The sequence below is a fragment of the Salvia miltiorrhiza genome, chromosome 3, assembly GCF_028751815.1.
Source record: "Salvia miltiorrhiza cultivar Shanhuang (shh) chromosome 3, IMPLAD_Smil_shh, whole genome shotgun sequence".
Lineage (NCBI taxonomy): Eukaryota > Viridiplantae > Streptophyta > Magnoliopsida > Lamiales > Lamiaceae > Salvia > Salvia miltiorrhiza.
In genome coordinates this window covers 55,375,623-55,620,558 of record NC_080389.1, presented here as the reverse complement: position 1 = coordinate 55,620,558, position 244,936 = coordinate 55,375,623, and the positions used below count along the sequence as shown (strand labels likewise).

The window sequence follows — 244,936 nt, the reverse complement described above, 5'->3', positions numbered from 1 at the left end:
CTATACATTGGGATGACGCCCTACTCAAGGTCAAAATCCTAATTGACAATCACCGAGATCTTAGTTATATGGGCTGACCAGACCCAGCACAATGAATCACTCAGTCAAATGGGAGCTTCGCCCCCAATCATGTCAACTTCTTATCTCTTATAAAGCTCTAAGTCAACTTCTAACTTAAAGCACTTACTAATAAGTATTTCATCATAAGTTATTGATACCATGAAAGTCCATTCTATGTTGTTCTAGCCAAGCTATCACGACTAACATCATAATCACAAGCAACATAAGTTCTTATGTAAAAAAAAAAATTTAATCTCACCGCTATTGAAATAGTTCAAATGAATCCTTAGTCTTAAGGCACATCCTCTATGTTGTAACATCTTTATGTTAAACATTTCTATCTTACCAGTCTTTACTTAAATCGATCAAGTGGTGCTATCACGATTAACATTCTCAAAGCATTCTTGGGTGGTACTCAAACGGTTTGTAAGAGGACCCATCATTCTAATCGTATAGGCAGCTAGCCTAAAACGACAACATAAAGCTTTCTCATTCTTTCATACATACATACTTCTGTTTCTTTTGAAACCTTAACATATATGGACATTTAATGTCCCTTTCATGAAAACTTTGCTTATGCCGGAAAGATTCAAGGAATCTAACTCGACCATACATACATACATACATTGATTCGTTAAGGGCTCGGGTTGTCCCAAACACGAAATACATTCATTGAGTCGTTATGGGTTCGGGTAGTCCCAACCACGACAAAAAGCATTCACATAGCATCGTAAACATAAGGCGCACATTTTCTTGAAAAACTTTCATAACATCTGAAATACATATATGTATATTTTTGAAACTATTATCGTACCTTTGTTGCGGCAGTGTGACGGCGAGCTGAGGGTTACTGACATTCTTAGAAGTCTAGAGATACTATTCTAGACTCGACATCAAAAACTTATGATTATCAGAGACATGAAAGGAAACTTATGCTCTATCTCATATTCTATTTCCTTACTCAACTCTATATAAACTCTCCACTCATCTCAAATCCTTAAGTTCAAGGATAGGTTTCAAGAAAATCATGGTTCCAAGTCTCGATTTGTCTCTCATATAAGGCTCGTCTAATCTCATTCAAACACATAGACAACACAATCACCTAAGGCCCATAAGAAAACACAATCAAACATTATCAAAACATGCTCTGTTTTTTATACTGACTCAACTTCAAAATCTAACCTGTTCTGACTCCGACACCTCCTGGACTCGAGACTCATACCAAAAGAAAGGTCTTCGAGTCTAGTTTCATATAAAAAAAAATAGAGTCAAAAACTCCAAGTATTGTAGGAAATATGACTGTTTTACTACAGTCTACCATATTCGGCAGTTTTGAGCAATCTAAAACTTGGATTTTTGAAAACTAGTAAACGTTGTCAAACTGGGCTCAACTTTGGTAGATATATAGATAACCCAATAAGGTTAATATCATAAAAATGTTGAAATCTAGATCACACAGGAAGCTACTAAAATGAATGACTCCTTCTCTTGTTCTCTGAAATTCTCGGTAGTAATGTGCAGTTTAGGTTTTGTATTTTATAAAAATCGTAAACGAAGTCCAAATGACTTGAAATTTTACCGGTGTGCTTAAGACTCATGTAGGGATTTGTTACCCTAATTTTATTAAACTAACTCATATCAAAATCATCAATTGACATCATATACTCAATTTACTCCATCCTTAGAATAATGTCTACGTTCCACATAGGCATTAAGTGCAAGGTTCTTGTTTTCATCTTTAGTGGTCCTAACTCAAATTCTAATTTAGAAATCATGTGAGAAACTGTAGTAGCTCTTCCTACAGGAGTGATTATTCTCAACTTGGGACTAGCTCGTTTTGGTTCGAGTTTGAAGGTAACATGCTTCAAACACTTAAAGAATGCAAGGCTCCTGTATTAAACAGGATTCTAACTGGTGCATCCAATATCTTGCCCATACTACCTTAAAGTCCTGCCTTAAACCAGCACTTAAAACTCAAACATCTCTTCATCAGTATCCATCTTCTGATGAGCGAACGTGATAGCTCACAGAGTTCTCAATTATACTCTACAATCGATTTCTTTCCTTGAATCAAACTTCGATAATAAGTCTCTCGCTGCTTACTGTACTCCTCGGTACATATTTCTCAAGAGTAGCCTTGAATTGTTCTCAGGTGTAGTTTACCAGTTGCTCGGGTGTTAAAGTCCTCTGACGTGCCTCTCACTAGTCTTATACATCAAGAGAATCTACTAGGATAACTCAAAAGTTGTAAGAGTTCATCCCTAGAATGACATCAAAACAAATTGTTTCAAGAGACTCAAATGAATGACCAGAGGGTAGAATGAAGTAACTACCAGGTCGAACAAAAATGACCTAGAGTAAGAACCCATCTGGCTTTTCAACCGAAAGTTGAAACACATGGGTTTATAAACCCAAAACACGTCTACTGAGATTTGGATCATGCGGACTGGCCAGGTCCAACATAATCACTCCCCAGTCACACGGGATATACTATCCCGAACTTGGAAATTCTGTGTCTTCTAAACCCTCATAATACTATACATAACAAAACTTAAGTTGATACCAGCAAGCTAAAAGCTTAAACTCAGGGTCCTATGTTCTAGACTCTTGTTTCGAAAGTTCAATATTTTTCGACTCTCCTCTCATGTTGCGGTGGTGGTGGTGGAGTATTATCCCGCCTATCCTTCACATCACACTCTTGATGATATCTTTGAGGCATTTTTGAAATCATAAAAGGAAAACTCAACTCGACCAACGCTCTAAGCATCCTCGAAACTCAAGTTCAATTTACTAACTCAACTTTAAGGAAACCTTCACGGTCACCTTAACATTCATCTGTAAGGCAATAAGCACTCACGAAATGCTAACAAAAAGACCACTCTAGTCAACCTAATATATCCATCAGTAGAATGCCTCCTTTTAGAGGACTTACATAAAGGGGTTATATAAACCCTACAAAAAACCATAGTATCTATCGTAATGTCCCTTCTAAACCGACACCATTAATGGTGCTATGTCTCGGTTTGGACTTCCTACGGTAATTGTTACCAGTTAACTCATCTAGTTGCTACTTTAGCACACTAGGAACATCCATCTATTTAACATCAGTAGGGTATTATATTCGCATGCTTATCTATCAGCATGTCAAAAGCTCAAGTATCAATATCTCCTAAGTAAGTTATATACATCGCAATATAATTGAAACTAATCAAAAACAAGGGTGTACTGCTCATACTCTCAAGATCATCCTTAGCTCTAGCCTACATCGGCTTCTCTTCTCATTCTCATCAACTCTAGCCCTCCTCGGCTACTTCTCATCCTTTCAACCCTAGCCTTCCTTGGCTCTTTCTCATCCTTTCATAGTCTATGAACATGTGTTTGAAAATCTGCTAGGGTATCTCTGTACCACATACTGTACGCCTCGTCCTCGTATCCGATCTTCCCTGAGTTCGATCTCACAACAGTCCACTTTCGTGCAGTGCCAACAGTCCTGGCCAACCTATAAGGAGAACTTTAAAGGTGACTCTAGGAACTAACTCTACTTGGCTCCAGCAACAGAAATAAACAAAACATAACTTAGCAAAACTCCTACTAAGTAGTACTGTTATCTTAAAACTCAAGCTCAAAACATCTAAATTCTCATCTCGTCCCATCTTTACTCAGTAGGGGATCTCTCTAAACAATGATATTAGATCCCTTAATCTAAATCATCGTGACTCAGTAAGACAATTCAACAATTTTCTCTCAAAGCCATCTCCAAAGACTATGGCTCATGATACCTCCTCAAGTACCATTAAGGTTGCGTGAGCAAAACTCGCGTCACAAAACAACTCAACATATCGTACAATATCTTATTGCAACATGCTAATAACTCATCATTAATCATGCTATTATACTCAAGCTCATAACTCAAACTCATAACTCAAACCAACAAGTACTTAAAGCAATTGCTAATTCTCTCAAGCTTTAGCTCTAAGTTCTCATTTCATCCTTCTACTTAGTAAAAAAAAATCTCTCTTAACAATGACATTAGATTCCTTCATCTAAATCATCGTGACTTATCACAACTGCTCAAACAATTCTCATCACAAAACATCTCAAATACATCATAACTCATAATTATGCATCCTCAATCATATAACATCATATGATATAAACGCTCTCATGATTCATCATGTAACGTCAACATATGCTCTTACAACATAATAACTCATTATTAATCATGTTGTCATCCTCAAACTCAAACTATGCACCTTCAAAGTGTAACATCATAACTCATCATATAACCTCAACATCATGCTCTTCAAAATTTAATGTCAAATAAACTTTGAAATTTTACATACCTCGTTGAGTCTGGTGTGATGGTGCGCTGAGCTCACGGTTGTTAATAACTATTAGTCTAGTGACTCATTCTAGACTAAACTCAAGACTTATAATTCAGAGCTTTCCTTCGCTCTGATACCACTTTGTCACAGCCCGCCCTAACTAAGGATAGTTAAGCCGAGTGATTTACGACTAGGGATGGGGTTAAAGAAGAAGGGGAAGAAAAGGGGCGTCATTTATAGCCGTAAAACTTACTCATCTTAATAAAACTCGTCATTTTTATTCATGAATACTCAATTGAAAATAGTCTATGAAAGACAGCATAAAACTTAATTAATATCATTAATCAAGTTATACATCATATGAAACCATTCTCTTAAGACTCAAAGTATGACATAACATACTATAACATCAACAACATCTTGCAGCGGAAAGTAGCTAGACATATGTATGAAGACATATTCTAGACAGGTTAACTATTTATTAACAACCCTGGAGACTCCGCTCATTGCAGCACCATCATCACATCAGCTCAACCTGCACATTTAGAAAACATATGCAGGGCTGAGTACAAAAGCACTCAGTGGGCACGTATGCCTAGGTATAAAAATACATGCTCTAAAACTGTAAATTGTCATGCCATCACAAACAGTACAGCAAGGGAGTTTTTCGCTAAAAAGGCCCAAGCTTACTAAGTTCATTTGTGATTCTTAAAGTTCGTCTGATCAGACTAAGTTCTTTTGTAATCTATCATATCTGAAACTGTGTGCCGGAGAGGTGGCCACCTCTCACGGTCACTTGACCGGCCAACCCGCTAGATGACTCACGGTCACTGGTGTACACTAGTCCTGGCAGGATAGCTATCAACTGCTCAGGACCCGAATTCGATTGCATCATTGGCAAAGCCAAAGCAGATAGATATCATACTAAAATTTAAACATTTATGGCAAGACAACAATTGAAATAATTTTCAGTTCAATGATTTTGTAATGAAATATCTTGTTTAAATGTAACATTAAATTCGTTTGATAGATATATAAAACTGAAATTAACAGTTAAATCATCTCATGCATTCATTCGTATAAGAGGCCTACGACACGCAGGGGATCTCTATATACGTATAGTAAAAGTAATGCCCACCTGATTGCAGTGTTTTGCTACTTAAGACAATGATTCTCTTTCCTTAGCGCGATAGGTTACTCAGACGCTTTTGTTTATTTGAACCTTTGATAACACGAAAACATGTGTTCGAGTGAATAATAGAAAAGATAACAACAAATGCAGTGAATCACTATTCACTCATTTCTCTAACTACCCATATTTCCTTAAACGACTATATCTAACTCATATACAATCGTTCTTCCTTTATCAAAATATTTCATGTACCTTTGAGGATGTAGGAAATTCCATTTTATATTATTCATTTATTTATCTATTATAAATAAAGAATAATTCTATAAACATAAAACGTTTTCCTTTTCCCCATTTAATAATGCCAATCACCAATATATATATATACACATCAATAGCTCATTTATAATCTAAAAGTGATATTTTATCAACAATAAAACTTTAAAATCCTTAATAGGAATTATTTTGAATCATTTCCATCTCAACAAAACTGTATAGATTCAACTTCAACTAATAAACTGCTTTTACTCCGAACTCGTATGGAGTCGAATTTTATATCAATAAAAACCTCTTTGAGTCTAGTTTAATTGAAAAAAAAGTATGTTGAAAAACTCCAAGTAGTTTAAGAGATATAGCGATTTTCCCATCGCCTACCAGATTCGGCAGTTTCTGCCAACTGAAAGTCCAGATTTTTGAAAAAATAGCAAACGTTACCGGAATAACCTCAAATTTTATATGAAGATAGCTAACACATATATCTTCATACAATAAAAATTTGAGAGCTAAATATCAACATATGGTTACTGAAATAATTAACCTAATCATCTGCCTCACGACAGTTTCAACAGATACGGGCAGTAGACTTCTCAAATTTTAAAAGGGTGGTAAACGAAGTTCAAATAACATGAAACTTTGTACAAATATTTACCACACTCCCATATATACCCCAGAAATTTCCCATAATATAATAGAAACGGGAATGCATCGAAATAAGGGCGTTAACTTACCCTTGTCCAAGTGAGCACTAATGGAAGTTGTTCGTCGGGGTTTTCTGGTCGTCGTTCCGCGATGGTGTTTAGCCGCGAAGGTCTACGACTTAGTCTTCCTCGTGCGAGGTAGATCAGGCTACACAACGGTGTTTTCTCAATCCTTTTTCGTCGTAAGGATAGTGAGAAACGAAAGCCGTAAGTTGGCCGGTGGCTAAGTCGGGAATTCGACGTTGGCCTCCGAAGGATATTGCGGCCTTTGGTCAGGAAAATATAGAGAAGGCTTTGGCCTTTCGATTGTTGGGTTTGGTAGCCTGAAGATGGAGGAACGAGTACACGTTCTCGGTTCAGAGCCTAGTGGCCGGTCGGCGAAGAAATAGCCTGGCGAAGGGAGCTCACTTGAGCTTAAGAAGTATGCAAAGTTTGTTTTGAAGCTTGTTGGCTTCACTTCCTCTGCACGGGTGTGGTTATTGCTAGTGGAGTGAGCTGTGTGTTAACTGATATGCTATGTATTTATAAGTGGATTCCGTAGACAATGGAAATTATGAAGGTTGAAATTTGTGTAGGGAGTTGGAAGGAAAGTCAGCTGCAAATCTACACTTTTGAAAAAAAATAAGATTTGCTAGAAATCTGCAAATCTTTGAAGTCAGAAATCTTGAATTGGAGGGGAAGGTTGAGCATGCAATCTTTGAAAATTTTGTTTCTTTCGTGATCTTCTTTTCCTCATATCTTGGCTTTTTGGATTGCATGGATGTTGGGAAATTATATGCGATTTCCCTCTAACCAGATATGCGAGAGCGAAATAAATGCGGAAAAATAAGGACACAAATTTGATAACGGAGTTCGGCCAATTATGCCTACGTCTCCGGAGCTGCTGCAGATATATTTAAAGGGAGAAAAATGCACAGTGTTTACAACACTCACAACACTCAACTCACAACCCGTTATACCCCGTGAAAATTACTATCTAATTTTCACTATTCACGAATTTCACTATTCGCGACTGTCACTATTCACTTGAACAGTAACTTTACTATTCACCTTCTCTCTCAACCCTTCACCTGCTCCTCTCTCTCTCTAGATTGCAGATGAATATTTTCTGCTTTGGTTTGGTGTAGTATGATTTACATACTGCTGCTATTTATAGGCAAAGATATGAAAAGATAGTTGTAGCAAAGTTGGAATTGTCATCCGCAATGCTTGAACATTTGATGGAGGAAAGTTGTTTGAAGCCACCCCTTTTTGACTTGGTGGTTGCCACCCTTTTTTTTTTGACCAACAATCTCCTACTTTCTCTCTCTAGATTGCAGATGAATTTTTTTCTTTGGTTTGGTGTATTAGTTGTGTTGCTGCAAGGCTCCATTTATAGGGAAACTGAGCCGTAAGAGTTGAAAACTTAGCAGCAACTTTTGACAATGTAGTTGAAAATAATGGCAGTATCTTTTGACACTTTAGCCACAATAGTTGAAGCCTCTGCCTGCAACTTTTTGACTAACAATGGAAGATATTGAGACCTTGAAAAACTTGTTGCAGTATGATGTTGCGTTGAAGGAGAAGGTGGAATAGTGTAGGAATTGATGTGTTGGATGAAAAATCGAGACATACGTATAGTAGGATTTTGATTTTCCGTGATCTAGTTTCTCCTAGTTCTTATTCGTTTCTGTAATAATTTTCCAATTCCTGCTAATTAAATACTTGTCGTATTTATATAAATTAAATCCTCAATCTTGGGATTTAATACGTGAAAGTCGGAATTAATTCACGACTTAATACTAAACACACATATCATGTAATAATAAAATTATTATTCACATACGCTCAAGTTATAATTCTAACAATTCGATTTAAATAACACGATTTATGAAATCGATTATAAATCTAAAATTTCTAATACTATTGAATCAATCAACTGGTAATGCAGAGTTTCAATGTGTAGCTAAACCAATAATTTAATTATTGGTTTGATTCATGATTGAATATTAAATCGCAGCTCTGTATCTCTTATACAGACTTTTGCTGAAATAATATTATCTGAACAAAATAATCACAATAAATAATTAAAAGAATTTTATAACTAATGCACATATTTAATATAATATGTATTTAAAAGAGCGGGGCATTACATAAATACTATACTATATTATACTATACTATATTATATATTTCAATTACACTATCACTACACTTACTTGCTCATTTACTTTATTGTTCTTGCTTATTATTCTCTAACCTCTATTATCTATATTCTCTTCTCTACTTGTTTATTTGTTATCATGTCTCATGGTCGTGGTAACCGTGACAAGTCTATCAATGTCGACCACGAAGAAGATATTGATAGCACTCCCACTTCTCCCGAGTTTACTCAAAATGTTCAAGTTCCATCATCATCCTCTAGGAGAAGGATGAAAATTCCAGTTGAACGAGGACCATTCGGCGCACGCCGGGAGGCTGCCGATGAAGCATATGCTAGACAACTTCAAGAAGCGGAGGATGAAGAATATGCACGTAGAGTTCGACAACTAGAGGCGGAGGAGGAAGCCGACCAAGCACGTCACAACGTTGAGGAGGAAATCCCTCCCACTAGAGGCAAGGGTAAGGGTAAGAGTAAAACACTTTCTTCTAACATTTTCATAAAACATTTTAGGAGGGAACCCGCTCCTAAACATCCAAATGATGCTCCAAATGCTCCCGAGAGGTTCATTGCCTATTGCAACTATTGCAACGCTACTTATCAATGGAAAGCGGGAGGGGGTTATGGCACCCTCATAAGGCACATGGCGAACCAACACACTGTCGAGTTTGGAATCCATACAACTCAAACTCAACTACATCCCGAAGCTACCGAACGACAAGGTAATGAACAAGGTAATGTTTTATGGAAATATGACCAACAAAATGCTCGAGATTACATGGCTCGTTATGTTTCAATGGAGCATTTGCCTTTTATGCATGCCGATAAATTTACTTTTGAACATACTATGAAAAATGCTTATAATCCGGCCGCCAAAAAAATTGGTCGAACTTCTATGTGCAAAAATATTAGGCGACAAGCCGAAGAAAGAAAACGTGATTTACGAAAACATTTTAAGAATTTAAAGCAAAATTTTTCTATATGTTCCGACATATGGAGTGATTCTTTCCAAAGATATTCTTATATGGGTATTACTTGTCATTGGGTTGACGAATGTTGGTTAATTCAAAAACGTTTAATTGCATTTAGAGATTACAATGAAACACATAATGCTACTAATATTGCTCAATTGATTGTTTCTGTGTTAAATGAGTATCACATTTTAAACAAGATATTTTCGGTTGGATTTGATAATGCATCCGCCAACACCGCCTCCATTCCCGAGTTACAAGCCGCGTGCGCACCCTCTTTTGAAGGTAGGTATTTTCATGCTCGTTGTATTTGTCATATTTTAAATAGATGTGTACAAGATGCTTATACTCTTATTAATAATGCTGTTGATCCCATTAGACAAGCCGTTAATATGTTGCATAGAAAAGCCGCTATTGGCAAAAAATGGCAAAAATATTGTCGTCACAAAAAAATTCGATATACAAATTTTGTTAAAGATATTTCTACACGTTGGAATTCAACATTTGGCATGCTTGCATCTACCATGGAACATATTGAGCATCTATGTGATTTTTTTAGAGTAACTCCCGAGGCTAACTTGCTTTTATTGCTCGCTTATTGGAAACAATGTGGTAGTTTATTTCAACTTTTAAAGGTTTTTCAAAATGCTATCACGGATTTATCCGGTGTTTATTATTGTACTAGTATTAAAGTTTTAGAACATTGCATGTTTATTGGTATTGCTTTAAATGATTGTTATAAAAGAAACGATTTGAAGGATGTATCATATCAAATGATCATTAAGTGGCTTAAATATTTTCTTGAAATTCCCGATGTTTTTTTAATTGCTAAGATTTTAGATCATTCTATGAAAATTGGTGGTGTTTATCGTCTATTAGAAATTTATTATGGTGCCTTTAGAGAAATCTATGAGTCAAGATTAGGAAACAATGAAATGCTAGAATGGTACCTTCCCAACTTAGATGATATTAAACATAGAATAAATAACACACTTAGAATTTTGTTTAATGATTACGAACAAAAATATATGCTTGCAAACCCCTCATACTCTTCAAGTGGCACTTCTAGTTCACAAGGTCAATATGGCTCCTCCACCTTAGGAAGTAGTGTTGATCAAAACGAATGGGCTCAAGCCGCTTATTCATTTATGAATACACAAAGGAGCTATACTACTAACGAGCTAGATATATATTTGTCTAGTACATTTGCTTTCAAGCCTGTAGGTGGTATACAATTTGACGTCTTGAGATGGTGGTCCTCCCACGAGAGGGAATATCCCATACTCGCCACCATGGCCAAGGAGTTATTCGCGGTCCCGGCCTCCACGGTCTCTGTCGAGCAAGCATTTAGCGTTGGTGGGCTTGTCTTGGACGAAAGAAGAAGCACCATGGATCCTCGAAACATGGAGGCCACCATGTTGCTTGATGATTGGTCCAAAGCCGAGTTGCGCCAACAAGAGAATGAATGGGATCAAGCCGACGAGAGCCCAAACGATGAATTCACCGAGTCCGAACGATCCGAGCCCGGCGAGGACTACGATTAGGTAAGTTAAGTAAAAGAACTACGTGGGCTTTGATTCTTCATTATTCAATGAAGATACGTAGGCCACTCAATTTTAATATTTATATTAAAATTGAGCTCAAGCCCTTAATTTTTTTAATTTTTCCCCCCTTTTAGACAACTTTCTTTCGGAATTTATTGTAAACTTGTAATGAATTAGTTATTTAGTTAGTGTTAGTTTGTTTACTTATTCAATTTTTAAGATTGTAATTTGTATCCTTATAATATTTTTTGTATACATAGAATAAATTCAAGTTTTATGCATTATTTTGATTGTCAATGACTCAATGTGTTAGAATTATTGTACTTTTATTGTATTTCAATTTTCAACACAAGTCATTTAATAATAATAATAAAAAAAGCACAAGCATTACTAAAGAATTAAGATGACATTACTAAAGAATTAAGATGACATAACAAAATATTATGTAAAAAATATATTAATTGTCATGTTTATAAAATATAAATTTTCAACAAGTCATTTAATTTAAAAATATGACATAAAAGATATTACATGTTTATATTCCGATTTCAACACATGTTTATATTTTATATTGTAAGTTGAATTAAAATTTGGAAATTTCATCACAAATCATTTAATTTCATAAAATATACATTTTCAACACAAGTCATTTAATTTAAAAATATGACATAAAAACTATTACATGTTTATATTTTCGATTTCAACACATGTTTATAATTTTTATTTAAAGTTGAATTAAAATTTAGAAATTTCATCACAAATTCACAATCATTTAATTTCATAAAATATAAATTTTCAACACAAGTCATTTAATTTTAAAATATGACATAAATCATTTAATTGCATAAAAAGAAAAAAAAAAATGACATAAATCATTTAATTTCATCACAATCATTAAATTTTCTACACAAGTCATTTATATTATATATTTTAAGATTTAAGTTGAATTAGAATTTTGAAATTTCATCACAAATCATTTAATTTCATAAAAAAGAATACAAAAAAAAAAAAATGAAAAAGCCCGGAACCGCCGGTTCTCGGCCCGGACCGGAACCGCCGGTTCAGGGTCAGAAAACCGGCCCTTTTAATATCATCCGGGCCGGTTCAGGTTCGCCGGATTCCGGACCCTGAACCGCCGGTTCGGGCCCGGAACCGGCGGTTCCTGAACCGGCGGCACCACTAGCAGGGGTGTGTCAACCAAGCCCCTGAAGTACCTATTTTCCTCCAATTAATCCCTCCAACTTAACGGATAGTTAACATCGTTAATTATTTTTATTTTTTTATTTTGTTGGTGGTGGGACTCACACCTTCTTCTTCACCAAACTCGTCGGAAACTCACCGAAAACACGTCGGTCCGACCCCTACGCCATGAACTACCGCTTCATCGCCGCCGACATGCTTCAGAAGCTGATCGTCCTCGCCGTGCTCGCTGGAAACATAATCCACCCCTTCATCCTTAGCGGGAGGGGACACTCCGGTGGTCATAATGTTGGCGGGCGTATTCAACGGTTTGGTATGGTATAAACTTGAGATTCAAAAAATCAAACACATTGCTTTGGAATGACGCCATTTCTGAGACAAACTCTGACCTTGAGAATTCTTCGTCGTCGGTGAGGTATGGTATAAACCCATCCATTATTCGTTGTTAGCTTTCTCTTTCTACTGGGTATATAGTACTTTCCGATGGATTCCGGCGTCTGTGAATCGATTTGTTAGATGGATATGTAATGGCTATGGTTTATCAGATTTTTCGGCTGGAATGGTGCTGCGTTCTCTGTAAATGAAAGAAATTCCAATTTTTTTCTTACTTTTCAAAAGTTTGCAATAGCCGCTGATGTTGAGGGATTGATGTTGCTTTGGAGATATAAGTAAATGGCTGATATTTAGCGCTTTAGGAAGTGAAGGAGATGTGAAATTGACCTTGAATCAAACAAACAACAGGAGACGACGATCGATGGCTGTAGACGATGAGCGACGCGCATATCATACTCAGACGGCGGCGATTCAGCAGCGATGGTGACTACTGAAACGATGCGGCGCCGATCGGTGGCTGTTGACAATGAGTCGCTCAGCTTTGTTGTCAGCCACGAGTACAGATGAAGGGGTGGATTAGGTTTTTGGTGTGTTTTCGGCTAGTTTGGTGAAGAAGAAGGTGTGGGTCCCACCACCAACAAAATAAAAAAATAAAAAAAAAATAAAAATAGTTAACAGTGTTAACTCTTCATTAAGTCGGAGGGCTTAATTGGAGGAAAATAGGTACTTCGGGGGCTTAGTTGACACACCCATGCCCATAGGGTGCTAAACGTAATAAGGGCCTCCACGTTAGGAGTGAAATTGATATTTAACCCTAATTAGAATATAAGTATAGAATTAGAAATTTGGAAATAATTAAATAAAGATAGACAGGGTTTATAACTAGTATAAGATAGTACTATTTGAATTGACCCAATCCGATATTCGGTCGCGTATGAAGTATCTGATACTAAAAGAAATACTCCATTCGTCCCACTTCAATAGGCTCATTTTCCATTTTAGGTTGTCCTACTACAATAGGCCCAGTCTTAATATGAAAATGTTTAGGACTTTATCGAGTAACAATATGGGAGTACTATTTAGTCTTTTCATAAGGGAGTACTCTTAAAAGGTTACTTTTTGGTGGACCACACCACATTTAACTATCAAAAAGTGAATTTCTTAATCTTTTTGCCGAAAAGAAATGAGTCTATTGACCTGGGACGGAGGGAGTAAGTATTTTGATTGAAATTTTAAATAGGAATTTTGGGTATATTCAATTAGTATATAATCAAACTACTAATTTAATTTTAAAACTGAAATTACAATTAATTTAAATATTAATTTAACCCAATAAATCTTTCATATAAAAATATGTGTATATTTTTGGTATCAAAATTTAATGCCAAACATAAAGTGTATACAATTTAATTTTGAAATAGAAGACATGAAGAAAATTAGAAATAGGTTTCTGATTTCTGTCTTTTCGTATCGCTATCGTCTCTCTGCCGCTCTTTCTTTCTCGGTGCTCTCTCTCTCATTACTCTCTGCCGCTATCACTCTCTCTCTCGGCCTCTCTCTGCCGTTCCCAGGTCGCCACCGCTACCGGCTCCTCCGGTAGCCCGTGCCTCGCCGCCTCGGACCTCTCCAGCGCTGCAAGCAGCAGACAGCAGTAGTGCGCGACCTCGCCGCGCCGCCACCCTCGCCTAGCCTTCCCCGTCGCCTCGCCCCGCCTCCTTCGACCTCGGCGCCTCCGTCAGCAGTTTCCAACGCCAAAGTTCCCAACAGCAGGTAAGCGGCAGGCTATTTGCGTGTATTATATGTTTGATTTTTTTTTTCCGCCTTACTACTGAAGTTATAGCCGTCCCACCGATTAAATCGACAAAAACTCGATAATTTTTAGATCTACAAAAAATACTAGAAATATTTTGTAGATGTATCAAAATGTTCGGACATAAGACAAAGAAATTATGGTTTTGGAAGTTCTTCAATGTATATCTAATTACTTTAGATCCACCACAACTTAAATTATTTACAGTAAAAACTAACTTCATTGCTTGATTATGCTTCAAAACCTTCAGCTTGAAAAGCATACAAGAAATAGTTAATTTTTTTTCTCTCCAGAATCTGTATAAATATTGTAAAGTTGGTTAGATAGTGGGAGAGATTATATCAAAAAATGTCCTATGAACTGGTATTGGACCAACAAATTCGAGTCTTGCTTTATTTTTCTTGGAGCCAAAGGCCCAAAGTCTTGATCTTTATTGCTTTACTTCATGGATAAAGTTGAACAATGGTTATTAACCAAGAAACAAAACTCAGCCAACAACGTTGCAGATTACACAACAGATATAAACTGACATTCTATTGGCTCTAAAATGGCCAAAACATAGAGATAGAGATTATTATTATTATTATTATTAAGAGATGACTAAAAGATTATAGGATGAGATCACATACACGTATGTTTATAATTCAAGTAATTTAATTTAAGCACGAACATCATTCTGAAAGTCATGCCACTTATTGGGTTGATTTGAAATTAGAGATAGAATTGCACCAGTGTTTAGTCAGGCCACATGCCTGACGAGAATATTGCTTGGCCTCATGTCGCTTCGGAAAATGTTGCGATCGTGCACACATGCCAGACCTTTAACGGGCTCCCCTTGCAATTTCATTCTCTGCTTCCAATTGAGAAGATACAAGCAGTCATCTGTGTTAAAAAATGCCACTTTAAAGAGCTTTCAGTTTATTATCAACCAAGATATTTTAGTGAATATGCTACAATTATAGTGATCTCGCTTCACTCCATTCTTTGTGGATGTCTTTTTGCTCCAATACCAATACACGTATTTCTTATATAATCAAAACTAGAAAGAAAAAGAAAAGAAAAATTGTGATCAAATAGCTTGAGGCGATACACTGTTTACCTGTTATCTTCAAACGAGCCATTGCAGATGTATTCATCAACAAGTTATCCATGAGTTCCTTCCGTACAAGATCCCAACAGATTTTGGTGCTTTGCTTATAGACGTCAGACTTGAATTCCTTCTCTCCCTGAAGGCTGGCAGCTTTGAGTTGCTTAATGGCTACTTTTTAGCCATATTTGAGCTTTCCCTTGAAAGCTAAGCCACATCCATCTACTGATAAGAAGTTCTTTCTTGAAAACCTGTTTGTAGCCTTATCAAGCTCTTCGTAAGTAAATTCTATGTGGCTACCATTTTTAGGCTGCCTGTTCTTACGTCGAGAACAACTAGGATTTCCAAAATCCTTCAATTTATGCCTGTATATCCCATTGCTCCCCTCAAGTTTCAGTAGTTGGGTCAAGTTTCGACTCCCTGTAGTCCTGCATGCTTCGTTTTGGTCATTTTTGGGATATTAACCTGCCAGTAGACTTATTCTCTGATATTGCTTTTTTGGCTTCTTAATCTCTCCAATGTTCAAGCCTTCAAGGCAGGATGCTTTGTCTGCATTGAACAAGAAGTTGAACCCAAAAAGTGGGAATCACCCTGCAAAAACGTACTAGAATAACAAGATGCTGCTTCTTTGCATGAGTTTTTTATAATTGTTCGACAGAAATACAGAATGAATGTTGACCTTTCAGCTTTTGATGTATATTATTGCAGTTATGGTGGGGCTTTCTCTAGGGGAGCAAACATTTATAAAAGGTGGAATTGCTCAGGATCTACGTACTGATGGTAGGAAAAGATTAACCTACCGACCCATTTTTGTTGAAACTGGTATCATTCCTCAGGTACAGTTAGTTTGAATTTTTGTGGTGCTCTTCAATTCATTTAGTAGATTACATTACTGATCTATTCTTTCACGGTAAAAAGGCAAGTGGCTCAGCCAGAGTGAAGCTGGGGGCAACAGATGTTATTGCAAGTGTGAAGGTATTTTTTTATCAAACATTCACTTTGCATCTTGATTTGAAATTTGGTTTATTTTGTTTTTCTTGGTAACTTGGAACTCTTTTTTAATGCCATTTTATCTTTGGATTGTCTGACAGACTTGAATATCGTCCATTCTATCATTATATTTACAGGCTGAACTTGGAAAGCCAAACCCATCTTATCCCGACAAAGGAAAAGTTTCCATATATGTTGACTGTAGTCCGACCGCTGAACCATCTTTTGAGGTTTATGAAATTTCTTGTTTTTTCTAATGTGTGAATGTATCGGTGTACTGGTTTGTTAATGGAATCTCAAGTACTTACGTAACCAAGAATATTATGGGCAAGATGACAATGTGTATACCTCCTCATTGGGTGATTGATATCATATGAAGATTCGGAGAACTATGGAATAAACAATTGGTTCCAATTCCACTTCTTGGATACTATACTGCTTCAGTATTATGGGCTGTGACAATTTCTGTTAATCCTTAATAACAGGGCAGAGGGGGTGAGGAATTATCCACGGAGCTCTCTTCAGCACTTCAAAGGTGTTTGTTGGGTGGTAAAAGTGGTGCAGGTACGACATACAAGCACATGATGATTAGGTGTGCAATGCGTGCTCGTTACATTTACAGTTGTTAAAATTTCTGGTCTCGATGGTTTGCTCCAGGCGCTGGAATTGATCTCTCTTCTCTGTGCATTGTTCGAGGGAAGGTCTGTTGGGATCTCTACATTGATGGTCTAGTTGTTAGTTCAGATGGTAATGTGCTGGATGCTTTGGGAGCTGCCATTAAGGTGAATTATTTATCTCCTTTAGCATTACATTACATTACATTAAAGTGGTTTATCGACAGAAATTAACAATTTCATTACCTTCCAATTTTCTCTATTTCCTGATATCTTGTTTGTGGCTTCTTTCGTAGGCTGCTCTAAGCGATACAGCTATTCCAAAAGTTCAAGTTTCTGCCAACGCTCCTTCTGATGAGCAGCCGGAGGTTGATGTGAGCGATGAGGAGTTTGTACAATTTGATACGTCAGGGGTCCCTGTTATAGTAACTTTAACCAAGGCAAAACATTCATATTTTCTCCATCTTCGTCTTTCTCAATGTTGGGGTTTGTATTCTGAGACACAGCGATACATGTTGACTTTTGCAGGTCGGGGGGCATTATATTGTAGATGCAACTACAGAAGAGGAGTCCCAGATGAGTTCAGCTGTGTCTGTCTCGATCAGCAGGCTAGGCCGGATATGTGGGCTGACGAAGAGAGGGGGCGCCGGCCTCGATCCAACCGTTATACTCGACATGATATCGGCGGCTAAACATGTAAGTGAGCAGTTGATGAACAAATTGGATTCAGAAATAGCAGCAGCTGAGGCTTGCGATGAGATGGAATCCTAATCTTACAATGCCAGTGGTTGTTTCTTGCATTCGATGCTGACATGTCTAATTAATGTCAACTATAGATTAAATCTAATGTAACATCTATAAAATCTGGTTTTGTTCATGTGCAACCTGGTCCATAATAGTTTAGAATTGTTAATGTTGTCGGTCCCTTCACCCTTGTTTTTCCATTCCGTTTTTCCCAATTTGCATAGTTACGGCTACAGCAAATAACTTTTTCTTTTGAAGTGTGATCAAAGATGATGCGATTTAGCAGTTGGATATCTTGTTTCCAGCCTTGTTTTCTGCACTTTATTACCGATTTTTTTTCAACACGTAATATATCTCAATTTAGTCTGTTTTGATTTCTGAGGTTATTTTCTATTTGAGTGTCCAATTCATGTTACCTGATTATTTTTCTGAACTTTGAAAACTTTTAGATGAATTAATTTATATGCACCGTAATTAAAGGTTCTCTTTTATATTATATCTTATAGTTATTTATATCTTGTCATATATATTATATTAAATTTCACCAGATTGTGGTATGTAAATATCTTTATTTATTTGTTAATTTATTAAAAAGAAAATCAATATATCACTAATCAATGACTATTTACTTATTAGAGCATCCGCATTGGGGTTCCTTGATAGCCTACTTGATAGCCTACTTGATAGTGGTTGTGTTATTGAGTAGGTAGTGCTGCATTGGGGTTCCTTGATAGCCTACTTGATAATATTAGTTTTGATTTTATGTTTTTCATTTAAATTTAATTGCTCAAATTTAAATAACACAATTTATTTCAAATTTAAATTGCATTAATTATAAAATCCTAAATATTACATAAAACTTTAATAAAATAAAAATAATTCCTAAAAATTAACTACTCTGGCTCTAGAGGTCCGAAACGTGCCCAAAGGTGCTCAATCAAATCATATCGGAGCTGAGCATGTAGTTGTCTATCTCGGAGAAGGCTATCCCTTCGCACATATTCCTCGAAGGACACCGATGTTTGTCCAGCACTCTCCGTCGAACCGTCATCATCTCTCCAGTTGGCAGCCGCTTCACCTTCGTGCTCCACAATCATGTTGTGGAGAATGATGCAACACAACATGATGTCCTTCAAGTGTTCTACGTACCAATTGCGCGCCGGACTTCGAATGATTCCCCACCGAGCTTGAAGGACTCCGAAGGCGCGTTCCACATCTTTCCGTGCCGATTCTTGCATCTTCTTGAACCTTGCCTCCTTCGGATTTGTTGCCATTGATGGACTCTTCACGAAGCAACGCCACTCCGGATATATGCCGTCACACAAATAGTAGCCCATCCGGTATTCGCGCTGGTTGGCATGAAAGGCCACCGGCGCCGCAGTTCCTCCTAAGACGTCGGAGAAGAGAGGAGACTGATTCAGCACATTGATGTCGTTGTTTGAACCAGCGACGCCGAAGAAGGCGTGCCAAATCCACAAATCGAAAGAGGCAACGACCTCCAATATCAAGGTGGGCTCTCCCTGATCCCCGCGTGTGTATGCGCCGTGCCACGCCTTTGGGCAGTTCTTCCACGCCCAATGCATGCAGTCTAAGCTCCCGAGCATCCCGGGAAAACCATGTCTCGCCTCGTGCATTCGGAGTAGGCGTTGCACGTCTGTTGGCGTTGGACGGCGCAGGTAATGGGCTCCAAAAGCCCGTATGACCGCCTTGCAGAACTTTTTTAGGCATAGACGACCGGTTGAGTCCGCCACTTTGAGATACTCATCGAACACATCCGCACTAACCCCGGTGGCTAATTGGCGGATAGCCGACGTGCATTTCTACAAAGGAGAAAGAGAATCTCGACCGAGTGCATCAATGCTCATATGAAAGTAAATATCTTCACCTTGAACAGCCTCGACGATGCGCAAGAAGAGCTCCTTCTGCATGCGAAATCGACGCCGGAAAAAAGTAGGGCCGTACGTTGGATTGTCGACGAAGTAGTCTTGCATAAGACGTACATGGGCCTCTTCACGATCACGGTGGACGTATGATCGGGGACGTTTCGCACGCGCCGGCTCCGGCGCCGGTTGGGGGCAGTATGATTGAAGCACTTGTTTCTGCAACTCAACCAACTCCATGAACTTTTCAGCGACTTCGTCGGAATCGGGCGAAGAATCATGTTCAGGTGACGACATTTTTGGAAGAACGAATATGATATTTTGGAAGAAAAATTGTGGGAGGAAGAAGGAATGAGTTGTGATGAATGAAAGTGAATTGTGATGAATGAATTGTAGGTGAATGAGTTGTAGGGAGAAGTAATATTTATAGAGAGACAAGAAGAAAAAAAAAAAAAGGAAAATTGAAAAACGGACGAAAGAGCCGTTGGGGAAGAAAAAAAAAATGAAAAACGGGTACTCCTCGAGGACCTCCCCCCCGCATCGCACTCCTCGAAGCCGCTCCTCTCCTCGAGTACTCACTCGAGTACCCACGATGCGGGTGCTCTTAGTAATTAATTGTGTTCTCTCTATCCCGCTAAACTTGATCATTTTTTTTCCAGTACGGGTTTTAAGGAGCTACTCCTTTTGTCTATGAAATTTATCCACAATTTTCTTTTATGTTTATCCATAAAAAATATGCCACATTCATTTTTAGTTGTAGGGTTCACAACACTCTACTCACATTTAAAGTAAGACTCTTATTCCACTACCAACTTCACTCACATTTTATTAAAATCCTTGCCAAATGTAATGTAGCATAAATTTCATGGACATAGTATTTAGTGTGTTAAGAGTAATGTGGCACAATTTCGCGGACGTAGTATTTAGTGTGTTAGGTGAAAAAGTGAAAATGTAAATAAAGGGAAAAAAAAATTACCATATAAAGAAAGTGATCAAGTTTCGCGGGACAATTCGAAAATTAATACTGATCAAGATTCGTGGGACGGATGGAGTAATAAATCCGTCCGCCAAAAGTATTCCACAATTACTATATTTGGCGTCCGCAAAAAGTATTCCACTTTCCTTTTTAAGCCATGGTCCCACCATCCACCTTCATATTTTATCCTTACAAACACTCTTTATTTACAAAAAACCCACCCCAAATTCAATCTCAACCACACATCTCATTAAGTGGTGGGACCCTTTCTCCACTACATCAATATCATCACACATTTTATTAAACTCCGTGCCCGGCCAAAGTGGAATACTTTTGGCGGACGGAGGGAGTATTATTTTTCGAATAAATTACTAATAACCAATATATCACTAATCAATTTGACAATTTCTAGTCACTTATTAATCTATACTATATTAAAAAATAAATATTTCAATTTGAAATCAATTTTAAAATTAAGCGGCAATTTTATAGTTCTTTTCTTTGGGAAATTTTATAGTTCTAATAAAATTGAAGGTTTATTTGAAAATTATATATATTTTTTTCTTTTTTATGAGGGACGAATGGACTATAATTTATGTAAATATTTGATTTAAAATGTAAAAGTCATATTTATTTAAAGATTAAAATTCAAATATATTACCTTTATCCCTCGTATTTTTTTGAATAAATCTATTTTTTAATTTTTTTTGCTTTTTTTATAATATTAATTTTTATTATTATGAATTATTCTTTATTTTTTTAATATTCAGCTCAAATATATTTAATTAAATTTAATTTTTTATTATATTATAAGTATGATAATTGGGAGAGGACTTGGCTGAATCCGTGCGCACCAGCTACCGCGGATGCTCTAAAGTCTAAACCATTTAGTCCAAGTGATTTGCAGGCTATTAGGCTAGGACGTGTACTTCAAGTAGACACTAGATTCTAAATCAAAATAGAAAAAGACAAAGAACGTGGCCTAATAAATTTATTTATCTATTTATAGATTCACCAAATCTAACACGGCACGACAAAATAAATTTATATGAGGTGTGTTGGCCTAGTGTTAGTTAGAATTTTGATAGTGATTTAATAATATTTAATTACTCATTTGGTCGAAGATATCGTTTTCAATTTGTGAACTATATGAATTTTAAGAAAATGGTGAATAGTAGTGAGTATTATTGTGAGTGGAGTTTGGATTTTACTATTATTGTGATGGAGTCTGTGGATCCTATTACTATTTATGGAAGTGAAAATGATAAAAATATTGTGAATAAAGGGAATATGATCAATAAAGTTCCAATTAGGATTGTGATAGAATTTAATCAAAATATCAATCAAACTTTATTAACTGAAATTAAAACTTAGGGTGGATGCACCAAAGTGTGCCTTCTAAATTACACAAATTTCTTTGTACATACATTTGCACGGTGCATATCACTTATATATTTCAATATGACATTTGTAAGTATTCTATTAATCATTTTACAAGTGTTTCATTAGAGTCGCAACGTATAGACATCCGCACCGAAAGCATCCTCTTAACATTAATGTGTAATGAAAATATCAACTATTTTATAATATAATTTGACTCAACTACACAAAGTTATGTGCTTAATTAGCTATAAAACTTAAATCTTAAACACCTTTTTATATTGGATTACGGTGCAGATAGGCCTCTGAAGTGTGAGCTCTTATAGCGATTTGCTTCCATGTGTGCAACTTACCCCCTAAACTTCAAAAAATCGCACATTTAAGCCCCTCTGACCTAACTCCGTCAGTCAACGTTAGTTAGTAATTTTTTTTATTTTTTTAATTCTAATTATGGGGCCCACTTGTAATGTTTATTTCTCCGGCAATATTTTCATGTTTTCCAGCTATTTTTTTCCATCGGTCGATTATTTTTCTGTCCAAAACTCTCCGGCGGAACTCCGGCAACACCAGTCCCCCGCCACCGCCTCTCAAAGCCCTCTCCAGCTCGGGCATCATTCAAGCTCATCAGTTAAGGGTTTTCTGAACATAATCCCAAAATAAGTGTTCCTCTACAATTCCCTATCAATGCCGGAAAACAACCTCAAAAATTCCAGATCCACAACTCACGGCCGCCTCATCCGCCGCTAAATCGGCTTGCCCATCTACAATATTTCTGATTACCATCACCGCGAGTCACCACAACAGGCAACACCCGCTACCACTACCTCGTCTGAACGGAGAAGAACAGCCACCCTATCTAGTCCTTCACTCATTCTCTTTTTCTCTCATGTAGATTAAAGGATCCCTGAATTTTGCCATTGAATGGACTACAAAATCCCTAATTCACAAATTAGGGATCAATTCTACAGAAAAAAGGAAGGAGAAGTGCTTGAGCTTGGAGTGGGCCCCACAATTAGGACGATGAGGTGCTTGAACTTGGAGAGGGACCGCGAGAGCGCGGCGGTTGAACCCAGGCTAGGGTTTTGGGCGGGGGGAGATGCGGAGGAGAAGAAGAGGAAGGAGAATGCAGTGATGGCGGAGAAAGCGACGGCAGTGGAGATGACAAGGGAGATGAATACGAGGGTGGTGGCGGCGGCGGTTTTCCTGGGGGAGTGGGGGTGGGAGGCGGTGGATAGGAGGGCGGAGGAGGAGGAGGCACAAAGATCGTCTTCGAGTTCGTTAGTTGAGATTGGAAGTGAGGTTGTTAGAGTGGATTCTGGATTGGAAGTCATTAGTGTAAAGGTAGAAGAAGAAGAAAGGAAGGTGGCGGGCCCCACAATTAGAATTTTAAAAAAGGGTTAAGGTGCAGATAGGCCCCTATAGTATAAGCCCTTATAGCGTATTGCTCCTCATACTCACTGTGTATACAAATAGGCCCTGAAAGTCCGAAAAATCGATCAATTAAACCCGTTTGACTAACCGCTGTTAGTCAAACGTTAGTAATTTTTTTAACCCCCAATTTCTTTATTCTTTCAATTTTTACCCTAAATTTTTACCTCCAATTCCAATTTAGACACTGTCAATATCTCCCTCGGCCTCTCATCTCTTTCAGTGGCGACAAGGCCGCCGGTCACCTCTCCCATGAAATTCGGCGCTACCGTCACATTCGAGTTTACATCGCGATGGAAGAGGTCGCCGAAGGCGCGCTAGCAGACGGTGTTCGTGATCTTTGCGACACCTCAAAGCACAACGATGCAATTGTCGTGGAGGAAGCGGAGGCTGACGCCGATAGGGAAGCTGAGGAGCTCGGACAAGAGCTTGACCCCGCCTCCAGCGAGAAAGTTGTCGCTCTCGACGCACCCTGATGAGTGTGTTTTAGTTGTTTATTTTCGTGTGAATTACCGGTGATTTTTAGTTGATATTACACCAAGTGTTGATATTTTGGTGCAGGAATTGATGGATTGGAGTAGATGCTTGTGAAAGCCGTTAGATGAAGAAAGTCGTGAATTCAAGGAAGATTTGCATGAAGTTCGAAGGAGATTAGAGATTGAGCTTGGAGCTAATTATTTTATAATTAATTGAGCCCAAAAACTCTTGCTTTAATTATTTTGGAGCCTATTATTTTGTAGGGGTCGAAGCCCATTTATTTTGGATTAGTCTCGGCCACTTAGGGGTTTTTATTTCCCTAAGTCTTATTTTTGTTGAGGAGCCGCAACTTAGGAGATATATATTAGAGTATTTTAGGTTTGACTTTGGGGATTGACATTATCATCATATTATTACTACTATTCTCGTTAGCAGCAAGAATTAGATTTTAGTTTAGCTTGAATTTTGTTTTGTGGAATTAGAGATCAAGGTTGGCGGCTATCTTTGGTGATTCTTGGCAGACGAAGTTTTCTTCTTTCAAAAGTGGTGATTTGTGTTTATTTCAATTTGCAATTTATGTTTTTGTGCCTTATGTTTTATTTTATTTATTTGATTGTTCTTAGTTTAATTATGAGTAGTTAATTCTTTAATTCGGCGAGAATAATGAAGCACTGATTTAATATCCGTGAGACCTAATTGAGCACATAATTAATTTCTATTGATTCCGATTTATTCATAGGTTCAATGATAATTCTGATTTTATTTAAGTCTGGCCAGCTTAGGTTTAATTGGATTACAGTCAATCGGTTCCTGCCAATCCGTAATTATTGGAAATGGCTGATTAGTGATACAACTACGGTGTTCGTAGGAGGAATAAATTGGTGGGTGAATTATGTACTAGCGTCTCTAGGATAATTTATCTAAACTGGGTTCCTTCATCTTAATGCTATTAGAATATTAAATCTAGGTCTGACGTCTCCAGCTAGGTTGTATTTTAATAAGGGAAATAGACAGGTCTGGCGTCTCCAGCTGTTTATCGACACAGTAAGTAGGAATTGGGGTACGTCCGTTGCGTTCACGGTATCCTATAACTGGTTGGTTAATGGAAATTAATTAATTCTTGCGTCAATGATCGGGATAGTAAATTAGTGTGGATTTATTTGAGCAGAATTACCTTTTTATTGATTTATTCCTTAGAGTGATTTATGTTATTTATTTATTTTCTTAGTTGATTAATATTTTCTCCAATTTAAGGCGTGGTGGCATCACCAAAATCTAGGTCTTTAGGGATTTGAATTTGTTACCCGTTCTCTGTGGGATCGACCCTGCTTATTGCTATACTAGTTCTTGCATGAATTATTTTGGTGGAAAACGACGTCCACCACACCTAATCCAGGCGGCGGCCTCATCGGCTACGGCATTGATGAGGAGTGGCAGGAGGGAGGAGACGCGCTTGATGGGTGGAGTCGGCGCACTCCTTCTCGAGCCACATGAGGAATGAGAGGACTTGGACCGACTCGGTCGGGTCGTGGCGGAGAGAGCGGGTGAGGGAGGCGTAGAGCTCCCTATCGATGGTGTGGAACTGCCGGAAGGGGCACGTTTCCAGCGGAAAGAGGGAGTGACTTCTGCAATTTCTGCCGGAAGGTGGCTCGCAGCGGAGAGGCAGCGGTTGGGGTGCGATGTGGTGTGCCGGATTCTGCAATTTCGGCCAGAAGAGAAGAGAGGCTAAGGAAGATGTAGGAGTGACTAAATTGGAATTGGGGGTAGAAATTGAAAGAAGAAAGAAATTGGGGTTAAAAAAAAACATTGACTAACGTTTGACTAACAACGGTTAGTCAAACGGGTTTAATTGATCGCTTCATCCACGACAACTGCATCGCTGTGCTTTGAGGTGTCGCAAAGATCACGAACACCGTCTGCTAGCGCGCCTTCGGCGACCTCTTCCATCGCGATGTAAACTCGAATGTGATGGTAGCGCCGAATTTCATGGGAGAGGTGACCGGCGGCCTTGTCGCCACTGAAAGAGAAGAGAGGCCGAGGGAGATATTGACAGTGGCTAAATTGGAATTGGAGGTAAAAATTTGGGGTAAAAATTGAAAGAATAAAGAAATTGGGGGTTAAAAAAATTACTAACGTTTGACTAACAGCGGTTAGTCAAACGAGTTTAATTGATCGATTTTTCGGACTTTCAGGGCCTATTTGCACACACAGTGAGTATGATGAGCAATACGCTATAAGGGCATATACTACAAGGGCCTATCTGCACCTTAACCCTAAAAAAAAATTAAAAAAATTACTAACTAACGTTAACTGACGGAGTTAGGTCAGAGGGGCTTAAATGTGCGAATTTTGGAAGTTTAGGGGGTAAGTTGCACACACAGTGAGTAAGGAGAGCAAATCGCTATAAGGGCTCACACTTCAGGGGTCTATCTGCACCTTAACCCTTTTATATTTACTAGCAGAAAGATAGTACATTGTAAGTGTAATTAATATTATTTTATTTGATAATTTATTATTGTAAAAAATCTATTAATTCATTATTTTTATTAGATAATATATTTATTTGTAAACCTTATTAATAGCTATAGAAATATATCACATAGATTTAGTGTAATATCTAATTAATTAATATATTCTTATAAATATATAATATGTAAAATAATTTTAAAATAAAATATGTAATAGGGGTAAAATTGGCAATTCACAAGTTGTGCCTTAAGATGCCTTAGGCACTTTCTTATAAATATATAATATGTAAAATAATTTTAAAATAAAATATATAATAGAGGTAAAATACGTAATCCACACGTTGTGTCTTAAGATGTATTAGGCTTTTTTTCTATTAGTATATAGGTATTTTTCTCAGTTAAGAATTTGACCGAGAGATATCGAATTATCAATTAGACATTATCGATATTAAATTATGTTACGGTTTAATATTATGTTTAAGATTTTTTTTTTGGTTGTATTGTATTCAAGTTCTATTTATGTTTGTTGTATTCTGTTTTTCCTGTTATAAGTAGATATATTTAAAAAATTTACTGTAAGGTTGAATATTTTATGAATACGTGGTTTTTCCCATTTTCTTCATGTTTTTCTCGAAGGGTGAATAGCCATGAAACTTCGAACATTAAATGATAGTTGTTGGATCTTACAATTTGACGAAAAATTATACTCCATTTAGATATATATGCTTTCAATTGGATATATATATATGGGCACCATCTAACAGGACCATCAAATATGAGAGCTTTTTCTGTTATAATCTTTATTCGAATTGAATGTAAGTATGTAGGTGTGGCGTGAAGTGTTTAGAAATGTATTTCACAAATTTGACTATGTGATATTTGGTCCAAACGAAAGAAATACAAACATAAATACTCCCATCAAATATGAAAGCGACATGATATAATCCTAATCTACCAAACCTAGTGTTGAATCAATATGTAAAATCAAAGTAAAACAATGACACAGATTCTTTACGTGGTTCAGCCACGAAGGCCTACATCCACGGACAAGGAGATGAACACTTTCACTATCAAGAAACGAAAGAGTACAGAGAAGAAGCTTCAAGCTTCAATTTACAGCAGCTATACTTAGCACCTCTCCAAATCTTTCCTCTCAACTCAATATCGTAAAAGTAAACCAGAAGAAGAAATTATACACTGCAAACTTAGGAATACAATAAGAGAATGCCTTTATACATCAATCTGATACTCTGCAAATCCCCACGCAAAACGGCTGCTGCATTAGTTAGCTGAATAACTAACTGTTTTGCCCATTTGCTAGAGAGTCCTTCAATTTTAATGAATATTGCAGATTAACCCCTGAAGCTTATAAAAGCATAAACCTACACCTAGTTTAGGAACTGGCCACTATAGTATTGTTCTAAGATATATCAACTACTAGCTAGCTCTTTATAATGAAGGTGGAATGGAAGGCTCCAATATTTTACTTAAAAGGGAGAATATAATAGTAATGTGGTTCAACCTATCCAGTAAGCAATAAACCTCTGTGCTTTGCTGCTTTTGGCACCATATTCTATTAACTTGATTTATTAATTCATACAAAATATATAGTTATTTGTTCAAATTTAATCTGAAATATACGATGGTCCTGGCTTTTAGAAAAGGCGTTGCTATTTTTGCAGCTTCTATTGCCATTTTCTTCTTCATCGTTTCTTCTTCCGCGGAGAAAGGTGATCTCTCTCTCTCTCTCTCTCTTTTAAAAGCACTCTTTTATTTGCGGAAATAATTTGCTTGTCGTAAAAAGTAATGTAAATTTAATATATTTAGCGCATATTTACTATTCATGTTTAGCTTAGATAAATAAAAATTGTATAAACTAATCTATCGTTTAATGAGATGGATTGGAAATTTAAAATATCTTAAAACGTGCCCATGATAATTTCTACCGAGATAACTTATTTGGTTACTACATGGCTCCATCCCATCAAAATGTGAGTCGTTTTTTTTTTTTTTTTTTTCGGTTGTCCCAACGAAATTGAGTCGTTTCTATTTTGAGAAACATCTTTATATAAAAAGCAAAGTAAATGTAATTTAATTCAATTACAATGGTGTAATTGGAATTGGAGTGAAAAAATCAAGTTAAAAAAAAACTGCCAATAACTTCCTACGATGTCAAAACCGTGCATTATCTTTTAAATTGTGTTTCTTTGTGTTTTTAATACAATTAATTGTTTGTTTGTTTTTTTGTTTCAAACGGTTATACTTACTTCTCCATTTACTTTTTATTTTCCTTCATTATATTAAACATATTTTATTTTCTATTTATTTTATAATTTTATTATGAATATAATATACGCAATATATGCATATTAAATAAAAGATCATAAAAAGATTTTTAATTTGATATATATTATATAAAAAAATAATTTAAAATAAATAAGTTGTTACCATTTAAAGTTTAACCATTGAATATGTATTTTCTAACTTTTCTTTAAGTCTTTAACGTGTGTAAATATTTTTCAAATTGTTTTCAACGTATATTTCTTCTATCTTTTTATGAATTTGATTTAATTTCTTATCTTTATTTTCTTCTTTTTTCTCTACTTTTTTTCTTTATGAAAAACGGTGGTGAAATTTTATATCTTTTTTAATAAGATTTTAATCTTAAGTATGTAATTTTATTTTAATTATAAGTGATAAGTTAGTAAGGGTTAATAGTGTTTTATGTCCCAAACTTTTGGCGTTTTCCACAAAATGTCCCGAACTTTCATTTTCTCCTAAAAAATCATGAACTTTTAATTTTTCCCATAAAATGTCCCGCTATACAAAATTCGATGACGGAATGATGATAAAAAAAACCCTGAATTTTCACCGTTTTCAAACAATGGTGGTTCTCAGTATGGTTTTCCAACAATAGTGGTCCCTAAAATATTTCTTTCGGCGAGATAATTCATCTTTTTGTCACCGAATTTTGTATAGTGGGACATTTTATGAAAAAAATTGAAAGTTAAGAGTTTTTTAAGAGAAAATAAAAGTTCGGGACATTTTATGGAAAATGCTGAAAGTTCGGGACATAAAACACTATTAACCCTAATATATAGTAATAATAACGAACAATTTTTTTTTAGCATTCTGTACATTTTAGGCATTTTTCATTAAAAAACAAGCATAATAGTTATAATAACGAACAATATTATTCTTTCTCTAAAAAAAAAAAAAACGAACAATATTATCATAGATTATATAGTTTCAATACATCACAATTTTTTTGGGCATTACATACATTTTAGGCATTTTTTATTAAAAGACAAGCATAATAGTATTACTAATAAACAACATTTTCATAGATTATACTTCCTCCGTCCCAATTCAATAGGTCATATTTCCTTATTTGGACGTCTCAATTCAATAGGTTACTTCTTAAAATGGAAAGTCAACATATAATAAATATCCCCATATAACTCATTATTTACACCAAATGTCATTATACCTCACATATAATTATCTATTCTTTATTTATCTCTTCTACTTTTTGGACGAATATATCCTCAAAAAAAGTTATTTTCTCTCACTTATTTTATTATAAATTATTCATTTCTTAACATATGTGCCCGACCCTTGTTACCTATTGAATTGTGACGGATGGAGTATAGTTTTAGATTACACAATTAATCTTAAATTAAGTATATATGAGGGCATATAACAAACAAATCAACTTTTGTAAAATAAGGTTCTTATATATATATATATATATATATATATATATATATATATATATATATATATATAGGGTGCGGTTATAGTGAGAACCACAATTATCGTGAGAACATAAGAACCAATAAAATTACTGCATCTGCTATACAAATTAATGCATCCGCTATTAAATTTAATGCATCCGAAAAAAATAATTTTTTTGCTCCCTTCAGGATTCGAACCTAGCACCTGCATCCATCCACCAAGATGATGCATCCACCGTAGATCTTGATGATCGAATGGCTTAAAATGGTTCTCCGTTCTTATTTTATTAGTGGTTCTTATTTGAACCTCTCCCTATATATATATATATATAGGGGATGTCTAAAATAAAAACACTTCTTAAAATATAAAATATAAACAATTTTCAGCCCTTAGATCATCAAGATCTACGGTTGATTCGTAACCCTGTTGGATGAATTCGTGGTCCTGAGTTTGAATCCCAAAGGTAGCAAAAATTTATTTTTCACAATTCGTAACCATGTTGGATGAATTCATACGTGTTCTACATAAAATTCGTATATTGAAAAACGTTTTTATTTTTATTTTAAGAAGTATTTTTACGGTAGCCCTTCCCTATATATATAAAGAGATAAAAGTTAACTACAATTCTCTCTGTCGTTCTTGGCCAGAAGAATTCTTATTAAATGGTGGTCTAAAGAAGATTTTTTTGGAGAAGGAAGAACTTTTGATAGAAGAGGTATTCTCTCTATTAAACCATCTCAAGTAATTGAAAGAATTCTGAATTATTAGACCCCTTCAAAGAATTCATTATATATATATATATATATATATATATATATATATATATATATAGGGGAGGGCTAAAATAAGTACACTTCTTAAGATATAAAATAAGAATAATTTTTTACGGTTGATTCATCATCCTGTTGGATGAATTCATGGTCTTGAGTTCGAATCCCAAAGATAACAAAAATTTATTTTTCGCAATTCATACCTTTATATAGCGAATTCATACGTTCTGCATAAAATTTATACTCCCTCCGTCCCACTAAAAGTGGCCACATTTCCATTTTGGTTTGTCCCACTAAAAGTGGCCACTTTCCTAAAATGGAAATATTTAGTATTGGGTTATTAGCCTGTAAATACACGAACTTTATTAAATTTCTGAAATTTAACATGATCTTTTTTTTTAGTCCATAAATACACGAACTTAACACCTTTTTTTATTTTTGACATGGCACGATTTTTTTTTAATTTATTGGTGACGTGGAGGCCGGAATAGATGACATGGCTAATCGGAATAGATGACATGGTCGCATGGCTAACCGGACGCTAGAATAATTAAAATTAAATTTTGAGGTAGCCACCAAGATTAGGGCTTGCAGACACCATTTTCCTTTCCATCCGTCTCATTTCTAACTCTCTTCTCCATCAAATCCTGAGAAGAACAGACCTGGATCGTGTAACCTTGAGCCTTGTCGGCCTTTATCCGCCATGTGATTCCCGCGCCCCTGCTCTTGGCCTTGTCGTAGCGCTCCTCCGCGGCCTGATCGCCTCCGTCGAATTCTGCTGCGCCACCTCCCAGGCTGCTGCTCATCTCTAGCCTTATCAACCAGCGACTCGAAATGAACTGTCATCTTCGAAACCAGATGGGCAATCTCTGATCCATCTGTCAACTCCAATTTCAGGATCAGGAACATCAATTGGGAAGCTATTTCTGGAAGATCGTCATATACTTACAGGGGCCGAGATAAGGCTGAAGCATGAAGTAGTTGAGATTTGAGAATGTCTCAATAGATGTCTAGTAACAGACGAAGGATAAATTCAAGAAGGATGAATTTGAATGCTGATGCTTTACTAATAAATATGTGTTCAATTAATTGTATTTGTATTAGGAGAATTCTATTGAAGTGCCACCAAGCCCTGCATCTGTATGTATGCAGATGATGATTTCTGGAGCATAATTTGATTCCTTTGTCAAATCTGCGCTACAATTTTTTGTATCAATTTTACTTGACTAGCTAAATGAAGTTTTTAAACAAGATTTTAGTGCTTTCATGTATCCATTGATCTTGTTTCTCCTTCCATAACTAGGCTGTGACATTAGTGCTTTCTGCAGCAGCAATATTTACAGCTATGAAACTCTGCAACATAGTGGGTTCAAAATATGACAACACTCAGCTATGAAACTCTGCAATGAACATGTAAAATCTACTCATAAGTCATCAAAATCAACCAATATTATACCACCAGCAGCATAAACAGAAAGCTTCCAGTTAATAATTCATCATATACTTCACATTACAAGCAATAACCACCATTGTCACAAAATCAACTAATATTATACCAATGCCAATAGTATATGAAAAACCATTTTGTATCTTACAAAAAACCAACAATTTCTTAGCTATTACATTCACAAAACTGAACTCAACCTATGTTGTCTAATTAATGCTTTCTTGAGTTGCTGGGGACTTCGTTCTTGGTGGCTTCCAAGTTTTAGGATTTATCGCTTTCACACTCTTCCTAGAGCTTGACTTCACATAGATATTACCGCTTTCAGTTTGCAACACACCTATTCCCTTGTTTGCCAATGCCCTTTCCTTTGCAAGAGCTCTTCTGTCAAATGTCGGGTTTGAACATGCTTCTGTGGTCATAGTTGTTGCTGAGCTTGCTTGTGAATTCCTATTCATTTCGTTGATAGTTTTTGGTGGTCTACCCCTTCTCCCCTGCATCAAAACAACATAAATGAGTATCAACAATAAATGCATGAAATAGGATTATACACTACAAATTATACCTTCTCTTTCTTAGGTTTCTCAACTGGCGCATTTTGGCAACGAGCCTTGTTATGTCCCTGTTGAAAACATTTCTGACATGTCATTTTTAACCCGAATCTGCGCAGCTTATTTGGATTGGTAGAGTCCCTCTCATCAGCATCTCTCTTTCTTTTAACCCTCTGCCTTCCCGGCATTCGCCTACACTTTGGTGCTTTAACAACCCACCCTTCTGCATTAGGCCACAGCTTCTCACCATTTAATGGTGCTATACCAAATTCATATGCCTTTTTGTACCTTTCAATTGTGAAGTAGTCATGGACTACTTCAGCCGGATCCTGCTTCAAAAAATAGAATGCAGAAATGGCATGGACACATGGGATTCCTGATAAGTCCCATGCTCTACAAGTACAAGTCTTACCTTCAACACTCACAACAAATTTATCATCAAACATATCCACTTCAAAAAACCCACCTAAGGCAGGATGTGGAATACAAAATCTGCTTTGAGCCTTTAACTTCTCCAGCTTCTTCCTAACCTTAGGACATAATCTATCATGAAGGGCCTCAATTTCTACTATTTTCTTGTATTGTCTCTCCATCAATGAGCACCTAATATCCTCTAGCATGTCTATAACATGTTTACCTCTAGCATTTATTATGTACCCATTGAATGTTTCACTAATATTATTGTCTACCATGTCACAACGAGGAAATGTGTTCAGAAAAGCCTTACAAAATTTTTGTGGCCCTCGCTCAATGAAATCCTCATACGCTGCAGGCTTCTCACTTTTAATCTCCTCAATTGCCAACTTGTATTGTTCAACATATGTGGCTCTAACTGCATTCCAGAACATATTCTTTAGTGTTATACCTTTGTGTTGTTTCTTCCAATTAGCATATGCATGTCGGGCACAATTTCTATGCTCTACTAGTGGTGCCAATGTGCTAACTGCATGAATAAGACCCTGCATGAATAACATGAGTGTTGAATGAGATAAGTGTTATGGCAATCATGATGAATCAACAATATATATGAAACAAAAATCTACCTTTTGTTGGTCCGAAATGAAGGTAATTCCTAGTCCATTATCTATCTCAAGCTCTTCCATGAGAATTTTTATGAACCAAGTCCAGTTTTCAGTGTTCTCAATCTCCACAACAGCCCATGAAATAGGGAACATTTGATCATTCCCGTCCTTCCCAATAGCACACAACAACACACCTCCTATATGAGTCTTCAAGTGACAGCCATCCAACCCAATGATTGGCCTGCAGCCATTGATGAAACCTTTCTTGAATGAACTGAACCCAACATATATACCTTTAAACACTGACTCCTGACCCAAAAGTAATTCAAATCTGCCTTCTCCATCAGCCCTTTTCAGCTCAGCTATGTAGCTCCTAAGCTTAGCATAATGCTCAGCTACTGTCCCTCGCAAGGTATCAAGTGCTATAGTTCTTGCTTTATACAACCTATTCTTACCAACATCCACTTTAAACCTCTCCATCAAGTCAGCTTTTAAATCAGCTACCGTGAAGTTGTGCTTCACTCTAAAAACATTAAGATATTGCTTTGCAATCCATTTAGAACTCACAAGCAAATTTTTCATTGCCCTATGACAGTTATGTGGTTCTACGAGGACTTTGATTATGAAAGTCCCATCACCCGTAACCATACTGCCATAGCACCTCCACGGGCATGGTGGAGTGCATTTGGCTTCACATCTATCCCTGCTGACCCTACTAAAATGAATCTCCCACCCCTCAGCTATTGCTTTGTTCGTAAGTGCCTCCCTACATTGGATACCACTTTCAAACCTCATCCCAAGCTTAAGCTCTAATGTATTATGGTCACATTTTGGATCATAGGTCACTTTCTTTCTTTTTCTATCATAATCATCATCATCATCATCATCATTTATATCAGAATTCACCTCAGCATCTGAATCATCATAGTCAGATTCACACACTATATGCTCATCTGGTACAATCTCAACCCCAACAAACTTCCCAATGTCATTAAAGTAGGCCTTATCTATCCTAAGATTCCTCCTGCTCGTCACATACTCTTCATCATCAGATCCTAATTCATTGTCACTAAGACAATCATCAGTGTCTTCATCATCACATGGTACATAGTTCTCATCATCTTCAGATGACTCAGCTCGATTTACATCAGTGGTTTGCTCACCCTCTCTACCCTTCTCTTTTTCAATTATTTTATTCTGTTTGCCTTTCTCCTTTGCACTGACATGCTCTAATTCATCATAAACTTCAGCTATATCATCTTGTAATTTACAAAAAGGATATTCTCTGTATAACTCATCTAGCTCAGCTGCACTCAATTCCTCTACCTCTACTGCTCCAGAATCCCCTACTTTAATCCCACCATCAACATAAATATTTGCATGTCTACATGTCAATGTTAGATGGCTCAACATATCAAGTATATCTTGATCATTTTTTAGAGACCTATAATTCTCAGAAGAAGGGATTCTATAGCATAATTTCAACCAAGATTCATACCCTAAACCCTTAATCACATCCTCCAAATCAAAATACCCAAATCTGTCTACATCAAGATGATGCTTTGTAAATATATCACCCTTAATATATAACTCTCTACCTCGATATTCAACAAATTTGCCACCATGCGTAATATACAGTGCAAATGTGTCTCTGCAGCAAAAAGTTTTAACAAAGCCATTCAATTAATTGCCAAATGCAGAAAGGTGGAATGTCCTAAAAATATTCAAATATTCTAAAGTAATAAAGCTATAAAACAAAATTCTATACATTCGATTATTGGAGAATAAAGAATAAAAAAAGGGACCTACCTGTTTTCCATTGTAATTGTAGAAGTTTGAACCACCACGAGCTTCAGAAGATGTGCCTGACAACAAACCCCCACTTCCAATTAAAAAAATACTCACTTGTATTCACCAAACGAGAGGAAATTTCAAAGACCTCAATGCTTTATTGTGGCGGCGGAAATAAAGGAAAATCTTGGAATTAAACAAATGGGTTTGATTCTAAATGAATGGATTATTCGCCATTTGCTTGGGAAGAAAACTAAAAAGGTTTAAACAAATGGCGGCAGCTTGGGAAGAAAACAAAAAAGGTTTAAACAAATGGTTATTCTCCAAACGTGGTCGTTTTCATAAGGCAACAAATTAATATAAAAAAAATATGTCAGCAAATTTGCCATATCAGCAAAATAATTAGCCATGTAAGCAATAAATTACACGTCATTATATATAAGTCGCCGGATTTCTTGCCGGTGTCAAAAATCAGAAAAGGTGCTAAGTTCGTGTATTTATGGGCTGAAAAAAAAGGTCATGTTAAATTTCAGAAATTTAATAAAGTTCGTGTATTTACAGGCTAATAACCCTTTAGTATTTAATTAAGTTTAATTAATCAATTTAATTAAATTTCTAATTAAACTTAAACCCTCATTAACTTAACAAACACACACACACACAAAACACACACATTCATCTTCTCTCTCTACTCCCCCCCCCACAGCCCCTCCCCTCGCCCATCTCTCTTCTTCTCCGGCGAGAAGCGGACGACACCAACGCCGGCGTCGGTCGCCGCCCCCGACCTCCCTCTCCCTGGCCTCTGCTCTCTCTCCCTCGCCCGTCGGTCGCCGCCCCCGACCTTTCCTCTATTCCTCACTGAAGCTCGCTCGGTCTTCTCCCTCGCTCGGTCTTCTCACCAAGGAGTTCGCCTTCTTCTTCTCCGGCCGTCTCAGCCGCCGGTGAGGCTGCCTCCGGCCGAGGACGCCGTTGCTTTCTCAGTTTTCTCTCTCAGTTTCTCAATTTGTGAAACATCAAGAGAGCCCTAATTTTCTCATCTGAAATCGAAATCGCCACCGCCCTGCAACCTCCGGCGTCGTTGTCGCCTCAAGGCCGGCGTTGCTCCGCCTTAGCCTGGCATCTCTCCCTCGCGTTCCTTCTTCCTCTCTCTGTAATTCTGGAGTCGCGCTGCCGTTTGGTCTCTGTAATTCCGGCAAGAGAGCGAGCCCTTGCCTCTCTGTAAGATCCCGTCTGAATCCGGCGCCCTTTGTGGGATCTGGTTTGCAATTTGGTTTGCAATTTCAGATCTTGTTTGCAATTTCAGATTTGGTTTGAACATTTTTGTGGTTTGCGATCTGGTTTGCAATTTCAGATCTGGTTTGCGGTTTGTAAGATCCCCGTCTGAATCCCTCGTCTGAATCCAACACCGGCGTCGCAGTCACCATCATCGACGCCGTCTGCCAGGAAAGAAAGTGGGATTTGATTTCTTAATTAATTCTTTAATTTTGGTGGACCACACTTAATTAACACATAACAATCTTCTTCTTAATCTCCGTGCCGAAAAGAGCGTGGCCGCTTTTAACGGGACGGAGGGAGTACATTTTTTCCTAATTCTTATTTCTTATTTTAAGAGCTGCTCTCAAGGTAGCCCTTCCATATATATATATATATATATATATATATATATATATATATATATAGAGAGAGAGAGAGAGAGAGAGAAAGGTTCAATAGAGAATGCTAAATATTTAGAGAATAAAGAATTCGTGAAAGAAAAACGAACAGATCTATAATTTTGATGAACAAATCAATGTACCGCATGAACAGAAATTTGCCCCGAGTTCAAATCATGTTGGTGGCGAGTTTTTCTCTATTATTTCTCAATACGTTTGTTCATTACTTATGTTGATCTGTTCGTAAAATGTATAGAGTTGTTCATGATGAACGAAAAGATAATTCTCTATAGAACTCAATCCTATATATATATATATATATATATATATATATATATATATATATATAAATTTAAAAAAACCTTGAAATTTGAGTGGGGGCTCTAGTCCCCTAGCTCCGCCCTTGTTTGGGAGTGTCAATGAGAGAGACGAGATAGAGGGAGACCAGAAGGAGCAGAGAGGCGAGGGGTGAGAGAGATAAGAAAGGGCGACACGACCGGCCTCGACGAAAGAGGACCACAACAGCGGCGCTTGCTGAGAAAGAAATGGGCAACAGATACTATGTTGAATTTCAACGAGAGAGAGAGAATTGAGGGATGAGAAACCAATGTTTGAATAAAGAGTAATTAGATCTAGCTCGAAAATGATGTGTTTTGCAAATAATCCAAGAAACTTAAAATCAAGAATTGTTTAAGATAAGCAAAATTAATAATGTAAAAAAAATAATTAATTTAATTAATAAATCAAAATGAAAAAAAATGTGATTAACTAATTAAAATTTTGAACTTAAATTTAATTTAAAATAATCAATTATTTAGATATCCACTTAACCATAAATCTACAAACATACTTAAACAACTAAACATTAACTCGTTAAATCTCGTGTCCAAAAATGCCTCACTTTCAGCAGGACAGAGAGAGTATTTAATTAAAAAGGAGATTAGAGAAATATTGAAAATGAAAATAAAAATATTCAATTATGGACATGTTTAGTTTAAATCGTGATAATACATTATTAATAATAATTCAACTTAATCAAATATTTAATTTGTATGAGTATAGTCGAATTGTACTATAATCAATTATAAATACTTCGATGATTATTACTTTTGCTAATAAAGTTTTTTATTTTATCAGCTCCGTACGAGTCTTTCGCAAAGAACGCAACGTTAGCTCTGACAAGAGGGTATTATGACTACATAATCATAGGTGGTGGGACCGCCGGTTGCCCGCTATCGGCGACGCTCTCCGCTACCGCAAAGGTACTACTCCTCGAGAGAGGCAGTCTCCCATACGACAACCCCAACGTCACCAACGCAGAATATTTTTTGAAATCACTGCAAGACACATCCTCGACCTCCGCCTCCCAGATGTTCATTTCCACGGACGGCGTTTTCAATCACCGCGGCCGCGTATTGGGCGGAAGCTCCGCCATCAATGGTGGATTTTACACGCATGCCAGCCACGAGTATGTGCAGAAGGCGGGGTGGGACCCACAGCTTGTGAAGGAGTCGTATGAGTGGGTGGAGAGAAAGGTGGCGTTCCGGCCGCGGCTACTGCCGTGGCAGGCGGCGGTGAAGGATGGCCTGCTGGAAGCCGGCGTGTCGCCGGACAATGGATTCACGTACGATCATTTGCAAGGGAGCAAAATTGGGGGTTCAATCTTTGATGAAAATGGGGTTAGGCACTCTGCTGCTGATCTATTGGAGTATGCCCAGCCCACCAATATTACTGTATACCTGCTTGCACGGGTGCATCAAATTTTGTTTAGGACCCAACCAGGTCACAATCTCTCTCACATCTTCAAATATACATTTTTTTGTTTGTTAAAATCAAATAGCACCTATAATTATTTTTACGGGTTAATCATGTTTTGTGTTCTCAATTTTTATTTTTTTATTTAAAAGTACCCGACTTTCAACATTTTTTCAAAAAATATATACTTCCTCCGTACCAATTCAATAGGTCATATTTCCTTATTTGGACGTCTTAATTCAATAGGTCACTTTCAAAAATGGAAAGTCAACATATAACAAATATACTCACATAATCTATTATTTTCACCAAATGTCATTGTAATTCATAAATAATTATCTTTTCTTTATTTCTCTCTCCTATTTTTTGGACACATATAGCCTCAACAAAAGTTACTTTCTATCTCCTATTTTATTACTCCCTCCGTCCCACTCCAATAGGCTCATTTTCCTTTTTGGGTAAAAAAGTTGTACTTAATTGGTGTGGACCATATCACTTTCCTACTAAAAAGTAAGTTTTCTTAATCTCCGTGTCCAAAAGAAGTGAGCCTATTGGAGTGGGACGGATGAAGTATAAATTATTTGTTTCTTAATATTCGTGTCCAAGGCTTGTGGCCAATTGAATCGAGACGGAAAGAGTACAATTTATTATTTTATTAAAATTAATAAATTTTTAAATTGTCCCAAATTGTGACCAAAAAAAATTAATAATTCATAAAACTTATTATTTTAAAAAAGTTTTACTAGTTCCAGGGCAAAGACCCAAGGCATATGGAGTTGTGTTCAAAGACGCGGAAGGTGCAACACACGAGGCATATCTAAATAGTGGGCCTACAAATGAGATAATTGTATCAGCTGGCGCAATGGGCAGCCCACAGCTTTTGATGCTGAGCGGTATCGGGCCGGCCCAAAAACTAAGGGCCTTGGGAATAAGTGTAATATTGGACCAGCCAATGGTGGGACAAGGCATGTCTGATAATCCACGAAATAATTTAGTAGTACCTTTACCTAAGCTCAAGTAGTGGGCATAAGCGATAACGTCGGTAGCTACATAGAAGCATACAGTGGATTCACAGAGGTCTATTCCCTTCAACAATATGCAAATGTGGCAAATCAGGTCAGTAGCATCATACTAGAAAAAAATATAAATTATTTTTCCATATTTTGATTTTTGACATATTATATAAATTATTAGAATAACCACAGTACTTTTCAATTTATAGCAAAATAGATAGTATTAAATTTGAATTTTTTACAACGATTTGTAAGACGTGACTTAAATTTTTTTCACGCTCAGTCAAAATATTTGGCATATGTGCTTGGTACATATCACTTACAGAACGACAACTGCGTATCTTTACGATATTTTTGTGAATGATGTGTAGCAAGTATGGATGTACAATATTTTCTATCAATGTGAATGAATATCACTTCAAGTTATTAAATATTTAGAATGGTTTTTGCCACGAATCAAGAAGTGTTATTATTGCTATTGTTTCTTAAATGTGAAGGAAATAGAAATCGGGTGAAATTAGTGAATTACTTAGAACTTAACTATGAATACACACACAAAAACACACACACACACATGTATATATATATATATAATATTAAAATGAGAAGGTGATACAACACGTAGAGCATGGAGTCGTTGATAATTCCTAGCAACCAAAGCATCAATGGATCCGAAGTGGGAGTCCTCCTTCAGAAGGTAATGGGGCCTCTCTCAACTGGGTATATGGAGCTCCAAAGCAGAGACCCGGACGAGAATCCCAAAGTGACATTCAATTACTTCAAGGATCCTAGAGATTTGCAGAGGTGCGTGGAAGGCATGGGAATGATCAAAAAGGTGGTGGAGTCAGCATCTGTGACTGAGTTTGGAAGGCACAATACTTCATTTGAAACACTATTGAGGTTAATGTTGTCACTTCCCATCAACATGAGGAAGAAGCATCTCAACGCAACTCATTCATTACAACAGTTTTGTATGGACACAGTCGTCACTATATGGCATTATCATGGAGGCTGCCACGTGGACCGGGTCATCGATCGTGATCATAAGGTTATGATGCTTGGAAGGTAATCCTCTTTCCATCTCGTGTTACATAATTTTCTGTATCCTACTCGTGCACCCTTATTAAATCCATTTAAATCTTATAGTATATAAAATATATATAGAGATAGAAATGATCCAGTGAAAATGGCCAAATATGATGAAAAATTAGAATGAATCTGGAACGTAAGATTTTCAAATGTGTTATGACTGATATTAATTTACTTGGAGGGACGAAAATTTCACTTGCGTTCGAATTCGAGAGGGGACAAAAAATTCACCACATTAACTGAATATGGCTATTCGTATATTACACGCAGTTTATTTGATGATTATGAGCACAAAAAATAGTTATTTTCACTGGAACTCAACCACATATATATAAATGAAAGGTAAAATTTGATGTGATCAAACATAAATAATTAAAATTTGATGTGAAATAATTGATGCTTAAAATTATAATATTACCCTATATATTTATGAAAAAAAATACTAATAAAGAATTAATTAGGAATTTGAAAATTAAATACTAAAGAATAGTTACAAATCCTTGGATATGCTGAATCCCTATTTAATTAATAGATGGAAAAAATAAATGAAATTAGAGTAAATGAAACTGGTGAAATATAAATGAATAAAACTAACAAATTATTAAAACATGGAATAAATTAAGGATAAAATTGGTAAGGGGGTTGGGTTGAACATATTAATGAGAAAATGATGAGCTACTCTATAATGAACAAAATTAATGACAAATTATTAAAACATCAAAAAGTGGACTAAAGGATAAAATTGGTAGGGTAGGGTAGCGTGGGGGGGGGGGGGGGCATATTAATGAGAAAATGAGCTACTCTAGCCAATTTCACACAGTAAAAAAAATTATTCATAAAAAAAAAACTAAACATATTTTTGGTATAAATTTACCAACATACCATTAATGATTTTTTTTAAATAGCAAAATCATTCAAAAAAATAAATAAATTCACGACTATACACACTTTTATGAAAATTGTGTTTAACAATGTAATAGTCATGAAAATCGTGTAATATTGTATTTACAATGTTACACACTTTTTTTCGCAAAAGTGTGTAATTGTGAAAAATGTGCGTACGTAACGTAACAATATAAAATATGTTGTCATATATTTTTCGTGACTATTACACAATTTTGCAAAATGATGTAAATCGAAAAATATGTAAGAACGTATTTTTCACTATTACACAATACAAGAGTATTTTAGTTACAATAATTATTATTTTCATAATTTTATCTATATAAATAAAATTTCTTTTATTATATATATAGTTTTGGCTAACTGCTAACATAAGGTGTTGCCTCTATCGTAATACTCTATACTACTATTCTAGCTATTGTATTATATTCCAGCTTGAGATGCAGGTATATGGGCTACAAAATCCTACAGCAGAGACATTCTGGAAAAGAGAATAATTGATCAAATACATGTATTTCGGAATATGTAAAAAGAATAAGAACTACAAATAAACAATAAGTGGAATGCTTACGATTATTTTGTTGATTGTAACTCGAGAATATGAATTAACATAGTATTTTAGAAAATAGTCCGAACTTTAATCTTACTGTGACTTTTTAGCTCAATGTACTTATCTTTATTGTTCACTTAATTTATAGTTTGAGTTAAATTTTTCGATCAAATTAGATTGGTTATCCGATTGAGTTCTATACACCTAGGACCTGACAAGCTCATATTTGATCATCCGACTTAATTTTGACTATTTGAGTTCGATACTTGTATTTCTAATCTAGAGAGTGAGTGAATCAAACACGAAGTCAACCTAAGACCTACTGATGTTTTAGGCAGAGACAATTTATAAGGCGAATCCCACAATATCTTGTGATGCGGCAGTACAAGTACAACCTTTTCAGAACGCCAGTGTTATGTACAATGTTGCAGAACGTTGACAACAATGTATTCTGAATCAAATAAGAATATTTCAAATGCTTTGAGTCCATATTTCTTAAGATCTCTCTCTAATGAAACTATTCAAAAATCGCGGCTATAAATACTCGAAGACTTAACTTGGATTACTACTGAAATCGCTGCGATTATTATTTCTCAAGCATTCAAGCTCAAAATCCTAGCTATCTTTCGAAGCAGCGCAAGTGGCAAAGAAGGGAATTCCAACGCTTAAAACATTCAAGATCTAAGGAATGAATGGTTAATATTTTATACTCCTATATACACCTCGATTCATTTGAATCCCCTTATATTTTCAACTTCTCATTCACAGACAAAATATTTACCAAAAACCCAACACTTAACTTCCTAATACTCTTTGTGAGATTCTTTCTCCAATAAAACACATCTCCCAACAATTTACTAAAACACATTCTTTTTCAAAACCAAACCACTTTTTGTGATTGGAGAGAATATATCAAAATTTTAAATTATCATAACTTGTTCATTTTAAATCCATTTTTACATATCATATAACAAACTAAACTAAAGGTATTTTTATGGTTGTTCATCCATGACGTATATTAAATATTTTAATTAAAACATAAACAAATTAAAATGGAAGAATGTTCGATATGAGAAAAAAATGAAGAAATTTAAAATATAAGATCAGTCGTGGTTAATTGAGAGGCTAATGTAAGGTTAATTTGATTTTTATACATAGATTTTAAATTTTGAATGGATTATGAAAGAGAATCTTTAATGTAAATCATAGCGCAAGTGGTATGCAGGCTATATACTGTATCAGAATAGTATTGTCTAGTGCGTGTAGGGGTGTAATCGAACCGAATAGTGGTGTGTTTAAATTTGGTTTGTTTAGTATCGAATCGAATCCCGAACTTTACTCACCGAATACTTTGAGGCTCACGACACTACAACAAAATGTTTGATTAGTGACATAATTTTTAAAGAATTGTGACACTTATAATTGTTACTAAATAAAATTGTGACATCTCATAGATGAGTAGCTATTATGCGTGTCACAAAAATAAAAATGTCACTAAATTTTGTGACATTTGAAGGTGTAACTAGTTTTTGTGACATATATAAGTGTAGTTATTTTTGTGACATGTAAAAGTGTAGTTATTTTTTTGTGACATGTAAGCAAGTAGCTATTTTTGTGACATTTATAAGTGTAACTAGTTTTTGTGACATTTAAGAGTGTAGTTATTTTTTTGTGACATGTAAGCAAGTAGCTATTTTTGTGACATTTATAAGTGTAACTAGTTTTTGTGACATGTAAAATGTGTAATTATTTTTTTAGATATCTCACCTAATTTGCTAATATAAAAATGACCTTACAAAATGAAATAGAAGGTATTCAACTAATATATATTCGAGGCAATTGCAAATAGAAGAAATAGATGTTGCTATTATCCATGCCAAATAAGCTCTTGAATATTTATGCAATTAACTCAAATAACAAGGTCAACCACCAATATATATGGGGCATGGTGAAATATATGCAATTACATGTGTCAAACATGATTAAGAAAATGCTTTCATTTGGGAAAGATCATCCTCAGCAGCCACTCTTTTTAGCATACTATTCTTGACCTTTATTTGGTGACCCCTTATGAAGGTTCAATATATCAAGCAATTTATGCCCTTTCACTAAAATTGTTATAGGTGCAAGAAGCCGTCATGTTGGAAGCCACGAACTTCAGCCTAAATCAAAGCATCACTTGTTAGAAGAGTGTTTAAAGGAGAAAATGAGAGAGCATAGAGAAGCAGGGGAAGTTCTTGACTCACACAAGTCTAATCTTGGTGTACATCTAAAGAAGTTAAGATCAAACCAACGACATCTTAAACTAAATTCAAATGTTCAGACTGAAATAGAACTTTACTTCAGGTGAAATCCTATACTAGCCAATGATGTGAAGAACAGTACTTCTAAGTTTTCAACTTTTCTTCAGAGAGTAAACATTTCCAGCCCTACAAGTTCCTAGTGAAGTTAAGATGAACTTTAAGAATTTTTATAGTTCAATAAGCAGCAGGAACTGGAGCTACTCCCGATGAAATGAAAGCTAAAAAAGGTTATTGTTGATGGATACCTGGATGCCATTAGGTAAGCTTATTGATGAAAGCATCAGCACTGCATCCTGGCTGAAATTGATCTCCAGCCTCCAATGCTTGGGTGCAACCTTAACAGGAAAGAATGGTTGCAAAATTACATTGTCATAATTGCAGAAATATGATGATGATTTGTGAATCTTTTTGGAAATTAATAGATGACAAAGGCCTCTAAAAAATGTTATTGCTGATGGATACCTGTAATACCCCGTTTCCCTGAGTTAAATTTAGAATTTATTTTGAACTTAGATTTAAGATGATTCACGCCGGAATGAGAAAAAGAATTTATTTTTAATTCCAACACAAATGATTTACAAAAACATTTGTAAATTTAGTTATTAAATTTATATGCATTACATATTTATTTAATTGAGCATCGATCATTTACACGAACTATTTTATTTAACGAACACTGAACGATTATTACAGTTTTCATAGTACAACCCGGAAGATTTTTATTTTATTTTATTTTATTACTCCCATCTACTCCTACACCCACCTACTCCATCAGCCACCATATGCCACAACTTTATAACTTTTTGTTGAGACACCTCATTCACCACCATTCTCTGCAATCATACCATTCTCTGCAATCATACCATACACCTCATTCATCACCATACCTTTCTCTACAAAGTCATTTCACTTCAATAAAGGATCTATCTTTTCCCTCACTTAGCATTTTCGATCAATCTCATTTCTCCCTCAAGTTACTCTCTAGTTCCAACAAACCCAAAGAAATCCAAGTACAGAGCTCAGCCATATTGCGAATGGATCAAATTGCCACAAAACTCAGATTTCAGCAACTCAAACCAGAGGTTTCATCTTTGAATCTCTCTATCTATTTTATACTTGCTCATTCAGTTATGACACTGCAATTGTAACACATCAAACCTTCACATACTTTCATCTCATCATTTCGGTGCATATGTATACACATTCATAAAGAACAACAATTTCTTAAAATCACCAAGTGTTCAGACATACAATTTATGTGCATATAGATACATATATGAAGCATGCCAATTTTGATGTATTTTTGAAAAATGGAGTCGAGAGGGAGGCTAGGCGCTGCGGCTCTGCCGTTGCTGCCTAGCCACGGTGAAGAGTGGAGAAGGAGTCGGCGGACGGCGGTGGTGGCCGTCTGTTTTGCTCGCTGGAGACCGAAGAGGGGTGACGGCCGGCGGCCTTGCTGCCGTCGATCTGAGGAGGGAGAACCGAGTGTCGTCAGCGGCTGTCGCTGCTCCCCGGCGAGCTTCCACGGCGGTGCGGCTGGTTGTTGCTGTCGGCAGCAACCTCGTCGTTTGTCGCTGGGAGTTTGATGGGGGCGGCTGGTCATTGTAGGTGTCGGGTAGGAACAGGAGGCGGCCGTGGCATCGCTGCGGTTGCCGGAGGTGAAGGCAGCGCGGCATATAGCTGTCGTTCGCCGGAGTTCCAGGAGGAGGGAGCGGCGATCTCACCGTTTCCAAGGAGGGAGAATCGGCGGTAGCCTATCTGCTGCTGTCGGCCGGAGATCTGAGGGAGGGACGGCGATGGCTGTCGCTGCAGTCGCCGCCGGGAGTGGTGGGCGTGCGGCCGTGAGTCCGAGAGGGAGAGAGAGAGCAGTCGAGAGAGAGATGACAGATTTGTAGTTGTGTGCGTGTGTGTGTGTTGAACGGCTGGGGGAAGAAGAAGGGGGGGAGGGAGTGTAGTTTAGGGCTTAATTTGAGATTGGGCCTTTGTTTTAAATTTTGCTTGGGCCGATTTAATTAGTGTTGGGCTGGGTTTCAATTAGTTTTGGGCATGGTTTTAATTAGTTTTGGGCCGAGATTTTTATTTATTCTGATTGGGCCATTTTCATTTAATCAACTGGGCCGATTTTTATTGGGTTGGGGTTATTTATTTCTTTTGTTGGGCTGCATAAAAAAAATGGTTGGCCCTTGTATTTTTTTTTTTTTTTTTTTTTTTTTTTTAAATGAGCTATGCAGATTTTATTTAAATGAACTGCACTATTTTAATTAATTAGACTTATTAAGTTTGATTAATTATTTTTAATTTGCATAATAATATTATATTATTATTAAGTGCATATTTTAAGTAATTACTTATCATATGCTAAGCATGACATGACATTTCATTTGCATCATGAAATAAAAAGTATTTATGATTTAATTGGTTTTATTTATAATTCCAATTATTAAAGAAAGATGAGTAAGAATATTGTTGGTGTTCTTAACTCAAGAGAAATGTTTTTAATTATTTATTCATTAAAAACCCGGCTAAGTGAATCATAGAATGTTAAGCACTACACCATGACTTAAGATTAGATTCAAGGAGACCTATTAAGAATAGAATTTCTTGTAGGCTTTGTGGACCAAGGGGATTAGCACTGTTTTCCCAAGACAGGTTATGTGATTATGATCTTCAGGCTTTGCCTATCCAGGTGGGCATTACTTTTACTATACGTATATAGAGATCCCCTGCGTGTCGTAGGCCTCTTATACGAATATATGCATGAGATGATTTTAACTGTTAATTTCAGTTTATTATTATGCCCAAATGATAAATGACTCTTATGAAATAAAAATGAAATGTTTATGAAATGAAATGAAATGTTTATGAAATGATTGACTGCCAAAAATGTTTATGTTTTTATATGTATCCTATCTGTGTTGGTTCGCCAACTTTAAAGGAAATCCAATTGGGATCCTATGCTAGACAAAGGTCGCTAGCTAGGGTTAACGTGTACACTTATGGAGACCGCGAGTCGCTTGCGACCGGTCTTGGCGTCCGTGGTAAGGAGGCCTCCTTCCCGGCGCGTGACAGAAAGGAACAGATATGGATCATATGAAGGAAAATGATCGGCCGATCGACTTTATGAAAATGAAAGAAATATTTTAGTAAGCGCAGGTCATTTAAGAAAACCCCTGTGTGTTACTGTTATGGCAGTTCAATTTATATATGTATGCATGTTGTATTTTCGGCTATGCCCACTGAGTATTTTTATACTCAGCCCTGCATGTATTTCTAAATGTGCAGGTTGAGCAGTTGATGGAATGGAATGATGTTGAGCGGGTGTTCCTTTGACATTTCAAGAAATGTAACCTTGAGTATACATCTTCATATGTATATCTCACACGTTTTCCGCTGCAAAACACTTTGATTAGGATAACTTTATGTTATGAAATTGTGACACGTGTTATTGGGTAAACCACCTTAATCAGTTCTCATTTATATGTATGTTTTATAAGTATCCAAATAATCATATATGATCCTAGCATTTTATCTATGAGTGACATTTCCATATACTTTAAATGTTAAGTAATTGTCCATTTCCATTTCTTATTGTTCACCCAAGTCATAACCCCTGTTAACCCGTCATTGGGATAGTGGGCTGTGACAGAGTGGTATCAGAGCGGTTCGTTCGCTCTGGCCCTAGAAACCTTATTCTAAAGAGTCGAGTCTAGTTTGATTCTTTAGACTTACACGGGTTCATATGGCACCGCTCAACACTCCATTGCATCGTGCTCAATCAAGGAAAGAAGGTAACTGCAGTTTCAACGTTTTAAAGATGTTAATGTTCTAAAATGCTTCATGAATATGTTTATGTGAAGAGCAGGTTATGATGAAATGTTGAATGTTTTGCCTTTCATGGCATATTTTCGCAATCTATGATGTTATGATCAGACGAATGATAGAAAAATTGACATATGTTTTCCCGGAGAACATAGATTGCTATAAGTTGCATTATCACAATTTTAAAAGAACATAGACTACTAGATTAGTAGGATATCTCTACAATCTAGATTCTTAAGGTGATGATGTAGAAGAATGAAAGAGAACTTAGAGCATTTCAGCTCCCTCAAGAAAACAATGATTCTTTTGAACTACAAAGAGGAATGGAAAGATATGTACGAGGTAAAGGAAAAACACAGAATGACGATACGCGACGAATTCAAGGTAAACGTTGCATCAAAGGTTGAACCATAATCTCTACGTTCAAATGTTCAAGTACGACGGAATATCAAATCGACTTTTGCTACAGGATAGATTTTATGAATAGAGTGTTTTGCCTGTGTACGTATGTCTGTGTGTATATGTCTTAAGAGAGGTTTGGGGTTTGAGATCAATAGGATAGGGAACCTTAAGATAAGTTTAATTGTCATAATGAACTTATGTTTTGTTATGTATAGTATGTTCATGGCCCTTCAAGTTCGGGACGATGTTTCTCGTGTGACTGGGAGGTGATGATGTTGGACCTGGCCAGTCCACATGATCCAAATCTCAGTAGACGTCTTTTGGGTTGAAAACCCATGTGTTTCAACTTTCGGTTGAAAAGCCAGATGGGTTCATACTCGAGGTCATTTTGTTCGACCTAGTAGTTAATCATTTCATACCCTCTGGTCATTCTTTTGATTCTCTTGAACAATTTCTACAACACCTTATTTTGATGTTGTGTTGAGTTTGAGCCTTGCAACTCGTGAGTTGTCATAATAGATCCCCTTGTTTGATAAGACCAAGAAATGTTAGTCTACCGATGTAGTATACTACCCAAACTATGACTTCATATAATTGTGTCTCATTGTGATTGGTTGAGATTAGTTTTTGTCCTATAAATGATATCGACCGCTCATTATGATAGAAATTCAGAGTCCAAGCTAAGACCGTAATATAGTGTTCGAGTACGAGGACTTAAGTTAATTGGTCTATGATAGTTTTAAGATAAATTCATAGGAAAGTGTTATTCATGTGATAGGTAACAAGAAATGGGTTGATGACTATTTTAGTCTTTGGAAAAAAAATACCCCGTAGATGAGCCCTAGGAATGAGGTAGGAGCAAAATGAACCGCCGAAAAAGGACGAGGGAACTTATTCTCAAGTAAATCTCGTGTATATAAATTGGAATTAGGAATCCAATTGATATGAGGAGAGACCCGAATCTATTCTAGATCGGAAAGTTAAAGTACTAAGGAATAAGTCGATACCTTTAGTAATAGTTCTTTGGAAGCACCATGATCAAGAAGAGGCGACGTGAGAACTCGAGTTTAGCATGAAAGAGAAATACCCAGAATTATTTCCTGTGGTACAAATTTCGGAACGAAATTTCTTTTAAGGGGGATAGTATATCATACCCCGACTTTTAATCCCTGATTAAAGGCTTTATTATTAATAATTAGGGTTCGGCATCCATTAATAATAAAAACTGGTTTGATTATCTGATGTGATTTAATCATTATATATGTGTTTTAATGTGCTTAGTTAAAGGAAAATTTTTATAAATGTGGTGCATAAGTTTTAATTGGTGAGTTAAGTGTATTTATATGAGCCACATGAATTTTAAATTATGCATGAAGTCATGAATTTTATCTAAATTTGATAGTACATGTAACACCCCGTACTTTTCCCTATGTTGTGAGATAGTGTCTTAACACTATTGAGAATACTGAGATGTCAGAGAGATTGACTGTCCTATTAAGAAAATAGGAATAATGAGTTGGAAATAGAGTCGAGAAAGAAAGAGTGAAAAACCATGATAAAAAAAAAAATCGGTCGGAGAGACGTCTAGTTTGTCTGTGTTTGCCGACTGCTTTGACGTGATATTATGTGAAATTACGTGACTGATTGATTATGTGAGTTTTGTTACGTATGTCATTATGAGCAAGTTATTATGATTTTTATTTGAGGATATTAGCACTTGGAATTTTAATTAAGTTTCTAAAGCAAGTGCAGTTTATTTTACCGAGAAATCAAAGAATGCCGGTTAATGAAAATATTTCCAAGCATATATTTTGTTTTAAAATTATTTTCCTATGAGAGGAATATTATAATTGAGTGAGTGCACTAATATTAGTGCTATAATTATTTTATGTGGTCACATGAATAATTATGTATTGGTATTTTATTAATTAGTACATTTCCATAGTTTTTGTGATTTATTTTTGATCACCCTTCTCACCCTATTACTTTAATTTCCCTACCATGTGTCTAAATACCACAATTTGCCAAGTGTAGAGATTATTGAAGAGAGTGTAGAGATTAGAGAGATAGTGTAGAGATTAGAGAGAGAGAGATCAAGGCATTAATTGCCAATATTTCCTTAAGATTACAAAATCCTCTTTAAAGATCACAAGATCATTTACAATCTTGCAAAATCCTCTCTCACTACTCACTCATCATTTTCGACCAACACCTCTCTCCCTCTTTCTCTCACTTTCCTCCATTTTCCTCCATTGAAGAGACCTTCGGAACTTCCAAAAATTTTACAAAACACCTCAATCCACTCTAAAATCTTCCATAAACACATCCTAGCTACTTATATTCAAGAGAATCATTGAAGAAAGGCTTCCAAGCCAGAGTGAGAAAATGTGAGTTTTGGTGAGAAATTTGGGTAAGTGGTCATATATTCCATAAATCTTGCTTGAATGATGTTGTATGAAGAAAGAAAATCACCTCTCCCTTGTTCTTAAAATTTTCAAAAAAATGGGTCTTTACCCTTCAAAAATTTTCTTTTTCTTTCCTTGATTTGAAAAAAAAAAAAAAATGAGATCTATGTGGTGTTTGTTGATGATTGATGTGTGTTGTGAAAGTATATGCTTTGAGATGTGAAAGTCGATTGAGTTTAGTTTACAAAAAAATTGGGAAATTGTGAGTCGATGATTTATATGATGATTGATGATTATTGAGTTAATATATATATGAATATCTTGATGATTAGCCATGAGATATAGATTTTTCTATTAGGTTAGTTTACCTAAAATTGGGATGTTGAGATCCTATGAATCAATTAATGTATTGATAATGGATTTGAGTTTATGAGATGATCTAGATGATTAAAGATGGATGAGATTGAAGCTTGAGGTTGAGAAATGAAAAATGAAAAGTGTTAGTTTGAGGAAGAAGATGACATACATATGTATCTATATGTGATCTTGTTTTATGATGTTGATTTGTGCTAATTGGTAACCTAGGATGTTAGATCTATGATTTGATCAATAGGTTATACATGATTAGTGATATTTTCAAAAGAGTTTAGTTTAATAAAAATTAGGACTTTTTGCCTATGTGTTATTAAAGTAATTTTGGCTTAAGATATATGTATTTGAGCATGATATTAGTGTATAATTATATTTGAGTAAGTCTTTTGTTGGCTAAGAAATTTTTGACTTAGTTTAGTTTGTATGAGTTTTTGAGTTTTCATATTTTGAGAAGTCGATGATTGATAAAATGAGGTCTAATTGCTTTATGACCATTATGTGAAAGTTTGTCATGTTTTATTAAGAGTTTTATGATGATACATGAAGTTTCATTAGAGTTTAGTACATGATAAAAGGGAATCTATATGTGTATAATGAGTTATATGATGAATGAGATCATGTTTGAATAATTGAGTAATTTTGTGCATGAAAATGAAAAGAGAATTTTAATGATGCGCTCATTAAAACGTTTTACTAGAGATTTGAGGTTATGATGTAAGAAGAGAGTCAAGATTTGAGTATGATGAGCATTATAATGTGCCCGAATGTTTGTGAGTGTTATATGTGTTTAAAATGAGCTTTGATGAGTTTCCTTGAAGGAATGTTGAGTTGAGTATTTTAAGAGTTTGAGATGAGATTTTGGTGAATTTCGTAGGCCTACTGACCTACTGTGATCGACAGTTTTTAAATGTCAAAAAGCTTTGAAAATTTTATACCAAGTCTCTACATGAGTCTTGAGAACATCGGTAAAATTTCAAGTCATTTGGACTTCATTTACTATTTTTATAAAATACAAAACCGAAACTGCATATTACTACCGAGAGTTTCAGAGAGCAGGGGAAAGAGTCATTCATTTCAGTAGTTTCCTGTGTGATCTAGCTTTCCAAAATTTTATGGTATTAACCTTATTGTGTTAGCTAGATATCCACAAAATGTGAGCCCAGTTTGACAACATTTACTATTTTTCAAAAAAATCCAAGTTTTCGATTGCTCAAAACTGCCGAATATGGTAGACTGTAGTAAAACAGTCATATCTCCTACAATACTTCGAGTTTTTGACTCTACTTTTTTTTATATGAAAATAGACTCGATGACCTTTCTTTTGGTATGAGTCTCGAGTCCAGGAGGTGTCGGAGTAAGAACAGGTTAGATTTTGAAGTTGAGTCAGTGTAAAAACAGAGCATGTTTTGATAATGTTTGATTGTGTTTTCTTATGTGCCTTATGTGATTGTGTTGTCTATGTGTTGAATGAGATTAGACGAGCCTTATATGAGAGATAAATCGAGACTTAGTACCATGATTTTCTTGAAACCTATCCTTGAACTTAAGGATTTGAGATGAGTGGAGAGTTTATATAAAGTTGAGTAAAGAGATAGAATATGAGATAGAGCATGAGTTAAGGCTTTATGAGTATGGATTTTTAAAAGGATTAAAATGTTTTAAATCAATTCCATTTTAATGGAGTTTAAAATGCTTATTTAAGTCATTTATAAATGAATAATGAGAAATGAGTAAAGGAGTTCGTAAATAAATCGCGGCATGAGATTTTCAATTTCCCTAGTAAACTAGGGAGATATTATGAAGGAACAAGCAATGAACGAGACTCTCACCACCGAGTCACTACAACAATTGGAGAAGGAAAAAGTTCACGCACAAACAAGATATGTACACCACCTCAAGGTGGAGGTAAAGAAAAAGGAAATGGAAGGAAAGCACTAGAACTAAACTTAAGGTATAACCCAACCCCAAGGCTAGTAGGCTCAAGTTAAGAGAGTGAATGCTTTGGCTAAAGTGCCAGAAGCTACAGCAAGAATAAAGTTGGAACGCCACCACAATAGAAACTTAGAAACCCCCATTAAATAATCATTTGAAAATGAGTTTACATGGCAGAAGGAGTGCCATTAATCTTTAAGTGAAAGTTACCAAGATGATGAGAAAAGTTTGATATTAGAATTCCCTAGTCAAATCTGAGAAGGTGACTTAGGACGAAGGAAACAATTAAGGTAGTTCACCACTTTACTAAGATGAAGTGGGTGAAAGAATGTTGTTAGGTCCTGAACTGGTCCAACAGATGATTGAGAAAGTCGACCACATCAAGCAAAGAATCAAAGAAACTCAAGATAGACAAAAGTCTTACGCCGATAAACGCCGATCAGAATCAGAATTTAATGTTGGGGATCGAGTTTTCCTCAAAGTCTCCCTCAAAGGGAGTTATACGTTTCGGAAAGAGGGGCAAGTTACGACCCCGTTATATAGGACCTTTTGAGATCCTAGATAAGTTAGGCCTTTGTAGCCTATAAGTTGGCTCTGCCACCAAGCATTGTGGATGTATACAATACGTATAACACCTCGCAATTAAGAAAGCATGTGATTAAGCAAGATAAAGTAGTCCTAGCCAGGACCTAAGTTGTGATGAGAAATCAGTCCAGATACTTGATCGCAAGATTCAAGTTTTACGAGGCAATAATATTGTTCTCGTCATGTAGTGGAACCATCACAGGAGGGAAAAGGCCAAAAAAAAAAAAAAAAAAAAAAAAAAAAAAAAAGATGAATGAAACGAATGACTAGTATCACAAGATAGAATACCGGATATGCAATTCCGAGGACGGAATTTTTATAAGGAGGGAGGGATGTAATACCCCGTTTCCCTGAGTTAAATTTAGAATTTATTTTGAACTTAGATTTAAGATGATTCACGCCGGAATGAGAAAAAGAATTTATTTTTAATTCCAACACAAATGATTTACAAAAACATTTGTAAATTTAGTTATTAAATTTATATGCATTACATATTTATTTAATTGAGCATCGATCATTTACACGAACTATTTTATTTAACGAACACTGAACGATTATTACAGTTTTCATAGTACAACCCGGAAGATTTTTATTTTATTTTATTTTATTACTCCCATCTACTCCTACACCCACCTACTCCATCAGCCACCATATGCCACAACTTTATAACTTTTTGTTGAGACACCTCATTCACCACCATTCTCTGCAATCATACCATTCTCTGCAATCATACCATACACCTCATTCATCACCATACCTTTCTCTACAAAGTCATTTCACTTCAATAAAGGATCTATCTTTTCCCTCACTTAGCATTTTCGATCAATCTCATTTCTCCCTCAAGTTACTCTCTAGTTCCAACAAACCCAAAGAAATCCAAGTACAGAGCTCAGCCATATTGCGAATGGATCAAATTGCCACAAAACTCAGATTTCAGCAACTCAAACCAGAGGTTTCATCTTTGAATCTCTCTATCTATTTTATACTTGCTCATTCAGTTATGACACTGCAATTGTAACACATCAAACCTTCACATACTTTCATCTCATCATTTCGGTGCATATGTATACACATTCATAAAGAACAACAATTTCTTAAAATCACCAAGTGTTCAGACATACAATTTATGTGCATATAGATACATATATGAAGCATGCCAATTTTGATGTATTTTTGAAAAATGGAGTCGAGAGGGAGGCTAGGCGCTGCGGCTCTGCCGTTGCTGCCTAGCCACGGTGAAGAGTGGAGAAGGAGTCGGCGGACGGCGGTGGTGGCCGTCTGTTTTGCTCGCTGGAGACCGAAGAGGGGTGACGGCCGGCGGCCTTGCTGCCGTCGATCTGAGGAGGGAGAACCGAGTGTCGTCAGCGGCTGTCGCTGCTCCCCGGCGAGCTTCCACGGCGGTGCGGCTGGTTGTTGCTGTCGGCAGCAACCTCGTCGTTTGTCGCTGGGAGTTTGATGGGGGCGGCTGGTCATTGTAGGTGTCGGGTAGGAACAGGAGGCGGCCGTGGCATCGCTGCGGTTGCCGGAGGTGAAGGCAGCGCGGCATATAGCTGTCGTTCGCCGGAGTTCCAGGAGGAGGGAGCGGCGATCTCACCGTTTCCAAGGAGGGAGAATCGGCGGTAGCCTATCTGCTGCTGTCGGCCGGAGATCTGAGGGAGGGACGGCGATGGCTGTCGCTGCAGTCGCCGCCGGGAGTGGTGGGCGTGCGGCCGTGAGTCCGAGAGGGAGAGAGAGAGCAGTCGAGAGAGAGATGACAGATTTGTAGTTGTGTGCGTGTGTGTGTGTTGAACGGCTGGGGGAAGAAGAAGGGGGGGAGGGAGTGTAGTTTAGGGCTTAATTTGAGATTGGGCCTTTGTTTTAAATTTTGCTTGGGCCGATTTAATTAGTGTTGGGCTGGGTTTCAATTAGTTTTGGGCATGGTTTTAATTAGTTTTGGGCCGAGATTTTTATTTATTCTGATTGGGCCATTTTCATTTAATCAACTGGGCCGATTTTTATTGGGTTGGGGTTATTTATTTCTTTTGTTGGGCTGCATAAAAAAAATGGTTGGCCCTTGTATTTTTTTTTTTTTTTTTTTTTTTTTTTTTTTTTAAATGAGCTATGCAGATTTTATTTAAATGAACTGCACTATTTTAATTAATTAGACTTATTAAGTTTGATTAATTATTTTTAATTTGCATAATAATATTATATTATTATTAAGTGCATATTTTAAGTAATTACTTATCATATGCTAAGCATGACATGACATTTCATTTGCATCATGAAATAAAAAGTATTTATGATTTAATTGGTTTTATTTATAATTCCAATTATTAAAGAAAGATGAGTAAGAATATTGTTGGTGTTCTTAACTCAAGAGAAATGTTTTTAATTATTTATTCATTAAAAACCCGGCTAAGTGAATCATAGAATGTTAAGCACTACACCATGACTTAAGATTAGATTCAAGGAGACCTATTAAGAATAGAATTTCTTGTAGGCTTTGTGGACCAAGGGGATTAGCACTGTTTTCCCAAGACAGGTTATGTGATTATGATCTTCAGGCTTTGCCTATCCAGGTGGGCATTACTTTTACTATACGTATATAGAGATCCCCTGCGTGTCGTAGGCCTCTTATACGAATATATGCATGAGATGATTTTAACTGTTAATTTCAGTTTATTATTATGCCCAAATGATAAATGACTCTTATGAAATAAAAATGAAATGTTTATGAAATGAAATGAAATGTTTATGAAATGATTGACTGCCAAAAATGTTTATGTTTTTATATGTATCCTATCTGTGTTGGTTCGCCAACTTTAAAGGAAATCCAATTGGGATCCTATGCTAGACAAAGGTCGCTAGCTAGGGTTAACGTGTACACTTATGGAGACCGCGAGTCGCTTGCGACCGGTCTTGGCGTCCGTGGTAAGGAGGCCTCCTTCCCGGCGCGTGACAGAAAGGAACAGATATGGATCATATGAAGGAAAATGATCGGCCGATCGACTTTATGAAAATGAAAGAAATATTTTAGTAAGCGCAGGTCATTTAAGAAAACCCCTGTGTGTTACTGTTATGGCAGTTCAATTTATATATGTATGCATGTTGTATTTTCGGCTATGCCCACTGAGTATTTTTATACTCAGCCCTGCATGTATTTCTAAATGTGCAGGTTGAGCAGTTGATGGAATGGAATGATGTTGAGCGGGTGTTCCTTTGACATTTCAAGAAATGTAACCTTGAGTATACATCTTCATATGTATATCTCACACGTTTTCCGCTGCAAAACACTTTGATTAGGATAACTTTATGTTATGAAATTGTGACACGTGTTATTGGGTAAACCACCTTAATCAGTTCTCATTTATATGTATGTTTTATAAGTATCCAAATAATCATATATGATCCTAGCATTTTATCTATGAGTGACATTTCCATATACTTTAAATGTTAAGTAATTGTCCATTTCCATTTCTTATTGTTCACCCAAGTCATAACCCCTGTTAACCCGTCATTGGGATAGTGGGCTGTGACAATACCTGAGCTCGTTTTCAGATGGTTGGGTACGTCCCCTGTACCAGCTCCAAATGCTGTACGATAAAGTAGAACTTCATCTCTCAAATTGCCTATAATTTCATTTGTCTTTGCCATGTATGCATTCATTGCATTTTCTTGTGCAACAAGTTGTTGTTGCTTGCTAAGTAATAGCTTGAGCTGGGCCATTTCAATGTCATGAGCATTGGATTTTTCTGATTCACTTTGCATTTGTCTAAGTTTGGCTCGGAAGGCGGTCACACTTGATTTCGTGACACCAATACCATAACCACGAGCTCGACCAGGTTTATCATCACCCATCAAATCATACCAAACTGAACTTTCTAATTCAACAGTATTTTCACAAGTTCCTTCAGTTTTACGTTTAACAATCTCTGATTTGGCAGCCATCTATAACACAAAAAAAAAAACATAACCTAACCGAAAATGCTATGAATAGTTATATGAAGATGAATTCAAAGAACTTACCATGAATTCTTTTGAATCACTCTGCACATAAGAACCATCTCTCCTTTTATGTGTCAAGTCAAAAAATGTAAGTGGCCCTGGATGTTCTTTATATTTAATGACCTATTAAAAACAAAACATTCTTAATTTCACACGTGATTCTTAACTAATATAAGAATATATGTAAAATAGGCATTACATGCTCATCTTCAACTTGAGCATAACTCTTGGTTCCAGTTATATGAGTATGACTTTGGGTTGCACGAGCTTTTTTCCCTTTCTCAGACAGTTTCTGTACATAGATAGAAGAAATATTTAAGAATTTAATGAAGATTATAATATAAAGAAAATGAATTACTATACCACCTTTGCCTTTTCAGATTTCATATTACTCTTGAATTTAAGCCATTGATGATAAGCAAATCCAGGTGGAGGCTCAATCCTATCAAGCTCTGCCAAAATTTGGTCTTCACGAAATTCATGAAATGTCACTCGATGTTCCAATTCTTCACCATGAACACCACTAGCTTCCAAAACTGCTTTCAGCTTTTCCCTCAATCTAGCATGTGTCTTTTTATATATCTCCTTTCTTATCCGATACTTGTTGTTCCTGAACTTTATGCCCATTAGAGCAATTAATACATTGTCCACATTTTCATGTCTAGGGATATAGAATTTCTCCTGTTAGAAAATAAGGAAAATACACATTAGTAAAAAAAAAAATCAATGCATCCGAAATGATATTTGAAAATAACATTTAATGAAATTATTGATACCCGCACAGCTCTCAGCAGCTCAACTCCAAAGGCATGTTTAACATCATTAAAATCATTTAAATCTGGCGGACAAAGATTTGGTTGTTTCACAAGTTTCATCATGTATCTTGTTAGAACTCTTCTAGCTGCCCGGATTGGTTGGCCATGTTCATTAACATTTACCAAAATTCTCAAACCTTTAGCCAACTTGAAAACATCACTAGCTTTCATTCCCATTCTTGTCAGTTTCACATGGCCTTTGTCATCTGTCATAGAAAACCAAAGTAGCTTACTAAATATATCTCTAGCTTATATCAAAAGAGTTGTAAATAACACAATAACTTACTGAATTAAAATACAAAGGGAGGGGAAAAAGATTCTACTACATTGAGTGTACAGAAACATTACCTACAATCTCAATATTTTCAAGTACATTACTCTCAGAAACTTGAACATGTGAATTATCATCATTGTTGTTAGATTCACTATCATCTGTCTCGGAGGAAGAATGAAGGTGGGATGGTGAATGCCGAAGGGGGCTTAGCTGTGTGTAATTACTATTTAATGAAGGTGGACGCAAGTGGTTGAAAATAGAATCTGGAGAATGATGTGAATCAATAGTAAGAGGTTGTGAGAATGTGGAAGATGGTGGCGGTAGAGAACTACAATTTGTTGTTGGAGGGCCTTTTTTGTACTGGGATATTGTCACTTTGGATCGAAACATGATCAAAACATTTAGATCTGCAATGGTGATGTCAAAATTAGTAGAACTTAACTAATTCGTAGTAAAATAACTTTATGATACATATTTCTAACTAAGTTCAATAGAGCCATATACTCATCATGAGAAATAACATTTCTACTTACAGACAAGTCCCCTACAGTTTATGTCGTTTTGATTCCAAACTTCAAACTCTTCGGGTCCAAACTTACAACACAAATGCTAGCTGCAAAATGATAGACAGGGCAAACAGGAAACATCAAATCAATCATCTAACTTCCATCGTGTATGAATCTGGACTTTATTTCAATAAAGCATAAAGGAAAGAAAAGGTTTAACCATAGGCTAAATGATGACACCTGGACTTTTTAAGGTTCCCACGTATATACAAATTGGAAAATCTGATAGCTCCATTGAACAACCCCTAAACAAACTAGCCTCCCAAGAAAGTTTAAGATTTCAAACAAGATTGAGACCTGCCAACAGACTCGGATACCAAAATCTGGAATTTGACTTGGATGAAACAAAGATTCATCATGTTTCTCATACTTCTTTTTCAGTGAATCTTCCAACTAAATAACATTACTGCAGGTAAAGTCAAATAAGTGAGTGGCTGAGTCTACTAAGCAGATATATTCCCAACCTCTTCTTCTATTCATGTTCATGGCATCTCTTTTCTAAAAAGATCAAAGACTTGAATTGGTAGTTGATTCTTCCTGAATTTAAGGCAGGTATATTCCCAACTTCTTCTTCTATTCATGTTCATGGTATCTCTTTTCTAAAAAGATCAAAGACATAAATAATTATGATCTCTTTCTTATCTAGTAAAACACAGACACCACCAGGGGGAAAGAAAACATTTGTATTGCTCATCATGAAAAATGGCCATTTGCAAACTTGAAACAAGAAAACAAGAACAGTTTGTGTTAAAACATGCCTACCTAATTTCACAAGTATCTCGTGTGCAGCTCAAACGCCTCAATCGTGTGCAGCTCAAACATGCCGACGATACATGTTCTCCGTGAAAATTCCAAGTAGTATATCCCGGACAAAAACCATTGAATAATATGTGATGAAGAACATTTTCAGTTGAAAACCTTTTGCCATTACAACACTTCAAGCAGGGGCAAAGTATAGTTTCTTGAGCTTCCATGGCAAATTGTATGAATGACTCACATCCACTCTTATAAACATCACTAACCCTTGGCGCATTAATCCAACTCTTGTCCATTTCAAAACTAACAAGCTAAAAACAAAGAAATTGTATAATTTCGAGCTTAATTTTGTAGAACTATAAATCAACAAAAAATTCATATACAATTGCAGCAAAACAAAAGAAAAGGACAACCTAAAATCCCCATTCAAAATTTAAATTGAAAGTTTCATTTGCAGTCGAGTTTGCTTAATTAACCAGAAATTCCAATTCAAAAACTAGAATCAAACAATTTCACAAAAATCATAGAAAATAGTCAAGGAAGGAGATTGAGAAACTTACTACTTAGAATGGCTACTGTGAGACTGGACTTCAATTCGAAAGTAGAGCTTCAATTACAATGCACCAAAGCAGAGCTTCAATAAAATGATAGAATAATGGTTATAAATAGAGAAATTATATATGAAATTAGAGGAGAAATGAAAAGGTCGCACCAAAATTTTGATCTCAAGCGGAGGAGATCGCGAGGGATGCTGCTACGACGATGTCGGAGAGTTTTGAGCTCGGATCAATCTCTCTCTGGGGATTAAATTGAAGTTCGGAGCTCAGAGTTTGAGATGAGAGATTCAAATCGGAGGAACTCAGGTGAAGGAAACCACAAATTCACAAATTCAAATCGGAGGAGTTTGCTTGTTTTTCGAGTGTGATGGTGAATTGCTGGAACTAAGCTGAAGCTTTTTGTGCTCTCCAATGTCACGCTGGAACTAACTTCAATTAAGCAAATTGGCAATTAATATTTTATTTGTTTAAATTTAGTACTTTGCATGTCTCGATTTTTGCACCCCTTTACCAAACAAATTGTGTATTAATTATTTCAAGTCCATCTCGAAATTGATATTAAATATAGTTAAATATAGATCTGCGCCGCCTTCCGCCTTCCACCGCTTCGCGCCTCCCACTGCGCCGCCTTCCACCGCGAGCTCAATTTTATGATTTTGATTTTGAAGTTAGGATTATTGAATTATGATTTCGTCTATTGGAGTTGATTTTTTATTTTGATTTATGAAAGTGGGAGAAAGAGATTTTGCTAGATCTGGGAAATGATGTAGGTATTGCTATGGGTGTGTGTTCGTGTGTTCTGTGAGACCGCCGGAGGTGTTCTGTGAGACCGCCGGAGAGAGACCGCCGGAGGTGTTCTGTGATTTCGTCTCTTCCACCGCTTCCCCTTTCCTTCCTTTTTAATTTTGCTATATTCCTTGTTGTATTAGTCAATTGAATTAGTAAATAAAATAACATTAAATAAAGCACTAATCATATGGTCCCTACTACTTTTACATTCACTTTAACTCTCCTAAATACCCGTGCCCAAAAGAAAGGGGACTTCATTAACGGGACGGAGGGAGTATAATTTTAAAGTTTGACACTAAATATATTTAATTGTTTTAATATCATTTCGTGTATATATATATAATTTACCAAGCAATATTGGGCATGTTGCTATACATAATTAAGTTAAAAAAAAATTGCTTTTAGCTTTATTCAGTGGTTACTCAATTAACATTTTTTGCATTATTTTTATATGTTATTAATAAAAAGATATTGTGACATCCATATGTCATTAAAATATATTGTGACACCTTGAGATGTAGAGAATTTTAGTTACATAAATAGGTGTCACACAATTTGCTACATTTTAAGGTGTAACAAAATTTACTTACACTTTTTTATGTAACAAAAATATATAGATACATGTGTTGATGTAACTAAATATTGTTACACCTAAAAATATCATAAATTTTATGACACATATTTTAGTGTGACTAAAATAATGTCACTATTGGAACTTTTTTTTGTAGTGCGAGCTTAATCGAGCCTATACGAACTTTCTAAATTTATATAATATTCAAAATATTGATTATTTTATTTTAAAAATAAATTATTTTATTTAAAATAATAAATATATTAATTATTTTCTTATGACAAATAAAATTAATTAGAGATTTAATACAATTATTCTTAATTTTAGTGGATAAATATAAGTTGTATCTACTAATAATTTATATTTTTGAAGCTGACGAACATGTTCACGAGCTAACGAGTCGAATACTACTAAGCTCAAGTTTAATTTGTTTATTTATCGAGCTTCCCTAAACGAACTTGAATGAACTTTTTTCGAGTCGAGCTCCGAATAGTTCGCGAGCGGCTTGGTTTGTTTACACCCCTAAGTGTGCGTGTACTTGGGGTAGATTCTGTCATCAAAAAAGAAAGAAAATGGCCTACAAATTTATTACACCATCAAATCACTCAAATACTCTAATAGAACACTTATAATTAGTGTCTTATCAGATATTTATATTGAAAGTAATCAAATATTGTAATGGAACTCGATTCAAATATATATTATATTAATTATTTAAATCTTAAACACTTCTTCTTCATCTTCTCGGTTATGAAGTTGAGAGAGATATCAAATTATCGATATTAAATTATGTTAAGGTCTGATATTTTATTATTATTATTATTATTATTATTATTATTATTATTATTATTATTATTATTATTATTATTATTATTATTATTATTATTATTTAAAATTCATGATCTATCTATGTTTCTTGTTTTCCATGTTTTTCCTACTAGGGTGTATTCTATTTTCTTGTAAATTTATCATGAGAAAATGAGGAATAATCAAAATTTCACTCTTTAAATCATTCTTTTCTTTTCTCTCATTTCTTACTTGACCCTTACATTTTCACTACAAATAAGGGATAATATTATATATCCCTTTAAAAATGGTGTGATAATATTATCCATCATTTATAGTGAAAATAAAGAATGAGTAAGGGTCACGTAGGAAATAAGGGAAAAGAAATTATGAAGGATTTAAAGGGTGAAATTTTATATATTCTTCATTTTCCCATGATAAATTTACAGCCAATTAAAGATAACGCATCCTTAAAATTAGATATATTAAATTAAATAAAATTAATGTATGGTTGAATCTTTTATGGATACGTGGTTTTTCCCATCTTCTCTTCACGTTTTTCGTAAAATGTGAATAGCCATGAAGCTTTGAACATTACATGATAATTGTTGATCCTACAATTCGGCGCAAAATTATATTTAGACAGTTTTATGCTTTCAATAAGCGCCATCTAACAGCAGGACCATCAAATATGAGAGCCTTTTTTATTATAATCTAGGGGTAATTGCACGTAAATTCATGTCGTTTACACGGAATTGGTTTTTGCTCATATTTTGAAAAATGTGGCTCCTAATTTTGTCTCGTTTTTCTCCTATCACTGATTTTTTCTTAATTTGATGCTAAAAATTACACGGTGGCAGTCGAAATTATGCATTGGCAGCCGAAAATTGACACCTAGACACATTTAGGACATGTGAAAAAAAATTAATTAAAAATAATAAAAAAAACATCCACATCATCATCTTCCCCAATTTCCCAACTTCCAAACCCTAACTTCCCCTTCCCCCACCCGCCGGCGATGCCTGCCGCCACCACACGCCGGCGCCGGCCGCCCCCTTTCCCTCCCCAGACCCATCTGCCCTCCCTCTCCTCGGACCTCGACTGCCCCTCCCCCCATCCCCAGACCCGTCTTCCCCTCTCCCATCCCCAGATCCCGACGCCCTCCCCTCCCATCCCCAGAGCCCGGCGCTGGTCGCCCCCTTTAAACGGCGAAATCGCTAGCTCGTATTTCCGTCAATCCCTCCTGAAAAATCTGCACAAATTCGCCCATGAATTATTGCGGCGATTGGGATTGGAGTAGCCGTCGGATTCTTCGCCCATGGATTCTTCTCCACAATTTCACCCATTTGGTGGTGGTAGTGGGAAATGGCGGAGATTTGAGGTTGGGGGAGGGGGGCGCCGGGATCTGGGGATGGGGGAGGGGGCGGCCGACACCGGCGTGTGGTGGCGGCAGGCGGCTCCGGCGGGTGAGGGAAGGGGAAGTTAGGGTTTAGATGTTGGGGAATTGGAGATGATGATGTGGATGTTTTTTTTTTTTTTCACATGTCCTAAATGTGTCTAGGTGTCAATTTCTGGCCGCCAACGCATCAATTACGGCTGCCACCGTGTAATTTCCGGCGCCGGATTAAGAAAAAATCGGTGACAGGAGAAAAACGAAATAAAATAAAAGGTTATGTATTTAAGGACCACATTTTTTCAAAATAAAAACAAAAACCAATTCCATGTAAACGTTATGGATTTACAGGCAATTACCCTATATATAATCTATATGCAAATTGAATGTAAGTATCTAATGTGGCGTGAAGTGTTCAGAAATATATTTCACAAATTTGAGTATGTACTGATATGTGGTCCAAACCAAGCAAATACAACCATAATGCTCCAGTCGATCAAATTTGAAAGCGACATGATATAATCCTAACGTACCAAATTAACCTAATTTAGGCACTTCAACTATAGTATTGTGCTAAGATATATCAACAACTAGCTCTATATAATGGAGGTGATGTGGTTCTATCCATCCACTACGAAATAAATAGGTGTTGCCTAAACCACTGTGCTTTGCTGTACCATATTCTATTTCCTTATTTACTCATACAAAATATATTGTTCTTTTGTTCGAATTTAATCTGAAATATATGATGGCCCTGGGTTTTGGGAAAGGCGTTGCTATTTTTGGAGCTTCTATTGGCATTTTCTTCTTCATCCTCTCTTCTTCCGCAGAGAAAGGTCTCTCTCTCTCTCTCTCCTTTAAAAGTACTCTTTGAACTGTGGAAATAATTTGCTTAATGTGAAAAATGTTAATTTGATATATTTAGGGCACATTTACTATTCACGATTAGTTTAAATAGATACAAATAATACTATAAACTAATCTATCGTCTAATGGAACCGATTGGAAGTTTAGCATATCTTAAGACCTTGACAACTTCTAAAATTTGAGATAATTTAATGGTTACTATATAAGGATTGAAAATAATAGAATATTGGAGAAATATTGGGAATAAAAATAAACATACTCAATTATGGAAGCTTTTAGTTCAAGTGATAAAACATTATTGATAAAATAATTCAATTTTATTAAATATTTGGTTTATATACATGATCGACCCATAATAAATAACTTAACCTGCATTCTAATTTTAATTTTACCATGTTCTAACAATTTTAGCTACTAAATCAAACGCTCCTACATGTATACTTTGAATCTTAATTAAATAGTCAAAGCTTCCTTCATAGATAATTGATTGGCTTTTATGCGCACGATACGCATGCAGAAATATGAAGGCTAGAACCCAACTTCAAGACTTTTTTACTTTGCTAATAAATATTTATGAGGCAAAATGATATATATAAAATTAATGATCCGAATCATGATTTATGAAGTATTAGAATAAAAATAAATGTCTAAAACAAAAAAGATAATGCTAACGATTGCTAAACGTGAGTGGTGCTCACATAATGTGCTCACATAAAGTATGTAGCATAACATTCCTATATATATATTCTTTTCGATAGAAAAAATATCTACATTTTACAAAGCATACGAATTGTACTCATTTATGACATCTTTACTCGACAATTTAAGAAAATAAAAGAAGAGAAGTCCCGTCGCAACAATTGACAATCAACAATTTTTTAATTTCTAATTATTTTTAATCATATTTTCAATAAGGGTATAAATGTACTAAATGAGTATTAATTACTCCCTCCGTTCCAATTCAGTAGGCCATATTTCCTTATTTGGACGTCTCAATTCAATAAATCACTTCTTAAAATAAAAAATCATACTCCCTCCGTCCCCCAAATTATGCATGGACTCCGACACGAATTTTAATAAAAAAAACTATTTGTAGTAATGATAGTGGAGAAATGGTCCCACATTTAGGGTATTATTAAGTAGATTATGAGTAAATAATTTAAGTTAAAATGGTAAAATTGTAAGAATTATATGTGAGATGTGTCCAAAAATAAGGTATGCATAATTTTGGGGGATGTACAAAAAAAAGAAAGGTATGCATAATTTTGGGGGAGAGAGAGAGTACATAACAAACACCCTCACACAACTTATTATTATCTCAAATGCCATTGTGGTCCGTATAAAATGATATTTTCTTTCATTTAAAAAATAATACATTCATTTCTCTCCTACTGTTTCACAAATTTACCCTCATAAAAGCTATTTTATCTCTCCTATTTTATTATAAACTATTTATTTCTTAATATCTATACCCGAGTCTTGTGGCCTATTGAATTGAGACAGAGAAAGTATATGTTTTATTTTATGTGTATATATTTTTTGCTTTTACCTTTAAAAATGGGTAAAAGCTAGAATTAACCCAATTTATTGTTTTTATAAGCCCCGTACGAGTCTTTCGCAAAGAACGCAATGTTAGCTCCGGCTATAAATTATTATGACTACATAATCATTGGTGGTGGGACTGCCGGTTGCCCGCTATCGGCGACGCTCTCCGTTGCTGCAAAGGTACTACTTCTCGAGAGGGGCGGCCTCCCGTACGACAACCCCAACGTTACCAACGCAAAAAATTATCCGAAAGTAGTGAAAGACACCTCCGCCTCGCAGATGTTCGTTTCCACGGACGGTGTTTTCAACCATCGTGGTCGCGTGTTGGGCGGATGCTCCGCCATCAACAGTGGGTTCTACACCCATGCCAGTTGCGAGTACGTGCGAGAGGCGGGGTGGGACCCACAACTCGTGAATGAGTCGTATGAGTGGGTGGACAGAAAGGTCGCATTCCGGCCGTGGTTGCTACCGTGGCAAGCGGCGGTGAGGGACGGCCTACTGGAATCTGGAGTGTCACCGGACAATGGATTCACATACGATCATCTGCAGGGGACCAAAATTGGGGGTACAACCTTTGATGAAAATGGGGTTAGGCACTCTGCTGCTGATCTATTGGAGTATGCCCATCCCGCCAATATTACTATATACTTGCATGGACTGGTGCATCAAATCTTATTTAGGACCCAATCAGGTCGGTATCTCTTACATATCTCCAAATATACAAAGGTGGCATTTGATTTGGTCGATGAGATATATAAAATTGATAGGACTGGAGAGATGATTAAATAATTCATCCAACTTTAGGGTGATAAATAATCACTCAATTAGATGATTAAATGAGGGCCGAATTATTAATCACATGCATAATCATACAAACCAAACACGTGATTAAGGTAGATTATTTTATCAATCATGCCTTATCATTTAAACCATATGCCTCCAAAAGGAATTATCAAATGGCGTCCATAATATTTATGGGTTAATTATGTTTTGTGTTCTTAATTTTTATTTTTTATTTGAAAACATTCAACTTTCAGCATTTTTTAGAAAATATCGTTAACTTTTGTCTTTTATTAAAAAATCTTAACTTTTATAAGGTGTTTGGTTTGAGTGATAACTGATAAGGCATGATTGATAAAATAATCTATTTTAATTAATTGTTTGGTTTGCATGATAGAGCCCATAATTGATAATCCGGCTTGCATCTAATCATCCAATTGAGTGATTATTTGTCACCTTAAAGTTGGATGAACTATTTAATCACTTTTCCATCCCCTATCAATCTTATCAATCATATCTATCTCATGCCACCAAACGAAATGTCCACTTAGTGTTTCTACGAAATGCCCCCTACACAAATTTCAGCTATCGAATAATAAGGTACATCGTTTAATTTTTATGTCGAATGTTTTATTTCACTTCACCTAATAAAATGAATTGTTCCCTTCAAAAATATGGCGAGGTGACTCATTGTTTCATCGTTGAATTTAATATATAACGTGACATTTTTTGGAATATGCTAAAAAATTAATAATTTTGAATAGAAAATGAAAATTGATGACATTTTCTAGAAAAATGTTAAGTTTGGGGGTTTTGAACAGAAAACGAATGTTGAGGATATTTTTTAAAAGGAGTTTTGACAAATAAAATCAATAACTATTTGAATTTATAATTTTGAATATTGGAGTACACAAAACATGATTAAGCTTATTTTTATAGAAGATGTTTGATTGGATCGATAATTTTTTTATTTAATTATATGTTTAGGGGAGTGTATTGGATTGGGATTCTGTAGGATTTTAATTAAAGGACTTTAAAAGGTCCATGGATTTTAAAGGACTTTAGAAATTCATAGACTCCGCGTGGAGTCGCGTGGAGTTTAGAGGAATCCATCGAAATCTCAAGTCTGAAGCTCAGATTTCGTCCTTTGTATTTTTTTTTTGACAAATCCATTAGAATCCATGGATTGTTAAAATCTATGAAATGTTGAATATCACCCGATTTTAAAAGACTTTAAAAAGTCTGGTTTGAATACCCTCTGGATTTTAAAAGGCTTTAAAAAATCTAGATTGAATACCTCTACATTTTAAAGGACTTTTAAGAGTCTGAATTGAATACACCCAAATTTTTGAAATCCTTTAAAATCCTACAGAATCTCAATCCAATCGTCTTGAAATGGATCACTACTCGTGTTCCAATTGATTTATTAATTTATGAGTCAAAATTTGGGTTAATTATTAATCATCCTTCAGTCCATAATACAAAATTTCAAAAATACCTTCATCACATTTATTATGTTCTCATGTTGCTACAAATTGAAGGAAAATTGCTCTACACGAATATTAAGAAACAAATAATTTATAATAAAATATGAGAGATAATAATGTATGAGCCACAATAATATTTGATGTAAATAATGAGTTATATGAGGGTGTTTATTATATATTAATTTTTTCATTTTATAAAGTGACATATTAAAATGAAACGTCCAAATTAAGAAACATGGGCTATTGAATTGGGATGGAAAGAATACATTTTAATCATAATCTCTTAATTTATTCTACTCACAATCAATCAATCCAAACACAAAATTAAATAATTCAAATTGTTTTTTTAAAACTTAAATAATTCAAATTGTTAATCCCACTATATTCTATCAATATCATCTACCTCATCCACTATATCAAACATCATCTTGCATACAACTTCATGTCTATTTACATTTTGACGGTGACTCAAACGCATATCTAATTTATGATTTTGATGGTTTTGGTTGTATTTCGATCCACGTACTTGTTGATATGCTATCTAAAAAAAATGTACTCCCTCCGTTCGATCATATATAAGTGAGGTAGTTCTTTTGGACACGAGATTTAAGAAATTGTTGTTTAGTGTATTAAATGCATTCAATTATATGTGTAATTAAATATTTAAAAAAAATTAATTAAAAAAATTTAGAAAATAAGGGATGACTATTAATTAGGGTGATTAAGAAAAATAAGGGTATAATTAATTTTATTAATAGAATCTTAAATTTTCTAATTTGTATAAAAAAAAGAAATAACTCACTTTCGTTGGGGCGATCCAAAAACAAATACGATTCACTTTTTAATTTGAATTCATTCAATGCAGATTGATTTAAATTAATTGAAGCACAGATGAACAAGTACTATAAATTAACTACTCCTCTAACCTAAACAAATTCTCTCGAGATTCTTTATCCTACTTTTCGGGTTTCTCACCTGTATGTTATTATTAGCTTTTTAGTTTTCATTATTTCCACTTTTTTCCGTCAATTTCAGTTTCAATTATTTATAGTTTAGTCACACCGTAACTAATTAGAAGTGAGTCGTTGTTTCCCAAATTTATGTTGAATTTTCAAGTTTCTTAGATCAACTTGTTTCAGGGCAAAGACCCAAGGCATATGGAGTCGTGTTCAAAGACTCGGAAGGTAAAACGCACGAGGCATATCTAAATAGTGGGCCCACAAATGAGATAATTGTATCAGCTGGCGCAGTGGGCAGCCCACAGCTTTTGATGCTGAGCGGTATCGGGCCGGCCCAAACACTACGGGCCTTGGGAATAAGCATAGTATTGGACCAACCAATGGTGGGGCAAGGCATGGCTGATAATCCACGAAATAATTTGATAATTCCTTTACGTAAGCCCATAGATAGATCCCTCGTTCAAGTAGCCGGCATAAGCGATAACGTCGGTAACTACATAGAAACATACAGTGGATACATAGAGGCCTATTCCCTTCAACAATATGCAAATGCGACAAACCAGGTCAGTAGCATCATAAATATATGGGGTAATTGCTTAAAAAAAATTACCATTTCTTTTTCCCATAATTTGATTTCGATATATTTTTTAGATTATTAAAATAATTAACAACACTACTTTTCTTTCGTAGAAAAAAGAGCCAAATATGTATTTTACAAAGATCGAAAAGACATGACTTAATTTTCTTTCACACACGGGAAAATCATCTGACATATGTGCTTGCTACATATCACTTACGATGTTATCGACATTGATAAATGATAATCCGCGTGAATGATATTCAGCGAGTAGGTAAGCACAAGATTAATTTCCTGTCAATGTGAGAAAAATCATTAAATATTTTAAACCATTTTTGCCACGAATCAAAAAGTGTTACTATTGCTACAATATATTAAATGCGAAGAAAATCGAAATAAGATCAAAATTAATGAATTACTTAGCACTTGATAAATACACAGATACATATATAAAATATTAAAATGAGAAGGTAATGCAACATGCAGAGCATGGAGTGGTTAACAATTCCCAGCAAGCAAAGCATCAATGAATCCGAAGCCGGAGTCCTTCTTGAGAAGATAATGGGGCCGCTCTCAACTGGTCATATGGAGCTCCAAAGTATGGACCCGAATGAAAATCCAAAAGTGACATTCAACTATTTCAAGGATCCTAAAGATTTGGAGAGGTGCGTGGAAGGCATGGAAATGATAAAAAAGGTGGTGGAGTCAGCAGCCATCTCTGAGTTAGGAAGGCACAATACCTCGTTTGAAGCTCTAATGGAGTTAATGTTGTCACTTCCAATCAATATGAGGAAGAAGCATCCCAATGCAACTCATTCGTTGGAGCAATTCTGCATGGACACGGTCGTCACTATATGGCATTATCATGGAGGTTGCCACGTGGACCGCGTCATCGATCGTGATCATAAGGTGATTGGTGTGGATGCCTTGCGCGTCGTTGATGGCTCCACTTTTTATGACTCGCCTGGAGCTAATCCTCAGGCCACCGTTATGATGCTTGGAAGGTATATATCCCCTTTGCATGTGTTCCAAAATTTTATGTACATCGTTATCAAATTCACCTTCTAATTTATTTAATTGTTATATTCCATCTTGTGATGCAGGTATATGGGCTACAAAATCCTACAGCAGAGAAATTCTGAAAAAGAGAGTAATTGATAAAATATACATATATTTCTGAATATGGAAAAATATAAGAACTACAAATAAACAAGCATATATTACAATTATTTTTTTTGCGTGTAACTTGAGCATATGAATTAGCTTATGTTTGAATTGTATCAGTTCTATGATACTTAAGAAAATATAAATTTAGTGATATATGATAAATGTTTTACATAAGATTACCTATTAGCGAGCGTCAGTTGAAAGCTTCACGAATTGTGTTTGTTCAATGTGCAAAAGGCGACCATCAGCCGTTTGGTTACATTCTCTATAAATATGCGACAAACGAATAGTATTCAAACTATCCAGAAATGAATCAAGATTAATACAAAATCACTAAAACGTAAGCTCAACTATATTCAGAATCTTTATTTTTTTTCTCTCCCCACTCCAATTCATGATGATATTATCATGATATTTATTTTTCAATTTTCCACTCTAGAGAATTTATATTTTGAACATAAGGTCATTTAGAAAATGACACATAAATCGAACAAAATGAAAGAGCGTGAAACGACTATTCTTTAAGGGAGTATTATGGTTTATGTTTTATATTTTATAATGATTTAAGTAGTAGTACACATTAGAACTTTTCATCTACATAAGTTAGTTCTTTTTTTTTTTTTTTTTTTTTTTTTGTGAGGAAACGTAAGTTAGTATTTTGAGATGCTCTTTTCTATTCTTAAAAAGGCAAAAAAATATTAATTTCATAAATTTGAAACTGATTTTGGTTGATGTGTTACATTTCAAAGACATTGTTGTATTGTAGCTATCATTTAGAATATTCCAATCGTAATTTAGGATTTGTTAATCAAAGATAACATTCTAGGGTAATTGTCTAACAAAATTTGTGTGGTGCATAAGTATGTCTAAAGGTTTTCCTAGTGCAAGTTTGAAGATCATATTTCGATGTCGAAACAAAAATTTGATCGAGAGAATTTCAAGTCCATTGTTAGGATTACCCCGTCAAAATTTTCAATTTCACCATCCGACTTATTGGAACAAAATAATTGATTTGGAAAATTAATGTTGCGAAGTTAGGGCTTCGTGATTGTTCAATGTAAGATTTTAGCGTCAAATCGATATCGAGTATGGAAAATAGTTTGGGGGGTTTTTGAGCTCAGATTAATGGAATGCCGATTGTGTTCTCAATTCCAGCAATTAGGATTGATCGGAATTGACGATGCAAAAAGAGAAAGTTAACTAAAATGATTAAAAGTAATGATAATATGTGCTAAATTGTAACTTTATATATCCATGTGTTCCATTATTGTTGGCCTATTTCTTTTGGGCACAAATATTTAGGAGAATAAAATTGTAATGTAAAAATATGTAAAAGTGTAGAATCATATTGTTTGTAGTGTAAAATTATTATCAAAAATAGAAATATGTCAATATTAATGGGAACCCTAATAAGAAAAATATGCCAACAATAATAGGACGAGCGACTAATATATATTAGAGTACAATTGTATATTAGACGCGAAAACCCAAAAGATGGATTAGTTCGATTGAGACAATTAGGGCTGAGCAAAACCAAACCGGAACCGCCAAACCGAACCGAACCGAACCAAATCGGACGGTTTAGTTCGGTTTATGTAGAGAAAACGGTTCGGTTTGGTTTGAAAATTTTCAAACCGCCAGAAAACGGTTCGGGTTCGGTTTGAGAAAAATGGTTTGGTTTATAAACCGAACCCGCCCGATTTAAATATAATTAATAAATATTTATTTTTAAATAATTAATTAATAAATATTTAAAAATTAAATTTAGAATTTTACACTTTACATTAAATTCAAAAGTATATAAGATTTTTATTCAGTGCTTGTTCTTTAATTTTTACAAACTCTTGATTGTAGAAGTAAATGGATTTATCTAGATGTGGTAATTTTTGCTTATTCATAGTACTTTAATTTTTGCTTATAGCTTTTAAAAAAAAAAAAAAACGGTTTTGGCCAAATCAAACCGAAAATTTACGGTTCGGTTTGGTTCGATTTTGACCAGTCAAACAATTTGGTTTGGTTCGAAATTTTTTAGGCGGTTTGGGTTTCGGGTTGGGTATTTAGGTTCGATTTCAACCCAACCCGCCCGAATGCTCACCCCTAGAGACAATAACCGGCCGACACTGCATTCTAGTCCAGTGGTTCAATAATGTTTTCCTTTCTTGAGAGGATCTTAAATTATATTTTCCAACTTTTTTTTTCAACTTAAAGAAAACTTTTTAAAATAATTTTATATATAGTAAATTAAAAGTTACTCTCTCCGTCTTAAAATATAAAAGGTCAAAGTATACATCTTAAAATATAAAATAGAAATCATTTTAGCTTTTAAATCATAAAGATCTATGATTGATTCATCACTTTGGTGGATGAATTCATGGTCCTGAGTTCGAATCTTATAAGTAGCGAATTTTTTTTTTCGCAATTCAAACATTTGCACAACAAATTCATACATTTACATACGATTTCTCTAAAATTAAATCTCAACCATTAGATTATGGTAGATCAATGGTGTAAAACCTATTCCTATTTTATAGTTAAAGAATTGTTTTTAGTCCAGTCCTCCTCTATGTGTGTGCATATATATATATATATATATATATATATATATATATATATATATATATAATATAGGGTTGCGCTAAAATAAGACTCAATCTTAGCGTATAAAATAAGACCCAATCTCAACGCCTGATCTCACTTATATTGACGGTCAGATTTTGTTTTGAAATAGTAGAATGGAATCATCCGAGATTCATTAGGAGGTTAATTATGTAATTACATTTTCCTTAATTAATATCCTCCCACAATTTAAGGGATCACGTTTGCATATCTTCATTCGTCCATATTTTCTTCATATCTTCATTAACACATATTTTCTCACGTCTGGTATGCTATCAGAGACAAAAAATCCATACTATTATACTTCTCTGAAAATTCATCCCCTAATATCAATGGTGGTTTGATTCATTCACAAATTGTAATACCAAATACGATTCTTTAGAGTTTTTTGTTTAATTTGTTCTTAATATTGTATGTTCTTTAATTCACGAATGTACATGTATTTATTCAGGCAGAGAATGTATTTTGATTCATTAATAATATGAAAATGCATACCTTGGAATCAATTATTGTTTGATTCTTTCAATAATATTTTGTTGCAAAGATGATTCTTATAAGTAATTTTTCGATTAATATGGCATTATATTGTAAAAGAATTTAGATTCACGTGCATACACCTATTTATTCATGCAGGGAATACATATTGATTCACTAATATTGTATGAATTTTTAATGGTTTTTGACGAATATGATTTTATTAAATATCTAAATATTCACACCATATATTAGTGAATCAATACATATTCCCTGCATGAATAATATTCATACAACTATTCAATTAATTCATTAACCATTTTTTATGAAATTTATATAGTTTCTGTACGAATGTTTTAAATATAGGTATATGAATATTTTACATCCACCTATATGAATATTTTGATATTCTACGATGATAAAAATAGGTGGAAATCATTTAAAAATATGATTCAGTGAAAATTTAGGTAATCATTGCAAATCTTAATTTTCCTATTTAATTGCTGCTTGAGAATCGGAAATGAGTAGATACAAGATTTGGAAGGTCAAACTCATATGGGAAATAATACCCTTACGTCACCAATGCGTCTGAATACTTAATTTTATTAAATGCATTATACAACCCATTAAAGATGGGAATCCAACCGTCGATCCTTGATAATCTACGGTGATAATATAGTCTTATATTATAGACTAAGGAAAGTCCATTGAATAACACTACCATATATATATATATATATTATATATATATATATATATATATATATATATATATATATATATATAGGGGAGGGCTAGAATAAAAACACTCTTAAGTGTATAAAATATAAATGATTTTCAGCCCTTAGATCATCAAGATCTACGGTTGATTCGTAACCCTGTTGGATGAATTCGTGGTCCTGAGTTCGAACTCAAAGGTAACAAAAATTTATTTTTCGCAATTCGTAACTCTGTTGGATAAATTCATACGTGTTCTACATAAAATTCGTACATTAAGAAACGTTTATATTTTATACACTTAAGAGTATTTTTATTCTAGCCCACCCCTATATATATATATATATATATATATATATATATATATATATAGTTAGTTAGTTAGTTAGTATTTAGTGAAAATTTTTAAGAGTGTGAGAACAAAGAACTATTATAGACCCTAGATCATGTGAAATTTTATGGCTCAAATTTTATCTTCCTTCCCAATTATTTATTAACTGTAAATAATAGTTAAAAATGCCAAAAAATAAAAAGTTCAAAACAGACATTTGATTATTAACCTATGTTGCATAGGTACATGCGGGTGCGGGGGCGATACGATACGAGTACAAGGATACGGGTTTTTAAAAATTATAGGGTGCGATTCGGCAAAGATACATCTAATTATTAAATTTTTATGATATATAATACATATAAAATATATACAATTTAAATTTTCTTAAATTAATTATATGTAATTTACATTTTATTTCACCCAAAAGTTAAGCATTTTCAATTATATAAGTTAATTGAGCAACAATATAACGATTCAAATATTATTAGTCCAATATATAAGTCATAACTGAAAATAAAATTATCAAAATAACCTTGTGTAGGCCTTTCGTGCACGCGATACGTGAATTTCGCTTATGGAATTTGCGAATTCGGTTTATTTTTATAAATTATTTTAAAAGATACGCCACGTGGCGAATCGGGTGCGAATCCGACGAGAATCCGAGAGAATCGCACCCTAAAAGAATCCGATTCGCCGTACATACTAATTTTTGAAGAATCCGTGCATCATAGTTATTAACTAATATAAGGAAATCCCTTGTTTTACATCACTGATCTAATAAAAGCTCTATTCACCTTATCTAAGAACGTTTCTTTTCGTCGTAATAATAATAATAATAATAATAATAATAATAATAATAATAATAATAATAATAATAATAATAATAATAATAATAATTATTATTATTATTATTATTATTATTATTATTATTATTATTAAAAATTGATCTTGAAGCTCTCGGCGGCGCAATGAAGCGTAGGGTTCCAAAACACTTCGGACGAAGAAAACTCCGACGATTCTCCGATATATATATATTGTAGTAGCCCGCTCTTTTATTTATGATAAAAACTAGTAAATGCAATTTTTTTATAAATGAATCCAGTTTATGGTTCTGATTTTTTTTATCAGAGGCAGAGTTATTATTTTAACGTTATATTTTTATAACGTATGAAAAAAAAAAAAAAACGCGACGAGGATTATTGAGCAATCAATAATTATTATTTCCAAGTTATAACTGACTTAGCAAAGTCATGTTATTTATTAATCGAGAAACAGAAGCAGTTATATTTTATTAGTGCTACTAGAAGTCGAGAAATTATTCCGACTGCAACGCAAATTCAATCTACGGATTTAATCTAGATTCATATTACTGTATTAGCATCACCAAGGCATGAGGATATAATTCATTTATTCATCAATCTCATTCTCATACTTTACAAACTCTTATAACCAATTACAGTTTCACCTATCAATGCTATGAAGTAGATACATGAATATGCTAGACATATATGTAAGCATACAATCATCATTATTTTTTTCCACTCCCTAATGTCTCCTACACTATACACGCATAATCTCCACTTCTCCACTCCACCAACTATCTCCACCACCTTTTGCTTTCTTCCACTACATTTTTTCTCACCACCCTTTCCACTCCACTAATTCCACTACACCAAACTTTCCACCTACTCCCTTCCCCACCACACGCAAGAATGCATCTAACATTCCATTATACAGGCAACAATCTTTTCATCATCTTCATTCTTCACTAAGGAACCGAAGAGCAGCCACGAGTTCTGCCATAAGCACACTGCTCCGGAAGTGTTTTGCAAGGCGATTCCAGCCATCCAAAAGGTTCCCAAAAATTCCCAAATTAATTGTGTATCATCTTTCATATGTTTTCTATACTTTGGCAAAATTTCAGAAGGTTTGAAGCTCTTATGATTTATTTATGAATTTGTAAACATCACTGCCCATCTGGAATACATTTTTGGTAAATAATCTTTGGGAGGCCATAAGTAAAGTTTCAATCGGTGAAAACCTTTGAAACTTGAATATGTCACTCTAGACTCCCGTATCTTTCTTTTGACATCGGCCTCACCATTTTTGAATAAGGGAAACAACCGGTATAAATTCTTGAAATCTAGTTCTTATTCCATGTACCATCCAGTAGATTTTACAAACCTACGACTTTGAGGTGGCAAAGCCCGACTTAAATCTTTGATTCTCAAGCCTAGCTTTCTACTGAATATTCAATGACATGTTGGGAACTTACTTGCTTAGTTTTAGAATTTTTGGTGAAGCCTAAAGTTGGTTTTCTGATTTATGTTATGAATCTGCCAAACTTGAACGCTTTTTGTGCACTGAACTTTAGACAGTCATATCTTCTAAACCATGAATGTTCTTAGAGTAAATCCAACTGGAGAGTGTTATGATCTCTCCCTAGTTTCCAGATTGACCCTTGGGGTTCCCAGTGGAGTTTTGTAAAGGGAGATATGAATTTTTAAAGAAAGCCCACTGACTTGGTTGTAATCTGGAAATCTGAAATTTTCAGATTTTTGCTTGTTAAATACCCATCTTTGAGAGGGCATATCTTGCTCGTTTGAATTGTTTTTCATTCGATTCAAATTGGAGAATGATCCTTGAAATGTCTAGTTTCCAGAATGTCTTTTGGAGCATCATTTGGAGATCCGAGGCAGATTTGGTGTCTGTTGCAAAACAACCCCTTAAGAGCTCAAGTTGTTGAATTATTTTCTATGTATCAAAGTTTATTTTAAAGGATGTTTCATGAAAGATTTCGTATATGTGCGTAACAAGTTTGGGACTATTTATTTTAAATAAGGTCCGTTCTTTATTTAAATTATGATGGACTTTTAATGAATATTTTTGGGATTAAACTCTTATTTCTTGATTTATATAAATTATTTTTTAAGGACTTATAAATATGAATTTCGTAGGCCTACTGACCTACTGTGATCGACGGTTTGTCGATGTCTAATAGCTTTGAAAATTTTATAGCAAGTCCTGACATGAGTCTTGAGTACCCTGGTAAAATTTCAAGCCATTCCAACTTCGTTTGATACTTCTTTAAAATGCAAAACCTAAACTGCACATAACTACCGAGAATTTCAGAGAACAGATGAAAGAGTCATTTATTTCAGTAGCTTCCTGTGTGATCTAGCTTTCCAAATTTTTATGGTATTAACCTTATTGTGTTAGCTAGATATCCACCAAAGTTGAGCCCAGTTTGACAACGTTTACTATTTGTCAAAAATCCAAGTTTTCGATTGTTCAAAACTGCCGAACATGGTAGATCGTGGTAAAAACGTCATATCTCTCAAACCACTTGGAGTTTTCGACTCTACTTTTTTTTATATGAAACTAGATTCGAAGATCTTTCTTTCGGTATGAGTCTCGAGTCCAGGAGATGTCGGAGTCAGAACAGATTAAATTTTGAAGTTGAGTCAGTGTAAAAACAGAGCATGTTTTGATGATGTTTGATTGTGATTCTTATGTGCCTTATGTGTTTGTGTTGCCTATGTGTTTGAATGAGATTAGACGAGGTATGATTGATTTTTGACTGTCTTTAATGTAACGAATTATGGATGCTAGAACCCTAAAACACTAAAAGATACCCTAGGCACGTAGAATTAGACTTTGTCTTATGACAATTACTTCACGAACTTATCGACTCTTCATCAATGAAGGTCCGGGCGACAGAAAGTGAAGCCGAAGAAGAAACGACTCCACGCCAGCTTTAAGAACAATTGAGGTGGGCAATTTCTTACGCGTAAATAAAATGCTATGCATGTGTTATGCTTTAAAATGCAAATTGGATCTTCAAGTGTGGTATGCTTTATTATGCTTTACGCTAAATGATTTACGCTTGATTACGCTTGAATGCTTTACGCTGATAAGTTTATGCTTATGTTTGATGCTTGCGTCTGTTGGGGGAGGCCTCCCTCAACAGTACGATGCCGTGTCCGCTGAGGAGGGCCTTCCTCACGGCGCGACGCCCGTGTCCGCTGAGAGAGGCCTCTCTCGCGGCGCGATGCCAGTATGCCAGTATGCCAGTATGCCAGTATGCCAGTGTTACAGCGTCTATTGGGGGAGGCCTCCCTCAATAGTACGATGCCGTGACCGCTGAGGGAGGCTCCCCCTCACGGCGCGATGCCCGTGTTCGTTGGGGAAGGCCTTCTCCACGACACGATGTTTGTTAATGAAGATTGATGATGAAGAATGCCCTTATGCTATTTATGAATTTGGAAATGTTTAATGAGCAAAGGATATGAAAGAAACTCATGCCTCTTATGCGATATTGTGAAATTGTTAATGATGTTATGTTATATGCTTGGCAACTGCCCACTAAGTACTCTTGTACTTAGCCCTTCGATGTTTATGTTTGTGCAGGTTGAGCTGTGATGGGCGATGAAGTGTTGCTGAGTGGAGTTTTTGTCGAACTTAAAGTAGGCTCAGAAAGGATACATGTCTTCATACATGTATCTCAGTTATGCATTCCGCTGTAAACACTGATTATTTCAGTTACGCCTTCCGTTGCAAACTCTGATAATGTTTTAGCCAAGCCCCTAACGATGCCTTTTTCCTTTTAAGGAATATAACGCGAATACCAGTTCTTTGAGTACCCTTTTTATGCGAACTATGCCTTTTTCCTTTTTAAGGAATATTTCACGCGTATTCAAGCTCTTTGAGTATTCTTTTATGCACCCTTTCTAAACCCGCTTCTTAATTTCCTTTCCCCAGTCATGGTTTTCCCGGATTAATTATCCTTAATTAAGGCCGGTCGTGACAGAGTGGTATCAGAGCAGTTCGTTTGCTCTGAGCCTAAGAGTTTATTTAAGCCAAACTTAGAATGAATCACTAAAGAGTCTAGAGTTCAATCGACAAAGCTCAGCACTTCATCGCATCACACTCAACAAAGCAGAATGGTAAGCTATTCCAAGTTTTGAGTTAATGTTTACAAAAAGTGAGAATTATCGTAATAACAAAGTGAGTAACTGTCAATAGCTATGTTATGTTGTTATTGAATGAAATGATTTACGCAAGCACGATTAAGTATGCCTATGGAATGAATCCATATGAACATAGAGCTATTAAGATATGAGATCACCACTACGACAGAACATAGAAGCAAACATAGAAGAAATTAGATTGTATCTTTTGGTGGCTATAGTGAAGGCAGCAAGATAAGTGATACGTATAGAATAATTCTTAAGCTCATGATTTTATAGCCGCTATGAATCTCCATGACTTATGCTTAAGTATCCAATTTAGATGATGAGATATTATATGCTTAAGGATTGTTATGACTCATGGATATGAGATGCTAAGGACCCTTAGAGCTTACTACATCAATGTTGTCATTGGAGCTATGACTTATTTACAAGTTAGAATAAGTTAACCTGTACAAGAATTCTTTTGAGGCTTGTATTAGATTATGCTAGAGTCTACTAATTGGCACATCTTTGCTACCAGAATGCCGCCTAAGAGAGGACGCCCTGTGAGAAACAATAACAATCGCAGAAACCGTAACGCTGTACCCGAAGAACCACAAGATGCTCGAGGACATAACCCATCCCCTCCGCCTCCGACTAGGAGAGTCGAAGAACTCTTTTTAAGGCAAAATCCACCTACGTTTGACGGAACGAGTGAACCGGCTGAAGCTGAGATTTGGGTGCGTGCAATGGAACGCATTTTCAACTTTCTACGTTGTACTGATGAGGAGCGCCTATCTTGCGTCTCTTTCCAACTAACAGGATCAGCTGACTTCTGGTGGGAAGCACGTCGAAAAATTCTGACACCTGAACAATGGGCAAGTTATACTTGGGAAGATTTTAAGACGGGATTATATGATAAATATATTCCGAAAAGCTATAGGAAGAAGAAAGAAGCTGAGTTCTACGAGTTGAAGCAAAGAAATAAATCTGTGGTTGAATACGACAAGGAATTCTGCAACCTGTCTAGGTTTGCTCCGCAACAAGTGGACACAGATGAGAAGATGGCAGAGAAATTTTGTGCCGGTCTACGGTACGAAATTAAGATGGCTCTAGCAAGCCACGGAGAACTCTCATACACGGAGTCTCTGAACAGGGCACTTGACGTTGAAGCTGCAATGCCGTCGGACAAGTCAGCCCCATTGTTGATCTCAACGCCAAATGATCCACCAGTAGCCTCACATACTCTCAAAGGGAAGCGCAAGTGGGACAACAACGAAGACAATATCAATCAGACTAGTAAGAAAGTGTGGCAAGAATATGAACGGGCCGAACAGTTTATTCAACCAAGGCACGAGGCACAGACTAACCTCGAGCAAACTGGGGGTAACCAAGGTCAGAAAGGAGTTTTACCTTGCCCAAATTGTGGTAAGATGCATAGGGGTATTTGTCGGGCTGGAACTAACGGTTGTTACAATTGTGGCCAAAAAGGTCACTACTCCACGCAATGCCCCAATAGACAACGAGGTTCAGCAGTTGGGAACACCCGCACCCCCTTGCCAGCAATACGTGGACACTTGCGAAATCAGCCTCAATCACATCAGTGAAAATCTTATGGAGACACCGCAGACAAGAAAAGCTACGTGGGAGCTTGAAAACAAGATGAAGGAAAAATACCCCGAATTGTTTTAGCAGAGATATGCAAATTTCGGGACGAAATTTTTGTTAAGAGGGGTAGTATGTAGTAGCCCGCTCTTTTATTTATGATAAAAACTAGTAAATGCAATTTTTTTATAAATGAATCCAGTTTATGGTTCTGATTTTTTTTATCAGAGGCAGAGTTATTATTTTAGCGTTATATTTTTATAACGTATGAAAAAAAAAAAAAAACGCGACGAGGATTATTGAGCAATCAATAATTATTATTTCCAAGTTATAACTGACTTAGCAAAGTCATGTTATTTATTAATCGAGAAACAGAAGCAGTTATATTTTATTAGTGCTACTAGAAGTCGAGAAATTATTCCGACTGCAACGCAAATTCAATCTACGGATTTAATCTAGATTCATATTACTGTATTAGCATCACCAAGGCATGAGGATATAATTCATTTATTCATCAATCTCATTCTCATACTTTACAAACTCTTATAACCAATTACAGTTTCACCTATCAATGCTATGAAGTAGATACATGAATATGCTAGACATATATGTAAGCATACAATCATCATTATTTTTTTCCACTCCCTAATGTCTCCTACACTATACACGCATAATCTCCACTTCTCCACTCCACCAACTATCTCCACCACCTTTTGCTTTCTTCCACTACATTTTTTCTCACCACCCTTTCCACTCCACTAATTCCACTACACCAAACTTTCCACCTACTCCCTTCCCCACCACACGCAAGAATGCATCTAACATTCCATTATACAGGCAACAATCTTTTCATCATCTTCATTCTTCACTAAGGAACCGAAGAGCAGCCACGAGTTCTGCCATAAGCACACTGCTCCGGAAGTGTTTTGCAAGGCGATTCCAGCCATCCAAAAGGTTCCCAAAAATTCCCAAATTAATTGTGTATCATCTTTCATATGTTTTCTATACTTTGGCAAAATTTCAGAAGGTTTGAAGCTCTTATGATTTATTTATGAATTTGTAAACATCACTGCCCATCTGGAATACATTTTTGGTAAATAATCTTTGGGAGGCCATAAGTAAAGTTTCAATCGGTGAAAACCTTTGAAACTTGAATATGTCACTCTAGACTCCCGTATCTTTCTTTTGACATCGGCCTCACCATTTTTGAATAAGGGAAACAACCGGTATAAATTCTTGAAATCTAGTTCTTATTCCATGTACCATCCAGTAGATTTTACAAACCTACGACTTTGAGGTGGCAAAGCCCGACTTAAATCTTTGATTCTCAAGCCTAGCTTTCTACTGAATATTCAATGACATGTTGGGAACTTACTTGCTTAGTTTTAGAATTTTTGGTGAAGCCTAAAGTTGGTTTTCTGATTTATGTTATGAATCTGCCAAACTTGAACGCTTTTTGTGCACTGAACTTTAGACAGTCATATCTTCTAAACCATGAATGTTCTTAGAGTAAATCCAACTGGAGAGTGTTATGATCTCTCCCTAGTTTCCAGATTGACCCTTGGGGTTCCCAGTGGAGTTTTGTAAAGGGAGATATGAATTTTTAAAGAAAGCCCACTGACTTGGTTGTAATCTGGAAATCTGAAATTTTCAGATTTTTGCTTGTTAAATACCCATCTTTGAGAGGGCATATCTTGCTCGTTTGAATTGTTTTTCATTCGATTCAAATTGGAGAATGATCCTTGAAATGTCTAGTTTCCAGAATGTCTTTTGGAGCATCATTTGGAGATCCGAGGCAGATTTGGTGTCTGTTGCAAAACAACCCCTTAAGAGCTCAAGTTGTTGAATTATTTTCTATGTATCAAAGTTTATTTTAAAGGATGTTTCATGAAAGATTTCGTATATGTGCGTAACAAGTTTGGGACTATTTATTTTAAATAAGGTCCGTTCTTTATTTAAATTATGATGGACTTTTAATGAATATTTTTGGGATTAAACTCTTATTTCTTGATTTATATAAATTATTTTTTAAGGACTTATAAATATGAATTTCGTAGGCCTACTGACCTACTGTGATCGACGGTTTGTCGATGTCTAATAGCTTTGAAAATTTTATAGCAAGTCCTGACATGAGTCTTGAGTACCCTGGTAAAATTTCAAGCCATTCCAACTTCGTTTGATACTTCTTTAAAATGCAAAACCTAAACTGCACATAACTACCGAGAATTTCAGAGAACAGATGAAAGAGTCATTTATTTCAGTAGCTTCCTGTGTGATCTAGCTTTCCAAATTTTTATGGTATTAACCTTATTGTGTTAGCTAGATATCCACCAAAGTTGAGCCCAGTTTGACAACGTTTACTATTTGTCAAAAATCCAAGTTTTCGATTGTTCAAAACTGCCGAACATGGTAGATCGTGGTAAAAACGTCATATCTCTCAAACCACTTGGAGTTTTCGACTCTACTTTTTTTTATATGAAACTAGATTCGAAGATCTTTCTTTCGGTATGAGTCTCGAGTCCAGGAGATGTCGGAGTCAGAACAGATTAAATTTTGAAGTTGAGTCAGTGTAAAAACAGAGCATGTTTTGATGATGTTTGATTGTGATTCTTATGTGCCTTATGTGTTTGTGTTGCCTATGTGTTTGAATGAGATTAGACGAGGTATGATTGATTTTTGACTGTCTTTAATGTAACGAATTATGGATGCTAGAACCCTAAAACACTAAAAGATACCCTAGGCACGTAGAATTAGACTTTGTCTTATGACAATTACTTCACGAACTTATCGACTCTTCATCAATGAAGGTCCGGGCGACAGAAAGTGAAGCCGAAGAAGAAACGACTCCACGCCAGCTTTAAGAACAATTGAGGTGGGCAATTTCTTACGCGTAAATAAAATGCTATGCATGTGTTATGCTTTAAAATGCAAATTGGATCTTCAAGTGTGGTATGCTTTATTATGCTTTACGCTAAATGATTTACGCTTGATTACGCTTGAATGCTTTACGCTGATAAGTTTATGCTTATGTTTGATGCTTGCGTCTGTTGGGGGAGGCCTCCCTCAACAGTACGATGCCGTGTCCGCTGAGGAGGGCCTTCCTCACGGCGCGACGCCCGTGTCCGCTGAGAGAGGCCTCTCTCGCGGCGCGATGCCAGTATGCCAGTATGCCAGTATGCCAGTATGCCAGTGTTACAGCGTCTATTGGGGGAGGCCTCCCTCAATAGTACGATGCCGTGACCGCTGAGGGAGGCTCCCCCTCACGGCGCGATGCCCGTGTTCGTTGGGGAAGGCCTTCTCCACGACACGATGTTTGTTAATGAAGATTGATGATGAAGAATGCCCTTATGCTATTTATGAATTTGGAAATGTTTAATGAGCAAAGGATATGAAAGAAACTCATGCCTCTTATGCGATATTGTGAAATTGTTAATGATGTTATGTTATATGCTTGGCAACTGCCCACTAAGTACTCTTGTACTTAGCCCTTCGATGTTTATGTTTGTGCAGGTTGAGCTGTGATGGGCGATGAAGTGTTGCTGAGTGGAGTTTTTGTCGAACTTAAAGTAGGCTCAGAAAGGATACATGTCTTCATACATGTATCTCAGTTATGCATTCCGCTGTAAACACTGATTATTTCAGTTACGCCTTCCGTTGCAAACTCTGATAATGTTTTAGCCAAGCCCCTAACGATGCCTTTTTCCTTTTAAGGAATATAACGCGAATACCAGTTCTTTGAGTACCCTTTTTATGCGAACTATGCCTTTTTCCTTTTTAAGGAATATTTCACGCGTATTCAAGCTCTTTGAGTATTCTTTTATGCACCCTTTCTAAACCCGCTTCTTAATTTCCTTTCCCCAGTCATGGTTTTCCCGGATTAATTATCCTTAATTAAGGCCGGTCGTGACATATATATATATATATATATATATATATATATATATATAGAGAGAGAGAGAGAGAGAGAGAGAGAGAGAGAGAGAGAGAGAGAGAGAGAGAGAGAAGGGCTAAAATAAGAGCATTTCTTAAAATATAAAATAAGAATCATTTCCAGCCCTTAGATCATCAAGATCTACGGTTGATTCGTAATCCTGTTGGATGGATTTATAGTCTTGAGTTCGAATCCCAAAAGTAGCACAAATTTATTTTTCACAATTCATACCTGTATACAACGAATTCATACGTGTTCTACATAAAATTCATACATATATTAAAAAATACTCTTATTTCTTAATTAAAAATTGCTCTTATTTCTTATTTTAAGATGTGCTCTCACGGTAGCCCACCCCTATATAAATATATATATATATATAGGGAGAGGTTCAAATAAGAACCACTAATAAAATAAGAACGGAGAACCATTTTAAGCCATTCGATCATCAAGATCTACGGTGGATGCATCATCTTGGTGGATGGATGCAGGTGCTGGGTTCGAATCCTGAAGGGAGCAAAAAAATTATTTTTTTCGGATGCATTAAATTTAATAGCAGATGCATTAATTTGTATAGCAAATGCAGTAATTTTATTGGTTCTTATGTTCTCACGATAATTGTGGTTCTCACTATAACCGCACCCTTTATATATATATATATATATATATATATATATATATATATATATATATATATATATATATATGTTTTCTGTGAATAAGAGTTACGGAAGGTAAGACTTTCTATTTTTAAGGCTTTATACTTCAAGTTTATTAGGTGAATATATGTTTTTTAGCCATGATTCTCTGATTTTGTATTTTTACAGCCACAAGAAGAAACCATTTTCATGTATGAATATATTGTGTTATTCATGTTATGTACTTACCTTGTTTGAATTAGGTGAATATAAGTTGTTGTTCATATGAATATACGGTATTATTCGTGGTATTTCCTTGCCTTGTTTAAAATACAAAAGTAAATTATTATTCATGTAAAATTTCTAGGTTATTCATGTTGTATACATGTGTTGTGCATGGACACACGATTTAACATAGGCATTTTATTCATGTAAACTCAGCCCTTATTCATGTTCATTCTCACGTTATTCATAAATGTGGTTGATTGGTACTTAGAATTGTGGCCGTGGATCATAATTGTAAAAAAAAAAAAAAAAAAAAAAAACTAAAAACACGAGCTTAGTTGAACAACATAGTTTGTATACTACATATAATTTCGTGGATATGAATATGTGTGCATACAAACATGAATATAATTATATTCCCACATCATATGTAATAAAACTCGGGCATGCATAAATATGATGTAGCCACGAGTATATGTTAACAATCGTATGCACAATCATTATGTATACGTGAATATAATGTAGTGAAATGAATAACTCAATATGTCATGTATGATCGATTCACACCCTTGTTGCTAATTTTGTCAAATAGCTACAGCGTGTGCATGATTTGTAAGAAAATCATGATCATCTTATTTAATAAATTTGTGAACTATATGTAAACTTGTTTTTGATTGCATGCATGTGTCATAGCTAACGTAGAACTACATATTTGGTGGCACCTATGAAAATATGGATTCGGTCTAAGAGAATGGAATAGTATAAGTATTTGTGAATTTGAAAAATATTAAATGATTGGGATCAATTGTAGACAATTCTAACTACTTACAACAAACATGAATTATATAAAATATAAGTGAGCACACAATTATACAACGATTAATGTGTGGTTATGGGTGTAAAATTGTAAGCTTATTCATATCGTTCTACAAATCGGTCATTTTTGAAACTTAAGAAATACTCCCTTCGTCCTATTAGGCTTATCCGGTTGTTCCATTTCTTTTGGGCACGATTATTAAGAAGAGTTAAATTAATGTAGTAAAAATGTGGGACCATATTATTTGTAGTGTAAAATTATTACTAATTAAAAATAGAAACATGACAAGATTAATTAGACAACCAAAAAGGAAAACATGACAAGATCAATGGGACGAGGAAGTAACAATCTATCTTATGGAAAAACCAGTTGAAAAAATATTTGCAACAATGGTTCGTACGGAAAAAAATGAAAAAAATATATACATTTTAATCATAAAATACATTACATGATATCTTACCATAATTAAAAGATAACATGCACGCATGATTTTATGCCATGGATGGTTGCACCTATTGAGTATATTACTAAATAATCCTTCTTCATGAAAAATCAACTTATGACTTTTAGCGAATCTGAGTCGTTAGATGGGAAAAATCGAAGGCTACAAATATTGATTCTTAATTCTCATAAAAAAAAATGGACTTCTCACGTGATCCTTCGTCCCCCTCTCTCTCAATATATATATATATATATATATATATATATATATATAGGGGAAGGCTAAAATAAGAACGCTTCTTAAAATATAAATTAGGAACCATTTTCAGCCCTTAGAACATCAAAATCTACAGTTGATTCATTACCTTGTTGGATAAATTCATGGTCCTGAGTTCGAATCCCAAAGGTAGCAAAAAATTATTTTTCGCAATTCGTACCTTTATACAGTTTATTCATGCATGTTATGCATAAAATTCATGCATTTTTGCTGGTTCGCAATTCTTAAATGGTGAGATCTTAGATTGATTTGTAGGTGTTGATTATTTTATGGCTGATATTAATCTGGAGGGTAAATTTTTTTTACCATGGATTCGAATCGTAGAGGGAGCGAAAATTTTACTCATTTTTTTAATATCGTTATTCAACACTATATGCTGTTATTCAACACTATATGCTGACTTATTCTTGTCCGAGCCATTGACTATATATCCGCATCCCTTGGACATCTGGATGCATCGTACATTCGAATGTCTAATCAAGTGGTCTCCACTTAATTTACACCCTTAATATCTCATTATTTTTTCATGTTTTGATAAAATGAGTCATTATTAATGTAATTGAGATAGTATTATTTGAGTATTTTGAAATAAAAAAAATAATAGAAGAAACTAAAAATCTCGAAAAGAAAGATAATATTATTGAATTTGCTCAAATTTAAAATCTTACAATTACAATTAATTTACGTCCATCAAGCGGTACTGTAAAATCTAGGGTTTAAATGTATTGCTCCCACCTCCCGAATAAAGATAAATAAATTACCATTTATAAATTAATCAACAATTTTACAGTTTACAAAAATGAAAACAAAAAAATAAAATAATAAAAATGGTTCGGAAAGGGAAAGGTGCCTGAGTTGAAACCCGATTTGGCATTTGGTGAAAATGTGTGGACAGCTACGAGAAATCCGGTACTTGTCAACTAACTCTTTTAATGAGTGACTGAAATCTTTATATGAAGCGTGTCCTTATATAATTTAGTTCAACAATAATTTACTCTCATTATATTCCTCAGAAAAAAGAGTTGCAAAAATCTTTGTGCCAGAAAGAATGTCATGCCTCTTTATACGCTGCTGAGAGTTTTCTTTTCTTTTGCTGCTCTACTTATAAAGAAGAGTAGTTCACTGATGTGTTTCTGTGTAAAATATTAGTATTCTCTAAGTTCAAGAAGCTGTTAGTTGATCTTCATTTCTTTCGCATCTTATAGTTCTCGCACATATCATGGATTCTGCAAACTGGGTTTCTCTTGGGATTTTCTTCCTCGTCGTTTCTTCATTGGCAGAGAAAGGTATCTCGCTGTCCCTCTCAAATACATATATACATGCACTGTGATTCACAAATTTATTCTAACTTGCTGCTTACTTGAGCCGTCCTTTATTATTAATGTCATTCTGCAATTAATGGAAATGAAACTGCTATTAATCCATATCTTTTATTATTATTTCGGTGGTAGGGGAATTGAACATTCAGTAGAGGACAATTGCCTCAAAATCAAGGAAACATAGCACGTTAATTTTAAAGTTTGTCCCAAAATACATTTTCTTTTTGAATTTTCTCATGAATTCAGCCATATGTGAAATATCAAAATTGTCTTTCGGATTTTTGGTTTGTGAGGAGAAAAAAAAAAAAAAAAAGAGGACGTAAATTTTGTAACAAATTATAAAATTTAGGTGCAAAACTAATTAAAATGCAGTAAAATTTGTAAATTTATAATTTACGTACAAAAACAAAAACAATCCAAATTAACTAAATTTTAGGCAATTAACCTTTTAATTTCATTTTTATTAATAGGTTGATAAATTAAAAATTAAATATAATTCATAATATTAATAAATTTTATTTTTATAAAAATTACTATTAAAATATACTTCATTCGTCCCACGTATCTTGACACTTTTACTTTGGGCACGAAAATAATTAAGAATAAAGGGTTAAGAGTGTAAAGTGGGCGGGAACCACTTGTTTAATGTGTGTGAAGAAAGTAAAGATCATATAGTATTATTTTTGGAATGTGTCATTATAAATGAGATAAAAAAAAAAGTATATAAAAATAAGTGGGACGGAGTAATAATTAGGAGGGAGTACGACTCAATGACACATATATATTCAGCAAAGAGCGTGAAAGGAATCCTTTCTTTTCCTAACCAAAGAGAAAAAATGGAAAAGAACCTTAAATGCATTGAACTCTAAAACACAAAAAAGTTAGGCACCAAGCTGACTCATTGTTTGCTAATTAACTAGTTGTTGTTTGTATTGCATTAACTAGCTCCATACCCGTCCTTCGTTAAAGATGCGACCTCAGCTCCACCACTAGACTACTACGACTACATTATCATCGGCGGCGGAACAGCCGGTTGCTCGCTGTCGGCGACGCTCTCCACCGGCGCAAAGGTGCTCCTCCTCGAGAGGGGAGGCCTCCCCTACGACAACCCCAACGTCACCCAGATCACGGGCTTCATCAAATCACTAGCCGACACGTCGCCCACCTCGGCCGCCCAGCTGTTCGTCTCCACGGACGGCGTGTTCAACCACCGCGCCCGCGTGCTGGGCGGCGGCTCCGCCATCAACGCCGGGTTCTACACGCGCGCCAGCGGCGACTACGTAAATGAGGTCGGGTGGGACCCGCGGCTGGTGAACGAGTCGTACGAGTGGGTGGAGCGGAAGGTGGCGCACCGGCCGCAGATACTGCAGTGGCAGGCGGCGGTGAGGGACGGCCTGCTCGACGCCGGCGTCACCCCCGACAACGGCGTCACGTACGAGCATCTGCGTGGGACCAAAGTTGGGGGCTCCATCTTTGATGAGAATGGGATTAGGCACACCGCTGCCGATTTATTAGAGTATGCTCATCCTCCCTTGATCACTGTTTATTTGCACGCCACGGTCCACCGAATCTTGTTCAGGACCGCACCAGGTCAGACTCTAATAAGTCCCTATCCTATGCCTATTGAAAAACGGATTTATTTCATAAAAATACAAATAATATTTGGGTTGTTGCAGGGCGAAGGCCCAAGGCAAATGGAGTTTTGTTCAAAGACTCAAACGGGCGTAACCACAGAGCATACTTGAGCAGTGGAGGCGCGAGTGAGGTAATTCTATCAGCTGGCGCAATGGGCAGCCCGCAGCTTCTGATGTTGAGTGGCATTGGGCCGGGCCCGGAGCTACGGGCCCGAGGGATAAACGTAGTAATGGAGCAAGCATTTGTGGGGCAGGGGATGTCCGATAATCCAATGAATGCCTTGCTCATACCTTCCCTTCGGCCCGTCGAGATCTCCCTCGTTCAAGTCGTCGGCATTTCTGATGTAGGCAGCTACATCGAAGCTGCCAGTGGATTTGTCGAGCTCTCTTCGATTTATGACTTCGTTCAAGACTACACCAATGTCGCAAACCAGGTCAGTCCATTCATTCATGCTACTTTTCTTTAGTCATATCAGTATCACATTGTGCTATGGAAATACGGACATCTCACACGAATTGAACGAACAAGTGTTAATTAGTGGAATGCGCCGCCATTTTAATTTCCTAAAGAAATCTATATAATATATAAAAGCACAGTTTTAACGGCTATATTTTGCCGCCATTTTTTAAAATTTCAGTTTTTTTTTTCTTTTCAGTTGGATTATCCTACTTCTTCGCACATACCGTGAATTCAGTTTTCACATTTTTCTTTCCATTACTTTTTTAATTTTTAATATTCTCTCTCTCTAATATTTGTTCCTAATTACTCCCTCCGTCCCGGCCAAGACGCTACATTACCTTTTCGGCACGGGAATTAAGGAGTTGTAGATTAGTGTTTTAAGTGTATAGGTAATAAAGTATAAAAATGATAAAGTAGGAAAGAGAAGGTGATAAAGTAGGAGAGAGAAAGTAATAAAGTGATAAAGTATGAAAAGGAAGGTAATAAAGTAGGAGAGAGAAGATAACAAAGTGATAAAGTAGGAGAGAGAAGGTATTAAGAGAATACTTAATTAGTGTTTAAAATCCCTTATTTTTTCCAAATATATGTAGCATCTTCGTTGGGACGGCCCAAAAAGGAATATGTAGCATCTTGAGCGGGACGGAGGGAGTACTATTCTCACTCTCTCTGATATCTATGGCTAACCCCTAACAAGCCCACGATCCTCCACCTTCCAACATTTTCTTTTCATTAATTTTGAAACGAGATTTCTTTTTCACCTAGCTTAATTTCAAAAACATTGTAAAATGCAAATAAAAAAAATAAAAAAATGTCATGATCTCTGAAATTCATAGAATGATAACAAAAAATCAATTCACATTCACATCCAAAAATTCGGAAATATCGTGAACATAAAAGAAATCTCCATTGATAACAATAACAAAAATTAAAATATTTGTTATGATTATATCTTAATTTAATTTAATATTAGATTGACAATTACTTATCTATTAAGCAAAAAAAAATGATTAATTGGATAATCATTATTGATTCTCTTTAAATTATAAAATAAAAGTAAATTGAAGAGTTTAATTTTGTAGTAGCATGTCTATTCAAATTTAGTTAAATCAACTCCACATTTTATTTTTGAAAATGAATGACATGTTTAGCCCTTTATTTTTTTTTTGCTAACTCATTGATAAAAAATATTTGTCAGTAAAATATACAAATAAAAGTTTTGATGCATAGAAAAATAATTGATGTCATGTTTATTCAAATTACATGGCATGCATGCATTTATGACTCACCGATCAAACCATTTTTCAGATAAATTTTTTCTTATTAAAATCGAAACCCCAACTAAAATAATGCAACATCATTATCAATATTATAAAATTAAACTTAATAAATTGACCATTTTTATTATGAAAATGAATCACGTCTTTTCGCAAAATCAATTATTTGGATGTTGTATAGAAACTTTATTTTATAATTTATATTTAAACAAAATGACCACATAAATATGATTAAATATACAGTCCAAAAAGATACTATTAAACTATATCCAATAAATAGTTTTGAATATGTTAGAATATCATATGATATATAATGATACTCATTATCATTTATGCTTACTTTTGATGGTGCATTTATATATTTATACACATTATCAATGAAAATAATAATTGGTAATTGAAAATTTATATATTTTTGAATTCATGTTTTTTATTGAAATTATGTCGTAGATAATTTAATTTTTTTTATTTAGATTTATAATTACATTTATTTATATTTAAATTATATATATTTAATATGTATATTTATTTATTTAAAATATCTTTCATTTTTTATATTGATCGTGTGGGCGTGTGCTAGTTAAGACAAAAAGAACCACTAGATTCTCTATCCCACAAATCTGATGTTTCACTTGTGGGAATCAATTAATATTAAATATGATTTTGGTGTGCACAGACCGTAGAGCCCTTCATATTCCCCACGAATCAAACCATGCAAGAGATCTTGCAAGGATCGAAAGCAAATCAAGGGCAGAACGGTAAAGTTGCGATAGTGTTGCAGAAAATAATGGGGCCATTCTCAAGCGGGTACATGGAGCTGGAGAGCAGGGACCCAAATTCGAACCCGAGAGTGACGTTCAACTACTTCGAGGACGCAAGGGACGTGGCGAGGTGCGTGGAAGGCATGGAGATCTTGAGGAAGGTGGTCCAATCGCGGGCGGTGTCGGAGTTCCTCTACCCCTTCACCTCATTCGAGTCCCTGCAGAGGTTCATGCTGTCTGTGCCCATCAACTTACGAGGGAAACACGCAGCCTCTACCTACTCCATGGAGCAGTACTGCAGGGACACCGTCATGACCCTGTGGCACTACCACGGGGGCTGCCAGGTTGGCCGCGTCGTTGACGGCGATTACCGCGTCATCGGGGTCGATTCCTTGCGCGTCATCGACGGCTCTACATTTTATTTCTCGCCGGGGACCAACCCTCAGGCCACAGTTATGATGCTTGGAAGGTTAATTATTCTTTCTCATATGTTGGGGTTGGGGAAATTAATATTGTTTACTAACTTCTTCTCATGCATGCAGGTATATGGGACAGATAATTCTGGAAGACAGAAATCCTCAAAAAGAGAATTAGGTATTAGATGTTAGTTTGATTTAATTCTGCTCAAAATGCAATGCGAGTTGTGGTGTTTTCATTTTCCGATAGTATTTTGTTTTAAATAATTACTAGCGATGTTTTGGAGTTAGTTTGCAAGGTTCCGCCCAATTGAGTGATTGAGTTGTGAGTTCCTTGGGTTGGGTTTTTGTTAGAGTTCTTCCCCTTTCTTTCCTTTGTCTAGTAGAAAAAACATGCATTAATTGTACGCAATTTAATTAATCTATATAAACTAATTACTTAATTGAGTAATTACCATCTCACGTAATTTGAATAGTCAATAAAATTTTTGTATCTCAATATATATATAAGGTTGAGATACAATAACAATGTTATTTTTATGTGAGAAATGAGTATAACAAATAAGCCAATATAAATATACCAATAAACTGCTTGTAATGCACAAATAAGCCAATATAAATATAACTCAAAACCCTTAGAATTTATTTTCTAGCTAGACTAGACTATTTTCGAACTCAAGTGTTAGAGTTCATTTTCTAGTTAGACTGAAGCGGCAAAGCTTGAAGACTAAAGACTGATGAAGACCTGACTGAAGAATCTCGATTGAAGTACTGACCAACTGAAAGCTCACCTGAAGTTATTGCAACAATAAATGAAGGACTTGTACTGGTGAAGAAGCAATCTTTAGTCAAAACATTCTCTGAAGACTTGTTTAAGGATCAGAAGAATACAGCGGACTGAAGCTACAAAAAGACGGACTGAAGATGCATTAAAGTACATATCACTTAGACGAATAAAGACAAAGGATATCGTCTGGTACACGCCGCATTAAATGCAAAGGACAGTGCATTAAATGCTGAGATATAACAAATCGTCCTTCACCGAGCAGAGTTACTTCATTCGTGTTACATTTCACTGTAACACCATCTCCCCATGCCTGAAGACCTTACACTACTACAAAAATGCACATACATAACACCTCATACATAACGGTTTTTTCAAAAAACCGTTATGTATGAGCGCATTTTTAGAATAGATAACGGTTTTGATAAAAAACTGTTATGTATGTAGTGTTGTCCATACGCTTAGATAACGGTTTGAGTTATTCCGTTATATTTGTGTGTTATCTATTAGATACATACATAACGGTATTACAAAACCGTTAAGCCGACCGTTATCTATGAGCATCTTTTTATAACGATTATTCCGATGTTACGAAAAACGTTATATATGACTGTCATTTATAACGGTTTATTAAACCGTTATGTATCATCGTTTTGAAAATTGTTATGTATAAACATATATATATATATAGATATATATTTTAAATTTATATTATATTATATTATATTTAAAAATAAAAAAGAAATTGATTATTTTAAAAACTGAATCTATTTGTAAATATAGACTTTGAAAAATTAAAAATATAATTCAAAATTCACATATTTACACTTTTGTTTTTAAATTCCACAAAATTCACATAAATTAGATAAAAAATTTAAAAAAATAGAATTTAAAAAATTAAAAGAAAATAAAAAAAAATCAAAAAATTGGCTTCTTCTTCCCCAAATTGGCTTCGACACCTTCACTTTCCCCAAAAACTTAAAAGAAAAACAGTGCCTCTGCAATTCTTCTTCTCCATCCGCCTTCTTCTTCGCCCCCGCCCCGCCCCGCCCCCCCCCGCCCCCCCTCATCCGCCTTCTTCTTCCCCAAATCGACCCCTCTTCCATATACCAACTCTCTTCGCCCCGATTCTTCACCAAGTCCCGACTTCGAACCATGCCGATGCTCCAGCGCAGCGCACACTTCGGCGACCGGGATCGACGCCTCCTTCACCAACTCCAGCGCGGCGCACGCTTCGGCGACCTGGATTGAACCAAGTCCCAGCTTCGAACCCTAGGTTGTCGCAGGTGGCCTGTCATCGAAGCCTCTCAGGAAAGCCAACTTTCCCCTCACGACCTATCTCGCGCTCCTCTCTTTTTTCCCCAAATCCAGAACCCTAGGTCGTTTGTCGCCACCGCCACCGCTTCCACCGGTAGTCACCTCCGTCGCAGTGAAATACTCCGATTTTAATGGCGGCGACCCTCTCTCTCTCAGATAATATGCACAAATTGGGCACAACTTTATCTTTCTAGGGTTCTAAATTGCACCGGTAACGACAGTTCTCTCCCTATCTCTCTCTACTCTCCAACTCCAGTAAGTCCTGAACTCTGCACTTCTCTACTCTGGGTTCGAATTTTGAAATTCTCGAGCAATTTTGTAAGTTATGCATACTTAGTAAGTTCTAGTTCGTTTCTTCGAAGAACGGGGTGTTGCAGTTGATTGATTCTTGTAGTCCGATTTAATTCAATTGCTTCTTGCACTGTAGTTATTGAATTCGCGGGGGGATTCTGAATTCTTGATTGCTCCGGGTCCAAATTGTTATGACAGTTTTCTTAGGTGGTAAGCTTTACTTAATTGAATATTAGGCATGGTGGATGCTCACAATGAAATCATGTCTTGTATTCCTGTGCTCTAAGACCTAAATTTGAAACTGATCGTGTATTGTTAGGCTGATGCTGGAGGTTCACCCTCACTTGTTGCTCGAGGATTCAGCACTGTTCAGGCTGCTAGTGGTGGTGAGCAACTTGAAATTCAAGTTCCAGTTGAAAGGTTCATTCTTCATTTCTCATCTGCTATCTCTTTATCTATATGCATATATTTATATGTGTATTTGTGTTTTTTTACTATTTACTATGTTTGTGGAACTGAGGTGCTAAGTGATTTGTCACTATTTTAGAAACGACTATCTCTGTCCTTGGAATAGTCATTAAGTCCAGATTCCTTTGACTCTTCATTTCTAAACATATTCATCTTAATAATATACTGCTCAACCTCAGATATATTATTTGGCTAAAACTGGCATATTTTTTCATATATTTCAGATTTGAACTTGTAAATTCTGTGAGGATGAGGTAGTGCAGTCCCTTTGAGTAATCAGCTTGGTGACAGCTTCTTACTTCTATATAAATCAAGAAAGAAATTAAATTAGTGAAGCTAGTTTAAACACAAAAGTGAGAAAAGGGAAAAGTTTAGCTGTTGGAATTCATTTAATTTGTGAAGCTACTTCGATGCATGACGCTCTCTCCTTACTGGTAATTCATTTAATTTGTTTTTCTCTCTCTCTACATATTCTTTGTTTCATTTTATATATCTTTCCATCTGTTCTTGATTTTGATTAGTATGAGTTTCCTTTGATCGTCATAATATTTAGTATCTTCTGTTTCTTGTTGCTCTGTATGTAAGTCTGTTGTTTTTCTACGGCTTTCTCTTTATTTAATTGTTAATAGCTTGCAAATGCCATTACAAACTTCATATGATGGGAAATTGCAAGCTGAGACAGCTTCTGGTGAATTCTGGGTACTCTTTGGTGGGTTTGCTCCAATTGGTAAGAAGGTTGCTACTGAAGATGATATCATACCAGAGAAGACCCCTGCTAAGCTTTTTAGGTAATTAGTTTCAGTTCTTATTTTCTGTGATTTTCAAGTAAGAACTATTGGCTGCATTTAAGTAACACAGGTGCGAAGCTGGTTGATTATTTCACTTTTGAAAATTGGTAACAGGTTATGGAAGAGGAAAGTTATGTAATGCATTGCTAACACCTGATGCGAAGGAGAAAATATAATTACTTGTAATTAATGGCAGTATGAATTCTAAATACTTGGGCATTCAACACATATAGTTCTCGTTCATATGCAAATGACATTTCAGGATTTTGTGGCTAGCCAAAATAGGCCAAAGTCAACCCATATAACTCTGCTAATTTCTGTTATTTATTTATGGTTGCTCTGGTTGGGTTAGTTGTTTGTTTCTGACATAAAAAGTTTGTTTCTGACTATATACATAGCAAGTAGAAAAGGATATATTCATCCAAGCAATAGAGAAGGGGCAGGGAGCTACCTATGGGAGCATCTTGAATGCGATGAGGTCTACCATCCGGCAGACTAGCGAGGATCTAGTTGCCGGAGGGGGTGCTGTCACTACACTACTCACAATGCTCTTGACAGGGGGGAGCGGTGTTGGACTGAGACAGGTACGTACGAATGCACCAATGCCAATGCCTTATTGAAAATTACTACAAGAGCCTAAATCACCATATGATCATGTTGGATGCAGGAACCACATCTTAGTTGTAATGAGCGATTTGATGTCTTCAACCTTTCTTAATTTCCTTTATTTATTGGACACTGGCTCTCTTCAATCAACTCGAGCCTTTATTCTAAGAAATTGGTATCTATTATTATTATTATTTTGAAACCAAGAAATTGGTATCTATTATACCAATTTTAGTAATATTTCTTTAAAAATGTGAAATGGAGAAGTTTTTAGTGCTTAGTAACTTGATAGGTTTTGTCCATTTTACCAATCACTTTGATATGCTTTTTAAGTGTTTATCATGATGCTCTACATTGTGATTCTTGGTTGGCTCTTTGTATGATTTTGTGGCAGGTTTGTGGTGGATTAAATGAGCCGTACGTTGAGATGAAGAGGCTTGTGAATTCACAAGAAAAGTTGTACCAGATGGCTAGCTAGTTGCATATTTAATATGTTTAGTATTTTTGTAAGGCATAATAGTATAGATAGAGCAGTTGTTGAATTTTGACTATATTCAAATCTTGTATGAATTCTTTTTTATGATAATAATATAAAATTAAATATTTTGGATGATATATAAGATTATTATTGTTGGTTTTATCATTTATACTGTTATGTATAAATTAATAGATAACGGAGAAATAGAAATCTAATTACGGTAAAAAACGTTATATATAACGGATTACCAAACGTTATTAATATCAAAAAACCGTTATGTATAGGTGTGTACATAACAGTGAATATTAAACTTTCATGACGGTTTGAAACGTTATGTATAATACTATAGATAACGGATATAATCCGTTACTTATATATAAACAATCGTTATGTATAATAGAATAGATAACGGATATAATACTATAGATAACGGATATAATCCGTTATGTATAATAGAATAGATAACGCTTAAATCTCCGTTATGTATGAAATCCACATACATTACACCATTATATATTACGGATGTTTTCGCACATAGATAACGGATAAAATCCGTTATCTATGAGCGAATCTGGCGTAGTGTTACCCATTTCGGCGAAAAGGGAGATAGAGGACGAAGACCCTGAGCACAGATTAAATCAAGTGTCAACGGCAGTATTTGAAGAAGGACCTCCTCCAACGGATCTATTCCTCATCCTCTGCCTATAAATAGAGCTCAAGGAACACCCTTCAACCTCACCAATTCAAAGACTTAAAAAGATGCTCTGCCAAAATATGGAGTCCAGCCACTACTTAGCTATCAAACTTGAATCGAAGAAGAGAGTAAACCTTGTTGTAAAAATCAATTTACCTGATTTATGAACATTCTCTTAGAAGTGTCTAGGCAATCATATTCTTACATCCTTAGCCTAATCCTTGATTACTCGAGAGCCTATTCTAGTAATCTTAGTTGGAAGATTTTCAAACCCTTTTTCAATCGAGAGAAAAGAGCGTTTGAGTGTTGGAGGTTTAGACGGTTGTCTAAACTCAAAAGTTCTCAGCCCCCGCAAGCAAGACGAGTGAAGTCTTAGCATATCTGCGAGATTGAGAAAAGTGAAGAGAAATCCAACCCAATGCGTTGGTACTGAAATGGTTGTTTCAGTTGATAGGTTTACTGTGCACCCATAAGCATAAGCGTAATCGATTGTCAGTGTGATCAACTGACCGTAGATGCAGGCTTTTCCACATTGGATTAGGAATATTGTACGTCTAGATGCGATTGAGTAATAAATGGTTGGCATAACTGATGTTGATTTCTTCATTGAAGCACTCAATGGCCAATTCGACCCCTCTACAAACCAAGTGTAGTAGCCGCTCTTTTATTTATGATTAAGATTAGTAAATGCGATATTTAATTATTGCATCCTCCAGTAATGTTAATCCAGCTGAGATTCTGAATTAGATATTTCCACGTGAAATGATCGTGATTTATTCATTGAGCAGACAATTATTTATTTTTCAGAATGATAACTGACTTAGCAAAATCAGGTTATTAATTTTATATGCTATAGAATATTATTTCCATCTATTATTGTTATTCAAGTCGTGGATTATTTCGGCTTGTGAAGCGAATTAAATCTACGGATCCAATTTATATTCATTCTACGAGTATCACGATATTAGTAAGGCAGGAAATCAAATATCGAATAACAAGATTTATTAGAGTATTCAGTATAGTAGCAAACTAGAGATTGTATTACATTTTCAGATACCCAAATACACCATTAAATAGCAAGACTAGAATTAGTATTGCAGATACTAATAGTAAGATATAAAATGACCATGACCAACACTGAAGAATTTCATTAGTCACACCCACAACTCTACACTATCTATTACAAACATCACTCAATTCCTAGCCTACTCCCTACATTCCTATTATTACGGCAGCAACAAGAAAGAAAAGGAAAGGCATGCGTGTGGGAACAAACAAGCTGTCAATCAGCCACAACTTTACCTATTCTCTCTCAAGGCTTTCACATGGCATAGAGGACTAGATATTCAAGATTAGCTACCAAATTCACTCCTTTAATAATTCAGCAGCAAACTTCCTTCATACCACTCCCATTCTACACTAAAAACTTCACCAAAAGAAAGAAAGACTTCATTTACTGCTGCCGACTTCAAAGGATGTAAGCTTTGGCTTTAATTCCTCCACTTCCTCCCTGAATTTCAGCCTGCATTTAATAGGGAAACAATACACAATTCATTTCAGCTATCTTCTCATTGAGACCAATTCAATGGCAATAGACAGCCACCGACACCAAGCATTTGCAGGTGAATACTAAACTCAGCTCTTCATGCATCATACCATCACATACATGTTTGAATAGAAATATAGAGGTGTAAACATTTATATATGCTTATGGACCCAGCAGTCACACGTAAAGAAATCAGTTTGTATATAAATCTTCTTAAAATCAAATATACACACTCTTATATTCAATTCAAAGATCTAATCTTTGAATTGATTTTAATACTTTTGACTATTGATTCTTATTTTCAACACCTACAGCCACCCTACCTCTGTACCATTCCTTAGATTACTCAAGTATAGCTACTAAGGCACTCTTTCAAGCAAACAATTCAACAGCAACCTTCCTCCATTCACCTCCATTCTCCACTAAGAAATTCGCCAAAGAGTAAAGAGAAACTCCATTCATTGCTCTGCCAAACTTCAAGGAGTTCCAGTTCATTTAACACCACAACAGCCAACCAACATCAATTACAAGGTATATACTAAGCTCAACTTATTCGATCCATTTCGCATCATCCAGCAAGCATGATCAGTTAAACAAATAGAGAGTATTCAAACGAGTATATATGCTTAAGGGGACTTAGCATAATACAGAAATCAGTATATATTTTCTTCACTTAAGATAAAGGCAATGAGAAAACTCTCATAAATCAGTAGCAAAAAAAAACCAAGACTCCACATAGACTTAAGTATTGAACTTAGCATTTAGAAAGGGAGGGAGATTTATTCGAGCTACATGTTTCTTTTAAATGGGGACGGTTGAAGCTGGCTGACCGCGAGGAGAAGAAGAGGCGCAACCGCTGTGTTCGGCCGGATCGAATAGGGCCGACGGTGACAGAATTCTGCTGCTCACCGGACGAGGTCAGGGGAGGACCCCGGCGATAACAACAACTCGCTGAGCCAGGGTCGGCAACACGACGATGCAGTGACCCTCGCCGATTCCAGAGTAACGATCGATGCGACAACTTCACAAAGGAGAAAATAGGTGGCGATTCCAGGCGGAGCAACGCCGGCTTGAGGCGACAACGTCGCCGAAGATTTCAGGAGCGGCGGCGGCGATTTCCGATTTGGGAGAATTAGGGCTCCTCATTTGGGGATCCCCCATTAAATTGAGGAAAGAGGGAGGACGAACGAAGGCGGCGGCCCCAGAGACGCAGACGACGGCCGTTCGCCGGACACCAATTACAGCGACGACGGCGACCTTCAAATCGTGAGTCAAAACTGACAATCGAATGGAGGAAGAAATGAGACGAAGGGAGAAGGCTCGGCTGGCCGCCGTCCTCGCCGGAGCAGTTCGCGGCGGAGCTCGCGAGGAGCAAGATACGGCGGCGGCGGCGTTAAGCCTCGACTGATCTCGAGAGAAGAGGTTCTCGACTGATGTTGAGGGAGGAGCTCGACTGGTGTTTGAGAAGAGAGAGAGAGTAGGCCGACTGATCCTTGAGAAAGAATGGGCCTTTGATATTTTTAATTTCAGTTGGGCTTTATTATTTTTAGTCAATTGGGCCTTGTTTTATTTTATTCAGGCCTGCTTCACTTTAATTCCTTTGGGCAGAGTTTCTTCATAATTAAAGTCCAACTACATTTTATTTTAATTGGGCTGTTGTATTATCTGAGTTGGGCCTTGATTGATTTAATTATTTGAGCCCAACTAATCAATTATTTATTCATTGGGCCAAGATTTATTTAATTACTTAAGCCAACGAATTATTTCAATTGAGCCTTTCATATTAATTATTAGGCGGCCTTATGTTGAGCCTTTTTATTTATTTAAACCTACAACAGTACTTTCTCCTATTTATTAAGCCCGATTGAGTTTTACGAGGATAAAAGCGAGTAAGTCGAAGTATTTATTTATTCTTTTCTATCGACTACGAGGAGCGTGGTTTATTTAATCGGCGGATTAGAACACCCTGCAAAGAACGGATTAATTTTAGTTAATTATCCGGCTTCATGAGACGAGACTTAGCTTTTGTTTAAATCCAATAAGCCTGGATTAACAATAGAAATTCCCTGGTTATTATTTCAGAATAATAATTCATGCATAAGAGGACCATGCATCGTTAATTTCATATTCTCATTATTTGAGGATTTTGCTCGAGCAGTATCTTATTTATATTCTCGTAATAAAGGTCAAGCACGAGATTAATAATCAGACAAGGAGCTATTGTACCACAGAAAGTTTCTATCAGGTGGGCATTACTTTCATATATATCAAATGAGTTTAAATGTTACGTTCAAGCAAGTTATTTCATGATAAAATCTTTGAGTTAAAGTTATTTCAAGTATTGTCTTGCCATAAAATGTTTAAATTTTAGTATGATATCTATCTGCTTTGGCTTTGCCAATGATGCAATCGAATTCGGGTCCTGAGCAGTTGATAGCTATCCTGCCAGGGCTAGTGTACACCAATGACCGTGAGTCATCTAGCGGGTTGGCCGGTCAAGTGTTTGTGAGAGGTGGCCACCTCTCCGGCACAAGTTCCAGATATGATAGATTACAAGAGAACTTAGTCTGCAGACGAACTTTAAGAATCACAAATGAACTTAGTAAGCTTGGGCCTATTTAGCTAAAACTCCCTTGCTGTACTGTTTATGATGGCATGACAATTTACAGTTTTACGAAGCATGTTTGTGTTTATACTTAGGCATACGTGCCCACTGAGTACTCTCGTACTCAGCCCTGCATATATTTCTAAATGTGTAGGTTGAGCAGTGGCTGATGAAGATGAAGTGAAGAGCGGAGCTTTTGTCAAAAGTTAAATGAATGAACTCTTGGATACATGTCTTCATACATGTAATCAGATTATGTTATTCCGCTGCGTATTCTTAAGTAATAAGTCTTTTGAATTAAGTCGGATTCATCCGAACTTACTAGTTAATTGAATCTTTGTGGCTAAACATAAGATATATTATAAATGTCCCCTTCGCTGTCAAAGATTAAGTTCAATCCTTCATTATATATATTTACCCTTTCTATCCCCGCTTCTAATCTTCCTCCCTTAGTCATGGTTTTTTCGGCTTAATTATCCTTAATTAAGTCCGGTCGTGACACCAAGTTAGTCATCTCTTTATTCCACCAGTAAATATCTAAGAATGTTTGTCGTATGATTTTCTGATTTTAGTAAAGCATGTTTGTAATTTTCCTAAACATGTTTGAAACAGACAGAGTCCGGCAACAACCAAGGACTCATCATGGGAAAGGTAGCAGGACCTTTCTCAAGAGGGTATATGGAGCTAGATAGCAGGAACCCTAAAGACAATCCAAGCGTCACATTCAACTACTTCAGTGACTCGAGGGACTTGCACAAGTGCGTCTAGGGCATGGAAATACTCAAAAGAGTTGTGAAATCACAGCCCATCTCCCAATTTCGATACCCCAACATCACGATACAATCATTATTGGAGTATACATTGTCGCTTCCCCTCAACCTCAGGATAAAACACAAATCAACAGCATATAACATGGAGCGACTATCATGGAGGTTGCCAAGTGAATCGGGTCGTTGATAGTGACTATAGGGTGCTCGGTGTGGATGCATTGCACGTTGTTGATGGCTCCACCTTTTACTACTCTCCTGGAACTAATCCTCAGGCCACACTTATGATGCTCGGGAGGTCGTCATCTAATTAAGGCTTGGGATTATCTTAACCAATCTCTACAATTTACTAATTATAATTGTCGAATCTTGAAATAACTTCTACACATATATATTGTTTCTATCTTGTGATACAGGTATATGGGACATAAAATTCTGCAGCAGAGACTAAGGGTGTAAACGAACCAAGCCGCTCGCGAACTATTCGGGGCTCGGCTCGAAAAAAGCTCGTTCGAAATTCGTTCGTTTTCTAAACGAGCCGAACTCGAGCCTGTGCACGTTTGGCTCGTGAGCTCGCGAACATGTTCGGCTCGAACCTATTCGCGAATAGGCTCGCGAATATGTTTGCGAATAGGCTCACGAATAGGTTCACGAATATGTTCGCGAATAGGCTCGCGAATAGGTTCATTAAATAATAATTTCATATATTTTATTTGTTAAATATTTTTTTAATAATAAAAATAATACTCATAATTAAAAAAAATTACTACTAACTTGATAAATTATCTATTTGTTAAAAATAAATTATAAATTATGATTCATAAATAGTCTAGTAATATATGAACAAATATGAATTTTTATTTTAATGAAACCTTAATATATAAATAATTTGAACCGAGCTCGAATTCGAGCTTGAAATTCTAGCCGAGCTCGAGATAAACGAATAATTAACGAGCCAAGCTCGAGCTCGAGATAAACGAATAATTAACGAGCCGAATTCGAACCAAACTCGAGCTTGGTATTATATAAGCGAGCCGAACTCGAGCTCATTTTTAGGCTCGAATTCGAGCTCGAGCCGAACCAAATCTTCACGAACCGAGCCCGAGCCTGGAGGTATTCGGCTCGGCTCGGTTCGTATACAGCCCTAGCAGAGACAGAGGAAAATAGGCACGTAGTTGTTTAGTTAAAGGTGTTGAGGAATATCCATTGAAAAGAAAGTGCGTCCACATGCATGTAACTGCACATGACATGAAAATATTCTATTTTTTCCATTCCTATGTAGTAAATAAGTCATAAGCAACAGGAAAGAATATTCGAACTAGATGAACGTGTTTATCTCTAGTTTCATACTACTATCTATTTAAAATATCAAAATCTCTAATAATTTTAAGCAACAACTCGGTGTTTATTACACTACAAAAAAACGTGTGATTACCGACGGCAGAATACCGTCGGTACTAAGGCACGACCGCCGGTGAAAAATGCTACCGACGGCGCCGCCGCCGCCGGCAACTTGCTGTCGCTAATCGGCTCGTCGGTAACGCCATTACCGACGGCGATCGGCCGCCGCCGATAATTAACGGCGGTGTCGCCGCCGGCATTTCCGCCGTTGAACAGCGAAGAGTTGCCGGAAAAGTTGTAATATCCCGTTTCCTCGAGCTAAGTCTAGAATAATTTTTAATTTAGAATTTATTTTAAACTTAGAATTAAGATGATTCACGCCGGATTGAGAAAAAAATGAATTTATTTTAATTCCAACAAAGACGATTTACAAAAATATATTTTGTAAATTTAGTTATTAAATTTATGTGCGTCGCATATTTATTTAATTTAGCATTCAAGCATTTTCATGAGCTATTTATTTAAGCAAACACTGAACGATTATTACAGTTTTCATAGTACAACCCGGAAGATTTTTATTTTATTTTATTTTACTCCACTACACCCACTACCCACTACACCTACTCCTACACAGCAATACATTCGTCCACTCCTCTCTGTCTGCCATATCTCAATTATTCTCGCAAGGAAGAAATTCAATGCACATCTCTATCTCCAGAAGTTCAACAACATCATATTCACTAACCATTCGTCTCTACACAGAACACTATAAGGTTTATCTCAACTTTATTTTACTTTTCATTCAAGCACATCTCTTCTTGTTTCACAGAGCACTAACCAAACACACTCAATCAAATGAAACCAACTCATTCATTCATGTGTGTATATATATTCGTGTGCACAGAATGAATAAGAGAATTCATCTAATATGCTATATTTTCAAACAAAGCCATGAATCTAGATAATCAAAAGCAAAGAAAAATACATATGCATACACTCTGTTTATATATATACTTATATACATGAAGCATGTCAGTTTTATACAAAAGAAAAAGGATAAAAGATGGAGTTTTGAGTTTTGATTTTTGCTTGTCGAATCTGAGTATTTGGAGCGTTTGAGTCGGGAAGGGTGAGGGTGTGTCGTCGGCAGAGGCTGTCGTGGCTGCTCCCCGGCGAGCTTCCGCGGCGGCGGGACTTTGAGCGGTCGAGAGTTGAGAGAACAGGGGCTGAAGGACGACGGTCGGCGGCCTTGCTGCCGTCGACCTGAGAAGAGAGCCGAGGGAGAAACTTGTGTTGAGTGTCTTGCTGAGAGGGTGTCGGCAACGGTGGCTTGGCTGCTGTTGCCGGAAGGTCGAGAGAGTCGACGGCCGAGGCGGTTTACAGCCGTTTCTCCGGTGAGCTTCCGCGGTGGTGGTTCTTTCGGCGGCTCCACCGCTAGTTGTCCAAAGCAGGGGAATGAGAGGGAGGCGACAAGGCAGGACCTTGTTGTTGCTGTCGACGGAGAGAGATAGGTTGAGGGAGATGAGGCCGGAGTCGGAGGACGGCGATGGCGGCGGTCCGGCTGACTGCTGCTGTCGGCTGGAGCAGAGGTGGGCGACGGCGGTCGGGCGGTGGCGCTGCTACCGCTACCGGAAAAGAAGAGAGGGGGGAGAAGGAGGTGTTGGAGCGCCGCTGCTATGTGCGTGTGTGCGTGTGTTGTTTTGTGTGTGTGCGTCTGATGGGGGAGGGATTGAAGAGGGTAATAGGTTTAAGTGTTGGGGGCTTGGGCTTGGGAGTGTTGGGAGCTTGGGCCGATTTAATTGGGCCGATTTATTGGGCCGAAATTATTTTATTTAGTGGGCTGAGTTTTGTTTATTAAATTAGTTGGGCCCTTGGTTTTAATAATTGTGCTGGGCCTTAATTCAATTATTTAATAGATGGCCCTATTATTGTTTTATTAAATTGGGCTTTCTTATTTTTAATTAATTGAACTATTATTAGTTTGATTAATTTATTTAAAGGATAATTTTCATAATAATATTAAATTATTATTAGGTGCATATTTTAAGTAAATTACTTATTATATGCTAAGCATGGCATGAAATTGCATTATATTTTGCAATAAAAGTATTTATGATTTAATTGGTTTTATTTATAATTCCAATTATTTAAGAAAATCGAGTAAGGATATTGTTGGTGTCCTTAACTCAAGAATTTAGTTTTCAATTATTTATTTATTAAATTTTGAAAACCCGGCTAAGTGAATCATAGAATAATAAGCACTACACCATGACTTAAGATTAGATTCAAGGAGACCTATTAAGAATAGAATTTCTTGTAGGCTTTGTGACCAGGGGGATTAGCGCTGCTTTCCCAAGACAGGTTTATATGTGATTATGATCTTCAGGCTTTGCCTATCCAGGTGGGCATTACTTTCCAAATGTACAAAGTATGATTGAGTTATTAAGCTCTAAATGTTTCAATGAAATGCAAATTGTTTATTTAATGTAATGAAAACTGTTTATCCAATAAAATGTTTATGTGCACTCTGCTCTGTTTAAGGCTCGCGCAGTTAATCAATTGAGGTTCTCTTATGACCTAATACGTTGTTTGAGAATTGTGTACACTTGTTAGTTGACTCGGTGGGTTGATCTCCATCGGGCTCTAACCAGAGGCGTTATAAGGGTGCTCGGCTGGATGTGTTCCGGAGCATGAGAAATATCAGGCCTGCCTGGGTAGCGTCCCGAGGTCAAAGTAAACTTGTCTGGGTTACGCCCTCAGTTCAAGTAAGCGGGAGACAGAGATCCGTCGGTGGCTAAAAGGTCCGGGATCACAGCGAGTAACAGAAAGGGAGTGTGACATGTGCGCACAAATGAAAGAAAATATTTTAACATGCTTAGAAGCTATTTCAATTTAAAACCTTCTAAGACATGTCAAGTATGATTGGATAAACTGTCTTTACGAAAATATAAAATGTTTCAGAAAATGCATGCCCACTAAGTACATTAGTACTTAGCCCAAAAATACTTTCAAATGTTTTCAGGTTGGCTGGACGGTGCTGACGGGACGGAGCTGAGGCTAAAGATAAATTCCTATGTTAGACTTCCGCTGTAGCAATTACTCATATCCATCTTTTGTTTTCCCAACTTAAGATCTTCATGTTAAATTTCAAATGATATATTTGACCGAGCTTAGACTCTTCACTACTAAATTTATGCTAATGAATGTTGGTTGTCAGAAGCATGAAACAAAACTTGTGATCCAAATGGGCATAGCCCGACTTTCTATCATATTTCGGGTTTTAACAAGGTTTTTCCCTTGTTTATTTCTATGAATTATTCACACCTCGATTATATTTATTCATTCAAGAATTGGGGTGTGACAGAATGGTATCAGAGCATGAGTTTTCTTTCATGTTTCTGATAACCATAAGCTTTTGATGTCGAGTCTAGAATAGTATCTCTAGACTTCTAAGAATGTCAGTAGCCCTCAGCTCGCCGTCACACTGCCGCAACAAAGGTACGATAATAGTTTCAAAAATATACGTATATGTATTTCAGATGTTATGAAAGTTTTCAAGAGAATGTGCGCCTTATGTTTATGATACTATGTGAATTGCTTATCGCTTTCCATATGTTATAAGTTATGAATTGCTAATCGCTTTCATATTGTTATCTTGGGTCTCCGACTCATATAACCAAGCTCAGTATCGTGTTTGGGACAACCCGAGCCCTTAACGATAAGATAAGTAAGTATCGTGTTTGGGACTACCCGAACCCTTAACGATAAGATCAGTTAAAGTCGTGTTCAGGACTATTGAGCCTTTCACGAATATCAGATGTATGGTCGAGTTAGATTCTTTGAATCTTTCCGGCAATAGAAAAGTTTCATGTGGCATTTAATGTCAACATGTTTCAAGTTTCAAAGAGAATGAACGAATAAGAAAGCTTTATGTTGTCGTTTTAGGCTAGCTGCCTATACGATTAGAATGGTGGATCCTCTTGCAAACTGTTTGAGTACCACCCAAGAATGCTTGAGAATGTTAATCGTGATAGCACCGCTTGATCGATTTAAGTAAAGACTGGTAAGATAGAAATGTTTAACATAGAGATGTTACAACATAGAGGCAATGCCTTAAGACTAAGGATTCACTTGAGCTATTTCAATAGCGGTGAAATTAAGTTTTTCACATAAGAACTTATGTTGCTTATGATTATGATGTCAGTCGTGATAGCTTTGCTAGAACGGCATAGAATGGACTTTCATGGTATCAATGACTTATGATGAAGTACTTACTAGTAAGTTTTAAGTTAGAAGTTTGACCAGAGACTTATATGAATTAGAAGTTGACATGATTGGGGGCGAAACTCCCATTTGACTGAGTGATTCGTTTTGTTGGGTCTGGCCAGCCCACATGACTAAGATCTCGGTGATTGTCAATTAAGATTTTTGATCTCGAGGTAGAGCGTCATCACAATATATAGACTCGCACTATATAGTTGTCACAATAGAATATCCTTTATTACGATAAGTATAGTAGCGATTAGAATTACTCAGTTTATCATTAGTTTTCAACCAGCTGTCAATATGTGGTCCACATGGTGGACAATAATAAGAAATGCGTAAAGGAGTTCGTAAATAAATCGCGTCATGAGATATTCAATTCCCCTAGTGAACCAGGGAGATATTACGAAAGAACAAGCAATGAACGAGACTCTCACCACCGAGTCACTACAACAAATGGAGAAGTAAAAAGTTCACGCACAAACAAGATATGTACACCACCTCAAGATGGAGGTAAAGAAAAAGGAAATGGAATGAAAGAAATAGAGGAAACCCTTAAATGGAATGAAAGCACTAGAACTAAACTTAAGGTATAACCCAACCCCAAGGCTAGTAGGCTCAAGCTAAGAGAGTGAATGCTTTGGCTAAAGTGCCAGAAGCTACAACAAGAATAAAGTTGGAACGCCACCACAATGGAAACTTAGAAACCCCCATTAAATAACCAGTTGGAAATGGGAAAATGAGTTTATATGGCAGAAGGAGTGCCATTAATCCTCGAAGTGAAAGTTACGAAGACGATGAGAAAAGTTTGATGTTAGAATTCCCTAGTCAATCTGAGAAGGTGACTTAGGACGAAGGAAACAATTAATAAAGTTCAACAGATTTAAGAGTACAAAGATATTTTTCCCAATGAATTACCAATTTCATGCAACATAGTATGTCATTATGGGGAGCACTAATTCAAGATGTCAAAGAAAAGATGATACACTAAGAATGTGTATTGATTATAAGAAGTTGAAGCAAGCTCATAAGAATAGATATCCTCTTCCGAGGATAGACGATCTGTTAAATCAGTTGAGAGGAGCCGGTGTGTTTTCCAAGATTGACCTAAGATCTGATTACCACCAACTCAGGATGAAAAGCGAAGACATTCCAAAGACAGCGTTTTGAACGCGTTATGACTTTACGAGTTCACAGTGATGCCCTTAGATTTAACGAATGCCCCAGCAGTTTTCATGGACCTAATGAACAGAGTTTTCCATCAGTATCTCGATAGTTTTGTCTTAGTGTTTATCGACGACATCCTCGTATACTCTAAGACCGAAGAACAACATGAAGAGCACTTATGCATCGTACTCAAAACCCTGCGCAATGAGAAATGGTTTACCAAATTCAACAAGTGTGAATTTTGGTTAAAGGAAGTTATGTTTCTCGGTCACATAGTGTCGACTGAAGGAATCAAAGTAGACCCCGCCAAGGTCGAAGCAGTCAATGAATGGAAGGCACCATCAAATGTCAATAAGATCAGTAGTTTTCTCGGTCCAGCAGGTTACAATATAAGGTTCATCGAAAGATTCTCGAAATTGGCTAGGCCAATGACTCGACTTTTAAGAAAAGGGACTAAGTATGTTTGGTCCGAAGCTTGTAAACAAAGTTTTAAGTAGCACAAGACTAGGCTGACTACTGCACCAGTGTTAGCAATACCAGAAGAGAATGAAGAATTTGAGGTGTACACTGAAGCCTCGAAACTAGGATTGGGTTGCATGTTGATGCAAAATCAAAAAAAATGATAGCATACACGTCTCGTCAATTGAAGCCCCATGAGCTGAACTACCCGATTCATGATTTAGAACTAGCAGCCGTCGTGCACGCGCTGAAGATTTGGAGACACTACCTCTATGGAGTTAAGTGTGAGATCTTTACAGATCATAAGAGTTTGAAATACTTCTTCGAGCAAAAGGATTTGAACATGAGACAACGAAGATGGCTCGAATTAGTAAAGGATTACGATTGCACCATCAGTTACTATCCAGGAAAAGCGAATGTAGTAGCTGACGCCCTGAGTCGAAAGACGAAGGCTAAGCTAGGGTATTTCATTACTCAACATAAGGAGCTGATTCGTGAGTTCGCCTCACTCAGTTTAGAGATTGTTTATTCCCCAGATTCAGTATCGGGTTATGTAGCTGCACTGACAGCTAAACCTGATTTGAGAGAAAGAATTGTGCAAAGCACAAAGAGAAGATTGGTTCTTGGAGAAGATGCGTCTCGCTGCAAGAACGAATGAAACGAAAGGATTCACTGAAGCAAATGATAACGCACTTATGGTTGGTGAAAGATTGTGTGTGCCACATAAAGAAGAATTAAAGAACGAGATTATGAGCAAGGCTCATGATACTCCTTACACTGCACATCCAGGCAGTACAAAGATGCACTAGAATTTAAAGAAAATTTTCTGGTAAACAAGAATGAAAAGAGATATAGCGTCATAGTAGACCGATTATCAAAGTCAGCGCACTTTCTACCAATTCAAATGACATTTGGATTGGAGAAACTTGCAAAGTTATATGTCAAAGAGATAGTACGCCTTCACGGTGTACCTGTATCTATCACGACAAATTGTGACACCAGATTCACATGGCGTTTCTGGAAAAGTTTACAAGAAGCCATGGGCACACAGCTGAACTTCAGCATAGCGTACCACCCCCAGACTGACGGGCAGTCAGAAAGAACGATTCAGATCCTAGAAGATATGCTGCGAACGATTGTCGCAGACAAAGGTGGAAGTTGGGAGGATTTGTTACCTCTTGTAGAATTTGCTTATAACAACAGTTATCAAGCAACTATTGGAATGGCTCCATATGAGGCTTTATACAGCCGAAAATGTAGTTCACCACTTTACTAAGATGAAGTGGGTGAAAGAAAGCTGTTAGGTCCTGAACTGGTCCAACAGATGGTTGAGAAGGTCGACCACATCAAGCAAAGAATCAAAGAAGCTCTAGATAGACAAAAGTCTTACGCCGATAAACGCCGATCGGAGTTAGAATTCAATGTTGGGGATCAAGTTTTCCTCAAAGTTTCTCCCTTAAAGGGAGTTATACGTTTCAGAAAGAGGGGCAAGTTACGACCCCGTTATATAGGACCTTTTGAGATCCTAGATAAGATAGGCCATGTAGCCTATAGGTTGGCATTGCCACCCAGTATTGGAGACGTGCACAATGTGTTTCATGTCTCTCAGTTAAGAAAGTATGTGTTTAATCCAAAGCATTTGCTTAAGCCAGATAAAGTAGTCATAGCCAGGACTAAAGTTATGAAGAGAAACCAGTCCAGATACTTGATCGCAAGGTTCAAGTTTTATGAGACAATAATATTGTTCTCGTCATGTAGTGGAACCATCACAGGATGGAAAATGCCACAAAAGAAATGAATGAAATGAAAGACTAGTATCCCAAGCTAGAATACCAGATATGTAATTTCGAGGACGAAATTTTTTTTAAGGAGGGAGGGATGTAATATCCCGTTTCCTCGAGCTAAGTCTAGAATAATTTTTAATTTAGAATTTATTTTAAACTTAGAATTAAGATGATTCACGCCGGATTGAGAAAAAAATGAATTTATTTTAATTCCAACAAAGACGATTTACAAAAATATATTTTGTAAATTTAGTTATTAAATTTATGTGCGTCGCATATTTATTTAATTTAGCATTCAAGCATTTTCATGAGCTATTTATTTAAGCAAACACTGAACGATTATTACAGTTTTCATAGTACAACCCGGAAGATTTTTATTTTATTTTATTTTACTCCACTACACCCACTACCCACTACACCTACTCCTACACAGCAATACATTCGTCCACTCCTCTCTGTCTGCCATATCTCAATTATTCTCGCAAGGAAGAAATTCAATGCACATCTCTATCTCCAGAAGTTCAACAACATCATATTCACTAACCATTCGTCTCTACACAGAACACTATAAGGTTTATCTCAACTTTATTTTACTTTTCATTCAAGCACATCTCTTCTTGTTTCACAGAGCACTAACCAAACACACTCAATCAAATGAAACCAACTCATTCATTCATGTGTGTATATATATTCGTGTGCACAGAATGAATAAGAGAATTCATCTAATATGCTATATTTTCAAACAAAGCCATGAATCTAGATAATCAAAAGCAAAGAAAAATACATATGCATACACTCTGTTTATATATATACTTATATACATGAAGCATGTCAGTTTTATACAAAAGAAAAAGGATAAAAGATGGAGTTTTGAGTTTTGATTTTTGCTTGTCGAATCTGAGTATTTGGAGCGTTTGAGTCGGGAAGGGTGAGGGTGTGTCGTCGGCAGAGGCTGTCGTGGTTGCTCCCCGGCGAGCTTCCGCGGCGGCGGGACTTTGAGCGGTCGAGAGTTGAGAGAACAGGGGCTGAAGGACGACGGTCGGCGGCCTTGCTGCCGTCGACCTGAGAAGAGAGCCGAGGGAGAAACTTGTGTTGAGTGTCTTGCTGAGAGGGTGTCGGCAACGGTGGCTTGGCTGCTGTTGCCGGAAGGTCGAGAGAGTCGACGGCCGAGGCGGTTTACAGCCGTTTCTCCGGTGAGCTTCCGCGGTGGTGGTTCTTTCGGCGGCTCCACCGCTAGTTGTCCAAAGCAGGGGAATGAGAGGGAGGCGACAAGGCAGGACCTTGTTGTTGCTGTCGACGGAGAGAGATAGGTTGAGGGAGATGAGGCCGGAGTCGGAGGACGGCGATGGCGGCGGTCCGGCTGACTGCTGCTGTCGGCTGGAGCAGAGGTGGGCGACGGCGGTCGGGCGGTGGCGCTGCTACCGCTACCGGAAAAGAAGAGAGGGGGGAGAAGGAGGTGTTGGAGCGCCGCTGCTATGTGCGTGTGTGCGTGTGTTGTTTTGTGTGTGTGCGTCTGATGGGGGAGGGATTGAAGAGGGTAATAGGTTTAAGTGTTGGGGGCTTGGGCTTGGGAGTGTTGGGAGCTTGGGCCGATTTAATTGGGCCGATTTATTGGGCCGAAATTATTTTATTTAGTGGGCTGAGTTTTGTTTATTAAATTAGTTGGGCCCTTGGTTTTAATAATTGTGCTGGGCCTTAATTCAATTATTTAATAGATGGCCCTATTATTGTTTTATTAAATTGGGCTTTCTTATTTTTAATTAATTGAACTATTATTAGTTTGATTAATTTATTTAAAGGATAATTTTCATAATAATATTAAATTATTATTAGGTGCATATTTTAAGTAAATTACTTATTATATGCTAAGCATGGCATGAAATTGCATTATATTTTGCAATAAAAGTATTTATGATTTAATTGGTTTTATTTATAATTCCAATTATTTAAGAAAATCGAGTAAGGATATTGTTGGTGTCCTTAACTCAAGAATTTAGTTTTCAATTATTTATTTATTAAATTTTGAAAACCCGGCTAAGTGAATCATAGAATAATAAGCACTACACCATGACTTAAGATTAGATTCAAGGAGACCTATTAAGAATAGAATTTCTTGTAGGCTTTGTGACCAGGGGGATTAGCGCTGCTTTCCCAAGACAGGTTTATATGTGATTATGATCTTCAGGCTTTGCCTATCCAGGTGGGCATTACTTTCCAAATGTACAAAGTATGATTGAGTTATTAAGCTCTAAATGTTTCAATGAAATGCAAATTGTTTATTTAATGTAATGAAAACTGTTTATCCAATAAAATGTTTATGTGCACTCTGCTCTGTTTAAGGCTCGCGCAGTTAATCAATTGAGGTTCTCTTATGACCTAATACGTTGTTTGAGAATTGTGTACACTTGTTAGTTGACTCGGTGGGTTGATCTCCATCGGGCTCTAACCAGAGGCGTTATAAGGGTGCTCGGCTGGATGTGTTCCGGAGCATGAGAAATATCAGGCCTGCCTGGGTAGCGTCCCGAGGTCAAAGTAAACTTGTCTGGGTTACGCCCTCAGTTCAAGTAAGCGGGAGACAGAGATCCGTCGGTGGCTAAAAGGTCCGGGATCACAGCGAGTAACAGAAAGGGAGTGTGACATGTGCGCACAAATGAAAGAAAATATTTTAACATGCTTAGAAGCTATTTCAATTTAAAACCTTCTAAGACATGTCAAGTATGATTGGATAAACTGTCTTTACGAAAATATAAAATGTTTCAGAAAATGCATGCCCACTAAGTACATTAGTACTTAGCCCAAAAATACTTTCAAATGTTTTCAGGTTGGCTGGACGGTGCTGACGGGACGGAGCTGAGGCTAAAGATAAATTCCTATGTTAGACTTCCGCTGTAGCAATTACTCATATCCATCTTTTGTTTTCCCAACTTAAGATCTTCATGTTAAATTTCAAATGATATATTTGACCGAGCTTAGACTCTTCACTACTAAATTTATGCTAATGAATGTTGGTTGTCAGAAGCATGAAACAAAACTTGTGATCCAAATGGGCATAGCCCGACTTTCTATCATATTTCGGGTTTTAACAAGGTTTTTCCCTTGTTTATTTCTATGAATTATTCACACCTCGATTATATTTATTCATTCAAGAATTGGGGTGTGACAAAAGTACCGACGGCAAATGCCGTCAGTAATTAGCGGCGGCGGAACCGCCGTCGGTAATTTTGGCCAGATGGCGGTGGTGCTATCGCCGGAGTTGGCCAAGGTATTACCGAGGGCAATATGTCGTCGCTAATTATCGACGGCATTTTGCCGTCGGTAATATTTTTTTAATTTATTTTATTTTATTTATTTATCTTATTTATTTATTTATTTATTTTATTGTATATCCACAATTTATTTCCGTATTTATACAATATTGCATAATTTAGACGAACTTTCCAGTCGGTCACCCATCTTAGTTGTGCTCTAAGTCAAGCACGCTTAACCTTGAAGTTCTTTTCGAATGGTCACCAGTACAGAACACTCGTATTATTGATATATAATTCATTTAAAGTCTACTTCAATATACAACATCATATATATTCATAACCTTAGAATATGTTGAGATAATATCCAAAAAATGTTGTTAATTACGGATTGGGCTCGTTTCCGTTCTTATTTTTATGTCGGAAAATATTTATTTATTAATTTATTATTAATTTTCATTTTTTTTATCAATCTAGTTATTACACCATAAATATTTTATCAATCTAGTAAGAATCTTGAATTCTTACTAAGTAAATAATATTAGATTAGTGATGATTGATGAGTGAATAACTAATCAAATTAAAATTCTGAAGTTATAATTATAAGATTATTAATAAGAATCTTCAATTCTTAGTAATAATATTAGATTAGTGATGATTGATGAGTGAATCACTAACCAAATTAACATTCTTAAGTTATGATGAAATTGAGGTTTAATACAAAAAAGAAAAAGAAAAAATAGCATCCCTTGAAAGCACAAAGAGCAGACTAAGGGTCCGAAACTCAAAAGAGGATCGAAAAACGAAAAAAGAGAAACATTCTTAAGTTGTAATTATAAGATTCTTACTAAGAATCTTGAATTCTTAGTAATAATCTTAGATTAGTGATGATTGATGAGTGAATCACAAATCAAATTAACGTTCTTACGTTATAATTATAATATTCTTACTAAGAATCTTGAATTCTTAGTAATAATCTTAGATTAGTGATGATTGATGAGTGAATCACAAATCAAATTAACGTTCTTACGTTATAATTATAAGATTCTTACTAAGAATCTTGAATTCTTAATAATAATATAAGATTAGTGATGATTGATGAGTGAATCACTAATCAAATTAAAATTCTTAAGTTTTAATTATAAGATTCTTACTATGAATCTCGAATTCTTAGTAATAATCTTAGATTAGTGATGATTGATGAGTGAATCACAAATCAAATTAACGTTCTTACGTTATAATTATAAGATTCTTACTAAGAATCTTGAATTCTTAGTAATAATATTAGATTAATGATGATTGGTGAGTGAATCACTAATCCAATTAATATTCTTAAGTTATAATTATAAGATTATTAATAAGAATCTTCAATTCTTAGTAATAATATTAGATTAGTGATGATTGATGAGTGAATCACTAATCAAATTAACATTCTTAAGTTATAATTATAAGATTCTTACTAAGAATCTTGAATTTTTAAGTAATATCTTAAATTAGTGATGATTGATGAGTGAATCACTAATCAAATTAACATTCTTAAGGTATAATTATAAGATTCTTACTAAGAATCTTGAATTCTTAGTAATAATCTTAGATTAGTGATGATTGATGAGTGAATCACAAATCAAATTAACGTTCTTACGTTATAATTATAATATTCTTACTAAGAATCTTGAATTCTTAGTAATAATCTTAGATTAGTGATGATTGATGAGTGAATCACAAATCAAATTAACGTTCTTACGTTATAATTATAAGATTCTTACTAAGAATCTTGAATTCTTAATAATAATATAAGATTAGTGATGATTGATGAGTGAATCACTAATCAAATTAAAATTCTTAAGTTTTAATTATAAGATTCTTACTATGAATCTCGAATTTTTAGTAATAATCTTAGATTAGTGATGATTGATGAGTGAATCACAAATCAAATTAACGTTCTTACGTTATAATTATAAGATTCTTACTAAGAATCTTGAATTCTTAGTAATAATATTAGATTAATGATGATTGGTGAGTGAATCACTAATCCAATTAACATTCTTAAGTTATAATTATAAGATTATTAATAAGAATCTTCAATTCTTAGTAATAATATTAGATTAGTGATGATTGATGAGTGAATCACTAATCAAATTAACATTCTTAAGTTATAATTATAAGATTCTTACTAAGAATCTTGAATTTTTAAGTAATATCTTAAATTAGTGATGATTGATGAGTGAATCACTAATCAAATTAACATTCTTAAGGTATAATTATAAGATTCTTACTAAGAATCTTGAATTCTTAGTAATAATCTTAGATTAGTGATGATTGATGAGTGAATCACAAATCAAATTAACGTTCTTACGTTATAATTATAATATTCTTACTAAGAATCTTGAATTCTTAGTAATAATCTTAGATTAGTGATGATTGATGAGTGAATCACAAATCAAATTAACGTTCTTACGTTATAATTATAAGATTCTTACTAAGAATCTTGAATTCTTAATAATAATATAAGATTAGTGATGATTGATGAGTGAATCACTAATCAAATTAAAATTCTTAAGTTTTAATTATAAGATTCTTACTATGAATCTCGAATTTTTAGTAATAATCTTAGATTAGTGATGATTGATGAGTGAATCACAAATCAAATTAACGTTCTTACGTTATAATTATAAGATTCTTACTAAGAATCTTGAATTCTTAGTAATAATATTAGATTAATGATGATTGGTGAGTGAATCACTAATCCAATTAACATTCTTAAGTTATAATTATAAGATTATTAATAAGAATCTTCAATTCTTAGTAATAATATTAGATTAGTGATGATTGATGAGTGAATCACTAATCAAATTAACATTCTTAAGTTATAATTATAAGATTCTTACTAAGAATCTTGAATTTTTAAGTAATATCTTACATTAGTGATGAGTGATGAGTGAATCACTAATCAAATTAACATTCTTAAGTAATAGTTTCTTACTAAGAATCTTGAATGCTAAGTAATAATATTATATTAGTGATGATTGATAAGTGAATCACTAATCAAATTAACATTATTAAGTTATAATTATAAATTTCTTACTAACAATCTTGAATTTTTAGTAATAATATTATATTTAATTTTAATATTTTTGTATTATTATCTTTGACCAACTTATTAGATGATCAATGAAAAAAAAATTAAAAAATAAAAAAAGGTTAAAAAATAAATAAATAATTACCGACGGCATTTGCCGTCGGTAATTAGCGGCGGCGGCACCGCCGTCGGTAATTTTGGCCGGACGGCAGTGGTGCTATGGCCGGATGTCATCGGCGGTGGTGATTAGCGGCGGCCGGATGTCACTGGTAAATAGCGACGGCAATTGCCGTCGGTAATAAATAATTAACTTAATATAAATTTAAATTAGTGACGGCACAACCGCCGCTAATTAGCGGCGGCTGTTTTGCCGTCGGTAATGCGCCGGTAATAGGCAAAAGGCGGGTCGCTGTTTTTGCCGCCGCCGTGCCGTCGGTAATTGCCGGCGGCGGCGACGCCGTCGCTATTTACGCGTTTTTTTGTAGTGTTACTTACATATGCGTAATTAATTTTATACCGTAGTTTATCTTAAAATATACTCCTGTACTATCCTAGCTAAGAGAACTGGTCTCTTGCAAGAGATGAACATATCTGATCCGATCCGACATCAATAAATAAATAATTTATACTTGGATCAATACACAAATAACCTGCTTGTCTAGTGGTTTTGCCTACTCTATTGAGAACCCAAGGGTCATTCATTTGTTTAAATTTTTCTGTGTAAATAAAGACTATCCTGGTCCTGGAATTCTAACAAAAGCACCCGCTAGCCTAGTGGGTTATTCCATCGCCTACCGTTCCCATGGATGGGGTTTGAATCACTAGTTATTTTTAGCCCTTTTTCTTTTTTTTAGCATTTTTAATCTATCGAGACACATTCCTAATAAACGTGTGATATGACATTTATTAGTGTCTTATTATAATTATCTGTTTCGTAAATGTCTTAATAAATCTTGTGCTTTTTTAGAAAAACTATTGATATGAAAAAGGTAATGTTTCAAAAATATTTTTTCCTCCGTCTCTTAAAAATTATTTGCCCCCAAAGAATTGACACGAGTTTAATTTAATAAAAGCAGGTATTTCATGGCGAGGTCAATGTGCAAAAATAGTGTTTAATAGCATCTGCAACGCTCCTACTCGAGCGCTTACTCGAGTAGGGCGTTGGGGGGGGGGGGGGGGCTTACTCGAGCCTTCAGGTATATACACGAGCGATCTAATTTTTTTTTTAATTCTCTTCTCCTCTTTAAAAATCTCTCTCTCCTCTTTAAAAACTAAAAAAATCAAGTAGGCTATCAAGTAACTCCAATGCAGCACTACTTACTCATGTGGTCCTCCACTTTCAAGTAGGCTATCAAGTAAGTCTATTGCGGATGCTCTAAGAAGTTATAATTGTAAAGTTGATGGTGTGATCATGTACAAAAGCAAAAAGTAAGTAGATTGAAGCAAACTTTTTAAGGATAGATGTAGCTAGTATCTTTTTTTACGATAATTGTTATTTTTATTTACGAGAACTTGTACTTTTAATTATTTGGCCAAGTAATAATGGTTGTGAAATGAAATTAACAAATTAAAAAAAAAATAAATAATAAACTCTAGTTGGTAATTATAAACAATAGTTAAAGTGCATTAAAAGTCAAAACAAATAAAGATTTTCAAACCTTTTAAAATGCTTGAAAATTTTATTTTTAATATATTATATTTTGTGGATAGACTTTATTTTATTGGTGACTTTATGGCCTGAACTTTGGAAAGATTTTCAAACTTTTTTATAATATTGTGAAGGGTTCATAGCCCTCATTTTACTCTTTATAGCCCCCATATAAAATAATACTCCCTTCGTCCGTCAAAAGTGGACCATTTTGACTGGACACGAGATTTAATCAAATTGATGATAATTTTGATGTCACTACAACAAAATAGCACTATGAGGATGCTTATGTTGGGACTATTATGTGATAAGAGTCCTATTACTATTTTAATGGGACTCTCAGTTAAAAAAAAAAAAAAATCGCACTTGACATTCAATTAGTCTCAACAACTACAGTCAGTGATATGTAGTCTAAATTACAAATATTAAAAAAGCAATTATGCATTCACTTATATCATTAAATAATTAACGAAAAATAGAAAAAATAAAGGGCACAAAAATTAACTTCGAGAATGAATGAAATCAAATCACCAATTTCTCATTTGCTTTGGTGATTGAAATTCATGATCTTCTCGAAATTGCAAAAATAATGTGATTCACTGTCTTTGCGAGATCAAGTTCAAGTGGAATGAAATCAAATCACCAATTTCTCATTTAACAAATTGCGGGATTCACTTCATCGGCCTTCCCCCACTGCGTCTTCGACCTCGCAGCACCGGTGGCGCCGCTGGAGCTAGCGGAAGGCAAGTCCACGCTGAAGCCACAGCAGCGCGCAGCGAGCGGCGCTGAAGACGACGAAGAGGAAGCCGGCTTTAGCAGCGGCCAGAGGTAGCTCGAGTAGAAGCCGCGGAATCCGCCGAGGGCCGAGACGACCAGCACGACGCCCTCGCTCTCTCTCTCTTTCGTTCCCAATGATCACCGATCTCTCTCTCTCACTAATCCTCTCCGGCGATCTCAATATCGGCGCTGCTGCCCTTGGTAGTCATCTCTTTTTCTATTTCAGAATTGATGTTCCAAAATTTGAATGCTTAGACCGAAAATTTGGTTATACTTTGTTAATTATGGTTACCTTCATCAGCGAGCTCTGCTGCTAACAAGTGTGGATGAACACAATAGTGAGATAAACCCTAAATCGAGATTTCGATTGTAGAATTGGGGAAAGAGTGAGGGGATTGGGAGTATATTGTTATACTTTTAAACAAGAGTGAGGAGATTGGGAGTACATTTGTGATTACAATCAAAACAGATTTCTGGCGCTATTTATAGATTTTCTATATGTCTTATCCCACTGCACTTGAAAGCTAGAGAACTATAACGCACTTGTATGCTGCTGAATTAATTTCTAGAGCAGGCCAACTGTGTATTGAAGTACAACTGCAAAGTCTTATCCTCACTGCCTTTGTGCCTCATGTGATATGCCTCTCATTTCATTTCATATTATGTATGCTGAAAATTGATTTAGATGATTGAGTAATTGAGTTTTTGTATTCATTGTGCAATCATTTATGGGAGGAAGAATGTGAAGAAAATCTGTTGTTGTTTTGGAGTTTTATGTTTTTTGGTGATGATATGTAATGTGAGTGAAGGTGGTGGGTAGTTAAAAGAATGGTTTTAAAGAGTAAAGGAAAACAAAAAGAAAAGTCAATTTGTTTGCGATCAACAGACTTTGTGGCTGTCTGTGATTTGTAAAAGGGGAGAGGGAAATTAGATTTGGGAAAATTGAAATGAATTATAGAGGGAAGTAATTAAAAGTCAACAAAATGGAGCATATGAAATGATTAGCGTGTAAGGAGAGTGTTTTTCAAATATTAATTACGCTGTAATTTTGGATGTCTATGAAACTATACATTATATTAGTAACTCATTATAATATTTAATTTTAAATCTCTATGCAATGTTTTATAAACTTGTTTTGTAGAGATGGCTCCAAGGACTCGAAGATCAACTAGACGTACAAAGTCAAATCATGGACTACACGATGAGGAGATGGACAACTATGAACATCAAATTAATCAAGAAGCTACTGGTACACAACCAAGAATTGTAAAAGAATTGCAACCACAAATTAGTCAAGTAGCTTCTAAGGAAAAAGGTTCATGTTTAACTTATTTTCTTCATTTCGCTGTTCTTGAAGTGTTTGTTTGACTGCCTGAAGTTAATATCTTATTCATATTTTTACAATTTTGTTTGTAGAAATGACTTCCAGGACTCGAAGATCAATTCTATAAGAAACATTAAATCGTAATGAGGAGATAGATGAAGAACAAAGTACCAATCAAGTTGAGGAGCACATGCATGAAAGTGTGCAAGAAATGCAGCCAGAAACTAGTCAACAAGGTATTTAATACGTTTATAATTTAACATTTAGGATGTGTTAAAAACTTACTAAGCCATTTTCATTACGTGTTACTGGTAGGTTTCTCAAAGAAAAGTTGGGGTCCAACTTACTTACTTGACCTTTGGGCTAGAAATCCAAATGAAGGGCGCATACTTGAATAGGTTGTCTAAACTGCTTCCTTGTTTCCAGAAATAATCTAATTAGTCATTCCGATATAGAGAAGTTTATGAAGCTGCTTGTGATCATGTACTTTCTTTATATACTTTGGAGAAAGTATTCTCTACATGCCAATGTAGTCACGCTCACGACTTACATTTCTATATGGTTGACTAGACAGCTATTATATTTGGTGTCTCATCATTACCTTGGCTTGTTAAGCCCCTGTATGGATTCATCAGGTAGAATCACTTACCCTGATTATCTATCTCTTCTCTTTCCCTTTTACAGTAGAAAGAATATATTTTAAACCTAGTTATGATTGTGTTGTACAGTGATTCATTCCCTCTCTTTGGCTACCGAAGAAGGTCATATTTGGTTATCTCAGGACTCTTGGGTGCCCTCTCATGGAGTTTGATGGCAACCTTGGTTGATAGCAAATACGATGTTGCATTCTGCATACTTCTGGGATCTCTTTCTGTAGCATTTTCAGATGTAGTAAGTGCAATTTCATCTTTTCTTGTTCTTTCTTTAGTTTCAAAAGTTTATATCACAATTGGATTACTTTGCTTTGCAATTTGCATACTGACATTAGTTTGGAAAATAGAGTGCTCTCTCTGGCTTCCTGAATATGTATGTGGCTTAATGAAGATAAGTTGATATTTTAAACATTTACTTGACACTACTGTGTTCATAAAATTACAGATTACCTTGGCTTAATATCATCTAGACAGCCATATGATTATAATCTGTCATTTCTAACAGACATAAAGCATGATGCAGGTTGTGGACTCGATGGTTGTAGAGAGAGCTCGAGGTGAATCACAAAGCATGTCCGGATCCCTTCAATCGCTCTGCTGGGGATCATCAGCATTTGGTAGTATTATAAGTTCCTACTTCAGTGGATCTTTGGTGGGTGCTTACGGTGTGAGGTATACCATATGATCTATCTTATAATTTTGTTTACTTGATGTATTCTTACTCATACATTTTAAACATCTGGTTTGTATTTGGATTAACGGCTTTGCTTCCACTAATAACATCTGCCGTTGCTGTCCTTGTGAGAGAGGAGCCAGTGCTTGGCCTGGTAACAGTGCAGAATCTCTCACCATATAGTTCTAACTTTCTCGAAAGCTCAAAGAACACCATCACACAGTTGTGGACTGCTGTGAAGCAGCCTAACGTATTGCTTCCCACTCTGTTCATTTTCCTATGGCAAGCAACACCTCAATCTGATTCTGCCATGTTTTATTTTCCTATGGCAAGCAGCCTAACGTATTGCTTACCTGACCTTTGGGCTAGAAACAAAGTACCAATCAATTATTGTTTAATTGAATAGGTTGGGGATGCGGTGCTCTTGAAGAGTTTGTTCAATTCTAGAAAAGCTGTGGCTAAAGGTTGGGTTCGAAGTGTAGATCCCAATCATGATGTTGGAGGAAAACGACTAGGATTAAATTGGTGTGAAGTTCAAGTTTCAGTTCCTATAGAATGGGAAGAAGATTTGATTAGGCCATATTCAAACTTGTCCACAATTGGAGATGCAATTGGAGCATGCATTGCATGGCCTCGACACTTGGTAATCATCTATTATTAAATTCTTTTTCTATTCTTAAAAACCATGATTCTTATTTCTCATTAGATCAATAGATTCAAATTAGATTTGATTTGAACTCATAATCCTGATGTTCTTTTCATTTTAGGTGACCGACGACGATGATGATTGAAGAAGATTGATCGTGCTGGCTGCTGTTCTCTTTTTTTGCTGTCTCTTTTTTGGTCTTTGCCACGACAAAATGAATGAAAGAAACTTAGTTATGGTTATTTCCTCAAAAATCTTGTGAGTTTTATTAAGTTTTTAACATGGTTATAGCTTTGGTGACATACAAGAGTGGTGGAGCAGATGTATTTCATAAGATCTTAAAGTTTGTTGTTTTGCAACGAGTTCGGTTGGAAAATATAAATGAATTTAGCAATATTTCTATGGTTACAATTAATCTTTCTTATATACGTATTATTAGTAGCAATTTGTAATTTTAGAATGTTACATGAATCTAGGTCAAACTACAAATTTTAGAACAATACAATATATATTGTAACATGACACTAATTATTAGGACACTCCTAAGTGTCACAAAAATATATTGTAACAGGACACTAATTATTAGGACACTCCTAAGTGTCACAAAAATGGGTTTTCAAGCATACTCTAATAGGACTTTCTTGAGCATCCTATTACAATGAGTGTCCTTTTACACATATAGTGACTAGCGCAAATAGGACTCTCCTAAGGAAAGTCCTATTATACCATATAATAGGACTCTCATGAAAGTCCTAATAGGTGAATTTTGTTGTAGTGTGTAGTGGAGAAATGGTCCCACCACTTTATGAGATATGTGGTTGATATTGAATTTTGGGTGGTTTTTTTTGTAAGTAAAGAGCGTTTGTAAAGATAAAATATTGAAGAGGATCACTACAAGAAACTGCGCCTTTAACAACCGAAATTAACGACCGAAATTTTCGGTCGTTAATTTTGCGGCCTTAACGACCGATTTACGACCGTTTAACGACCGATTTTATTTTTTATTTTTTTTTATTTTTTAACGATCGAAAATTCGGTCGTTAATTATTATTTTAATATTTTAATATTTAATTTTTCTTAACGACCGAATTTTCGGTCGTAAAAATTATTTTTTTTTATTTTAATTATTTTTTTAATTTTAATGACCGAAAATTCGGTCGTTAATATATTTTTTTTTTATTAAAAAATATTTTTTTTTAAAAATAATTTTTTTTTTCGAAAAAAAAAATTTAATTTTTTAACGACCGAATTATTCGGTCGTTAATATTATTTTTTTATTATTTTATTATTTTTTTATTATTTTTTTTATTTTTTAAATATTTTTAAAATAAAAAAATATTTTTTTTAATTATTTTTTTTAAAGACCGAATTTTTCGGTCGTTAAAATTATTTTTATTTATTTTTTATTTTTTATTTATTTTTTATTTATTTAAATTTATTTATTTATTTATTTTATTTATTAACGACCGAATAATCGGTCGTTAATATTATTTTTCAAATTTTAAAATTTTTTAAAGTTCATTTATATTTTTATTAATTTTTATTTTTCGATTATATATAAATATTTAATTATTTTTTATTAATTTTCTATTTAATTATTATTTTCAAATTATAGAGATTATTTTTAATTATTTAATTATTATTTTTCGATTATTATTTAATTATTATTTTCTATAGAAATAATTAATTATTTAATTATTATTTTTCGATTATTATTTTATTTTTATTTTTCTATTTCTATTTATTTATTTTTTATTAATTTTCTATTTAATATTATTTTTAATTATTTTACAAATTTAATTATTTTTTATTAATTTTCTATTTAATTATTTTTCGATTATATATAAATATTTAATTATTTTTTTATTATTTTCAAATTATTTTTATTTTTATTATTTAATTATTATTTTCAAATAATAATAAATTATTAGATTTATTATAATAAATTATTAGACTTATTAGATTTTCTGAATTATTGTTGTATACGATTATTATTTTTCATACTCATATTTTCTTTTCTTTATTTAATTACGATAATATTAATTTTTTATTATTTTTAATTCGATCGTATATTTATCGTAAATGTTTAATGATATTTTATATTATCTCGACATATTATAAGGTTATGAATGATTAATGATATTTTATATTGAATTAGAGTTTAAATGAATTAATAGGTACTATATATATCAATAATACGAGTGTTCTGTACTGGTGACTACTCGAAAGGAACTCTAAGGTTAAGCGTGCTTGACTTAGAGCACAAGTAAGATGGGTGACCTACTGGGAAGTTCGTCAAATGGTATGCAATTAAGGTCAAAATACATTAGAAATACACTAAAAATACTTATGGGATACAAAGAGATTAAAAAAAATATATATATTTTTTTCGAAAAAAAAAATATTTTTTTTATTTATTTTTAACGACCGAAAATTCGGTCGTTAAAAATAAAATTTCGGTCGTTAATTAAAAAAAATTAAAAAAAAAAATAATTTTTTTTATTTATATTATTTATTTTTTTTCTCTTTTTAACGACCGAAATTTCGGTCGTTAAAAATAAAAAATCGGTCGTTAAATTTAACGACCGAAAAAACGGTCGTTAAAACTCGGGCGACGATGCAAACAACGACCGAAAAAAACGGTCGTTAAATCGGTCGTTAATAATATTAACGACCGATTTTTGGGTTTTAACGACCGAAATTTCGGTCGTTAGAGCCGCATTTTCTTGTAGTGGATGGTGGGACCATTTTTATAAAAGGAAAGTGGTATACTCTTTACGGACGCCCGATATAGTAAAAATGGTCCACTTTTAACGGACGGATGGAATAATAATAATAATAATAATAATAATAATAAACATTTATAAATTTACTATTTTACCCTATAATTTATAGCCTCAAATCAAATGTTATTTTTTGTCCTAATCATACGCATTTTACAGCAGAAACTCTTATTAAACACGAGAAGTTGCTGATACATTTGCCTTGTGCAGAAGGATATGTAGAAGCTAGGTGGCTTCTAATAATCCACCTGCAATGCTCTCTACCACCTCTTCTTCATTCGCCATTAGACACATAAGCAGCTTCACACCACCCATCTTCTCCTGACGACACACCAACTCCTCCATCCATTTTTTTACAAACAAATCAACTTCAGTTACCTTTTGGGATCTTTGTTTGAGTGAAGTGAGAGAGATGTTTAGAAGGTCATTCGAGTATGGAAATATTAAAGACTTCAATTTGTATGCCATTGTGAATAGAATTAACCTGGATGCATGCGGGCTCATCACCTGAAAAAAGTAGATAACAGTAAAATCACGAAAAAGGGCTCTTGCCAGAAACTGATCTCGACAATAGGAAGAATAGCATGCCTTGATTGAATGGATTATTTGTGGAGTGATTCTCTTATAAGGACATCAGTAATGTAGAGTCGAAATGCGAGGAGGCGGACAACTGCGTCTGCCCTCCCAACAACACCACTGGATTCAACGGGAATAGCCTCCATATCATTCTGATTAATCTCGTATGCAAGTACCGAATTGCTGGAATTGACTGTGCCTGCAATATGCCACCAAATGTTCTTTGCTTTCTAGAAACTATATATGAAAACTCGAGATACTTAAAGGGAGATTCTCGAATATGAAATTGAGTGCTCTGAGTTTATGCCTTTTGAGGATTCTGGAGCTCGTATCTTTGTGCACACCATCAGAACTACAACAGTTGATATGCATGTTTCAAGATTTATTATGGGAGTTGCTAATTAGTGTGATTTAGATTGAAACAATGTATGGCGCTCCATTTTGCGTATAACATGCCGAGGAGTAGGACGACGACAAGATTTAAGAGTTTGGATGAATTGATTGAGGTGGCATCGACGGCTTGGCTATGAAAAGAATCCATAAGAGTTTCTACCGTAAGTTGTATTTACGTGTGGTTGGGGGCTATACATTTTGGAGCTATAAAAGTAACTAGTGTATAACCCGTCGAAACTCGACGGGTCATTATTTTATAGTATAATTTATAATAAATTTTATTATTAATTATTATTTAAATTTGATATTATCTGTAGAAGTTTTAGTGTGACACATTTTTTTTATATATTTTTTTTATTGTAGAATGAATACTTAAACAATTATTAGTGTTATGTACGACATATAAGGAAACTAAATCGTAGAACATTAGGCCATAATTTAGTTATCAAAAGTAAAGTTAACGGTACTCAACACAACAACCCACTAAACAGGCAATTGGCCACATCTTCAAAAGCATGCAATACAACAGTAATTTTCAATTCCTCACTTCAAACCTGAATCTACAATAACCTTCATAAACTTTAGCTTGAAGATGAAGTTTCTAAATCCAGAATTGTAGATCCGCACATAGCCTCTGCAAGTAAAAGATACGATATATATAAGCAATTTTCATACATAGAAATCCAACATTCATTCTCATCCATCTAGAATAACAATGTTAAGTAAATAGCATTATAAATGTTTAATGAATGCTACTGGTCTATAAAGATATGAATAAGATGATCAAAGTTATATCTTTCTTACCTTTCAATCTATAAAAAATGTCATTGTATACCACGTTAGTTGTTGTGTTGCTTGTCTGACCATTTTCATCACATATTAAAACTTTAAGACCTTTTTTGCTAGTGTGTAACCCGTCGAAATTTCGACGGGAACTAATTTACGTTGTTATTTATAATTATTTATCAATTTTCATTTGTATAATATTTGAAGTTATATTAATTTCAATCACTTTTATCAATTAAATATTACCTTTATTGGATAATAGAAATATCGCTTTGAACATTGTCTCGTTTGAAACTTGAAAGGTCACATTTGACCTTTGAATATGGATGTCAATCCAACTCGAAACCTGTGGACTGATCCGAATAGACTGATAACTTGAGAGGTTTAAGGTTAAAAGATTTCAGCCCGATAGAATTGCCTCGAGAATAACCCACAACTTGATAGAGTTAGCTTGAAAATAACCCGAGCCCTATAGGGTTGACCCAAAAATAATATGTTTGCCTAATTTTATAATAATTTTCTCGTTATCTTATTTTTCAATTTCACTACTTTGCTTCCGAAAGTTAGTATAATAAGATTTTTTTTTTCCAAATATATGTGAAATATATTTTGATTCATTATTTGAAAGTTCTACTCATTATTTCTCTTGTTTGTATTTTGAATCTAATATTTAATATAAATACTTAAATGTAAAATTAGAAAATTATAATCATTTACGAAAAATATATGCATATTTATCCCTCTATGATTTTCATATTGGTTATTATGTAATTCGATGTTGAAAGATCACTTATTTATGTGTATATTTATTTGTTACAAATGTAAAATTTATCAAAATAAATATTTTAATTAATTTTTTATAAAGATTTTGAGCCCGAACTAACCTATCGGGCTAGCCCAAAATCTGAATGTTTAGGGTTAAGGTTGATAATTTATAACCCGAAAAAATTTCAACCTGAATAGCCCGTGGCCCATATAGCCCACAACCCAATAGGGTTAGCTCGAAATCCGATGGGTTGGCCCGATTGACATCCTTAGTTTTGAGCATCATCTTATCAGGAGTTTAAAGATCGTAACTAACTTGTGATCATTATCTCGTATGGAGTTTGCAACATTGTAATTAAGTTATAAGAATTATTTTGTTTGGAGCTTTAATAGATCATCTCTGACGTCTGAGTTTCATCTCATTTGGAATTTAAGCTATAATCGAGCTCTGAACATCATCTCATCTGAAACTTAAACATTATCTTGTCTGGAGCTTCAAAGACCATAAAAATTGCAAAGTTAAAATTGATTTAGATAAAGAAAGCAAAACAATGACTAATAATCTTAAATCAAGACAAAGATTACGTAAAAGTAAAGTTTTCGTGTAAAATCAATTGTCGGATAACTTTCATTTGTTGAAATTTTGTAATTCGTTTGTTGAAGTTTTGTAAAAGAATCGGTATCAAATTTGAAATTTTAGAAAAATAAGCACTACTATAAGTTTTCATTTGATGAAATTCCATAAAAAAAAATAATTGGCTAGATTGAAGTTATTACATATTTTTCCGTGCACTTTACTTACCCTACTTTTATGAAATGTTAATCTCAAAATTACATTCTTTAATTTGTTCCCTATTGAAAAGAAGTCATGTACATCTTTTTATCTCAAAGTTACATTCTTTTATCTTTTATTGGTAAATATTAAATTAATAATTGATCAAATTAAATTTTTTAATAAAAATAAAATAATATCTCATACAAGTGATTAGAGATTGGAAATATTTCTTATTTTTCGTGCACATTGTTTGTCTCGATTTTATGTAATTTTTCATCTTAAAATTACAATTTTTTTATCTCTTATTGAAAAGAAGTCACGTAATCTTTTAACTCAAAATTACATTTTTTTTTATCTTTTATTGAAAAAAAATATTAAATTAGTAATTGATCAATTAAAATTCTCAATTTTAACTCACTTGATGGATACACAAAATTTAAAATTTTTAGTAATTCAATTTTTTTTATGATAAAGTTTAATGTGTTTTTAATGTGGGATAAAGTACTTAATATAATTAATAATAATGAATGGAGAAGATGTCACCTTAATCTTAGGTGCCTTCAATATGTTTTATTTTATATATTAATATATATTAAATGAATACATAACAAAACTAAAGCGATTAATTGTTGCACTCAATAAGCATATTTTGTTTCTGCAATAAAATTGTTGCCCGCCATATTTAAAAATTCCACAAAAAGAAAATTGAACTAATATAGTCAAATGAATCAAGTATTATTACACAAATAACCAGAAAACAATGTGTAATAATAATCGGATCATGCAACACAAGTATTCATTACTTTTTCATTTCTCAGTTATTTTGAGGAACTTTAAACTTGTTTGATCAAATTCTTGAAAATAAAAAGAAAGCTAATCTCAGTTTCACGTGGTCGTCGGTCGCTTGGCCGGCTGCTGCTGCTTTGGTGGTGGGACACTGTACAAGGACTTAAGCTGCCTATTGACCGCCTTACTGTTGATAACAGAAATTTGATGCTCCAAATCATCTGATCACTGCTGCTCCAAACAATGCGCTTCCAGAAACTTTTGTTTCCCATTTGAGAACACGAAGAGCTTAGCCGCACAAAGTGAGTTTGTCTCCGGTGGTTTCATTCTTGACATACAAGCATTTCCCTGACATATTTAACTTCCAGTGCAATGCAAAGTGGGTTCAAATGGGAACATGGAAAATAATGAAATGGCAGATATGAGAAACTTCATCGGGTCTCTATCTAGAAAATGATGATGTTGCCTTGAGGAGAAACAAATAAACGAACCCAGTAGTATCTACTTCCATTTTACATAGCCACATGGTCATGTACCTCCTTGTTTTATATAGACTAAATAGTATCTAAATACTCTAAATATAACACAATAGCTGGCATCATCGTAAATGACTCGCAAGCAAAGATAGCAAGAGCCCCCACCCTTTAAGGAATGGTAGCTTCACCACCTGAGCAGAGCAACACTATAAAGTCCTATTTCTTATAAAACTAATGTGTCAAGTTACATTCTATAATTTTTTTTAGAATGAAGGTATTATTTCCTCATCATGGTTTTCATCATATTTTACTTGCACACGCTATTATAGGTCATAACACAATCTTCTATATAGTATATTCAGCAATTCAAAAATACAATATATGGAGGTAATCACAACACAATAGCTCTTTCGACATCTAACTCAGCTAAGAATTCACAGTTATGTACATACAAATGCATTCAGTTAACAATTTAAAAAGTAACTCAACAACTTTCCAGTGACTCCAAACAAAATACAACCAGAATTATTCGACTAACCTGGCTTGAAGAAACTACTATGCAATTGGTGCTAAGTTGCTAACCACATCATCTGCTATCAAATCATAAAGTTCAAAAGTGAAGCGCAATTAATCAGAGTATATCAGCGACCACCATTGGTGGGTGTATGATGGCACATAAGATCAGAATATCACTTCATTTCCGTGTAGAGTTATTCAAGCCTTTTTAAATCAGAAAGCTGGCAATTCATGGAAAGTATTTTACTTAATGAAATCAAATACCAGAAAAAAAATGATTTGCCCATACAAAGGCTTCACAGAAGATATTAAATCTCTCATCCAATCTAACTAACCCTTATTAAGATCCGAGCAAAAAACAATTATTTATCTAGCCGATACAGCAAATTAGCCATAAGGCTCACAAAGTAAACCCTCTATGGACAATATATAATGTTTTTGAGGATTAAACATCATAAAAAGCGAAACTTCATAATATAAGAATATTATCCCTCCGCCCAATTAAAAAATGCAATATTCCATCTCCAAATTTAACCGCGGTGCGGCGAAATCCAAAAGCTGTGACATTTACACACCCGAGCCACTCACAGGTGATGCACCAGCCAACTTCCTGGATAAGTAAAGGTCCGCCATATCATCGTCGTCATCCAAAAGCTGTTCCAGCTCGTCTCGCACCTTCAGGATGATAAAGAATAAGTCTATGAATAATAAATAAAATATCAGTATGCAAAGAAGAGTCCAAAACAAATAAAAACAGTAAAAATAAATACATGTGTCCTCAATACAAAGTGATATTTGCAATGATCTTCTCTTGCTTTAGCTTTGCAAATATCACTTTCTGAGACGAAAAATACGTTAAAGCACAAGAGCATATTGTCATTGTAAAAATCACTGCAAGCGACCGAAGATAATAAGGAAAAAATGAAGTTCTACCTTTTGCACACGAGCAGTCAACCTTGTCATTTGACTCTTTAACTTCCGTACACGGTCTAAATTACGGCTACTAATCTGTTAAGAAGTTGCATACAGAAAATGCGGTAAGAAACTAAATAACTAAATTATCAAAGTAATCTGTAAAGAAAAGGAGAAGTCATCGCCTACAAGATTTAAGAGTTTGGATGAATTGATTGAGGTGGCATCGACGGCTTGGCTATGAAAAGAATCCATAAGAGTTTCTACCGTAAGTTGTATTTACGTGTGGTTGGGGGCTATACATTTTGGAGCTATAAAAGTAATAGCCTTTAATTTGGAGCTATGAATTATAGGATAAAATAGTAAATTTATAACTATTTATTATTATTTTATAAGGGGGATTACAATGAGTAAAATAGGGGCTGTGAATAGAATTACCATATTGTGAAATTCAGATCATAAGGTCAATAACAAGACAAAGTTCGGCCCATATAGTCACCAATAGGCCAAAGTATTTAATTAATTCAATACTCCCTCCGTCTTACAAATAGCTTCCTCTTTGTGGACAGCTCATGTTTTAAGGAAAAGTTATAAAGTGTATTGATAGTGGAGAAAAAATGTTATAATTATTATTGGAAGTTGTGAAAAAGTGTTATAATTAATATTGAGAATGGTAAAAAGTGAAAAGTAAGAATAAATAAAGTATTATTAGTGGTGAGGTAATTGTCCAAAAATAAAAAGAAACAAAGAAGAAGTTATTTGGAGGACGTTCCAAAAAAGAAAAAGAGGAAATTATTTGTGGGACGGAGAGAGTATATATTTTCACATTATTTTATAATTTGGATTATAAAGTAATTACGAGATTAACTCTGAGATCTTAAGTTTAAATCCACACCTACACCATCTTTAAATTATTATTTTATTAGAAGAAAAAGATAGCTTACCCTCTAATTATTTATATTAATGCCATCATATAGAAACAATTTTAAATAAAAATGGATTGGCACCACTAACTTTAGGCATGCCCCAAACTATATCCTATGTACCTATATTAGTTTAGCTATTCGTGAAGGGCAAGTTTAATCTAAATTTATTACTCCATTGAAAAAATAGTCACAATTTTTATTTTAATCCGTGCACAAAAAATGTTATCATTTTTATTTATAATACTAGTATGATATATATACACAAATCACTCACATTAAAACTCTTAATCTACTCACATTTCCATTTACATTTTATTAAAATTCGTGTTGTCCATAATATGGCGAAAGTTTTATGGACAGAAGGGAATATAAAAGTATTTTGCTTTATAAATTTAATTTGCTCATTATATTTTATTTAAGGGTAAAAGTAAAATACGAATGTGTTATGCTTAAAATTATTTAAAATTATGACATTTATCAAATTTTACATATATTTGTCTTAGTTTATTCTGAAACTAGTTGTACCTACGAAACCGATTTTTTAAGCTACGAAACCGATTTTAAGCAAAAATCGGTTACTTTTAAGCGGTTTCTATTAGAGTTTTTGTTGTAATGCCTAGTTGTAACATACTCCCTTCGTCCTCTAAAATTATGTATTTATATTCATTTTGATACGTCCTTCAAATATATACGCACCTTTTATTTTTGGATATAATCCCACATATTAATTGAACAATTTTATCTTCATAATTTACACTTATTTAAAAAAATTTACCCTTAACGTGAGATCATTTCTCCAGTATCTTAGATACACTCAATAATTTTTTTCTTAAAACTCATATCAAAAGATTTCCCATATAATTTTAAGAGATATAAGGAGCTAGTATCAATTTGTTAATGGTAATAAATGTACCAAACTACCTAATTTTTAGTTGTTGAGGGCTGACATTACTATTTAATGGAAACCATATAGAGGCAGCACCCTAATCTAGCCAAAACCTTTTAGTCTTAGGAAATTCTAGCCATACAAATAAAAATATGGAAATAATAGCATTTCTGACTAAAATACCCTTTTAGTGTTTAACAATATAAAATATACTATTACACACTATTTAGAAACGAAAAAAGTGTGTAATAATGTATTTTACACTGTTACACACTTTTACATTATTACACACTTTTGTGAAAAAGTGTGCAGTGTAAAATACACTGTTACACACTTTTCGCAGTTACACACTTTATATTATTACACACTTTTGCGAAAAAGTGTGTAATAGTATTAAGGGTATAATTGTACATTTACGTTAGAAAATGCTAATTTTTCCATATTTTTATTTGGGTGGACATTTTTTCCTTTTCTTATACAAGAACGGCTAATTGAGCCCATTAACTCTTAGAGGGGATATATGGTTTCCCCCTTTAAAAAAAAAAAGATATACCGGTTGAGTTAATGGGCTCAATTAGCCGTTCTTGTATAAGAAAAGGAAAAAATGTCCACCCAAATAAAAATATGGAAAAACTAGCATTTTTTAACGTAAATGTACAATTATACCCTTAATACTGTTACACATTTTTTCGCAAAAGTGTGTAATAACATAAAGTGTGTAACTGCGAAAAGTTTGTAACAGTGTATTTTACACTGTTACACACTTTTTCACAAAAGTGTATAATAATGTAAAAGTGTGTGGTTGCGAAAAAATGTGTAACAGTGTAAAATATACTATTACACACTTTTTTCGTTTCTAAAAGGTGTGTAATAGTATATTTTATATTGTTACACACTAAAAGGATATTTTAGTCAGAAATGCTATTATTTCCATATTTTTATTTGTATGGCTAGAATTTCCTTATGACTAAAAGGTTTTGGCTAGACTAGGGTGCTGCCTCTATCTCTAATATATAACTCGTAGCATTTTAATTCGATATTTTCTATTCTGTTGGTGAGTGATTCATAACTTTAGTAATTCTGAAAATATATATGGCGGCTTCCCGGATGTCAATCCCCGTTGTTTTAGTTCCCTTGGGGATTTTCTTCTTGATCGTTTCTTCTTCTGCAGAGAAAGGTGCTCTCTCTCTCTCTCTCTCTCTCGTTGTTTGCTTGTGGGTATAACGTATTTGTTTTTGTTGCATATTAGCTCCATACACTTCATTTGCGAAAAACGCAACATCAGCTCCGTCAATAGGTTACTACGACTACGTAATCATCGGAGGCGGAACCGCCGGATGCCCACTGGCAGCAACGCTCTCCGCCTCCGCAAAAGTACTACTCCTCGAGAGGGGCGGCCTTCCGTACGACAACCCCAACATCGTCCACGCCGCGGGCTTCTTCAAAACGCTGGTGGACTCTAACTCGTCCCTGGCTTCCCCCGCGCAGCTCTTCATCTCCACCGACGGCGTTCGCAACCACCGCGCCCGTGTACTGGGCGGAGGCTCCGCCATCAACGCCGGGTTCTACACGCGCGCCAGCAGCTACTACGTGAATCAGGTCGGGTGGGACCCGCGCCTAGTGAATGAGTCGTACGAGTGGGTGGAGAGGAAGGTGGCGTTCCGGCCGCAACTACGGCAGTGGCAGGCGGCGGTGAGAGAAGGACTGCTGGACGCCGGCGTGTTGCCGGACAATGGCTTCACGTACGAGCATTTGCATGGCACCAAAATTGGGGGCACAATTTTCGATGAAGATGGAGTTAGGCATACCGCCGCAGATTTGTTGGAGTATGCTCAGCCAAACAATATTACTGTTTATTTGCATGCAGCTGTGCACCAAATCCTCTTCACCACTTCCCCAGGTCACATAAATTTTTATACTATTTAATTAGCTGAATAACAAATTAAATACTTGAAAAAGGGAATAATTAAGTGTAAATATGTGATATTTGTGAGCAGGGCAAAGAGCCAAGGCTTATGGAGCATTATTCAAAGACTCAAAAGGCAACGCACATATGGCTTACTTAAATAAGGGAAGTAAAAATGAGATAATTGTGTCTGCGGGTGCGTTGGGCAGCCCGCAACTTCTAATGCTGAGTGGTATCGGGCCGGGCTCTAAACTCAAGGCCCGTGGAATACAAGTAGTTTTGGACCAGTCAATGGTGGGCCAAGGGATGTCTGACAACCCACTCAATGGTTTCGTAATACCTTCTAGAAGGCCTGTGGAATCCTCCCTCGCTCAGGTGGTTGGCATAACTGATATTGATTTTTTCATTGAAGCAGTTAGTGGCCAATTCAACCCCTCTACATACCAAGTTAGTGATTTCTTTATTCTACCAGTAAATAATACTCCCTCTGTCTACAACATATGTATCCATTTGAGAGTGATCCAAATTTTAAGAAAATTTATTAAATGTATGTGAGTAGAATAAGGGCGGCACACTTACCAAAAAGAGAAACAAGTAATAATTTGATGAACGGACCAAAATAAAAAACATAGTTAATTATTTCGTGTAAGAAGGGAGTGTCTAAGAATGTTTGTAGTATGATTTGCTGATTTTAGTAAAGCATATTTGTCATTTTCCTAATCAAAAGAAGTTAATAATAATGAAATGGTAATTTGAAACAGTCGGGCAACTACCATGGACTCCTCATGGGAAAGGTATCAGGACCATTCTCAAGGGGGTATATGGAGCTAGATAGCAGGAACCCCAACGACAATCCAAGCGTCACATTCAACTACTTCAGTGACTCGAGGGACTTGCACAAGTGCGTGCAAGGCATGGAAATCCTCAAAAGAGTTGTGAAATCACAGCCCATCTCCCAATTTCGATACCCTAACAGCACGATACAATCACTATTGGAGTATACGTTGTCGATTCCCCTCAACCTCAGGATTAAACACAAGTCAGCAGCTTATGACATGGAACAATATTGCAAGGACACGGTGATAACAATATGGCATTATCATGGAGGTTGCCAAGTGAATCGGGTCGTTGATGGTGACTATAGGGTGCTCGGTGTAGATGCATTGCGAGTTGTTGATGGTTCCACCTTTTACTACTCGCCTGGAACTAATCCTCAGGCTACACTTATGATGCTCGGGAGGTTATCATCTATTTAGGATTATCTTAACTTATTTATACAATTTAGCAATTATAATTGTCAAATCTTGAAATAACTTCTAAACTCTTGTGATGCAGGTATATGGGACAGAAAATTCTGCAGCACAGACAGAGGGAAATAGGCACGTAGCTGTTTAGTTAAATTAATGTGTTAATTAAAGGTGCATCAAGATGTAACTGCACATATGAAAATCTTCTAGTTTTTATTTTTTGGTAATTAGAATGACTTTTATTACCAAGTGAAGCAGTGTAAGCAAAACTTTACAATCAATAATCCAACAAACTATTCAATTCTATCTACTCTAACCTCTATGACTTCAAATACTGCATCACTTTGTCATATTAATCCCTTACTGTGGCAATGAATAATTGACATTGCCTTACCACTCTTTCCACTGTACTATTCTCATCGCAAAACTTTCTTCTAGTTTTTCCATTCCTACGTAGTAAATAAGTTATACTCCTATGTAATAGGAAAGGATAATTGCTTTTATTCAAACTAGCTGAACGTTAATCACTAGTTTCATACTATCTATTTGAAACATCAAAACCTGATTTAACCAACAACTCGGTGTCTATTACTTACATGCGTAATTAGTTTTATATCGCACTTCCAAAGAGTATTGTTTATCTTAAAATATATTCTCGCCGTTTATATCAAAACTTTGCCTCAAAGGGGAACAACACATATTTTAATAAACAAATGGTAAAAAATTATTTGATAATAGAGTCATGTACAAAAATAGAAACTATGCCATTTTACTTAGAAAATAAAAGGTTGAATAGTAGGGTCGTAACAAAAGATTTGCTCTTCGAAACTAACAATTTGAATAAAAAGTTTTTCTCTTCATAACTTCAACATCATCACTATCAAAACGGTTAGAAATCACTCTAATATATATATATATATATATGGGAGAGTTCAATGGAGACCACTCCCTTAGATAAAGAATAAAGACCAAATCATATGCGTCGATCTTGTTTAATCTAAGGGTGATAATTTAACCTTTAATTATGATTTTATTTCATTTATTTTATATAATAAAGGTTAGGTTTGTCATTTTGTATTTTCTTCTCCCAACTCATTCTTTCTCTCTCTCTCTCTCTCCCACATTGTTCTTCTCCGGCGAAGCCGCCGGCAGCAGCCGACGCCTCTCATCTCTCGGTCTCTCCTACTGGAAATCACTCTCCTCTTGATCTGCCTCCCTCTGACACCGTCGTCGTTGCCACCGCTCTTTTCTTTTTTAGATTTGGCGCCGCCTCCTCCTCCTGCTGCTGCTCCTCGCCTCCATCTCTTCCTCCGTCTCATCCGCCGTCCCCTCCGAGACCGCCGCCGTCCCTCTATGCCCACTTCCCTCGCCTCCCTCCCCAATCTTCCCAATTTGTCGACATCGGCTTCGCCAAGGAGCGGCCGACGAAGACGGCGATGGTGAAGAGGGAGTTCACGTTCACCAGGCCGTCCAGGGCGATCACGTGGACGCTCATGGTGGCGATCGCCGCACCGCCGCCGGATCTGCAAATCTGCATATCGACAATGTAGTGTTCGTCGATATGTTCGTAGAAAAATAAATGAACATACTAATGTTCGTCGATATGTTCGTAGGAAAACAAATGAACATACTAATGTTCACCTATTATGTTCATTGACGGATCAGGTCCCAGAATGTGAAGAGAGGAATTTTCGAGATTTGTTCAATGTGATCCCAGATTTCAGTGGATTTGAGTGGACATATTTGCCCTTTTCGGATTAAATAAATGTAATTAACCAATATTTAATTACATTAAAAATCAAATCAGGAAATTATATGAACCGTTGATTGGAGTGAGATGAATGACCTTGATTTGGTCTTTATTATTTATCTAAGGGAGTGGTCTCCATTGAATGCGACCCTATATATATGATAGAGTTCTATGGAGACCATCAAAAATTCGAAGAACGAAGACCAAATCCTGTGCGTCGATCTTGGTATATCCAAGGGTGATGATTCATCTGGTGAAGATTTGATATTTTCATTAATTGTCATAGATATAAGCAATCAAATCTTTTATTTATGTAATATTAATTTGATGAAGCGTCTGTTACGTGAATAATGCATCCACATATTATGTTCATTGATATGTTCGTAGAAAATACTATTAAACATACTAGTGCTCGTTGATATGTTCGTAAAAAAATAAATGAACATACAAATTTTCGTTGATATGTTCGTAAAAAATAAATAAACATACTAATGGTCGTCGATATTTTCGTAAAAAAATGAACATACTAATGTTCGTCGATATTTTCGTAGGAAAACAAATGAACATAATAATGTTCACATATTATGTTCATTGACGGATCAGGTCCTAGAACAAGAAATTTCAGAATTTTCGGGATTTATTCAACGTGATCCAAGATTTCAGTGGATTTAATCAACCAATATTTAATTACATCAAAAATCAAATCAGAAAATTATATGAACCGTTAGATTAAGCAAGATCGACGCACATGATTTGGTCTTTGTTCTCTATGTAGGGGAGTGGTCTGCATAGAAGCTAACCCTATATATATATATATATATATATAGGGAGAGGTTCAAGAAAGAACCATAAATAAAAGAAGACCGGAGAACCATTTTCAGCCATTCGATCATCAAGATCTACGGTGGATGCATCATCTTGTTGGATGAATGCAGATCCTGGGTTCGAATCCTGAAGGGAGCATTTTTTTTTTTAATTTTTTAGTGCATTAATTTTAACAGCGAATGCATTAATTTTTACAGTGGATGCATTAGATTTGATGGTTCTCCGGTTCTCACAAATAATGTAGTTCTCTCTAGAACCACACCCTATATATATATATATATATATATAGGGGGCCGCTCCAATGAGACCCCCTAATTTTAGTGAGATCTAGGGCACGATCTGGTGCGTTTATTTTATCAATCCTATGACTGATATTATATCTGAAGAGTGATTTTTTTTCTCAGGGTTCGAATCCTGGAGGGAGCAGAATATTTTAAATTTTGTTATTCATCAGTATATACTGCATTGTTCATCAGTATATACGGCCCTGTTCATCAGTATATATGTCTTATTCATTACGAATTTTTAAAATTTTATTTTTTATCAGTATATACATCTTGTTCATTAGATATACGTTTTGTTCATTAGTATTATATGTCTTATTCATTGTACTCATGTTACACGAAAAATAGGGGGTCTCACTGGAGCGCGCCCCTATATATATATATATATATATATAGGGGAGAGCTAGAATAAAAACACTCTTAAGTGTATAAAATATAAATGATTTTCAGCCCTTAGATCATCAAGATCTACGGTTGATTCGTAACCCTTTTGGATGAATTCGTGGTCCTGGGTTCGAATCCCAAAGGTAGCAAAAATTTATTTTTCACAATTCGTAACCATGTTGGATGAATTCGTAACCCTGTTGTATAAAATTCGTACATTAAAAAACGTTTATATTTATATTTTAAGAAGTGTTTTTACTGTAGCCCTCCCCTATATATATATATATATATATATATATATATATATATATATATATATATATATGGAGGGAACTAGAGTATAAACACTTTATAAAATATAAAATACGAACTGGTTAAAATGTATGAATTATATGTAGAACACGTTTGAATTCTCTGTGTAATGTATGAATTGTAAAAAATAAAATTTTCGCTACCTATGAGATTCGAACTCACGACCATGAATTCATCCAACTCGATCTTGATGATCTAAGCGCAGAAAATGGTTCCTATTTTATATTTAAGAGTTGTTTTTATTATAGCCTCCTCATACTTCCTTACATAAAGAATAAAGACCAAATCATGTGCCTCAATCTTGCTTAATCTAACAGTGATAATTCAATTGATTAAGATTATTAATTTTCGGTTATTTGATTTAATAAAGGTTAAGTATGTAATTTTGTATTGTGCTTATCTGTTTAATGTACTAAATATATCTAATCAAATCTTTTATTTATGGAATATTCATTTGGAGATAAGTTTGTTACGTGAATAACGCATTCACAGAAGAGGTTGCGGTATGTTCGTATAAAAAATAAATGAACATACTAATGTTCGTATAAAAACAAATGAATATACTAATATTTGTCGATATGTTCGTATAAAAATACTAATGTTCATCGATTTGTTCGTATAAAAACAAATGAACATACTAATGTTCGTTGATATGTTTGTAGAAAAACAAATGAACGTACTAATGTTCGTAGGAAAATAAATGAACATACTAATGTTCACCTATTATGTTCAATGACGGATCAAGTCCCAGATTGGGAAGAGATGAATTTTCGGGATTTGTTCAACGTGATCCCAGATTTCAGTGGATTTGAGTGGACATATTTGCCCTTTTCGGATTAAATAAATGTAATGAACCAATATTTAATTAAATGAAAAATCAAATCAGGAAATTATATGAACCGTTGATTGGAGTGAGATGGATGGCCTTGATTTGGCCTTTATTCTTTATCTAAAGGAGTGGTCTCCATTGAATGCGACCATATATATATATATATATATATATATATATATATATATATATATATATGGAGGGGTACAATAAAAACACATTTTATTGTATAAAATATGAACCATTTTCAGCCATTAGATCATCAAGATCTACGGTTGATTCATCACCTTGTTGGATGAATTCATGGTCCTGAGTTCGAATCACATAGGTAGCAAAAAAAATATTTTTCGCAATTCATATCTTTATAAAGTGAATTTATACGTGTTCTACATAAAATTCATACATTTTTGCTGGTTTGTAGTTTTTATTTTAAGAGCTGCTTTTACTGTATTCCCCATATTGTTAGGTCCCGGAAGGTCAGAATAGGTGTATGGGGGGGGGGAAATACACCTATAGGCTATTTCTCAAAACAACAAGCACAACCTTTTGACTGATGAAAGAGTTAAAGAAAACTTTAGTTACAAAGGTTGAAGACTGATACTGAATATCTCTTCAGTAAAGAGATACTCCCTCCGTCCGCCAAAAGTGGACCACTTTGGCTGGGCACATGATTTAATAAATTGGTGATAATTTTGATGTAGTGAAGAAAGGGTCCCACCACTTTATGAGATGTGTGGTTGAAATTGAATTTGAGGTGATTTTTTTGTAAATAAAGAGTGTTTGTAAGGATAAAAAATTAAAGTGGATGGTGAGACCATTTCTATAAAAGAAAAATGGTATACTCTTTGCGGACGCCCGATATAGTAAAAGTGGTCCACTTTTGGCGGACGGAGGGAGTATCAGTTAAGCGCATGGATTTAACTGATATGCGTGAGGCTTCAGTCTTGTTATAAAACAGAGGAGTGTTATGAATCTTACTGACTATCCGAAGATTTATCAGTTAGACTAATAACACTGGCAGCGGAAAACTTTTCTTTTGAAATAGCCTTTGTGATTAACATGTTGTCAAGATTTTAGTTTCACTTTGCAATTAATTAGTTTCAGTTAACTTAAGAGTTTGTACACAGATAAGAAAGTAAAGACTGAAAGCGATAAATGACAAAGAGATTTTTACGTGGTTCGGAATTCAATTCCTACGTCCACGGTCAGTTGATCACACTGACAAACACTCTGGGCTTGTGCTTACGGGCGCACAACAAATCTTTACAACTGAAAATTGGATTGGATTTCTCAAACACACTTAGTACGTTAAGACACCACAATGCCTTTGCTAGTGCTGGCTAAGATCTCTTGGAGTCAGAACACTGGTCTGAACTCCTCTCGGCTCAAACTCTTTTTTCGAAAACTACCAACTAGATCACAGAGAACAGGCTGGATAAAGACTCATTTTGCATTGTTTTTATGAGTGTTTGAGTACTCAATGTGCTATGATTATTCTCGTTTGTGATATCTTTTGTTTAAGTTTCATATTCTTTTGAGATATTACGCTTGGGTATGATTTTGGCTTTATTTAGATAGGTTTGAGAGTTTTTGAAAGCTAAATTTAGATAATGAAGATCCAAGAGTCGAGTTAAGAGTGCATCGGGTGAAAGAATCGAAGAAACGAGCTCGATGGGCAATGACCAGGCAGCGGGACGTCCGACGACCTAGCCGGCGACCTGGCCAATGACCGCCGCCCGAAGAGAAGATTTTGCACTGGAGCCGGCGACAAGGTCGGCGCTCGCCGTCTGGATCGCCGAGCCTTCTGGAACGTTGGAAGATGAGTGGCGATCGCCGCGTGATGAGGAGTTCTTGTGCTTGAGCCGACGACCGCCGGGTAGCTCGCCAGGTGGGTCGCCGGACGTCTGGGTTTTTTTAGTTTTTGCGCGTTTTTCCGTTTTGCAGTGTTAGTTTCGAATTAAAACTCTGTGTTTTACCCTAAGACTATAAATAGGTCTTCCTTCTTTTGACCTATCTAGGGTTCCCAACTTTTATTTTTCAATTTCATAGCTTTAGAATTTATTGCTTTCCAGTTTTTATTGCTTGGATTGGATTTCCACAAGATTGAAGATTCAAGACGTTACAATCGTTTTACTATTGGTTTTTATACAATTCAGTTTTTAAAATTGTGTTCTTTATAATTATGTTTATGTTCATGTTTAATATGTCTGGCTAAGTTCTTTTTCTGATTCTAAGGTTTGTAATTAGTTAATTAGATTCATGTGATTTATTTGTTAGTACCTATTTGCCTTCCAGTTATGATTCATATTTCCTGGTGCTTGAATTCGTGTGAATTATCTGATCAATAGTTTGCATGTGTAGTTATTCGGCTTGAGACCTAGCGGAGATAGTTGTTTAACGGATTCAGGAATGTATGATATAATCTTAACCTTGAGACCTAGCGGAGATAGGTGGATTATAGGGAGCTATTCTTATGAGCTGTTGGAAGTTAGTATATTTTCTTGAGACCTAGCGGAGATAGAGAATTTACTAATCTACGATCGTTGCTGCTCTAGCGAGAGTAATTGATTAATTAAGTGATCTCTCATCATAACTGGATTAAATTGGTACATAGGATTAATAGATTAATTGCGTAGATTTAGTTAATGAATTTACTACCCTAGGATCAGTTGTCTTTAATATTTGATTTTTCTACGTGCTTTTATTTGTTGCTATTTGAGTTTAGTATAATTAAACCTTCTCCATTATTGTTTGCCTGAATATTACTAGAGTTTGTTTAGGATTATTTAGAGTGATTCGGTTCAATAGTCTTTGTGGATACGATACTCTGCTTGCTGTTTTTATACTACAATTACACTGTTTAGTTGCAGTTATTGTTGTTAAGAAATTAGCGATTAAGGCTCTCTATAATTGATAACTTAGGCTTTGGATAAACAAATATTTGCCTAAGGTTCTAAGAGAATGTATGTAATCAGCAATGGACTGATTTTGGCTTTAGGATTCTCTTCTTTGATTCAAACTTTGGAAGGCTTTGATTGGCTGAGTTATGATTTTGGCAACATTTCAGCTTGTGTATTTGAATCGGTCAAGATTGAAGTGATCCTCGAGCTCTATTTATAGGAGAGGTCTTGAATAGATTCGTTGGCGGAGATGGTCTTCAAGAATTCATCCGTTGGAGAGTAATTCGAATTTGGCTGGGGCTTCAATCTTCGAGGTTCCTTGTTTGGTGAGAAACGGCTACTCAAGTACAGGAGATAAGGCGCCTCTGAAAAGTAATCACCAAAAAGGAAGGCTCTGCAGAGAAAGGACGATCCTCTGTATCTTTGCATTTAATGCGGCTGTACTTGGAGTGTGTGGCTTCCTTTTAAGCTTCTGGAGTATCAGTCCGAGGAAGAATGTTAACTGATACTTGACTTTAGTATCAGTCCGCTGAATTCACGTGGCCTGCATTAATGAATCAGTCGTAACTGATTCTTCAGTTGAGAAACTCGTTTAGTCAAATATCAGTATTTGACTCTGCCTTTAATTGCGAACATCAGTTGAGTTCTTCAGTCTTTAGTTATTCGTTCTTCATTCTTCATTCATCCGATATTCAGTCTTCAGTCTTCAGAACACTAAGCAAACTAGAAGGTGAACTCCAACACTTGAGTTCGAAAGGTTCTAGTCTATTACAAAGAAAACCTAAGGATTTTGGTATCATCAAAACAAGGGTTATGATATTTCATTAATTTCCCAACATATATATATATATATATATATATATATATATATATATATATATATATATATATATATAAGTGGGTTCTAGTTGAGAACTACAATTTTCGTAAAAACGTGAGAATTATTAAAATTAATGCATTTAATTTGCTGCTAGATTTATAGCACTCGAAAATATAAAATTTCGCTCCCTTCAGGATTCGATTCTAAGTATTGCATTCATCCACAAAAATGATGCATCCACCGTAAATCTTAATGATTGAAGAACTGAAAATGACTTTCCATTCTTATTTTATTTAGTGGTTCTTACTTGAACCTCTCGCTCAGTGCTTGTTTGGTTCAAATTGAGGAATGGAAAATGAATGAAATCGAATAAATGAGAGGAATGGTAAGTACAATATTGTTACTTTTATTGAGTATTTGGTTCAACAATAGAAATAATTGAGTTACCCTCAAATATAGATAAGAGCATCTCTAATGAGAGGTGCTTAAGGGGGTGGTTAAATGGTGTCCCCACCTAAGCACTTCCCTCTCCAATGCAAAGGTGCTTAAGTTCTCATTTCCACAAAATCCCCAATTCTACACTTCTATTTTAAAATTTCAAACTTTTATTAAAAAAAATTAAACATTACATTAACTAAAATAAAATAATAAGATTTTAAAATTAAAAACATTACAATAATTAAAAATTGTTCGCTATTTTATTTTAACACGCCGCAAGTGTACGGGTGCAATTGTGTACAGTAGCAAGCAAGGTCGTATTCCACAGAGACTGAATTTACCAATTCCTATCCTAAATTATTTTACTCTATCTGGACAAACGAAATTAAGAGTTTTAGTTTTAAAACTAAATGAATAAAAAAATAAAGAATAGGAAACAAAATAAATCAAGCTGCGAAACAGAGAAACAGATAAGAGAAGATTTCCCAAGGCAAAGGTTTCAACAGATTCTCCTAACTAACATGTTCAATTCAATTAATCAGATGATTCCTAAGGCAATCTCTAAACTAGTCCATACCCACTCCCGTGGCATACAAACCGTTGATTACATGCAAGGCTACCGTCCCCGGATCGCACTTCTAACATGCAACTCCTAAAAGCTCATAGGATTAACGCCCTCACAAATATCAATTCCCTTTAGAATTAAATATAGGTGTTCTATGTTCTTAGTTCAGGTAATAATTATCATCTCCCGATCTCAAATTAAAACCTATGATTATGCTAAATTGGTGGCCAATCAATAAAGCAAACAATAATAACAAGAACATAAAAAGGAATAACGATCTCAATTAATTGAATCAAACAGTCAGAAATTCAAATCATGTCTACTTCCTAAACTCTGGGAAAAAGGATTCTAGCCACACATAGACATATGACTAAAAATCAATATCTCAAAAACACAAATAAACATTCAACAATGAAAAACCGTAGTGAAGTTGAGAATCTTGAATCTTGCTCTGTCTCCGTTCTCCGTCTCTCACAGCTCTCAGGAAAAGTAAAAATATGATGAAAGGTGATAAAAGGTTCTTGGGGAATAAGTTATTGGATGGTATTTATATGCCCTAGGTTTTCAAGCTCCAAAAATACTCCAAAATCGCGCTTTAAGTGAAAAATCCGGAAACTGGGCGAGAAAACGGCGTCTCGCGCGGCCGCGCGCCGAGACCGCATGACCTCGTGCGGCCTGCTCGCGCGCCCGCGCGCCGAGCCCGCGCGCTCCTCCAGCAAGCTCTGCTCCGTCGCGCGGCCCGGTCGCGCGGCCGCGCTCCTGGACCGCGCGACCTCGCGCGGCCTTGCGCAGTGATTTTGTTTTGGCTCGTTCTCCCTCGTCCGAACTCCGATTTACGAACCGTTTGCGCTCACGAACTCCTCTCGAGATGAACTACAACTTGTATTTCATCCAAATCTTCCAAATTCTGCTTCATTATTTCTGAAAATTTGTTCAAACAACGAGCAAGTGACAAGTTCTTGACCATAAACCAATATAAGCTCAAATAAATCAACAAACACACAAAATCCTCATAACTAAATATCAAAATTGACACACCAAGAGGTAAAAATGCATGTTTATCAAAAATTAGATGAAAATTAAATAAAATTAAAAAAATTAGGATTATAAAAGAAAAAAAAAAAACAAAACAAAATTTTAGAAGCCTACCCACCCCACCCAGCCGACATCCCCTCTTTCTTCCCCAACCCACCCTCTTTTTTCTCCTCTTTCCCCCCTCGCCTGCAACAGTTTTTATTTTTATTTTGCCCAAATCCCCCCCCCCCCCTCTCCTCCCTCCCACGCATCGGTTCTCCGCTGATACCCGGGGATGCACCGCCGCTGTGCACCCCATTTGCCGGATCGATGCAGCGCGCCAGCACCCGCGTTGCAGATGTTCTAATGATTAACTCATTACTCAAATTAAACAATAAGTAATGGATTCAATATCTCTTTTTAAGCTCCAAAAAAATTAATCCAACTAAACATGGGCTAAACATATATCAATACCACTAACCATTTTTGTTTTCTTGTGGCCAAGTTTAGATAGGGGATTAATTATAAATATAAGAATAGGGTTATTGAAATTTTCACCTATCCAAACACATTTAATTATCTCGCACACAGAGAAGTTATAACATGCGGAGAAATTGATGCAGCACACCTAAAAGTTATAACTCACAGAGAGACTTATGCAGAAACACGTGCTGAAACTGTAAAGAGCAAGAACACCAAAGTTGGTACCCCAGTTCGGTGATAAACCACCTACGTCTGGGGGGCCACGCCCAGGGTAAATTATCCACTAGTGATGATAAGATATACAAATGACTTACACGTGAAGAATCGTTCTCCCTAACCTCTATATCTTCCCAAACCTCCACCAAGATGAATAATTGAGAATCCCTAAACTTGTATGCTACACATTCAACGCTCAAACCCAACAAATAAACTTATCCAACAGGTTGGAGCAAGGGATCAAAGTTATAATCCAACCCACAACGCTTACAAGATGAAATAAGCAACAAACTAGAACACAATTACATGTATTGTATGCCCTGAACAAAACCAACGAAAATACTCTAAAAAACCAGTAGAGTAGCACCAAAATCAGCAGCGAAAACAGGTCCTCTTCGTCTTTAATATATAGCCAAAACCCTAGTAGGAAACACACTTTGAATAGGACTCTCTGAATAAGTTGGAGTCTATCCGATAATTTGGAACGAAATAACTCCTCTCAATCTGCAGAATCGGATCCATGTTTATCCACAAAACATGTAAAAGATATCTCCAAAAATATCACAAAACCAGCAAGTCTAGAGCTGCTAGCTAGTAGTCTTCAGCGCGAGTTAGAACATCGGAAGAGACTCATAAAGCAACTGTTCTAATCAGCAAAGTAGAACTCATGAAGACACTCGTGCTAGGCTACACAATGACAAACACCTAGAGTATGAAAATACTCTAACAATTATGAATTAAATCGCTCAAAGCTTACCTCTCAGGTTTTAGTTTTTTCTAGGAGCTCAGCGCAAAGAAAAATATATGATCATGATCATGTTCATACATTTTCCCTATCATTATTAATTATATGCATTAAAGGTAAAATATATAAATGAAAAACTCAGATCTTTATGCTTAAAATTCAAAAACCCACCTTCCCGAAGAAACATTTATACATTGTCAAAATTCAAAATCATTTATTCAGTGAAAGTTATTTAATTTTCAAGCTATCGTGTTTTTAAAAAATATTTTATTTATAGAGCATATAATTAGTCAAGTTGTGCCCCTAGTTAGAAAATTAACTTTGATATTAAAATTTGGGTTTTCAAAACAAGATTTACATTCACAAGTAGAATTATATAAATATTTATATATGATCAGAAAACAAATAAACAAAAACTCGAATCCTTAAAAATTAAGAGATTATATATATATAGGGGAGTGCTAGAATAAAAACACATTTTTTGTATAAAATGGGAACAATTTTCAGCCCTTAGATTATCAAAATCTACGGTTGATTCATCACCTTGTTGGATGATTCATGGTCCTGAGTTCGAAACCCATAGGTAGCAAAAAAAATTATTTTTCGCAATTTTATACCTTTATACAGTGAATTCATACGTGTTCTACATAAAATTCATACATTTTCATCTATCTAAATACAATATCAGTCATAAGATTGATGAAATAAACGCACGATATCGTGTCTCAGGTCTCACTAAAAATAAGGCGTCTTATTCGAGCACTCCCCTATCTATATATATATATATATAATTGCAAGCTTAAGATTTAAAATGCATGAATCATGGTGTGAGTTTTAGAAAATTTAGTAAGCCCTCGTATAATGAATTGATGAATAATCAAACCTACAAATTCAACATGTGTAAATAGACATAGAAACACACACGCAAACTACTCTTATTTAGGGAACTAGCTAGTAATCGTAAAAGAAAAAGAAGACGAACGCAAGATATTAGCTTATTAGACATGCACATAATTTATAATTTTAACACTACACGCTATAAGCCATTAATTAATTAATAGGGAAAGACTAAAATAAAAATATTTTCTAAATCCTGTTGGATGAATTCATACGTGTTATACATAAAATTCGACCTAATGGTAAAAATAGGACCGTAACTTTCAGGATTTTTAGAAAAATGACTATAAGTTACGAATTTTGAAAATAAGGACTATAATTTTTTTTTTTAACATTTACACTCTTGTTTCGGGCCCAAAATTAATTGTTCGGGCTTTTGATGCCACGTAGAGCCCGTTGCTACCGTGGACTGCCATATTGTCAGCTTTTTTGCAAAAAAAAAAAATTGTTTCTTTTTTGTATTCTCGTTTTAACAATTAACAGTTATATTTTTTTAGGAAAATTAACAATTATATTTGTTTTATCTTAATTAATTTAATATCCTAAAAGAAAGCTACATATATACGTTCATTATAATGTTAAAAGACATGTATTATTTCTTTTTTACATTTAATTAGAAGAATAGATTATAAAAAAATATGCCATCAGGTTTTCTTCACAAAAAAAATGTCTTTAAATATCTTTAGATATTCCTGCTTACTCAATTCTTCCTTGCTTGCAAATCTGCCATACTGCAAAATCTCTTCTCGCTATTCAAAATTGATGGCATATTTTTTTTATAATTTATTCTTCTAATTAAATGTAAAAAAGAAATAATACATGTCTCTTTTAACATTTTAATGAACGTATATATGTAGCTTTCTTTTAGGATATTAAATTAATTAAGATAAAACAAATATAATTGTTAATTTTCCTAAAAAAAATATAACTGTTAATTGTTAAAACGAGAATACAAAAAAGAAACAATTTTTTTTTTGCAAAAAAGTTGACATGGCAGTCCACGTCAGAGTTCAATAGAGACCACTCCCTTATATATATATATATATATATATATATATATATATATATATATATATATATATAGTTCAATAGAGACCACTCCCCTATATAGAGAATGAAGATAAAAATCAGAGCCATTGATCTCACCAAAATCAATGAATCAGATTCATCCGAATTCTTCAAGTTTAAGAAATCTCATAAATTCCTCATTTTCCAATTCTGGGAACCAACGAACATTATTATAAACTTACAAACATAAGTATGTTTATTTGTATATTCATTTGTTTTTATACGAATATATCGACGAACATTAGTATGTTCATTTATTTTTTATACGAACACATCGACGAACATTAGTATGTTCGTAAGTTCATAATAATGTTCTTTGGTTCCCAAAATTGAAAAATGAGGAATTTACGGGATTTCCTAAACTTGAAGAATTCGGATTAATCTGATTCATTGATTTTGGTATCATTTGTTTTTATTCAGAAAATTTGTATTGTTATTCGACATCTTATAGTGATGTATTCATTTCAGAGTCAAGTTCCACAATTTGCAGGATATATATTTTATTTTTATTCTTCTCAGGTATATTTTGTTCTTTAAGTTCCAAATTTTCTAAACCAATTATTTTATGATATCTATATTATTGCTAGCCTTTAATTTATAGTCCCATATTTAATTATACTGTTGATGAATTTTAAATAGTAAATTAATTTATTTATTTTTACACTACAAACCCAGTTTTCTCATATTATTAAAGACGTGAATCTCTTTTTATATAATGTTCTTTTTCTTTTCTTTTTTTTGAGGAAAAACGAGAGACCGATTTATTTATCACACGAACATGGGACATGGAGATGACCACCCACCACGATAACTGGTGGTTCATTCCAAACATGATGTGAAAGAAAATCTCTCGCTAACTTCGCTAAACAATAGCTATTACATTGTGATCACCATTTATTCACGCCATGTTCAACGGAATTTTTTTGGTGAACATAAACAGGGTCGAATCCTACAACCCCCAAAAAATCAACATTTATTCACGCCATGTTCAACGGATTTGATGAACGTTCATCAAATCCGTTGAACATGGCGTGAATAAATACTGATTTTTTGGAGGTTGTGGGATTCGACCCTGTTTATGTTCAACAAAAAAAATTTCGTTGAACATGGCGTGAATAAATGTTGACCGTTTGATTAGATAAGATCAACGGCTGAGATTTAGTCTCTATTCTTTGAATATTTAGTGGTCTCCATTAAATGCGACCCTGTATATATATATATATATATATATATATTTATATATATATATATATATATATATATGGAAGGGCTAAAATAAGAGCATTTCTTAAGATATAAAATAAGAATCATTTTGAGCCCTTAGATCATCAAGATCTACGGTTGATTCATAATCCTGTTGGATGGATTTATGGTACTGAGTTCAATAGAGACCACTTCCTTATATATATATATATAGGAAAGAGTTCAATAGAGACCACTTCCTTATATATATATATATATATATATATATATATATATATATATATATAGGAAAGAGTTCAATAGAGACCACTCCCCTATATAGAGAATGAAGATAAAAATCAGAGCCATTGATCTCACCAAAATCAATGAATCAGATTCATCCGAATTCTTCAAGTTTAAGAAATCTCATAAATTCCTCATTTTCCAATTCTGGGAACCAACGAACATTATTATAAACTTACAAACATAAGTATGTTTATTTGTATATTCATTTGTTTTTATACGAATATATCGACGAACATTAGTATGTTCATTTATTTTTTATACGAACACATCGACGAACATTAGTATGTTCGTAAGTTCATAATAATGTTCTTTGGTTCCCAAAATTGAAAAATGAGGAATTTACGGGATTTCCTAAACTTGAAGAATTCGGATTAATCTGATTCATTGATTTTGGTATCATTTGTTTTTATTCAGAAAATTTGTATTGTTATTCGACATCTTATAGTGATGTATTCATTTCAGAGTCAAGTTCCACAATTTGCAGGATATATATTTTATTTTTATTCTTCTCAGGTATATTTTGTTCTTTAAGTTCCAAATTTTCTAAACCAATTATTTTATGATATCTATATTATTGCTAGCCTTTAATTTATAGTCCCATATTTAATTATACTGTTGATGAATTTTAAATAGTAAATTAATTTATTTATTTTTACACTACAAACCCAGTTTTCTCATATTATTAAAGACGTGAATCTCTTTTTATATAATGTTCTTTTTCTTTTCTTTTTTTTGAGGAAAAACGAGAGACCGATTTATTTATCACACGAACATGGGACATGGAGATGACCACCCACCACGATAACTGGTGGTTCATTCCAAACATGATGTGAAAGAAAATCTCTCGCTAACTTCGCTAAACAATAGCGATTACATTGTGATCACCATTTATTCACGCCATGTTCAACGGAATTTTTTTGGTGAACATAAACAGGGTCGAATCCTACAACCCCCAAAAAATCAACATTTATTCACGCCATGTTCAACGGATTTGATGAACGTTCATCAAATCCGTTGAACATGGCGTGAATAAATACTGAATTTTTGGAGGTTGTGGGATTCGACCCTGTTTATGTTCAACAAAAAAAATTTCGTTGAACATGGCGTGAATAAATGTTGACCGTTTGATTAGATAAGATCAACGGCTGAGATTTAGTCTCTATTCTTTGAATATTTAGTGGTCTCCATTAAATGCGACCCTGTATATATATATATATATATATATGGAAGGGCTAAAATAAGAGCATTTCTTAAGATATAAAATAAGAATCATTTTCAGCCCTTAGATCATCAAGATCTACGGTTGATTCATAATCCTGTTGGATGGATTTATGGTACTGAGTTCGAATCCCAAAGGTAGCAAAAAATTATTTTTCACAATTCATATCTTTATACAAAGAATTCATACGTGTTCTACATAAAATTCATACATTAAAAGTTGCTCTTATTTCTTATTTTAAAATGTGCTCTCACGGTAGCCCACCCCTATATATATATATAGGGAGAGGTTCAATAAAGAACCACTATATAAAAGAAGAACGGAGAACCATTTTGAGCCATTCGATCATCAAGATCTACGGTGGATGCATCATCTTGTTGGATGAATGCATATCCGTTCGAATCCTGACGACATCAATTTTTTTTAGTACATTAATTTTTACAGTGGATGCATTAGATTTGATAGTTCTCACGTTCTCACAAATAATGTAGTTCTCTCTTGAACTACACCATATATATAGGGGCGCGCTCTAATGAGACCCCGGCCCCTATTTTTCGTGAGACACTGAGTACAATGAATAAGACATATATACTAATGAACAAGGGCCATAAGACAGTATATACTGTTGAATAACAAAATTTAAAAAATTGGTAATGAATAAGACATATAAACTGATGAACAAGACAGTATATACCAATGAACAATGCAGTATATACTGATGAATAACGAAATTTAAAATATTTTGCTCCTTCCAGGATTCGAACCCTGAGAAAAAAAAAAATCTCCCTCTAGATACAATATCAGCCATAGGATTGATGAAATAAACGCACGAGATCGTGTCTTAGGTCTCACTAAAAATAAGGGGTCTTATTGAAGCGTTCCCCTATATATATATTTAATAAGGTTATATTAAAAAGAGAAAGAGAAAAAAAACAGCCAAAAAAGGATCCCTTGAAAGTACAAAAGAGAGCAGACTAAGGGCCGAGCCTCGAAAAAACCTGAAAGAACGAGCTGAAAGAGGCCAAAGAAAACCAGCGAAACGCGCAGAGACAACCACATCTCCAAACTCTCAACGCCGACAGCCAAACGCCATCGCGGAGCAACCAACAGGACCCGACTCCCCAAACCCCAGCGCCGAGCACACCCAGCAGCTGAAAAAAGGCCAGGAAACGCCCTATCTCAACAGCCCAAACCATCCCATCAGGCAGCTAAAACAAGCCCCCACAGCCATCAACCACGAACACGAACAAAACTGTGAGTGGCCATATCCAAAGCAACAGCCTTCCTGACCTCATCAATCGCATGAGGCCACCATCCTTCCCACCTATCAGGATTAGCCATAATATCAGCCGCAGCATTACCTTCCCGGTAAATGTGAGAAACCATAATCTGCATATCCGTAAGAAGATGCAGCGTACGGTTCCAAGACGCCACAAATCTCCAAGGAACATCCCGGGCACGAGAGCTTAACAGATTTACCACATACATCGAATCCGCCTCAATCCAAAGAAACATCCAACCCCGAGCATGAGCAATCGCAATCGCAGTAATAACCGCATGTAATTCAGCCTCAAACGCATAACCACGACCACCTTTCAAGTGAAAGCAACCACGGACCCAGCCAAACTTATCCCGAAAAACCGCACCAGCTGCAATAGCACCTGGCGAACCCGCAGCCGAACCATCAGTATTGACCTTGATCCACTGGCCAACAGGAGGCCACCAATACACCTCAATCATTAACGGAGGCGGAGACGCACGAGAAACAACACCAAGACTACGGGTGATCAAATAATCCTGCCAAGAATTCGAAACCGAACCGATTTTAAACGATGACGCATCGAGCTCCTTAAACGCCACTTTAACGAAGCTCATCACAGCCCTTGGATCGAAACTCTCATCATTGAAAATAGCTCGGTTCCTCCCCTCCCAGATACGCCAAAGAATCGACAAAACACCTAACTTCCAAAAGGAGTTCACTTGAGAACTGAACTTAGCATTCCAAGCCAAAACCAGGAAGCTATGAATATCCGGTGCATGCCCAAAATCACCCTGATGAAACCAACCAAGAAAATCCATCCAGATCGGTCGCACTACCGAGCATTCCCAAAACAAATGGGATATAGTCTCCTCCGCAGCACCACATAAAGAACACCGATTGGGTCCCAAGGTACCCTGACGAATGAGAACATCCAGGGTCGGCAAGCGGCTCTGAATTATACGCCAACAAACAATCGAGCGTCTCACAGGGATATAATTCTCCCAAATCCAATCTCCCCAACGGACTTTGGGAAAGCTATGGCAGATACGAGAATAGGCAAGAGCCGCCGTAACATCACCTATAACAGAATGTTTCCAGAACCTCAAGTCCTCACTCTCCCCAATAGGCAATAATAAAATATCACAAACCGTGTCAGGAAACTGAATAAAGAAATCCTCAGCGAAATGCCAAGCTCCCTCAAAATAATAATCAGCCACCGATTGATGGAGAAATTCATGCATGAAGTGCGGAACCTGAAGCTTATCCACCAACTTATAACCAAGCCAATCATCAAGCCAGAAATAAGTAGAAGAGCCATCCCCAATAAAGGAATATGAATTGTCCACCAGCTCACTCACATTCTCACGAATACTAGTCCAGACCGGCGAAGAAACCAGTGAAGACTTAGCATTCCCAAAACCAGTCAGGTACCTGGTGCGAATAATGGAAAACGCGAAGTCAGTCCATTTAATGCACTTCCAAGCCAGCTTCATCATAAAACTCTTATTCATGAGACCGAAATCTCTTATCCCCAAGCCACCTTCCTGGCGAATAGCACAAACCCGAGACCAACCAACAGGGCAGGAAGGCCGCTGATCAATCCTGCCTGTCCATAAGAAATTCCGGCACTTTTTATCTAAGCTGTGGAGAAGAGATTTAGGCCATCGATAAATCATCATCGAATGAATGACAGAACTCTGAATAACCGAACGAATTAGACAGAGCCTTCCAGCGATAGAGAGCTGCAATCCATTCCAGCGAGAGAACTTCTGAACAATTCTGTCATAAATGCTGGTAAAATAAGAAGCACGAGAGCGACCCGTAAAGATTGGAACGCCAAGATAAGTAACAGGAAGGCATCCCACAGCAAACCCAAGTTCCCGGGTAATATTACGACGCATGACAGCAGCAACCCCCGAACCAAAGAAGACATGAGACTTCTCGATGCTGCAAACTTGACCAGACAAACTCCCATAATAATCAAGAATCTCCTTGATTTTACGCGCATTTTTCTGAGAAGCCTTACAGAAAATAAGGATATCATCCGCATAAAGCAAGTGAGTAGGGAAGTTACTCGCCCTACTGAAGCTCATCGGCTGAAGATGACGAGAATTCACACAATTGATGAAAAGGTGACTGAGAACATCTTCCGCAATGCCAAACAGAATGGGTGACAAAGGATCCCCTTGTCGAACACCCCGAGAGCAAGCAAAGTATCCGCTAAGATTCCCATTATAAAAAATTGAAATTCTAGCCGAAGAAAAGATTATAGAAATCCATCTAATAAAATTCTCATGGAAGTTATTAGCACGAAGAACCTGCAAAATAAACCCCCAACTCTTCGTATCAAAAGCTTTGCGAATATCCACTTTGCAAGCAATGTTCGAACCACGACCCGATCTATTCATACAATTAAAACCCTCTGAACCCAGCACAATACAATCATGAATAGATCTTCCTTTGATGAATCCGAACTGATTCTGAGAGACCCCCTCCGCAGCCACCAAACTGAGACGAGTTGACAAAATCTTGGAAATAATTTTGAAAAAGAAATTGGACAAGATGATAGGACGAAGATCAGCCACAGTCTCCACAACATCTTTTTTAGGAATCAAAATCAAAGTACTCGCATTGCAACCAGCCGAAAGATAAGAATGCAAAAAGAAAGCTCTAACCGCATCAATGATATCCACTTTAATCGTAGACCAGCAGCTCTGAAAGAAGCGCCCAGAGAATCCGTCCGGACACGGAGAACTATTAGCATCCATACTGAACACCGAAGCAGAAATCTCATCCTCAAGGGGGATACTCGTGAGATGGCGGTTCTGCAACTCTGAAACCCAAGGATCAATATTCGCCTCCAACTCAGCAAGATCCACCGAAGTCTGTCTATCCTCAGAAAACAGAGACGAGAAAAAATCCGTAACATGCGCCTCGATAACCTCCGGATCATGCACAACCACCCCATCAATTTTCAAATGGCCAATCGAAAATCCCCGGTTCCGAAACTTAATCATATTGTGAAAAAAAGTCGTATTCCGGTCCCCATCAACAAGCCAATTGATACGACTTTTCTGCTGAAGCATACTATTTTTTCTAGAAAGGAGCACATTAATCTTAGCCTGAGCCGACACCTCCTCATCAAACAAATCATCCGTATATCCCGACTCAGCAATATGAGTTTGAATCTCTAAAAGATCCTGCTGATACTCATGAATGGCAGTATCGACGTTACCAAAAACCGTCTTATTCCAAGAGCGAATCACACCACGAAGACGGCGCAATTTAAACATAACTCGAAAAATAGGGCAATGAGCATCAACATTATCATTCCACGACTCAGCGACCATGTTTTGAAAGTCCGGGTGAAGAACCCACATATTGACAAACTTGAAATGACGCTTACCAGTAGGCATGGCAAGCTTACATTGTAACACTAACGGAGAGTGGTCCGAAGAAATCCTAGGAAGAGCGTGAGAATTAATGGAGTCCCACATATCCGCGAACCCATCAGAGATCAGTGCTCTATCAAGCACCGATTCCACATGCCTAGGCAAAAATCGACGACCCGACCAAGTGAAGCGCAGACCAGAAGTGGTGGGCTCGCCAAAACCAGAAGCTTCAATGAAATCACAGAAGTCCTGACAAGCGCGCCTGTACTGGAGAACCGAACTAATCCTCTCATTAGATCCTTTCACCGCATTAAAATCCCCAATAAACACAGTATTTCTGCAAATAACCGAGAGTAAATCAGCCCACAAAATACGACGCTCCCCAGCATCATTCGAACCATGAATAACAGCCACGCGAAAATTACGGTTCTGCCAATAACAATCCACCACTACAGCCTGAGAAGAGGAGAAGACAACACTAGTCTGGACCGAAGGGTGCGTCAGAAACCAAATATTAGAACGACGAGGCATCCTGCAATTCTGATGACAAGGTACCATGTTCAAAGATAACCAAAAATTCTGCTGGATTTTTTGAAATTTAGATTTCGGCTCAATAATACCCAGCACAATAGGAGCAAAGGAATGACAATACTCCTTCATCAAACGCTTAGACTCGTCCGTAAGACCCCGGACGTTCCAAACGAGCATATTCATCAAAATGTGGAAGAATGCGTGGACTGGTTGTCAGCCAGCTCCACTTCGTCTGCCCAACGTTTATTAGCAACAGAATCCATCACTCGCAAACTCTCGCGATTGCTGCGATCAACCACATAAGGGTTTGGCTTGTGTCCCGCCTCCACCGACTTCCTAAGCCGCTGCTTGATACTTTCTTCCTGTTGTTTTAGAGAAATGTTGTGATTGCGCGCCACCTGAATCTGCTCATGCTTCGGAGGCCTCCCACGACCCCGTTTCCCCGTGGTTTCGGTACTAGTCTGCCCCAAATTTCTTTGCAAACGGTCAATTTTCATTTGGTTCTCCAAGGCCGCCACCTTTTTAGCATAAACCTCCGCTGTCATAGGCTTAATCATCTGCACTCCATCAGATCCCAACGGCGTCTGCACTCCAGAGGATTCTTGCTGTCCCCCCGGATGGACCCACTGATTATGCTTAGTACTCGCATCTCCCGACGAATGCTGTCGATTAACCATCGGCAAACCAATCTGCACAGAATCAGCCTTCAAACTTCCATCAAGCATCTGATGTGCGTGTTCAGCCTTCATGTTCAGCGTTGGATCTTGTTGATGCTGCTGTTTAAGCGCGGAATCAAGCTCACCAATCTGCCGCTGCTCAGCCAAGGATGAACGCCGCATGCTCAAATCTGATGGTGACTGTCTAGCAGCCTCCGGACTGTCCCTAAACAGTTGGCGTGTCGGACTGCTCTGCTGTTGTTGCCTCTCGCCCACATCAACAATCACATTGCCAGCTGACCCATGAGCAATTTCCTCATCCTCTGAATCCACATCCTCCACCACACTTTCCCTGAAAGTCTTTAAAGTCAAAGCAGTCTCCGGGTCATTGCGAAACGTAGCATTTTGCGGCTTGTTCTCCGACACTGGCCGAGTAAATTTGTCCAACATATCCGGACCAGACAAATGTTCCGATTGTTCATCACCTAACACCTGAAACGAGTTTTGAGATCGTCTACCATTAACAATTTGCCAATCCTTATTAGCAAGAGTTTTCTTCTTATCAGGAAGCTTCTGTTCCGTCTTCTCCACCAGTTTATTTGTACCTTTATTACCAGAATTCCCCTTCAACACTTTACGACATTTATCAGCAGAATGTCCCACCATTTTGCAACGAGGGCAAAACAACGGAAAGTTTTCAAAACTGAACTCCACCGAAAAAGAGCAATCACCACCTTCCACAATTAAAGTTTCAGGGATATGTTACGTTAAATCCATCTCAACCAGCACACGCACAAAATGACCAACCTCACCGCTTAAAGAAGCCGCATCAGTTCGGAGGGGTTGCCCCAAAATCCCAGCGATACCCGCAATAATTTCTGGATGCCAATACTCAACCGGTAAGTAGTAAATTCGGACCCAAATCTGAGCAAACGAAGACGATGCTTTATAGGGATTAAAATTCTGCACCCACTCACGAATCAGCAACTGCCCCGAAGCAAAATCCCAGCCCGATCTCTCCATGGCCAGAATTTTATCTTCGTTCGTCTGGAATTTGATAGTATAGAAACCTTTACCCATAGGCATAAGGGTCCACGGATCTTTCGGCTTCCAGATTCCTTGCAATTCAGCCTTGAGCTCCAGAGAAGTTCGAGGTTTCTCTCATTTATTAAGAAGGTGCCTTCCAATAAGAGAAAATTTGAAGTTGGAGACCTGTTGCATATAAAGATCACGAGGGATAGCGATCGACGCCGACTCCCCATGTTTGACCGCTTTCAAGGCATGGAATCTGTGGAGAGGGATGTCCGGCTTGCGCACAGGCCTTGGAGCAACCTTATCAGCATAAGAAACTTTCGGCAACTCAGTCACGTTTGTATCATGCAGATCATCGGGACGTGCCTCGCCAGTCAATGGCTTCTGCCCCATCAACCCTTGGTTTTCCATGTTAGGAATCTGATTCTCAAGATTACCAGACGGCAAAGTAGGGACTCTCTGGTTTTCCACCATCATCCCAGTATTATGAGAATTCGCTCCCCCTGAACCGGGAGAGCTTTTGTTGCCATCGAAATTGGAAGAGACCTGTGGCAGATTGAGCCCACCCCTATCAAGAACAAGGTGAGGGCCTTTGGAATCCATCGCCGGCTAAAGGAAGGCGGCGCAGAAACTAGGTGGTTTTCGTCATGCTCTCGCCCACTGCACCTAGATTTCCTCAACAAAGGAGGCGACACCGCCGTGGATGCAGCGCCGATCGGGAGAAGGGGCTCAAGGCGGCGACCTGGACGCAGTGCGCGGATCGAGGCTCGGAGCGGCGGAGATGGCAGGTGGTGCTCGGCAGGGGCTTCAGGGCGGCAGACCTGGGCGCGGCGGAGATGGCAGCAAAATCACGCACGACTCCTCTCTGAATTAGAGCTCGGCGGAGAAAGACCTTCTCTTAATTACTCTGTCTACCAGATCGCCAGATCGCAAGATCTTTCAACGGCCGAAGGGACTGCGGCCGCCGGAGCTTGGAAACGGAGGCGAGCAAAGGCAGGGACTGCTCGGCTGGGCCTCGCGACTGGGCGTCTCGCGTCTGCGTCTGGGTCTAGCGCGGCGGCACTCCGGTGGGAGAGGCGGGTGGCGCTCAGGTGGGAAGAGGCGCGGTGGCCCGGTGGCCCTATATATATATATATAGGGTGCGGTTATAGTGAGAACCACAATTATCGTGAGAACATAAGAACCAATAAAATTACTGCATCTGCTATACAAATTAATGCATCCGCTATTAAATTTAATGCATCCAAAAAAAATAATTTTTTTGCTCCCTTCAGGATTCGAACCCAGCATCTGCATCCATCCACCAAGATGATGCATCCACCGTAGATCTTGATGATCGAACGGCTTAAAATGGTTCTATGTTCTTATTTTATTAGTGGTTCTTATTTGAACCTCTCCCTATATATATATATATATATATATATATATATATATATGGGTGGGCTACCGTGAGAGCACATCTTAAAATAAGAAATAAGAGTAATTTTTAATGTATGAATTTTATGTAGAACACGTATGAATTCGTTGTATAAAGGTATGAATTGTGAAAATTAATTTTTTGCTACCTTTGAGATTCGAACTCAGGACCATAAATCCATCCAACAGGATTACGAATCAACCGTAGATCTTGATGATCTAAGGGCTGAAAATGATTCTTATTTTATATCTTAAGAAATGCTCTTATTTTAGCCCTTCCCTATATATATATATATATATATATATATATATATATATATAGGGTGTGGTTCTGGAGAGAACTACATTATATGTGAGAACGTGAGAACCATCAAATCTAATGCATTCACTGTAAAAATTAATGCATTCGCTGTTAAAATTAATGCACTAAAAAAAATAAAAAAAATTGCTCCCTTCAGGATTCGAACCTAGGATCTGCATTCATCCAACAAGATGATACATCCACCGTAGATCTTGATGATCGAATGGCTGAAAATGGTTCTCCGTTCTTTTTTTATTTATGGTTCTTTCTTGAACCTCTCCCTATATATATATATATATATATATATATATATATATATATATATATAATTTTATAATTTTAAGTACACGCACAAATACAAATTATATTATAATAATATAATTATATTTAAGTTCTTTTAGTCCTTTATTATAAGCTATTGTCCTATTTTATGCAATTAAGTGCGAGCATATTAATGATAAAAATTTATATAAATCGTGTAAGTGTATAAGGGCATAATAGTCAAAATAGTTATTATTTCGACATTATAATTTATATAGACATAATTCAATAAACCACCCTTATTTTAAGAATTACGAACCAGCAAAACTGCATGAATTTTATGTATAACACGCATGAATAAACTGTATAAAGGCATGAATTGCGAAAAATATTTTTTTGCTACCTTTGGGATTCGAACTCAGGACCATGAATTTATCCAACAAGGTGATGAATCAACCGTAGATCTTGATGATCTAAGGGCTGAAAATGGTTCATAATTTATATTTTAAGAAGCGTTCTTATTTTAGTCTTCCCCTATATATATATATATATATATATATATATATATATATATATATATATTATATAAGAAATGCTAGAATTGAATATTATTTTCAATTTAAATATGAATATATATATAAAATGATTTATACTTTTGATAATATTTATCCATTTTACATATATTTGTCTTATTTCAATTCAAAACTTATATGAACATTGTTGCACGTATCTTACCAACTAACTCTTTAATTGCTTAGGGCTAGCTGACATTACTATTTAATATATAAACTATGCATTGTATATACAATTTGGATGTTCTACTAGTACTATTGAATTCGTGAATGTGATTCATATTTTTTAATTCTGAGAACATGGCGGCTTCCCGAAAGTCAATTCTCATTGTTGCAGTCCCCTTATGGATTTTCTTCTTGATCGTTTATTCTTCTGCAGATAAAGGTGCTCTCTCTCCCTTGTAGCTAGTCATAAACGACGTATAATTAATTCCATTATTAGAAAGCTAAATATATATATGTACCATTAATAACTGTTATTTGCTTGTAGCCGGGGTTTAAAATTGAATAACTGAACAAGTATTGGTTTGTGTTGCATACTAGCTCCATACACTTCATTTGCCAAAAACGCAGCATCAGCTCCGTTGATAGGTTACTACGACTACGTAATCATCGGAGGCGGAACCGCCGGATGCCCACTGGCAGCGACGCTCTCCGCCTCCGCAAAAGTACTACTCCTCGAGAGGGGCGGCCTTCCTTACGACAACCCCGACGTCGTCCACATCGCGGGTTTCGTTAAATTGCTGACGGATCCGTCTCCCTATTCCGCCGCGCAGTTGTTCATCTCCACCGACGGCGTGTTCAACCACCGCGCCCGCGTGCTGGGCGGAGGCTCCGCCATCAACGCCGGGTTCTACACGCGCGCCAGCCGCGACTACGTGAATCAGGTCGGGTGGGACCCGCGGCTAGTGAATGAGTCGTACGAGTGGGTGGAGAGGAAGGTGGCGTTCCGGCCGCGACTACGGCAGTGGCAGGCGGCGGTGAGAGAAGGACTGCTGGACGCCGGCGTGTTGCCCGACAATGGCTTCACGTACGAGCATTTGCATGGTACCAAAATTGGGGGCACAATTTTCGATGAAGATGGAGTTAGGCATACCGCCGCAGATTTGTTGGAGTATGCTCAGCCAAACAATATTACTGTTTATTTGCATGCAGCTGTGCACCAAATCCTCTTCACCACTTCCCCAGGTCACGAATATATATTGTTTTATTTACTTATGCAATTTTCAAAAAAAAAATTTGTGTTTTATATATATTATATAGTATATAACAGGAATATAGCCTATTTGATATTACAAAAGGAAAAAAATTAATTAACCAGTGCTATCGGTGGCGGAGTCATACATTATTGTCAAGGGGCCATAAAACTTTTATATGACTAACAAATAAACAAATTTAATTATATAACGAACAAAGTCTAACTTAATTAATAACTAGGACTGTTGTCTATTTAATTTCATACTTGAAGATTTAATTTTCGTATGTACACAGTAATGCTCTTTTGGATGATAATCAAAATTCTGCGCGCATCAATGGTCAAGATTCTTAGTCCATTAATGAAAACTAGGATAACTAGGATGGTTGTCTACTCTCTCCGTCCCACTCTAATAAGCTCGTTTTTCTTTTTGAGACGTCTCACTCTAATAAGCTCATTTTCCATTTTGAGTAAATAAAATGTACTTAATTGGTGTGGACCACACCACTTTAATCCTAAAAAGTAAGTTTCTTAATTTCCGTGTCAAAAAGAAATGAGTCTATTGGGCTGGGACAGATGGAGTATTTCATAATTTTTCTGTAATTCATACTATTAGGTTTGTTTACTTTGATGAAAAATGAGAGAAAATATATATTATCACAATTTTTTTTATTATCTTTATATGTTTATTATGATAGAAAATTTTCTTCGGGCATGGTGAAATATTTATTCAAGCAGCTCTTTTTCACTCATTTTCTCTCAAATGTTAGATAATTGGGTAGTTATGTGAAAATATTTTCCAACATTTTCTCATTTTTTCTTCTCTAGTAACCATATGATGTAAAAGGAGAAAAAGATAATATTTTCTCATATTTTATTATTCATTGTTTTCCAATGAAAATTTTACAACCAAAATAAATTCACCCCTATACTAATCGCATTAAAAGACCATAAAGATTTGAAACATATTTGGGTGGTCGCAGGGCAAAGGCCCAAGGCAAATGGAGTTTTGTTCAAAGACTCAAACGGGCGTAAGCACAGAGCATACTTGAACAGTGGAGGCGCGAGTGAGATAATTGTATCAGCTGGCGCAATGGGCAGCCCGCAGCTTCTAATGTTGAGTGGCATTGGGCCGGGCCAAGAGCTACGGGCCCGAGGGATAAACGTAGTAATGGAGCAAGCATTTGTGGGGCAGGGGATGTCCGATAATCCAATGAATGCGTTGCTCATACCTTCCATTCGGCCCGTCGAGATCTCCCTCGTTCAAGTCGTCGGCATTTCTGATGTGGGCAGCTACATCGAAGCTGCCAGTGGGCTCCTCAACTCCTCTTCCATTTTTGACTACGTGAATGTCGCAAACACGGTCAGTCCAGTCATTCATAGTTTCAATTTTTCAATCCCCACGAACCAAAGCATCCAAGATATGGACGCCAGCAGCGGTGGAGTTGGGGTAGTCTTGCAAAAGATAATGGGGCCTTTGTCGAGCGGGTATTTGGAGCTCGAGAGCAAGGATCCGAATCGGAACCCGAGAGTGACATTCAACTACTTCAAGGACGAAAGGGACGTGGCGAGGTGTGTTGGAGGCATGGAGATATTGAGGAAAGTTGTCCAGTCAGGGGCCTTGTCGGAATTCCTCAAACCCTCGACCTCATTTGAATCCCTACAGAAGTTGATGCTGTCTCTTCCCATCAACTTACGATGGAAACACGTAGCCGCTACTTACTCCATGGAGCAGTACTGCAGGGACACCGTGATGACCTTGTGGCATTACCACGGGGGCTGCCAGGTGGGCCGCGTCGTCGACCGCGATTATCGCGTCATCGGGGTCCACTCCTTGCGCGTCATCGACGGCTCCACCTTCTATTTCTCGCCGGGGACCAACCCTCAGGCCACACTAATGATGCTTGGAAGGTCTCTCATTTTGTATTTTATATATAGTAGTATCTTAATTTGTTGGATGTTGGGGAAATTAATTAATATCTTGTCATGCAGGTATATGGGACAGAAAATTCTGCAGCAACGAAATCCTCAAACAGAGAATTAGATATGGATGCAGGGGGTAATTTTTTCTTAAAATTAATATCCTCTTGTAATAAATTTTAAATTAATTAGACACAAATAAACTAGGATCATAAGAGGTTTGATGCTAGGTAACAAACTTAGTGAAATGCTAATTATTATTGAAAGCAAATTTAAACTTTGAATCATATATATCTCTCAATTTATTTTGTCTTATTATATGTAGATTGTAGTACAGACCTTTGAAATTATTCCTGTTAGAGAGAATATCTATATTATTTGGTCGTACGAGTTATCTTTCAATTACGATATATCTTTCTACTAAAGAGGTTTTGTTGATGCTCCTTTGACATGCAAAATGAGATAAAGTGTGATGTATTTTGATTAAAACTTCTTTTATTATATTATATTATATTATAGTATTATGTTTAGTAGAATGTATTGAAATATATACTCAATTTACACTATAAAAATTATCCTAAAAAAAGTGGCACGAATTTTAATAAAAATAGTTAAATATATTATGAGTGAAGAAAGAGTTAAGTTAATAAGAGTAGTTCCAATGATGGCTTCCAAAATTTGGAAGCCGCACCTCACGAGTCTAGCCATTGGAAAATATTGAAATTAGTTTTTAAAATACTAGCAATAAAATACCGCAATTAAACTGTGCAACTGATAGCAAGTAGTAAGCAGGTGATCACTAATTTGTTAGCAACAAAATACCGCAACTAACACGGTGCAATTGTAGCAAATAATCAGTAACCGAGTATCGTCTCCACACGAATACATTAATACTTATTATATAAACATAACATAAATCTCTATCAATCAACCAGTTATAGGATACCGTGAACGCAACGGACGTACCCCAATTCCTACTTACTGTGTCGATAGACAACTGGAGATGCCAGACCTGTCTATTTCCCTTATTAAAATATAACCTAGCAGGAGACGTCAGACCTAAATTTAATATTCTAATAGCATTAAGATGAAGAAATCTCATTTAGACAAATTACCCAAGAACGCAAGTAATAATTTGTAGTGACCCGCTCTTTTATATATTTTAAATCTATTAATGAGTGTTTATTTTTGTTCATCAGTGAATGAAAACGGTTTTTATCCTAATATGAATTCAGCTTATGATCCTGAATTTATATTGTTAAAGCAGTTAATGATATTATTTCAGAGTTATAACTGACTTAGCAAAGTCACGTTATTTATTTAAGCAAGATGAAATTAGATTTTATCTTTATTCAAGTCGTGATTTATTTCTGACTCGTGAGTTAATTAAATCTGCGGATTTAATTTAAATATTAGAACAACAAACGAATTAAATTTACGGATTTAATTTAGATTCATTTTATAATTTATCGATTTAAGCGAGAAATCACATGTCGAAATACGAGATTTATTTAAATAAACAGTATCAAGCATATACGAGCACACGATCCATCTTACAGTTACAGAATCACCGAGACAGAGAAAATACATCAATAATTATCCTCTACATTTTTTTTCCTTTCTTTTTCTTCTCTTTTTCTTTCCATTAATTTTGTTCCCCACTCCATTTTACCACTAAATCTACTTTTTGACTTTCACCACCATTTTCCCCACCACTTTCACCACCAACTCAATTATGCAACAACACATATTGTTCCAGCCATCAAGTCTTTTCTTCCCTCACCAAAACGTGTAGAAGAAGTTGAGAAAGGGAGAGAGAGTTTCCTCCAACTCCAAATTGTAACTTGAAGAGGTATATACTAAGCTTCTTTATTTTGAATTCAGTTGCATATCATCCAAACGGTTCCCAAAAATTCTCAAATTAATTGTGTATCATCTTTCATACATTTTCTATATTTTGGTAAAATTTCAGAATATTTAGAGCTCGCATGATTTATTTATGAATTTGTAAACATCACTGCCCATCTGGAATACATTTTTGGTAAACAATCTTTGGGAGATCATAAGTAAAGTTTCAATCGGTGAAAACCTTTGAAACTTGAATATGTCACTCTAGACTCCCGTATCTTTCTTTTGACATCGGCCTCACCATTTTTGAGTAAGGGAAACAACCGGTATAAATTCTTGAAATCTAGTTCTTATTCCATGTACCATCCAGTAGATTTTACAAACCTACGACTTTGAGGTGGAAAAGGCCGACTTAAATATTTGATTCTCAAGCCTATCTTTCTACTGAATATTCACTGACATGTTGGGAACTTACTTGTTCAGTTTTAGAATTTTTGGTGAAGCTTAAAGTGGTTTTTCCGATTTATGTTCTGAATCTGCCAAACTTGAACTCTTTTTGTGCACTGAACTTTAGATAGTCATATCTTCTAAACCATGAAGGTTCTTAGAGTAAATCCAACTGGAGAGTGTTATGATCTCTCCCTAGTTTCCAGATTGACCTTTGGGGTTCCCAGTGGAGTTTTGTAAAGGGAGATATGAATTTTTAAAGAAAGCCCACTGACTTGGTTGTAATCTGGAAATATGAAATTTACAGATTTTTTGCTTGTTAAATACCCATCTTTGAGAGGGCATATCTTGCTCGTTTGAATTGTTTTTCATTCGATTCAAATTGGAGAATGATCCTTGAAATGTCTAGTTTCCAGAATGTCTTTTGGAGCCTCATTTGGAGATCCGAGGTAGATTTGGTGTCTGTTGTAAAACAACCCCTTAAGAGCTCAAGTTGTTGAATTATTTTCTATGTATCAAAGTTTATTTTAAAGGATGTTTCGTGAAAGATTTAGTATATGTGCGTAACAAGTTTGGGACTATTTATTTTAAATGAGGTCCGTTCTTTATTTAAATTAGGATGGACTTTTAATGAATATTTTTGGGATTAAACTATTATTTCTTGATTTATATAAATTATTTTTAAGGACTTATAAATATGAATTTCGTAGGCCTACTGACCTACTGTGATCGACGGTTTGTCGATGTCTAACAGCTTTGAAAATTTTATAGCAAGTCCCTACATGAGTCTTGAGTACCCTGGTAAAATTTCAAGCCATTCCAACTTCGTATGATACTTCTTTAAAATGCAAAACCTAAACTGCACATTACTACTGAGAATTTCAGAGAACAGAGAAAAGAGTCATTTATTTCAGTAGCTTCCTGGGTGATCTAGCTTTCCAAATTTTTATGGTATTAACCTTATTGTGTTATTTAGATATCCACCAAAGTTGAGCCCAGTTTGACAACGTTTACTATTTTTCAAAAATACAAGTTTTCGATTGTTCAAAACTGCCGAACATGGTAGATCGTGGTAAAAACGTCATATCTCTCAAACCACTTGGAGTTTTCGACTCTATGTTTTTTTTATATGAAACTAGACTCGAAGATCTTTCTTTCGGTATGAGTCTCGAGTCCAGGAGATGTCGGAGTCAGAACAGATTAAATTTTGAAGTTGAGTCAGTGTAAAAGCAGAGCATGTTTTGATGATGTTTGATTGTGATTCTTATGTGCCTTATGTTGAGCCTTTTTATTTTATTTTATTTTTTTTAATTTTATAACATTACTTGTTCTTATTTATTAAGCCCGATTAATTATGAGATTATAAAGCGAATAGGTTGAAGTATTTATTTTCTATTGACTACGAGGAACGGGGTTTATTTAATTGACGGATTAGAACACCCGATGAGAACGGATTGATTATGATAATCTATCCGACCTCATGTGACGAGCCTTATTTAAATTATTTTATTTCGACAATTAGGATTTATAATAGAATTTCCCAGATTATTATCTCAGAATAATAATTATCGGAATATGAGTCATGCATAGTTAAATTACGCATTCTCATTAATTGAGGATTTTATTCGAGCAGTATCTTATTTATATTCTCGTAATAAAGGTCAAACACGAGATTAATAATCAGTCAAGGAGCTACTGTACCACAGAAAATTTCTATCAGGTGGGCATTACTTTCATATATATCAAATGAGTTTAAATGTTACGTTCAAGCAAGTTATTTCATGACTAAATTAATTGAAGTTATTTCAAATATTGTCTTGCCATAAAATGTTTAAATTTCAGTATGATATCTATCTGATGTGACTTTAATCATGTAATCGAATTCGGGTCTTGAGCAGTTGATAGCTATCCTGCCAGGGCTAGTGTACACCAGTGACCGTGAGTCATCTAGCGGGTTGGCCGGTCAAGTGTCCGTGAGAGGTGGCCACCTCTCCGGCACACAGTTCCAGATATGATAGATTACAAGAGAACTTAGTCTGCAGACGAACTTTAAGAATCACAAATGAATTTAGTAAGCTTGGGCCTTTTTAGCGAAAAACTCCCTTGCTGTACTGTTTATGATGGCATGACAATTTACAACTTTACGAAGCATGTTATATTTCATAGTAGGCATATGTGCCCACTGAGTACTTTTGTACTCAGCCCTGCATATATTTCTAAATGTGCAGGTTGAGCAGCTGCCGATGGTGATGAAGTGACGAGCGGGACTCTTTTGTCTTATTATGTATTAATGAACTCTAGGGTTACATGTCTTCATACATGTAATCAGAACCTTATTCCGCTGCGTACTCAGAAGTTTTATGTTATTTTAGATAAGTCGGAGTTATCCGAACTTGTTAGTTATTTGAGTCTATACGACAAAAACTCTGTTATATTATAGATATCCATGTTGTTAACAATGATGAAATACGATCCTTTCTTGTTTGATTATTCCCCTTTCTACCCCGCTTCTAATCTCCCTCCATTAGCCACGATTTCCCGGCTTAATTATCCTTAATTAGGACCGGTCGTGACAGAGTGGTATCAGAGCAGTTTATTTGCTCTGAACCCTAGAGTTAACCAATTTTTCTAGTATGATCACTAGTATGAAAGAGTCAGTCGACAAAAGCTCAGCACTTCATCACATCGTCATGCTCAGCAAGAAAGAATGTGGTAATGATTTTAAAACATTGAGAAGTTCACGTTTTATATGAATGTACTGATGCTTACATTCAAGTTTATGCATTATTGATTGATTAGATATCTCAATGAACTTAGATGCGTTAAGAATGCATGATCACTGTTACGAAAAGAACAATAGAAGCTAGGAACTCAGTCATATTTCACTATAGCCATGGTGAAGAGCTAAGAAAGAGGAAGAGAATCCAATGAAAGCAGTGCAAACAGAGTGCCACGCACGAATCACTGAAGCAGGCATAGTTCTTCATTCAGGTTGTTCACGCAAGACGGAGCACCTAATCGACTATTGCCTTCGATGATAGTTTAAGTACAATATTGCTTATAAGTGATGAGTGCAACTGATGTAATCAGTTAGCTAATCCCTAATAAGCTGAGACTCGCTTCTAGCCTCGATTATCACTAGCTATGGCTTGAGGATAACCTTCATGATTCATGTATGAACTTCAGAGTTAGACTTACGAGGGGTCAAAATGCTTTGTATATGATGTTATAATATTACGATTAAAGCTATCAGCTTATAGTTTCAGATATTCGGAACCATTCTACTTACAGTACCTATTGCAATAGATAAGGACATGACTGAGAATCCCTATTGATTACGATCACCTACTACGAATTGGAAAGACGAGATGTGATATGGGTACTAGCAGTTATCAACCATTATGATTGATCATAAAAGTTTACGCAAGTGTATAAGACGAGAGAAGTTCTCGAAGATGGTTTAGAGTTTAATAATAGCTAGAAGCGCCGACAGTGGATCAATGCTGGAACAAATGAATTAAGATTCTAATGAGACCCTAAGGATATACTCCAGATAAGTATATATACCTTAACCTATCGAGGACATCGTCTCAGTTAGAACGTCATGGATTATGCATTTAGTCTGGTAGCCGTAATGAGAGCATTGACTAAGGTCATTCCATGACTTAGTATTACACATGGAGACACATACCCTATAAGGTGCTCAGATGAGCAAAAGCTATTTCCTTATTGAATGCGTGATGATTCAGAAGGTCTTTTGCAATAACACGGAAGAGTGCTTCAAATTATATGGTTGCATTTCAAGCGCTATGTGAAGGAACACTAAGTACTAGAAGTACTACATTAAGATCATATAGAGGAACATTATTGAGTAAGGTCGAGCCTACCTTATTTCGCCTATAGAAAATGTTTAAGGATTGCATTAAACTAGGAGGCAGACTCCAAGTTTGAGAAGCTCTAGAATATTCTCAAGGACATGTTCAAGATATTAAGAAGAAAGTGGTGATTTTAGACCAAATATACCTTTTGCAGCCAAGGAACAAGAATTGCCAAGTTCGGAAAAGTATTTCCGAATGACTGAGAAGTAGTTGTGTCGGACCTGGCCAGTCCACATGGCCAAAATCTCAGTAGTCGTCATATATGGGTCTTTAAACCTATATATTTTAAACCTTCATCTGAAAAGCCAAACGGGTTCAGACTATTAGGTCATTTCGTTTCGACCTTTCAGTCAATTCATTTCTACCCTATGGTTATTCATTTTCAATTGTTTGGCAAATTATTGAAACACTTTGCCTAATTGCCATTTGTTATTTGAATCATTGCGATCTACTAGTTGTTGGTAGATTTTCTGTGACCCAAGGACAAACAGATACTTATCTAATTAAATCAGTCAAACACATATGCTTCAACCCAAGGGTCAAGCACGTAATGCATACAGACAATCTCTTGTGCATTTAGTAGGACCTTATTTGTGTATTTCAAAAACGATGATCATTTCGATGCTTTTGTATGCCCCTATGTTGGCTTAGTTATTTTGACTAGTATTAGTACGGAAACGCTGGTTAATAGGGCATTATTGGAACTCAGATCTTTCATGATGAATTTGCAAGATAGCCAGTTCATCATGTATAATGCTTGAATAGATCACCATATTTAGATTCAAATGTTGATGAAATAGTCCTCATTGATACTAATTTCCCATGTCTATGTAGCGACCCTATCAGTCTTTCGCGGCAAGTCGAACCGCTATGTTTTATTTATATGTTCGCTTAAGTTTTAGCAGGAGCAGAACTCGATGAGTTAAGGAGTAACTATAGAAACGATAGTATGTCCTTATTGCATTTTAATGCGCTGATAACTTGTGTTTTTACTCATTAGAATGCCACCAAGACGAGGGCGTCCGAGAGGAGGGGGAAGGATTCCCCGTAATGATGAGAGAGGCCCAGAAGCAGGGCCAGAACCTGAATTAGTTCAACCACCTGTTCAGCCAGAACGGCGGATTGAGGAATTATTCTTGCGACAGAACCCACCTACCTTCAACGGGACAGGAGACCCGGCAGAAGCTGAGACTTGGGTTCGCGCTATTGAACGCATTTTCAACTTCCTGCGTTGCACCGACCAAGAACGCCTGACTTGTATGTCCTTTCAGTTGACTGGGTCAGCTGATTTCTGGTGGGAAGCAAGGATGAAAACGATGACAGCAGAGCAGTTAGAAAACCTGACTTGGGAACAATTCAAAGCCGGTATATATGACAAGTATATACCCAAGAGCTACCGCAAGAAAAAGGAGGCTGAATTTTACAATCTGAAACAAGGAAAGATGTCGGTAACTCAATACGACAGGATGTTCTGCGATATGTCTAGATATGCGCCGGAACAAGTTGACACAGATGAGAAGATGGCTGAAAAGTTTTGTGCCGGTCTGAGGCACGAGATTAGGATGGCTTTGGCAAGCCACGGAGGATTGTCTTACACTGAGTCGCTCAGCCGAGCGTTAGACATTGAGGCAGCCATGCCAGGAGAAAGACTTGCAATTATACCTGCGCCAGCACCTCCACATGATCAAAATCATAATCAGAATTTCAAAGGAAAGAGGAGATGGGACAACAGTAACCCGAACCAAGGCGAGAAGAGGCCATGGCAGGGACGGGTCTTCCAGTCACAAGGTTATGGAAGCCAGGGCGCACCGAAACAGATGGGAAATAACCAACAAAGAGCCCCACATTGTCCCAAATGTAACAAAAGTCATATGGGAATTTGTAAGGCCGGCAGTGATAGTTGCTATATCTGCAACCAGAAGGGGCACTATGCAAATCGGTGCCCGAATAAGCAACATGGAACGAGTTTAAGGCCAAACCCACCTATCCAGGCTCCGCATCTGCGAGCAATCCAAGCTCTGCCCCAACCATACCCAAGGCAGCAACCACAGTATCAGCAGCCACAGCAGCACCAACAGCTACAGTACCAACCACAACCTCAACAACCGTATCAGCAACAGGCCCGCCAACAACAGCAGCGACAACAGAAACAACATGAAAAGCCTCGTCATGCTAGAGTCTATGCTATGAGGCAGAAACAGCCCGAGAACAACCAGGGAAACCTGGCAGGTATGGGCATGCTACTCAATACTCCTGTTGTACTTCTATTTGATACGGGCGCATCGCATACTTTCATTTCAAGTACATGTGTTGACACATTAAAATTTAAAATGGAAAGAGCTGACCAGAAGTTGAGTATATCATCACCTATAGGAGGGATGACGACAGTAGATCATGTGTGCTTGAACCTAGAACTGAACATAGGGTCACTCAAGATTGTAGTGAACAACTCCTATGTTATACCGATGGGAGATGTGGACATAATCCTAGGAATGGACTGGCTAGTCGAGAACTATGCCACCATCCTTTGTAACGAAAGACGGATATCGTTTTGACCCCCAGGAAGGGAGCCGTCACATTTCCACAGAATTAGTATGGGAAGAAGAAAAATGATCATCTCCGCCCTGCAAGCAACGAAAATGATGAAGAAGGGATACCCAGCTTACCTCGTATACTTGCACGGAGAATTGGGTACTGAAAAGAGTATAGAAGATGTAGAAATTGTACGGGACTTTTCAGATGTATTTCCAGAGATTCTGCCAGGACCACTACCGGATAGACCAATTGAGTTTACCATTGATTTGGAGCCCGGGGCAGCTCCCATTTCGAAGGCACCATACCGAATGGCTCCTAAAGAGTTGGAAGAACTCAAGATACAACTGCAAGAACTTTTAGAACTTGGATTCATTAGGCCAAGTGTATCACCTTGGGGTGCACCCGTACTTTTTGTGAAGAAAAAGGATGGCACATTGCGAATGTGTATAGACTATAGAGAACTGAACAAAGTGACACTGAAGAACAAATATCCTTTACCAAGGATAGATGACCTCTTCGACCAGCTCAAGGGAGCAAGCGTGTTCTCGAAGATTGATTTGCGATCTGGTTATCACCAGCTGAAGATTCGACCAGAAGACGTACCTAAGACGGCATTTCGAACTAGGTATGGCCACTACGAATTTGTAGTTGTGCCATTCGGGCTAACCAATGCGCCAGCTGTGTTCATGGACCTCATGAATCGAGTGTTTCATCCGTACTCAGACAAATTTGTCTTGGTGTTTATAGATGACATCCTGATCTACTCGAAGAACGAGAAAGACCATGAGGAACATCTGAGAATTGTCCTAGAAACGTTGAGGACGGAGCGCCTTTATGCCAAATTCAGCAAGTGTGAGTTTTGGCTCAGCGAAGTCACGTTTTTAGGACATATTGTATCATCAGAAGGGATTAAAGTGGACCCTGAAAAAGTGCAAGCGGTGCGTGAATGGAGATCGCCTACTAACCCTAATGAGATAAGAAGTTTCTTAGGATTGGCAGGTTACTATCGGAGGTTTATGGAAGGATTTTCCAAAATTGCAAGGCCAATGACGCAACTACTCAGGAAGGGAATAAAATTTTCTTGGACAGAGGAGTGCGAGAAGAGCTTCCAAGAACTCAAGGAAAAGTTGACTACGGCACCAGTGTTAGCCGTCCCAACAGCTGATAAGGAATACGTGATCTACACAGACGAGTCCAAAAATGGACTTGGTTGCGTGCTGATGCAAGAAGGAAGAGTGATAGCATATGCGTCACGATAGCTTAGGCCACATGAACTGAATTACCCGACTCATGATCTGGAGTTAGCTGCAGTGGTGCATGCGCTGAAGATTTGGAGACACCACCTATATGGAGTTAGGTGTGAAATATTCACAGACCACAAAAGTCTGAAATACTTTTTCGAGCAAAAGGACCTTAATATGAGACAAAGAAGATGGCTCGAACTAGTGAAAGATTATGACTGTGGTATTAACTACCACCCAGGCAAGGCCAACGTAGTGGCTGATGCATTGAGTCGTAAGACTCAATCTAAATTGGGAGCTCTCATCACTCGAGAGACGGTGCTCATAAGGAAATTTAGCAAAATGAGCATAGAAGTGGTTAAACCACCAGGGACGATAGCAAGCGTTGTGGCAACGGTACCTAACTTGAGGAAGACGATCGTAGAAGCACAAAGAAAAGACGGGAAGATGGAAAAACTACGGGAAACAGTAAGGAAAGGAGGCGTCAAGAATTATCAAGAAGCATCAGATAATGCTATCCTCTTTGAGGGAAGGATATGCATCCCCCACGATGATGAGCTTAAGGATAAAATCATGAGTGAGGCTCACGATACCCTTATACTGCCCACCCAGGGAGTACTAAGATGTATCAGGACCTAAAGAAACACTTTTAGTGGGAAGGCATGAAGAGAGACATAGCGTCATTTGTGGAGAAATGCCTGGCATGCCAACAGGTGAAGGCCTTACACCAAAGGCCATATGGAAAACTACAATCGTTGGAAATTCCAGAATGGAAGTGGGAGCACATCGCAATGGATTTTGTGACCAGTTTGCCCAAAACAAAGAGAGGAAACACTGCCATTTGGGTAATAGTGGATCGACTCACAAAATGTGCTCATTTTATACCAATACCGATCACACACGGGTCAGACAAGCTAGCTCAGTTGTATGTTCGAGAGATTGTACGCTTACACGGTGTACCCGTGTCAATCACATCAGATCGAGACTCGAAGTTCACATCTAGATTTTGGATGAGCTTACAGAAGGAGTTAGGCACGAGGCTAAATTTCAGCACCGCCTTCCACCCGCAGACAGATGGGCAGTCTGAAAGGACAATTCAGACCCTTGAAGATATGTTGAGAACAGTGGTGTTAGACAGAGGTGGAAGTTGGGAAGCAGTGCTGCCGTTGATTGAATTTGCCTATAATAACAGTTACCAGGCAACTATCGATATGGCACCATATGAGGCATTATATGGAAGAAAATGTAGATCACCGCTTTATTGGGATGAAGTGGGTGAGAGAAAAGTTTTAGGACCAGACATGGTCAATGAGATGGTTGAGATAGTCCGCCAGATCAGAGGGCGAATAAAAGAGGCACAAGATAGACAGAAATCTTACGCTGATGCACGTCGAACTGAGTTATGTTTTGAAATAGGAGACAAGGTCTTCCTAAAGGTATCTCCTACCAAGGGGATAACTAGGTTTGGTGTCAAGGGAAAACTTAGGCCCCGATTCGTAGGACCTTATGAGATTTTGGAGAGAATAGGCCCAGTAGCCTATAGGTTGGCGTTACCGCCAAGCTTTGGAAACGTTCACAATGTTTTCCACGTATCACAACTCAGGAAATACGTTTTCGATCCAAAGCACATAATCCACCAAGAAGAGATGATCCTTTGTCCAGACTTGAGCTATGAAGAAAGACCAGAGGCCATTCTAGATCGAAAAGTACAACAACTCAGGAATAAGGCAATCACATCAGTGAAAGTCTTATGGAGACACCACGGACAAGAGGAAGCCACGTGGGAGCTTGAAGACAAAATGAAGGAGAAATACCCCAAACTGTTTTAGAAGAAATATGCAAATTTCGGGACGAAATTTTTGTTAAGAGGGGTAGTATGTAGTGACCCGCTCTTTTATATATTTTAAATCTATTAATGAGTGTTTATTTTTGTTCATCAGTGAATGAAAACGGTTTTTATCCTAATATGAATTCAGCTTATGATCCTGAATTTATATTGTTAAAGCAGTTAATGATATTATTTCAGAGTTATAACTGACTTAGCAAAGTCACGTTATTTATTTAAGCAAGATGAAATTAGATTTTATCTTTATTCAAGTCGTGATTTATTTCTGACTCGTGAGTTAATTAAATCTGCGGATTTAATTTAAATATTAGAACAACAAACGAATTAAATTTACGGATTTAATTTAGATTCATTTTATAATTTATCGATTTAAGCGAGAAATCACATGTCGAAATACGAGATTTATTTAAATAAACAGTATCAAGCATATACGAGCACACGATCCATCTTACAGTTACAGAATCACCGAGACAGAGAAAATACATCAATAATTATCCTCTACATTTTTTTTCCTTTCTTTTTCTTCTCTTTTTCTTTCCATTAATTTTGTTCCCCACTCCATTTTACCACTAAATCTACTTTTTGACTTTCACCACCATTTTCCCCACCACTTTCACCACCAACTCAATTATGCAACAACACATATTGTTCCAGCCATCAAGTCTTTTCTTCCCTCACCAAAACGTGTAGAAGAAGTTGAGAAAGGGAGAGAGAGTTTCCTCCAACTCCAAATTGTAACTTGAAGAGGTATATACTAAGCTTCTTTATTTTGAATTCAGTTGCATATCATCCAAACGGTTCCCAAAAATTCTCAAATTAATTGTGTATCATCTTTCATACATTTTCTATATTTTGGTAAAATTTCAGAATATTTAGAGCTCGCATGATTTATTTATGAATTTGTAAACATCACTGCCCATCTGGAATACATTTTTGGTAAACAATCTTTGGGAGATCATAAGTAAAGTTTCAATCGGTGAAAACCTTTGAAACTTGAATATGTCACTCTAGACTCCCGTATCTTTCTTTTGACATCGGCCTCACCATTTTTGAGTAAGGGAAACAACCGGTATAAATTCTTGAAATCTAGTTCTTATTCCATGTACCATCCAGTAGATTTTACAAACCTACGACTTTGAGGTGGAAAAGGCCGACTTAAATATTTGATTCTCAAGCCTATCTTTCTACTGAATATTCACTGACATGTTGGGAACTTACTTGTTCAGTTTTAGAATTTTTGGTGAAGCTTAAAGTGGTTTTTCCGATTTATGTTCTGAATCTGCCAAACTTGAACTCTTTTTGTGCACTGAACTTTAGATAGTCATATCTTCTAAACCATGAAGGTTCTTAGAGTAAATCCAACTGGAGAGTGTTATGATCTCTCCCTAGTTTCCAGATTGACCTTTGGGGTTCCCAGTGGAGTTTTGTAAAGGGAGATATGAATTTTTAAAGAAAGCCCACTGACTTGGTTGTAATCTGGAAATATGAAATTTACAGATTTTTTGCTTGTTAAATACCCATCTTTGAGAGGGCATATCTTGCTCGTTTGAATTGTTTTTCATTCGATTCAAATTGGAGAATGATCCTTGAAATGTCTAGTTTCCAGAATGTCTTTTGGAGCCTCATTTGGAGATCCGAGGTAGATTTGGTGTCTGTTGTAAAACAACCCCTTAAGAGCTCAAGTTGTTGAATTATTTTCTATGTATCAAAGTTTATTTTAAAGGATGTTTCGTGAAAGATTTAGTATATGTGCGTAACAAGTTTGGGACTATTTATTTTAAATGAGGTCCGTTCTTTATTTAAATTAGGATGGACTTTTAATGAATATTTTTGGGATTAAACTATTATTTCTTGATTTATATAAATTATTTTTAAGGACTTATAAATATGAATTTCGTAGGCCTACTGACCTACTGTGATCGACGGTTTGTCGATGTCTAACAGCTTTGAAAATTTTATAGCAAGTCCCTACATGAGTCTTGAGTACCCTGGTAAAATTTCAAGCCATTCCAACTTCGTATGATACTTCTTTAAAATGCAAAACCTAAACTGCACATTACTACTGAGAATTTCAGAGAACAGAGAAAAGAGTCATTTATTTCAGTAGCTTCCTGGGTGATCTAGCTTTCCAAATTTTTATGGTATTAACCTTATTGTGTTATTTAGATATCCACCAAAGTTGAGCCCAGTTTGACAACGTTTACTATTTTTCAAAAATACAAGTTTTCGATTGTTCAAAACTGCCGAACATGGTAGATCGTGGTAAAAACGTCATATCTCTCAAACCACTTGGAGTTTTCGACTCTATGTTTTTTTTATATGAAACTAGACTCGAAGATCTTTCTTTCGGTATGAGTCTCGAGTCCAGGAGATGTCGGAGTCAGAACAGATTAAATTTTGAAGTTGAGTCAGTGTAAAAGCAGAGCATGTTTTGATGATGTTTGATTGTGATTCTTATGTGCCTTATGTTGAGCCTTTTTATTTTATTTTATTTTTTTTAATTTTATAACATTACTTGTTCTTATTTATTAAGCCCGATTAATTATGAGATTATAAAGCGAATAGGTTGAAGTATTTATTTTCTATTGACTACGAGGAACGGGGTTTATTTAATTGACGGATTAGAACACCCGATGAGAACGGATTGATTATGATAATCTATCCGACCTCATGTGACGAGCCTTATTTAAATTATTTTATTTCGACAATTAGGATTTATAATAGAATTTCCCAGATTATTATCTCAGAATAATAATTATCGGAATATGAGTCATGCATAGTTAAATTACGCATTCTCATTAATTGAGGATTTTATTCGAGCAGTATCTTATTTATATTCTCGTAATAAAGGTCAAACACGAGATTAATAATCAGTCAAGGAGCTACTGTACCACAGAAAATTTCTATCAGGTGGGCATTACTTTCATATATATCAAATGAGTTTAAATGTTACGTTCAAGCAAGTTATTTCATGACTAAATTAATTGAAGTTATTTCAAATATTGTCTTGCCATAAAATGTTTAAATTTCAGTATGATATCTATCTGATGTGACTTTAATCATGTAATCGAATTCGGGTCTTGAGCAGTTGATAGCTATCCTGCCAGGGCTAGTGTACACCAGTGACCGTGAGTCATCTAGCGGGTTGGCCGGTCAAGTGTCCGTGAGAGGTGGCCACCTCTCCGGCACACAGTTCCAGATATGATAGATTACAAGAGAACTTAGTCTGCAGACGAACTTTAAGAATCACAAATGAATTTAGTAAGCTTGGGCCTTTTTAGCGAAAAACTCCCTTGCTGTACTGTTTATGATGGCATGACAATTTACAACTTTACGAAGCATGTTATATTTCATAGTAGGCATATGTGCCCACTGAGTACTTTTGTACTCAGCCCTGCATATATTTCTAAATGTGCAGGTTGAGCAGCTGCCGATGGTGATGAAGTGACGAGCGGGACTCTTTTGTCTTATTATGTATTAATGAACTCTAGGGTTACATGTCTTCATACATGTAATCAGAACCTTATTCCGCTGCGTACTCAGAAGTTTTATGTTATTTTAGATAAGTCGGAGTTATCCGAACTTGTTAGTTATTTGAGTCTATACGACAAAAACTCTGTTATATTATAGATATCCATGTTGTTAACAATGATGAAATACGATCCTTTCTTGTTTGATTATTCCCCTTTCTACCCCGCTTCTAATCTCCCTCCATTAGCCACGATTTCCCGGCTTAATTATCCTTAATTAGGACCGGTCGTGACATAATTCGTCTACCAATTTATCCCTATTACGAACATGGTAGCTTTATACAGATTGGAGGAACCAATTGACTTTAATCCAATTAAACTAAATTGACCAGACTTAAATAAAATCAGAATTGTCGCTAAACACAAGGAATAAATCGAAATCAACATGAATTAATTATATGAACAATTAGGTCTCACAGATATTAAATCAGTACTTCATTATTCTCGCCGAATTAAGAAATTAGCTACTCATAATTAAACTAGAAACAATCAAATAAATAAAGGCAAATATAAAACAATAAAATAAATTACAATTGAAATAAATTAAATCGTCACAATTGAAAACCAAGAAAAATACGTCTGCCAATAATCTTCAAGTCAGCCGCCAATTCCCAAGAACAAAAACAAAATAAAACAAAGTGAATTCTTAAGCTAGGGAATAAAACGTGTGTGCTAAAGTCAACAAAATAATATCTACTAAACTAACGGCTGCCCTAATCAAACATAAAGGATTTAAAACCCTTAAGTGGCCAATCCTTAGCCACACATATTGGGCCAATCGGCCATCACCAAAAATAGAGCCCAAAAGATAATTAAAACAAAAATTTCAGGCTCAATTAAATCTAGAATAATTAACTCCTAACTCAATCTCTAATTCTCTTTCAAATCAACGCCAGCTTCATAAAAAATACGCCCTTCACCAGTTTTCTTCATTCACGAGCCTCCAACCACGATTCATGCAATTCCTACACCAAAATATCAATGAACTTGGGCAACATCAAATATTCCCTCCGTCCCAATAAAACTGGCCCATTTCTTTTGGGCACGGAGATTAAAAATGAAATAGTTATGTTTAATTAATTGTGGTCCACCAAAATTAAGGATTTAATTAAAACTTCTTCTTCCTCTCACTGCATCTGCATCTGGGCAACAACAGCGCCGGAGCCGGCGGTCGGCCCTCGCCGTCCTCTATTTGCCGTCGAACCAGTCGCCTGAAATCATCCCCAAATCAGACTTTCCGGTGATGGTAGAAATCATCCACAAAAATGAGGGGGGGTTTTTTAGCCAAATCAATTCGACAAAAAATAAGCACAAATCATCCCCAAAAATGAGGCAAACCGCAAGAAATAAAGTAAACCAGATAGCAAATCGCAAACCATCTCAAATCTGGCAAAAATCTTCAAGACATGAAGCAAATCTCAAACTAAAAATGAAGCAAAATCTCAAATCCCACGATGGCGTCGACTTCATCGGAAGTTATAGAGCGGCAGAGAGACGGCGTCGACTGGAGAGGCGGAGCGGCGAGAGGCGGCGTCGACTTTCGACAGCCAAATCGACGGCGGCGGCAAAGCCCTAGCCCCAAATCGGCAAAAAATCCCTAGCCCCAAATCGGCGGCGGCGACAAATAGCAAAACCGCGCCGCCCTCCGATTCGTCGACTTTTGACGGCCAAACCAGTGCAAACCCGCTCCGCCGACGAGGTGGACAGCAGAGCTTTCAAAGAGAGAGAGAGATAGAGAAATCTGCTTCAGTGAGGGTGTTGTGTTTTTGGAGGGAGAAGAGGTGAGAGACGAGAGAGGGAGTTGAGAAGGTGACAGGCGAGGCCGCGAGGGGTGGCCGACGGTCGTGGCTGACGCCGTTGCTCTCCATCGGGGAAGAAGGAGGCGGTGTCGGTGGTGTGTTAGAGTGTGGTGAATGATAAGTGAGAGAGAGGTAAGTGAGATTTAATTAGAGAGTCCTAATTTTAATTAAGTGAGCTTAATTAAATACTAATATTACTACTTTTAGAAAGTGGCCACTTTTAGTGGGACAAACCAAAATGGAAATGTGCCCACTTTTATTGGGACGGAGGGAGTAAAACACACGATGATAAACACAAATCTAGACAACTAAATAGCACACATCAAATCTCCTCACACTTGAATCATACTTGTCCTCAAGTATGAAGTGAAGAAAAGACTAAATAGTGGAAATAACTGTCTAGACACGACCTTCTCCCAAGTCAACACACAAATACACAGAAAGGAAATGAAATATGAAAGATAAGAGATGAGACACGAAAACACAACAGCCAAGTAAATGCCAACTGCTAGCTTGCAACTCATATTGCCAAGATGAACCAAGTAATCACTGGTTTTTGTGACTTAGATTGGGCTGCTAATTTAGATGATAGACGTTCTGTAACAGGGTACTGTGCCTATCTTGGGAAAAATCTTGTCTCTTGGAGTTCAAAAAAGAAAGTTGTGGTTTCCAGATAAAGTACTGAAGTAGAATACAAGAGTTTAGCACATGTTGTGGCTGAAATATCATGATTACGTCCCTTCTTGATGAACTCTTCATCAAAGTCAAAACACCTATTGTTCGGGTGGATAATATGAGCACCATATCTCTAGCCTCCAATCCTATCATGCATACCAGAACAAAACACATAGAGTTGGATATTCACTTTGTTCGTGACAAGGTTGCAGCTGGATTGATAGAGCTTAGGCATGTACCATCCCAAGATTAATATGCAGATATCCTCACTAAGCCTCTTAGTCTTCAATTCCTCGCTCTCGCCTAAAGAATTCACTAAGTGTCTATCCTTTGGCTACGCTCGAATTAAGGGAGCGTGTTAAAGACCATGCTGAGCAAGCTCCAGCTGGACCTAAGGCTCCAACTCAGACTTTTCCAGCTCAGTATAGAGAAAAGATCAGCAGCAGATCAATGAAGAAAGACTAGCACGTGAGTTTGTTGACGAAGGATGGAACCGACTGTTATGCTTTGTTGCTTTAGCTACATTATCTTGTCGTATGCATGAAACTGTTCCATTGCATAATTAGGGTTGCTTTGTTATTCTAGTATCTTCTGTAGAGGCATATATATATATATGATGTTATATTGTTTATCAAAGTTGTGAAATGAAATTAAAGAATACAGTTCTCAAAAACTTACTTTTATGGCTTTCTACTTTGTCTTCTTCACACTTTCTTTCAAATTTCAACTCTTCAATTTAATTTTGGGCATATGATCAAGTTTTTATAAGAAGTGGACATTTTTAATTTTACACTTAACAAAGTGGGTAAATGTAACTTATCCCTTCCTTATACCTCAAAGCAAATACCCCTAAGGGTGTGCTTGCTTTTATCCCTCTAAATAAGGGATAATATAATGAGGTATAAAATTATCATTTAAAGTGGGACCATATTTTTTGTACTCTCTCTGTCCCAATAAAAGTGGCCACCTTTTCATTTTGGTTTGTCCCACTAAAAGTGGCCAATTTCTCAAAATGGAAATGTTTACTTTAATTAAGTCCAATTAATTTAACTAAAGTTTCTAACTAAACCTAAACCCTCTTTAAATCACACACACACACACACACACACACACGTCACGCAGACACATACACAACTGTCGCACCATTTCCCTCTCCTCTGCGCTCTCCGATCCGCCGCTGCGCCGCGACTGCTTTCTCCTTCTCCTCTCGCATCTCTCTGTCTACCCCTCTTTTAGGTGGCGGACCTTTCTCCTCAGGTGGCAGCCCTTTTTCCCTTAGAGAGGTGGCACGATTTAGGGGCTAGGGCTTTCAGGCGGCGGCGGCAGCCCTTTCCCCTTAGAAATGGGGGCAAGATCTGGTTTGGGTGTCTGGTTTTGGAGAATAGGTTGAAGAATTTGATCAGGTGACGACCTTTTCCCCTTAGGCGACGGCCCCGCCCCCTGACCTCCCTCGCCCCACCCCTTGACCTCCCTCGGACGGCTGATTCATCGGAGAAGGGGGTGATGGTGAAAGAATGTTTAATGATTTGACAGGAATTGGGGGTGTGTTATGGTTTAAGGGTGTTTGACGTGACAGACAGATAGGCGAGGGAGGTGAGGGTGGCTGATGGCGGCGACTTCGCTGGAGGAGGGATGCGGTGGATAAGAGGTAGGCGGGAAGAAGAAAGTGAAAGGAGGAAGAAAGTCTCTTAATTAACTCATTAATTTTGGTGGGCCACACTCAATTAAAACATAACACTCAATTTCTTAATTTTCATGTCGAAATGAAAGTGGCCACTAATATTGGGACGAGGTGAGTATCTTGTTTGGTGTGAAGGATAATATATTTATCCACTCCTTATAAGGTGGTATAAAATTATATCACTATTTTTTAGGTATAAAATTATCCATTTCTCAAAAAATAAGAAGCTGCCCAAAAAATTATATATATAATTTGTCCGAATTTTTTCATATATTAAAGTAAACGAGATATAAGATGGTAAATGTAGTTTATCCCTTACTTATACCTGAAAGAAAAAACATTCTAATAGTAATAAATGTAAGTGAACACATGTCTAGTAATATAATTTAGTCAACAAATATAAGTTTTACTTAATCTACGTCCTGAAGTTATTTGGTGGTCCTGTTTAAAAGAAAAAGAAAAAACTTAATCTACGTCCCTGACGTTATGTGGTCATATATGTTTTAAAAAAAAATAAGGTGCAGTGCCGGAATAATTTAATGACGAAGCCATCACATTTAACATTCTTTTCTTTACATAAATGCTGGCAGTTCGCAGTTCTTATATTTTAATGTTATAAACTCAAATTGGCGTCAACTTTGTGATATATCATTATATTATCGTATTGGGACATTAATATATAAATACATAAATTTTAGAGATTTTCAAAATTTCATTTTTTTTTTTTGACAAAAATACTCTATCTTTTAATTTATTGATTTTGCAAAAAAATTTAAAATTTTCATGAATAAAAGTTGAATTGGTAGTCAAAAATTCAAACTTAACCAAATCAATGATAAAAAAAATGACACAATATTCAAAAACACCAAAACGTCTTTATTTATAATAAAATATGGTTTTCAAATTGAAGAAGCCGAGTGCCATCGTCGACGAGCTTGACAATGGTTTTAAAAAATGCAACATTGCTCCGAAAAATGTGTAGTTGCTATATGAATCATTTCTTGATGAATCAACGAATGTTCTTCAAATCTGTCCCTCAATATAGTTTAATTTCCCTTAATTTGTCCTAATTAATTCCCTTCAATTGAATGATTTATGAATTTAAAATTTATATTTAATTATAAAGAAGCATGTTACTATATTATCTATATGACTATATAGACATATAGAGATTGAATACAATAAAAAAACATATTTTAAAATACAAACTATATATAATGATTCATCACTGTCTGAATGAATTCGTGGTTCTATATTTGATTCCAATGGGAAGTGAAAGTTTTATTTTTCCAAACAGATGTTCAAAGTTCATAGTTTATATATTGAAATATAAGAACATCCACATCCGATGAGTAACCTCCTTACTCAATGTAGTGGGGGACCGCTTATGAGTAAGCACTCCACATTAGGCTTACCCATTTCTCTTTAGTTTTGATTTTTGTATTTTTCGTTTAAATTGCACCAACTTAAATAATACAATTACTTAAAATTAAAATTTCATTGATTTAAAAAACCTAAAATTAAAGAAATGAAGAAGAAATAGAGAGAAATAATGAAAGGGGTGAATGAAATCGGAGAAATGGGGAGTTTGTATAGGAAGAAAAAGAGGGAAAAAAATTAAAGACGCGGTCATAAAGCCGTTGGAAGAAAGGAAGGAGAAAAAAAAATCGGCTGAAAATAGCCGTTTCTTTCAAAAAAATCGTTTTTTTTTAATTAATGCACGCGCCTCATATTTCGCCGATTGAGTTATACTCTATTAAACGAGTAAGCCTCGAGCCCCTCCTAGCTCCACATCGGCTTATTCGATGAGAAGCTTAATCGAGTAAGCCATATCGAGTAAGCCGATGTGGATGCTCTAGGGGATTTAGCGGAACTCTTCTTCAACAATAACTAAAAACTAACTTAATTACCCGTTGATGTTTACTAAACAAGTGCTTATTTTAATGAACCCCCTCCAAGTTCACGCATACGCCCACACTATATTACCTATATTGGCTGCTGTTAGGCGAAAAATGAACCAATCAATTTTTCACTCTTTTAATGGAGGGCTGGCATCTAGTACATGTACATCATCATCTCTTCATTGGTCACATCTCTTAATTCTCAAAATATGGCAGCTTCCCCAAAGTCAATTCAAAATATTGTTACATGTTTCTTAGGTGTCTTCTTCTTGATCGACTCGTCCTCTGCAGAGACAGGTTCTCTCTCTCTCTCTCTCTCTCTCTCTCTCTCTCTGTGCTTCCTAAATACTGATAGTGCTTAATTATTACCAGCTCCATACACCTCCTTTGCGAAAAAAGCGACATCAGCTCCATCGAGAGGGTACTACGACTACATAATCATCGGCGGCGGAACCGCCGGATGCCCACTGGCAGCAACGCTCTCGGCCTCCGCAAAAGTACTACTCCTCGAGAGGGGCGGCCTCCCGTACGACAACCCCAACGTCGTCCACGCCACGGGTTTCCTCAGGCTGCTGACGGACCCGTCTCCCGATTCCGCCGCACAGCTCTTCATCTCCAACGACGGCGTCTTCAACCACCGCGCCCGCGTGCTGGGCGGAGGATCCGCCGTCAACGCCGGGTTCTACACGCGCGCCAGCAGCGACTACGTGAATCGGGTCGGGTGGGCCCCGAGGCGGGTGAAGGCTTCGTACGAGTGGGTGGAGAGGAAGGTGGCCTTCCCGCCGAAGCTGCGGAAGTGGCAGGCGGCGGTGAGAGACGGACTGCTGGATGCCGGCGTGTTGCCCGACAATGGCTTCACATACGAGCATCTGCATGGGACCAAAATTGGAAGCACAATATTCGATCAAAATGGGATTAGGCACACCGCTGCCGACTTGTTGGAGTACGCTCATCCAAACAATATTACTGTTTATTTCCACGCAACGGTGCACCAAATCCTATTCACGACTTCCCCAGGTCAAAAAAATCTTATATTTTCTTTTAAGTACGTGGGTTACTTGCAATTTAATTGCTATTTGCAATAATATCCTAATTTTAACATTTATTGCAAACAATATATTGTGGTAATCTGAAAATTGATGGGGCAAATGTCAAAAAATGTGTGGCACAAATACAGGGTCGTTTTAATAAGGGGGAAACTTTTTTATTATTAAAATTACAAATTATGGGAATTAATTTATTAGATAGAATTCGAGTAAATAGATTAAAATAGCATTTAATTACTAAGAGAAATGGAACTTGTAATAATAATGCCCTCCATATTTTGTATAAATTAAGCTAACTTGCTAATAATCCAATTGAAAGAAGTAGGATAATATTGAAGAAAATCCTAATGATGAAAATACCAATTATGAATAATATACATCCCTATAACTTGAGTATTGAATTGCAATTAACCCAACAGAGAAACACAAGGCAAAAAAATCACATGTAGACGTGCGTGCAGGGAAAAGAAGAAAGGCTTATGGAGCTTTGTTTAAAGACTCAGAAGGCAACGTACATATGGCATACTTAAACAAGGGAAGTAGAAATGAGATAATTGTGTCAGCGGGTGCGTTGGGCAGCCCGCAACTTCTAATGCTGAGTGGTATCGGGCCGGGCCCTAAACTTAAGGCCCATGGAATACAAGTAGTTTTGGACCAGCCAATGGTGGGCCAAGGGATGTCCGACAACCCATTCAATGGTTTCGTAATACCTTCTAGAAAGCATGTAGAACCCTCCCTCGTTCAAGTTGTTGGCATAACTGATATTGGTTTCTTCATTGAAGCAGTCAATGGCCAATTCGACCCCTCTTCTCTTTTTACAAGTGCTACAACACAAGTTAGTCAATTTCTTTCTTCTACTAATATGTATACACAAATATGAAATGAAATGAAATAAAATACGAAATTGAAACAGACGAAGTCGCATGGACTGATCATGGGAAAGGTAGCAGGACCTTTCTCAAGAGGATACATGGAGCTTGACAGCAGGAACCCCAATGACAGTCCAAGCGTGACATTCAACTACTTCAATGACTCGAGGGACCTGCACAAGTGCGTGCAAGGCATGGAAATCCTTAAAAGAGTAGTGAAATCACAGCCCATCTCCCAATTTAGGTACCCCAACAGCACAATACAGTCCTTGTTGAAGTATACTTTGTCGGTGCCCCTCAACCTGAGGACAAGGCACAAGTCAGCAGCGTATAACATGGAGCAGTATTGCAAAGACACAGTGGCAACAATATGGCATTATCATGGAGGTTGCCAAGTGAATCGGGTCGTTGATCGTCACTATAGGGTGCTTGGTGTGGATGCACTACGCGTTGTTGATGGCTCCACCTTTTCCTACTCGCCTGGAACTAATCCTCAGGCCACAGTTATGATGCTTGGGAGGTCATCATCTAATTAATTAAGACTTTGGATTACCAATTTATTACTTGGATCTTGAAATAACTTCAACATCTTCTTGTTTCTATCTTGTGATGCAGGTATATGGGACGTATAATTCTTAAGCAGAGGCATAGAAAGAAATAGGCATATAGTTCTCTGATTATTAGTGTTGATGGATATTCATGGCAAAGAAAGTGTTTCCAGATGTAACTTCACATGACATGGAAATCTTCTACGTTTTCCATATTTTACATAAGGACTATTATATTGACAAATCTTCAGGTTTTTTCATTTGTATGCACTAAATAAGGAATACGTAACAGGAAAGGGAAACTGTTTTTATTTCAGATGATAAGCTAATGCAGAAATTTAGTAAAGGTTTTCATTACCAAATGATTGCAGTGATTTTTTTATTTTTATATTTTGAAAAGAAAATGATTGCAGTGATTTCATCTAACAACCTTTGACATACAAATCATAGTATAAGTTATATTCCGTTTTTTGAATCATCATAATTCATGGAAATAAAAGTGTTATGCAGACAGATAATCTAGTGAGCGGCGATTACCTTAATTAATATTTATATTTCATCTAGAGGCAACACCAACACCAGTTGTTTCATGAGATTATCCCTAGTAATAGACATGATATGTACAGAAACAGTTAGAATTTGGGGTTGAAAAGTACCTTGACTGACCTTCTCAATGAAGAGGATGAAATTCCTAGCTTTGAAAAGGCAACAAAATAACTCGGAGGAATATCACTAAGGATATGCCGATTCATGATTCTGAAAAAAGTCCATTCCATCTTTTAGACAGCATCTCCTTTGCATTGCTTTTCTCCACATTTACCAACAAGAGACGGGGACGATGGAATATGGCTTTCCTGACAGGAGATGGGTAGGATAAGAAAAGCAAGCAATATAAAGAAGTCTTTGAATGGATATGCATAATACCATAAGCCTTGAAGCATATGCTCTTTCTGCATCGGTTTATTCCATCTGCTAAGGCGTATATAAACCACCGCTAACATTAGTGCTCTGTCAAAGCATATAGGTGCAGTGGTAGAAACGGAAGCAGAGTCTTGAAGAGGCCATGGTCCATTAAGCAAACCATTCATAGGGCCACCCTTACTTGGCATGCAATGTTGATAGGAAAAAATATGCAGGTGGCCATTGTACGGCATCTGGTTCCGATTAACATGCCAAAGGAGAGTTGCCCTGTGACTGGTTTCGCTTAACATATTTGACGAAATACAATAGTTTCTCATAAAGAAAAAGGTACAGTCATGGCTTCCTTCATGGATTTGCATTCTATTGTAAGATATTGTGTCTTGTTTTGACATTGCATCATCAAAATCTTACATCTTTCAAATTATTGCATCATTACCTAGATTGGCAGTGTCTGTTCTGACACATGTGTAAATCAATACCCTATTGAAAGCAATATAAATACTGCATCTTAATGAATGCCTCAGATCAAGAGAAGCCCACTTGAATGGCTTTTAGAGAGAGCTGCATCTGTATAACATACATTTCTATGATGTTCTACATATCCTTCAATAAGAGCCTAACTCAAATCTCAGTCTCAATAGTTCAAGAGTTATGTTTTCTGTTAAGAGTGAAGCCTAAAATTTCATGCTCTGGAAAAAAGGATTCACTAAAATAGGATCTTTCTTCTCATTTGCGTGTAGGCCGGATATTTGATGAAAAACCGACATCCTAATGCTCTAATATGAGAAGCAGTCCATCAACAGAGTGTTTCTTGAATGTGCATTAGACAAATGGTACCAAATTGTTCAAACAACGGCCCGCACATTGAGAAGTCTCAGGAGTTAAAAGACAACTGCTTCGCTACAAGGTTGTAGTAAGTCTAAACTTAAACTATATTATATGATAGCCCCAGAATTTCTATTTGAGAAAATCCAAGAAATGCCTCGTTTTATCAGCTTCAGCAACCAGAATTTTTTTTTAAAAAGTAAGGAGAATATTTTAGCTGCATGCATGTCATCTACTTATAATCCAAACCACTGGAAATGGAAACATTCTTGTATGCTAATTTTGGATTTACATCTCTCTTATTGAATACTAGCAGTCAGCATCGAGACATTATTCGGTCACTATCAAGAACCCTACAAAAGACTAGTACAATAAAAGATTAGTAAGTAATAGACCTAATGCAAAATAACTTGTTAGCTCAAAGACACCTCAAGTTTAGTTGAACGTATTAAACAAATCAACTTGTTGAGTAATTTACTTTATTTATCTCAAAGAAAAGTCCATGCTACCATAATCTAATGCATTAAAGTATAATTCTTCGAAAACCACTGTGTATATAACCAGAATTGGAGGCTTGTTAGAGGTATGGAAAAAGACAACCTAGAACTTTCATACCTTTTGTTTGTTAATTGTGGGTTGGTATGTTTTAGATGTAATGATTAGGAAAAAGTAAGAGATGGCTAAGTTGAAACTGTCTGCACACAACAATAATACTGTGTCAAAAGTTACTAAATATAGTCAATATTAGATACAGATGAAGAAAAAGACCAGAAAAGAAAGTGTAATTCTACCAATATTTTCAATTCAGACAAGTTAGTCATTTAAACGGAAAGGTCTAAACTGCACAATGTGTAATACACAACGCCGCTCGGATCTTGACACGTGGCCTCTACTAATACCACCTCTGGTTCCTTTTGTTTTCCACTGCACTCGTGCCTAAAATTCAGCTAGCAACAGATTATTAGTATTAGTATTTGATTTGGGTTGGACACGTTTCAAGCTGCGATTTATTTGTCCCTTTCGATTATATTAGAGTAGTGATAAATTTACATATTATGTATATACATAATTGGGGCAATTATGTCAAATTACAAGGCATCTAAAATAACTTATAATTATTGTAACTTAACGTAATTAGCATTTTGCTTAATTAACCTTAATGATAATTAAGTAAGAGATTGCAAATTATTTCCAAAATACTCTTGTTCCCTCCTTCTGCGTCTTTTTTTTCTGTTTTTTTTTTCACTTTTTTTTATCCAATTTCATTTGCTAATTCCATATAGCTATTTAAATTATCTTTATATACAAATATACGTTTAATTTCTTTTTATTTAGAGTTATTTTTAATAAAAAGAGATAATATCGACAAAAAAGATAGACTAACCAAAATAAAGATAATTCAATTAAAATTTAAATTAAAATTAAAATAATAGACCAAATAAAACTATTTTGGCCTATCACATAACACGAATACTGAAACTGACGTACGCCCATATTTGTTGATGTTTTAAATATTTTTAAAGGATAATTTATTTACTAAATTTATAGTGTATAAATGAAATAGAATTATTAAATCTTGCCACTTCAAAAAATATGTAGTAGAGGCAAATAGCCAATAAATTAGTATTATAAATTAATAAGAATATTGATTTTAAAAAATCAATCAAGCGATTTAAAATTAAGGGGCATTATGTATATACATATTAGAGCATCACCAACGCTGGGTGCGAAGGCCGGATCGAACCCGGCCTATCGCACCCAGCGCCGTTGATGCACCCGGGTGTGAAGGGGGGGGGGGCGATGGATCGCACTCGGCGTTTGTGGGAGCGAAGGAAGGGGCGTGTTTACACGCGCCCCTTTTCAAACCAAAAAAAAGGAAAATTAAAAAACAAAATTTAAAATCGGCAGTAGCCGTTTTTTCTATCCGTTTTTTTTTCCCGTTGGCTTTCTTTTTTCTTTTTTTTTAATTCTATAGCACCTCTATATATACATCTACAAATACCTCATTTTCTTCTTCATCCTCAAACATTCATCATTCTCCTCATTTTCTTCTTCATCTTCTATATTATTTCAACAAATAGCAATGGAAGGCGATTGGAGCAACTATTGGCGTGAACACCCTCAAAATCCATCCCCCGGCGAATCAAATGCTTCCAGGCAAGGATTCTCGCCGTTCACGCAAGAATCGAATGCCTTTCAAGCGGCGGCCACCAATTTGAACCCCCGCTTTGCCGCCGTTGCCGACCCCGAGCCCGACGTGGAGGAGATTGCTTCTATGTCGGCGGCCAAACGTAGCAACTATTATCCGCCAGAAACGGTGCTAATTTGCCGTTTGTATTGCGAGCACACCCACGACTCTGTGGTGGGTGTCGACCAAAAAGGGGCGAAGTTTTGGGGCGCCCTCTGCACCCAATACAACGCTGAAAAGCCCCGAGGATCTATTTTACGCGACGTCACGCAAATCAAATCTCACTTAATTTCTTGTATTGCAACTTTATTTCAATCAATGTAGGATTTGAATTTTAATTCAATGAAATTTTAATTTATCAATTATTGTAAATTTAAAATGGAAACTAGAATAAAACTAATTCAAAAATAAAATAAAATCTATTGCACCCAAGTGAGTGCAATACCATTGTTGGAGTGGGTGCAATAGAAGTGGGACCCCTTCTATTGCACCCACTATCGGTGCAAGCGTTGGTGATGCTCTTACTAGTATGTAATTCGTCGAAATTCGACAGATTTTTTGTGGATTGATTTCTGGAGAAATTATATCAGTTAAGATTGTTTTTTTTCAGATTTTTTTGTTGATTGACTCCTGGATAAATTATCATTCTTCCTCTTTCAGTTCAAAAAATTTTGTTGGTTGATTTCTGGAGAAATTATGTCTCTTGGCCAAGAAGATTTGGAAGAAAGATGAAATTGTTCCTTCATCAGAGGGAAACACACGTTTATTTAAATATCACCTAAAATTTGGAAGAAAAAAAAACTGTAAAAATTGTCGGGAAAAAGTTACCGTTTGACTGTTCTTTTATATATTATATAGATTGTTTAAAACAACATAGTGGTAAAGTCTCTTTCTCGTAGTTTCTCTTGACTAGGGATTAATCCCTATTTGATGCATTTATGCTTTATTTTCTTATAATAATTATTAAACCTTCAACTGTAGAGCAAGGTAATTTGATATTTTGTTTAAGTTTTCTTCAATAATCTCTCAAATTTAGAACGTCATAATTTCTTAAAAATTTTCAATCATATTGTTAGTAGGTATGTAAATGGGTACCTAAAGTATGAAGATCGAGTCGATATGAAACGAACTGAGGTTAAGGTTTTATTTATATTTATATTATTTATATATTAATATTCCATTTGATTATTTTTATTTCTTCTTTTTTTCAATTTTTGAAAATCTTATTGGAACTTGTAAATGTAAAAAATACTAAGAAAATTTAAAAATCAATCAAGAAACCTTTTGTATTTTATTCTTTACGTTGAGGATTACGCCCCGGATGGCCGAATCATTAGATAGGAATCCAAAGATAAAGAGAGAAATAAAAAATATCACTAACAATCTCTCAAATTTAGAATGCCATAATTTCCTTAAAATTTTCAATCATTTTGTTAGTAGGTACGTAAATGGGTACCCAAAGTGTGAGGATCGAGTCGATATGAAACGAACCGAGGTCAAGGTTTTTTTTAATTTATATTTTATTTATATATTAATATTCTATTTTATTATTTTTATTTATTTTATCTCAATTTTTGAAAATCTTAGTGGAACTAGAATCCTTCGGTTGACCCTTTCAAATTTTTTTCAATTTTTCAATTTTTTACAATATATATTTCAATTTGAATAGTATTGTAAGTTTTGTAGTGGATTTAATTTGAATATCAATTTATATTTTACGTGTAATTTGACTTAAAATAATTTCACCCTAGCCACCGTCCTTAAATTATAACTCACCACCGTTGAGTAAAAAATTTCCGTTCGAATTTTTTGGTGAAGCACGAAGATAGGTCGAAGCATTTTGAAATTATAACTCTCTCCTCTCCCAGCTGCGGGTGCCTGGTTCATGCGCGTTTGTCGTGGTGAGCATGGACACAAAAACACCCGTCGAACCCGGTATGATTTTTGCTGGTTTTTTGAAGAGCTTTACTTTTCAATTGTTTAATGTGTGGTGGGTTTTATATTTAGATTGTCTATGTGTGTAGGTAGTTTTTGTGGAATGGAAGCAATTGATGTGTGTTAGTTGTTATATAAATGGCCGCTTAACTTCTTTACCCATTATCGCGAACTAAGCGCAATAAATGTTAGTTTTTCTTACCAAAAGTTGTGTGTGAACTTTATTAATCCCGTGAAGTCACTGTTTTGATAACAGCTAAGTCGTAATTTGGGCATTCAATTCCCCAAGTTTACATTTATTGAGCAACGAAATTCGTGTCGTACACCTTGTTTTTTTTGTAGTGATTGGTTTATCACCGAGATGCCGATTATGGTATATTGACTTAATACGTGAATTGTTATCGAAGTCGAACATGTGTATCGTGCGTGAGTCGTGCTTAGGCCACCTTTTTGACATCGGTGATATTCAATTTCAAGGCGAAGTAATGAAATTGTTGTGTAGGAGGCTACATTCTAGTAGCCTCGAAAAAAATTCGTTAGCGTTCAATTTCGCTGATTATAATGTTGTGTTTGGAGGAGCCGATTTTTGTCTTATGACAGGCTTGAAGTATAGTGGTGATACTTCACTGCCCAAACAATCAACATTCCATGATCTTGTCTTTCCTTCGCGTAACACATTGATATTTGCTGACCTAGAACATGAATTCCGTAAGGAGTGTGCCATTAATCATAACAGTGTTACCAGTTTGAAGCTTGCCTACATGATCCTAATTTATGGCTTGTTGGTTTTCAATAACCCAGATACCGGGAGATTAGATTTAGGTTATTTGCATTTGATGGACGATCTTGAGTTGTTCAATGATTTTCCTTGGGGTTTTGTTGCATATAATTGTCTTGTGAGCTCAACCCATAGACTAAAGCGTGAAGTTGTCATCCGTGGTGAGAGATAGGCAGTCTGAGTCAATTATAGCTTATGGTTTTGTGTACGCCTTACAATGTTGGGCCTATGAAGTAAGTCCATTTCTTGGGACTTTTTGTGCCACGTTGAACATACGACATCTTCGGTCTTTTCCTAGAATCCTCAAATGAATTGTGACTCGAAACTTATCGTCTGAAGATGATGGGGTGCGCAATTTTTTTTTGGCGGAACATGGATACGCGCCTGTAAGCAAATTTGTAATATGTTTATATAAAGAAGATTCTTAGATGTTGCTATATATTTATTCCATTAGTTTGTAGGTCCCCATCCAATTATCACCATCTGAAATGAAGAAATTGGAAGACATTGGCATCAACCCTTCGATGCGTGTGGCATCGCCTACTCCATTCATAAACATAAAGAAGAATGTATGGCGCAAACTAGATTTCGGCAGCAGCGAAGGCCATCAGTCCAATTGTAAGAAACAAACTTCCAATCGGAAGGCGTCACATTTGGGCAGTTCACCTCGAAGAAGCAGGTCTGTGAAGTCCATTGATTTTGTAGATTGTTCGATCATAGAACTAAATCTTCGGAAGAGTAACGTGGCCAGGTTGAATAGGAAGCGTAAAAGTGAATCTGCCATGCCCAATGGTACTCCTCGCAGCGGTAGCCTTTCTAATACCAAATTAGTTACTCCCGAAGGTTCCACTGTCGTCTTGGATCACACATTGAATGTGAGTTCTGTATTTCATTCACAGGCAATATTATTTATCCCTAAAGTGTTTACAAAGGTCTTATTATTCATTGTATCAGGAGGTTCGGCTTTTGGTCTTAAGTGTGAATGGTGAAATTAAGAGCTTGGAAGAATACATGGAGACGAAGTTCAAATATTTGGAGAATTTGATAGACATTTACAGCAACCGTGTCGCATGCTCGTGTAGTACTGAATTGGGTGGTCCAACTCCGGACCGTATTGTTGCTAATAGCGCAAAAGATGGTGGTGATCTAACTAAAAGGTCGACTTCGAAGGAGTGTGGAACTGCTGGTTATGGCCATGTGAGGAGAGAACATACTCGCATGAAATCGAAATTAGTTGTGTCTTCCTTTGAAAATCTTGGTGGAGGCTCCACATACGATCCTAACGAAAGCAATATGATGCCGGCAGAATTGGATCCTTTCATTGGTTGGATGTTTGATCCCCTAAATTCGAAACGGTAAATTGAAATTACTTCTTGAACTGTTTCCTCCCTTTTTAAAAAAAAGATTAAACAATTATATTTTGTCCTGTGAATAAGAGTAGTTTATTTACTTTGTAGGGAAAATGAATTGATGCTTCCGACCGACGTTTTGCAATATGGCGATATGGTTTGGTTCAAAACTCTGTGGAGCGACGACGGGTGGCTTGATAACACGGTGATATTGTATTTCATGTGTTTAATTTTAATACCTCATTTAGTGTATATTTTAATAGAATCTGTAAGTTTTTGATTTTGCAGCATATAGATGCTCTCATTAATTTGCTAATCATAAGATATAACAAGAACTCTACCTTCAGTCATGGCCGTCGTTGGAGTTGCCTTGAGATATGTTGTTGGGTGAGATTATTATTTTTTATGTTGCATGTAATATTCATGCCTAACTATCGTGGCTTAAACGGTTCTTATAACTTTGCTCTCAGCAAGCACTAACTAAGACAAATTTGGATAAAAACATGTCTGTTTTGATGCCTTACATTTGTGGAGAACGACCGGTGCGCGGAGGTGTGAAGTGGTGTGAAGTTGACCACCTTTTCGGCGTTGCGAATGTTCACGGAAATCATTGGATCTTCTACGATGTGTCATTGGAGGAACAAAAGATAACTATTTAGAATTCTTTGGAGTAGGAGCAGTATTGGGATAGTATAGTATTAGTATCACATTTCTCGTATGTCCGTCGAAACCTTCCGATTTTGTGCAGCATGGGTGGATTATGGGATTCGTCTACCCATCCTCGTTCTGCATTGAAAAATTATTGGGATGTAGTGAATTACTCGGGCACACCGAAACAGGTAAACACAAGCAATTGTGGTATTATGGCTATTAAATTTATGGAGTGTCTCGCATATAATGTTTCAGTGACGAAAATAATTCCCCGACTTTGTGAGAAATTTCGGCAATGTTACTGTGCAAAGCTGTTTCAACTCGCGGAAGAATTGAAACTAAGTGTTGGTGATTAAGTGTGTGGTTTGTGGCCGATAGTATTTTGTTTCGTGTATCCATACTCTTAAATTGAGAACCGAGACGCAATGGGAAAATTTTATTGTATTTTGAGTCGTGAAAATTTTTCTACACTGAAGGCGGTCGACCAACGCTTTCTCAGGCTATACATGGTTTTGAACCATATATTTTCCTTTAGATTGAAATCCTCCATCATGTAATGCCAGGTTGCATCGAACTCTTCAACATTTTCACATCCGTTCATACATCGATGCCACAAGCTTTTGAATTCTTTATTGTAATTCAACTTACCAAATTGCTTCCCGGCATTCTTGTTTATGTGCCATTGACATAGCCTATGGGCTGCTACATGAAATGTGTTGTCCAAACCATTCATTAAAGCTTGATCTTGGTCCGAGAAAATTATTGCAGGCTCATTACGATACATCGACTCCAAAAAAGTTGAAAATAACCATTCGTATGATTCCGTTTTTTCATCCGCCAAGAAAGTCATTGCAAACATAACATTGGTACGATGATGGTTAATTCCTATGATGGGAACACAAACCAAATCGTACTTGTTAGTCTTATAGGTGGCATCAACGGAAACAACATCGCCAAAATGTTGGTAGTCTATAAGGCACCTTGTGTCGCGGAAAAGTAGATTTTTCAGCCTCCCATCATCCCCTACCTTCACCTTCCAAAAGAAAGAAGGGTCACTGGAACCCTTGTCCGTGAGATACTTCAACAACTTGTTTGCGTCGGCATTACAAACTTTCAACATTTTACTCCGCTCACTACTGAGCTCATTATACACATCCTTGCGCAGAAAACCAATAATTGCTCGACTACCCGCTTCATTCTCAAGAAAACGATACGCTCGACTAACACCAATACCGCTAGAGGTTAAAGCTATGAGCAACGTCTTCTTCGATTGCGACATATTGCGAGCGGAACGAAGAAGGTAACTCTCACTTGGGTGGAGTAATTTGTGGTTGTGGTGGGTCTCGAAAACTGTCACTTTCCATGGCGACTCAACGTCATATCTACAAACACGTAGCTTCGCCTTGCAATTGCACCTATAAGACTGCCTTTTGCATACTGGCACTTTATCATTCGAGCATTTGTTGTCAGGAGAACCCTCACACGAACAATGATAAAACTTGGCCCGAACAAACATAGTGTTCAAGAAATATGATTGACTTCCTTTCCTCACCGAGAATCCCTTAAGCCGTCCGTACTCACGATACAATACATGGACCTCGTCCAAAGTATCAATGCAACATCCCAACTTTATCAAACCTTTCACCAATTTCTTTGACACTTGTACCGAACATTCACTTTTTTCCGGCAGATTGCGACTATTATCAACATTATTGGAACGAAACGAATCTGTTGGACCATCGTCACCATCTCCATTATCATTTTCATTCGGGCCGCTCATGATCCGAAATCTGTGTTCCTCTGATCCTTCATCCTCGAACCCATCGTCATTGTTGCCAAATGAGGTTGTGTTAGTGTTGGCACTGGAGGTATCTTCACCACTATAATCTCCACAACTAACATTCAAATCCAAGCTCATTTCTCAAAGGTCCACTGCAACTGTATCTGCAACGAAAAGCCAGTGAAATTGGCTTCGATTAAACAACAAACTAAATACACCAAGCCATACACAAGTGCGCAAATTACATAAAACAAAATCTCCATTAATCACTAATTGCTCATTAGAAGACACTAAGACAACTAAATACATTCTGCCCAACTAACATAAATGATAGCAAAAACACTGCTGCCGCAGTTTGAATGTGTTAAATTATGACAAAATTAAAAATTACAAAACAAGGTTTACAATAAACAATTATGACAAGATGTATAAATAACAACCATTTGCTCCAATTAGTAGTTCACATTGCACAGAATAAAACGACGCCAAAAAAACCAACATTCCATCACCAAAGCCTCACGAAAAACATACATGAGTTACTAAGAATTAAGAACAGTAAACCTCCAAATGAAAACGCAAAAAGCGACGGTAAATGTTTACCTTTACAAAGTTAGGGCACCAGTCTTCAAATTTCAAAATCGCAAAATTCTCGCAGTCCGGAAAACGGGAAAAAAGAACGTCGCAAAATTGTGGTAAATTTCTTCAGCAAAGTGTGCAACCTTCTCCAACAAGCCAAGTTTAACAAAAAAATAATAGAATATCTGTTGCTAGGTGAAAATAGAATTACGAAATATGTTTGAAAAAATTCGAGTGGAAACTTTTACTGATATTTGAAAACATAATCCAACGGTGGTGGGTTTACACAGTGAAAAGGACAAATAAATCGCAGGTTGAAACGTGTCCTACCCAAATCAAAATTCTCTTGTTCTATTATATAGATTTATTTAGTTATGTGTAGGAATTAGTATATTAAACAGCTACTAATTTCATTATATTGATGGTTTATTGTTATTTTTCTCAAAATGGAATTTAATTTAATTATTTGCTTGCAATCTATTAATTTAACCATCATTATACAATACTCATTAAATTTTATATTTTACTCGTTAAGATGATAATATTATTATAAAGTAATTTAAATCATATAGTAATATTAACATTTTTTGGTTGCATAAATCATACTAACATTTGATATTTATACATAATTTAAAATTTTGTAAATAATAAAATATATTATAATTCGTGCATCGTATTGGAGAGCGTACTAGCTAGCACTGACAAACTCAAGTATGAAAGAAATTGGTCTCATAATCAATAATAATTTATTACATTTTCTTAGGTAATTTTTAAGAAGATATTTTCTTAGATAAATTAATACGAAAACTATCAACAAATTTTTGTTAGTATTTATTTTTTCCTAAAAAATAAGTACGAGTTAGTTTTTTTTTTAAAGCAAGTAGAACTCTTACGTATTTTTTTATTTTCTTGTTTCAAAAATAAATAATAGGGTGTGCTTGTGGGTGGTGATACCTCTTTTATTTATTTTTCGAAGGGGGTTGGTGGCGGCTCATGGGGTGGCTGTGGGTATTTGACAAACATGGTTTTCGTACCTCAATTCCACATGATTTGTTGTCATTTCCCTTCATATTTTGATTGCTAATATGTGTTTGTATCCCAATTTTGAGTTTTGTTGAGTTTTGATGCTTGGTGTAGCTTTTGGAGTGATTTCAGGAAAAATCAAAGATTAATTGGATGATTTTGAAGACATGAGATTGAAGTACGTCTCGATAGGAATCCGTGAGCGCAAACGGTGACCAAATCCGAGTCCGGACGAGGGAGAACGGAGCCGAACAAGCGGACTGCGCATAAAGCTCAGGACCCCGCGGTCCGGGCCGCGGCCGCGGGCCCGACCGCGGGCCTCTGCTCCAAAATTGCCCAGTAAGCCGCGGTCCGGGCCGCGGCCGCGGGCCCGACCGCGGGCCTCTGCTCCAGAGCAGTCCAGAACGTTTTTGGCAGTCACCCGCGGTCCGAGGCGCGGCCGCGGGCCTCGACCGCGGTCTCCTCTCATTTTGGCCGCGTTCTTGACCGCGTTTCATGCCGTGGTCGCGGGAAAAAGGCGGGATTGCTCCCTTTGGTGGGCCCAGACGCGATTTTTGCCCCAAAACTCCATTTTTCCCCTCTTTTCTCATATCTTTCATCTTCCTCACCCATTTTTCCATCTTCCCCAATTCCTCAACACCAAACCCTAGCCTCCATTACTACATTCAACCACCAAGATTGGAAGGACATTGAAGAAGAGAGAAGATTGAAGGAAGCTAATTAAATAGGATTTGTCACCTCTTACTCTCTCTCTCTCTTTCATTTATGAATTTCCTTGAATTAATTAAGTATTTTGATTGTAAGCATGATAGGCTAAAATCCCCCCTTGATTTGGGGATTAGGCTCATGGATGATGTAATGAATTGATTATTATGCTCATTATTAGTCTTTGATTATACATTCTTCATTATCTTTTCAAGCCCTAGTTTTATTCCTTGTATGAAGTGTTGGCCACTCTTTATATGCATTTCTAATTTGTAATTTGATTCGGGAGATGATAATTGCAATAGATTAGGTGTTTGAAACATATCGACTCAATAAACCGGGAGGTTGAGAGTTGGGTGAGAGTTTATCGATCTTTGTTGTGCTTTTGGGAGTTATAGGTTAGAAGTTAACCGGGGACGGTAACTATGACCCGTAATCTACCGTTTTAGTCGTCCGGGAGGGGGCTAGAACTAGTTGGGAGATCACTCTAGATAATAGGTAATATCAAGACTAATGTTGAGCTAATTTGAGGTCCATTACTAATCCATTGATGTCTAGTCCCTAAATCGTCTTAATCATCATATTAATCCACTTGCTTATTTGATTTTATTTGTCTTTGAACTTGTTAAGTAATTAGTAGATAATCAAACCAATTACCTTATTGTTTAGTCTAAATAGCTATAGCATAATGACTTAGGATAATCACTAGATTGAACTACTAATCCTTGTGGGATACGACCTTGCTTCCATATATTACAACTACCCGTATACTTGCGGCGTGGTGAAAATATTAGCGAACAAGTTTTTGGCGCCGTTGCCGGGGATTAGTTTAGTTTGATTACTTGTGATATTTTAAATCATTGTGCTTAACTAATTTAGACATTTTACTTGCTTTATTTTTTGTTTTCATTTTTAAGATTGTGTCTTGACTCTTTGCTTCTTTTTGGTTGGTAGGTAGTGTATGAACACAAGGTCCAAGGGTGTACCTCTTATACCCATTGACCTTGAGGTTGAAGCATTTTGCCGACACAACAAAGCAAGAGCAAGAAGAGAGAAAGAAATGGAGGGAAACATAATGGAAAATCAAGAATTGATCCTCCAACTCCAAAGACAATTGGAGGCTATGCAAGGGCGTATCAATGAGCAAGAGGCTCAAAGGAATGCACCACCACCACCACCTATTAGCAATATGTTCCAACCCGTGGTCCAACAAGGGGGAGTGCATGCCCCAAGAATCAATGCCAACAATTTTGAACTCAAGGCGAGTCTCATCAACATGGTGCAACAAAATCAATTCGCCGGTCTTTCTCAAGATGACCCGAATGGACATCTCGGCAATTTCTTGGAGATATGCGATACTATCAAGATAAATGGAGTCCCGGAGGATGCCATTCGACTCCGACTCTTTCCCTTCTCACTAAGGGGCATGGCCAAGACATGGTATCAATCTTTGGAGATTGGTTCCATCACTACATGGGAGAAAATGGCTCAAAAGTTCCTTATCAAGTTCTTCCCTCCAAGTAAGACAATGAAGATGAAGAAGGACATTGTCCAATTTCATCAATTCGATGGAGAGACCTTCTATGAAGCTTGGGAGAGATTCAAAGAGATGATAAGGAAGTGTCCCAACCATGGTTTGGATCAAAACACCATTATTTGCTCATTCTATACCGGGTGTAGTGGTGAGATGCAAAGAGACATGAATGCATCGGCCAATGGAGCATTGTTGGAGAAGAGCCACGAGGAGGCCACCCACATCATTGAGAATTTAGCCGCAAATAGCTACCAATTTTCGGGGGAGAGGACTATTTTGAAGAAGGTGGCGGCTACAACAAGCTCGGATCCGATAGCTCTTTTGACGGCTCAATTGACCGCTATAAATAGCAAAATTGATGCTATGTCCACATCAAAGCCGGAGCTTATAGTGGAGGAACGAACCAATATTGAGGATGTGAACTACATTAACAATAATCGAGGCTTTGGAAACTTTCATCCTCAACACCAAGGAGGGTATCAAGGGCAAGGGCAATACAATCAAGGATTTCAAACAAATCGTCACCCAAATCTTGCCTATGGTAATCCCAACAACTTCTTGCAACCACCACCCGGATTTGCGGTAAGCGATGGTATGATCAAGGAAGATAAGAAACTCAACCTTGAAGAAATTTTAATGAAATTCATGACGGCCACTCAAGCCCACATGACAAGAACCGATGAAAGGTTGGAGGCTCAAGCGACCCAATTGAAAATGCTTGAGATGAAAGTGGGGCAAATTGCCGAATCCTTAAGCAATCAACGCCAACAAGGGCAATTTCCAAGCAACACAATTGTAAACCCTAAAGAGCATTGCAAAGCTATTAACATACTAGGTGAAACAACCTTTGAAGAGTCCAAGATGTGCTTGGGAGAGGAGGACATGGTTGAAATAGAGAAGAGCAATGATGGAGGCATTTCTTCAAAAATGCAAAATGATAAAGAAAAGAAGAAGGAAGTGTACAAAGCTCCACCTCCTTATTGCCCACCAATCCCCTTCCCTCAAAGGCTTCCCAAGAAGAATGTGGAGAGTGAGTTCTCCAAATTCCTTGAAATCTTTCGGAAGGTGAATATCAATATCCCCCTTGTTGAAGCTTTGCAACAAATGCCCAAGTATGCAAAATTTCTCAAGGAAGTTCTATCCAAGAAGAAGAAATTGGAAGAATTTGAAACGGTCAACCTCACCGAAGAATGTTGTGCCGTTCTTCAAAAGAAGCTACCTATCAAGATCAAGGATCCCGGGAGCTTTACTATCCCATGTGATGTTGGAAATGGTCGTTTTGGAAAGGCCTTGTGTGATTTGGGAGCAAGCATAAATTTGATGCCTCTCTCCATCTTCAACAAGCTTGAAATAGGAACCATTAAGCCAACCACGATTGCTTTGCAAATGACGGATCGTTCCGTTTCATATCCTAAAGGGTTAGTGGAGGATGTCTTGGTGAGGGTTGACAAATTCATTTTTCCGGTGGATTTTGTGGTGTTGGATATGGTTGAGGACAAGGATGTACCTTTGATCCTTGGACATCCATTCTTGGCGACGGGGAGGGCCCTAATTGATGTTGCAAAGGGCAAGCTCACATTGAGAGTGAATGATGAGAGTGTTACATTCTCAATCCACAAAGCTCCCAAGCACAAAGATGAGGAAGAAAGAATGAAAATGGAGGAATGCAAAATGATGCAAGTGATCGAACCTTGCATCAACTTGAAAGAAAAATTGAAGAAAGAAAATGGAGAGGAGAAATCTCCAAGCTTGGAGTTGAAGCTTCTCCCCACACACTTGAAGTATGCATTCTTTGGTGAGAATGAGATACATCCAATGGGGCAAGACCGTGTACTCCAACTCAATGAGTTAGATGAGTATCACGCATTTGAGAAGTCAAGCCTCTATAAGGATAGGACAACAAGTGCTAATGACGAGATGATGCACAAACGGGAGTTTGCACCCGATGATAAAGTCCTTCTTCTCACCTTCCGTCAATCACTACCTCCGGAAAAGCCAAGATCGAAATGGTCGGGTCCTTTCAAAATCAACAAGGTTTTCAATAATGGAGTAATTGAATTGAGAAAGAAGGATGGAAGAACCTTTGTGGTTGAGAAGGAAAGAATCAAGGTGTATTTGCCCTTGAAACCAAAAGTTGAAGTGTTCGTTGGCACCATCCCCGAGCCATGACACCATCATGAAGACGTCGAGCTCACGACGTTAAACTAAGCGCTAGTTGGGAGGCACCCCAACAAGGTACCCTTTAATTATTGCAAGTTCAATAAGTACACACATACATAGGTATTTCTATATTAATCTATGTATATATTTATATATGTGTGTGGTTTATTTTTTTTATTTTTTTTATGTTAGTTTTTTTGTGTGTCCGAGACAACTTCTCCTTCTCTTTTCCTCCAAACTCATTTCCACTTTGTGTGAAATAAGTTTGGGGGGAGGGGAAAGATGGATTAGTTGTCTCATCTATCTTTTGCTTTATTTGTTTTTGTTTGTTTTAGTTTTATTGTCTTGTTTTTATTTATTGTTGAATAAATGAAAGTTTGAGAGTTAGTTGGGTTGATATTTTTGTTTTTATTTTGCTTGAGATAATTGTAGCAAATTTTGTGATGATGAATTGATTAGTTTTTGGGCTTATGATTGTTGTTTTTGAAAAAAAAAAAAGTTGTTGTGTATCACATGTTGATTTTGCATGTAGAGTTTGAACTTGTGATAATGAGCTAAATGTTGTACCTCCAAGAACTTGAAAAAGAAATGAGCTTGTGAGAATTGAGCCTTTGATTGTCATACATTTACAATCTCATTTTGTTCTTGAGTGTAAATCATTTGAGCATGTGTGTTGATCTCTAGAACTTGCCATGAGTCCTCTCTTGAAAATAAAAGTAGATGTGTTGTTAATATTGAAGTGATTTAAAGCCATCTTTGTTAGCCACTTAACTCAAATTGTGTCCAAATTCTCATATGATCCTAGTTTACACCATTTGTGCCTCGTAGCCATTCTTTGAATGAACCAATGATAAAGGGGTAGAACTTTGAGTGTTAGTGGTTGCTTTGATGAAAAGGTTTGGGAAATGATTGAAATTGCCTATCAAGCTTTGATTGAGTGAAAATCACTAGTCCCCTATAAGCTTAAAAAGAAAAAGAAAGAAAAAAAAATGGAAATGAATGTGAATAAAAGAGCATAAAGATGAGTGATTTGCCTTTTGAATCATAGCCATGACACATATCACTAAGGATGAAAAGAAGAAATGTGGGAATTTTGGTTATTGATTGATTAGAAAGGAACAATGGTGAATATGACTTATTCAATTTGGGAATTGTATGGGATATGAGTCACTTTGCCTATAAACACCTCACCTCACCAAAGAGCCCTCATTGCAACCTAAAGAAAAGCCCTTGTTGATCATTATTTATAGCACATTGAAGCATAGAAAGTTAGGACAAATGGCAAGCCTATGGTAGATTGCATGCATTGTTTCAATTCGAGTGCAAACACGTTCATTCTAAACACTTGAGAGTTGAGTGCACCATTGAAACATTCACCTTGTGAGGATTCAAACTTGGATGCCATAATGTTGAACTCACTATCACTTGTGACTTCTTAGAATGCATTTTACTTGTGATACACTTTTGAAAGATTTTTGAAATTGTTGAAGCCTTCAAATGACATCAATTCATGCTCACATGTTTATTTACTTTTATTTCTAGTCTTTTTGTCGTTTGGGGACAAACAACGTCTTAAGTTTGGGGGGTTGACAAACATGGTTTTCGTACCTCAATTCCACATGATTTGTTGTCATTTCCCTTCATATTTTGATTGCTAATATGTGTTTGTATCCCAATTTTGAGTTTTGTTGAGTTTTGATGCTTGGTGTAGCTTTTGGAGTGATTTCAGGGAAAATCAAAGATTAATTGGATGATTTTGAAGACATGAGATTGAAGTACGTCTCGATAGGAATCCGTGAGCGCAAACGGTGACCAAATCCGAGTCCGGACGAGGGAGAACGGAGCCGAACAAGCGGACTGCGCATAAAGCTCAGGACACCGCGGTCCGGGCCGCGGCCGCGGGCCCGACCGCGGGCCTCTGCTCCAGAGCAGTCCAGAACGTTTTTGGCAGTCACCCGCGGTCCGAGGCGCGGCCGCGGGCCTCGACCGCGGTCTCCTCTCATTTTGGCCGCGTTCTTGACCGCGTTTCATGCCGTGGTCGCGGGAAAAAGGCGGGATTGCTCCCTTTGGTGGGCCCAGACGCGATTTTTGCCCCAAAACTCCATTTTTCCCCTCTTTTCTCATATCTTTCATCTTCCTCACCCATTTTTCCATCTTCCCCAATTCCTCAACACCAAACCCTAGCCTCCATTACTACATTCAACCACCAAGATTGGAAGGACATTGAAGAAGAGAGAAGATTGAAGGAAGCTAATTAAATAGGATTTGTCACCTCTTACTCTCTCTCTCTCTTTCATTTATGAATTTCCTTGAATTAATTAAGTATTTTGATTGTAAGCATGATAGGCTAAAATCCCCCCTTGATTTGGGGATTAGGCTCATGGATGATGTAATGAATTGATTATTATGCTCATTATTAGTCTTTGATTATACATTCTTCATTATCTTTTCAAGCCCTAGTTTTATTCCTTGTATGAAGTGTTGGCCACTCTTTATATGCATTTCTAATTTGTAATTTGATTCGGGAGATGATAATTGCAATAGATTAGGTGTTTGAAACATATCGACTCAATAAACCGGGAGGTTGAGAGTTGGGTGAGAGTTTATCGATCTTTGTTGTGCTTTTGGGAGTTATAGGTTAGAAGTTAACCGGGGACGGTAACTATGACCCGTAATCTACCGTTTTAGTCGTCCGGGAGGGGGCTAGAACTAGTTGGGAGATCACTCTAGATAATAGGTAATATCAAGACTAATGTTGAGCTAATTTGAGGTCCATTACTAATCCATTGATGTCTAGTCCCTAAATCGTCTTAATCATCATATTAATCCACTTGCTTATTTGATTTTATTTGTCTTTGAACTTGTTAAGTAATTAGTAGATAATCAAACCAATTACCTTATTGTTTAGTCTAAATAGCTATAGCATAATGACTTAGGATAATCACTAGATTGAACTACTAATCCTTGTGGGATACGACCTTGCTTCCATATATTACAACTACCCGTATACTTGCGGCGTGGTGAAAATATTAGCGAACAGTATTGTTCCCTTTTGATGGAGAGTAATAATCGCCCTTTATACAAGGAAACAATTTTAAAGTAATTAAGGAAGGAAATTGATGGAGAGTAATTAATAATCGCTCTTTAATAATAATCGAAAGGGAAAAGATATTTTTACATAATACCCTCCAATTTTGAACCGGACCGGACCGGTTTATTTTCTTAACCGGTTTTTTATTAATTAAATAATGTGATAACTAATTTGCCCTTATTACATATTTTTGGAAGCGAGAGCATTGTATGATTCTATTCCATTTATAAATTATAAATTTAGGAAATAAATATTATTTTAAACATCAATCAAATTAGTGAATATTTTTAGCGAAATTAAATATGTTTGGCGCCACTTTGAATTAATAAATCATAGGAAATAAAACATTCTTTACAAATCTTTAAAACATTGTGTGAGGCGTCACTTTTCTCAAATATTCATAAGAAACAAAACATTTTTAAATATCTGTAAAACATTTAATAATTAGATTTAAGTTAGTGGGTATTATTATATAGATTTGAGACGAAAAAGGCTAATTAGTGAATATTAATAATATTTATTATGAATTTTTATTATGTAATATTCGAGTTTTATTGGCACATATAACCAATTATTACAACAATTTACATTTAGTTATTTAGATATATTATAGACGAGTTTCAATAATTAGCGGATATTATATAAAGGTTCGGGACGCTAACAAGTTGTAAAATTATTATTATACCATAACGATACAGTAAATGATACTCCATTATTTACATAACGAACATTACTATACGATATTCAAATATGAATTAATAGAACATTCACTTTTTAATTGAATTTAAGATGAATATACGTATATTAATTATAGATGGATATAAATGTATAAATTTGTCACAATTTGTATTTATAATATTAAACGGGTTGGGGTCATTAATCAAATTGAGACGAGTATGAGTGTACGTATACATAATTTTAGACGGGTGGGGTACGAACATTTATTGACATACCTTTGTGTATTATTTAAATTATTTGAGTATGATTAATTAATATACATTCTTGACGAGTACGGACATATATCAATATGCCTAAATAAATATTTTTTTCTAATTTTTTAATATCTTATTTTATGATATTAATGTTTATTCTATAATATTCGAGTATCTATTGAGACGGATAACCAATTATTGTGATAAATTATGTCTATATGTTTAAAATATATGTGGATAGTTAACACATATTACTATACATTTTTGTTATGACAACGAGTAGTAAAATCGTTATTTATATATCAAATTTAAATGTATCATTCTGATATAAAAATTATTTCATTTATTATAACTATAAATCTAACTAAGGTGGTTATCTGTCGAATTTCGACGAATTACATACTAGTAATATGTATATACATAATGCCCCTTAATTTTAAATCGCTTGATTGATTTTTTAAAATCAATATTCTTATTAATTTATAATACTAATTTATTGACTATTTGCCTCTACTACATATTTTTTGAAGTGGCAAGATTTAATAATTCTATTTCATTTATACACTATAAATTTAGTAAATAAATTATCCTTTAAAAATCTTTAAAACATCAACAAATATGGGCGTACGTCAGATTCAGTATTCGTGTTATGTGATAGGCCAAAATAGTTTTATTTGGTCTATTATTTTAATTTTAATTTAAATTTTAATTGAATTATCTTTATTTTGGTTAGTCTATCTTTTTTGTCGATATTATCTCTTTTTATTAAAAATAACTCTAAATAAAAAGAAATTAAACGTATATTTGTATATAAAGATAATTTAAATAGCTATATGGAATTAGCAAATGAAATTGGATAAAAAAAAACAGAAAAAAAAGACGCAGAAGGAGGGAACAAGAGTATTTTGGAAATAATTTGCAATCTCTTACTTAATTATCATTAAGGTTAATTAAGAAAAATGCTAATTACGTTAAGTTACAATAATTATAAGTTATTTTAGATGCCTTGTAATTTGACATAATTGCCCCAATTATGTATATACATTATGTAAATTTATCACTACTCTAATCTAATCGAAAAGGACAAATAAATTGCAGCTTGAAACGTGTCCAACCCAAATCAAATACTAATAATCTGTTGCTAGCTGAATTTTAGGCACGAGTGTCGAGAATATGGTCAACACACTGAAGGCAGTATTTTAATTCTAAAACCGGAGCAGTGGAAAACAAAAGGAACCAGAGGTGGTATTAGTAGAGGCCACGTGTCAAGATCCGAGCGGCGTTGTGTATTACGCATTGCGCAGTTTAGACCTTTCCCATTTAAACCAAATTACAAGGATACAATTACATACCGCATATTAATTATTTCCAAATAATTTGTGGACTAGACAATTCGGAATTAATATTTCCAAAATTATAGAAAAGAAATGGTCCACGATTTTAAACTTTAGAAATTGACGTCCTAACTTCTTTCCAAGAAAAAATAAAATAATGATGACTTCTCTGCCCCACAAGAAAGATTTGAGCTCCCCACATATCTAAGCAAAACAAAGCCTCAAATTAGAGTAGAATACTAACTCAAATGGGATGCAATGCTTCAAAACACAAATTAAATAAAATTAAGCACTTGTGCAAAACGTCATTATCAATACGTATATGTATATGAATATACTAGGTGCTAATTTTGACTTGGATCAGTTTTGGTACAATGAGCAATATCTCTTCAAATTTTGAGGGAAATAATGAAGTGCTCACACTTTAGCTGAAGAATACTTTGGTGAGTAAAATTAGGTGAAGGCCTTTAATCTGTATAAGCACTAACTTTAAAAAGAAATTTTGTGTGTACCAGCAATGAGACCTTTGCCCAGCTTCATGCTCCGATGCCGGCCATTATAAAAATCTATTTGTTACTTTCACTTTGGAGCAAAAGTACTTTTAGAAAAAAGAGAACTATTACTTTTCATAATCATAATAATAAAATAGAATAGGAGTTTTAACACATTTTCAGGCCCAACTTTCAAATCATACAAAGTAAGATATGGTTCGAAATGTTTGAAAGCATCATCTAATAGTCTAGTTTATGCATTTGTTTTAGTTTTTTTCTTTGTTAATGTCATGGTATTGGTGCCAAGTCAACTTTGGCAAACATGCGCAAGAAATCATCAAAAAAAGATATAAAAAGCAGAGCAAAAGAAAATGAAACTGTAATAAATTTAGAGGAAAAGGTCATACAGCCATTTCAACATAATCATTTGGCTGTCCTATTCCACAAATAAATTGAGAGTTGAAAACTTTGTTTATATAAAAGGTTTTTTCACACTTGTCTTAACATGTAAGCATCATAGGTATATAAAAACAACAAAATACAATTTGAAGGCAAGTGACTTGAATTTCACAAAAATCATCAGTAAGAAAATATGCATTCACCTCGTTTGAAAAAGGCCACTCAAGTATGTTTTCAGGGTTGTTGTCCGAATCCCACCGTGAGAGGGCCGCTGCCAGAGGCGGAGCAGCCCATTGCAAAGACAAGCAGCACGTCGGCTGCTTGTCGTCGCAACTTTGCAGCAACAACTGCATCTTCCCTTTTCCCGTCTACCAACTTCACCAACCATGAGTCCATCCCTTCTCTGCAAGAATCGTTTGTTCAGTTCATCAAAGCTTATCCCAAGTACTCCGACACTGCTCCGGTTGATCAAATCCGAGCTCGTGAATACGGCCACCTCGAACTCTCCAACCATGTTTCCCTTGATTACATTGGTGTTGGCCTTTTCTCACAATCACAGGTGATGTCTCAGTACAGATCCGCCATTTCTGCTCCAACCTCGTCTCCTCCAGCGTCCGATTTCCCATTGTTCGGCATAAACTTCAAGTCAGTGAGCCTCAAGTCGCAGCTGCTTCACGGCGGAGAAGGGTCAGAACTGGAATCCGCCATCAAGAAAAGGATCATGGATTTTTTAAACATCTCACAAAATGATTATGCTATGGTGTTCACAGTGAACAGATCAGCTGCTTTCAAACTTGTGGCAGAGTCTTACCCTTACCAATCCAGCCGCAAACTGCTGACAGTGTACGACCACGAGAGCGAGGCATTGAGCTCCATGATCAACACATCGGGGAAGAGAGGGGCCCGCGTCATGGCAGCCGAGTTCAAGTGGCCAAGATTGAGGATTCACTCTGCCAAACTGAGGAAGATGATCATGAGAAAGAAGAAGAAGAAGAAACACAGAGGGCTGTTTGTGTTTCCTCTTCAATCAAGAATGAGTGGAGCCAGTTACTCATACCAATGGATGACCTTGGCGCAGGAACACGGCTGGCACGTCCTGCTCGACGCCTGTGCATTAGGGCCGAAAGACATGGACAGCTTCGGCCTCTCCCTCTTCCACCCCGACTTCCTCATTTGCTCCTTCTACAAAGTGTTCGGAGAAAACCCCACTGGATTTGGATGCCTCTTTGTCAAGAAATCTGTTGTGCCGGTTCTGGAAGCTTCTGCAGGTGCAGGAATTGTGTCGATCACACCAGCAAAGAACTTGCTCCCCTTCCCTGAGGATTCTTCAGGTACGGACACAGAACTCGAACAGATTGGGATAAAGCAAGAAGCTGCAACAGAGGAAAAGACAGAGAAAGATATTGCTCCATTATCAAACATCGAATGCAGATGCTTGGATCATGTGGATTCATTAGGATTGACAGTGATCAGCAGCAGAAGCAGGTACCTGATCAACTGGCTGGTGACGGCAGTGATGAAGCTCCAGCATCCAAACAGACTCGACAACTTCCCTCTCGTCACAATCTACGGGCCGAGGGGGAAATTTGACCGCGCGGCTGCATTGGCCTTCAACATATGCGACTGGAAACGCGAGACGGTGGAGCCTGCTCTCGTGCAGAAGCTAGCTGATAGGAATCACATATCGCTCGGCAATGGAATGCTGCACCATGTTTGGTTCGCAGACAAGGCCGACGAGGAGAAGCACAAGTTCTGCAGAGCAAAGGAGAAAGGCGGAAATGCTCATCACAGAATCAATGTGGTTACTGCAGCGCTTACTTTCTTGGCCAATTTTGAAGATGTTTATAGGCTCTGGGCTTTCATAGCTCAGTTCCTCGACGCCGACTTCGTCGAGAAGGAGAGATGGAGATACACCGCCCTCAATCAAAAAACCATTGAAGTGTAGGCCCAAACTCTAATTCATTCACAAATTTCTCTTCAATTCAAATTCCTCCTTGTGATTTTCAATCTCTGAGCGTGAATCCTGATCATCCATGGCTTCTGTCCATATGAGTTGACAAGATCAAACTAACATTTCGCACTTGTGTAACTCTGAATTATGCCTAAATTTAATGACAATTGTTCGTAAATGCACTTTTCAACATAACTGTTGAGCTCATATAGACATATCCTCAGACACTTAGGAAAAGTAAAATCATAAATATCACGAATTTTTGCGGAGAATAATTTCGTCAGTAATTGTATTTTCTGGATTGGTACGACTTAGCTTTCTTGAGCACAAGATTGAATTGTTTTTGTTTCTGCTGATTAACTTATTTTAGAAAAGTTAACATGAATTAATTGGAAATCAGAAGTCAGAAGTGAATGAAATTAATATATTTGTCATAAAATAAGTTGAAATCCTTATTGGAATGGGCCGGACCTCTACAGGCTTATGAGGGAAATTGGGCTTCCACAGCCCAACTCATCTAGGGCTGCCAATTCATACGGATCGCCGGATCAGATCATTATCGTATCAATTACTGAAAGTTATTTCAAAAAAATAGTTACCGTTTTCAAAGGGACATCAAACGCTGCGACTTCCTGTGTGTGAACAGTGAGGTCCGAATTCCAACCCTACTGCTCCACCAAGTCAAAAAAAAAAAAAAAATAGTTACCCGAAGTTCCATTGGATGGCTCTCAAGTGGTTTTGGCTCGTCTTATGCATAGGGATGGCAATGGATCCGAGATCCGGTCCAAATCCGCGGGTCCAGACCATTTTTTTCCGGATTTGGACCTTGCAAAATTTGGACCCAACGGATCTGGACCGGATCTGGACCATTCCCTAAAATCTCAGATCCGGATCTGGAGTAATTGAAATTAAACCCAGATCCGGTCCAGATCCGGCCCATGGACCCGGTTATATTTAAATATATAATATTTTTATTTTTTAGTTTTATCAAATCCTAATTCCCTAAACCTAAATTCCTAACTTTACATCACAATTCAATTTCAGAATCAGAACTTCTCGGCCCAGCCCCCATCTCCAAATCGGAGTCCTCCCCCACCCGCTTATTGAGCCACTTCCGGCCATCCACCTCCAGGCTCGCCCCCTCCCCCACCCGAAATCCCTCTCAGACCCCTACCCCACCCGAAATCCCTCAGCCAAGCAGCAAGAAGAAGGTGCGGTCTCGGACTTGAGCAGCTTCTCAGGCTCAGCGGTCCGGCCGTCCACCTGACCACCTCTGTTGTGGCGTTGACTGAACCACTCCATCTCGGCCCCTCCGACGCCGACCGCTGCTGCTCGTCCTCCCCTCAGGGCTCAGCTGCTCAGGTAAAGTGGTAAACCTTCGACTTCGAACATGTTTTGTGTCAGTGCAGCCGCTTCTCTTCATGTTTTGATTTCTTATTTTTGATTTCTTATTGGTTGGGTTGTTGGTGAAAGGAATCGACTCTTCATGTTTTGATTTCTTATTGGTTGGGACCGTTGGGTTGTTGGTGAAAGGAACCAATAATATTTTGGTGTAGGCCACGTAAATTTAAGGAGTTTATAATTATGGGATTAGACATCTGAATGCTGGGATTTAGATAGTATATGTAATTTAGATAGTATACGTAATTATGTAAATTTAAGGAGTTTCAATTTCTTAATGTAACATTAGATCAGGGGAGATTGTTTAGTTTTAAATAGATTATGGTGTTCTTATTATTTTGGATTGTTTAGTTTTAAATGGATTATGGTGTGTTTTTTGTTTAAATGATTCTTGAAACTTTAGGCAATTGTTATGATTTTTATTTTATTGTTTAATTAGCTTATAATTTATTTTAGAAAATAAAATGATATGGATCTGGGTCTGGACCCGAGACCCTGTGGATCTTATGGATCTGGGTCTGGATCCCATTTTTTTTGATCCAATGGATCTGGACCGGATCTGGATCTAAGTAAAAAAACATGGATCTGGATCTGGACCAAGCAGGATCCGGTCCAGATCCGGCCCATTGCCATCTCTACTTATGCATCGGCAACGCACATTGCGGCTGCAAAAACAAAATCTTGTATTTTTGTTGAAGATTAATTTAATTGAAAGTTAGAGAGATGAGTTTTATCAATTTGTCAATAGGCAATAGCCAACCCAAGTCACCCAACACCTTTTATCTCCCTCTAGCTTCTTGCTTCTCTCTCTCTTCCGTTTTCCTTTTCACAGAATCCTTGACCAGTAAGTAAACTGCTCTGGAGAGATTCTCTGTGCATCAGCCGATAAAAATTGAATCTGGGAACGTGGTATGTACATCAATTTTTATCAAACCAAGTCTTTGTGTTTATGTAGCAAATGAAACCCTCAGTTGACTTTGTTGCAAATCTCGAAGCTAGTAGCATACTTGAATGTTTCGCTTTTGCTCCATTAAAATTATAGTGTTGTTTTATTACTGCTTTTTGATACATTCGTTCAAAATCCCAAATTCATGAATTCAACTTAGTGGCTATGCTCGTTGTGTTGTGAGGCGATGCTCATTTGGCTACTCCATCAATTTTCAGTTGCTGACTAGTGGAAATATGTTGAGACTCTAGTGTCGAAGATCAATTAAGAGAAACAACTCTGAGATTCTTGTTGCCAATATTAAAAGATAGTCACAGTTGCAGTTTACCGTTGCAAGATGTTCTTGGCTCAATTATTCTATCAAGTTTTGCAATTACAGTGGAATTAAGGCCAAATGTCAGCCCTTTGGATGATCTTCATTGTTGCAAACTGATTATTTTCGAGCATGATCATAGTAAGAGGCCCAAAATGATATTCTTCTTTAATGGAATCCTTCTTAAAGTAGTTGTGATTTATGAGTATTTCAAAGCTAGCAGCAGGGGAGCCATAGAATCCTTCTTCAATGGTTTCTCGATTAATCTATGATTGTCAATCTGATAGCGAGTGGCCCTGTATTAGAATGTCGATTTATTTATTAGATTGCATGCAATTTTGATCTATGTTGAGGAATCTTTGTGGAAATCTAAGGCATCTCAGTTTGGTCTGCTAAAATTGTATACCATATGCTAGATTGATGCAGATTGTGGCTTAACATGGAGGGCTTGGGGGATGCAAATGCTAGATGTTTATCAACAAGTTTTCCCCAGCTGTGGAGTCAATGGCAGCTATTAGATTCTATACTTCCTACTGGGGGCTTTGCTCATTCTTTTGGTCTCGAGGCAGCTATGCAAGCTCGCCTGGTCACTACAACCGATGAACTAAAAACATACGTGATCCATGTATTGGAGAATGTAGGAAGCCTACTTCTACCTTTCATCTGTGCCACAACAATGTCACCAGATGCACAGACATGGCATAGTCTTGACAGATTGTTGAATGCCATGCTGACAAATGAGGTTGGCCGTAAGGCATCGACGGCTCAAGGATCAGCACTAATGAGGGTAGCTGCTTCTGTTTTCTCTGAGATCCCTTGTCTGAAAATGATGAGAGGCGAAGCTTTGGGCAGTGGGGACGTCTACTTCCATCACGCACCAGTGTTTGGGCTCGTATGCGGACTTCTTGGATTTGATCCCGAGACTACACAGAAAGCCTACATGTTTGTGACCATGAGGGACATCATATCTGCTGCGACGAGACTAAATCTGCTGGGACCGTTGGGTGCAGCTGTGTTGCAGCATCAGGTTGCTCCAGTTGCTGAGAGCTTGTCAACCAAGTGGATGAATCGAGGCGTGGACGAGGCGTGCCAGACGTGCCCATTGCTTGATACTGTTCAGGGCTGTCACAGCTACTTGTTTTCCAGACTTTTTTGCTCTTGAATGGTGAAAATGAAAGTGGGCTGGTATGGTTAACAATTTTTGCAGCCTGTTTGTGCAGATTTTGAGGTCCTTTATAAATTAGGCATATTGATTTGAGGTTCGAAATGGCAAGTTCAATCATATTTATATTAATTATCATTGTTTTTCAGAAGCTTAATTGATATCTCCAGCAAAAACTGTTGATATTGGCGTGATATGCTACTACGCATGATAGATTAGAATGCTTATTAGAGGTGTGGATTATGGCAGATAGTTTGTGTAGTTCACAGTGAGGCACTAACTTTTTGTCTCCCTTCCTTTCTCTCTCTCTCTTTCTGTTTTGTTTGGAAAAGTTGAACGCTTCTGAAATTTAATTATGGGATAATTAGCCATAATTATATGATAATAACCTTAATAAAAAATATTAACCAATAATTAGAAGGGGAAACTACTAATCAAATAATGAATTATATCAAGTTGAGGCATCCAAAGACTCTCCTTCGCGAGAGGTCGTTAGGTCTTGGGTTTAATCCTACCTACATGCAGTGTAGTTTTTTCACCTTTGTGTAGGTAATGGTCCCAGTTATTTTCTCACCTTTGTATGGTGTAGAGGTCCCCCGCCTGTATGGGAGTGGCTTATTTCATTATACAATACTACATATCCACAAAAAAATAGTCCTAGCAAAGGACGACATGGATTTTAATAAAAATAGTTATTGTATTGTGAGTGGAGAAAATGTTTGACTTAAAAAGTAATGTTTATAATGATAATTAATTATATTGTGTGTGGATAGTAGGGCTCGCCATGTAATAGATAGTTTCTAAAAATGGAAATGAATTAATTTTTGTGGACATTCTAAAATGACAAAATTGGAACGTAAATTTATCATCAGAGTAATTGATTTGATTTTTCCCCCGGCGAACACTTTCGACATATTTAGCGCTGACTTGGCAACGCCGGACGAGGAAATAAGACGACAACGTTTTAATTCTTGCTTAAATGATGTCGTTTAGATCTTATTCCAACTTAATTTAAATTCATTTTCATTCCCAAATTGTTCGCTCCATCTTTCTACTTCATCTTTCAAATTTAGAAACTAGGGTTTGCGTTTCTTCCATAGTCGACGCCATGAGTGATCGTGAGTGCTCCCATGGGCTTCCATGTGAAATCCGAATTTCGTGGACTTATGCTAACCCGAGATGAGATTTTATCGTTGTTCAAAAGAAGAAGTAAGCAACCATTTTTATGGATTTGAATTTTCATCATTGTAATGACGCTTTTTGTGAATGGCCGGAGAATTCATGTTCTTTCTTTGAGTTTATCGACCCGAGGCCAACTGATTTGTAGAGGAACTACATTGCTAAGCTGAAACGTGAGAGGGATGCACTTCAAGATGAACTTCGCTTGAAAACCTATAAATGCAGTGCGTTGAAGGAATCGGAAGAGATAGCTTGGGATAAGGTCGGCCTTTACATTGTAGAGCACCATGAAATGGAGGAGGAAATTCCAAAGTTGAAGGAGGAGATCAAATTTTTGAAGAAAAAGTGTTGTTTCTTCAAGGTTGTGATAGCCATTTTAGTTGTGTTTTAGGGCATGTTTAGGGTTAGTTAGATCAACAAGTTACCGATATGGTAACTTTTGTATAACCACTTAACTTATGTATTAAGCTAATTTTCAATCAATGGAAGCTTGTTTACCTATTAAATGCTCAGAATTTACATGAATGTAAATAAGGAATTCAACTTTGAAATGATGTACTGAAATTGGCAGTGATCTATTGAGCTTCAAAAAAGGGATATGATAGTTCATCATAAGGGTTAACAATATCCAACCGAATTCTGCCATGGTTTGTACAAAAACTGACTTCATAAACAACCTTCCAAGTACCACAGTTTCAAAATACAAAAAAAAAAAAAAAAACCATGTCACTAAAGCTTGGTCAATGCTCCAATGTCTCCGATTGAACACCTACTCTCTTGGGTGTTCACAATTCCAGCATTACCTGTTGCTACATGCCCATCACCTGGACCTTCTCTTGAACTTGATGCTCAGGTTGATCTTCCAGTAGCTTTGCTTCCACTTGCTTTGCTTGCACTTGCTTTACTTCCACTTGCTTTGCTCCCACTGTTCACATGAGTATCCTTTCTGTTTTGAGGCATCTATGTAGAAAAAATATAGGAAAGATTAGTCTACTAATATTAGAGTGAATATGTATAAGTAGGGTTAAAGTTCTACTTACATGGTAGTAGATGTTTCCTGTCCCCAAGCTTGTATAAACTCCAGCACTAGTTTTTGCAAAATTCCTTTCCCTAGCTGCAATGGCCTGACTAGAGTGCTCTTTTGTGGTTGTTGTAGTAGTATCCTTGTCAGCCTTCTTTCTTGGCCGCCCTCTCTTTGGCTATGTACATGCATTAAACAACCAAAAATTAATATACCATTGAAGGTTAAGAGTTATTCATTTTGTATACATAAAGTGGGATTGGAAGATACCTGCTCTTTTGGGGCCCTTGCAACTGTCATGTTGGTGTAAGTTCTTGAGTTATGGCCAAACTTGTTGTAGTTGTTGCATGTGATTATCTGCCCATGTCTTTTAAGCTTGTTTAGGTTTTTGGGGTCTTTCTCTTCGAGTGCCCTTCTTCTCTTCTTCTTGGGTCTTCCCGGCATGCTTCTCACCATAAGAGGTTGTACTTTCTCATCATCTACCTCTGGCCACATTCTTTGCCCATTCAATAGTGGCAAACCTTACTTGTAGCACTCCTTATTCATTTCCACACAATATCAATCAACCAAAAAAATTCCTACATCCAAACCCATGTATTGTATTGCAGATATTCCATGGACACAAGTAATCCCTGTTAACTGCCACAGTCTACAAGTACAAATACGCAGTTCAACATCCACAACAAATTTATCAAGATCAGCAAGAACCTCAAATTTTCCACCAATTGTAGGAAAAGGAACACAATTCCTACTCAACCACCTCAATTTATCCAATTTCTTCCTAATTTGAGGGCACAAAGTATCAGTGCCAATTGATTCATATTTGTTAACCTGCCTCACCATGATTGATGTCCTAATTTCTTCTAGCATATGTATCACCAATACTATTCTTTACCACACAACTGCATAAATCGACCACCATGATGAAGGAAAACGAAAAAAAAAAATCACTGCAAATGAAGAACAAAAGGATTTCTCAGCCATGCAAAAAAGAACAAAAATTTTATTCAAAATATGTAGATACATAAACAATGATTCAGAGGGCCTACCTGTTGAACATTTCGTTCCAGATGCCTCCAAAACTCCGACAAAGTTGAATATTTTATTCTTCAGCAAACGACGCCCAAGATTCTCGAAGAATACTGACAAGATTCCCCCAAGAACTTTGTCACCTTTTCTTTCGCTGTTACAAGGTAGAAACTAGCAATGTTAGGGTTAATGGTGAAAGAGTTAACTTTTTTGCGGTAAAATACGCGTCTCTTGAGTTGCAACAGGCAGAAACGACGTCGTTTACGTCGATTAATTAAGAAAGTAAACGACATCGTTTAGTTCCATCATCCGGCGTTGCCACGTTGGAAGCCCGGTCGCCAAGTCAGCGCTAAGTATGCCGAAAGTGTTCGCCGGGGGAAAAATCAAATTAATTACTCCGATGATGAATTTACGTTCCAATTTTAAATGTCGTGTTATTTTTGCGGAATTCGGTAATTTCTCATGTATTTAGCGGCAATTAACCGAATTCTCAAAAGGGAAAAGTAGCAATTAAACATCTAACATGGACACCCCTATGGCGTTTAGCCCCTATACTCGACATTGGATCAATGAAGCCTCTGATCTCTCAATTTCAGTGCAATTAAGCCATTAGTTCTTTTCATTACTCCCTACATCCCACCGAAAGTGGTGCGCATTCCTTTTTGGGCTGTCCTACCGAAAGTGGTGCATTTTCTTTTTTGGTAATAATTTTACACTACAAACAATGTGGCCCCATATACGCATTTACACACTTGTACACTACAATCTTATTCTCCTTAAATCTCGTGCCCAAAAGAAGTGAACCACTTTCGGTGGGACGGAGGGAGTATTATTTTTTTATACATATGTGGTGGAACCCACCACATTTAATATGCAAATTTCACTCTTCTTATTCTTGAATCCATAGCTCGTGTTGTGTCCGTAGCTTGTGAGAAATTGCCTAAAAATGGACGCCGGCACAGACGTTTGTCGTGTTGACGAAGCGATGAGACGGCCCGAAGCAAGTGGAGGCAAGGTCTAGGCGCAGGTTGAGACGGCTGAGCTCGATTTGGACGTCGAAGAGGCAAGACGCCGCTGACGTTTCGAGGTCCGCACTCGAAAAAGGGAGGTGTTTCGCAGGTGTTGAACAAAGCCCACGCCCTAGAGGCTGGTCAGCGTCTGGCAGCAGTTGCTCGAAGGGGAAGAGCTCCTACAAGAATAGGTTTCCGATGGGATTGTTCCAACGTATTCTATATTTGGAGGGCATGCCCATGACCCCCATTATCCATACACCAAAATCATTAAGAGATAAGTGATGATAAAATTATATCCATTTTGCAAGTTCGACATGATTTTGAAAGTTGGCAATTAAATACTTGATGTCATGATATTTTCAATTGCAAGATTCACGGATGAATCAAAGGTTAAATGGATCATTTTCAGAGGATATATTTAATTGCTAGTTTTCAAAAATTACTTTGACATTACATAATGAGATAGTTCGTGATTTAATTGATAATTTTCCCTAATAAATATTTGAGTTTTTCATGAGTTTGAAATTTAAATTAGATCACATTTACAAAATTACATAAAAATTAAAGTTTGATTTGTTTTCTAACTTTGATTTAATAATTTTGAATATTCATGCATGTTTCTACACTACAAAAAAGCGCCGATTTACCGGCAGGATTTACCGGCGGCAGGCTCGCCGCCGGCGATCACGGCGGCTTTCCGACGGCGGTGCTGCCGACCCGTATTTTTTGAATATATGGCGATGATACCGGCGGCAACGTCACCGCCGGTGATCACCGGCGGCAACGCGGCCGGTAAATATTAAGGCCGCCGGGAATTTTATTTTTTAATTTTTTTTTATTATATTTAGCAGATAGCGGCGGCAGCTGCCGCCGGTGATTAGCGGCGGTAATTTGCCGCCGGTAAAAATAGTGCGGGTCGGGCTTTAGCGGCGGTAATGGGCCGCCGCTAATTTTAAAGCCCAAAATCGTGCCCTAACCCTCTCTCCTCCAGAACAGATCCCTCCCCCCTCTCGCGCCTCCAGCCCCCCTGCCCCCCCCCACCCTGCCCTGCCGCTGCCCTGCCCTGCTGCCGCCGCCTGTCGCCGTCGCCGGTCGCCGCCGTCGCCTCCGTCAAGGTAAGCCCTCCTTTCCTTCTCTCTCTCTGTCTCTCTCTCTCTCTCACCCTCTCATCCTCTCTTCATCTTTCTCCTCCTAATTGCAGGCCAATCCTGCCGTCTCACCGCTCCTGCCACCGCACGGTTCCGCCGTCAACTCCTACGGTACACTTTCGTTTTTAATAGACTTTTATTTATTTGTTTATTTATTTATTATTTATTTGTTTGATTAAAATTAACATAATTCTAATTACTTTATAGGATGTTTAAAGTATGATAATTGTGTATTGTTATGTATGAATTAGGCGGAGATTCATCGTGTTGCTGCTGAGACAGGACGAGAGGACCGACTCGATGAGGTCTACTTGGAGCTCGTACATCCCGGTAGGTCACGACTGTACGGCACTGGAAGTGCTGGTGTGAGCCAGTTCAGTAGGGGGTCTACCAACAGTACATGCTCTTCCCAGATGTCTCAGCGGATGTATGAGACTCGGATCTCCACACTGGAGGAGCGTCTCCAAAATGCTGAGGAGGATAGGGCGGCCCAGGAAGCAGCACGTGAGGCCGAACAAGCAGCACGTGAGGCCCTTGAGCAGCGGATGAGTCAGTTAGAGGAGATACTGAGGCGGTCGGGTCAGCTACCTTGAGCATGATCACTTCTATGTATCTATATCATGTTGAACTTTTTTTTATGTTATGTTTCTGAATAAACACAATTACACTTGAACTTTGTTTAACATTTGTGTTTTGTTGAACAATTTAATTGTTTTATGTTTTCAAATCGTTCTATTTATTGTGAGTGAATTCAAGGTATGCAAATGAATTCAAAATATATTATAATTACAAAATGAAAATACTTATATTCTATAACGTAGATTGATAAAAAAAAATTAATAACATATTGATTAATAAATAGATATATTGTTTCGACATAAAAATAAAGACATATATGCAAATGAATTCAAAAATACATTAAAACTATCAAATTAAAATACTTATGATTAATAAACTATATTGATAAAAATAATTTAAAAAAAAAATTAAAAAAAATTAAAAAAAAATTAAAAAAAATTAAAAAAAATTAAAAAATAAATTAAAAAATAAATATTTATTTGTCATAAAAATACGGGCGGCACGAGACTGGTCCGTAATTAACATTACTTGGATATAATCTCCTCATATTCAAATGTTATGAATATATGATATATATTGTATATTGAAATAGCCTTTAAATGATTTAATAGGCAATAGATATATCAATTATACGAGTGTTCTCTACTGGGGACAATTCAAAAGGAACTTCAAGGTTAAGCGTGCTTGACTTAGAGCACAACTAAGATGGGTGACCCACTGGGAAGTTCGCCTAAGGTTTGAAATATTGTATAAATACGAAAATAAAATAAATAAAATAAATAAAATAAATAAAATAAATAAAATAAATAATTTAAATAAATAAATAATTTAAATAATTAATTAATTACCGGCGGCAATATCCCGCCGGTAATTGGCGGCGGCAAAGGGCCGCCGGTAATCCCCAAACATCGACGACCATCGGTGTAGTGGTGGTGATCACCGGCGGCAATGGTACCGCCGCTGATTACCGGCTGCATATAGCCGCCGCTGATTACCGGCGGCAATGACCGCCGGTAAACATTCGGGAAATCACCTGAGCTTCCCGAGAAACTCCACCGGCGGTAGGGCCGCCGCCAATCTCCGGCGGCTGAGCTTCGCCGCCGGGATTCACATCTCCGACGAGATATATACCGGCGGCAAGTTGCCGCCGGTAATGCCGCCGGTAATTGAATCGCCGGCGGCCGTCCCTTTTTTACCGACGGAAAATGCCGCCGGTAATCACTTTTTTTTTTGTAGTGCTACATCCAAAATTAGGCCATGGCAGTATTTTAAATTTATAATATTTGCCTAAGTTTATATAGTAGTATGGATTGACAAAAACCATGAAATGCTTGGTTCATTTTCGCCGAAGAAGACGTGAGAGAAGGGAAGACAGAATGTTGTTTCACAAATTAAAAAAATTAATCTCAAAAAGTGGATGAAAATCTTGGGGTCAACATTACCTTTTCAACTATATGCCACACTACTTAGTAATATAGTAATTAACTTCTTTCTAAATAATCGTACCAAAAATAACAAGATACTTAAAATGGAACGAAGTAAGTATTTTAATAGAATATTTGTATTTTAATAAGTCACTTACAAATATTCTATTAGAATATGTGAGTAGCATGTACCTGTGTCCATCCTGTATCCTCCGTGTACTAAAGAACACGCATTAAAATTAAAATTAAATAATAATAATAATAATACCTTACGTAGTGTTTCTTTAGAACACATAACTTTTGATGCAATTTTGTTGTACGTTCGAAAAATCGTACACAAATTCGTCTTACTGTGTCTAAAGTATTTTTTGTAACATTAAAATCGAGTTATAGAAAGAAAAATTAAAATCAATCTTTTATGGCATAAATAGTGCATAACTTCTCGTATAACAACTCATTTTTTTTTATAAAAAAAAATTAATAATGGTTCTCAATTTTTCTCATTGATGACTCGAACCCCCTATCTATTGGTTGGAGGGAAGCATCTTACCAATTAAATTATGCATCACTGCTGGTGGACGTCGTATACCACCAAATAATTCCTGCAGAATTATCAAAATAAATTAGTATCGTGATAAGCAGGGTCGATCCCACAGAGAGCAGATAAAACCATTCAATTCCCTAAATCTATAAATTTTTGGTGTTGCCACCACGCCGTAAATTGAGAAAAATTAATTAAAACTAAGAAAGCAATAAATCAAATAAAAGACTCTAGAAAAATATCAATAGAAAGGTAATTCGGCTCAAATAAATCCACACTAATTCAAAGCTCTGATCATCGACGCAAAGATTAATTAATCTCTATCAACCAACCAGTTATAGGATACCGTGAAGCGCAACGGACGTACCCCAATTCCTACTTACTGTATCGATAAACAGCTGGAGACGCCAGACCTGCTTATTTCCCTTATTACTCCCTCCGTCCCAAGAAAGTTGGCCACATTCTTTTCGGCACGGAGATTAAGAAATGGATAGTTAGTGGAGATTAGATGTGGACCCCTACTTTTTTATGTAGTTTGTAAAAGTTAATTAATTTCTTAATGTCAACTAACTTAACAACCATCTTTTTCCACTTCTTATTAATTTTAATTTATTTTTTTTCATTAAATTAAAATCTGAATTTACCAATTTATTTTATTAGTTCATTAAATTGAAATCTGAATTCAATCTTAATTAAGTGGCGGCACTTAATTTCTGAATTTACCAATTTCTTAAACAAGTCTATCAATTAAACAACACTCCAAATAATGAGAGCAAATTGGCGGCAGAGAGAGAAAGCTGATTGGCTCCAAAAAAATTCATTTCACAACTTTTAGTTTCCCTCCTAAACAAATCTATAAATATGCCATCTGCCATGCCTTAGCAAATTCACAAAATCACAAACTGAAGGCACCGGCAGTAGCTTACAAAAAAACAGAAAATACATCAAAAAATGAGACCTCCCAAGGATCTCTCTAACAAAGATCGAAATAAGATTGTGCAGTATCTTCTTGCAAATTTGAAGAATGGCAAGCCTCGGTACGGAGCCATGAAGGAGGCAGCATCCATCTTCAACACATCACAACGTACGATTACTCGTCTTTGGGCGGCTGCAAAAAAACAAAAGGAGAATGGTCAAGAAATTTATCTAGCCAATGCCAAACCAGGTGCAACAAGAAAAAAAAGAATACAAGTCGACATAGAGCTCATACAGAGTCTGGAGCTACAAAAAAGATCAACCATACGACGACTCGCAGTGGGGATTAATCAAAGCAAATCAACTGTTTGGAGGTGGGTAAACAAAGGGCTGATCAGAGCGCATTCTAGTGCTATTAAGCCCGACTTAACAGCACCAAACAAGTTATTGCGACTACGGTTCTCACTAGAGGCTTTGGAATTTGATCACATTATGTCGGCTGTGAAGTTTAAGACTATGGACAACACCATTCATGTGGATGAGAAGTGGTTTTACATCACAAAGGCATCAAACAGATTTTACCTAACACCGGGAGAGGGAGATCCTCACCGCACGTGCAAGAGTAAGGCTTTCATAAAGAAGGTAATGTTTGTGTGTGCAGTTTGTAGGCCGGTGTTTTCAGATTCTGGTGAGTGCCTATTTGATGGGAAGATTGGAATCTTCCCACTAATAGAACAACTTCCAGCCAAGAGAAACAGCAAGAACAGACCGGCTGGAACTATGGAAACAAAGCCCATACAGTCCGTGACCAAGGAAATCATGAAAGGATGCTACATAAATCAGGTATGCAAAAATGCAGCTCAAGTATGCAAAGAATGTGGATATGATATGTATTGTATTTTCAAATAAAATATGAACTGTTATTTCATCTTTATTACAGCTTCTACCAGCAATATATCAAAAGTGGCCTGAATTTGGAAGTAAATTGATCTATATTCAGCAAGATAATGCGAAGCCCCATATACTAGACTCCGACCCTGAATTTAGGGCAGCAGCCACAGCTCATGGTTTCAACATAAGAATAGTTCAACAACCACCGAACAGTCCGGACACAAATGTGAACGACTTGGGATGGTTTAGAGCTATTCAGAGCATACAAGAAGAGCATGCATGTTACAGTTGTGATGATCTTGTGAAGGCTGTTGAGGCATCATATGCAGCACTATCTCCTCACACACTTAACAAAGTTTTCCTAAGTTTGCAATCATGCATGGTAGAGATTATGAAACAGCGAGGTCATAATGCATACAAAATCCCCCACATGAGGAAAGATGCACTAATGAGAGCAGGGGAGCTGCCAAGGGATTTGGAGGTTTCTAAGAACTTGGTGGAAGAGTGCATTACTTACTTGACTGAACATGCACCTATGAATTTGGTGCAACAGATCATGGAGAAGTTAGGGTATCCCTTTGCAGATCATGGTGCAACAGAAGAAGGCCTAATCAATGACTTCCAACAGTTAGAAATTTAGGGCTGCTAGGTCTGTTTTTTGTAAAGAAATTTAGGGCTGCTAGGTCTGTTTTTTTGTATAGCAAAGGGCTGTTTTTTTGTATAGCAAAGGTATGTTTTTTGTAAAGAAACTCAGTTATGCATTTTGTAAAGGGCTGGACGCAAATGAATGAAAGACCAAGCAAATTAGTTATGCATTACTCATGTGTGCAGCCTAGTATGTGATGTTCAAACATAACAGAAGGCACCAGCCGGCCTTAAAGCTTCAAACAAGGCACACATCAAACAAGAAGGCACCAGCCGGCCTTAAAGCTTCAGACAACAGAGACATCAACACACGAAGGCACCAGCCGGCCTTAAAGCTTCACACAAGGCACAACATCAAAACTGAAGGCACCGGGCTGTACATCACAGCCCGATACATCAACAACAAAGATGGCACCAAGTGGCCTTAAACATAATGCAAACAAAACACCAAAAGCCAATTTCACAAAAATTCTCAGAAATACAATTCAAAATCATTTTTCATCACAGAATTTAGTTCAATATTTTCATCATTTCAGCACCATGTACACCAACAACCAACAATGCAACAATTAATCCCCACTCAATCATCATACAAAATCAGATAAGACACACTAAAAGGAACATTCTCACCGAGTAGGGAAACATTTGCTTCAATGTTTGCCAACGGCTCATTTTCTTCACCGGAGGGGGCTTCGCCGGAGAGGGCTGCATCTCAGTCTCAGGCACTGGCGTCCACCCAGCGGTGTCGACGTCGTCATCGAGGGGCACAGCATACTCCCCAAGAGACCACGGTGACAGTGTGTCCGCCACAACACAGCCAGCGGAATCGGGTGTTTCAGGCGGAGACTGATACGGCTCCGGCTTCGCCGGAGACTCAGGGCTCGATTGAAACACCAACTTGCGTCGATTTGAGTGTAGATCGACGCCACCCGGAGAGGCGAAAGGCTCCGGTGACGCCGGAACACCAGTGGACGCAACGGGCTTCCAGGGAGAACGGCGACTACTCAGAGAGGCGAAGGACTCAGGGCTCCATTCAAACACCAATTTGCGGCGATTTGAGTGTAGATCGACGCCAGCCGGAGAGGCGAAAGGCTCCGGTGAAGCCGGAACACCAGTGGACGCAACGGAATTCCAGGGAGAACGGCGACCACTCAGAGAGGCGAAGGACTCAGGGCTCCATTCAAATTTGCGTCGATTTGAGTGTAGATCGACGCCACCCGGAGAGGCGAATGGCTCCGGTGACGCCGGCACACCAATGGACGCAGCGGGGTGCCAGGGGGGACGGCCACCGCTCAGAGATTCCGGATCTGCACTTGAGGAGGGTTTTTTCTTCATCGCGGCACCAAATCGGAACAGACCAGAGGCGACGAGCTCTGGGCGACGAGAACCCAATGATGGGCTCGAGAGAGGAGAATCAAGGGTCGAAACCCTAGATCCGCCGGTCAAAACCCTGAATTTCCGGCGAGAGGGAGGCGCTGATACAAACCCTAGAGAGCGAGAGGGAGGCGCGGTGTGAGAGAGAGAATGAGTGAGGATATGATTGTTTAAATGAGTGTAGAAGATAGGTTTAATTAGGTGTAGATTAGTTGATTAATTATAGAGTTTAATTTGGTGTAATTTTTACCCAAAAAGGAAAGTAGACAACTTTAGTGGGACGCCCAAAAAGGAAATGTGGCCAACTTTAATGGGACGGAGGGAGTAAAATATAACCCAGCTGGAGACGCCAGACCTAGATTTAATATTCTAATAGCATTAAGATAAAGGAACTCAATTTAGACCAATTATCCTAGATACGCTAGTAATAATTAATCCACCAATTTATTCCTACTACGAACATGATAGTTTTATCACTAATCAGCCCTATTCCAACAATTACGGATTGGAGGTGCTAATTGACTGTAATCCAATTAAATCTAAGTTGATCAGGTTTAAATAAAATCGGAATTATCTTTAAACCCTAGGAATAAATCGAAATCAATAGGAACCAATTTTATGCTCAATTAGATCTCACAGATTAATAAATTAGTGCTTCATTATTCTCGCCGAATTAAAAGTTTAGCTACTCATGATTAAACTATAAACAATTAAAGAAATAAAATCAAACATAAAAATGATAGATAAATTGAATTGAAATAAACAAAGTCACCACAATTGAAAACTAAGAGAAAAATTCGTCTGTCTCCAAATCTTCAAGAACAGCCGCCAAGTATCAAGAATAAAATCAAAAGTAAAGCAATTAGCTTAAAGCTAATTAAACTAAGAAACGTGCAGAGCTTGAAATTAAAGGAATTAAAGTTGTTCTCCAAAACCAAGTCAAACTAGTACATATATCTAGTCTAAAAAGACGGCTAGGTCTAATGCTAAAATTAATAATAATAATTCTAAGCTCTCCCCTCCCTAACCTAACAACTAATACTCCCTCCGTCCCGTTAATCAAGTCCCCTTTCTTTTGGGCACGGGTATTTAGGAGAGTTAAAATAGATGTAAAAGTAGATGGCCCCATGTGTTTAGTGTATTATTTAATGTTATTTATACATTGATTAACTTGTTTAACTAAATGCCTTTAAAAATAAAAATTAAAACACTCTCTTCTTGGCCTTGGCCGGCTGCCACCGCACTGAACGTCGGAACAGTGAGACACCGGCTCCTCGGCCGACTGCCACCGCGCTTAACGCCGGAACAGTGAAACACCGGCGAGCCCACCGCAAAAACAAAGAGACCCAGAAATTGAGCTTGTTATGTCCATGAGTTTAAGCTTGTTATGTCCATGAGTTAATTTCCGGTTATGTCCAAAGAGACCCAAAAACAAAAAAAATCAAAAAATAGAAGTCTTTCAACGGTGGCGGGCGGAGATAGCACGAAGTGGAATAGAGGGTTGCAGAGGCGGTGAGGGCGGAGGCGGCTCGAACGGTTCAAATAAGAACCACTAAATAAAATTAGAACAGAGAACCATTTTAAACCATTCGATCATCAAGATATACGGTGGATGCATCATCTTGGTGGATTAATACAGATCTTGGGTTCGAATCCTGAAGGGAGCAAAAAATTTATTATTTTCGGATGCATTAAATTTAATAACGAATGCATTAATTTATATAGTAGATGCATTGATTTTAATGGTTCTTATGTTCTCACGATAAGTGTGGTTCTCACTATAACCGCACCCTATATATATATATATATATATATATATATATATATATATATATATATATAGCAAAAGACTACGGGAATTTGGATTCCCTAAGTAGCCGTGCCTCTCCCAACAAAATGGGCTTCGGCCCTTACAAAAAAAGAGCTCCAAAAGATTAAAAATTAATATAAGAGTATTTGGCTTAATTAATTACAAAATAATTAGCTCCAAAGCCAAATCTCTAAACTCCTCCAAAAATCATGAACTTCTTCATCAAATTTCTCGACTTTCATTATTTTCTCCATCTTCGAGCATCCATCTCCAATCCATTTAATTCCTGCATCCAAAATATCGCAAACCATGTAAAATCATATAAAATAATGGTTAAACACACACTAAACTAAATAACTAAAATGCACACATCAATTGCAAATCAAATGAAATCATTAAATGCAATTGAATTGAATTGTTTTGCTTGGAAAAAAATCAATCGCAAACGAAATTATAAATGCAATCGAAAAGTAAAGAACATAGTACTAATAAAAAGTTTTATAATGAGAAGTTATCACCATTCACTTTTTAAATTGTCATAAAAATATTAAAGACTTTTAATTTTAAAATTGAATATAAAACTCATATTTTTATGAGTAAGAATGTAAAACTCATACATATAATTTATGGAATAAGCTAATCATGTGTATAATCAGATATGTTTTCTTATTTTAGACTATGCAATCTAAACTCAACAGCCAAAGTAAATAATGAAGTGCATCTCATTTCATAAAATATTTTCTCTTCAATCAATCATTATTGGGAAAATATAAACTTATTATTGATTGTTTCAGAAAGAAAAAAAAAAGTAGGATGTGGCACAAGATTTTGGGGCAGAAAAGGATCTGTAAATTGGTTGGGCAGGTGATGAGCCAGAGCGGCTATTCATAGAGGTGGTCTTGGGTACACTCGGTGTATCGTACAATTGAGTTGCACTTTCACTTAAACCTTAATCGGTATTTTAATTTAAACTCATATTCTGATTCAAATCATATAAATAACACTATTTTGAATACGGGTCAATTCAATTGTACGAATGTACCCAAGATTTTGTCCTACTCATAAATGTTGCTCTCAGTCTCTCTTTTACTTATTTATTTATGACGAAGCATAGAGCTAAACCCTGCCTCAATTAAATCTTAGAACAATAATTGTCATAATTTCGAGAATGACATTTCATGTGGGGACAACTACACAAGTCATTGCAAAAGGTGTCCACATATCTATGGAGTATGCCTTTGCTGAATATTAAAGTCAACCAGGAAAAGTACAGCTCTTTTGGTTGATCAACCATCTGAAAATTAAGAATTATTTTACAATTTATAAATTTTTGAAATTTTAATAAATAATATCATGAATTATTTCAAAATTTTAATTCTCACGTGACTTTTAAAGTGTGACGAATTAAATCAGCATCTTTTTAACTTTTTATAATTTTATCCCCCTAATTTTTTTTTCACGTGGATTAGTTCGCCACATAATATTCATGTTACAACATTGTTTACAATAAAATTGTTGAATATTAGAAATTATGATGCATATACAGGATACAATGTATTCATTTATAATTTGAAAAAAAAAATTGAAATTGTACGAATTAACAGCGTCGTTTAGGCCTAACAAAAATGACGTCGTTCTTACTAGCTAATCCATGTAAGTTGAAATTCAGTATTTCGGCAATTGGAAAAAAATAATAAAAAATTGAGGGCGGAATTATAAATTGATGAAAATGTGATAATCTAATTGTCTCACTTCAAAAGTCATGTTAAAATTATAATTTTGAAAAACTCGTGATTTTACATACCCCTAAATTTTTCTAGGGGTATTGGCCAATAAATACATCAACTTTCCCATTTTTCTAGAATATAACATCACCTTTAGTTTTTGCTCCATAATACACCACCTTTATGATTCTTCTAGTTTCTCCCATGACTATTTTCTGAAAATTCTAAAACTACCCCAAAATAATCAAATTTGCAGAATAACCCCCATATCCAATCATGCCAAGACAAAATACCCTCATTATGATTTTAAAACAGTTTAACAATTTATCAGGCCCAACATGCTTCCGTAACACTTCTAAATAATTCTTAAATTAAACCAACATTATACCTTCGTCGACTGGTCTTCTTCAGGAGTCGGTCTTGTTGCGTTTTACGGCTCGTCTGCCCACCTGGCACGCACCAACCACACACTCGCAAGAGATGGTTGCAACCCTTCTCCTTCACTAAGTGCCGACTAAATAATATGTTGGAAAAATAAAGAAAATATTTTTACTCAACCCGGAATAGTTGGACAAAAACTAAGCGTTTATAGAGGAATTATATAATAATTAATTTTATTTTATAAAAACTCCCCAAGGGAGGAGACAAACTAGTTTAGCTACTCATAGTAGCTAATACTTGTGTACATAAATAAAAAGAAACTAAAACTAAAACGAAAAACTTTGAAAATAAAAATTACAAAGATAAATTTTAGAGAGAGGAAGTGGTGTGTGAAAATGTGTTGTGATTTTCTGATGATCTTCTTCTCTCCAGCACTTGGGTTTATATAGAGGTTTGAACCCCTCTATTATTGCTTGGTTGTTGGCCTCGGATTCCATCTTCGTGGCCAGCTTGCTTGAATATGACATCCACCTTCTTTTGTCGGCCTTAATTGCCGACACTTATTAGTGGCATCACATGGTGCTGGACCCCGGCTTTTATCTTCTTGTGATAATGCTGGTAGGGGCCGGCTACTTTTCCTTCCACTCACTTTTGTCCTGAAGCTTTTGGTGAGTGGTCTTCCTGTTCTTCCACCCACTTTTGTCGTTTCTTTTGTGGGTGCGATCCTTACTGTGAATCACATGATTCACCAAGTTTTGTCGACCACCTTACTTTTTTGGTGCCCGAGGTGTTCTTCCCTTTGGTGTCTGACGCTCGTCATGTTCATCAGACCGGAACCTTCTTCTGTCAGGTTTCGGGAGGAAACCTTTTCCGAATTCTGGCTCTTTCTGCGACGAACATTGGTCACAGATTCTCTCGATCCAATGGCTCACATGAGCCATATTGCAGAATTTGCGACGAGTCTCTTTGCTCCCCGCGATCTTGTTTCCCCAAATAGTTTGCCTCTTATTCTCGAAAGAATTTTCAGCAAACTGAGTTGTTGTTCCTGTCATTGTGTTAACCAGGAACGTTCCCAGATCTGAGCTTTGAAAGAACTTGAATCTGGACTTCATTTTGTCCATCTCTGTGAGACAGACCCATAGACCCCATGCTCGCCTTGTGGAGATTTGATCCTCCGTAAATGTTGAGACGATTGCGGCATTAAACTCAGGAACTTTGATCCGGTTCAAGGCTCCTGTATCTGGTCTCCGAAGCTTGATGAAATGGAAGGCTTCGTAGACTCCTTTGCCAACTGGCTCTGGAGCTGCACTGAAGAAGTACAATTCCAGAACGTCTCCCCTTTTGAGGGACTCGTTGTTCTCCCATGTGTCGTACACCGTTTTCTGGATCCATTTGGGTAGACCCTTGATTTCGGTGAAGGCCGGAGAAGTGGTATAAACTGAAGCTAATGCCCCAAATTCATACCATTCTTTGACATCGTTTGGATTGGCTCCTGGCGTGAACCAAACCCTTGGATATTTTCCTGCAACATCAACCCGGCAATTTCCCGGATTAATGCCCCTTCTCGTAAGAAGTTTCTCCCACCTGTCTTGATAATTCTGCCAAGAAGGAGAAGAAATAATAAGATTAGTATCAACCTTAACTTGGCCTGTCATGGGCCTAAGGCTGATCTCTCCCTCTTTTACCCCAGAGGTGGAGGGTTGACATGTTGATTCAGGGAGTGACCCCTTAACAACATCTTTTCCTCGAGCGTCCGGCTGTGAAGCCATTTTCTCAGGACTTGGGCTAGGGGTACTTGAATCCCCTGCTACAGGTAATCCGCCCTGTACGGAAAGCATTGCTTTAGCCCGATTTTCACGGACTGCGCGCAAGAGCGGCTTTTCAGTTGCTTCCTGAAGATTGAACATCTTCATGAAACAGACATCAATTTGGCTAGATACATTGGCTTCATCAACCGCTTGTATCTTTCCTGCTTGTTTAGTGTGTAGTACACACTTCTGCCATTCTTGTTGTAGCAGCTCTAAGCTTTCAAAGAGCTGCCCCTGTATTGCCTCGATGGCCTCCGCTTCAGGGAGCTCCATCCCTTGTAAGGAAATCTGCAAGAACATTCTGATCAGATTTCAAAACGACAATATCATAATCATAATATTGGCATTCTGCTTGCCATCTAATTAATCTAGCCTTTTCAGGTTTAGATTCAAACTTTTTTGTTAAGAAAGCTTTAACGTTAGTGTTAAAACGAATTTTTTAGCTAGTAAGAAAAGCGGCCATTTTTTAAACGCCTTCCGCACTGCAAAGAATTCTTTCTCGTTGATGTGCCATCGCACAGCCTCGTCGTTGGAGAAAAGACCGCTACAGTATCTGCAAGGTTCTTCTCCATATGGGGTGATCTTTGTGAGCACTGCTGCCCACCAATAATCACTCGCGTCGGTGTAGAGGACCAGATCATCCTCGTCTTGTGGTATTGAAAGTTTCGGGAGATTTTTGCAGATCTCTTTCAACTTCTTCATACCCTCTCGATGTTCCTCCTTCCATACGAATGGAACGTCTTTCTTCAGTAGTGGACTGAAGACCTTTCTGTGTTCCGCAAGGTTTTTGATGAACATCCCTGCGAAGTTGACAACTCCGAGAAAGCTTTGGAGTTGTTTTTTCTCTTTGAGATCCTCCGGAAATCCCTGGACTTTTTCCACAATATGATCTTGTAGAATTATCCCAGATTCATCGATCTCGATCCCCAGAAACTCCATTTTCTGAGTGGCAATGACTGCCTTCTTTTCAGACAGCACAAGTCCTTCTTGTTGACAAACATCCGCAAAGATCTCCAGATGCCTGACATGTTCATGAATGTTTTTTGATGCAATAAGAATGTCATCAATATAAACAAACATAAACGAAGAATAATCTTTGAAGAGATTATCCATCTTCCTTTGGAATATCTGAGGCGCGTTGGCTAACCCCATTGGCATGACATTCCAGACATAATGTCCTTGTGGAGTTGAGAAGGCTGTGTACTTCTTACTCCCTTCCTCCATGCGAATCTGATAAAAACCTGACTTGCAATCGAACTTTGAGAATACCCTTGCACTTCTGATGCAGTTGATGAGGTGTTCTCTACTTGGAATGAAGTATCCATCAAACTCAAGAATATCATTAATCCCTTTATAATTAATGACTAATCTTGGTTTTCCTCGCTTGATCTCCCCATGATTTCTTACTAGAAATCCAGGACTGCTGTAGGGTGATCTTCCATCTTCAATAAGTTTTAAATCAAGGTGTTCCTTGATTATACTCATCATATCCTTTTGATCTTGAGGGTTCATCAGGATAGGCTTGTATCTTACGAACTCATGCTCCTTTCCAGTTTTGACTTTCAAGGTTGCTCTGAGCTGGTTCTTGTCCCACCATGCCAGAGGATTCTCATGGTAACACTTCTGAATCCTCCTTTTGGCGTCAGCAATGGACACCTGTTCATCTTCCTTGATATCTTTGTGTGATATCAGGGATACTTTGAGGATTTGAGTTTCTTCCTCAGAGAGATTTGGGAATCCCTCAGTCCTGCATTTGAGCAAAACTTCTCCGAATCTCCTTTGATCCTTCATTTGAGGTCTCCGGAGTCTGCCATCATCACCACGCTTGCTGCGGAACTTGATTGGCATTGAACGATGAAAGGCTCCTTGGAGCCTTTGCACAATGATTTTGTGATCACAATTGGTTGTGAACACTAGCCTCCTGGCTTCATTGTCCTGTATGTACCTCTTGAAGCTTTGCAGAAAATTATTTCCGAATAATATATCTGCTCCGGTATCATGGAAATAAATTGGTGGAGTCTTGACCTTGTACCAAGGTGTCTGTCCTGTTCCGCCGATCAATATTTCCGTTTGCTTTACTCCCTTTGATAGGAGCAAAATCTTTTTGGAGAAATCCCTTCCTGCAATTCGAGGTAGATCTTCTTCCACTTCTGCTGGAAAGACTCCTCGTTTTGCTGTACAGATTCCTGCTCCCGAATCCACATAAGCAGCAAAATATTCTGCTTTGAATTTCTCGTATAACATCCCAACAGAGATGTATATTGAGAATGGACTTGTCATTAGATCATCAACCTTTGACGCCCGATTGTGATCTCCATTCCTCCTGATTTCCATGACCATGGTTTATATTTGTCAAGGAAATCTCGTCCTAAGATCAGGACATCTGCGTCTTGTCCGGCTTGGCCTTCGGTCTGGATTTCAAAACCGCCAACCTCCAGAATTCCGATGTATCGGTTGTCTCCTGGATTTGCCAAATAATACAACGAGCTACAAGGAAATTTGTTCTCCTTGTTAGTTGTATCAAATCTTGTGGAAACCTGTCTCCATCCTTCGGGACATTTAAGCTTGACTTTCATGTCCAGAACTGGGGTTTCCTGAATCGCCATTCTCTCATATGAATGAGAGAAACTCCTTGTAATAGGCCCTGAAGTTAGCCTATTTCCTTGGAATGATAGCCTTGGTGCTCCTAGTCTGAGACTTTGGGTATGGCTAAGCACCGTCTTGTCTCCAATATCGATGTCGATTTCTCCGATCTGAGGAATCTCCACTCGGTTTGGTTTGACTGCCCTGGCCACTTCCTTGAATATTTCCGGAATTTCAATGAACTCTTTTCCCAGAAATAATTCTGTGTGATGGGAATTTGATAAGGCATACGAGACTTGATAAGTCAGTGAGTATGGCCTATTCCCTTCTGTCAACAGCTCCTTCTTTTTGTAGTCCTGATAGAGGGTCAGGGCTCTGCTGAAGGATGAATCCTGTAGATTATAAGCGATCTGTGGATAGAACTCGGTTATAATCGTCTTGGCATAGAGATTGCCTGAAAAGGCTCCCAGAACTGATGCTCTAGTATCTCTGATTCTTTTGTCGCAAAGTGCGACATCAATTGGTTGGTCTGTCCCTGGGGAGAGGGATGATTTGATTACCAACTGAATTGCTCCAATATGAATCCATTTCATCGTGCTTGCGACTTCTGGCTTCATTTTCTTAAGATCCTGCCTAATATCTTCAGCAGGAACCAGCTGGATCTCCACCTGATTACTTGTAATCTCCATTGGAAGCGCCATTTCTCGATTTGTGACACCAAAATAGACATGATGCTTCCTCTTGGATGGTATCAAGCTATTAAAAACTCGATTCAATCTCCCATTGGAAAACCCTTGGTATGTTTGTACCTCTCCGGTTTCCCTATTGAGTTTCTTCACGAGCTTCTTCACCACTTCTTCCTGTGGAATCAGAAAATGGCTAGTAAATCCATTCTGATCCTCCTTCTGGGTGTGGTGAACCTCGTGCTCTTCTTTAGTCTGACTCGGCTCCGGTTGATCCATCGGACATTTCCGAATCTTCAGAACTAAAGATTTCCTCTTGCTCATATATACTCTCATCAGAGGATATATCTTCAAATTGATACACGGGTATCAATTTCTGGTGGTAGATAGCGTCTTCGATATCCGGTGCGGATTCGAATTTCCTTATCTGCCTTTTCTCGTTATCTGGGCAATGGGTTGAAATATGCCCCTTTGCACCGCACGTCCAGCAGTTGCAATCCTTAAAACTTTCATTTGCTTTGGCCTGAGTACGCCTGAAAGTTTTCCTCGCCGGGATTCTCTTTTGATTTGAGAATCGGTTTCTTGATGGACCGCTCCGTTGGCCTGACTTGTAGGAGCGCGCCTTCTGTCTGGTCCACATAGTTCTTGGCTTCCAAGAACTTCTTCTGGATTTTCTTTCATAGGGTTGATACCTATGTTTCTTTCGGCTTTTCTTTGATACAGCAACTCAGCACCGATCTCTGTTGGAAGATCAATATTGTCGCACATCAATGGAGATTTCTTGTTGAGCTTTCTCAATTTCTTGAGATTTCTCAGGTCCGCCGCCTTCTGGCACCATTCGGACATTTTCTTGTGAACATATGACATCCTTCTTGATGCACTATCAAGTGGATATTCTCCTGGTGACACGTACTCGTTGATGAGCATTTCCCTCCATGGACTTGGAAACTTTGTGAAAAAGAGGTCCTTGGCGGTTTGAGCATCAACAACCCCCATATGAACATATAGGGTATAAAGACGTAGAAATTCATCAAGAGCTTTTGGCTCTAGCACCATTAATCTTAAATTGTAGAGTGCCTGATGATATTTCTTGCGTTTCTCCTCTGCAGACCCCTCGAAAAAACCCATTCCCAAGAAATGGATTTTAATCTGTTTAGTAGCCTCCTTAATGATATCATAAGGTTTTGTACTAGTAAACAGTTCTTCCCTTGCTTTTATGTCGATTTTATCCCAGTATTGTTTTGCCATTCCTGCCAGACTTGCTTCGAAGATTTTGGCAAACTCCTTTTTATCGTACTCTATTGTGGTGACTACGATATTTAATGACGAAGCCCATTCGTCGATCAGGTCCTCCCAATCCTTGAAGCTGGCTTCGTCGATGTTGAGAATCAATCCATAGGGATGGATTGGTTCAAGTGTGGCCTTTCCTACAGGAGTATCCCGCATCTGTGGCCTGCGTCTTCTGGTTCGTTGGAAGTGGCTTGCATCATCTGAAGCCCCACCCCTTTTTGACGAACTTTCTTCTTGGTGCTCGGTTTTGGGCACCTCATCTCCTTGGTTCATTTTTAGATCCACCATGTTGAGGTTAGCAAAGGATTCTGCTAACTCCTGTAGATCTTCTAATCCGATTCTGTCAAGGCTATTCATAATATTTGCCTTTCATGATTCGGATTATGTCCTTCGGCTGCAACTCCTTGGGTGCTGCATCAAATAGAGATGGATTCGTCGGGTCGTTGGACCATTGCTTCCGAATTTTTCCGGAACATGGTTTTCGCCTTTCGATCTCCTCCATTTTTCTCTGGATATCACGTAAGAGGGTTAATATTTCCTCTTGTTGGAGTGATATTCTGCTTAGCTCCATCGGTAGATCGTACAGCTTGACGCCATAATATTCCACCGTCTTTTGGATCTCCCGCAAGTTGACGTTGTCGGAAGAGCTTGGCTCAATCTTTTGGTAGCCTGGAAAAGCTACGCTCGCCTTGTCTTTTGGTTCCATCAGTAGTGAGACCAATGGGCATCCGCCATGTTTTGTTCAATGGTCTCTCTGGCTGAGGCCATTCTCATGAGATGCTCATGATAATTTTGGATACTCGCGATGATATCGCGAATAAGCTCGATATCTCCTCCTCGTCGTAGGTTGGTCACGAGGGCTCGATTGTTCCACCTGAGATCACTTATAAAGTGACCCATTTCTATCTCCAGATTTTGGAGAGAGTTCCTGTAGTGTACACATCTCGGACACTCGTCCGGATCCATAAACTTTAAATGGAGTCTCCTCCCACATGGGTTAATAATAAAATAAACTAAAAATTATATAATTCCTCTATAAAAACCCGCTCTGATACCATTTTAAACAAGGATCTTTTAAACTGTTTTTTGCTCGAAAGTACGTGGCGTTGTCTCACAGTCCAGACCCAGATTACGAAGTAATCTATCGGGCACGAGGAAAGTTTCCAGCCGATATACCATTCAAGCCCAATCTTATATATGTTTTAGGTATAAATTGTCTTTTAGTCCAAAACCAAAAGTTTTAGGGGTCAAAGTACAAAGAATTTTATAATGGGGTTATTTTTGAATATTCCAAACTTTGGCC

At 36.6% G+C, this 244,936-nt stretch overlaps 14 protein-coding genes, 8 long non-coding RNA genes, 1 other non-coding gene and 1 pseudogene across 49 annotated transcripts; 17 read left to right on the top strand and 7 right to left on the bottom strand.

Annotated features, from left to right (window-relative positions):
- Positions 1-4,643: 4,643 nt before the first annotated feature.
- Positions 4,644-8,600, bottom strand: LOC131014545 (uncharacterized). Of its 2 annotated transcripts, XR_009098254.1 has the most exons (3): positions 6,522-8,236; positions 5,524-5,607; positions 4,644-4,920 (listed from the first exon to the last, which is right to left on the bottom strand). It is a non-coding gene; the product is annotated as an uncharacterized LOC131014545 (long non-coding RNA). The 2 variants fall into 2 exon arrangements; XR_009098253.1 differs by having other exon boundaries at positions 4,644-5,607; positions 6,522-8,600.
- Positions 8,601-14,064: 5,464 nt separating this feature from the next.
- On the top strand, positions 14,065-18,228 carry LOC131014544 (uncharacterized). 4 transcript variants are annotated; one of them, XM_057942546.1, is made up of 8 exons: positions 14,065-14,449; positions 16,285-16,412; positions 16,495-16,551; positions 16,704-16,796; positions 17,052-17,130; positions 17,224-17,348; positions 17,477-17,620; positions 17,709-18,228. In XM_057942546.1, the coding sequence occupies exons 2-8, from the start codon at positions 16,287-16,289 to the stop codon at positions 17,949-17,951; spliced, it is 867 nt and encodes a 288-aa protein (XP_057798529.1). In that variant the 5' UTR covers positions 14,065-14,449; positions 16,285-16,286; the 3' UTR covers positions 17,952-18,228. The 4 variants fall into 4 exon arrangements, with proteins under 4 accessions (XP_057798529.1, XP_057798528.1, XP_057798530.1 ...); XM_057942545.1 differs by having other exon boundaries at positions 14,091-14,449; positions 17,477-18,228; XM_057942549.1 differs by lacking the exon at positions 16,704-16,796 and having other exon boundaries at positions 14,093-14,449.
- Positions 18,229-27,962: 9,734 nt separating this feature from the next.
- LOC131019026 (protein HOTHEAD-like) lies at positions 27,963-41,338 on the top strand (annotated as a pseudogene).
- On the bottom strand, positions 32,581-36,393 carry LOC131014541 (uncharacterized). The gene is made up of 4 exons (XM_057942543.1): positions 35,868-36,393; positions 34,080-35,709; positions 33,051-33,995; positions 32,581-32,979 (listed from the first exon to the last, which is right to left on the bottom strand). The coding sequence occupies exons 1-4, from the start codon at positions 35,876-35,878 to the stop codon at positions 32,695-32,697; spliced, it is 2,871 nt and encodes a 956-aa protein (XP_057798526.1). The 5' UTR covers positions 35,879-36,393; the 3' UTR covers positions 32,581-32,694.
- Positions 41,339-44,657: 3,319 nt separating the features above from the next.
- Positions 44,658-62,036, bottom strand: LOC131014538 (uncharacterized). 13 transcript variants are annotated; one of them, XM_057942534.1, is made up of 12 exons: positions 61,740-62,036; positions 61,588-61,661; positions 61,034-61,338; positions 60,239-60,318; positions 59,780-60,112; positions 59,393-59,637; positions 58,983-59,297; positions 58,816-58,908; positions 58,638-58,739; positions 58,154-58,559; positions 45,360-45,449; positions 44,658-44,973 (listed from the first exon to the last, which is right to left on the bottom strand). In XM_057942534.1, the coding sequence occupies exons 5-11, from the start codon at positions 60,093-60,095 to the stop codon at positions 45,370-45,372; spliced, it is 1,557 nt and encodes a 518-aa protein (XP_057798517.1). In that variant the 5' UTR covers positions 60,096-60,112; positions 60,239-60,318; positions 61,034-61,338; positions 61,588-61,661; positions 61,740-62,036; the 3' UTR covers positions 44,658-44,973; positions 45,360-45,369. The 13 variants fall into 13 exon arrangements, with proteins under 13 accessions (XP_057798517.1, XP_057798514.1, XP_057798512.1 ...); XM_057942531.1 differs by having other exon boundaries at positions 61,588-61,634; XM_057942529.1 differs by having other exon boundaries at positions 61,588-62,036.
- LOC131014540 (uncharacterized) lies at positions 45,897-48,695 on the top strand. The gene is made up of 3 exons (XR_009098252.1): positions 45,897-46,196; positions 47,722-47,800; positions 48,397-48,695. It is a non-coding gene; the product is annotated as an uncharacterized LOC131014540 (long non-coding RNA).
- On the top strand, positions 55,290-58,085 carry LOC131014539 (uncharacterized). Its single transcript, XR_009098251.1, has 3 exons — positions 55,290-55,581; positions 57,112-57,190; positions 57,787-58,085. It is a non-coding gene; the product is annotated as an uncharacterized LOC131014539 (long non-coding RNA).
- A 3,719-nt stretch (positions 62,037-65,755) lies between the features above and the next one.
- Positions 65,756-72,684, top strand: LOC131014537 (protein HOTHEAD-like). Its single transcript, XM_057942528.1, has 5 exons — positions 65,756-65,959; positions 67,591-68,226; positions 70,942-71,324; positions 71,825-72,342; positions 72,442-72,684. Exons 1-5 carry the CDS (start codon positions 65,869-65,871, stop codon positions 72,494-72,496), a joined length of 1,683 nt encoding a protein of 560 aa, XP_057798511.1. The 5' UTR covers positions 65,756-65,868; the 3' UTR covers positions 72,497-72,684.
- Positions 72,685-77,823: 5,139 nt separating this feature from the next.
- Positions 77,824-86,942, top strand: LOC131014536 (uncharacterized). Of its 4 annotated transcripts, none has more exons than XM_057942524.1 (5): positions 77,824-78,500; positions 80,354-80,418; positions 82,140-84,157; positions 86,011-86,075; positions 86,714-86,942. In XM_057942524.1, exon 3 carries the CDS (start codon positions 82,141-82,143, stop codon positions 83,203-83,205), a length of 1,065 nt encoding a protein of 354 aa, XP_057798507.1. In that variant the 5' UTR covers positions 77,824-78,500; positions 80,354-80,418; position 82,140; the 3' UTR covers positions 83,206-84,157; positions 86,011-86,075; positions 86,714-86,942. The 4 variants fall into 4 exon arrangements, 3 of the variants coding, with proteins under 3 accessions (XP_057798507.1, XP_057798508.1, XP_057798510.1); XM_057942525.1 differs by having other exon boundaries at positions 82,140-84,230; XM_057942527.1 differs by having other exon boundaries at positions 77,824-78,573.
- Positions 86,943-90,506: 3,564 nt separating this feature from the next.
- Positions 90,507-95,737, top strand: LOC131014535 (protein HOTHEAD-like). The gene is made up of 5 exons (XM_057942523.1): positions 90,507-90,818; positions 91,797-92,441; positions 92,528-92,919; positions 94,896-95,449; positions 95,523-95,737. The coding sequence occupies exons 1-5, from the start codon at positions 90,752-90,754 to the stop codon at positions 95,572-95,574; spliced, it is 1,710 nt and encodes a 569-aa protein (XP_057798506.1). The 5' UTR covers positions 90,507-90,751; the 3' UTR covers positions 95,575-95,737.
- A 1,494-nt stretch (positions 95,738-97,231) lies between these two features.
- On the top strand, positions 97,232-100,263 carry LOC131014534 (uncharacterized). Of its 4 annotated transcripts, none has more exons than XR_009098248.1 (5): positions 97,232-97,995; positions 98,108-98,208; positions 98,481-99,044; positions 99,443-99,628; positions 100,045-100,263. It is a non-coding gene; the product is annotated as an uncharacterized LOC131014534 (long non-coding RNA). The 4 variants fall into 4 exon arrangements; XR_009098249.1 differs by having other exon boundaries at positions 97,232-97,998; positions 98,121-98,208; XR_009098247.1 differs by having other exon boundaries at positions 97,232-97,998.
- A 7,219-nt stretch (positions 100,264-107,482) lies between these two features.
- LOC131014531 (uncharacterized) lies at positions 107,483-110,402 on the top strand. Its single transcript, XR_009098242.1, has 2 exons — positions 107,483-107,854; positions 109,402-110,402. It is a non-coding gene; the product is annotated as an uncharacterized LOC131014531 (long non-coding RNA).
- A 2,137-nt stretch (positions 110,403-112,539) lies between these two features.
- LOC131014532 (uncharacterized) lies at positions 112,540-117,874 on the top strand. Its single transcript, XR_009098243.1, has 2 exons — positions 112,540-115,326; positions 116,874-117,874. It is a non-coding gene; the product is annotated as an uncharacterized LOC131014532 (long non-coding RNA).
- A 6,772-nt stretch (positions 117,875-124,646) lies between these two features.
- On the top strand, positions 124,647-127,210 carry LOC131019025 (folate-biopterin transporter 1, chloroplastic-like). Its single transcript, XM_057947713.1, has 7 exons — positions 124,647-124,799; positions 125,398-125,462; positions 125,556-125,718; positions 126,004-126,151; positions 126,222-126,403; positions 126,560-126,796; positions 126,921-127,210. The coding sequence occupies exons 1-7, from the start codon at positions 124,647-124,649 to the stop codon at positions 126,942-126,944; spliced, it is 972 nt and encodes a 323-aa protein (XP_057803696.1). The 3' UTR covers positions 126,945-127,210.
- A 6,356-nt stretch (positions 127,211-133,566) lies between these two features.
- LOC131014530 (uncharacterized) lies at positions 133,567-135,687 on the bottom strand. The gene is made up of 2 exons (XR_009098241.1): positions 135,589-135,687; positions 133,567-135,330 (listed from the first exon to the last, which is right to left on the bottom strand). It is a non-coding gene; the product is annotated as an uncharacterized LOC131014530 (long non-coding RNA).
- A 2,699-nt stretch (positions 135,688-138,386) lies between these two features.
- LOC131014524 (protein HOTHEAD-like) lies at positions 138,387-140,842 on the top strand. The gene is made up of 5 exons (XM_057942515.1): positions 138,387-138,556; positions 138,629-139,279; positions 139,377-139,732; positions 140,047-140,525; positions 140,621-140,842. The coding sequence occupies exons 1-5, from the start codon at positions 138,472-138,474 to the stop codon at positions 140,670-140,672; spliced, it is 1,623 nt and encodes a 540-aa protein (XP_057798498.1). The 5' UTR covers positions 138,387-138,471; the 3' UTR covers positions 140,673-140,842.
- A 25,594-nt stretch (positions 140,843-166,436) lies between these two features.
- LOC131014521 (protein HOTHEAD-like) lies at positions 166,437-169,646 on the top strand. The gene is made up of 4 exons (XM_057942512.1): positions 166,437-166,576; positions 166,735-167,379; positions 168,370-169,297; positions 169,379-169,646. The coding sequence occupies exons 1-4, from the start codon at positions 166,492-166,494 to the stop codon at positions 169,428-169,430; spliced, it is 1,710 nt and encodes a 569-aa protein (XP_057798495.1). The 5' UTR covers positions 166,437-166,491; the 3' UTR covers positions 169,431-169,646.
- A 21,190-nt stretch (positions 169,647-190,836) lies between these two features.
- LOC131014523 (protein HOTHEAD-like) lies at positions 190,837-193,512 on the top strand. Its single transcript, XM_057942514.1, has 5 exons — positions 190,837-190,984; positions 191,060-191,704; positions 192,195-192,568; positions 192,647-193,122; positions 193,218-193,512. Exons 1-5 carry the CDS (start codon positions 190,849-190,851, stop codon positions 193,261-193,263), a joined length of 1,677 nt encoding a protein of 558 aa, XP_057798497.1. The 5' UTR covers positions 190,837-190,848; the 3' UTR covers positions 193,264-193,512.
- On the bottom strand, positions 192,766-194,203 carry LOC131014533 (uncharacterized). Of its 2 annotated transcripts, none has more exons than XR_009098245.1 (3): positions 194,075-194,203; positions 193,817-194,004; positions 192,766-192,904 (listed from the first exon to the last, which is right to left on the bottom strand). It is a non-coding gene; the product is annotated as an uncharacterized LOC131014533 (long non-coding RNA). The 2 variants fall into 2 exon arrangements; XR_009098244.1 differs by having other exon boundaries at positions 192,770-192,904; positions 193,807-194,004.
- An 8,030-nt stretch (positions 194,204-202,233) lies between these two features.
- On the bottom strand, positions 202,234-203,715 carry LOC131019024 (protein FAR1-RELATED SEQUENCE 5-like). Its single transcript, XM_057947712.1, has one exon. The coding sequence runs from the start codon at positions 203,713-203,715 to the stop codon at positions 202,234-202,236; it is 1,482 nt and encodes a 493-aa protein (XP_057803695.1).
- Positions 203,716-207,412: 3,697 nt separating this feature from the next.
- Positions 207,413-207,519, bottom strand: LOC131019210 (small nucleolar RNA R71). The gene has a single exon (XR_009100132.1). It is a non-coding gene; the product is annotated as a small nucleolar RNA R71 (small nucleolar RNA).
- An 8,316-nt stretch (positions 207,520-215,835) lies between these two features.
- Positions 215,836-217,829, top strand: LOC131014520 (uncharacterized). The gene has a single exon (XM_057942510.1). The coding sequence runs from the start codon at positions 216,016-216,018 to the stop codon at positions 217,765-217,767; it is 1,752 nt and encodes a 583-aa protein (XP_057798493.1). The 5' UTR covers positions 215,836-216,015; the 3' UTR covers positions 217,768-217,829.
- Positions 217,830-218,817: 988 nt separating this feature from the next.
- On the top strand, positions 218,818-221,791 carry LOC131014526 (urease accessory protein F). 4 transcript variants are annotated; one of them, XM_057942520.1, is made up of 2 exons: positions 218,818-219,143; positions 220,850-221,791. In XM_057942520.1, exon 2 carries the CDS (start codon positions 220,873-220,875, stop codon positions 221,593-221,595), a length of 723 nt encoding a protein of 240 aa, XP_057798503.1. In that variant the 5' UTR covers positions 218,818-219,143; positions 220,850-220,872; the 3' UTR covers positions 221,596-221,791. The 4 variants fall into 4 exon arrangements, with proteins under 4 accessions (XP_057798503.1, XP_057798500.1, XP_057798501.1 ...); XM_057942517.1 differs by having other exon boundaries at positions 218,820-219,135; XM_057942518.1 differs by lacking the exon at positions 218,818-219,143 and adding an exon at positions 219,151-220,083.
- Positions 221,792-230,480: 8,689 nt separating this feature from the next.
- LOC131019023 (uncharacterized) lies at positions 230,481-232,408 on the top strand. Its single transcript, XM_057947711.1, has 3 exons — positions 230,481-231,287; positions 231,385-231,962; positions 232,195-232,408. The coding sequence occupies exons 1-3, from the start codon at positions 230,481-230,483 to the stop codon at positions 232,406-232,408; spliced, it is 1,599 nt and encodes a 532-aa protein (XP_057803694.1).
- Positions 232,409-244,936: the final 12,528 nt, after the last annotated feature.

Excerpts from the sequence above, each read along its gene's own strand:
- LOC131014544 (XM_057942545.1), top strand. The coding sequence starts at position 16,287 with ATGGTGGGGCTTTCTCTAGGGGAGCAAACATTTATAAAAGGTGGAATT. Across the intron at positions 16,552-16,703 it reads ATGTTATTGCAAGTGTGAAG|GCTGAACTTGGAAAGCCAAA; the intron begins GTATTTTTTTAT and ends TTATATTTACAG. Across the intron at positions 17,131-17,223 it reads GGGTGGTAAAAGTGGTGCAG|GCGCTGGAATTGATCTCTCT; the intron begins GTACGACATACA and ends GGTTTGCTCCAG.
- LOC131014541 (XM_057942543.1), bottom strand. Across the intron at positions 33,996-34,079 it reads TCATTTCGGACCAACAAAAG|GGTCTTATTCATGCAGTTAG; the intron begins GTAGATTTTTGT and ends TTATTCATGCAG. Across the intron at positions 32,980-33,050 it reads AGAAACCTAAGAAAGAGAAG|GGGAGAAGGGGTAGACCACC; the intron begins GTATAATTTGTA and ends GTTTTGATGCAG.
- LOC131014538 (XM_057942529.1), bottom strand. The coding sequence starts at position 60,095 with ATGTTTCGATCCAAAGTGACAATATCCCAGTACAAAAAAGGCCCTCCA. Across the intron at positions 58,740-58,815 it reads CTCAAGTTGAAGATGAGCAT|GTCATTAAATATAAAGAACA; the intron begins GTAATGCCTATT and ends TGTTTTTAATAG. Across the intron at positions 45,450-58,153 it reads CCATCTGAAAACGAGCTCAG|GTTGCACCCAAGCATTGGAG; the intron begins GTATTGTCACAG and ends TTTCCTGTTAAG.
- LOC131014537 (XM_057942528.1), top strand. The coding sequence starts at position 65,869 with ATGATGGCCCTGGGTTTTGGGAAAGGCGTTGCTATTTTTGGAGCTTCT. Across the intron at positions 71,325-71,824 it reads ATGCAAATGCGACAAACCAG|AGCATGGAGTGGTTAACAAT; the intron begins GTCAGTAGCATC and ends TGCAACATGCAG. Across the intron at positions 72,343-72,441 it reads ACCGTTATGATGCTTGGAAG|GTATATGGGCTACAAAATCC; the intron begins GTATATATCCCC and ends CTTGTGATGCAG.
- LOC131014536 (XM_057942524.1), top strand. The coding sequence starts at position 82,141 with ATGCCGCCTAAGAGAGGACGCCCTGTGAGAAACAATAACAATCGCAGA.
- LOC131014535 (XM_057942523.1), top strand. The coding sequence starts at position 90,752 with ATGGATTCTGCAAACTGGGTTTCTCTTGGGATTTTCTTCCTCGTCGTT. Across the intron at positions 90,819-91,796 it reads TTCTTCATTGGCAGAGAAAG|CTCCATACCCGTCCTTCGTT; the intron begins GTATCTCGCTGT and ends TGCATTAACTAG. Across the intron at positions 92,920-94,895 it reads ACACCAATGTCGCAAACCAG|ACCGTAGAGCCCTTCATATT; the intron begins GTCAGTCCATTC and ends TGGTGTGCACAG.
- LOC131019025 (XM_057947713.1), top strand. The coding sequence starts at position 124,647 with ATGGCTCCAAGGACTCGAAGATCAACTAGACGTACAAAGTCAAATCAT. Across the intron at positions 126,152-126,221 it reads GGTGGGTGCTTACGGTGTGA|GGTTTGTATTTGGATTAACG; the intron begins GGTATACCATAT and ends TTTTAAACATCT. Across the intron at positions 126,404-126,559 it reads CTGCTGTGAAGCAGCCTAAC|GTTGGGGATGCGGTGCTCTT; the intron begins GTATTGCTTCCC and ends TTAATTGAATAG.
- LOC131014524 (XM_057942515.1), top strand. The coding sequence starts at position 138,472 with ATGGCGGCTTCCCGGATGTCAATCCCCGTTGTTTTAGTTCCCTTGGGG. Across the intron at positions 138,557-138,628 it reads TTCTTCTTCTGCAGAGAAAG|CTCCATACACTTCATTTGCG; the intron begins GTGCTCTCTCTC and ends GTTGCATATTAG. Across the intron at positions 140,526-140,620 it reads ACACTTATGATGCTCGGGAG|GTATATGGGACAGAAAATTC; the intron begins GTTATCATCTAT and ends CTTGTGATGCAG.
- LOC131014521 (XM_057942512.1), top strand. The coding sequence starts at position 166,492 with ATGGCGGCTTCCCGAAAGTCAATTCTCATTGTTGCAGTCCCCTTATGG. Across the intron at positions 166,577-166,734 it reads TTATTCTTCTGCAGATAAAG|CTCCATACACTTCATTTGCC; the intron begins GTGCTCTCTCTC and ends GTTGCATACTAG. Across the intron at positions 169,298-169,378 it reads ACACTAATGATGCTTGGAAG|GTATATGGGACAGAAAATTC; the intron begins GTCTCTCATTTT and ends CTTGTCATGCAG.
- LOC131014523 (XM_057942514.1), top strand. The coding sequence starts at position 190,849 with ATGTACATCATCATCTCTTCATTGGTCACATCTCTTAATTCTCAAAAT. Across the intron at positions 190,985-191,059 it reads CTCGTCCTCTGCAGAGACAG|CTCCATACACCTCCTTTGCG; the intron begins GTTCTCTCTCTC and ends AATTATTACCAG. Across the intron at positions 192,569-192,646 it reads TTACAAGTGCTACAACACAA|ACGAAGTCGCATGGACTGAT; the intron begins GTTAGTCAATTT and ends AAATTGAAACAG.
- LOC131019024 (XM_057947712.1), bottom strand. The coding sequence starts at position 203,715 with ATGAGCTTGGATTTGAATGTTAGTTGTGGAGATTATAGTGGTGAAGAT.
- LOC131014520 (XM_057942510.1), top strand. The coding sequence starts at position 216,016 with ATGCATTCACCTCGTTTGAAAAAGGCCACTCAAGTATGTTTTCAGGGT.
- LOC131014526 (XM_057942520.1), top strand. The coding sequence starts at position 220,873 with ATGGAGGGCTTGGGGGATGCAAATGCTAGATGTTTATCAACAAGTTTT.
- LOC131019023 (XM_057947711.1), top strand. The coding sequence starts at position 230,481 with ATGAGACCTCCCAAGGATCTCTCTAACAAAGATCGAAATAAGATTGTG. Across the intron at positions 231,288-231,384 it reads AAGGATGCTACATAAATCAG|CTTCTACCAGCAATATATCA; the intron begins GTATGCAAAAAT and ends TCTTTATTACAG. Across the intron at positions 231,963-232,194 it reads CTAATCAATGACTTCCAACA|AAGGCACCAGCCGGCCTTAA; the intron begins GTTAGAAATTTA and ends CAAACATAACAG.